Consider the following 288,358-nt stretch of genomic DNA (forward strand, 5'->3'; position numbering starts at 1 on the left):
TTTTAGCAACTTCTCCAAATGAACAGTATGCTGCAAAAGTTCTTCATTGGGCTTGGGTTTATTACATCTTAATTCAACACATATTTATTGAGTACTATGCATCAGGACAATGGAGACTGAAACAAAATAAAAGATGTATGCCCTTGAGAAAATAGTATAAATTATTATTTATATAAATAAGGAAATTGAAAATATATACCATGAAAATACAAAGTAACCTCAGAGCTAAGGTGGAATTACTCATAGAGTTGGGAAGATAAAGTAAGGCCTTATGTAGGAAGTAGGATTTGAATTGAGCATTGAATGGAGATAAGATTCCAAGAGGCAGAGGTAAGAAAGCAGATCATTCCAGGCATTTTGAACAACCTGTACAAAGGCAAATAGTCTAGCTAGGATGGGATATAGAGTATATGAGGGGGAATATGGTGAAATTGGCCTAGAAAGACAGGCTAAAATCAGATGGTAAAGAGCTTTCAATTCCTCTCTGAACTAAATCTAATAAATCTACCCACATAATAATTCAAAAAGAAATTAGAAATATTTCATTGAAATGTATCTATTGAGCATATGTTCTCAGTTCTGCCATGGTTGACATATGTTGAGTTTATGAACTTAGAGCAACCCTTGAAAAACAGTTCCTTGTTCAGAAAATCAATTCAAAATCATTTTTCTTTCTATCAATAAACATTCATTAAACACTTACTATGTGCTAGGCACTATGATAAGCACTGAGAATACAAAGAGGAAAAAGATATTCCCCAAACTCAAAGAATTTACATTCTAACAGGGAGATAAAGCAAGCTTTATAAAAAATAAAAAGGAAATAACAAAAAAGGAGATCACTTCTTTAGAAACATCCAACTAGAAGCCAACCATAGAATGGGTAAGTCAGTCTAGCTGAAGCAGTAATTGCTCTGAGAGAAAATCAGGTGCTAGCATCTCTCAATCTGGTTGGGCCACCATCACCATCACCCTGACCAGTAGGTGATAGCGACTACCTGGGAACTTTGGAGGTATACATGCTGGTACCATATCCACAACTGCTGAAGATCCAAAAGAGAAAGTTCTTGTCGATAAAATCTTTGGCATTGTCAAGTTACTCAACATCAGAAGTAGATGATTCTGTCTATAGAAATAACATTAAAAAATAGTCATTATCTCCTGCTTTGCCACTCATAACATACTCTAGGATCTTTCCATATGTTTTTCAGCTAGAAATCTTTCACATGTAGTAGGCAACCCCATTAAAACATCAAGCCATTTATAGCATGGACTGCCTTATTTTTTTCTTCTTTTTTTTTAATTAAAACTTTTTATTTTCAAGACATATGCATGGATAATATTCAACATTCACACTTGCAAAGCCTTGTATTCCAAATTTTTTCCTCTCCCTTTCCCTCACCCCCTCTCCTAGGTTGCAAGTAATTCAGTATATGTTAAGCATGTGCAATCCTTCTATACATATTTCCACAAATATCATACTGCATAAGAAATATCAGATCAAAAAGAAAAAAATGATAAAGAAAACAAAATGCAAGCAAACAACAAAAAAGTGAAAATATTACATTGTGATCTATACTCAGTTCCCACAGACCTCTATCTGGGTGCAAATGGCTCTTTTCATCATAAGGTCATTGGAATCGGCCTGAATTATCACATTGTTGAGAAGAGCTGTCTTCATCAGAATTGATCAGCTTGTTGCTGTGTACAATGATCTCCTGGTTCTGCTCATTTCACTTAGCATCAGTTCATGTAAATTTCTCTAGGGTTCTCTATCATCTTGCTGATTGTTTCTTATAGAACAATAATATTACATAACATTCATATACAATAACTTCTCTAGCTTATGGACATCCACTCAATTTCCAGTTTCTTGCCACTACAAAAAGGGCTGCCAGAAACATTTTGCATATGGGGTCCCTTCCCCTCCTTTATGATCTCTTTGGTATACAAGCCCAGTAGAAACAACACTGGATATGAGTATAGCCCTTTGGACATAGTTCTAAAGTGCTTTCCAGAATGGTTGGATCAGTTCACAGTTCCATCAACAATGTATTAGTGTCCCAGTTTTCCCATATCCTATACAAAATTCCTCATTATCTTTTCCTGTCATCTTAATCAATTTGAGAGGTATGCAGTGGTACCTCAGAATTGTCTTAATTTACATTTCTCTGATCAATAGTGTTTTAGAGCACCTTTTCATATGACTAAAACTAATTTAAATTTCTTCATCTGAAAATTGTTCATATCCTTTGACCATTTATTATTTGAAGAAAGGCTTGATTTATTATAAATGAGTCAATGCTCTATATATTTTAGAAATGAGGCCTTTGTCAGAACCCTTGAATATAAATCCCCCCTCAGTTTATTGCTTTCCTTTTAATCTTGTCTGCATTTAATCTTGTTTGTATAAAATTTTTAAAAAATAATAATAGTTTTTATTTATCAGATATTTGAATGGGTAATTTTACAATGTTGACAATTGCCAAAACTTTTTTTTCCAATTTTTTCCCCTCTTCCCCCCTTCCTCCATGGCAGGTCGACCAATACATGTTAAACATGTTAGAGCATAAATTAAATACAATATATGTATACATGACCAAACAGTTGTTTTGCTGAATAAAAAGAATTGGACTTTGAAATAGTTGTACAAAAATTTTTAACTTAATATAATCAAAATTATCCACTTTGCATTAATAATGAACTTGAGTTTTTTTGGCCAAAAATTCCTTCCTTCTCCACACATCTGAGAAGTAAACTATCCAACTAACCTTTGTTTTTCTAATATGCTTATAATATCACTATATCTAAATCATGAACCCATTTCAACCTTACCTTGGTATATGGTGGTAGGTGTGCGTCCATGCCTAGTTTCTGCCATACTAATTCCAATTTTCCCAGCAGTTTTTATCAAATAATGAGCTCTTATCCCATGTCAAATAATGAGTTCTTATCCCAAGAGCTGGGGTCTTTAGGTTTGTCAAACATTAAAGTACTATAGTCATTGACTATTTTGTTCTATAAACCTTCTATAAAAAGTTTTGGCAACTGTCATAAAAAAATCTGGTAGAATTCCTTCTTTCCCTATTTAATTTTTTATTTGGTTTGGGGGATTTATAAAAAAATTTATTAATTTTTTAATTTAAATTTATTAAATTTAATTTGCATAATATTGGAATTAATTGTTCTTTAAATGCTTGGTAGAATTCACATGTAAATCCATCTGTCCCTGGAGACTTTTTCATAGGAAGTTGATTGTTTAATTTCTTTTTCTAAAATGGGACTATTTAAGTGATTTATTTCTTTCTCTGTTAATTTGGGCAATCTATATTTTTGTAAATATTCATCCATTTTACTCAGATTATCATATTTGTTGGCATACAGGTGGGCAAAATAGCTCCTAATTATTGCTCTAATTTCCTCTTCATTGGTGGAAAGTGGAAAGTTCACCCTTTTCATTTTTGATACTAACAATTAGATTTTCTTCTTTCCTTTTTCTAATCAAATTAACTAAAGGTTTATCTATTTTGTTGGTTTTTTTTTTTCATAAAACCAGCTGTTAATTTTGTTTTTTAATTGTTTTTAATAAATAAATAACTTATGTATTCATTTTAATCTATTTATTTTAATGGGTTTTTTAAACTTTCAATTTTATTGATATACCCTTTAATTTTCAGAATTTCCCATTTGCTATTTATTTGGGGGTATTTATTTTATTCTTTGTCTAGCTTCTGTATTTGCATGCCCAATTCATTGATCTTCTCTTTCTCTATTTTATCCAAGTAAGCAACTAGAGATAGAAAACTTCCCCTAAGAACTGCTTTGGTCATATCCCATAAATGTTGGTATATTGTCTCATTATTTTCATTCTCTTGGATGAAATTATCGACTGTGTCTATGATTTGTTGTTTCACCCACCCATTGTTTAGTATCAGATTATTTCATTTCCATTTTATTTTTGGTCTATTTTTCCCTAGTCCATTATTACATGTGATTCTTATTGCATCATGATCTGAAAAAGATTGTATTTACTATTTCTGCCTTTCTGCATTTGATTTTGAAAATTTTATGCCCTAATATATGGTCAATTTTTGTGGCAGTTCCATGAACTGCCGAGAAAAAAAGTATATCCCTTTCTTTCTCCATTCAATTTTCTCCAAAAGTCTATCATATATAAATTTTTAAAAATTCTATTTATCTCAACTTCTTTCTAATTTATTTTATAATTCAATTTATCTAATTCTGAGAGAGCAAGATTAAGATTTCCCACCAAGATAATTTTGCTGTCTCTTTCTTCTTGTAGCTCTCTTAATTTCTCCTCTAGGAATTTGGATGCTATACCACTTGGTGCATATATGTTTAGTATTGCTATTACTTCATTATCTATAGTACTCTTTAGCAAGATATAGTTTCCTTCCTTATCTATTTTAATTAGATCAATTTTTGCTTTTACTTGATCTGAGACCAGGATTGCTATCCCTGCTTTTTTTTTTTTTTTTTTTTTTTTTACTTCAGCTGAAGCATAATAGATTCTGCTCCAGCCTTTTACCTTTACTCTATAACTCTATATGAATCACTCTAAGCATTTTTCTTGTAAACAACATATTGTAGGATACTGGCTTTTAATTCAGTCTGCTATCTGCTTCTGTTTTATGAGAGAGTTCATCCCATTCACATTCACAGTTAAAATGACTAATTCTGTATTTCCCAGTATCTTATTTCCCCCAAATTATACTTTTATTTTTCCTTTTCCCCTTTCCGTCCTCTTCAGTATTTTGCTTCTGACTACCACCTCCCTCAAACATTCTCTTCTTTTACAGTATGTCCCCCTTTCTACTCCTATTACTTCTGTTTTCCCTTCTATTAGCCTTCCTTTTTCCTTTCCCTTTCCCCCTCCTATTTCTCCATAAGGTAGACAAGTTTCTCAGTGAAGCTAAATATATCTCTTTGAGCCAAAACTGATAAGAATAAGATTCATACAATGTTCATTCCCCTCCCTTCTTTTCCTGAACTATAATAGGTTTTTTCCTGCCTCTTCATGAGATATACCTCATTTTATCTCCATTTGTCTTTCTTCCAGTGCAATCCCTTTCCGCCTCTAGTTTTTTTTTTATATTATCACAATAAAATCAAATTACACTCGCACCCTCTAAGTATAGCTGTAATCGAGATAAAATTTTCAAGAATTCTTTCCTTTTTACATTTTTATGCTTCTCTTGAGTTCTGTATTTGGAAATCAAATTTTCTGTTCAGCTCTGGTCTTTTCATAAGAAAGAAATGAAATTTATTTTATACATATACATATACAATCACCTGTATCATTGAATGTCCATCTTCTTCCCTGAAAGATAATGCTAAAATTTGCTAAGTAGTTGATTCTTGGCTGCAATCTAAGTTTCTTTGCCTTTTGGTATATCAGATTTCAGGTCCTTTGATCCTTTAAAGTGGCTGCTAGGTCCTGGGTAATCCCAATTGTGAGTCCTCAATATTTGAATTGTTTCTTTCTGGCTGCTTGCAATATTTTCTCCTTAATCTGATAATTCTTAAATTTAGCTATGATATTCCTTTGAGTTTTCATTTTAGTATCTCTTTAAGGAAATGATCAGTGAATTCTATCAATGGCTAGTTTATCTCTGGTTCTAGGACATCAGGGAAGTTTTCTTTGATGATTTCCTGAAAGATGATGTCTAGGCTCTTTTTTTTTTAATTATGGTTTTTAGGAAGGTAATAATTCTTATATTGTCTCTCCTAGATCTGTTTTCAAAGACAGTTGTTTTTCCAGTGAGGTATTTTACATTTTTTAACTGATTCTTGATGTCTCATTGAGTCATTCATTTCCATTTGTTCAAATCTAATTTTTAGTGAATTATTTTCTTCAGTTACCTTTTTTTTTTAGCTCCTTTTGCATTTGGTCAATTGAATTTTTAAATGAGTTGTCTTGTTCAATGGATTTTTTTTTCCACTTCACAAATTCTGTTTTTCAATGAGTTCTTTTCTTTCTTCATTTTGTCAAATCTATTTTGTAAAGACATATGCTTTTTTCATTTCACTAAATCTGTTTTGTAAGAAGTTTTCTTCAAATAATTTCTGTATTTCCTTTCCCAAATTCTCCTACAATGTTCTTATTTCCTGTCCCCATTTTTCCTCTGTCTTTTAAGATCCTTTTCTGAATTCTTCCAAGAAGTCTTGTGAGATGGGAATCAACATATATCACCCTTTGGGGCTTCATCTGAAAATGATTTCCTTTTAGTATTCTCAGGATTTGAGGTCTGTTCTTTTCTTTCTCCATAAAAACTATCTTTTTGCTTTTTTTGTTCATTTGTTTTTGTTTTGTTCATTTTTTTTAAAAGGTTGAGGTCTCCTCTTAGGGTCAAGGGAAGATTGTCCCAAGCTTCCTCTATGGGCAACAATGTCTGTGCTGGGTTGGTGCTGCTGACTTAGGTGCTCAGTGGGTATGGCCAAGTGTCATATTATTCTGGAGTACGGAGACTAGCTAACCTTTGTATTTGTGTTGGATATCTCACAACTAATCTTATGATCTACTGGTTTGCAATCAGAACAGAATAGCCATTGCTGCTGTATTTTGGCTAAGAGTCTCCCAGTAGATTCCCTGGAGCATGGATACCATACCAGCCTGGATCCTTGCACTGCATCTGTGCTCAGCCTCTTCCCTCTCCCCCTTTCTCTTCACTGACTGATTGAAACAAGCCTTTTCTGAAGTTCTTTCAAATATCTTCTGCTGGAAATCTGTTACTACTTCAAATATTTGTGGATTCTGTCACTCCAAAGCCACAATTAAGAGGCTTGATTTGTTGCTAATCTGAAGGACATCAGGAAGAGCTTGAATAAAAATGTATCTCCTCTCCACCATCTTGGTTCTTTTCTTACTTTTCTATGTGAATCCTTAGTGCATAATGCATAATAACTTCTTTACAATTGCTTTCTTCATTTATTCTTTGAAAAGATCATTATGAAATAATACTTATGTTAAGAAGTTAGACAGAGAGAAGTAGGAGAAAGAGAATTCTGAAAGTTTAAAAATTTGGCAATAATATTCCTATATATTTTGCATAAAGGATCTTGTTGAAGTGGTGATTGATGGATTTTTGAAACTCTTAGAACAAAGGGAAACTTTTGCAAGAAACAAGGAAAAAACAATTCAAATACACTGGAACTATGTTTAGAATAATACAGGATTAATCAGCAGCCACAATAAAAGACCATACATCCTGGAATCATATCTACTGACAATCAAAAGAACTAGGCTTATGGCCAAAAATATCATATCCAGCAAAATTATCTATAATATTGAATGAAAAAAATAGACACTCAATGAATTTGCAGATTTTCAGGACTTTCTGTCGAACAAACCCAAAGTTAATAGAAAATTTAATATGTAAAAGCCAATATTAAAGATCAATTTCAAGGAACTAAAATGAACAAATTGTTTGTGGCTTTGTTTTTCCCCTATGAGAAATGTATATTATGTGTTTAAGACTGAAACCAAAAATAGGATAGTTCAAAAGAAAGATTGGAACAGAGTTAAAGTAAAAATAACATACCTTCCAAAATCTATAAAGAAATGAAGGAGAAGGGATGGATAGACAGGGAAGCAAAGTCTTTGGGAAGAAAACAAGGGAAGGATCCATGGTGTGGAGAGATTGAGTAATAACAAGGCAAGCTAAGCAGCAGAATTAAAGCAAAGAGTTGGCAAGAATAAGAAAGACATGTCTGGGTATGTGTGTGTGTTTATGTATGTATACATCTACATTTATATATGTCCTTATTTAGAGCCTCCTTGGTGGTGGTGGGAAATGAAAGGGGTGGAAGAACAAAGTAAAAAAGGTATATTAGAAAACAAAAGAACAATGTATAAGAAAGTAAAGAAAAGATGAAATATAATGAATATATAAAGATGAATATAATTTATTTTACCTATATATACTTTCTTTACCTTGTAATTTGTTTTATGTATTTTAAATTCTCCCTGATGTTTTACTGGGCACATGACAATGTTCTTTTTTGTTTTCTATTTTCTGTTTTTCTTTTTTATTATTCTGTTTTTTTTTAAATAAAATCTTTAAAAAAGAAAACTATATATTTGGGAAAATAAAATATTTTTGAAATTTTTTTTAAAAAGAAAAGGAGAAACACAAATCTATTCATGTTAATGCTAAATTTCAATAGGTTAAAAACAAAACAAAACAAAAAAAAAACATAGTAGCATGGCTTTTTAAAAATCCCAACACCACTAAAACCTAACAATTTTCTGCATATAAGAAAAACAAATATAAAGTAAAGAATATGTGAGAGACTCCATGATAACATACTATACACACACATATACATATATGCATATATATATAATATATATATATATATACATATACACACATATCAGGTGAGTCTAAAAAAGCAAAGGTTGAAATCAGCCTTTTGGGCAAAGTAAAATAAAATTATATACAGGCATATGTCATTTTATTGTGATTTACTTTATTGTATGTCACATAAATTGAGGTTTGGGGTTTTTTGTTGTTTTGTTTTTATTTTTAACAAGTTGAAGGTTTGTGGCAAACCTGTTATGAACAAGTCTATCATTGCCATTTTTCCAACAACATATGTTCATATTATGTCTCTGTTCCAAATTTTGGTAATTCTCATAATATTTCAAACTTTTTCATTATTATCTATGTGATGGTAATCTGTGATAGTAATCTTTGATGTTACTATTATATGAGTGCATCTATAAAAAAGTAGATTAACTATCTTGACTTTCTTCAGCTCCTCAATAATCAGGTAACTGAAAAGAACTATATGAAAACTAGCTATATTAATTAAGAAGCAGAATGTCTTGACATACCAGTGTCAAGTGGTGCAGTGATGTAAACTCAGCTGGACATACAGAAAATCAACAACTCTGAAGCCAATTCAGATTATACCAGCTTTAAAACCATTTGGTAGTTTAAGAGCTTTAACGAGACAACCTTATCTTCAAAGACTTTCCTAATTATAGTTTATGAAAGAATTAACACATTCTGTTTTATAGGTTTTTGGAGACAGTTTTATATTCAAAGATTCCCTTAACTTTGTTTATAAGAATCTTGGAATATCCTGATTTTAGAGATATCTTTTTAACATATCTTGAACTGTGGATGATTATCACCAAGAATGGCTTCTGATTTGTGCATAAAAGGGCCACAATTCTGACACCTGGAATTCCTCACTCCTACCTCCCCTTGGGGATGAGTCTCACAGACTTGTTTCTTTCTTAATTCACCTTTCCCCCAAAATTCCTTACTTTCCTGTGTTTAAAAAGTATATGCATTCTTTCCATTCATTATCTGACATCCTGTTCAACAGAGGCTGGACAGTACCCATGTGCATGTTTTTCTTTTCTTTTCTGTTTAATAAAGCATTAAAAAATTTTTTACAAGCATCTTATTCCTCTGGTTTTCTTCTCTTTAGGGAAAAAAGAGATTTAAATCTCCATGGCCTTTGCATTCTCCAGGCATCTTCCCTTTGGAGAAAAGATCTAAATTCCTTCAAGAGGTTATCTGCCTCAGTTTATATTATTGTAATTGTTTTGGGGAGCTACCAACTTATAAGATGGAGAAATTAATTGATAAATCTTGTATGCGATCTGACTGCTTCTTCTTCTAATCTCTATGGGGAATAAATCTGGAAGTATTATTGCGGGTCAAAGAGTATGCACAGTTTAGATACTGAATGCATAGTTCTAAATTGCTTTCCAGAATGGCTAGACAAATTCAAAGTTTTACCAACAGTGCACTGATGTCCATTTTATCAAAGTTTCTCCCATAACTGTTACTTTCCCTTTTTTGATCATGTTTGTCAACTAATAGGTATGAGATGTGAATTCAAGATTTTAATTTTTCATCTCTTTGAAAAATTACAATTAATTTATAGCATTTCTTTGATATGACAATTTGATTACTTGGCTTTCTTCTTTTTATGTGGTAAGTGACTTACATAGAAAATAAAATGATGAGCATATATGTGTGCTTATGGGGAGGAGGGGGGCAGTGAAAGATGTAGAAAGTTAAAAGCATTCATTGTATATGGTATAGCTACAATATAATAAAAATGATGATTCATAGTCATCTTCAGCATAAGCTGACATTACAAAATTAACCTAGGCAGACAATAAGCCATAGTACTAAATAGAAAAAAATATAATTTGCAAACTAATTTAGCATAATTAAATGCAAAAAGTACTCATTTGCTAACATAAATAAGTAGTATATTACATTTCACTATGAAGAGATAATAGCATTTTAAAATGATAGAAATCAAAAACAAAGTGGATATTCATTAATTAGGAAGTAGTTAAATAAACTGTGGTAAGTAAATATAATGGAATATTATTGTCATGTATGAAACAGGAAATATAAGGGATTCAGAGAAATATGGGAAAATTTGCTTTAATTAATGCAGAGTAAAGCAAAGATAACTGGGAAAACAATATGCTTGGAATGAATATAGTAATACAAATGAAAAGAAAATTAAAATAAAACAAATTACTGTGTAATTGTAATGATTAATCTATATCCTATAGAAAATAGGAAATCTACCTTCTTGGAGAAGTAGGGAGATCATGAGTAGCTGTGTCTATTGGTTTAACTTAATTGTTTTGTTTTGGTTTTTTTTCCTACCATAAGGCAAGGCTCACTGAGTAAGGTATATCAGGAAATGACTGGTATAAAAACATAAAATATCAATAAAGATTTCTTTTAAAATGTAAAAACAACAAAAAACCCTCAATCCTCACCTCATGAAGCTTATTAGTATAGTAGAAAATGTAATATATCTATATATATTTTTTTAATTCATTTTTCCAAATTATCCCCTCCCTCCCTCAACTCCCTCCCCCCCGATGCCAGGTAATCCCATAAAATGTAATATATTTTTAAAAAACTCTTAACAGTTGATATGAAATGGAAAGGTAAAACAAAGTGCTATGTTAACTATGAGAAAAAAATTCACCACCATGGAATATCAAAGAAGAAAAAGAAATGGTATTTTGGACTTAACTAATGGGTAAAATTTCAATAGATGGAGAGGTGGTGGAGGATAGCACCTTGACTTCAGGGTCCTCAGAATACAAATTGATATCCTAGATTTAAGCAGCTGGAGGGACAAAATAGCTAATAACAATAGCCAATAAGACAATTCTATCCTAAAATATCAGTGAATATATTTGGTGCCAGACATCATTTGTCTTAGCTATCTATCTTAATCAAATAAACTATTCAATTCAAATAAAGGCATTTAAGAGGTTTCTTCTTAGGGTAGGGAGTCCTAGAGACACAGATAAAAATAGGAGATTTTCTGCTCTTAAGGGAAGAAAAAGAAATGATTGGTTACTTGTCGAGAACAATGTACATGTGGTTTTAGCAGAATAAAATTTTTTTTCTAATTCAAGAAAAATTGCCATCTTTATTATTATGATAATAAATTGTCTTATGAAACAAAAAGAATAACACAAACAAACAAGTTAGGAAGTGGTCTGCATATGATCACTATTTGAATTGTCAATAGTCTTAGCCTGAATTAAACTAAATTTTCCTATGACCCAAGTCTTAATGTGGCCTCTTGAGAAACGTCCAGGTCTAAATCTATGATCCTATAGAGTTGTCTGAGATATATAAGTAAGATATATAAGTAACTTGCCCAGCATTATATAGTTAGGAAGTATCAGAGGTAGGATTTGAACCTTTGTCTTCCAAGCTCAGAAATCTGTCTTCATATCAGGTTGCCTGTACCTCTATGAAGGTCTTATGATATATGGTTATCTGTCATCCCCTTACAGACTGATAGCAAGTCTTATGTCATATAAATTTCATACATCTCCTAGGGCCTACCACAGTATCTCATTAACAAATTGATTTTCGAAACACAAATGAGAAAATAAATTTCTCCTTTTTCCTTAAAAATTGATGCCTATTTCTATCTCTTAATATATAAGGCAGTTAGCTTTAGGACTGTCTATTCTCTGAGTAGAGTCCACAAGGATATATTTTATACATGTAACCCAAGATGTTTTGTGTTGTGTGTGTGTGTGTGTGTTTTACCTAATTTGCATTACTTTCCTTGGAGATGAATAGAGAACAAATTGAGGTGGTGCTCTCAGCCCTATTTCTCTTCTGCCTTCCCTGTCCCCTATAAAAAATAGAAGTTGACATTCTTCAGCCTTATCACTTTTTGTATAAAATAGCACCCTATTTGGCAGAGAGCCCTGATCACAAAGGTGTGAACAAAATAGCTAGTAGGAGTCATGAAACCAGAGTAGTTTCTCTAAGGCAGACCCAGAGGAGAATTCAGTTAAACTGACCACACTGACCGATAAATGTTGGACCACTGGAAGATGATCCTGGACTCAAATTATTTTAGAACAGAAAAGTACCTTAAAGATTAAAGTCCAGCCTATTTCATCTTTATTGTTCTCATTCTGTAGATGAGAAAAATGACTCCCAGGAAAGTTGTATATTTTTTCCAAGGTCACATGGACAGTTAGAAGTAGAATACAGATAGATCCCCTTATTTTTTACTTGATTTCCAAGTTACTACAAATTGTTGTAGTATTTTTTGAAAAATGATTACTATAAAAACAAATATAAATATTTATAACGAAAGGCTAATTCAGTTATACTTGATCCTAGTATTTCATTTGGATGTGGTTATCTGAACTCAGCTACTAGGACGACAAAAACTAGACTCCAGGGCTCCTGATTCCTAATCTAGAGACTTTATCAATCAATCAATATTTATTAAGCATCTATTAGGTGTCAGGCATCATACAAAGTACTACATCATGCTGTGTAAAGAGGTAAACATTTTTCATGAAATAAGTTGTGGAATTGTTGGTTGAATTAGAGGTAATTGCTATTTCCCAAGATGACCCTAAGCCAGGCCTGAATAAGAAAGTTATCATTGAATGGGGCAATAACTATCTTACAATTGCTAAAGTGGACAGAACAATGGGACTGACTAAGTAATATTTGACATTATTTCAGCTATGGTAGTAGATGATAGGTCTGACTCAAACATCTAGGACTACTTTGTCATTGAAAAATTGGATTACTGAGTTTAAGTCAAAACTTCAGTTAGCATGGCTTGCAGACGCAATATCCCTTCTAAATTGACCAGAAAGCTAGTTTCCCAGCATAGCATTCTGAATGGGGCTCTTTCTATGTTCCTAATTGTACCACTAAAAGCAACTGCTATATAACCTCAGACTAGATACTTAACCCTTTCAATGCCCCAGGCAATTGTCTACAATTAAAAATAACAGGGCAAAAGTCATTGACATACAAAGTTTTCTCATAGGTATGGGATGCCAAAAAGTGCATATATAAAATTATATCCATATCTGATATAGGTATTTCTTTTGTCTCTATACTTTATCGAGAAAATGTTTTACATATTGGTCAAATGATCAATAAGATGGAGGACTAGACATCTTTTCCATATCTTAAACATCTCCAAAGTAAGAGATAGTGCAGTTTTTAATGGTTTCAATGGTCTAAGACAACAATAATTCTAATGAAGCAGTATCACCCTATTATTAATAAACTTAATAATAATAATAATGACACATAACAGCAATATCAATGTCAACAAGTTTATAAAGCATTTTACTCAAAATAATACTGAATTAATAATATAAGTATAACTATCCTCATTTTACAAATTAGGAAAATGAGTCTTAGAAAAAGCAAGATGACTTGCCAAAGGTCTCAAAACTAGTAACTGTTGGATCTGACTATAGCATCAAAGTCCCCAGAATTCATTCATTCCTATTTTTATTTCTATGCTAATCATTCCCACTGAATTATATGAAACCTTAAAGAAGAATTGTCTTTTGACTTGTCTATCATAATCTGATTTTCTTCTGTTTTATTTTGTTTCTTTAAGAGTGTTAACTTGTAGGAGGCAAAAGGTAATTCTGAAATTCTTCAAGAATGTAGCATTGGAATCAGACTTGATGTGTTTTCTTGGCTAACCATATTATATCAGGATTTTACTTCTTAAATTTGAGGGATTTCAGAAGCAGTGATTTCATCAGTGGTATATAATACATCTATTGAACAATAAATCAGGTTAAAAGAAAATTCCATTATGCTTCCCTATGGAAACTAATTTTTTCGATTTCTGATCTCCATTTAGTTTGACTCTACACTATATGCATACATTCAAGGGAAAAACTGAAGTCGGTTTCTAACAGGTACATAAAAGAGTTACAGAATGACATCCTAATTTCACAGTTGCCTGTTAGGCAAACACATACTAGAAGACTACACACACACACCACTTACATTTTAAAAAGAAAGAATATTCGTTATTACTTCCAAAGCAATTAGTTTATATTGGAGAGTAATGTTCCATAAAATTAATTTTGAAAATCAAGTCAATTTTAACAACTTGAACACTGAAAGTAATCTTATATTCAGACAGTCTGCTTCTGTGGAGATAGAACTCCAATAATTACATCTTAGGGTTTTAGATTGAAAAAGGGGGGGAAATATCACTCCATCTACTTTGAGTAATCTTTCAAGGCCAAGATGTCAAACTTCAACTTCCCCTAGCTTTTTTAAAAATGATTCCTTCTTAAGAAATAACTGCTTAATAGAAACTCAAACAGCTACTTGACATTTTTTCATTCAACTCTTGGTTGGATTGATCTAATTTCAATTCATCAAAGCTAGAATAGTGTGAGATCTTGCTTAATGTGAAATTCATGTCCAACACTTTCAGTGCATTTTGAAACTTACCAATAAAAGTGATTGTTTAACAAAGAGAAACAGAAAAGATTGACTTATGATAGAAATTGACTTATAATAAGCTGTTTTCTTCCAGGTTCAGCTAATTTGTTTTGCAACCCTTATTTTTAGTCCTACTAAGATAGTCATATAGTCTCTGACTTTCTCTTTCATTAATCTATAATATATATATATAATATAATAATATATGCTTGATAATGTCTGTTTGTTATAGTTATTGATTAGTCATCCTAGTTGTGGAACTATTTGAAGTTTTTTTTTATTAAAGCTTTTTATTTTCAAAACATATGCATGAGTAATTTTTCAACATTGAGCCTTGTAAAAATTTGTGTTCCAAATTTTTCCCCCTTTCCCCCAGTCCCTCTCCTAGATGGGAAGTAATCTATCTATCTATCTATCTATCTATCTATCTATCTATCTATCTATATGTTAAACATGTTAAAAAAATTATGTTAAACCCAATATAGTTATACATATTTATATAATTATTGTGCTGCACAAGAAAAATCAAATCAAAAAGGGAAAAAAATGAGAAAAAAACAAAATGCAAACAAACAACAAAAAGAATGACAATGCTATGTTGTGATCCACATTCAATTTCCACAGTCCTCTCTCTGGGTGCAGATGGCTCTCTTCATCACAAAATCATTGGAACTAGCCTCAATCATCTCATTCTTGAAAACAGCCACATCAATCAGAATTGATCTTCATATAATCTTCTTGTTGCTATGGACAATGATCTCCTGGTTCTGCTCATTTCATTTAGCATCAATTCATGTAAGTCTCTCCAGGTCTCTCTGAAATCATCCTGTTGGTCATTTCTTACAAAACAATAATATTCCATAGCATTCATATACCATAACTTATTCAACTATTCTTCAACTGATGGGTATCCACTCAGTTTCCAGTTTTTTGCCACTATAAAAAGGGCTGCCACAAACATTTTTGTACATGTGGGATCCTTTCCCTCCTTTATGATCTCTTTGGGATATAAGCCCCGGAGAGATACTGCTGGGTTAAAGGGTGTGCACATTTTGATAGCCCTTTGGGCATAATTATTTGGAGTTTTCTTGGCAAAAATACTAGTAGTTTGCAATTTTCTTCTCCAACTCATTTTATAGATGAGGAAACTGATATAAAGGGGCTTAAGTGACTTGCCTAGGTTCACACAGCTAGTTCGTGTCTGAGGCCAAATTTGAACTCAGGAAGATGAGATTTCTTGACTCCAGGCCTAGTGTTCTATCCATTGTATCATCTAGCTGGTGTTATTAGTAAACAAAAATGTATAAATCCTTTACTATGTGCTAAGAACAGTGCTAAGTGCTGGCAAAGAACTCAGAATCTAATGGGAGAAACAACTGTATACAAATATGATAAAAACAGAATTGGGGAAGGATAATTTCACAGAAAAAGCACTAAGATTAAAGAAGGATAGAGAAACACTACTTTGTAGAAGGTGAGACGTAAGCTAAAACTTGAAGGAAGCCATAGAAGCTGAGGGGTGGAAACAAGGGGAGAGTATGTACTAAGCATTGGGAAAAGTGAAAATGCTTGGAGGAACATTTGGTACCTCAAGCAAGTAATATTGTCATAGAGTGGATCAAAGAGTAGGTCAAAAGGAGTAAATTGTAAAGAAGACTTGGTGTTTAGAAGTAAGGGAAAGAGTGGTTAGGAAGGACTTTTAGAGCCAAACAGAGGATTTTATATTTGATCCTTATATTGATGCAGAAGAGAATATATGTCCTATTTCTAAATGGCAAATTGTTCCTTCATTTTAGTTTAGTTAAATTAGTGGGCCTGTCTTTCTCATCTCCTCAACTGAAGTATTTTAATAGTTTCCTGGTTGTTCCCCTGCCACTTTCTCTCTTCACTACAAGACAAATTGAATAAGCTTATAAAAGTACATTAAGAGTCACCTGGTTCCTCAAAAAATCTCCAATAAAACAAATATATAAATAAATATAAAACCTAATTATGTAAATCTGATATTTTAATAGTTTGCATATATGTAGCACTTCAAGATCTATAAAGTGCTTATCTCATTTGATACTCAGAATATTCTTATCAAGTAGTAGTCTACTATTAATTAAGACTGAAAGAATTCAAAATCATTAGCCCAGAGTCATACAGCTAAGTTTTGAAGTCAGAATTTGAACTCAGGTCTTCCTGATTACAAGTCTTATACTCTAGTCATTTTGTCACCTAGCTGCCAAAGGTCCTTTATATTTAATCAATTTACAAATATTTATTTAGGACCTCTTATGTGCCAGGCACTATGCTAGATATTAGGAAAAATGAAATGTTCTGCCTTCAAGAAATTTATCTCCTATGAGGTGAAACAACAGATAAGTAAATGAAATATATATATTTGTTGTTCATGTATGTCCAAATCTTCATTATCTTGGCAGAGATACTAGTGTAGCTTGCCATCTCCTTCTCCAGCTTATTTTATAGATGAGGAAACCGAGGTAAAATTACTAGTCTTGGATAATTTTGTGGAAGAAGCATTTTACCTTCAAGAGCATTAGGAAAAGCCTTAGATAGGATGTGATATTTGAGTTGAGTTTTGAAAGAAGTGAGAGATTCTGAGAAGTGGAGGTGAGGAGAAAGTGCATTCAAATTATGGGGGGTTTTGGAGGGCAGCTGGTGAAAAGCAATGGAGATGAGAGTTGGAATGGCATGTGTGAAGAACAAATAGGACAAATTTGGCTCTTATCCTGAAGTCTGTAAACTTATTTTTGTTGTTGCTGTTTTAAGCACTTCCATTTAATTGGTTTTCTTCATAATACTACCCACTTAACTTTATGCACTTAAAAACATTATTCTGAGAAGAGATTCAGAGGCTTCACCACACTGACAAAGGAGTTTTTGATAGAAATTATCCGAGGATTCATTGATAATTATTGCTGCCAAACGTATCAGCGTTTTATCAACTCTTATCTTGTATCACATACTCTGAGCTTAGACCCTAGTGTTCTCTGCAGTATTTTCAGTGACCTTGTAGAGAGCTTAGTTGCATAGGCAGGATGTACTAATTGTTCTATGATCTTTTGTTATTTCACCCCTCTATGTATTTTTAGTGGCTTTATCCTAAAACTAGAATGTATTTTCTCCACTTCTTATGATTTGCTTACATCCTTTTCTTCCTTCAAGGCCCAGCTCAAATGATGTTTCCTCTATAACCTTCTCTAGTCTTATTTGTATATGTGTGTATGTGTATACACAATATATATGTGCATATATATACATTTTATATATATATAAATTTTATATATAAAATATATAAATACATAAATTTTATAACTTTAATGGTCATGTTATTAGGTATTCTCCAGGGAACTTATTCAGTGAAAACAAATCTGCTTCCCCTATCCCAGAAATTTAATTAGTTTATCATCCTTATGCCACATTGTAAGATGTATTATAGGCAGGTCATTTGTAATTTTAAAGTTTATAAGTTCTTTACAAATCAATGAAGTGCATTTAATAGTGGAATTATTAAAATGGTTGTCTTTATTAAGCAAAAGCAAAGTAACTATGATATTTCAGAAGTTTTTCCCTAAGTGGAATTCCCCATGTCCTAGTTAGGCACAATAGATGGAGCACCAGCACTATATCTGGGGTTATATCTGAGTTCATTTAGTCAAGTCATTATCTACCTGTTAACTTAAGTGGTAATTATAATAGCATCTATTTCCCAGGGTTGTTGTGAAGACAAAACAACTTTATGTTTTAATAGACTGTATTAGATGGTGAACCTCTTGAGGGCGGAGTGTCTTTTTAATTTCTTCATATCCCCAGCATTTAGCACAGTACTGGCACATAGTAGACACTTAATAAATGTTTATTGATTGCCAATCATAAAACACCATACAAATCTTAAAAGTGCTATATGAATGCTGTTATTATTTCATCTATTATTTCACTCTATTCTCTTCCCACTATTCTTTATGCAATTTATCTTTTAAATCAGAAATGCCAATCTCAAAAAGAAACAGGGCTACAAAATTATATATAAAGATCCCTCTGAACATACATTGATTTAGAAAACTATATATTAGCACTATCCATGTTTTATAATATTTTATTTATTTTGTTAAATATTTCCAAATTCTATTTTAATCAGGTTCTGACCCACTAGGGAATGTTGTAGGCTACCTTCAGTCTAACCTGCCCTTCCACCGGTACTTCTATTTTAAATAATTTTTCTTGAATTCTTTTTTTTTTTTAATTTACCAATTCCAACATTTCAAACTAGGCAACCAGGTTTCATTCCCCTCAATTCATGGCCTTGCCAGCTTTTCTCAGTTGTCATCACTTCTAAGCTAATTTTCATTGGAATTTGCTGGGGAGAAACTGGGATTCCATGCTAAAATTAGGAGCCAAACCCTCCAACATTCCTGAGTCCAATTTATGCCTGCCTTATACAACATTCTTAGTTCGTAGTGAGCTCTTGGTCACTTAATCTTTGCTGTTTCTGTCACACTTGACCTGTATTATTGTTTTTCTACAATAAAAACAACCTGCCACATTTTTTTAAATGACCAAAGAAATGAAGCAACATTTTTAAAAAAGAGAAAAGAAAGATGTGGTTTAAGCCATAGCTTCCCCTACTCCCTATTAAAACATGTAAATGTTAGACTAAGTAAATACTAAGATAGGTCAATAAGCATTTTAGAAACTTTATTATTTATTATTACTAAAAGGCACCAACAGATAAAAGACAAGGTTTAGAGTCAGGAAGACCTGGATTTAAGTCTTACCTTTGAAACATACTAGCTGGATGACATCGGACAAGGTACTTCATATCTGTGGGCCTCATTTTCTATATTTATATGACTTTGAGGACTTTTCTAACTCTAAATCTGAAATATTGGGTTTTTTTATCCATTGTCCTTTTCTTTCATCCTGGATTTTTATCCCAGCTTAGTGATAAATTTATTCCAACTTAGTAACAGTTTGAGGAAAAAGCCAAGACTGCGATGATGAGCTAGGAGTTGTACTGAGAGGCAAAAGAGGGTGTCATGGTATTCTAACAGATTAACTTAAGGATCTAACTCAAAAGAAATAGCATAATTATAAGATTTTTGAAGGTTCAAGCTTTTGCTACCATTCAGAAAAAAATTAGTCATATTCCCTGACTCCCATCACTAAATAAACTGAGAATGAGGTACATGTTGAGAATGATATTAAGCAGATTTTTGTGCTGAAAAAAGAATTATTTGAAAGGCTGGTATTTTCAAGATACATAGTCAGGAAAATAAAATGTCAGCTTCCTTATAAAATAGAGATGATAATACCACCACTTAGTACACAAGGTTATGATGTTCAAAACCTTGAAGCACTATATAAAGTACTTTTTTGTCACCTTCTCATTTGCCTTACTGTACTACACACACACACACACACACACACACACACACACACATACACCAGGTCCTAGGGAATTTAACCCTTATATGCCTAGAACTTCTAACCTGGAGGTCTAATTAATGCTTTGTATGGACCTGTATATCTAAGAATCACTAGATTCTGCTACTTGTCCACACTTTTGTCTGCACTTTGAATATTCCTCTTACTCTCTTCTTTATGCCCTCCAGGTATGGAATAAAAAACTTAATTGAATCAATATTGCCATTGCCATTTCAAAAAATCTATTCCCACTAGAATTTTGCCCACCTGTATGCTGCCCTGCCAAAGGCCTTGAGTGTGATACATTAAATTCTAGTCAAATTCCCTCATTTTTATAGATAAGAAAACTGAGGCACATAATTTTGCTTATTTTGTGCAGACAGAAAGAAGTAAGTTGTATAAGAAGAGGCAGGCATCCAATTTCATGATTCTTTGAGTTCAATGAAAGAGGATTCATTTTGGGAGGAGTAAAAAGAATATTTCTGGAAGCTCATTAAATCATAAATTATAACTATGAAATGAAATAGTACACTTGGACCTAGTTATTTAGCAATAATACTCAACCTCTTAGGGACTAATATAGTCTTACTGACTTAGTGCACCAAGCTGGGCATACCTCCTCAAGATGGAAAGTAATTGGGAACAATAGTAAAATACTGATACATGGACCTACACAGTTCATATGACCCACCAAGTTTTGATGAGCAAAACACTAATTGATTGTTTGATATACTTCCTCATCTACAATTCCTCCTTTGAACCAGAAATTTCTCTGGAGGGGCCTCATAGATGCATAGATCTTCTTCCAGAGAATTATTTTCCACTGCATATTCCCTTTCTTTGCTATCCTTGGTAACTGGGATATTTGAGTAATTGGGGCTTTCCAAATTTTAATCCCTCTGTGTTATCCTTTTGAAATTCAAGTGGAAATCAAGTGTGTGAATTTGCTCTAAATCAATCATCAATAATAATTAACATGGTTTCAAGGCAAGAAGCATCAAGGGCAAGGCAAAGAATTCACACTTTTCCTAGGAGATTAAACCAACACCAGAGCAAAGTTCTCAATAGAGGGAGCAAGAAGACCCTGCATTTCCTGAAGGAATTACTTTTATCAGTAGAGTTTCACACTTTATCAAGCAGATGATTGTAAATTTTGATTCTGAGAAGTAATGAGGACTTTATACCTTGTAAGAGACTCCAGCAATACTAGAACAAAGATCAAGTCAGTGGGAAGAAGGCCTACATCAATGATTGAACATACCCACTTCCAGTAAATAAAGATAATAAATATTGCAAGAGATAGAGTCCTGTGGACCACAGTTCTTCATAGATGAGGACTAACCAAGACAGGTTTCTTCTAACTTATGAGATTTGATCTCAGATACTGTGCAGGTTTTGAAGAAGATATGCTAGAAGGAATGTAACAGTGAATCACCACCAACATGGAGAACTGGAAGTATTTTAATTTAATACAAGATTTTTGGTAAAGAAAAAGGAGGGAGATGGTAAGAAAATTTATGATCAACAAAAGGGAAAGTAAAAACTGAGGACTGAAAAAGGCAAGATTTGAGAAGGAAGGCAAGTGTCAATTGGATTATATAGTAGATTCTGATAACAACAAAAATGTGTTTTGTTATAGTACTGTAATGGAAAGGAAGTATGATATGATAGAAAATTCATGGATTCTGGAATTGGAGAATCAAGATTCAAAATATGTCTAATATGTACTACAATTTGGCTATATAATTTTACCTTTCTGGAGTTCAATTGGCTTTTAAGATTTCTTCCACTTCCAGATCTTTAATTCTATAATGCATATCTAAATACATGGATGTGATACCTGGTAAAAGGAAAAATAGATTACAAGATTTAGACAGAGGAGAACTTAAAGATTCTCTTAAACCCTCATTTTAAAGATGAGGAAACAGACTTCAGGCAAGTTGTAAATGGTTGAATTGAAAGTAGAACCAAAGTTTTTTTTTTTTTTTTTTTTAATCCCAGATTCTATGCTTTTTTTACTTACATTGAAGCTTAACTGGATTTCCTATTCTATCTGATTTTCTAGAATAAAAAGTTGAAATTTGTTCCAAATTACATGACAGAGCCATCAGACTTCACAGTGTCAGAGATAGAAAATTGGAAGGAATTTTAGTGACACAAAAGGGGAAATTAAAACCCAAAAGGCTGAGTGTTAAGCATCTAAGATAACATTTGAACTTGTGTCCTCTGGGTCCAGAGTTCTTTCAGTGGGAAGATATACTGGAGGGAATGACATATACAATAAATTATCACATGAAGAATTAATGCCTGATTTTGCAGGAAGAAGTAGAGAAATCTATGGTCAATAAAGGAAAGGATAGTAACTGGGGTCCAGGCTTTATCACTATCCAATCAACTCTATATTCATCTGAGGACACATTTAATAAAACATTATATTTTCATAGCTAGATGATTTGATGCCAGACTTGGAATCAGAAAGACTTGAATTTAACTTCAATTTCAGATACTTAGTAAATGTATACCTCTAAGCAAGTTACCTAATTTCCATCTGCCTCAATTTTATCATCTGGAAAATGGAGATAATAATATTACCTATCTCCTAGAATTGTTATAAGGACAAATGAGACATTTGCAAAGAGCCTTATAATCCTTAAAGAGCTATAATGTAAATAGTCATAAGAAAAATATATATGAATAATAAAAGGTTGAATTTAGCTATTATTATTATTGTTGTTGTTGTTAATTTCTACTATGATTGCCCTGTTAAGGTTACATGTGATATTTTTACCCAAGCAATATATTTTTTAAGTAGCATTTTTCCCCCCACTGAGATCAATCACTTGAGCTATAATAAAGGTAATTACACAAGAATACTTCCCTAGGGCATATTGAGGTGCTAATTCAGTCAAAGGTGATTCCTATGAATGTTTTGGAGATGCTCTTTATGCCTCAACAAATTGCAATACTGAATGATGCTAATAAAATAATATTTTAAAAACAAAATTTAAATTAGGTTTTTTTTCAAGAATCATGGAATTTTAAAAATTGGAATGAGTTTCAGGAGTTACTTATCAAATCCAGATCTATTTCTAGAATCATGAGAGGCAGTCAAGAAAGCATAAAAACGTCAGGCAGTAGTTAGGTGGCACAATGGATAGAGCACCAGCCCTGAAGTTAGGAGGACCTGAGTTTAAATTTGACCTCAGACACTTAATACTCATTAGCTGTGTGACCCTGGATAAGTCACTTAACCCCAATTGCCTCAGCAAAAAAAAAAAAAAAAAAAAAAAAAAAAAAAAAAAAAAAAAAAGACAAGCACTTTTTTCTAATTTTTAAAACATTTTTATTTAAAGTTTTGAGTTCCAAATTTTCTCTCTCCTTCCCTCCATCCCTGCCCCTTTCCTGAGAAGGTAAAAAAATTAGATGTATTGTACATGCAATTATGTAAAACATTTCCATTTTAATCATTTTGTACAAGAAAATTTAAATAAAAGAAAATGAAAAATAGCATACTTCAATCTATATTCAATCTTTATTAGTTCTTTCCTTGGGGGTGATAGTATGCTTAATGATTATTCCTTTGGAATTGTCTTGGATCATTATATTGCTGAGAATAGCTAAGTTATTGACAATTTCTCATAGAAAAATGTAGGGGAAGGCAGATATTGGGGAACTGTGGAAAAGTATATTTGAAACAAGGATACTTAAAATAGAGTGTTTACTCAGTGTGATTGATGAGATAATAGTTCTCTAGTTCACACATAATGTAATTATACTGAGGTATTTAAGATCTGAGAGGATTGGAAGTAGAGACATTCCATCTTTGACTATCCTCTTGATGGCTCTCCTGCCTCCAGCATACCTCCACTAAGATCAAGACTGGGTCAGAATGTGACAGACACAGACTGTGAAGGAGATAGACTATGAAGGAAACAATAAAGACTTTAGACTCTATTTCTGTCCATGTTCATGGTGACTATCCTGCTGAGACTAAAAGGCCTGTCTAGAGGACCTAGAAGACCTCCAGAAATCTAGCCCAAACAATACTGAAAAAATTGCTGTTATTGTATACATTATTCTCCTGGTTCTGCTCTCTTCATTATTCTTCAGTTCATGTAAGTATTTTCAGGTTTTTTCTAAAATGATCCTGCTTGTAATTTCTTATAGTTCAATGATATTCCATCACAATCATTATAATTCTTAATTAGGAACCATTATTTTAAAAAATATTTTATAAGTATTTCAGTTTATTTAGCTATTGTACAAGAGATGGATGTCCTTTTGGTTTCCAGTTTTTAGCCATATTAAATGAGTTGCTATAAACTTCTGGAAAGCAATCTAGAACTATGCCAAAAAGGCATAATATTGTGCATACCTTTTGACCTGCCAGTGCCAATTCTGGGTTTATATTCCAAGGAAATCATAAAAGAAAGACAAAGGACCCATATGTGCAAAAATGTTTGTAACAGCTCTCTTAGCAAAGAATTGGGAAAAAAGTGGATGCCCATCAATTGGGGAATGGCTGAAAAAGTTGTGGTATATGAAGATATATATTCTATTAAAAAATGATGAACAAATTGATTATAGAAAGGCCTGAAAAAGATTCATATGAACTAATGCTGAGCAAAACAAGCAAAACCTAGAATACATTGTACACATTAACAGCAAGAATATGCTATGATCAATTCTGAAAGGCTTGGTTCTTTTCAATGGTTAAGTGATCCAAAATAATCCCATTGGATGAACAGAAAATGCCATCTTCATCCAGAGAAAGAACTAAGGAGACTGAATGTAAATCAACACATGCTATGTTCATTTTTTTTCTGCTTTTTTAATCTTTGCCATGGTTTTTCTTTCTGATTTTTCTGTCCCATCATGATTCATAAAGTAATATGTAGCAAAAATAAAGTTACTACAATAAAAAAGAGCTCTTATAAATATTTTTGGACAAATAGGTCCTTTTCCAATTTTTTAAATGTCTTTGGGATATAGACATGACAATGGTATTGCTAGACCAAAAGGTATGCAATTTTATAGCCTGTTGGGAATAATTCCAAAGGGCTCTCCACAATGACTAGATCAGTTGTTTATCCCTCTCACCCCATACCTCCCACCTTTTCCCTCAAGTGTTTTATTTCCGATTACCATCTTTCCCAATTATCTTCCCATTTAAAAGTCTCCCCCTACTCTTCTATTATCCCCCTCCTTTTTAATTTCTTATAAGATTTCTATATCCAAATGAATGTGTATGCTATTCCCTCTCTGAATCAATTTTGGATTATTTTCTCTTTGATGAAAATAAGTGTTATGGGCCAGAACTTGAAACAAGGTGCTAAGTCACTGCTTATGTACTTAGTTCACACCTTTAAGAGAGTTCACACATTAGTTCACGCATTAGAGTTCACACCTTTAGAAAGCATATATAAGCTAGGAGCCTCAACTAGGATTGACTTTGGGAGATTCACAAGTCAGAAGACCCACAATCCCACTCTCTCAGAGGCGGAGTCAGATTCATTCCAACTTTTGCCTTTGTGTTGGTTGGAGGCTTTGGGTTGAGAGGAGGAGAGGCTGAAGCTGGCAGAGACAAAGGACTAGTGAGATAGGCCTCTAAGAAAGCTAACTGGGCCCTAGGAAGGAGAAGACTTAAAAGGAAACAAAGGATTTGGATTTTAACTCCTGGCTGCATTTGGGATTATTGAACTGAACTGAAACTAAGGCTGCCTCCAGAAGCCCTCCAAGAAATCTGCTCCCAGAGAACATTACAAGTAAGGTCTAAACTTTACCAATAATTTTTGCCCCATCTCCCTTCCATTATTATAACAGCTCTTTCTTGCCACTTTTATGTGGGATAATTTACCCCTCTTCTTCTTACTCCTCTTTTTGGGGGGAGTATCATCCTATCAAAATCATCTTATATCCATACTTTCTGTCTATATAAACTCCTTTTAATTCTTCTTATATTAATAAACTTGTTGAGTTACAAATATTTGCCATATTGAAATATAAACAGTTTAGACTTAATTGAATTTATGTTTTCTTTTACTTTTTAAAAATCTTTTTATGTTTCTTTCTTTTTTTTTTTTTTTTTAGTGTTCTACTTGGAGCTATTTTTATTATTATTATTGTTATTATTATTATTAAGCTCTAGTCTTTTAATTAGAAATGTGTAGCTCCATGATATTTAAATTGTTTCTTTTGGGGTACTTGCAATAATTTCTGCTAAATCTGTGAGCTCTGGAATTGGCTGGAATTTCCTGGGAATTTTCATTTTGGGAAATGACTACTCTTTCAGGTAGTAAACAATGGATTCTTTCAATTTCTATTTTGCCCTCTGGTTCTAATATCTCAGAGTACTTTTCTTAGATAATTTCTTGAATGATGTTGCCCAGGTATTTTTTCCCCAAAATTGCTTTCAAGTAATCCAATAATTGTTATATTGTTATATTATCTTTCTTGGATCTGTTTTCTGAAACAGTTGGTTTTTTCCAATGAGAAATTTTTTTCTGCTTTTTTTTTTCTTTTTTGATTTTGTTTTTATTATATCTTTATATCTCATTCAGTCATTAGTTTTTACTTGTTCAATTCTGATTTTTAAGGAATTTTTTTTTCATTGAACTTTTATACTTCCTTTTCCACTTGGTCATTCTATTTTTTAGGGAGTTATTTTCTTTGTTAAATTTTTGTACATTTCCCCCCATACTATTGGCTTTTTTCATGAGTCTCTTACATGACTCTCATTTTCCCCCAATTTTTCTTCTACTTCTCTAATTTGCTTATTAAAAATTTTTAAAGCTATTCCAGGAATTCTTTTGGGTCCTGAGACCAAGTAATATTTTTTTCTGAGGCTTCACACTATTTTGACACTATTGTTCTCATCTAAGTTTATGCCTTGATCCTTCCTATCACTAGAGTAATTTTCTATAGTCCACTTTTTTGTTTTGCTTTGTTTTTTGTTCATTTTTTCTGCACTTTTGTTACTTAGTGTTTTTATGTGAGAATTGAACTCTGGCTCTGCATTGACCCAAGTTTTTTGTGCTGGGATTCTGCATCTTACTATTGACTTTCACTGATTTTCATAGCTTAGCTGGTTGCTTTCTCTGGAGGATAGGCTTCCCTCCCTGTTGGTCTCCCCTGTGTGTAAGGTTGAGTTATTGGCTTGTTCCAGAGGTAGGGCCTTGATGCTGAATTACTATATTATATATACATACAGAGAAAGAGAGAGAGAGAGAGAGAGAGAGAGTGTCTTTCTGGTGGCTGGCCCTTAAGGAGGAATCTTATTGCTGTTCTGCCCTAGAGGGAGGCTCTGTGGCTGGGTTGCTATGGAAATAGGGTCTCTACTGGTAGACCCCAGGGTCAGGTTGACTTGCAATAAGGATGAAGGCCTCACTGGTGACTTGTTCTAGGGGTAAGTCACAGTCTTGGGCTTTTGATGCATTTCACAGGCTGCTCCCCCTCCCCCATAAGAAGATGCAGCCTCACAGGTACATTGCCTCAGGCTTGAAGCCTTGCTGCAGGACCCCTATTGTGAGGCTGTCTGGTTTTCTAATTGTTTGGAGGGGAATTTGGGAGAGTTTCAGTGTTTTCCTTCCTCACTTCCCCATCTTGGTACTGTAAGTCTCAAGACTCAAGCCTTTCTGCTACAGACATGCTGACCAAGTTATTGAAAATATTATTGCCTCCAACTAATAGTAAGTGCAAATTATAAATGAATTGCTAGAGAACATCAGCGGAGGATGCTTCTATATAAAGAAGATCTCTACAACTAATGAATTCATAGGTCACAATCACTTTCTCTATAGTTTTCTTCTATATTCTCTATAAAGTAATTAAATGTATATGCTAAATAAGTTTAGGGTTTTTTAAAACTATACTTTATCCTGTCTGGTTTCAATTGGGAGAGGTTGTCTTTTAATATTTAATATAGAGTTCCCTTATCAAACTATAAGTTAACTTATTAGCAATTGCAACCACTTATGGTAACTTCCAGTCTCCCAGATATTTTGTTATATAGTAGTTCTACTTTTCTTGTTTCACTTTAAAGCTTTCAGAAATAAAACTTTATTTTATAGTCTTCAAACCTTAGCTTAATGCTTTATGACTGTTAAATACTTTCATTTCTACTTGTGAAGTAATCTAGGACAGTTAACTTCTAACATTTGTAGGGGCATGGATAGTTGGTTGCTGCTTTTTTGTTTTTCTTAAAACCCCAGATTTAATAAATGGAGTTTTATTCTGTTTTTGTAGGACTAATTCTCTGATCTTATCCATTTTTGCTAGCTTCTTATAATTTCTCTTCAAAACAACTGACTACACTTTCCTAAAGATTCCAGTTAGAATGTGGATATTCATAGCTATGTGAAGCAGATAAAGATAAAGGATTTTTCAAGTGTTCATTTTATTTACTTTTATATTCAACTTTCCAACCTTCCCTTTAAATCTTAAAAAATTTAAAAAGATTGTAAAGAAAGTATCTTCTGCTTTGCATACCTTTTTATCTAAGGGGTTTGGAGGATTTTTTTTTTTTTTTTTTTTTTTTTTTTTTTTTTTTTTTTAGTTCTACTCTTCACAAGGAAGCAAAGAAGTGTGACAAGAAGGTGTGATTTTTAATTTACACCAGAGCTCTCAGCAAATAATGACTTTTCACACCCTGTTATTGCTGCTTAGCCTAGGGGAGGAGTTGGGGGCTACTGTTGTCATATCAAATTAAATCCACTGTTGTCATGCAGAAGGGCATTCTTCTTCATTTAACCCTTATTTTAAAATTTTTCAAACTTCATGTTTGTGGATACTTTATGAGAATATGGCTGTTATTACTTTGAAACATACTTAATTTCTAGGAATTAGTTTTTAGAATCCTGTTTTTTTCATTTTGTCAAGCATGAAAAACATGTTTCCCCCTTTCTGATCCTCACATTGACCAGACAAGTAGGAAATTGTGGCATATTTATACAACAACAGAAAATATGTTTGTATTTACTTTTCAGAACTTCTGGGCAAAAGGAGTTTAAGAGAATTAAATTGAAGAATGTGTTTGCTATTCCCTAATGCTTTCCCTGATGGTTAGCCAGAAGGCAATTTCTTCCAAGTTTCCAGGGAGGAGTTAGTTGATGATTACACTGTCAAAACTTGGTGACTTAGAATGCCAGTTGAAATTTTCTGTTTTAAAGAAATAGTCAAGAAATATTTTAAAGACTGAAACTTTGGGATATTTTTATGAGTTCCCCATTACATTAAAAAAAATGCTTGATCTGTAATTTATCTATCTCCTCATGCAAAGATTACCTTCACAAATGCAGATCCACAACTCATCTATGATTTATTAATCTTAGAGGACTGTAACAATTAAGTTAATCCATAATTACATAGCTAGCATTTGTCAACAGTAGTACTTGAATGTAGGTCTTCTTGACTCTGGAGGTCAGATGTTATGTGACTTATCCATGGTCACGCATTTGCTTAAGTCAAAAGCAGGACTTCCTGATCACAAGGTTGGACTATTAAATAGATAAGGCAATCAAAGGAAATGGTATTATTAAGTGCCTGGGGAAGAGAGTATTGTGGAATAAGAGGATATTGTCCATCATTTGACTACTATAAGAAAAAGGATTAGCCTTATTCTAACTGGTCTAAAAAGACAGACCCAGGAGCAAATTACAGAGTCAATCTAGGCTTAATGTCAGAAAACTATTATCTAACAGAAATTTACAGAAATAGATGGAGTTGTAGGGATTAAGTAAGGGAGGAAGGTAGTGGGTTTTTTTTTCCCCATTGGATGTCTTTGAGAAAAGGTATAATGATCATTTTGTAAGGTAAATTGTGATGAGGATGTTTGGGGGATTATTGAATTATTTTATCCTGAAGTCCCTTCAAACTCTTAAAATCTGTGTTTTTGAAGTTAATCATAAAAATATGGTCTGATCTGCCTTTGGGAAACAAAAACTAGATTACAACTAAAGTCAATGGATCCACATAAGAATTTCAAAGCAAATACAAGAAAATTGTGGCAAGTAGAAAAAACTTCCTAAACAAACATCTTGGAACTCTTTCTACCCATTACCTTCATGAAAGTATCTTAAACAGATCAATGTCGTGATTTGTTTATTTAAATATGTGTATTCTCTACCCCTCCCTCTCCATACATGTTTATGGTCCTTCTATTTGCTTGATTTAGTGATTAGTGATAACACTGAAAATCAATAAAATATTTTATAATATAATGCATGGAATAATTTTTTAAAGATTAGAAAGGTACACAAAATTTTGTTACCACTTGACTAATTTTAAAATCTTTTTTCTTTTCAAAAACATATTGTATATAGATATACATTTTTTTAGATAATCCTCTTTCTTGTTCTACTTTGTGTATTGAAATGTTTTAGTTTATTGAAATTGTTATGGTCACAATCAAAATAATTTCCAAAGAAAAATCTTGAACAGATTAAAAACACTAAACTTAGATAATTTTTCCTAGAATGTTATTGCTTGCTCCTGCTGGTTTTGTGCCTGAGAAAATGTGTTAAATTCTGACAGAGATAGAAGTAATAGAAGACAGCAAAAATATTCAAGATCCCTGTCTGTAAACTTTGTATGGGTTTGCATTGTCACTAGCCACTCTTCTCTTTGCACCTCACCCAAGTAATCAGAAGCAGGGACTAAATCTTCATGCTAGCTGTAAGACAACAAAGGGTTAACCATTCTTGATTTACAATAAACATCTCTGGCAGACTTTTATCTTATCCTTCCTAAGTTCTCCCCCCCTCCCCAGTTTTCCTCTCTGTAAATGTCAACCACTTCCTGATGAGCCTGGTAGTGGTGAATTTCACACCTTTCTTTTCTTTGTGAAGAAACCTGGGTGTTAATGGTAAAGAATTGGGTACCATTGTATGTCTGAGGCTGTCTGTTAGAAGAGCTGAGGGATGCCAGTGGGGGAAAAAGTAAAAAGAGGTGAAGAAGATACTGAAGAAATTAGAACTGGAGAGAGGTTAAGAAATTAGTGATTTGTTTTCTAGGAACCTATTTTTTATTAGTCTATGAGTATTTTAAACAGTTTTCTAAAATATAAACCTAAAAGAAGCTTAATATTTAAAGGGTCGGGACCAGCTAAACAAGAGGATTTTGAGTTTGGAGAATTGGGCATTTGGAGAAAAAAAATCAACCAAGCCAAGAACCTCTTTCCTGTGTTCTACAGGCGTACTTCTACTACCATGGAAACTTGGTCAGTTGATCAGGTCTGCAGTTGGTTGGTGCAAAAAAATTTAGGAGAACTAGTTCATAGGTTTCGAGGTGAGTTGTATATATGTATACTTTCATGTCTATACTGAGTAATTTAAGACTTTCTGCTCTCCAGACCGTTTTCATTTTGACTTAATTGTCCTCCTTTTTTGAGTGTAACTGCTTTGGAACAAGGTAAGAAAAGTTCAATTTCTTTGTTGAATGGAACATAGTTTGAATCTGACACATTAATCACGATGAGATATGGGGTATTTTGGAAAAATCTAAGTCAAAAATTAGATTCCTACGTATTATTGAAGATTGGTATCTGCTTGGGGGCATTTTGTGTCACTTTAACATTTTTTTTTTTTTTTTTTTTTTTTGCAATGTTACAGTGTGGGGGAGTGGGAGTACTACTTGTCAGTTTGGGAACGACTAGCAGATTGCTTCAGTAATTTCCCAGGAGTGGGCTTTTTTTCTCCGCTCATAAATGTCTTAGTAGAAGAGAAATTCAGGCATCTGCAGTTTTTAAAATGGGGAAGTAACAATCCTTACAGTGACCCTCTGGTGTGACATTCTTCTAGAGGAAGGAAATAGGTTTGGGATTAGACAAAGTTAAAGTTTCCCACCTGAAATAAAAAATGCAGTTTTTATATGATTGTCCATCAAGGACATTTCGGATGAGCTTGAGATAGCTTTGTCTCTTGGAATAGTGCAGGCAGTGGTTTTGCCTTTTGAGTACTCCTCCGTTTTATGTACTTGATTTTTTTTTTTAATTGTATATATGTTTAAAAAAAAGAAGGGGCAGTGATTTTCTTTTTCCCCAGAGGAAGAAGTAAGTGGGGCTGCTCTCCTTGCACTGAATGATAGGATGGTTCAGCAGCTAGTAAAGAAGATTGGACATCAAGCAGTTCTGATGGATCTAATTAAAAAATACAAGCAAAAAACTGAGGAATTGCCACAACCTTCTACAAACTCCAGAGTGATAACCCCATCAAACCAAACAGAAACAGTCCATCAGTAAGTAGGAGGAAGATATTCTCTATTACTTGCTTAGTGTTTTTCACTACCTTAGAAACATTGACAGGAATGATTGCAAGAGTCATAAATACAGATAAATTCCTTCTAAGACTAATTTCTTCCTAACAATTGAAACGTGCAACAGGAGTTGTAACACTCTCATAGAGCTCATGATTAAAAGTGGGTGTGTGTGTATCAGTTTTTTTAATTGGTCTTCCTTACTCAGGGTTCCCAAACTTTTTTGCCATCTCCCATTTAACTCAGGTTCTCCCCTAGAGGTCTCCACTTTATAATTTGTGAAAACAGCTGTAACTTAAAGGTTTTAAAAAACTATTTTCTTTAGAACTCGAAGGTACTATGGCAGCATTCCAGGGAGATCCTAGGAAGAAAATACATAGTGGCAGTTCAAAGCTTTTATGTCTTTTGTTTGTTTCTATGTATCTTTAGAGTATAACAATGAAAAAACAAAGAAGCAACAAGAGTTGATGCCTTTAGAAGTTACTTTAAAAAAGATATTTCCTGATGATAGTTTCAGGCTTATAAGTTTGGTTTGGAGTTTTATGAAACTGTGACATTCAGAAACTGTCTGCTCATTTGAAAAGGGTAAAAAAGATACTTTCAGTATCCTTCTTGTTTCTCTTTTTTAAAGGTCATATAGTCTTGATGGAATCTATTATACACTGGGTGCTCTGATTCTCAAAGTGTGTTTATATTGTGTATCTATTTTTTAATGTTTAAACTTTGCTTCCCCCTGTAGTGAAACCTAATTTAGCATATACTTGCGTTTGGGGAATTCATTTAAATGTGAAGGATGGAGAGTGATTTCTATTCAAATCTTTGTGATCAATAATCCTGTTTCCAATACTTACTCCCTTTAAAAATTTGCTTCTAGAGTAGAGATCCTAAATTTGGAGTCATGGATAGATAAATTTCAAAGGGTCTGTGAACTTCCGAGGGAAAAATTACATTTTTTAAAACTAATCTTAGTTTCCTTTCTAATCATATATAATTTATTTTATGCATTTTCAATGTAAAATTCTGCAAAAGAGTCCATAGGCTTTACCAAAGGAATGTATCTTAAAAAAAAAAAAAAATAGAACTATTCTAGAGTATTCAAAATGGCCCCCTGAGGGAAAGTGAATAAACACATATTTTGGGAAAAATCACAGATCAAAGGGCATAGACCCAAAGGCATAAAGGATATCAGATACCATCTAGTTCCACCTTTTCATTTTATAAATGAGGAAACTGAGGTCCAACAAAGTATTCTGAGTTGTCTAGGGCCACACAGGGAGTGAGGGATGACCTCTATTTTAATTAATGGTAGGGAGGTTTGTGAAGCTAGACTTTAAAGGATTTTTAGCTTTTTTGTTCCATTTAATTGAATTAAAAAGAAAATTTTGGCTTTTAAATATGTACAGAATTAGTATGATTGTGGCAAACTTTATTGAAATACCTTTCAATAAGGGTTTACAAAAGGAATGCACAAGGTGGGATTTAAAGACTTAAACAGTTTCCTAGCCAGGGTCTAGGTGGTATTGCATATACCCTTGAAAGGTTTGAAGATATTTGTCACCTCACATGGTTTTGAGTCTTCATTGTAGAAGGTATAAGTTCACTTAGTTCAAAATATAAATACCAGTATGTCATGGAGAGCAGGATTTTCTACAACAGAAATCATAGTTCCTAATAGCTCTGGTCAGTTAAATCAATTTAATCTATAGAGCTGGACTTGGAGTCCTACTAATTTGTGACCTTGGGAAGCAATGTAACTTCTCAATATTATAGGCAACTCCCAAGTGGCAAAGTTGTTACTAATGAAAATTTTTAAAGATTCCTCATTTGAGAATTCCCTATACTTAACCAAATCCCATCTATCCCCAAACCTATCCTGATTAGTCTGTAGCTCAGAAAATTTTAAGTGAAGCATGTTAACACTGTGCAGTGATAGGAGTAGTGGAGGTACACAACTATAAGTCCCTTATTGCACTTCATGCAAGGACTTCTCTTAAGAAGAAGAAGAAGTAAGTGTATTCAATACCTGTCATTTGGTCATTTCTGTCATGGCTGACTCTTCATGAGCCCATTTTGTGATTTTCTTGGAGTGATTTGCCATTTCCTTCTCCAGATAATTTTACAGATGAGGAAACTGAGGCAAAGAGTTAAGTGACTTGCTTAGGATCACACAGCTAGGAAGTGTCTAAGGATAGGTTTGAACTAAGTCTTCCTGATTTCAAGCCCAGCACCTTATCCACTGTACCCCAAATTGCCCTTTATTTAATGCCTACCATGTGCTAGTTACTGGGGATAAAAATACAAAGAATCTTAGGGGAGTCCATATTGTTCTTCATTAAATATGAGTCTTTATCATGGTATGGACTGGATTTGTGGTATAGATAACTTCCATATTAAGATAATTCGCCCCACCTATACAGAGCTAGCTGCAAATTATAATCTTGCTTCAAGCAATGAGAAGTTAAATATGGTACTTAGGGTCTCTCAACCAGTATGTATCATAGGAAAGACAACTTAGATTTTCCTCTCTTTAAACCTAACTTTCTAGTCTTGTAAAATGTAGTTAAATTAGTCAATTTCATGTCTACCTAAAAATTAAAATACAATCAGTTGGTAAAGGAATCAAGTGTTCAATGAATAAGGAGCTATACACAAGAAAGAACTATAAACAAACCTATAGATAAAACATTAACAGGGGAAAAACTTTATTAGATAGATATGGTAACTATTGGGTGGTACTAAATAATACGTTTCTTGTGTATACCAATTGCAAATGCACACCTTTATAAAGGCATAGCTTGTTTTTTGTAAAGCAGCCATTTATAGGTAATCAGATTATACTTAAAAAAATTATTAGGGGGGCATACTAAATATTCTGCCTAAGATTAGAATTTTAAAGAAGTAAACAAAGATACTCTTTATTTCTTAAGGGAAGCCCATAAAGTTTGTACTGGCATTTAGTACTGTGCCTGGCACCCAGTAGGCACTTAATGATTGATTGATTGATTGATTGATTATTCATCTATTGAACATGAAGACCTTGTTGATGTTCTGGAGGCATGCATATTTTAGAAATAGCTGTGGTGATTTTTTTGGTTTGTTGAGTAAGAGAAAACATGGTACTGGATAGTTGCCTTTATTAATTGTCTGAGAAAGGCAATCATGGCCATCTGTAGGTAGATAGCCAAGCCACAATAATAAGTCAGGATAAAGTTCCACTAAAGTGGCCTTGGATGAAGCCAGTCTTTCAGTAGCTATTTCTTAATTTGTTAAAGGAATTATTTATGTTATTCTGTCTATGAATATACCTCTTTCTTAGTAGCACTGATGAGGACTTTTTTAATTCCATCAACAGCACCCAGTTGGAGTCACCTTTTCATCCAAATGAAAATCTTGATGTTGGACTAGTTGACCAAAGGGTGCTGAAACAAAGGTAAGACTCTAGTAGAATATTCTGAATTTGTTTATTTGATTTAAAAGGGAGCAGTTTCTATTCAAAGTTTAAAAATTTCCACACTGAAATAAAGAATCCCTTAATGTTTAGCATTTTAGCAAACCTCTCTCAAATTCTTTCATCAGAAAAGGAACTACAATCAAATGTATTTGAAACTAATATCTGACTGAGAGGATATTTAGTTGGAGGATTTCATTTTCCAACTTTATTCTTCTGCATTTTAGCTGTAGTTTCCCAAGCCAAATGAAGTGGGGAGTCAAGGCAATTTTCAAAGTCATTCTGAAACAAATCATCCACTCATGAGAATGATCCATATTGTGAAGATTAACTGAATCCACTGGGATATGGAATTCTTCACTGTGGAGTTAGACAAGTGCAATTGAGACTTTTTGACTTCCTGGATATGCTTGTTTCAATATTTCAAAAGATTTATAATTATCCATTCCCTCCAAATGATGCAGAGTATCTCTTCAAGTTTTAGTAGACAGTATTTATAAATTTAAAAAAAAATTCCAACTGGTAGTCAATATTTAGTGATGAGAATTTGAATTTTGAGCAAGCTGAACCCTAGATGGCAGATATACAATGGAATGTTGAGCATTTATGGCAGCACCTATTTGAGGGTGTGCCCTCTGACATAGCCATCAAGAGTCAACAGGTGACTTCATGACCAATAAGTCATTGAAAGTGGGCTAAAATGGGGGGAAATTTTGGTACATTTTTTATTTTATTTTGTGCTTTGATATACATATGGGGGGAGAGAGAGAGAGAGAGAGAGAGAGAGAGAGAGAGAGAGAGAGAGAGAGAGAGAGAGAGAGAGAGAACATATCAATGCTCAGATAGGTTGAGAGAGAAAAATCAATGGACCCACCAATCCAATCACAATTACATAATTACATCAGACAAAATACTGAGGAAAAATTAAACCGCTGAAGAGAATGCAGTTAGAATAAAGTCACTATGTAGCAATCAAAGGGGAAGGTTTTGTAACTTTTTGCTACTTTTTGCTAGGTTTTTGCTATTTAGAATCTGTACTAATTACATCATTGTTGGCCTCAAGTGTCCCAAAGGCAGGAATACATCTCTCTTCAGATCTTGACTTAACTAGGCAATGAGTCTTTCAGTTCAAGATTTATAATACTACAATTCTCCCATGGAAACAGACATTAGTATAAGTAGATAGCACAAGATAGAGTCAGACATGTTAGACAGCCAAGTTGATGGGGAACACCATTTAAGTCACTGTATCTAAGAAAACTAAGCAGGACTCTAGGTTAAAGGTTCTTGGGATTAACATCTAGGCTAGTAGGCTTGTAGGAAATGTTGCTTTTGATACCTGGAGGCTTGGAGAAAGCACTTGCTTAGAAAAGTATTCTCTGTAGTCTAACTTTTGCCTTTTGTTTAGTGTGTCCTGCCCTTAGGCATAATCATAAATTTTAAAGGATCAGGATCATTTAGAATATATCTAATGGAGAAGAATCTTTTTTAATCTAGTTAGGAAGTTTGTGTTATTATTATTTTAGGGGGAATCTATATGCTTTGAATGGCTTTAGGATTCTGCTAATCTATTTTCCTTAAGAGATATTGGCCTCTAGAGGAAAACAGTAATAGCTTTATTAGGTAAGAATTACAGGATCTAATTCAATTTATACACAAAAGAATTGCCCACTATAATATATGTGGGGTTGTCTAGCCTATGCTTAAAGTCTTCATAGGAAATGGAGGTCACTACCATTCAATAAACTTTTAAACAACTCTTTTTGGCAGGAATTTTTTTCCCATGACATCAAGTCATGGACAATTTTTGTTTCTGTTTTTGTTTTTTGCTATTTCCACTTATTACTCCCTTTTCTACTTTCTGGGACCAAACAGAACCTGCATATTCTCTCATCCAAATGAAATCCTTTCAAATACATGAAGACTTATCATGTTCCTCATGCATCTTCACCAGGCTAAATATGCCTAGTTCCTTCAAAATATATTCATGTAATCAAGACTCAACCGTGCTCTCTTTTTGGATACTTTCCAGATTATTAGTGCCTTAAGTTGTGGCAACCAAAATTGAACACTGTATTCAATATGAGGTCTGATAAGGATAAAGTCAAGTGGGACTCTTTCCTGGAGGCAGTCTTTCAAGATTATATTATTTATATTTGGCTGCCACATCATATTGATGACACATTGAACTCTCAGGCCATTACTCGTGGTTAACCTTGCCTTTCCCATCTTATACTTCTGAGATCGATATTTTGTACCCAAATATTGTACTATATTTATCCCCATTGAAGTAGTCTTATTAGATGAAGGCCAATGCATTATGAAGTAGTCTTATTAGATTAAGACCAATGCATTAACCTGTCAATATCCCTTTGGATCTTAACTCTGTGATCCGATGTATTAAACATTTTCTCTCAGTTTTGTTTCATTTACAAATTTGATGACTGTGTGTTTATCTAAGTCATTGTTTAAAATGTTAAACAGCAAAGGGCAAAAGCAAATCTCAATTATTTTTCACTAGAGACCTTCTTCCATGTTGAAATTAGATTCATTAGCAGCTACTCTTTGAATTCACTCACACAACCATAGATAGTTTAGATCTTAATCTAAGAATATTATCATTTATACCAGTGGTGTCATATTAAAAAACAGAGATCACTAAACCACACATAAAGATTCCTACAAGCTGCATATTGACTTTAAAAAAACATATATTAATGTTATCTTTCTTTTATTATATATTCTTTTTTGTTGTTGTTGTTAAATACTTTCCAATTATATTTTAATTTAGTTTGGCCTGCATTTGGGTATTTTATGGGTCATATATTTGATATCTCTGATTCAGAGCATATCTTTCTATCATCAAAAATAATATGAGATACTTCATCAAATAATTTTCTAAATTATGATTGAATTGTATCAATAGTATTCCCCATTATTTACTAATTGATTTATCCAGGTTTTTTTTTAAAAGGAAATTATGAAATGTCTTGTTTTTGATGAAGCTGTACTGCCTTTTTCAAATCACCATTAACCCAACTTCTAGATCATATTACCAACAAATTTTATGCACATACACCCTCATGCACACACACATTTGTTGCTGTTATTCAGCTGTTTTTCAGTCATGTTCAATTCTTCATGACCCCATTTGGGGTTTTTTTGACAAAGATACTGGAGTGATTTGCCATTTCCTTTTCCAGCTCATTTTACAGATAAGGACACTGAGGCAAACAGGATTAAGTGACTTTCTCAGGTTCACACAGCTGTTAAAATAGATTTGAAGTCAAAAAGATGAGTCTTCCTGACTTCAAGCTTGGCACCCTATTGCACACTTACATATACACACCTATTTTCACGTATGCACATATATGTACATATATGTATATATGCAAAGGTAAAAATTGAGGCCAACTAAACTACTAAACTCAACTATGTTGAGGCCAACATACTACCAAAAGTCTGATGAATTAACATGTTTTCTGCAAATCCCCCAGGTTTGTGCCATTCAATCCATTAATCTTTCTCTCTTTTTTTTTTTTTTCCCCTGTTATTGCATCCTCTGTCAGCACAATCTCACTTTGCACTCATTTCACTATGTGGTGGTAACAAACAGCTAAACTTAACTCTAACCATCCTTCTATACAGGTGAGCACCTGTATACCTGTGCAAAAGAGGTATGAGTATAGAGAAAGCAGAAACTTTCTCTGACTGAGGCTTGGCATGTCTGCTCTAAGAAGCAGAACAAAGATAACTGGGGCAGTGATAGATATAAGCGTATGGAAGAGAGTTGTACCAAACCTGATAGAAAGAGGACTGAAATACAGCTGTGCTCAGTTCTTTCTCTCCCCTCAAAAGAGAGTGAGATTAGTGAAAAATGGAAGGATGCTGAGATAGCTTTGAAATCTAACCCTGGAAGATTAGATCTATCATCAAAGTGGGGAGAAGCCAAAAAGTGATCGATAAAAGAATATAAGAAAGGAGAAAGATTGAAATTACCAAAGATTTCATAATGGAAAAAATTCAATAAAAAGTATTGAAAATAGATAAATTGAAAACAGAAGTCAAGTAGCCTTGTAGAACTAAACAAGACCAAACAAGTCCTAGCTCCAAATAAGTATCACAAGACAAAATAAATTAAATTGATATCTGATGAGACAAAACATACTGTAGATTTCCAGAGAGCATGGGACCACATAGAAAATTCCAAAATGGTTCAAAAGAAAAATGAGAATTGTAAAAGTAAGAATATATGGCCTACACAGTTAAAATAATTGGCAACATAGAAAAACTTGAATCTACAATAACAAGTCTCTACAAAGAAGTGGGAGAAAAAACACACAGAAGTGAAAGACTTCTGGCAAAATAGAAGTAAATATCCTTCTATATACCACAATATTTATGACAGCATTTTTTGTGATAACCAAGAATTAGAGACAAATTATTATATAGAGACAAAAATTAGAGACAAAGAAGATTAGAAAATGGCTAAGTACATGGTGTCACATGAATCTAATGGAATATTACTATGCTATAAGAATGATGTATGTAATGAAAACAGAAACATGGAAGGAATTGATGTAGAGTAAAATAAATGAATCCAAGGAACAATATAAAGGATAGCTACAATAATGCAAATGGAAAAACAATACAAAAATTATCAAAAGTGAATAACAAAATTATAAAGGTCAAGCCTGAGTATAATGAAGAGATATGCGAAGACACCCCTAAACTACCTTGTTGTGGAGGTGGAAGGTCCACTGGTGTTAAACATTGCACATGTTTTTAGACTTTTTCAATGTATTCCCTAGTTGTGCTGACAATTACCAGATTGCTCTCCAGAATGGTTAGATTCATTTACAACTCCACCAACAATGCTTCAGTGTCCCAGTTTTCCCACAGCCCCTCCAACATTCATCATTATTTTTTCCTGTCATCTTAGCCAATCTGATGTGTGTAGTGGTATATCAGAGTTGTCTTAGTTTGCATTTCTCTGATCAATAGTGATTTGGAACACCCTTTCTTATGAGTAGAAATAGTTTCAATTTCATCATCTGAAAAGTGTCTGTTCATATCTTTTGACCATTTATCATTTGGAGAATGGCTTGATTTCTTATAATTTAGAGTAAATTCTCTGTATATTTTGGAAATGAGACCTTTATCAGAGGCTTGAACTATAAAAATGTTTTCCAGTTTGTTGCTTCCCTTCTAATCTTGTTTGCATTAGTTTAAGTAATAGTTTAAAAAAACAAAAACATTTCTTTATAAGTAAAAAAAAAATGATAGAATGTATAGAGAATCGTGGGTTTCCCAGACAAACACTAAAAGTTAAAGAGGCTGAACATGATAATATAGAGAATAATAGAAGATTTTCTGTACATATACAATAGAGTGCTTTTGTAATAATCCAGAGATTACAAGGCAAACTCTAAGACCAACCACATTTAACTAAATTTAGTAATTATCAATAACAAACCATAAATTTAGGAAGACCTTTAAATAAAAAGGAAAGCAAATTTGAATAACACAAAACTATGCCATGCCCATCAGAAATTACCACTTCCCTTTCCATTTTGCTAAACATCATTTTAATAATCTCTTCTGCAATTTTCCCCAAAATTGAAGTCAAGATCACTGGCCATCTATTCTTACCTTTGTTTTCACTTGCCCTTCTCCCATCTTGAGGGACCTCTCTCCTTTTCCATGATCTTTCAAATAGCACTGACAAACTCCAGTTACACCCAGTGAATTCTTTTAGAATCCCAGGATATACCTTATCTGAGCCAGGTGATTTGAATCATGATATGAATTTCCTCAAAGGCAGCCAAGTTCTTTCTTAAAAATCTCTTTATTTATCTTGAGCATTAATTCCTTGATCTAGTTTCCTCCTAGAGCTAAGTTCTGAAGTATCCAATATACTTGGGGAGTTTTTTGTTTTTGTTTTGTTTTTTTTTTATTGGCAGAGGGTGACTAACAAGATGAAAAGACCATATGAAATTGTGTTACTGCTTTCTATTTCTTGTAGAGACATGGATACAACACTTATCAGGCCTATTCTTAAAAAAAATAATAATATTAGTGCTAATTCACATAGGATGAATTCCACCAATAATGTGGATTGTTCTAATTTGTATGTTGGTATTATGGCACATTATTGATAGTAAAAAATTTCCCATAAAAACAGTCATTATTCCTATAGCTCTTTATAGATATAATTTAAGAAAGATTAAATAATAGAAATGAGAAATGAGAGTTCCCTGGGAATAGCTTAACATTCATCAGTAATTCAATTTAATTCAGCAAATTATCAATTAATTAAATGTCTGCTGTGTGCCAGAAATTATACAAAGATAAAAATAAAACAGTACCTGTCCTCAAGGAGCTTACATTCTACTACAAAGCTCTTTACAACTTTCATTCTCACAGTTTTCCTTTTTATCCTTTCCCAATTAAAGCTTTTAAATTCTTTATTCTGATTTCAAAGAATAAGAATAATGTGTGGGGGAAAGTATATTCTTTTTCCCCTTAGGGCAACACATAATTATTCTGTAAAATAAGCAGCCTCTTCATCCCTTGCTTACTAACTAGTATATAATAAAGCTTAAAATATTCAGTATGATATATGATTTCCTCTGTGTGGTCACTGCCTCTACCAATTTTGATTATAAAACCCCTGTGGCTTCCCATTCTGTGCAACTCTTAGCTAGATATTGCCATAAATCCTTCCTCGAGGATCTATTCAATCTTTTTCTTTCTCTTTCTTGTTCTTTATATGTGTATTAGAGATAACAATGTGATACTGGTACATTGCTGACATTAGCCTCCTTGTGATTATACACAAAAGATTTCCAGAATCCAAACATAGTCACTAACTGTTCCTCTTGCTTGGAATACTCTCCCTTTTTATCTCTGTCTCTCAGCTTCTCTAGATTTCTTCTAGTCCCAACTAACATTTCACATCTTATAAAAAGCTTTTCCTGAGCCTCTTTAATGCTTGTACCTTTCATCTATTAATTATCTCTGATTATTTTGCATGGTTTGCACATAATTGTTTTCATGTTGTCTCTACCATACAGTAAGTTTCTTGAGGGCAGAAACCATCTTTTGGCTTTCTTTTTATCTCCTACACTTAATACAGTGTCTGACATACAGTGGAACATCATAAATTCTTACTGCATGCTGAGGAACATGACAGAACATCTTGAGTCTCAGTTTTAATTTAACAAGCAAATTTTACCTTCAAGGGCAATTCAAATAAGAGATATCAAGGAGTAAGCAGAGGTAGAATATTACCAAATCCAAGTTTGTCCATGGCACAGGATGAGGAATTTGGGAACAACATGCTGGGAAGATCAGACTAGGAATATCAACCAATTTTTCAACCTAGTTAGTATAAACAGCCATAAGAGATCCAACAGAGTTTGTAAAGTAGAAGGAATATAAGAGGTATTTGTTTACTAAAAGGTTATTTAAAACCATCTGTTCAAGTCCTTTGCACCTAAATAAAATTGGTTGCATCCAACTAGCACTGAGACTATGTGACACCAAGGTATCACTAAGTGATACCTTAAATTTGTATTTTATGGGGAGATGATATTACATCCTTTTAAGTTAAGGACTAAATGTGTTCTTTCCTCTAAGAAGCAGCTGAGCAGAAGGTCAGTAGTTTTCTGGAATGTACTTAGGAAAAGTAGGTTGTAATTGATGCTTGCCATAGCTGCTCAATCATGGTTCCTTTCTACTCTTTTGGTGCCCAGTTAAGGGAAGGCATAAACTTGCAGATGCTTTTTTTTTTTTTTTTTAAGAACACATTATAAACTTTATTAAACATCAATAAAACCAATTAAATTTTCATTATAACTCTTTACATTAGAATGAATTTCAACAGGCAATCCTTTCAACTCAACTTTTGTTATTTGTCCATTCATTCCCTCCCATTTTGCCTTTCATATGATTACAATTAGTATATTTTTAGTTCATCTAGTTCCGTTTTTTTTTTTTTCCTATCACATTAGGTCTTTCTAGATTTCCTTATATTTCTCATGCTTATCTATCTAAAGTTTTTTAGAAGAAATTGGCAAAAATGGCTTCAGCCCAACTTCTATTTTTAAGTGAATGCAAATATTTTATTTCCAAAATGAGGCATAAATGCATATTAACTTTAACTAAGCAAATTCTTACACTAATATTTTATAGTGAATGGTGGGGGACAACCTGAGAGTCAAAACATCCTAGCTCTGATACATACTAGTTATGTGATCTTCGATTATTAGTTTACTTGGTTAATTAATCTTTCAGTGACCCATGGAATTCTCTGGAATTATAAATTTCAGATAAATCATGAATATGCATCTGTAGAATGAATTCCCCATTCCATGAATGAAATCACTCTAGAGATGAAATTATTAGTCCAGAACAATACTAACAAATGAAGGATCCTTTATGAAATCTACTTTCTTGTTTAAGCATATAATACACTAGATTCAAAACTCTGACACTACTAGATTTCATACTTTTTAAATCATTCTGTGATAGCTTTGCAACCCAAGTGTCCTCTTCTACTCCTCATTTTCTCTTAACCCTCATACCCAATCTGCTGATTAGTCCTATTGATTCTGCCTTTCAACTTCTGTTGTATAGATTCCCTTTTCTCCTTTGAAAATGAACACCCTGGTACAGGCAGGCCCTTCTCACATTCTCTCTGGATTTTTGAACTAGGCTGCTGGCTTTTCCTTCTGTCTCAGGTCTCTCCCCATTCCAATCTGTAATCCACTCAGCTGCCAAAGAGATTTTCTTTAAGCTAAATCCTGACCATATTAGCCCATCCCCACTCACTAAACTACAGTGCTCCCTATCACATCCAGGATCAAAGAGAAAATCCTTTCTTTGGCTTTTAAATCTCTCTACGACCTGGCCCAGTCCCACCTCCTTTTTATCTTTCTAGTCCTATTATAAGTGAATTGGATTTAAGTGAGGGAGGGCTGTACAAAGTCACCAGCCTCATTCTTCCATAGCCATCTGGTTCCAGTGGCAAGGTATAGATTACATAATACTCATATACCATATTTATTCATCCATTCTCCAGCTGATGGGTATCCACTCATTTTGTAGTTCCTTGGACTTTAGCCTAACATGTCTTTAATATATCTGAGTTTGACTGAGGCAATATCTGTTCAGTGATTAAGGCTAAGTAAGAAATGAGGCTAGGAATGGCCTCTTCTCCCTGTCATCTTCCTAATGTCATGGTCCTATTTGAGAACAGCAAGAGACTTTGACTTTTTTTGGTTTATTTGTTTGCAGATGATGTTTTTTAAAGCTTTTTATTTTCAAAACAGCTAATTTTCATAATTTTTGACATTGACCTTTGTGAAACCTTGTGCTCCAAATTTTTCTCTCTCCCTTCCCCCACCCCTTCCCCTAGATGACAAGTAATCCAATATATGTTAAATCCAATATATGTGCAACTCTTATATATATATATATATATATATATATATATATATATATATATATATATATATATATATATACATTTCTAAAATTATCATGCTACACAAGAAAAATCAGATCAAAAAGGAAAAATATGAGAAAGAAAACAAAATACAAGCAAACAAAATGAGTGAGCAGTGAGCATGCTATGTTGTGGTCCATACTCAGTTCTAACAGTCCTTTTTCTGGGTACAGATGGCTCTCTTCATTACAAGATCATTGGAACTGGCTTCAATTATCTCTTTTTTTTTTTTTTTTTTTTTTTTTTTTGCTGAGGCAGTTGGGGTTAAATGACTTGCCCAGGGTCACACAGTTAGGAAGCATTAAGTATCTGAGACTGGATTTAAATTCAGGTCCTCCAGACTTCAGAGCTGGTGCTCTATCCACTGAGCCACCTAGCTGCCACCTAGTCATCTCATTCTTGAAGAGATACACTTCCATCAGAACTGATCTTCATATAATCTTGGTATTGCCATGTACAATGATCTCCTAGTTCTGCTCATTTCACTTAGCATCAGTTCATGTAAGAATCTTCAGGACTCTGAAATCATCTTGTTGATTGGTTCTTATAGAAAAATAATATTCCATAACATTTATATACCATGACTTATTCAGCCATTCTCCAACTGATGGGCATCCACTCAGTTTCCTGTTCTTTGGACTTTGTCTTTTTTGAGCTAAAGTTTTTAAAATGTCTGAATTTGACTAAGGAAATATCTATTTAGTGATTAAGGCTAATTAAGAAATAAGGTGGAAATGGCATCTTCTCCCTATCACCTTCCTAATATCACAGTCCTATTTGAGAGCAACTTCTGTGAATAAAAGTAGGAGCCACTTCATTATACAGGGCGAGTGGGTGATACATTGTATACAGTGCCAGACCTAGAGCCAGATCTGAGTTCAAATCCAGCCTAAATAGCTATGTGACCTTGGTCAAGAAACATAATCCTGCTTACCTCTGTTTCCTCATCTGTAAAATAAAATGGAAAAGGAAATGGCAACTGCTCTAAATATGATTGAAAAATGACTGAACAACAACAAATAATGATTATGATCTACTTGAGATTAAGGACTCTGCCTTTTTTTCTGTAAAAACAGTGCTTAACACAATGCTTAACATACAGCACGTGCTTTAAAAAGCATATCAGCTTAATTAGAGCAGAAGATGAGAAAAAATGCTTTTTTTGCTTCAATTTCATTTTTAGACAAATCAATTATATAGAAGACACATATAGAACTCATCATGGGCTAGCACATAGAAGGCCTGGGTGATGATAGAAAAGAAGGGTGCTACAGCTAATTTTATTTTATTTTTTATTTTTATTTTTTTTGATTTAATTTTTATTTTATTTTATAATTATAACTTTTTTTTTTTGACAGTACATATGCATGGGTAATTTTTTACAACATTATCCCTTGCACTTACTTCTATTCAGATTTTTTTCCCTTTCTCCCCCAACCCCCTCCCCCAGATGGCAGGCAGTCTTATACATGTTAAATATATTACAGTATATTCTAGATACAATATATGTGTGTAGAACCGAATTTTTTGTTAGACAGGAAGAATTGGATTCCGAAGGTTAAAAATAACAGTTTACACTCATTTCCCAGTGTTCCTTTTCTGGATGTAGCTGATTCTGTCCATCATTGATCAATTGGAATTGGATTAGCTCTTCTCTATGTTGAAGATATCCACTTCCATCAGCATACATCCTCATACAGTATCATTGTTGAAGTGTATAATGATCTTCTGGTTCTGCTCGTTTCACTTAGCATCAGTTGATGTAAGTCTCTCCAAGCCTCTCTGTATTTCTCCTGTTGGTCATTTCTTATAGAACAATAATATTCCATAACATTCATATACCATAATTTACCCAACCATTCTCCAATTGATGGACATCCATTCATCTTCCAGCTTCTAGCCACTATGAAAAGGACTGCCACAAACATTTTGGCACATACAGGTCCCTTTCCCTTCTTTAGTATTTCCTTGGGATATAAGCCCAGTAGTAGTATGGCTGGGTCAAAGGGTATGCACATTTTGATACCTTTTGGGGCATAATTCCAGATTGCTCTCCAGAATGGTTGGATTCTTTCACAACTCCACCAACAATGCATCAGTGTCCCAGTTTTCCCACAGCCCCTCCAACATTCATCGTTATTTGTTCCTATCATCTTAGCCAATCTGACAGGTGTGTAGTGATATCTCAGAGTTGTCTTAATTTGCATTTCTCTGATCAATAGTGATTTGGAACACTCTTTCATATGAGTGGAAATAGTTTTAATTTCATCATCTGAAAATTGTCTGTTCATATCCTTTGACCATTTATCAATTGGAGAATGGCTTGATTTCTTATAAATTAAAGTCAATTCTCTGTATATTTTGGAGATGAGGCCTTTATCAGAACCTTTAACTGTAAAAATGTTTTCCCAATTTGTTACTTCCCTTCTAATCTTGTTTGCATTAATTTTGTTTGTGCAGAAACTTTTTAATTTGGTGTAATCAAAATGTTCTATTTTGTGATCAATAATGGTCTCTAGCTCTCCCTTGGACACAAACTCCTTCCTCCTCCACAAGTCTGAGAGGTAAACCATCCCATGTTCCTCCAATTTATTTATTATTTCGTTCTTTATGCCTAAATCTTGGACCCATTTTGATCTAATCTTAGTATGTGGGGTTAAATGTGGGTCCATGCCTAGTTTCTGCCATACTAATTTCCAGTTTTCCCAGCAGTTTTTGTCAAATAATGAATTCTTATCCCAAAAGTTGGGATCTTTGGGTTTGTCAAACACTAGATTGCTATTTTTATTCACTATCTTGCCCTGTGAACCTAACCTATGCCAATGATCAACTAGTTTATTTCTTAGCCAATACCAAATGGTTTTGGTGACTGTTGCTTTATAATATAGCTTTAAATCAGGTACACTTAGACCACCTTCCTCTGACTTTTTTTTCATTAGTTCCCTTGCAATTCTCGACCTTTTATTCTTCCATATGAATTTTGTTGTTATTTTTTCTAGGTCATTAAAATAGTTTCTTGGGAGTCTGATTGGTATAGCACTAAATAAATAGATTAGTTTGGGGAGTATTGTCATCTTTATTATATTCGCTCGGCCTATCCAAGAGCACTGAATGTCTTTCCAATTATTTAAATCTGACTTTATTTTTGTGGCAAGTGTTTCGTAATTTTGCTCATATAATTCCTGACTCTCCTTTGGTAGATATATTCCCAAATATTTTATACTATCGACTGTTATTTTGAATGGAATTTCTCTTTGTATCTCTTGCTGTTGGATTGTGTTGGTAATGTATAAAAATGCTGAGGATTTATGTGGATTTATTTTGTACCCTGCAACTTTGCTAAAATTCTGAATTATTTCTAAGCTACAGCTAATTTTACTATAAGATCATATCTTAGGAAAGACAATCTGCCTCCCAGTAATGGCCAAATATACCTAGACAGAGGATATACCTAATAAATGTATTTTACGACATATATAAATTAATTAAATTAAATAGGACTAATAATAATAAATAAATATCTAATAAAAACAACTGAAGTGTAAGGGATAGGAGGAGAACACAGGAAAGAAATTGTTTGGAAATAGTGTTCTTTTAAAGAGCTAAGAGAAATCTAACCATTTTCTTGATCTTCCCCCCTTCTTCCTCTTCATTCCCAGAAGACTGTACAACCTCTCTACAGCAGTAGGGTATATCCAAACAAATATCATGAAGGTATGGAAGAGCCTGGGTTCTCAACAAGTGAAGCAGAGTATATATAATCTCCCTCTTGAAAGGCCTTTTGATCAATCCTTGTTCTTTTCTGTTGAGACTTTGATATTTATTCATTTTCAAATCCCAGGACAGTCAGTGATAGTCTGTTTCCCTTAGTTCTGGTTGAACTAGATCTGTAGAGTCTGTTTTAGCTCTTCTATAGTTTTCATTTCCAACTGCATGTACTGAACATAGTTTGAGCTTACTCCATTATCTGTGCTTTATAAAAATAATTTTCAGAGTGGTTTTTCTCCATAATTTTTTGATTCACTTGGACACATGTACTGTAATATACATGGAATACAAATGGATTGATGTGATCACATTTTCGTTTCCTGGCATATGTCAAAGGCAAGAATTATTACTGTATTTGATTAATGAAAGGAAAGAGTAATGGACTAGGAATCAGGAGACATTGTCTACCACTAAGAAGCTGAGGTCCTCTCCAAGTGATTTAACTTTCCTGGGCCAGAATTCTCTAATCTGCCAATCAGGTTTCTAAAGTAGGGAGACAACAAAAGAGTTTTCTGTCTCTATTAATCTATGGGTTTTTGAAGGTTTAGAGATAGTTAGGTGGTATAGTGCATAGAATAATGGATCTGACATCAGGAAGACCTCAATTTGAATTCTGCTTTAGATACTATATATAATTCTGAGCACATGGCCTCTGATTTAGTTTCTTCATATGTAAAATGGTGATGATAATAACATGTTATCTCCCAAGGGTTGTTGCAAGGATAAAATGAGATAATATTTATAAAATATTCTGAAAACCTTAAAGCACTATATAAATACTATTATTCTTTGTACAGAAGTTGAGTTAATTATAACTTCTGGTAATAAGCTTGTTCACATATATAAATTGATAAGTAGTTAAGTATTGTTTATTCTTGGAACTCTACAAGTATCATTAAATGTTAATTGAATTGAACACAAATTGAACAGAATGGAGAATAAGAGTCCTGTGGGATTTTTTAGGGTGAAACATCCTTTGATTGCTATCGTTTCCCATTAATCCTTATTCTTAAATAGCATCAAGATTCATAGTATGCTGATGGATTTAAAAGAAACATTGATGTATATTAAAAAAGTTTCCATTTCTATTCTGAAAGCCTGGCCACATTGGGAAGAAGGAAATTAAAGAAGTCCAAATACAAGTAAAATTATTCTGTAATTTCCCTTATCGATTGAAATTTCTAAAAAGAGAACATCCAGGCTAGATAGCAGAGTTAATCAATACAACATTAAAAGTATATGGCTTAATTCTAAGCCTAAGGAAAAATACATCCACTTTACAATATTGTAATTTGCAATTACAATATTGTAACTTATACTTTACAAGTTTTAATCTCATCTCCATTTGAATACTTCTAGAGGGGGAGAAACTCCCATCTTCCAAGGCAGTCCATTCCATTTTTGTACAGCCCTAATTTTTTAAAAATAGCTTTTTGTTTCCAAAATACATGCAAAGATTGTTTTTAACATTCACCTTTATAAAATCTTGTGTTCCAAATTTTTCTTCCTCCTTTCCTCCCATCTCCCTCCCCTAGACAGCAAACAATCCAATAAATATGTGCAATTCTAAACATATTTCCACATTTATTATGCTTCACAAGAAAAATCAAGATAAAGAAGGGGGAAAAGTGAGAAAGAAAGAAAACCAAACAAATAATAACAAAAGGTGAAAATACTATGCTGTGATCCACATTCAGTCCCCATAGTTTTCTTTATAGATGCAGATGGCTCTCTTCATCACGTCTATTGTTATTGATCTGAATCACCTCATTACTGAAAAGAGTCTAGTTCATCAGTTGATTTTCACAAAGTCTTGTTGCTGTGTACAATATTTTCTTGTTTACTCACTCCAATTAGCATCCTTTCATGCAAGTCTCTCCAGAGAATCTTAATTTTTAAGAAACTTTTATTTATATCAAACTTGAACATGCATTGTTCTTAATTTTGAAACTGGACATTAGCTCAAAATGAGGGTCTTGGCTATTCCGAGAGGTAGCATGAGCTAGAGTGTGAGTTCTTAACGTGGGATTGATAAATTTGTTTTTAAAAATATATTTTGATAACTGAATTTCAATATAATTGATCTCCTTTGAAATTCTATGAATTACATTATATTGACTTAAAATCATTACTTTGAGGAGTCCATAGACTTCACCAGACTATAAGAGAATCTGGTTAAGAACCCTGGTCAGTGAGTGCATAGAAGGCTGACCTACAAGTTAGGAAGAATTGACATGTACAGGTTCTAATTCTGCCTATGACACATACTAGCTAGATGATGTGGAGGAAGATACTTCATCTCTCACCACCTCAGATAATTTCCCAAGACTTTAAGTTGTAGAACATTGCTAATTTGCTTGTATACAAGAAATTTCCTCATTAGGAGTTTTCTAAACTAACAATTACAGATTTATTTCCCTTCAAAAACATAAGGTTTATGAGTTATTTTTCTTTTTAAAGAAGAGGCACCACCTAGTTATATAGGTTTGAGCTACATTCCTTTGGAAAAATGTAACCTAAATAAATCCTTTATTTTCAGCTGAGATTATCAAAGTTTTGCCTGAAGCTTCAGTAGTATACATTATTTAGTTACTGAATTTAGTTCATGAACAAATGACTAGTCAATGACAAGTTAGTTCATTTGAATTCTTTATAGTAAGAGACTGTTTGGTTTGGGACAAGTAATGGGATCCAGTATCCAATATATAATCTGAAAATTCAATACTTTTCCCATTCCTCTCCCCATCCCCTTCATCCTTAGATTTTCTTAATCACAAGATATTAAGACTGATCCAATTATAGAATCTGAGTCCTTTAAAATCAGGATTCTGAGCAGAAAGATGGTCAAAGGTGAGTGGTGATTGCCTGATCACAATAGAAATAGAGGAGGTCTTATAGTATCAGCTTGACCTGGTTTTATAGGATCTTATAGGATCCTTAAATAAACACATTATTTTATGACTATAGGAAAAGTTATCACATAGTCATGTTATCCCTGCTTAAAAGATGATAAAGTCATTGAAATCTATGTATGATAATTCACCTCAAACACAAGAAGTATTTTGGACTCCATTTTGAGATATAAGGAAACTAACAATTAGGAATATGGCCTAAACAAGATTTTGAAACTTGCCATTAGAGGGGCAGAGAAAAAACAAAACAAAACAAAAATAAACCCTTGAATTTTCTTAGCTCAAAGTCGCCTAATCTACAAAAGAATAGTGTTGTATCCCTTTTAATGTTAGGACAGGCAATTTATAATCATCTAATTTTCTGATTATTACATAAGGAGATGGGGAAAAGGGAAAACAGAGAAACTCTGTGTGTGTGTGTGTGTGTGTGTGTGTGTGTGTGTGTGTGTGTGTGTGTGTGTGTGTGTAAAATATTATCTCAGGGCTCCAAATCCTAAAAAAACCAAACAAACAAAAAAAACACCTAGATTCTATTTAGATAGGATTTATGCTTCGGCTAAGAATGATGGAGAATTAGAGAAATAATTATTGATTCTTTGTTTTCTATATTGCATTATACCCTGGAGAAAACTTATCAGCATGTATACCACTGAGTATTTACATCTCCTACTTTTAAAGACATCAGGGGAAGTAAAATGAGTTCTATTTGTGATCACTCAATATTTTGCCTATTGATTATCCACATGTTCTTCCTTCCTTTTTCTTCTTTTCTATGCTTGAATAGAGACATATGCGCCTCAAAAATATGAATTTCATCAACTTAAGCCTTTGTGAGTTTTATAAAATATGGGGGCTAAAAACTGCAAAATAGCAAAAAAAATCCTGAGAACTTGTAGCATTTGTGTTATGTATCAAAGTAAAATATTCCAACACCTGAAGAAAAGATCATTTTCCCTATATACCATTTAAGCCATGCAGAAAAAAATTATCTAAATTGAAGATTGTCACTTACCTGATGTGCCACTAGCCTGCCTCTTCAATCTAGACTCTCTTGAGAATTGCCTGAATTGTGCATCTTTTATTTGGTCACTAAAGTGCAAAATATTGGCATAATAAGACAAAACCAATCTTTTCTGAATAATATACATGGTTATATGCTAAATATTCTTGCCCAGCCTGTAATTCTTAGGAATCAGTTAGTTCATTTTTCAGAGGTCTCTATTTTTCTGCATCAGGGTTAGATAATGAATAGATATAACCACAACCATGTTCCCAATAATTCAAGCATCTTTCTGATCTCACACACAAGACGTGAGACTAATCTTTTGGTAACTATTTCTAAAACACATTTTTTCACATACTTATGCCTTCCTCTATGCTTCCTTTTTTCCCTTATCTTTTAAACTTATAAATGTTGCCATGCTATTTTTTATAGTTGTCCAAGTGATACATGGCATTCCACTTTTTGTGGCTCTAAATGCCTGACCCCTGAGCTCCATGATATAAAGGGATAGTAATTAGGAGAACAATTATGAAGTGGGATAAGGGCCAAGTCTGGTGGAGATATGATTTTCTTTAATGTGGCAAAATCAAAACATGATTTTTCTCAGTCCCTGTATAGTGCTTCTCACTTTTCACTGGTCTGTTTTTATCAAGAGATCTAATATGAACAAAGTGCAGAGCAGACATGGAAATAAGAACTTAACCTCCATCCTCCTTTTTCCTTTATAGAGAACCATTCTGTCATACAAAAGTGAGGAAGGACAGTAGTACAAGTCCTCCCTAGTAGAAAACTGGTCATAGCAAGGACACTTGGGAAATGTGTTTACATGATGCAGAAAGTCAGGGCAAGAGAAGAGCTAATTTGTTGATTTATTCTTTCAAACTGTTTATGAAACATCCACATGTCTGTAGAATACTTTTCTAAGTAATAAGGATACAAAACTTCATTGAGACATAATTCTTGTACTCATGTAACTCACAGTCCAGAAGAAACAAAGAGAGGTAATTAGAACACATAGCATGATATAATGCTCTATATTATAATATAACAAAAGAAAAATAACATAGCACAACATAACAAAGATAACAATATTAAGGAGATATAGAACAGTGTGTTGCTTGAAGTCCCAAAAGTTTATGTACTCAGTTTGGAAGAATTTTAAATCTGTCTAAAATATTTTAAAATCACAGCATTATGACACTGAGACTAGCTGAAATGTTAATATATTTTGGCTAATTGTACCTATGATTGAGTAATATTGAGAACCTTAAAGCCTATACAGTTATTACCCTGTTTTCAAATGCTCAACACATACATTACCTATCCAAATGGCACATATGCCAATGCATAAAGTTGACTCACTTGGGAACCATTTGATCTAATTTAAGGCACATACACAAAGTCCAATTAAAAAGTGAACTTTTCTTTAAAGAAATTCTTACGTTGCAAACATAGCCTATTATCGTTAGAGGCCACTGAATCTTGTACTAGGTTTAGAACACTGAATCTTGTACTAGGTTTATGTATCCCTTCATACAATTTCTCTGCAGTTTAAAGATTGTGTTACTTTGGTTATTTTTAACAAACAGATATGGATTTATGGAAATAAAGATAGTCTCAATATAGTACAGATCATTCCTTTTTTTTTTCAAGCTTGAATGTTATCTAAATGTCTTCACATCATTTTAAGTTTTCATCATATTAAATAACAGACTTGATGAATACATGAGTATTTATTGAATGCTCTTTGAATATTCAGTACTGTTCTAGACCTTAGAGATCATCTCATTCACCTCCCTAATTTCACAGATGAAGAAACAATCTTTTAAAAAAATCACGTTTTCCTGTTTTGGGGCATAGGATGGAGAAGAGGAGCCTGAAGAGGATCCATGTGAGAATGTAATGGATCATTTTAGTAAAAGAGGTCAGCTAGAATAATAACAGCATAGCAGGAAGTGGAGATGGTCAGTAGTGGTGTTCAGGGAAATGCTCTTGACCTATGGAAACTTTGCAAATATAAATATCAGATGTTTTGTATTCTTCCATGTCTTCTTGAAAAAAATGCCACAACCTGTTTTAGCAGGATTGCTATAATTGTGTTTTACTTGGTCCTGAGAGATACTTTGAAATTTTGTTCTATTGCATTGAATGTTCTTTATAACCTGCAGATAATAAATTCAATCTTCTCTACACCTCTCAATCAGTTTTTTAGTAATCAAGATACTGCTGGTTATAGAATATTGGTTTAAAAGTTTGTCTTTCCCTTTTTCAACAAAGAAACTCTGTGGGGGAATGAGTGCAGTAGATAGTGTGTCAGGCCTGGAATTAGGAAGAAATCTCCTTGAGTTCAAATCTGACTTCAGACACTTAATAGCTATTTAACTCTTGGAAAAAAAAAAAAAAAACCATGAAACTCTGTTGGCCTCAAGAAATGGAAAACCACTCCAATATCTTTGCCAAGAAAATCCCATATTGGGTTACAAAGAATTGGACAAGACTGAAAATGACTAAACAACAATAACTCTTTTTTGCATGTAGATAAGTCCTTTACTTTTCAGAGGTTAGAGTATATATGGTAGGGTTTTTTATGTGCTTTTGATTGTCCTTTTTGCATCTCTCTCTTTCATATATCTTGAGAATCAATTATTTAATATTTTCCCAATTGTGTCACTTCCAGCACAGATTTCACCTATGTATTATTTGATATTGTCTGGAATGCTCCCTCTTTTTTCCCCTCCCTCTTTTTCTTCCTTCCCTCTCTTCCCTCCCTTCCTTCCTTTCCCTCTCTTCCCTCCCTTCCTTCCTTCCTTCTTTCCTTCCTTCCTCCCTTCCTTCCTTCCTCCCTTCCTTCCTTCCTTCCTCCCTTCCTTCCTCCCTTCCTTCCTCCCTTCCTTTCTTCCTTTTTTTTTTTTTTATGTACATTATTGTGGTTAAGTATATTGTTATTTGGTTCTAATTGCTCTTTTCCCTCATACTTGTCTTTTCTTATAGATCATTAATATTTCTTATGTTATACATCATAATTTCTTTAGATATATCCCAAATGATGACAACTTTTTTTACTTCCAGTTTTTGCTACCACAAAAATGTAGCTATAAATATCTTGATGTATATGGGACCCTTTCTGTTATCTGTAACTTCCTTGGGCAATATACCTGGTAGCAATGTGACTAATTTTTCTAACAATAATCATTTAAAATGTGGGTCATACCTTTTTGAACGATGCAGAGTAGAGAGGTGGAGATAAGCTCAAAAAAGGAGTGTTTTCATTTTGCCCCTTGGCAGACTCAACAATGGATATGACTAGTGCTATTATTTAGTCTCACTGTGAAGCTTTATTTATTATCAATCTATTTATTTATTTATTTTTACCTTAGGCAATACAAATACCATCTGCATGTTGTATATGAGTGTTTAAAATTATAGTTGCCAGCATCTGTTGCCAAAGTAGGATTTATTTTTAATTCTTGATGAGTCACTTGTCTTGCATAATATTAGACTGAATTTGTCTTAGTTGACATAGGTTGGAATCTATTCTGCCTCCAGAACATCATTAAGTCATTTTGTTGCCTTTCAAAGTCTTATAATTTTACACAAAGGGAAAATTCAATTTCTTTGATCTGCACAATGAGGCTACTTATATGAATAATATTTATTGACATTTCATATATGCATAGAGTAGTTCTAGGTGTTGGACAGAAATGCTGATACTACCCTTAGTAATCCCTCCCTTGGTGTCATTGACACAGGAAATAAAGTAAAGATATTTTATTGAAAGCAGAGAAGAGAGAGCAAATGAGTAGTCATCAAAGATTCTGAGGGGAAAATTGTATTGCTTGTTCTTGTTATCTTGCTTTTATTTGAGTTATTTTTCATCTCCAAGGGAGTCTCATAGCAGCTTTCTGTTCACCTTTTTTTTCCTTTCTCCTTCAGAGACCTAAAATGTTCTCTAAATCTCAGACCCAATTTCCATCACTCATCTGCTCCTTTCCTAGTTATAATCCTCACTCTTTTAAGAGAACTGTCTCATTGGCAAACTTGCACTATTTCCTCTGTTCCTCCAGAATTTTGCTCTAGGTGAGAGCCTAATGCAAATCTACAACATATTGGTGATTTTTGATGGAGAGAAGAGGGTAAAGGAATGGGAAGAAAAAACATAAGATGAATAGAAGAACCCAGATACAGGAAAAAATTGTGCTATTAGAGCAGGTCCTGCTTTGTATGCAAAGAATAGAATTACACACCCACTAAGTGACTTCCCAACCAGAAAACTCCCAGGAAGCAACTGATATAATTGTTGCTTAGGACAAAGATAATAAATGAATGAGATTTATAACGAGAAACTAAAACACCTATTTTAGTTTATTATTTTTTATTTTGATTTGATTGACAGAAAAAATGTGAAACATCTCCGAGCAAGGAATAAAGCACTACAGTGGACAAAATCCTATATTTTACCGGACTTCCCATATGATGTTAAATGCATGTTAACTGAGCAAAAGTGTCCAGATCACAGCATGAGAATAAGGATCATTGAGTTTTTACAGGCAGATATGACAAAGTATCTGGAAGGATCATTGTAAGTATGAATTTTCTAGATATATTGCTTTAGGGGAGCATCTGTTCCCAATATAGGCTCTAAATTATAAAGGCTTCACTCTTTTCAGTGTTTAAATGATGAATTGCTGAAGCATTCAACAATGCTTATTATTCAAATGTCTATTCCCATTTGTTCCTAATAGGACTATAAGGAGAGAGATTTGAGAAAACATAATCACAATCCATCTGCTATTATATAAATCCCAATTTTGCTAAAAGGAGAGAATACAAGTTTATTTTTGTTCTGACTTCTTTGTAGAAAGGGTTCTTGCTCAGGTTGGTCTAGATCTGAGGTATCAAAACCAGGGAAATCATAGGCAGAACTAGATTAAAATGTAATTGGGAACTATCTAATAAAATAAGTAAAAATGCAGTATCACAGAGATAATGTTAATTTGTGGTATTCTAATGTCAGATTGTAGATATCCAATTCTATTTAAGTTTAATACCACTGTTCAAGATGACCTTTGAGATTCTTTGAGATGATTTCTTTATCACCTTTTTTTGAGCAGGTACCCAACTACCCAACAATACAATGATGTTGTCAATGCCCTCCTTCAGGCATACCCATTCCTTGATGAAGATGGCAATGGTTTTGTAAGTATCCTTAATAATAAGATTCTTCCTAGCCTCACTACTTCTTATTTTTGTGATTACTTTTGGAGTTTTCTTGGCAAAGATATAGAAATGGATTTTCATTTCTTTCTCTAACTCATTTTATAGATGAGGAAACTGAGGCAAATGGTGTTAAGTGTTTTGCTCAGGAATGAATACACAGCTAGTAACTTTGTATTACTAGGATCAGATTTGAAGTCAGGTCTTCTTGAGTCCAGACTTGGCACTCTATCCACTTATTACTTAGCTACCCCTACCCTTACTTTTAAGTTTAAGGCACATATGTGCCTATGTATAAGATTTTAGTATAAAATCTACCTCAGATACACACTGGCTAGGTGCTACTGCATTTGACTTCCCAGTTGCTTTAAGCAAATCTCTAAGAAAGATACCAATCTGTTCTGGTAGAAGGAGTTTCCTGTTGTGGGACTTTCCTATACTAATGAAATTACAGATCTAGTTCCTCTATTTATGTTCCTATAATAATAAGGGCTAGTAGAGAAAATTTGAGAGATACATATAGAAAAAGAAAAATATACTATTAAAAAATACCTTTTATATCATTTTCATCATTGCTTTGTCTTGTTTCCTAATTGGACTTCAATATAAATATTTCCCTTAGGTACCTAGATGGAATAAAAAAGAATAGAGTGCTGCATTTAGAGTAAGAAAGGCCTGCATTCAAATCCTGCCCAGACAATCTCAAACTATGTGACCCTGATTAAATTACTTAACTCATAACTTCAGTTTCCTCATTTACACAATGTAGATAACAGCATCTATCACTGGGAGTTATTGTGAAGAACCAACAAGATAAATCTTGGAGTGCTATATAAATATTAACTGTTGTAATTCCCTTTTTCCCCCCACCTCTGAGCTCTGAAGATTGTATATCCCTTTAAAAAGAAAAAAAAAAGGAGGCATTTAGCCTGTAGACGTAAAAAGTTCTACACTAACCACTACTTATGGTCTAATTCAGATTCTTAGACTTGGAAGCCTGAAAAACCAATTACCATTGTTTATAAGTGTGATCAAAATGGCTTGTGATGAGGAAAGAACAAAGGATTTGGAATCAGACAACCTGGACTTGTTGCTTAGTCCAGTGACAGTTGAAAAAAAATTTCAGTTCACACTAGAAGGACCAGTGGCATCAACTGACAGAATAATGCTATTAATTTTTTGCTTAGAAATCAAAATTTTCCTTCTATTTATATTTTCTTTGTCTTACAGGTTTAAAAAATTTCATTGCATCACTTGACACAGATTGTTCCTTCAAGATATTCCTAAATTCTGATTCTTCTTTAAAAAGCATGTGGCTTTTTTCCCCTTAAAACATAGGTAGCAGAGCAAAAAGAATAACCTCATTAGCCATATCCAAAAATATAGGTTTCATTTGACATTTGACATGGATATTAATTCTATAACTGCTCTATCAGAAGGTGACAGTGTGCATCATAGTTGATCCTCTAGAATTGTGATTGGTCATAACATTATCAAGTTTTTCAAAGTTATTCATCTTTACAATGTTGCTAGTATTACATAAATTGTTCTCACTTCACTCTATATAAATTCACAAAAGTTTTCCTTCATTCCTTCTAAAACTGACTCATCATTTCCTATGGCTAATAAATAGTCCATCAATTTCAAGCAAATCACTTTCCTGAGACTCAATTATGCATAAAATGGGAATAATGACACTTAGGATCATAGATTTCAATTTGAAAAAGACCATCAAGGTCATCTCACTCAAATTCTGTATTTTATAGATGAGGAAACTAAGGGCCAGAGAGTTTAAATGATTTGCGTAAGGTCCCACCAGTATGAAGTGGCACAGATGAGATTTTAAGGTTAATCTCTGATTCAGAATCCATTGTGTGTTCTCAGTTATTCCCTCCACCATGGGTTTGCAGAATTGTTTCTATCCCTGAAACATATGGCTAAGGTGGCAGCCATTATTTTTATAAGTCTTTTAAAGCTAAATGTCTGTTTGGTTTAATGAATATCATAGTAAGACTTCATTTTAAAATATTGTTATTGTTCAATTGGGTGTAACTATGACCCTACTGGGGATTATAAAACCACTGGAACTGTTTGCCATGCCCTTCTCCAGCTCAATTTACAGATAAGAAAACTGAGACAAACAGGATTTAGTGACTTGCCCAGTGTCACACAGCTAGTAAGTTTAAGAGGCTGAATTTGAATAAAGATCTTCTTGACTCCAGCTCTGGTGCTCTATCCACTGTACCATGTAGGTGCCAGTTAAAAAAACATAGCTGATGGTTATTTATCATGGAATATATTTTGCCAATAAACTTTCAAAAAGCTTTGCTGGTAAAGAGATGAATAAAATTATTTAATAAGCTAGAGTCCAAGTGTAGGCATGATTGCTTCAAGCTGAAACATGAATAAGTAGATAGTTGCCAAAAATTGCTCTGTAAAGAGATCCAAATTTCTATCATCTTTCTTATGCTGAGAATGGAGCCAGTGCAACTGTTCTGAGAACAGGAAGAGTATGAAGTCCTTTGTGATTGTTCAGTGGCATGTATTATTTCAATGTGCTTAGAAAATGCATGGAAAACTTTCATGGAAGACTTTCACATACCTTCTCTAATCGAACAGTATAGAGATGAAGAAATCATGAATCACTAGCAGGATAGCTCAGTATCCAGTTCACTTCATTTTTTCACTATCTCATATCTGGAATGCTTTTCCTCCCTTATCTCTCTTCCTGGTTTCCCTCCTGATTTCTCTTAAATCTCAGTTCAGATTCTGTATTCTATAAGCTTTTCTCAGACCTAACACCCTGCCCTCAACACATACCTTTTTGCTAGTTCCTTCTTTCTCCCTGAGATTAATTTTCATCCACTCTCTATATATCTTACATGAACCTATTTACTATGAGAAGTTAGATTATGAGCTCCTTGAGGAAAAAAGATTGTGTTTTTTATATTCTTTGTATCCTCAGAATTTAGCACAATGCCTGGCACACAGCAAATGTGTTTAATAAGTGCTTATTGACTCACTGAGCATGTAGTTCTTCAAGATTTCAGAAGATCTCTAATCTGATCAGTGCGGAAACTTCATGTGCTAGGAAAAATCCCTTTATATCTTGGTAGACAGTGTTTGTGAGCTGTTGCAGTCCGAAATAGGTATTACCATGCTGATTGTTCTTTTACTAATAAACTTCTCTATCCTTGCTTAGGGATACAAGCAGTTAGTTTGTCTCCAAGCCCATAGTCAGAAGACTTTCCAATTTGGTAGGAACTGCAAGAGTTTATAATTAGCTAAACCTAGAACTACCTCTATGATGAAGAATCGTAGGATCATAGATAAACCACTAATTCTAGAGTCAGGGAGACCTGAATTCAAATCTAGCCTGAAATATTTACTAGCTGTGTCACCCTAGTGAAGCCATTTAACCTCTGCGTTGGTTTCCTCACCTATAAAAAAGATAATAATAGTACCCTGCAGGGTTTTTGTAAGGATCAGATTATATAACTATATAGCACTTAGCTAATTATATAGTGTCTGGCACACAGTGTCATATAAATGTTAGCTATTTTATTATCATTAACATTATTTTGTAAGTTTAGTATCCTATCTACCATATCATGTTATCTCTATTGAAGGTAAGCAGCCAGTCAACAAGTATTTATTAAACAATTAATTAATCAACCAATTACTTTGTACCCTAGGGAATATGCTGGGGAGATAAAGAAATATAAAAATCAGTTCCTGACCTTAAAGAATTTACATTCTAAAAGGCATGATCCTCAACAAACACCCATTGACAAATCATTTATGGCAATCAATCAATAAGCATTTATTAAGTGCCTACTACAAATTAGGTATTGTGTAAGCACTGCTCTCAAGGAGATAACAGTCCAATGGAGGGAAAACAAGCAAATGAATATGGACAAACAATCTACATGTAAGATAGATTGGAAATAGCCAATGCAGGGAAATAATTATAATGAAATACTTCTCTTTCCTCTACTGGATGATCCTTCAGCTCTTATCCTCTAATTGAGGGTTCTGTCCTGGGTCTTCTTTTCTTCATCAATGCTATTTTACTTGATCTCATTGGTTCCCATGGATTTAATAACTATCTCTGTGCTGATGAGGCTCAGATCTACCTGTCCTGATCCAATCTCTCATCTCCAATTGCCTTTCAGACTTTTGAATTGGATACCCAATAGACATATTAAACTCAAATGTTCATAAATCTCCCCCCAATGCCTACCTTCCCTATTACTACAGAAGACAATATGATCCTCCTAGTCCCTCAAATTCACAATTTAGGAATCATCCTCTATTCTTCACTGTCTCCCTCCTAGTCCTAAGCTATTGCCAAGGCTATTTCATCTTTGCAACATCTCTTGAATACATCCCATTCTCTCCTCTGACATTGCCACCACTCTTGTGCCTCATCACCTCGTACTTGGACTATCAAAATAGTCTTGTTAGCGCATCAATCTGCTTCAAGTCTTTCCCTACTTCAATCTGTCATTCAGTCACTAAAGTAATTTTCCTAAAACTCAAATCTAATCACCACTTAACTCCTAAACTTCCACTCAGTAAAATGCACTCTTTTTAGCATTGAATGATCCTCAAAATCTAGTCCATCCTATCTTTCCAATTTTCTTATGCCTTACTCCCCAAGATATACCCCAAGATACACTGATTCAGTGACACTGGCCTGCTAATTGTTCCATGAAAAACATACTCCGTCTCATAGTTCTGGGAATTCTCTTGAACTGTCCCCTGTGATGGAATACACTCTCTTTTCTACTCCAACTACTGGCCTCCCTGGCTTCCTTTAAATTCCAATTAAAATCCACCCTTCTACAGAAAGCTTTCCTCAAATCCTCTTAATTACAGTGCCTTTCCTTAGTTATTTCCTATTTATCCTGAATATAGCTTGTTTTATATATCCTTATTTGCTTGTTGGCATCCCTATTAAATTGTAAACTCCCTGAGGGCAGGGACTATCCTTTGCCTCTTTTTGGAATTTGGAAGGCCTGCATGAGCAGGTAATGGTATCAGGGGAAACAAGGGGATTTAAAAGAGAGATGTTACAAAGGTATAACTGACAGATGATGGCAACAGATTATAATTAGGGGAGGGAGGTAGAGAGGTGAGAGAGTGAGAGAAGAGTAAAGGTTTTGAGCATGGGTAACTAGGAAAATAGTTGTGCCTTCAAGAGTAATAGGGAGTTAGGAAGAAGGGAAGGTTGTAGGAAAAGATGAATTCAGTTGTGGACATGTTGAACTTAAGATATCTCTCAATAATTTCATTTCTTCTCTTCTTCCTCTTTTCTTAGTTCTCTACAGTCTGGCTTCCAACTTCATCATTCAACCAAAATGCCTTTCTCTAAATTTAGGAGATCTAATGATCTCCTAAATGCCAAATCTAATGACTTTTTTTCAGTCTTCATCCTTCTTGACCTCTCTGTAGCCTCTGATACTACTAATCACCTTCTTCTCCTTGATAATCACTTTTCTCTAGATTCATAGGGTGGCTTGCTCTGAATTTGTCCTTTTTCTGCTATGACTAAAAATATTAACAAATTGAAAGAGGTAGGTTGAAAAATAGAGGTAATTCTGAAGTATTCTTTAGAGTTTATTTTCTTTACAGTTGCTTGCTACTATACTACCCATTAAACTCAAACTGTTTGGGAATCTTTCAATGTTCCAATATAAGACTTTAGAACATTTTAAAAATATTTTATGTGTATATATGAATTATATTTTATATTATTAAAGTATCTTATAATGATGTAGTATATAGGATTTGGGAGGAGCACTGAAATTGAACCTCTTTAATTCAGTGCTACCATATTAGAGATTAAAGTAGATGACTTCTAAATTTAGATGACTTCTGGTCCCAAATCTTTGATATATAATATAGTTATGAAGAATTACTTCACAAGCACAAAGGAGATGTTCAGCCATCTCTAATATAGTAGCCAGAAATCAACAACTTAGACCTAAAGATAAATTAATCTAGACCTATTTACAAGATAACATGATAATATTTTGTTTGCAAAGGGAAAGAGAATTAGTAGCAAAAACATTTTTGATTGGACTTAAGCAAGGAGCAGCTTCTTTTATTCTAAACCATAATGAGTCTATCTCACCTGCATCCTCCATTACATCAAGGGAAACACAAAATCTCAGTTGGAAACAACTTCAGAGGGCATTTAATCCAACTTTCAAATCTGAACAGAAATCTCTTCTATAATATCCCCAGCTGATTAGCTTTTTCTTGAAGACCTCTAGAGAAAGAAATTTCACTATTTCTCAATTCAACTCATTTCACTCTTTTAAAAGGGAAAATTTCCCACATATTTTTGTAGCCTAAATCTGTCTATCTGCATCCTTCATTTTATATCCTAGTTCTCCCCTCTGAGACAACCAAATCTAATCACTCTTTTTAACAGCCCTTTTCTAGTTGTGTAGGGATGTGTGTGTGTGTATATGTAAAATATTTCCCATTCCTTACCCACATAAACAGTTAGACCTAGAGTAGATATTCCCAATTCTTTCAACTGATTTTCATGTAGCATTGCCTCCAGTACTATTGTCATCTTTGTTGTTCTCTGAAACTCTCCAGAATTTCAGTATCCTTCCAAAAATGAAGAGCCTGGAATCATAAATCCCTCATGTGGCCCAGTCAAACCACAGTATAGCAGGATTCTCCTATAGAAGGTAACATGTTAGAAGGAAACTAGAGGGTTGGAATTCAAAATGATGTCATACAGCTATGTTGGCACAGTTACCATAACAAAAGAAGGAAATTACATCCTGAGTTCCAGACCTTTGGTTTAGTTTACTGAACCACATAGACTTCCTTCTTCTTCTTTAAGAGGAAATCAAGCTGAAATCTCAAACTGTGATAAGAAACCAATGGAATCCATTGCAGGTCTACTCACTCATTTCCCCAGTCTCAATATCACCATGCTGATAGCTATGTTAATCAATGTTTCCAAATGATTGTAAATGATATGTTATTTGAGAATTTTTCAGTCCTCTATCTACAAGGCTTCTTAAACTATTTTTTACTCATGACTTCTTTTTTCGGCAAAGAAATTTTTCATATGATCCTGGATATGTAGGTATATAAAAATAGGCAAGCAAATAAAACATTTACTGATAATAAGTCATAATTTTGCCACCCCCACATTCAGTTATGGGACCCTATGTGGGCTTATGACCCACAATTTAAGAAGATTTTGTTGTGCCACAGTTCCCTTTTATTGTCCTGCCTCAGTTTCCCTAAATTATCCTGCCTTGGTTTCCCTGAATTGTTCTGCTCAATCCTGCAATACTATCCCTCCCTCCTAATCATGATGATCCAGATAAGGAGAAAGACCATCTATCTTAGATAGCATCAAAAGGTCTAGTGCCTGCCCCCATCCTATCAGGACTGAATTGATAGTCCCTTTCTGCTTGCAGTGCTCAGACTCTGCCCCTGCCTCAATCTACCCCTGTAGCTGAATCACATGTGTATATATACTTCATGGGAAGCACACATTAGTTGCTGGATGCTTTGGATATCAGCCCTGGGGGCAGCATACCTCCAACACAATCTCTCCCTTTCAAATAAAATATTAAAAACTCTCTAATCTCAATCTTGCTTCAGTTTCTCCAGCATTACAGTTTGATCTATAGGTCTTATAGGCAAAGACCAATATCATTTCTATCTGAAATCTCACCAAATGAATGAAGAATGCTTTTGAGTGAAAATGTCCTCAAAGCCAGAACTGACAGTAGAATAAGATTTCCTGATTTATGGAAGATTGTCTAAAGCCTCATGGTGAGTAACCATTTATTACTATTTGTTACTTTATCCAGTTTTTGTGGAAACGAGCACTCAAAGATCGCTTCAAATATGTTCGGAGGCCCATAGAAGATGATGAACAGGTGATAAAGAACAAGTGTAAATTTGGCCACAGAAAAGGACAAACAAGGAAATCTTTCACAGAAATCAGATGTGAAGAAATTCAGATTGTCCAAATAAAAGTAAGTGTGAACATCCTGGCATCTTACTCAAGGGGAAACAATTGACATTAGTTTGTTTACAATTTATTTGTAAATTGTATGGTCTCCCTGCAAATAAAAGTGTTGAAGTTGAGAATGGACCCCAAAAGCTTGGGATCACAGACTGGTATCAAGAGGTGTCTCAAAAAAATTTGCAGGCTTGAACCCATATCCTAGTTAAGGGGCCTATAATGCTGTAATTGTAATGTAAACTGTAATGCCAAATGAAGCAGGCTAAAGTCCAAAGATTTTAGCAAAGAACCTGGAGTAAGGACAAATTTATCCAGTTTGTGTCACTGATATGCTAATGAAGGTTAGGTAGAACTGGTGGTGGTCTCAAGAATTTGGTTATCACTGACCAATAGATTTAGGATTATCCTAAAGCTAGAAGACTTTAGAATCATTGATAGACAAGATTGTTGGAACAATAGCATCCTAAGGTTACAGAATCTTAGGTTCACTAACTTCTGTAAAGTTTAAGGAAAGAAATATTATTATATTCCTAGGCAAGACTTTTACAATCATTAATAGAATGACAGAATTTTTATATCAGAGGGCCCGGGGATTACAGATTCCAAAGCCAGAAGATTTAGAATCACTGACAGATTGTTAAAACAGAAGCCCTCTAAGGTCAGGGGACCTTAACATTATTGTTGTCTCCCCTAGAAGCTATATTCCATCACAAGTAGTGGCTAAAATGCGATATACAATTTTCTTAAGTAACTTGTAAATTGCTCTTTGAGGAAATCTCAAGAGTTCCAAAAATACTTTGAGTCAAGGCAGCATTGTTTGAATCTCCTTAACTTTTGAAGGTGCAGGCCTTAAAGAATGACCATTTTGACATAGACATTCTGGGGTTCAAGAGGAGGAGCATGGACTGATTGGTTGGGATGGCAAAACCTAGTTTAAAATAAATGTGACTAATTTACAATGGCCATTTTCTTTGGCAAAAGGTAGATTTATTTGGGGAAGAGATTATACAAAATAAAGGGATATAAAAGACACCAGGAATGATAAATATGAAATGGAGTTGGGAAAGTATATAGTTAAACTAACCAGAATTAGCCAGAGTAAAGAAAAAAATGCCATTAGAGGGAAGATATTCTGAGGAAGAGAGTAACCTCATTAGTGGGCTTAATCCTGAAAAAGATGGAGCAAGATCTCATAATCAGATCTTTTATAGGGGAAATAGAGCCTTGGTGTTTTCTATGTGTAAAGGCATGAAATTAAGAGAGAGGGTCAAAGAGCTAGATGGAATGCACCTGGTAGACCAGGTCCCAGACCTGTTTTAAGATATGCCAATCAAGAAAGTCTGGGAAAGCTAGCTTCCTTTTTGTATATATAGAGTTTACATTATGACTGTCTTAACTTATAGAACTAAGACAGTCTGGGAAAGCTAAATTCTCCATTAAGAATGTCTTAAAGGCTGTTGTGAATGTCTTTAAAGATGCTAATTAGGTTGGAGACAGAATGATTGAATAACAATAGACTGACCTCACATTATTCTATGTAAATAGGATTTGGGCTTCTTCCTGACCAGGAAGATAGTTCACATCAGGACCAAGTTAAAAAGTATTGGACTATCAATCCAGAAATCTGGGTTCTAATCCTGGATCATGATCAAATAGATAGATGGATAGATAGATGGACAGACAGAAATCTGGATAGATACAAAGACAGATAGATACAAAGATAGATAATGAATCATAAGTGCTGCCAGTTACTATGCTATACATGGAAAAAAGCAAGCATGATAGCTCTAGCTTTAAGGAGTTTATATTTGAATGAGAAAAAAATAACACATAAAAGATGTGATGAAAGAAGACAATAGATAGAACATTGAATCTGAAATCAGGAAAACTTGAATTCAAATCTGGCCTTAGACACTTAATAGTTGTGTGACCCTAAAAAATTGAAGCAAAGAATCTCCCACCTTTTTTTTTTTTTCCTTTTGGATCCTTGAACTCTCCCAAAATATTTTGGGGTTTAGGGGCTAGATTTCTTTTTAAGGATGATGACTTAAATCAAAATCATTCTGACTCTCATTGATTGACCATCTGAAGGTCCCAGACTAAACCCCATTTCATCTTTGTTTGGACTAATCAGAATTGATTGAATCAAATTGAATGTAAATAGCAGTTATTTTTGTTTTGCCAGAAACCCTGAGGGTCTTTCCCTTCCAGATTTATTTTATTTATTATTTAGATTTGTTTGTTTTAGACTGGATGAATTTTTTCCCTCAATTGCTACTTTACCTTAATTACTGAATAGGTGCAGCCTTACTAATTTAGATCCTTTGAAGACCTTAGCTTAAAAAGGTAAAGGTCTCTCATTGCATCCAGGGCCATCTCTAGGTTTCTTGATCTATATCTTGTTACTGGACCCAGATGGCTCTGGAGGGGAAAGTGAGGCTGGTGACCTTGCACAGCCCTCCCTCACTGAAATCCAGTTCACTTGCCTGTAATGCCATCATCCCCCTGATGTTATGATCCTCTTCAAGAATGAAGGACTAACAACAAAAACAATAACCCTGAACAAGTAATTTAAGCTCTGTCTACCTCAACTATAAAATGGTAACAATAATAATAACACATACCTCCAGAGTTGTTGTGAGGATCAAATGAGACAATATGTATAAAATTAGTTAGCACAGTTTCTGGTGCATTGTAAGCACTTAATATTTGTCTCCTTACTTCCTCCCTTCCTTTCTTCTCTTTCTTTTCATCTTCCTTTTTTCCCTCCCTCCTAACATTACTTTCTTCCTTCTGATGAGGTGTGAGAATTGGGGTGGCAGATCCCCTCTGGTGGGAGCTGTGTATCCTATGTGAAAGAATTCACAAACCTGAAATCTGTGGCAAAAGGAATTTTATTTCCCCTAAGAAGACAGCTTGCTAGGAAGTCAGCCTTCTCAGTGGGCAAAGAATAAGCAAAGGTGGGTTACACTAAGAAGAAGATATCTTCACCAGTGGGCATAATCCTATTAGGACATCTGTGAAGATTCATTAAGACTTGTCTTTTATTAGCTGTCTGAAGCTTGGGGCTTTAATTCAATTCAAAATTGAATGAGATTACTTCTCTAGGAGTTTGAGCCACTGGGAACAATTTGAGCCACTCAATAGGGTGTGGTCTGGGAAAGTTGTGCTTTTCCTAGGAGAGAGCTTGAGACTCCTATCACCTTTTTTCACAGATTAAAGGGGACACACTTTCAGGGCCTCTTCTGGAGGTTAAAAGGGACACAATTTACGTCATTTAAGAGGAACACAATTTATATCACTTCTATCCTACCTTCCTTTCTTCCATCTTTACTTCCTTATTTCCTTTCTTCCTTCTTTCCTTCCTAGAAAGTGGGAGGAGGTATGGGGAAGGGATGGGGGGAAAAGGGATCTCAAGTAGGGTCATAGTGAAAAAACTTCAAGGAAAACTCAGTTTCCTTATATGTGAAATGGAGATAGTAATACTTGTACTACTGTGTCATAGGAATATTGTGAGGAGGGCAAAACAAACCTCTTTGCAAACCTTTAAATTTTGTACACATCAGTTATTGTCATATTCCCCACAAATTTCATCCCTGACCTTAATCCAGTTTGAACTTTCAAATCCTGGCTTAACCTCAAAATTGATTGTCCTCAAAGACAGTTTGTTTGACTTGTAGATTTTTTTTTTATTAATTTAATATTTTCCCTCAATTACATTCAAAACAAATTTAAAAAAAATAATTGTTTCTATAATCTTTGAATGGTAAGTTCTCTTATTTCCAACCATAATTAAAAAATTACTTGTGAAGCTATGCAAAACACTTCCATAAAAGTCAAATTGTGGGGGGAAAGCTTAGATCTACTACTCTAATGAAAATAAAAACTCTCAAAAAAAATTAAGTTAGGAAAAAAGAGAAAAAGACAGAATGCTTCAGTTTGTATTCTGTGTATCCAATGAATACATTGAAACTGTATTCAGATTCAATCAGTTCCTTCTCTAAGACTTTCAGAATATCCCTGGATGATCATACTACTGAGAATAGCAAAGTTATTTACAGTTGATCATCTTGGAACACTTCCATTACTTTGTATATAGTACATTTCACTTTGTTTGAGTCCATGGAGGACTTTCCAGGTTTTTTTTTCTTCCTAAGAGCATCCTGCTCATCACATCCCATAGAACAATCATTTCCATCATAAACACATAACATTTTATTGAGCCATTTCCCAATTTATGGACATCCCCTCAATTTTTAATTTTTTGCCCTGAGAAGAGAGCTGTTGTGCATATTTTTTGTACATGTAGGTCACTTTCCTTTTTTTCCCCCCAAATCTCTTTTGGTATGCATGCCAAGTAGTGGTGGTGTTAGGTCAATCAATATGCATGAATTTATAGCCCTTTGGGCACAGATCATATCTTTTGATCATTTATCACTTGGGGTATGGCTGACTCAGTTTCCTCTATGTTTGAGAAATGAGGCCTTAATCAGAGAAAGTAGCTTCAAAATTCTTTTGTAAATTCTTTTAATGATGAAACATGTCTGCCTGCTTGTTTTGTTATTCCTAGATTGAATGTTCCTGAGAGATAGATACCACATCTACATGCTCTGTACAGAGTTCAGTCAAATGTCATAACTAATATAGCATATTATAGTTTATTTATTTAATGTATATTTAAATAGGAAACTTGACAGTCAAGATAAATCAAAAATATGTAACCAATGGAAAAGTGTGCTGGATGTAAAAATAGAAATTTTCAAACCAACTAGGGAAAAACTTAAGTGTAGCTGAGCTTTTAAAACACTTGTTATCTTGTTAGGCTGGGAGCATAAGGATATTCTGGGTAATTTGGTTCAGCCATAAATTATGTTTTCTGTTATGAGCCAGAACTTGAAACAAGGTACTAAGTGGAATTGAGGAGACAATGGTTAAATCTAGTTTAGCATTGATTTAATCCTACAACAAATAATGGTTTCCTAGTGATGTAATGATTGGGATATACTCAGTGTGGGGACCATATAAGCTAGGAGCCTTAGCCAGGATTCATTCGGAGAGAACTAGAGGCAGAAGCTGGCAGAGGCAAAAAACTGGTAGCAGAAGCTCAAGCTCTTAAAACCAAAGAGAGATAGGCCTCTAAGAAGGCTAACCGGCCCCCAGGAAAAGAGACAAGACTTTGAAAGAGATAATAAAGGATTTGGACTTTAACTCCTGGCTACTCGTGATTACTAAACTGAAAGAAAGGCTACTCCCAGAGATCCCAAGGAAATTGAACAAGAGAACATTACATTTTAGAGAGAACATTACAGTTTTGTATATTAAATTTAGAAGTGAAGTTTATGTAGGCAAAAAGCACAAAATTATAGAACTGAAAAGGACCTCAAAAATCATCTTTTCAATTATAGATAATGCAAGTAGGTGGCACAGTGGACTGAGTATCAGATCTACATCAGAAAGAATTGAATTCAAATTCAGACAGTGATACTATCTTTGCAACCCTTGGCAAATCACTTAAGCTTGTTTGCCTTGGTTTTCTCGGTAATATGAAGGGGAAAAGGAAATGGTAATCCACTCCTGTGTTTTTTCCAAGAAAAACCCAAATGGAGTCACAAAGAATTCAAGAAAAGGGATTGAATAAAATTTTATAGATAAGGAAATTGAGACCCCATGATGTGTATAATTTTGTTAAGATCACATATCTTGTAGAGAAGCCCTTCAGTTCATCAGGTTCTGATATAAAATCATGTTAATTTGAAGATCATTTTTCAAAATAACTTGAATAAAAACAAGGATAAATCTTTTAATGATTTGATTCTGCCTCTAAGGTTCAATCTGACAGAAAGAAAATTCCAGGAATGGAAGAAAAAAAGAAAACAGTCCTAGAACAGTAGTCATGAGGAGTGAAAGGTGAAGAAAAATTTAAAGGAAACAGATGGTAAAGAAATAGTTTTTAAAATGCATACATGCAGTTTACTTTACCAGGTCTCAATGGTGACAGTTTTGATTGACATGGGTGGAAATGAAGAAATAATGGAAATAGAAAAGGCAGATATTAAAGTATGGAAGGACGGATTTTCATAGAAAAATGTATGAAAAAATATGCCACTGAATGTTCATGTTACAAGTGAATTATTCATTTTTTTTTTTTTTGGTATAACTTGATCATTTCTTCATCAAACAACCACTGAGTTGGTTGAATATTTTTTCAGGAGATTGTCTTTTTGATTTCCATGTATATATATATATATATATATATATATATATGCACTAATTTGACTACTTTGGTTATACCACAAATTATTTTATTGCTATGTCAAAATATAAGCAACATTTTAAAAATTACCATGAAATAATTCTGTTGTTTTTGAGGAAATGTAGTGGCACCTTATTGCTGTTATATGGGTAAAGACAATCAAATTGCTTTTTATTGCTTTAGAGTGATACGTTTTAAGAGGGTAGATAGAGACCTTTAAAAGTAGAGGAATCAATCTGTTTAGATTTTAAAAGTGTTAGTTATGATGAAATAATATGACTAAAGAAGGAATCTAGAAAGAGATGTTGAAGAGTTTTTCGTTGGTAAAAATAGAGTAAGTTAGAATATTTTATTTTGTGAAAATGTGAAGTTGTTATAATTCATTCATTCAACAAAATCTTATTATGTGGAAGAAAGATACTGGAGAGAAGAAGGAAAACATAAGCCAGAATAAGGTTCTCTTTATCCTCAAGGAACTTGTAAACTACATGGTTGATAAAATATTATACCACTGACCTTTCACCATTTCCTAGAGCAATGAAGCATGGTGTGCGTGCATGTAACAGGAGAAAATAGAATTAAATGTTCTAATATTTTCATTGTTAAAAAATGATCAGTTTCCAATGAATTGGGTATGCAATTAAAAAAAAACAAAAACTAGATAAAGGACAGAAGAAAAACCTGCAATTAAATACCAAAGTGGAAATTCTAAAGCTTAAAGTTGACAATAATAAAATTGAGTGTAAGAAACTATAGAATTATTAAATAAAACAAGAAGTTTGGTCTTGCAAAAAGTTAATAAAATAGATAAACCACTGGTTAATGTGATAAATAAGAAAACCAAATTACTAGTATCAAAAATGAAATGGGTGACTATATCACTAATGGAGATGAAATCAAAACAATTGTTAGAAATTTTCTTGCCCAATTATAGGCCAATAAATTGAACAATTTGAATAAAATAGAAAAACATTTACAAAAATAGAAACTGACTAGATTAGCGGAAAAGGAAATAGAATATCTAAAATAGGATTATTTTAGAAAAAGAAATTGAACAGACTATAATGAGCTTCCTAAGGAAAAAAGTTTCAGGATGAGATGGATTTACAAGTGAATTCCATAAACATTTAAAACTTAACTATTTTCAATAATAAAAAATTATTTGGAATAATAGACAAAGCAAAAGTTTTACCAAACTCCAATTATGAAATAATGTTGGTACCTAAACCATAAAGAATAAAAACAAAGAAAATTACAGACTAACTTCATTAATGAATATGGATGCAAAAATTTTAAATTAAATACTAGCTAAAAAATAACAATATATCACAAAGATTATACATGATGACCAAGTGGGATTTATACCAGGAATGCAGGGATAGTTTAACATAAGAAAATCTATAAACATAATTGAGTATATCAATAATAAAAGTAACAAAAATCATATAATAATAGGTGCAGAAAAGCTTTTTGATAAAATACAACACTTTTTTCCCCACTTTTCATCTGAGTTTTCTTACACACTATGATAAATATAGAAATGTGTTTAGAAGAATTACAGGTTTAACCAATATCAGATTGCTTGCTATCTTGGAGAAGGGGGAGGAGGGAAGAGAGGAAAAAAAATTTGGAACACAAGGTTTTGCAAAAGTGAATGTAAAAAATGCATGTATTTGAAAAAAATAGAATGCTATTTAAAAAAAAATACAATACTCTTTCCTATTAAAAACACTTGAAAGCCTAGGTATAAGTAAAATTTTCCTTAAAATGATAAGCATTCACCTAAAACTATCAGCAAACATTATTTGTAATGGGGATAAGCTAGAAACCTTTGCAGTAAGATCAGGAATGAAACAAATGCACATTATTATCAATATTATTCAAAATTGTATGAGAAATACTAGCAACAATAACAAGAGAAGAAAAAGAAATTGAAGGAATCTGAATGGGCAATGAGGTAATGAAACTATCTCTTTTCACAGATGACAATATAGTAGAGATTCAATTAAAAATTAGTTGAAACAATAATTTTAACAAAGTAGAAAATATTAAACAAACTCACATAAATCATCAGTATTTCTATATCATCAACAAAACTCTGTAAGAAGAGATAGTAAGAGATACTCATTTAAAATAATTGCTACATTTTTTTTCATTAATTCATTTAGATATTCTTGACTTTTTGTTCTTTCAAATGAATTTTTAAATTATATTTTTCTACCACAAAAAAACAAACAAACTAGTTTTTGGTAATTTAATTGATATTGTATTGAGGGTTCATACGTGAATATTCCATTTCCACTAAGATATTGCTACTTAAAAGATTTTTACATTGTTGCTGACATTAACTATGAAACAGAAGAGAACAGTCTTTTCCCTCATGGAGCTCATGGTCAAATTATGCAAATTCAGCTTAATTTTGGCTTTTATGCTTTTAATTTATTAATATTTGTCTAATATGCTCACCAATCTGGACACTATACCCTTTCTCTTATGTGTAATGAATCTTATTAGTTGACTTGATCAGGTTTCAGTAGTGATCTATTTTCAGTTGACCACCCTGTCTTTTCCACTGTCTCCAAGTATATTCTATAATATTTGGAGCATTCCTTCTGTTCCATTTTAAAAGTAAGAACTCTGTACATATTTTATTTTCTATACCCCAATAATATAAAATTTTAAGAGCAACAATTTTTTTTCTTCTTGGAAAAGGGAGCAGGGCAGTTGGAAATTCATATTTTATCTATTAAAGAACAAAACTATTGTTAAAGTTAAGAATTGTTTATCTCCAATATCTAAGAATAATTTATTTGTTATGGTAATAAAATTAATTATGAAATAACACAATTGAAGAATTGTTCATGAGTCAGTTTTCCCCATCTAATAAAATAATAAATAGAATGGGACTGGAAGAGAAGTCTTGATCTTATTGCAAAGGTTTCTAGCTTATCCCCATTACAAATAATGTTTGCTGATGGTTTTAGGTGAATGCTTATCATTTTAAGGAAAAATTTACTTATACCTAGGCTTTCAAGTATTTTTAATAGGAAAGAGTATTGCATTTTTCAAAAATAGTATTCTATTTTTTCAAGACCATTCTCTTTATTAAGACCATTATTTCTTTCAACGTAAGATTGTTAAACAGAAAGGAGATCACAACATTACAAAACTTTGAAGATTGATCCTAGATCTCTATTATTTGGAGTAAATTTCCTTAATTATGTATAAGTAGATATTAACTGCTACAAAGACAAATATAGAAAGAAGCATAGTGCAGTTCTTTTGAGCACAGACTCTGTATTCTAAAGACTTGGGCTCAAATTCTAGATCTATCTCTATTATTAATATTACTATTACTAATATACTATGCTAGTATATTACTATAGATAAGTAATTTATATATATATATAATATATATTATACCATACTACATATTGTATCACATACACTATATAACATATAGTATGTATACTACATAATGTCATATGTTACATTATATAGTATTCTAATATAGTAATTGTGACTTTGGACTAATCATACTTTCCATAGACCTGAGCTTTTCACATCTGCAAATTGAGGGTCCAGGACTAAGTAGTTGTTGAGGGCTCTTCTGATATGATTCTATGATCTTAAGACCTTAAAAATCTTAGGGATTTGACTGTGCCTTAAACATAATTTACTACACAATAAACTTTATTAAGTTCCTGTTGTATAGAAAATGCTGTGCTTGGGAGGTATAAAATTTAGATAAGGACATTTTATGCTTTCTGGAAGCTTAAAATACTTTTAAACAAAGATAGTTGTAATGATTTACTTTGTTTTGTATTATGATATTGAAAAGGGAAGGTAATTTCACAGAGGTGAATAAGACAGATAGGAATTCAAATGGCAAATAGAGGCGAAGGCAAAGAAGGGGAGAAGGTATTTATTAAATAAAATCCCAGAAGATATGTAGGCATTAGGGATTACAGTAGTCCAGTTTGACTGCATGGAGGAGAATAATATGAGAAAAGTCTAGAAAGGTAGAGTGATATTATTTGTATTCCCTAGCAACTATAGGAAAACCTAATAAAAATTCTTGCAAAATTTTTAAAGGTATAAGTAATCAAAATATAAAATGAATCTAATATTTAGGATCGATATTCCATATGTAAAACTTTATGAAGTATTATGAATATGAAGTAATGAAAGTTTCTTCAGGGTACCAAGTGGTGTGCTGGCAAATGTTTAACAAGTTGTTCTTTGTGTGTGGGTGTGGGAAAGTAAACATGACACACTTTTAAATTTAATTTTACATTATCAACATTTTATCATTTCCTTTTAAAATCTAGACAATCAACAAAATAAATCAAGTTCCAATTTGTAATTTGTTAATTTTTGCTCACATTAAAAATGTAACCATTTCTTCATATGTTTGTGTTAGATTCAGTATAACCCACAATTATATTTTATGCTTTATTTTTACTAACCTAGCCACAAATACCTTGAAATTGGCATTAAAAAGTTAGGAAAATAAACCATCATTAAAATACTTGTTGCTAGATTTGCTACTTCAACCAGACAACCACCGTCACTACCTAACATTGATCTTGCAATTCAGGTGTTCCAGAATCTTTTTTTCCTACTATTGGGTTATATTTTGACCCCATTAACTCTGAAAACCAAGAAAACAGTTGATTTGTTTTCATTTGAAGAGAAAAAAAATTGATTCTCTGCAAGCAGCTGTTTTCAACACAGCTGAATGCTAAGAACATTACTAGATTCCCCTGAATTTCTCTTACAGTATGTATTGCTTGTTTCTCATAGCACCCAAAGTATAATGATTTATTTTGCAAATACCAATCATTTTTATGGCCTTTCACACAGAAGTATTTCCTGTGGTGCAAAATTGAGCAATGCAGCAAGGGAAGAAAAAAGAAATCTTGACAGTTAATTGCATTCTATGTGTAAAGCAATTACTCCTATCAGCAGGTGGTGAATTTACTAATACTGAAAAACATTAAAAGTCAGCTGTGGGTTTGGAAATAGCAGTGTGATTCGAATGTGGTTCCTCTAGATAGATTAAAAAAATCTATAAAATATATGGGAAGAGTCAGTTTTGCATTTTTAATAATACTACATTGAGCTGTGTAATTTGGTTAAAAAATTTTTGGATTTGGAGTTAGAAGCCTTAGATTCAAATCCTGGTCACTTATTTTCTGCATGACCATGGACAAATCATTTCCCTACTCTGGGTCTTAGGTTTCTCATTTGTAAAGGGAAGAGTTTGGTCCAAATGAACTCTACTAGCTTTTCTCTTTGTTTTTTATGTTTCTACTTTATGTCATAATCCAAATTAGAAAGTACAGAACAGAAGAAATGCCCATATCCTCATTATTGTCCAAACTATCATTTGGGTGGCCCAGTTTTAATCAAATCTAATATAATTTAGTATTTTAGGAAGTCATCTTGATTTTGGAGACAATAGGGAAATGATTGGCCCCTGTCTCTACTTGATCATGATTAGAGTGGGAGCCAAGAGATTCCATTATAAGCAGGAGGTAAAAATACAGAATCAACATGGTACCTCTCTAGACTTATCCTCATGGGATTTCTTGGGTATTTGGGCCTCATTCCTTTTAATGTCTGAGCATTTAAAAATTTTTTCCTCACGCACACTTAGTATTTCTTTTTTCTGCTTTCAATACTTCTTGTTATCTTGGTTATAAATAGCCTCTTGCCCTACATCATGGTTTTTTTTCCGTCCACCTTCAATTATTTCTTTGGTACTTTTCCTTTCATTGTCTTCACTTATGTTAAGGCTTAGCAGCAGGAATATATTGTTGTTTCTGTACAGTTAAAATTCAGGCTGTTTTCATCTCCCACACTGAATTCCGGCCCAGCCACTTACTAGCTTTGGAACAAATCCCTTTACCTCTCTTGGGCCTCAGTTTCCTCACATATAAAATGAGGGGATTGGACAAGTTGACTTTGAAGGTTCCGTTTTAGTTCCAAATCTGTTATCCTTTTGTCCTCTCAATCTGAAAATAAGATTTTCCCTCATCATTTCAAGCTTTATTTATCCATCTCTTGATAAATCCCTGATTAACAGCTTCTCTCCCACCTGTAGCAAGTCAGAGAATTCTTAACTTTTCCATATGTAGCTGTTCATATTCAGCTGAGAGATGCTTTCTTTACCTTTTTGTTATACAAACTATAAAATAAATCTGTATTATACAATCTTTATTCTGTCCATCTGATCAATTGAGATATCCTTAAGAGGAAGACTACTATATTCTTCTTTTTTTTTTTCTGAGGCAATTGAGGTCAAGTAATTTGCCTAAGATCACACAGCTAGAAAGTGTTAAGTGTATGATGTCAGATTTGAACTTAGATCCTCCTGACTTCAGGGCTGGTGCTGTATTCACTGCACCACCTAGCTGTCCCAAGACTAATATATTCTAAGACTACTGAGGCTATAATTTGAAAAGAAGATATATTGTATTGGTAGAAAACATAATTTGGAAGTACAGTTCTGCTTTTCTTTGTCACACTAATTAGAATTTTTTAAAATGTAGATTCTTCTCTCTGCACTTAAAATCACAATCAATTCAGCCTATCCCTGCCTTACTCACATTGTGAATGTAATAACTTCTTTTGGTGATAATTCATTTTTAAATTATTAAACATTTATTATGTTCCTACTCTATCAAATAATACTCTTAAAAGCTAGAGATACAAAGACAAAAATGAAGTAACCTTGCAATCATTAATGCAGTACATTTTACCTGAAGTTTATTTAAAGCACAAGTGATCTATAAATCAAGAAAACAGTCAGAAAATGAGAAGTATCATATTGGCGTATGAGACTACTCATACAGAATTCTATGAATCTTGCTCTGTTACCTCTCCTCCTTTTAATGATTAAACTTCTTGAGAAGACCATCAACATCTCCCCTTACTTTCCTTTCATTCTTTTCTCAACTCCCTAGGCTGGCTTCTGTTGTCTCCACAGTTAATAATAATCTCTAAGTTTACCAATTCTAATGGCTTTTTCTCAATCCCCATCCTCTTTGCAAACTTTGACACTGCATATCACCAAATTCTCCATAATACCCTCTTCTCCCTAGGTTCTCACCATCTAGACACCACTCTTTCTAGCTCTCTACTATGTATGACAGTTTCTTCTTAATCTCTTTTGCTACGTCTTTTTTTCCAAGTTTTTCCCACTAATTACAGGTGTCCCCCAATGCTTTCTCCAAGGCCCTTTATTCCCACTGAACTATTTTTTAATGATATTATTAGCTCTCAAGCCTTCCATCATCTTTTTGCCAATAATTTTTAGATCTATTTATCCAGCTCTAATTTCTCTACTGATTTCTAGTTTCATACATCTTTTATTAGAAATATCAAACTGACCATCATATCTTAAACTCATGTCTAAAACTGAAGTCATTATCTTTCTCCCCAAATCCTCCCCTTTTTCCTAATCTCCTTATTATTGTGGTACTCCCAGTTACCGAAGCTCAAAACCTTGATATTATCCTTGATTCCTCACTTTTCCTCAGTTCTCATATCCAATCTGTTGCCTAGTGCTGTCATTTCTAATTTCCCACCATCTTTACATATGCTCCATTCTCTGCACTCTTACAGTATGGGTGCCACCAATTGTCTCCCTGCCTGGAAATCTCTCCCTCTTCCAACTCCACCTCTTGGCTTTGCTGGATTCTTTCATGAATCAGCTAAAATACTTCATGGAAGAAGTCCTTCTTGATCACCCTCATGTAACTGTCTTTCCTCTGAGATTTGTAAATTGCTTGTAAATAGTTCTTTACATGCTGTTTCCCCAATTAAATTGTAAACTCTTTGATTGTAGAGTTGTTTTCATCTTTCTTTGTATTACTTGTACTTAGCACAGTATTTGACATACAGTAGGCATTTGATAAATGCTTCTTTACTTGACATCTTTGTCTTTACTCTTAAAGTTTCCTAAGGGAGTATTCTCCCTTTCTATCTACCTACTGAAATCGTATAGGTCTTTAAAGTAGTTTTAATACTAATTCTTCCATATAGCTTCCCTGATACTTCAGAGTCAAAAGTGAACTTTCTCTTTTCTTAATTCACATAGCCCATTGTTTTTACCTTTGTTATACATTTACAATGTTTTAATTTTTAAACTAATGATGTCAAGAATTTTTATTTTTATCTTTGTAGAGTAGTGGTTGTGTGGTGGATGATAATCAAGGTTATTCAGCCATTCCTATTCATATCTCCAGAAAACTGTAACAAAACAATCTTTTAAAAATAAATAAATAAATAAATAAGCTCTGGGCCCCCAGCCAGACACAGTACTTTGGCAAAACACCTCAGTGTTAAGCTCTTTCTCAATTGCCTTTTTCCAACTGAATTGTTGATAAGTGTGCCCAGACTAGGAAATGCCTATTATTAACAATATTTTTAGAGACGAAATAAGCATTTAAAACAAAGAATAATAAATAGACTTAAAACAAAGCAAGATAAACAAGGAGCTTTGGGAAGAAAGGAAATTATAGATTTATTGCCTTGGAATTGGTGGTCTGAGAGAGTCCCAATGATGTGGTGTCTATCATAACATTTCTCATGCCTAATTGGTCTATGTAGTTTTTATCCTAGTATCTTGTTGCTTCTATTTGCACTTTCATTTTCCCATCTCCACAGGACACATCATTGAGCAAGATAGTATAGTGGCTGTAAAGGGCCCAAGACAACAGAGCTTGAGGGGGGTACGCACAAGAAATGGGATTGACCTAGAGGAACATCCAAGAAAGGAGACTGGCAGAAAGCAGTCAGATATGTAGAAGAGAACCAGGAAAGAATAGTGTCAATAAAAGGAAAGACTATACAGAGGGAATTTTTTTTTAAGTGTCAAAGGTTGAAGAAACATAAAGAGGAATGAATTCTGAGAAAAGGCCATTAGATTTGGAAATTAAAGAGATCATTAGTAACATGGGAAAAAGCAACTGAATGATAGGGTCTCAAGCAAGGCTGCAGAAGGTTTAGAAGAAAGGAAAGGAAGATGCATTATTTAAGAACTTTTACAAAAAAGAAAGAAATGGAATGAATAGCTACCATATGTGTTTGAATCAAATTAAGTTTTTTTTTTCTTTAAGAACAAGGAAGATGTGGACATATTTATATATTTTAGGGAAGCAGCCAATACAGAGAGATACTCTAAAATCATTTAGAGTGAGGATGACAGAAGGAGCACTCTATATTAGAGTACATGGGATGATAGGGGATCAAAAGTGTTTGTGATTACTCCCAGTCTCCCAGTTTGAGAAGTTTTGTGTGACAGAGGAAAAATTTGACATTGAAGAAGACATATGAGTAATATGAAATAAGGAGGCAGAGGGAAAAGGGAACTCTTGCTAAATAGACTCATTTTTTTGGTGAAGTATCAAGCAAGGTCCTCAGCTCAGATAATAAGAGGAGAGGCTCCATGGAAGGATGGAGAAGGGATGAAAAGATTTGGGAAAGAGTGAAGGTGAATAGGATAATGAACTGAGTAGGGAAATATAAGAGGATTGCCTTGCTGTGAGATAGAAAAAGGGAGTAGAGATATAATAATATTCTAATGAAGGCCTTACTTGCCTAGCCTTAGCTAGATAAATTTCATTTATCTTTTCCTTGCCCTAAAGTGCTCTGCTACAAGATCAATGCTTCCCATTGAGTCTCTTCAGGATGGAAGAAAACATGGCACTTCTTATCATTTATCTGACTCCCATCATCCATTCAAGTGATCAGAAACTGGCCATTACCCTGAAGCTAAAACATGCCATAAAAATAAAAAATTACTAGAGGGTGAGGAACAAAGTTTGGGAGTCAATGACTTAAGTTCGCATTATATTTGTATCCTTGATGCTTAATATGGTTCCCTCTGTGCACAATAAATCTTTGTTGAAGGAGTTAATTAATGTATCAGTAAGTGAATGAATTTCACAGATAATAAGACAGGTCTGTAACATGCCCTCCTGGCAGTTACTATTACCAGTCTGTCCTAGGCCCAACAGAGTACCTTTCACCACTGACCTTTGCAGTGTCAACTCTACCCAGCTTGCCTCCTCTTGAGGCCTTCAAAGGTCTCTGGCCGTGATTTCTTGAATCTATAGTTTAATAACCGGTAGCGCACTCAAGAACAGCCACGTGTAATCTTAAAAGCCTTTATTATACCTACTCATATAATGCCCTGACTTGTTAACTCCCTTATGAACACCTGGTCTGAAGATCCATGTGTTCTCTACCAAACTTCTTACCTCTCAGCTATCCATCAGCGTGGCTCGGCTACCCCCAGCTAGGGAGCCAGGTTAAAGAGAGCAACTGCTGTCTGCAGTGGGCTTATAAAGGGCCTGTGAGGTCACACACACAGACAACCAGCGAGAGAGCCGTCATCCATTACGACGCTATCTCAATATGGCCAGGATCCCACCCACAGGGAAGTCCTATATCCACAGAGAATACTTTGGGCCACTCAAATCTCCTGTTGTGCTGTGGCCGCCCATTTAAAAGATCCTTACACAGGTCAACCAATTTTTCCTCTCTCTGTATGTGTGTGGATGTATATATGTGTGTGTGTGTGTGTACATATGTATGTATGTTTAAAATTTTTACAATAGAAACTTTCTATAATATCTAAAATTAAACTTTCTCTTCTGTACATAACTGGAAGTCCCTGCTAAAGACTATTAAAAAATTGACTTCTTTTCTTCTCAGTGTTAATCCAAAACTTGGTATATTAAACCGTCATTTTATATGAGTCATTAGGGAATAGGGAATTTCCAGTTAATTTTTCAATTTAACGCCTTGCTAACTAGAATGTACATTGAACAAAATTGAATCTCTTTTTGATTTACATCTCAAAATGATAAAAGTAATAACAATGTAAATTAATTTGTCCAATGTAACCACAAGTGGTTTACCTCTAGATAGAAGGACTGAGCCTATGGAATGACTAAAATCAAAAGGGAACTATATGGGTGACATACACGTTTTACTCACATGTCACATGTTAGCAAACAACAAAGAATTGCTGAACAAATTGCTAAATCCATAAATTTTGGAAATGGGTGGTATATGATTATGACTATTCAGGTCACTGCCAACAGAAGCTACAGAAGAATTATTCTTAGGATGCCATGATCTATTGATTATTTTAGTTTATGCAAAAAAATATTAAAGACTATGCAAGACATAGCATTACAGGTTATAAAAGCTTTTATCAAATACCAAACTCAGATAAGATATGGTTGCTAAGATGATGACAGCATCATTTTTCATGGAATGAAGGACAAAAACTCCTGGGCAACTAAACCAATAAATGGCATTAGAATCAGGCCACTCTCAAAAAACAAACTGTTGCCCATGGTAAAGTGAATATATCTTTGACTCCTAAAGACTTAAAGAACAGTGGTCCTCAAACTTTTAAAATAGGGGGCCAGTTCACTGTCCCTCAGACTGTGGGAGGGCCGGACTATAGTAAAAACAAAACCTCACACTCTGTCTCCACCCCTCAGCCCATTTGCCATAACATAAACGTCCTCAGGGGGCAGAATCTGGCCCACGGGCCATAGTTTGAGAACCCTTGCTTAAGAACATAAGTTTTAATAGATGCTGCCATTCCAAATACTTACTGTCTCCCAGCTATTTGGAAAATATCTAAAGTACAGAGGCTTGCTGAGGAGATCATAATCATGTGGAAAGTTACACAGTATCCTTCTTGCCCTGTCTACTTTTGGAGATATAGAAAGAAGTATGCTTGCAGTCAGCTTGCATAGGATGAGCTTACATTCTAAGGCTTTTTTCAACTATACAAAAATCAGGTATTTTATATATCTGTACAGTAATCCAAAGGACAGAATACAAAGGAGTAAGAGCAGGATAATGACTTATTCTAGAAATGTTTCTATGTAAACTTCAATGAAGAAATGAAAAGAGTGAAATAATAATAACATATGGAATTTTTACATTTGTTTTCCATAATAGCTCTGTGATATGCCATATATATATATATCTCATTATCCCCATTTTTCAGATTTAGAAATTTGAGGCTCAGGAAGTTACATGAGGCAGAATTCAAATCCATGTCTTAATGATTCCAATTTAGCATTATTCATCATGCCTTAAATTCATCATTTTGAACACTAATTCTTATCTAGTATGATATTATAAACGTAGAATATTGATAATATAAAGTTGAACCAGCTATTCTTGGGAATTGTTTTGAAAGGGAAAGCCTATTGTTAAATGTTTCTTTGTCTTCTCTTCTTGTTTCTGTTTCTTTTGTCTTCTCATTTTGTCCTAATAGTTAAACGAAAAAGGGGGAAATGATGGGCTTTGAAAATATCTGATTTTAATGTTAGTAAAGTCATTTGGGAGACTCGATTACTCTTTGTGCTTATACAGTACAGGTTAGCACAGTCATGATGCCTAATTAGCCAAATTGTTTGTAGTCTAATTGATTCTGTTTATTATCATACTACCTTAAAAGCCAAAGTAAAACTGCTAATAGTAATACTTAACTAATTATTGCATTATTAAGTGTATGCAGGAACATATTGTAAATCTATTTTTTAAAGTCTCAAATTGTCTTTGGAAACTCAAATGATTTGTAAATGTTTTGCAGGAAGAAGATGTTTCTTTAGATTCTGAGGTAGATGAACATATTAACTGGTTCCATCAAGAATATGTCAAAGTCCAAAAGAACTGGGGAGAAATTGACAACAGGATGACTCAGACTTTGGAAATACGAAGAAAGATGATTAACAATAAGACACCTTTGAAAGAAATTCTCAAAATGTTTCCTTTCTTGAAGTGTCCTTATCAGGTAGATTTTTTCATTCATAATACTTTGTCATTATATCCTCAGTAATGCTGTCTCCCCCTCATTCCTAGCCCCTTTCAGTTGCCACTGGATTGTTGTATAAAAACAGTTGTATGATGTCAGATTTACAAAACAGGTCATGCATTTGAACTATTTCAGAGCAAGATCTGCAATAGGATAGTGCTTATAAAGCCCACTGTTGATCACCTAACACTATGACATGAAAGCTGTGGCCTGCAGTCCCATTCTACTGCCTACTCAATTTCCTGACTGATCCCAGCCTGTAATTGGAAAAGCCAATAGACACTTTATCTTAGAAACTTAAGAGGTAGAAGATATTTTAAATGCCATCTATACTACTTCTTACCTAAATCATGAATCCTTTCCACAATATCACCAAAACAAACAAACAAACAAACAAACAAACAAACAAACAAATAAATAAATAAATAAATAAAGTCACTAAGCTTCCACTTGAAGATCTTTAGGGATAAGGAATTTCCTGTGCCCCTAGGCAGCTCTAGTAGCTGCCAAAATATTCCTATAAATTATCTTCATTCTTAATATTGCCCTTTAAACCAAACAGAATAAGCCTACTTACTTCTATTTGACAATCCTTCATATGTTTCTCTCCAAACTATTCTCATATGAGGATTTGAATCTCCTCTTCATCCTGATTAGGTTCCTTTGGATATGCTCTACCTGGCTCCCTTCTAGAACTGAACTAAAACATGGTCTAAGATAGAGAAAATGAAACTTCAATCATTCTGGACACTATAGTTTGGTTAGTTGAACCCAAAATTGAATGAACTCTTTTGATTGCCCCATTGATCTTGCAATACAGTCAGCCTCCTGAATCTTTTTCAGATTAATGATGTTCTAGTTTTTCCTCCAATGCTTCATTACTCTCAATTATAATTTGATTTTATATTACCTCAAAAAAATTTTTTTTTCAAATTAGTTGTCTCATAGTATTCCAGGGTAATGAATACCACAAATTCTGTTACAGATCTCTATTAAGGATGAATATAAATTTAAAATTTCAAGCATATCAAATATTCTTCCCGATAAATTCACTGATATATCTTTAAATGTTATTTTCTTTTTTTAAAAATTTTTAATTATAAAATTTTTTGACAGTATATATGCATGAGTAATTTTTTAAATAACATTATCCCTTGTATTCATTTTTCCAAATTTTCCCTTCCCTCCCTCTAACTCCCTCCCCTAGATGACAGGCAATCCCATACATTTTACATGTGTTACAGTATAACCTAGATACACTATATGTGTATAAATCCAATTTTCTTGTTGCACGTTAAGTTAAATGTTATTTTCACCTTATTAGTGTGATTTTATTTTTTCTCATCTTTTTTTTTTTTTCCCCCTTTTTCTGAGGCTGGGGTTAAGTGACTTGCCCAGGGTCACACAGCTAGGAAGTGTTAAGTGTCTGAGACCAGATTTGAACTCAAGTCCTCCTGAATTCAAGGCTGGTGCTCTATCCACTGCGCCACCTAGCTGCCCCTTTTTAGTGTGATTTTAATATAAGAGCCATTGAAAGAAATAATTAGTGTTGTGATGATAATCTAGTAATGGATTTGGTTGACAAAATTCAGTTAAAGTAGCAATATGTGAAACCTCCCAAATTTCTAGTGGGTATATTTCTGAAACTATCTTAAGATATGACTTATATAGAAATATATTTTATATGAATTTACATGTATAACCTATGTCAAATTGCTTGCCTTCTCAATGGGGAGAAGGTAGGAAAGGAGGGAGAGAAATGAGAATTAGAAATTTGAAAAAAAAAAGGTCTAAATTGTTTTTACATGTAATTGAAGGGAAACAATTACATGTAAAAATTACATGTACATGTAATTACATGTGAAAAAAAATCTTGAGGCGGAAGCACATTATCTTTTGTCTTATTTTAATATAAACTTTATGATTGACAAAAAACAGAGATGGAGAGGAAAAACAACAAAGTCTAGCGAATAAGAGAAATCAGGAAAAAGTCTATATAGTTTTCTCTGTTGCATCTCTAAAGTAACCTTGTATGAGTTTTACACATGTAAGGAAACATCTTAATGAAGAAGAGCCTTAAAAGTTGTATTTTCTTCTACTGAGTCAATTTGCTTTTCAAAAAATTATCAAACTAATAATCTTATATACTATATTCCTCGGGTAGTTATGTGATCAAAGATGTGATCTGTTGCCTTCCCTTCTTATGTTTTCATCAATGATATGTGTACATTCCTACAAAACTTTTATTGTAGTAATAAGGAAGTACTCCAGTAGTTTAGTTGTCTTTCTAAGTCACTTTTTTCAGTAGTAATTCTATCCATGATGTTATCTCTGTCTTCAAGTATCTCCTTGTTTCTCAGTTATCTTGAGAAATGCTTCTCTTGCCTTCCCTACCCCATCTTCTTTTACCATATGGATTTCCTCTGATCCAGATGCTCTTTTCAAAGAATCTTTGTATTTATGATATTATTTCTACTTCCTCATTTGGCATATTGGAGCCTGAAATTTTAAAGTTCAAGTACGATGGTTCTACTGTCCTTGAATGAAGAAAATAAGCTATTGTAGAAATTCTGGCAGATGTTTCATATTTGTTGTCTGGCTTCCAGTTATTATTTTCTTTTTGTTCATATATGGATCAGAATTATAGTGACAAAAGCCTCATTTTGGCAGATATTACCCCCGTTTCCAACTGGTTCATCATGTCCAATTTCAAGAGTTATGAAACTCATGTTTATAGTCATGGTAGAACTGTAATTTCCATTCCCTCTCCCCCCAACTTCCAAATAACAATGAAGCTCCTGTGGGAAGATGGTGAACTAGGTGAGCCAGTCTTGATTCTTCCCTAAGAAGTCAGGCAGTCTACTTCTAGACCATTTTTGCTGTATCATACAGCTGTATGGTATCTGACTTTTGGTGCCTTCTTTATTCTTATTGTGCTAAAAGTATTGCCACTGTACCATTCTTGGAGTAGGAACACTAGCTCCGAGTTTAGTTCTAGGTGATTGCTGGATGCAACATAAATCTTTTTCTAGGTAACAGATTCAGTAGGGTTGGGTAACTTCATCACATCCTATATGCTTAGGTTGGATAGAATCAGTCATCTGTTTGTCCAGCATCACTGAGAATAAGGAGGTGTATTATATTCAGATTGAGTACAATGAGAGTCTCCAGGGCAAGTTCCCTGGATCATTAATCTAGTTTAATTCAGGAATCTAATGTGTTGACTACAACTTAAACAGCTTGGGATGTGAAGTACTTGTTCTCTCTGGACTAGAATTGAGGTCACAAAAGTTTACAAATAATTTCTGAGTCCACTGTAGCTGGGGAGGGGAAATAAGGGAAGAAGCATTTAATAAATATCAACTGTATATCAGACATTATGCTAAGTGCTTTATATATTTTATCACATTTGAACCTCATAACAAGCCTGAGAGATAGGTGCCATTATTGTTACTATTTTATAATTGAAGAAACTAAAGCAAGCAGAAAGTAAATGATCTGGCCTATGTTATACAATTATTACCTGAAACAACATTTGAACTTGACCTGACTTCAGGTCCAGCACTCTATTCACTGACCCACCTAGTTGTCAATAAGTCACCTTAACAGTTTGATGTTGGGGGTGAGGATGTATCTATTTAGAGATGAATAGAAGTTACATGTGCAGGATTACTGTTTATTGTGATGGGCAGGCCTATTATGTGTGCTTATAAATTCTGGACTCACAAAGATTGGGTCAGATAATGGGAATTAAATTAAAAGATCCCTATCTTCTTGGCTTCCTAAACCCTTACCTAGAGTTTACTCTGAAAATCTTATTTTCCATGTATGTGGGTCAAGGAAACCCCCATCCTGTACAAGTTTTCAAAGTATCAAATGCAGACATGAGATACAAGACGGCCTTTTTTTCTTCCTCAAAGAAAGTATAGGAGATACAAAGGATTTATGGGAGTCCATAAATAATGCAGAAAACATAATGAAGTTGTTTTTTTTTGTGTGTCCTCATTTCTTGGCACAAAATGTTTAATAAATGCTTGCTTATTAACTGTAGTCTATTTTAAAAAAATCATTTCAATTCTCCTTCCTGTCAAATAGGACTGATTTTTTTCTTTTATAAGGTCCTAAAGCCCACCATATTCAGACAATCATGCTTTGGATTTGCCCTGGAAGGTAACTGAACTTGGAATGGGCAACACCATTCCAGTAAATCTCTTTTAAAGCCACCCCCCCCACGTGTGTTTATGTACACACATACATATGTGCTTATACATATATACCTATACATATTTACACATACACATATATTCACAAATATACATATACACACACTCAAATCCAACTTTATGATACTACCTTGTTGGTTTGAACTTTACTTAAAGATGAATATACTTGAGAGCAGTGTGTTAGACAGGCAAACCCTATTCCTATTAATCTACATTACCTATATAATTCACTATATTAATGCACTACAAAGTCCAAATCCCTTGTTCCTCATATCATGCTTTTAATTCCTTATCATGCTTCTCAAAACACTGAAAACTCTATGGTTAATCTTTTCTTGATTAGACGTGTTCTGATGTTTCTCTTACATTGAAATCTAGTTCCCAGAGCTCTTGAACTCACATTTATTTGCAGTATGAGGATTGCACATCCCATGAAATCCCTCTTATCTGACTAAAAAATCAGATTCCAGGATTGAATTAACCAGGAAACTTTTAACTGGGAATCTAAGGATCAGGAATAATGTTATTTAAGAACTCATCTCTTAGACTAAATAAGTGAATAATTCTGTCCATGTTCCTCTCCAGAAAATCTTAACATTCATTCACTTCATTTATTTGGATTGAGCTCAGTCTCTAGGTAGCAAAAGTGGACTCCATATGTCCGAGGTTGCAATAATTCCTAGCCTCAATGGGTTCCTGACACATGGGCTGGGAGAATAGCTGCAAAGTTTCCCACAAAGTTTTTGAAAAACTCTGCAAGTTATGAAGTAGTTGAAAAAAACTTTGTGGAGATTTAAAATTACTAAGATTTCAAATGAGAAGCTAAACATAAATAAAATTCTAAAGATCAGCTTACTTCTCAATTTTATATATTAGACTGGCTTTCCTTATTATTAACATTACCTTTTCTTTCCTTTTTGTCAGCTGTTCAGAGAATTCCAGCTTCTCACCAGAACCGACATTTATAAGAAAACACGACAGATTTTGGAGATCTATTCAGAAAACATACTGACCTTTTTTTCAGGGGTGGAAAATCCCGTGACTGCTATGTTACATGAGAGAATGAAGCAGTTTACAGATGAAGACATCCTGAAATGTTAGTAAAAACAGCCTGGGAAGAATATTAGTAGCAGAGCATGCAGTACTGATCAGATACAATTAAACCAATTAGGTTAAATAAAGACACCCTTGTTTGTAATTCATTTCAATGAACTGGGTAGATGAAATTTTACCTAAGTAACTAATGGAACTTTGCCAAAAAAAAAAAAAAAATTAAAATTAAAAAAAAAAAGAAAAAAAGAAAAAGAAGAAGGGGTAGGAGGACTTAAGGAAAATAACACCCCAGAAGTTTGAATGCAGAATGTCTATTTTGTTTTCATCTGGCTTACAAACATGTTTGCATTTGACAGATATGAAGATGACAGCCACCTGTTTACTTCTACCAGATGTTTTTGGTGATGATCCCACCCTATTTGTTGTTGTGAATGAGGAGGTATGTAAATGTGTCAGCAAATATTAGTTATGCTGAAATATTGCTATATTTTGAGGGTAATGTTTACTGACTATTGTCATTTTAAAGAAAAAAAATTCATTTCACTCCATTTTCAAAATCACTTTCTTAGACAGACAGTGAACTTTCAGAATAAGAGGGTCTTAAATAAGATTCTCAGCTGAAGTCTTGCTTAGGTCATTGTTAGAATAGAGTCAAAAGCTCTTCAGTTGAGAGTTGGAAGGGACCTTAGAGGCTATGGAATTCATCCCTCTTATTTTATAGATAAGGAACAGGAAGATTAAGTGAGCTGTCTATGGTTATACAGCTAGTATATGGGGGGAAATTTGAACCCAGCTCTAATTTGAAATGCAATGCCATATCCACTACATAAAACTGCCTCTCCTTGCATAATGCATGATCCCTCAAGACATTATTTGTCTATTAAGATACTTCTTCCTTTTCCATCAGTATGAGGATTTTCACATATACTTCAACCAAAACAACATATTGTAGCAAATTTAATGCAGATGTAAATAAGAGAATCCAGCTGTCTTCTAAGCCAAACATTAAAAACATTTGGAAACTAACATGTAAAGTAATAACACTCTTTCCACTAATTTTTTGTTTTTAGAAAATATTTTTTTCATAAAAACATTTGTTTTTATATGTGGAAGTGTTAGTTTTTAAAATAATAAATATTTTAAAATTTTATTTTAATTTCTAAGACAGATGGATATAATAAATAGGTAGATATAATCTATATAAAGTAAAAACCCTTTGGAGCTCAATAATTTCTTTTAAATTAATTTAAGGATTCTGGAAGTTAAAAAGCTTGAGAATCATTACTTTAAAATGAGACAAGTAATTAAAACTTCTTTTCATCCTAGGGGATTTATTTTTGCTCAATTTAATAATTATGAACTTGTTTCATAATAAAAATCCAGTTCAAATTGCAATTTGGTTTACTACTCTTACAAATTGATATATAATAATCACTTAAATTTTTTTTTTTTAATTCCAGGTACAAGTACCGACACCAATCTTAAAAGTTAAAAACCCTTTCAACATTAATGCTTGTGAATTTACTCTGTATCTTGAAAAAGAAAAACTGACTCAAGTGGATGACTGCACTACGGCCCTGGCAGCTCTCATAGCTTCATTTCATGTGTTTGGTGTGCAATACCCCAGAAGATTGTACCACACTCTGAACTTTTTAGACACACTGATATTTGATATAAGCAGTCCAAATTTTCCTTCTATCAGAGAAATGGTAAATAATGAACTTCAACATCCACTCATTTAATAACACCAAAATGCTAAGGAATGCCTGTGAAACTATTTGTAAAAGAGGTCGATTTGTTGTGTGGAGGGCAAGTTCTAGAGTTAATAATGTATATTTACATTAGAAAGTGTTCATAATATTTGAGTTTTGTGCCTCATTCATTTTTTTCTTAAAATTTAAATGATTAAAGTAATTTTTATGACATTGCATACTTTAATGGCTCTGAGATCTCACTGATATGGATCCAGATTACAAGCCATCTGATAATGCCTTGTCATTTTGTGCAATTCTTGTGTATCTTTCTACAGGGAACCTACACATCTTTGTTTAGGTTTTCCTTTCAGAGTGTATTATTGAATTATTTAGATTGTCCCATCTTTATTACTTCTCGGTACATGACAAACTCACCTCAGCATGAGAGAGGAAAGGGAGCTGGATTTAGATCTTGTTTTTTTTTTTTTTTTTTTTTTTTTACTTACTATCTGTGTGATCTTGGATAGCATTTAATTTGTCTGGGACTCATTTCCCTATTCTCCAGGAAATATTTATTATATTCAGGTTGAATTTTATTTTTTTTTTATTTTTATTTTTTTGGAAATTTTTCCCCCCCTGGGGCTGGGGTTAAGTGACTTGCCTAGGGTCACACAGCTAGAAAGTGTTAAGTGTCCCAGACCAGATTTGAACTCTGGTCCTCCTGAATTCAGGGTTGGTGCTCTATCCACTGCACCACCTAGCTGCCCCTCAGGCTGAATTTTAAACAAGCCTGCTGCTGTTAGAATTATAAAAGGAATTCCAATGGCACTGTGATAGCGGTGAGGTGGGTATTCTATGCAAATATGGATTGCCATCTCTCATCTCTCATCCCAAATGCCTGGTCATGTTGTACCATTCTTGCTTATCCATACCTTCCTTTGGGGTCACTACAGAGGGTTTGTGCAATGGTCTTTCTCGAAGTTCTTGCGATATCATGAGGATTATTGACTACTTAAAAATTAGTACCCTCCATCACAAGACCATCAACAGGAGTAGGGACTGGATCTGTGATTTCACTTACATTAGGAGCTCTCAGGGTCTTTACCACTGGATAAGCACCAACTTTGTAACTTACAGGCTTGCCTAGAGCCCTGAGAAGTTAAATGTTCAGATTCACAAAGCCAATTATGTGTAAGAGATGAAACATAGTCTTCCTAGTTCCAAAGCCAGCTTTCTCTTCTCTGACTGGTCCAGTCATCTCTACTGAAACCATTTCTACCTTAAATACATTTTGTATCAAGATTTGCTTTTCTTTCTATTCCTTCACTCTACCTATGTGGCCAAGTGAACTTATTTCATTGGAATCTGATTCCTGTTTTAACAATAAATACATAAAAATCCTGGGCTGAGCAAAATTAATCACATAAATTTTATGTTTACATTATACGTCATATCCCCCTTTACTATATTGTAAGCTCCCTGACAGCAGGCATTATGTTGTTTCATCTTAGTATCTCATTGCTTTGCATGTATGAGGTATTTAATAAATGTATATTGAACTGAGTTGTATTGAAGTCTCCTTGTTGGCCTGTGTGTTACTTAAATGATTTACTTGGATTCTAAACCACTTCCTAGAAGTCTGACTGTCCCTGCTTCCCCCTTTTCATCCCTGTGCTATTTTTTATTTCTTAATTGATAGATCCTGCTTAACTGCCTATTTCCTGACTCAGCATTCCATCACTTTTGATATTGAAATCTGTCCTTAATTCTGCTCTGCCTGATTTCAACCCATTCTCTTATCTGTATATATCTTAGCAATATGTTCCCTATGTAATCACTTTCTCATTTCTCTTCCAATTTCACTTCTACTTTGGCCACCAATTTCAGATTCTTTCTTAGGCCTACCCCAGCCTTACTCTACCTTCTCCCCCCCTATCTCATTTGCTATTCCTGTCCCAACAAACTGATATTCATAGTCCTAAGGCATTTGGAAGCATGGTTAATTTCCTTTCTCCTAACATTCATTTTGCCTACTGCTTTTTAAGATATTCTAAGATTATACTTTTGAGATGGTGGGTGATAGGATAATATACCAGAACTAATATATTTTCACTGTTTTCAAAGATGGGATTTCACACCAAATGACTTTCCTCTTTATTAGAAAAATGGCATTGTTAAATACTAGTTTGCAAATAACAAAAAGATGCAAAACTAATTTTAAACTTATTATAGACATTTGAAAGTATGTTATAAATGTCATTTTTTGGATCATAGATCCCCTTTGGTAGTCTAGTGAAGCCCATAGGCCCTTTCTTAAAATAATGTTTTTAAATGTATAAAATAAAATACATAAGATTACAAAGGAAACCAATTATATTGAAATAGTTATCAAAATATTAAAAACAAGTTCACAGTTTTATTCTAGATTTAAGAAACTTTGAATTAGCTTTTATTTACTAATTTTAAAAATTCTTAGATTGAAAAGAAGATGTATGAAAGTTTGGATAAATGATAGCTATTCAGGAAATCTTTCATTATAAAGGAATGACAAATTTTTGTCATTACGACTGCTTTAAAACTTGAGGAACCCTGAGTTCTCAAAGTTTACACCAAAAGAGTACAAGCCTGGTCAGTGATGGCCCATTCGAAATAAGGAGAGGCTTATCATTAGGTTGACTGGTTATCATTAATCAACTCTCACTAGGGGTAATGAATTATTCAGCCATACCAATTCAAAAATCATTTATCAAACCACAGGCAGGCGGTAGTATACATCAGTGTTGGGAGAGCTCACACAGATCCTTGTAATATAAGTATAAATTTGTTTTGACTAATTAAGAAAATCATTAGTTCTTGCTAAAAAGGTCTTTGCTTAATAATTAAGTCATATTTCAGATGAAAGTATCAGTAACTGATTCTTGTTGAGGAGAGAAATCTTCTACAAATCAAGAGTTAATTCAAGGGTTCTTAATAAGATTTCTTGGGCCAAAACCTGTTTTAGCAGGCTAGTGAAGTCTCTAAGTCCCTTCTCAGAATGATGTTTTTAACTGCATAAAATAAATTGCATAGTATTATAAAGAAAATAGATTTATTGAAATGAAGATGTAATTTTTCTTTTTCATCCAAGATCACTGACCCTTTGGAATTTATTTATGGACCACCACCCTCCAGCCCACCCTAATCCTATCCCCAGGTTAAGACTTCTGGTCTTATTTGGTTATTCTAGGACACATATATAAACAATTTGCAATATTTTATCATGATAGACTACCTTATGCTTCTGACCAATATACTTTTTTATTGTTCTTCTGTGACAATATCTTCTTTTCCTCATTTCACTATCATTATGACTGTGCTCTTCCAGATTTTATGTCCCTAGATCTACATGACCAGTAATTTGAGTATACAAATTCTGACACTAGAAAAAACAAAATAATTCAGACATCTGTGCAATGAAATGAATGTTGCACTGACCCTATTTCATCTTAACCTTCAAAGACATTCCTTTATCTTAATCCCCTTTCCCTAGTTTACCTTGTTAACCAGTATGAAGACTTCCAGAGCAGATTCTTCATGTTGGTAGCTAGGGCTCCTTCATTCAAGGAGTCCTTCATTCTTTTGAGCTGGGTCCTAACCTTCCTATCCAAAGAGATGGAGATGGCCAAGAAGGCTGAGAGAAGCTGCAGTATATAACAACTGAAAGCTACAGCAAGTTATGGAAATGGCAGTCTGCTTTTGTGGCTGAGTTTCACTCATCTGATTTCTCTCTGGTGCTTGGGGCTTCCTAGTAACATTTCCTTTCTGAAAAGCTGTGTCAAGATGGATCCTGAAGGAAGTGAAGTTTCTGTTTCCTCTCCCCCTGTCTCCTTTCTTGAGACATCCATGCTAAGGAGGTGAATGGAATTAAATCACACATGCTAACTTGATGAGTCAGATGAGACACAAAATACTAACTAGAGTAAATGAAATTTTGAAATAAAATGTTTTTGAAAGGTTTTTAAGCCAGAGAAAAAAAAGCCCCAATGTGGATAAATTTCTACTGCCTATGATTAGGGCAGAATGGCACATCAATAAGTCTAGGCAGTCTGAATGACAACTGGGAATAATTTTAGATTTGTGACCCAGCCATCTATCTTCCATCTCCACAGCATGTTCCTATTCTTCTGCTGTGACGACTTCTCTTAAAAAGCATACAAATGTGAAAAGGCGTCTCCAATTCAGATTTTATTTCATGTCAGAAGATATAACAAGTGTAATTTGAATGTACAAATTCTGAACAAAATGTTTTTTTTTTTTTTTTTTTTAAAGTCATTACTGCAAATCCATGCAAGGAAATGAATGGGGTACTGCAGGCTAATTCACTGACCCTGTTTTACCTTGTATTATGGCAGATGAAAAGGGCTGCTAAAAGACCCCCTCAGAAGTCTTCAAAGGAAGTACTATGTTAACAGAGCTGGAGATATCAAAGAAATTCTACACTAGAAGATATGAGACCAACTAAGGAGAGAGGTAGAAGTTCCCCAGAATTAGGACAGCATGCTACAAAGCTACTTTATATCTCAAACAAAAATGTACTCTGAACAATTTTTCATTCTAAGGAATTAGAAACTGCAGTGGAAAGCTGATGAAGCTTTTCATCCTCTTCCTGCGAAGTGCATTCTCATAAAATAAAACATCACACCAGCTCTCAGTTTATAGGTAGTTGAGTATTCTCACTTAAAGTGCATCTGTTCTGTACCATTATATATTGAGTGCAATGTCTTAACACCGGGCAAAGAGTTTTATAGAAAAAACAGTCCTTCCAAAAAGAAGGTCATTTTATACATGCACCCAAATAACTGCTTTGGAAATTCATTATCATCTTGATTCCTAAACATGTCTAATGATTTCTTCAGTGTTTCTCCCATATACCTTCCTTTTCTAGAAAAATCTATTAGTACTCTCTCTCTCTCCCCTCCGTTGACCCTGTAGGATGAATCCTCTTGGCAAGGAGGAATGTTGAAAGAAGGGATGATATATCCCTCCTAAGCAATGGGACCTTCATCTCCTTTAAGCACCATGGTTATATCAATGCCTCAGAGAAGAGCTTAAAAATCTCACAAAAAAATTAAAGATCCTTTTAAGAACTGTCCCCATACTATAACTTAATTTATTCTCAAATAATAGTTGACTCCTACAAACCTCTGGGGTATTAAAGTGGAGTATTAGACTGATGCCAAATACATTAAGTAAAGTTTTATTATTTTTTTTTCTCTTTTATATACTGGTCTTTTGGTAAATACAGTAAAGACGCTGGTGAAAAAGCAATTTGCTTAACATTTCATAAGTCGTGCAAAAGTAAAAACACTGATTTACTTAAAAAATTAATTTTTACAACTGTTCAGCCCCAATGAATTATTACAAGCAAGTAGGCAATTTCATGACTTGCAAAGTTATACTCAGCATAATGTTGCAATTCAAAATATGGCACAAAATTAACAATAGTTATAACAGTCCCAACTGGCTAAATTGGTAGCCAGATTTTGGCTAACTGAGTTTAAAGTTCATTTATTTTGATTGTATAAAAAGGTTTCTGCAAATATTGAAAAAAGAAACAGTGTATGTGAAAGATAATTCAACGATGTTTACAAAATGCAGAAAGTTCATAATTCCCCCTCCCCCCATCTTACTATAGCATAAATAATCAACAATGGTATTGTTTTTTTCTTTCTGAAGCCTCAAAAAGGTTTACAAAGGTAAATTTAGCTCAATGAATAGAACTAAAAGATGATAATTGTTACAGTACCTTAATAAAAATCCAAGCACTTCCATAATAATTCATGTATATTGTCTCTCAATGAATATAAATAATCCGGCAGCACTGATTTTTGACTTTTGAAGAATTCTTACTTAACAGCTACAACAGTCTTTGTGCTTTGAATAAGACATGAGCTTTAAAGCAGAAAAGGGATGAAATGTGGCTTTTGCTGTCCTCAAAGTTCATTATGTGAGTTCTTCTCTGCAGCTTTGAACATCAGGATGGAGTTGAAGATTTTTAAAGCTGGTCCCAGCTTAATGCTCATAATTTTAACAATGTCTGTTTGAGTCATAAGCAGAAATGCTTCTCCATCAATTTGCTAAAAGAAAATAAAAAAATACCATCAATATGAATTAATCCAATACTGCCACGTAGAAAATATTAAATCACAGAATCACAAAATTTTAGTGGTAAGAAACACAAAGGACACATTCCTCAGAGACCATCCAGTTGAACCTAAGCACATAAAAGAATACCCACTACAGTATATCTGATAATTAGCTTTTTCTTAAAGTTATTATTATGGACCTACTATCTCCTGTAACAGTCTATTATATTTTAGTGAAGCTCCAAATTGCTTTTTTAAAAAGTTTTTTTTTCTTATATGGAGCCAAAATGTGTCTCTTTGCAAACTCCACTCACTGCTTTTGGCTGTTAGCTCTGGGACCAAACTGAACAAAGAACAAATTGAGAGTCTTTCCTATAATTGAAGGTAAGAATCATACTTTTTGGGTCCTTTTCCAGAATCTAAACATTCCCTGACCCCAACTTTTATCAGTCTTCCTCTGGAGCCAATATTCTTAACTTAAAGTCTATGTATTTTTTTTTAAGAGAGTTGGATTTTTTTTATTTTTTTATTTTTTTTGGTAACTGCACTTTAATTGTAATTTTATGTATTTCATTCATTTAACAATAATATTCCGAGGAAGTTAATTTCTTACTTATACAACTTACTCTTGATAAATAGACATGAGGTTCAAAGCTATATTGGTATAATGGATAGAAGATTGGACTTGCAATCAGGAAAACCCTGAGTTCAAATCCAGCCTCAGATTTTCTCTTTGTATATTCCACAGAAGTCACTTAACCTCTACTTTGCCTCAATTTCCTCAGTTGTAAAATGGGAATAATAATAGCACCTACTTTCCAGGGATTTTATGAGAATTAAATGAGGAAATATTTATAAAGGGCTTTTAGCACCATGTCTAGCACATAAAATGAATTTAATAATATAATTAAATATTTCTAAAGTACATAATTATTATGTTTTTACTAAATTGCTAATTTAATAATATTAAGTTGTTAAGCGGTTACTTAATAAATGTCTATTTCTATCTGGGGCGCTAGTTTCTTCAAATGTAAAAAAAAATGATGGGGTTGGATGATTTCTAGGGTTTCTACCATCTTTAATCCCTATGAAACTGCAATTTTCAGATTTCTGAAAACAAAAGTATCTTTCTTCACTGATTCACAATATAAGAGCATCCCGAATATATCCCACCTCATGTCACTGATTCTCAAAAACAAGTCAGAAAAAACAGTATTACAAGGCGAAAGTTGCAGTTACATCACCTAAGTAGGATCCTTGGATGATGAGATGGTTTGCAAGTTTAAACATTATAATGAGATTTAGTTATAATGTATTAATAATGTTACTAAAAATGGGCATACTGTAATTGAAAAGCAGCAAAACATCCCCATACTCTTTTGAAAGAAGTAATTCCCAGGCTACTTTTATTTAGTATTTTTCTTTCTTTTTTTTTTTTTTTTTTTAATTTTTTATTTTATTTTATAATTATAACATTTTTTGACAGTACATATGCATGGGTAATTTTTTACAACATTATCCCTTGCACTTACTTCTATTCAGATTTTTTCCCTTCCTCCCCCAACCCCCTCCCCCAGATGGCAAGCAGTCTTATATATGTTAAATATATTACAGTATAATTTAGATACAATATATGTGTGTAGAACTGAATTTTTTGTTGCACAGGAAGAATTGGATTCAGAAGGTAAAAATAACAGTTTACATTCATTTCCCATATTTAGTATTTTTCAAAAAGAGGATGGCAGCACTGGCTCTGGAATAAAAGTATGACCTAGATTCATATTTCACTTCTATACCCATGGGATATTGGGCAAATCATTTAACCTCCCTGGGTCTCAGTTTCTACATCTATTAAAAAAAAGGGGGGGGGAGCTGTACAAGACAGCCCCTGAGGTTCCTTCAAGTTATGACTTAATATTGCTGGTATGCATCACTTTATGCTTATATAGGTTGAAGCAATAAATCTGTGCATGGAGTGTATCTGAAAAGGGAACTCTTATGCCACTTCTATTAATTGCTAATAAGAAAGAATGCTGCCATCACACCCTAAGAGGGCTGATAAAGGTACATGGGTTTAGGAAACGAACTGATCTTAATTAAGGAAGGTATCTTGTATAACTTCATTTCTGAGTGCTTACTAAGTTATTTCACGAAATAAGAAATGCAGATTTATTAATACATTAATTGAACCAGGTCCAGAGTTCTAGCAAGGATGCTTTAACAGACTTCTATAATAGCATTAAAGAAACTGTCAAAGAATACACAGAAATAAGCCCAAGAAATGAATGCCAATGACTAATTTGGGTCACTGTAATTCCTATTCCTTTGCAATACTGCCAACAAGTTAATGCTTACCTATTGAGACCAAAGTCCCAGAGAGACTTAGGATGGAAAATTATAAATTATAAAGCTGCTCTCCAGGAAAGAAAAGGCATTGAGGGGGTGGAGGTTAAAAGTAGAAAGGAGAGAATGGCAAAAATTTTCAGTAGGCTGCTACTTAGAATCTTCTACTAGAAGAACAAAAATAAAAACCTAAAGATGCAAATTGAATAAAGACACTAAAAACTTGAGTGTGAGAGCATCAAACCAGGGCTCTGTCTCATCTCTGTCACTAGCCCATTAATTGATTCTATATATCACCTAATCTCTCTGGCACTTGGCTCCTTTTCTATAAAATAAAAGAATTAGGCCATCTAGACTAACTCTATGATCCCTTTCATTGATAAAATTCCATTAGAAATTAAAAATATTAATTCATTTTAAAGGCATTCATGGTTTATATTGCCACAAATTACTGTTACCATTAAATTTAACTGTTTGTCTTGAAATTCTCTTTGCAAAACTTCAGACCTAGCATAAAAAAGGAAGTAAGAATCTTGTGAGTACTGGATTAAAAATAAAATCCTAAAAATTATTTTTTCCCTTTGATGGCATGACCATTTTCTCTCTAGTAAATTTTCTACATTTGTAACTCTAAAGGGTATTTTTAGAGGTTTGAGTGATCTCTGGTGAAATCTTTGAATGCATAAATCCAGAGACAATCCAGCAATCTCCTTTTAAATCAATAATAATATTGCTACCACAAGATCTAAGTCTTCTAGAGTGAGAGGGGGGTTGCTCCCTTGGCTACAGCCATGAGTTCTTATAAGACCACTCAGGTCCCACTGAATGATGATTTACTGAATTATAAGGCTGGAAGGGACCACAATGCCAGCTAATAACCTTTCTACTGCATTGGAAATGGCTGTACATAAAGAATTTCAGAGATATATAACTTTTTTCCTTTTTTAATCTTTAGGAGGTACTTTCCTAGCCTCTACTGATAATATTCTAAATCCATATCTTTTGGAAACAAAATTCATACAGTAACTATTTACACTTGAAAACTACCAACTTTTCCTTATAAGGTTGACTTAGAAAGCATTTTCTAGGTTTTGCTAATACTATCCTCTTGAATTTAGGATTTTGAACTGAATACATTATTCTCATATTGTTCACAGTAAATGTTTAATAATTGTTGAATTATAGTGAAATAAATTTATACTCAGAAGGTGCTAGAATAGAACAACCTGAGGAGCTTCCAATACACTAAGGAGATAAGGCATGTATACAAATAATTATGTATGTATATTAGATTATAATTGATCAATAGGAGAGACAAAATAGAATCCTAGATATTATAATAGAAAGGCTTGAGATACAAGGAAAGAATGATCACTTTCAGGATGTATAGGAGCAGTCAAAAAGCTAGCAGGGAAGAAGATATGAAGAGAATTATAGAAACTGTTGAGAGAAAAATAATGATTACAAAAGCAGAGAAATGTGAGTAATCACTTTTAGACATAAGAATGGTGTGCACAAATACAGAAAGACATGAAAGAGCTAAAAGTTGAGAATCACATGAATTTATGATGCATAATAAACAGTTGTGTAAAATGTCTGGAAGGGTAGTATAGTAGCTAGTTTGTAGAGGGCCTTTAATTTTTAGACTAAAGAATTTGTATTTTAATAAAAGAAAGATAATTAGCAAAGGTTTTTTAATATAATCAGAACTATGCATTGAGAAGAATAGTTGACATCTTTATGAAATATAGACTAGAAAGGACCAAAATTGGAAATAGGAAAGCACAGAAAAGATTTTGGGGGAAGAAGCAAAAAAGACTTTTCATTGCTTGGCTGTGGAGAATGGAGAGAAACAAGTTAAAAATGGCTCCAAGATTTTGAACCAAAATGATACAGATAATGGTAATGACATCAACAGAAAGAAAAATGTCAGATGCAGGCAGGTGATAAGTTATTTAAGGCTTGGTGAAGTTAAGGTTTCAGTGGGACACTTACGTGGTGATATCTAGTAGACACTAAAAATAAGACGTGAATTCAAAAAAGAGCTCAAAGAAGGAGATATAGATTTGGGAGTGGAAACATAGAGTTGATAACTGAATTCATAAAATTGATATGACAGAGAATACGTGGGAAAGAAGAACAACTGAAGGACAATGTTTTGGAAAATATCTGTACTTTAGAGAAAGATGGAAGAGTTGTGGGCCCTAGCTGCTATATGGTTGATAATTTTGTTTTACAGCATCAAATGCTGAAGAAAAATCAAGGAGAGTGAAGATGAAGAAGAGATCATTGAATTTAGTAATCAGAAAAACACTGGTGACTTTGGGAAAGCTTTAGGGCAACACAGTAAAAGAAATCAAATTGTATGGGATGGAAGTAGAGAGATATGATGAAAAGTTGAAGGATAATCAAGTAAATTTAAAATAATTTTCTAGATGTGTTTGTACATGTGTATGCTTTATTTAAAGGCCACAGCCTTAGTAAGTTTATTGTCAACAAGACTCTAGGATTACAGAATTAGCCTTAGAAGGGAATCTTAGAGACCATCATGTTCACCTTGTTTTACAAATAAGGAAACTGAGGCACAGAGAAGTTTAAATGTCTTACCTAGGATCACCCAACTAGTAAGCATCAGAAGGAGGATTCAACCTCATTTCAACCTAATGCAAATCTAATACTTTCTCTACTATACTATCCAGTGGCCTAAAGGAAGGAACCAATAGAAAGTTAAAGACTGAAAATGCCAGGAAGAAAGGGAGGAGAGAAAATATAATCTGAGAGATGGGTTAGGTCAAATGTACAGGTAAGACAATTTGCTTTGAGCAAGAAGGGAGCCATTTCCTCTACTGGAATTGGATAGGTGGAGAGAATATATACTGGATAAGCTAAATCTTCAGGAAAGTAGGTGGTCTTCTACTGAGAGAATAGAATTGAGAATAGAGGGTTAAAAAAATAAAAAAGCAACTATAGGGAACATTTTAAGAAACCAATAAGAATTGGGTGAATATACTGCCAAATGGCAGTAAAAGCAGAGTTTAAAAGAGAGCAAAGATTAGAAAGTACAAATTGTTAGTTGTAGCAGAACAGGTAAAATTTACACGTTATAAACTAATTAGGAAGTTACCATTATATAGCTGTATGTTTCTGATTTTACAAAACAACTCAGCCAAGAGTTATTTTATTTTTTTGCAGAGGCAATTGGGGTTAAGTGACTTGCCCAGGGTATACAAAATGACAAATACATTGCCAAGAATGTTTAACAGAACTATCCTCATTATCAGGCCCCATTACACTAGATTGGATTATGTGTGTATCCCTGTCTATTAATGAAGAAAAAATCAAGGATTATCTTGTCAATTTCCTAGCCTTATTTAAAGAACTGATCTGTTTCCTATGGATAATTAACCATTTTATTCCAAAAGGATGACAACCTAATAACTTCACTCTTCTTTTATTTTTTTTGAGGGTCCCATCATTTATTTTTTTAATTAAAGCTGTTTATTTTTGAAACATATGCATACTGTTTTAAATTCACTTTTGTGAAACCTTGTATTCCAAAATATTTTTTCTTCCTTTCTCCCCACTCCTAGACAGCAAGAAATCCAATATGTTAAACATGTGCAATTATTCTGTACATAATAACTTACTTTTAAAAGTCTAACATGAAATTTGGGTTTTAGCTTCCTCTAGCAATCTATTCTGTTGTTTAGACAAAACCTCTCATACCCTAATGAAGATAAGGAATAACTGCTTATTATTGTAACCTTCAAAACACTTGCAAACCATTATGAAATGATTCTTCATAAAAATGAATTCAGTGTGTAGCTACACAAGTTTTTTGGACATGAGATGTGATTTTATTGACATAAAGAAATTCCAGTGGAGAAACTCCTTCAACAAAATATAGGGGAACCTACTCAAAAATATATATTTAAAGAGCTGATGGGGGTACTTAAAGGTATAATGATTTGCTCTAGTATATATGCATCAGAAGCTATATTTTAATCCAAATATTCCTAACTGCAAGGCCATCTCTTTAATCCTTTATGCTATGTAGCCCTTCTGAACATGAGGATACTTTACATAAAACATCTTTCAAAAAAGCATCTATGGTAAGAAATGTTATTGAGAAACATAGGACTATTTCTTAGAAGTCACTGAATTCTGAATAAATTTTATGATTACAGTAAATTAGATTTTAATAATTTTTTAACATGGTGAACAAAAAAAAAGGGAAGAAAAACTTAACTACTGAGAAACTCTTAGTTCTAAGAAAATCTATGAAAACTGGTTTTAGTTACAGCAAAAGGTATCAAATAGATTATCGTAGTATCACAAAAATCTTAGATTTTTCTAAAGTGGATTATGAGTATGTTTAAGATGATCTGGATAAAAGAAAAGAATAAAGAACTACAATGTTCTACTCTGTCTTTCTGCTCAAACTACTTCCCCTTTTTTTATTTTGTTAGAAGGGATGGTTCACTGTGAAGGGAAGGCCTAGGAGCCACGGAAGGAATATGTTATTCAGAAAAAAAAAGAGATATTTAAAAAAAAAATCTATCTCCCTTCCTCTTTCTTCCCCTCTCCCATACACATGCAAGCATGTATGAATATAAAATATATGCACATAAATGATATATGTATGTAAAATTTCTAAACCACACATATATTTAGATATATAATTTTTAAAATACACATACAAACATAATATAACAAACCCCTTAAATTTAAATTAGCTCTCATATTGTGCCACATATTCCATTAAGGTTTTTATCATGTGCCTATTACTACACCACTGAGTTAATAGGATTTAACAATCTTAATTTATTCTAAGAAATTTATATAAGTTCATTAACTCCTACTCATTTAGGGAATTAAAATTAACTGGACAATTTACAATCCTATTACCCAGATTACCATCCACCTTTGTCCCCAACTACTTACTACAGCATTTCAGGATTCTAAATCTATAAAACCACCTGCTAGAATTGAGTAGAATACTTACCTCATCCTTAAACACCTTGCCATGTTCTTCACATCCAGGTAAACTCTGTATGAACTCTGACACCTGCCAAAAAATTATATCAAAATTTCAAGTTCACAACTAAGAATTTGAATGTTACCGACTCAAAATATTTAATGTAATAATTCATACTATCCATCCTCGAGCTTCTTTATTCCCCACTATAAGGGGCCAACTATGTTCTTCTTAGAGGGAAAAAAAAAAAACAATACAGATCACCCATACATTTCTCCTGTTTTCTCCATTTTCTCATCCTCCCCTCCCAATCTCCAAAGAAATTAAAGTGCACCTCATCTGTGCTCCACTTGGAAACTTTGCTGGCAGGAATTCCAGCCACAGTTGGAAGAAGTTTGCTTTGCTGTTCCCAACGCAGGGGCAGACATGGAATTGGCGACTTAAAGGAGAGGAAAACGGCTGACCGGCGCTGAGCCTGCTGTGAACTTGGCTCTGCTCCTATACCTGGCCAGTAGACAAACATACGATAACTTACTCACTGAAATCAAGACAGACTCAGCAAGACACAGACAGACAGACATACCCTCACACACAGACATTCATATATGCATGTGAGCATGCACATGAACTTCTCTTTTTCTCCCCCCCCCCCCCTTTTCCCTTTCTCCAGAATCAGACATCTGGAATATGCTGATTTCACCAGAATTTGATTCTAATTTGCTTCTAAAATACACGGAATATCTAATGATGTATAATAAAGTCACTTTACTTCAATATAACTGAAATCAAATGTCCCCAAATATTATTTTGCAATTGGCTTCCCATTAAGAACTTAATAAGAGCAGATTGCTCATTTTATTTGAAAGCAAGCATTGGTGCTTTGCTCTACTTCTTCTCCAAAAAGAATTTAATGGGTGCTGGAAAGGCACAAGTGAAAAAATTGAATGTAAAGACCTTTATTTTCAAACATAAATCTTCCAGAAGAAAGTTCCCATTTAGTGTAAAATAAAGAACATTGGCTTGTAGGTTCTTTCTCATCCTGGTTCTTTCAACTGTAATACCTTGATCAAATGATTTAACATTTATGGGTCTCAGTTTTCTCATCTATACAATATGTCAGCTGTACTAAATGAACTGAGATTATTTTTTTAATTCTAAAACTCTTAAGATCTTTGATTCAAAGTAAAATGAATAGTGAAATGAAAATATACTTCAAAAAAACCACACCAGATGTCAATATGAGTACATTTTCTACTTCTTTTAAATGCTTCAGAGATCAAACACAGATAGACAAAGAACTATTTAGAAAATCTTCCCAATATTCCTCTCAGGTTTTGCTAAGAGATGAGCATTTATTTGAAATGAATCATTTTTAAATAGGTTCACAAGTAGGATCTGTCATATAAAGATGATAAGTATTCTAGGAACTAACCCAGAGTATAAGAGTGCTCAATTTCTCTAAAATGTGCAGTTCTGCCTGCAATGCAATAAACTTTGACATTTCTTCTTTTCTGAAATTTTTCTATCCACATTTGTACTGTTTGCTTCATTACTGTAGCTCAACTCCATTTTCACCTTTCCCTATTAAGAGTTGTGTGGTCACATTTTTGTCTGTATTCCTCCTACACTAGTTTTTAGAACCAGAGTTGTAACAACTACAAAGATAGGACCAGCTCAAAGTTTTCAGAGTATTCTCTATATTTGTCTAGTCAGATATATTTTTTCTCTCATGCTATGAAAAGGAGAACTCACATGCAACAAAAGGCTCATCTTTGATTTATATAAACCAGATATCTCATGACAATTCCCCTTACCCTCATTTTGATACCTCTTTTCAATTTAAAAATATCTGACTCTTTTAGCAGTTCATGTATGACATAAAATGGGCTACTTTTTTTCAGCCAATAGAATACCAGGATAGATTGAATCTAAGTGATAAGTTGAAAGATTCAACATCTTTTCAATTAAAAAAATGTACCCCAGAAAGAAAAGCCAATTGTTAAATACATTTCAATATGACAGGATAGATAAACTGGCATCTGATTGTGGGAAATTTTGTCTTGGATTATATGGGAAAAATTACTCCATATTTTTGTTTTTAATGTAGCAGATACTACAGCTTAAATTCAACTGGATTTTGGGTTAAAGTATTACTGTAATGCCAAGCATAAAGAAAAATATGTGCATATGTGTGTAAAATAGCATTTTCATTTATGCATTTTTGCAGCTCTGAGCATACCAGGCTTATCTCCCCAATTATTTGCATAGTATGATTTACTAAACTTTTCTGAGATTACATTTTGGCAGAGAAAAGAGATTTGAAATGTTTTCACACCTGAAACAGGATAATGTAAGTAAAGTACTCTATAAGTGAAAATATATATATAAAATTAAATTGCTATTCTTACTTCATTTGGCTTCATACTTTATACACTTTTCAATAACAAAAGGCATAAAGAATAGCAAAGGGATGAATTCCAAGTGAATAACTCTGCAGAACTGCCATTAGTGTTTAAAAATGTGTCAAATTGTATCTGTGGGTAAGGAGGTTGGTTGGTAAGATCTAAAAATCCTTTGTGTATACTAGAAGTATGTCAGGAAAACAAATTTTCCATATAGCCTAGGAGAAGTTATTTTTAAGGCTCATTAAAAATGAGTGGTACCCTGAGGTGATTATTTAGTCAAGCAGCTATGACAACAGACTCAAAAATTTAAAAAAATCCATTAGTCTTAACCTAGCCTTTTCCCTTTCATTTTTTTTCCTATTTGATACAAAAATATAAAACAGTTTTGAGGGCTAATGTTGATTAAGAAATTCTGTGTACCTAAGCCCACAGGGAAAAATTATAGTTCCTATGTAGTATAAATTCATGCTGCCTTTTGGTAAAAAAAAAATTCACAAACATGGAACACTTTCACAATTCGTGGAACTCAGTCAAACTGACTAATGTAAAATACCAAAAAAACCCAAACCAAACCAAACCAAAACAAAACAACAACAAAAAAAAACCCACCTCAATATATTTTAAAGCAAGAAATAATTACTATTTCCTTTTAGAAAATAAAAGAGGAAAACTGAGGAGAAAAATGAGTGTCTTTTCTTTTTTCAAACATAAATTTATCTATTCAAAAATAAGGAAAAACAGCCTTTTTTATCCCATTTCAAATACATTTATTTCTTACTAAAGTTGTTATTACTGGAGTAATTGTATGTTTTTTAATGTCCTCACACATCTCCTTCCTTTCTCCCAAGGAAATGATGTGGAAGATCCCATGAGTCAAATACAATACACAGTATGTTGAGCTTATATGTCAAACCTAGTCTGTCTCCCAGGTATATATTTTAAAATAGTACATTGCCAACTTCCTGTAAACTCTTAAGAATTCCAAAAACCACCTTGAATATACAAGGTAAGGATAAAAATATCTGTACTTGGCAGCTCTGCTTCTAGATTCCAAATTGTTCTCTTATAAAAGAGAATAGAAAGCATAACAGATAATGATATGGATCAAATGAGGTAAACTTAAGTATTACAAATTTAGAAAAAGGGTTGGGTTAGATAAATCCACAGATTAGTGACAATTATTCCATGTTTGAGTCCAAAAAAATTCTTTCTTTGAGCTGAGTCCTCAAGTCCACATCTTGAGAGTAAGCAACATTAGCAGTCATTGGTTCAGTTCCCTCATTTTACAGGTAAAAAAAAAAAAAACTGAGACCTTGGAGAATAAAAATGACATATTCTTTTTTTTATTTAAATTTTTAAAAATTTTATAATTATAAAATTTTTATGACAGTATATATGCATGAGTAATTTTTTTTATAACATTATCCCTTGTATTCATTTTTCCAAATTTTCCCCTCCCTCTCTCTACTCCCTCCCCTACTAAAAATGACATATTCAACCACAATTTTACTGACTAAATATAGAGAACTGGGATTGGATCAATAATTTCGCTGGTACACAAAACTCTGCATATATTCCAGGAATAATAGGGAACCATGAGGTTTATTGAGGTGAGGTGAGGAAGCTCCATCTACCAATGTGGCAATACTGGTCTACTTTAAAGTTAAGTAACTTGACCAGGGTTCACACTATCATGGCTATCAGAGTCAGGATTTGAACCCAAGTCTTCTTGGCTTTTAAGGTCAGCTTTCTATGTACTTCATCATTCTGCCTCTCTACTTATATGTACTTGCAATTGCAAGTTATATAAATTTCTTTAATTTCATTCCTTTCAACTAATAAATATTTTAACTCCTACTCTATACAAAGACTTCCCCCAAAACAACCACTCTGATCTTTCATCACAGTATGGAAGTGAGCCTGGGTTCCTAAAGGCTAAGAGAAGAGAAGACAAGGTCTGACAAATAAATTCTACCAAGATTTTAAAAATGAGAAATTCTGAGAGGACATATATGATGCTTACAATTTGTACTATGTTCCTTAGATGGGTATTACATAACTATAAAATTTTAGAAAAAGATAGTTTACTACTGGCCAACTAGACTCCGACTTGGAATATTACAAGTACGGCTCATTGCTAAGTCAGTATATCTTTATTCTCTCCTTAAATATTGGCTGCTTCCCTTCTGCTTGCAAACATGTTCATGTCTTGCATGTCCTTTAAAAACTCTCACATGAGCTAATTATCCCAGCTTGCTGTCATCCCACATTTCTTCTCCCTTCTGTGGTTTGTAGAAAGCCATCTACAATCAGCCTCCTACTTCCTTTCTTTTTGGTCTTTTAAAATTTCTTCAGTCTGGCTTCCAATCTCACCATGCAACTGAAACTGCTCTCCTGAGTTACCAAAGGCATCTTAATTACTGATTCCAATGGCTTTTCTTCAATCTGTATCCTTCTTGATCTCTTTCTGCAGTCTTTGAAATTGTCCCCATGATTTCTTTTCCTGATTATTTTCTCATCTAGGTTTTCAAGATACTGTTAGTCAACTATCCTTTATCCTTTATGAAGTTCTTATTATGTGCCAGTCCCACTGTGCACTGGGAGATACAATGCAAAGCAAACCACAAAAATAGATGTCTTTCGGTTCCTATCCTCCCATCTTGCTTATTGCTCAGGAGTCTTTTCCCTTACGAACTGCCAAATTATGAAGATAGGATAGTTAACTTATCTACGAGCGTTCCAGTTGCACAAGCAATTTCCTAGTCTAATATAGACTGACTGACATCTGCCCTGACTCCCAAGGTCAAACAGGAAATCCAGATTGGAGTACAAAAACCAATAATGCTAGTGGGGGCTTTTGTCCTTAATACATTCAGGGCCTCCTACATATTCTGGGTCCAGTGATGCTGAAAACATGGAAACTCAAAAGGACAAGTTCAGGGGACTCCTTAACAGGATGGGTGACAAAAGTCAAAGATTTATGCTTGCACTAATGAAAAATATAACTAAACTTGTATCAATTTTTGGAACCCTGATTTAAAAAAAGGAAATACCATTAAATTCCAGGAAACTAGGAAATTCCATTGTGTGTGAATAGGTTACATTTTTATGTTATTTCATATATGGTAAAAAAAACATTTCTAGCTCTTTAAATATACTGAATGGTAATGTACTGATCTGGAAGAATGAACATGTCTTCAAAATTGAGCAATTTTCTACCCACTTAAATGATCAGACACAATAAGTACCAACAAGATGTTGATATCTACATTGAAAATGATTATTAAATTAGTATTTAAAATGCTTAACTAAAATCAGATGAAAAAGCACAAAAAACATCATTTATGAATGTGTCACTTACATGAAGGCAAGGATATTAAAACCATTCTTGTTTCTTATGTAATTAAAAAAATAAAAATGGATATGCAAAATCAAAGTACCCAAAAGCACTCAGGCAAATGTTAACTACATCATCAGGCAGATGCATTACTAAAAAAATGTTAAACAATTATATAATCAGATATAAATTATACATGAATGCATAATCATTAACACTTTCAAATCTGATTTAAAATGGAGCAATTTAAAAGTTAAAGGTCTCTAAAATTGGACCCAGCACAATTTAAAGTATAGAATTTTCTCACTTGTAGCATTAACCATTCAAGAGATTTATTTAAACTATGTGGAAATGACATTAAGCTTGAATTGAAATGCTATTTTTGTTTCAAAGAAATAGAAAATATTTAAGAAGTGAGTTTTGAAAATATAGAAGATATTCTATAGGAATCATCTTATAACATTGGTCCTGATAAGGGAAAAGATTATTGACATTTTGTAGCTTTCTAAAGTTATACATACCTTATTTTATGAGTGTAGTTATTGTGTTAATGGGTATGATCTGACCCACAGTAAAATGAACTCTGTGGAATGAAGTGTCACCAAATATATTTTACATGTAACTAATTACTCACTGATTGCTATAACCAAACTGATTTTATGTTTAATTGTGGAAATAATAATATAATTCAGTTTTAATATTTAGTATGTAAGTATAAAAACCAATGTCATAAAAACAGGATAAGAATATAAGAATGCCATTAGTTACCTTTGGTTTGATTTGGAGTTCTGCCTTCACTTTTTATCCCTTCTTCACATTCTTCTTTGATAGGCTTATCCTCAATTTGTTGTTCTCTGATAAAAAATAGGTATTTCCATGACTTAATACAAAGAATAAAATGTTATGAATGTTTGTTAGTAGCACTGTTGTTTCTTTTGTCAATATTGGGAAAAACCCCACAGAGAAAATAACTTTAGGTCTTTCTATGAAGGTGCTCAGTGCTTTTTATATATTACAATTGATAACTGCGAGACAAAAAAAATTATTTTTTCTTTCTCATTTACTTTTCAAAAGAAGAGTCAACATTTTTTTTCTTATTGTTTCTAAAAGTACTTACTGTCCTAGAAAATTCAGCTTTTCATTCCATCTACAAGGAGGCTTATTTGTGAATGTACAGTTTCATTCACATTATACTACTAGGATACTTTTGTAGAATGAGAGGATAAATATGTATAAAAGAAAGATGTACACTCATTTTTCTTTTTAAGTAATTTAAGTAATGACAATTACTTAAATCTGAAGGTTTAGTTATAGAGTGGTATTGGCCTAATGGGTATGCCGAAATTTAGGCTCAGGCCAGATCACTTTATTTTTAATGTACAAGATTTGAGGAGATACTGTTAGTTAAAAACAAAACAAAACAAACAAACAAAAAACAACCAGGGTCAGTAGATCTTTAACCTACAGAATCCTTCTCCTGTTCAGGGATAACCCCAGGGCTGAATTCCAAGGACAATCCAAAATGAGTAGAATTCCTAATTTTGTCTCAGTACAGTAACTTTTATCTTCAAGTTAGAGGAAAAAATCAGCCTCATTCTTTTGGGATGAAGGAATTAAAGGATGGACTCATATATAATTATTTTAGATGTCAGCTTAATGGAACTACAATCTTTTCTACCAAATCCGACTGATCCTTCTAAACTCAGATCAGATTCTGTGATGAATTTAAATCTCCTTCATAGGAATTGCTCTAACACAAAATACAATTATATAAATCTATACAATTCGATATTTTATCATATTCTACTTTCTATTGTGAGTTGTTTGCTATATTTGTGTGCCAGCTACTGTACTACACATTAGGACTAGAAATACAAAAGTTTAGTTAGTCCCTATCCATTAGGAATTTATACCTAATAAAATATAAAAAATATGGGGATATGGGAACCAGGAATGGGTGTTTTGGTCTAGGGTGTCATAGGGAACAAAATCATAGGGAAGCATATCGTAGTTCCTTTTTCAATAGCAATAGTAAGAAATAGTTTGATTACTATTCTCACAGCAAGATCTTTGAGAACAGAGATCATACTTCATTATGCATTTTTAAATTTTTATTCTTCACTATACATTTTTAAAGTGACTAAAATAAGTCAAATCATAACCAATTTTAAAAGTTCTGTTGACAAAGGTGTTTATTTTATTCTGGACTTTTGAATGTAGCGGCAAGACATAGCACTTACAACACAATGTTGAGGACACGATAAATATTTAAGAAAGTGTTACTCATTTCCTACAAGAATATTTTTTAGTAAAAGTTTTCATCATTTGAATTTGAGTTTTCACAAGAGGTCCAACTGCAACAATTAAAAAAAAAAACATCTGAAATTAGATTGATTTAATTACCATGTTAAGCCAGTAAAATGATATTCAGAAGAAATTAATTTGATCATAAGGGATTGGAGGTGAAGAACTATTTTCTGACTATTAAACCACTCGATAATTAAAAACTATTTTCTGATTAACATAATATTCTTCATTGTACCTTAGTTACCCACAGGTGTAGTCACTCTTCATATCTCATCAGCACTGTTTCCTTGAGCCCTTCCTAAACTCTTCCTAAACCTCCATTTTATCCCCACTGATACCTCCAATCCTTCTAATATTTCACAGTCTATAGTGCTTGGTCTAGCCTTACTTTTATGCTTTTAAAATTTGGATCCTATGGCTAATCAGGATTCCTACACCTTACTTCCTTACCTTATTCATTTCTCATACCATAGAGGTCTGGTTTAGATCCTACCCTTAGAGAAGAATTTTCTCTCCAAAATGACCGATGATCTCTTTAACTGTGAAATATGATAATAGCTTGTTCTTAGTCTTCATTTGGACCAATGCCTTTCTTGGATTCTCTCTTTTCTTTTGACTGTTGGGATACAATTATCTTTGTCTCCTTCCTGATCTGTGTGATCTTTCTCAGTCTCTGTTGATGATTTTTTAGTCATCTGCTGCCACCTAATTGTGAGCATCCCCCAGATTTGTCCTGGCCCATCTTTTCTTTCCTCTCCAGTTTAGAGATCTCATTTCTCATCTCTATGGAGATGACTTCTGAATCCATATATCCAGCCTTTCCTCTTGAATTCTAATTTGGCTTTATCAAATGCTACTAGCTGTCTATACCTAGATATCCTTTTGGCATCTCAAATTCAACATATCCAAAATAGTTCTGCTCCTCTTCTTTCCTGAACCCATTTATCCTTCAAACTTCCCCATGTGTTGAAAGTTTCACTAGCCTCTCAGTCTATCATACCTGTAATCTCTGAGCAATTCCTGATCATTCCCTCTTCTTTACTTCCCATATGCTATCATTGGCCAGGATCTGTGAATTCTAGCTCCACAACTCTTTCAGATCTGTTTTCTTCTTCTCAGTTACATAACCACCACCCTAGTTCAGGCAGTTTTCATCTCTTGTCAGATAATTCTAATGTCCTCCAAGTTGGTTTTCCTTCCAGTACTTCTCCCCTTCTCCCATCTAACCTCAACACAATTGCTAAAAAAAAAAAAATCTTAATTTAATTTTCTTGCAGAAAAACCTCCACTAGATCCTTACTGTCTCTAGAATAAAGTATATACTGTTCTGATTAATACTTAAGCCTCTCTACCATCTAGTTCGACCTTACTTTTCTAGATTTATTTTACATTATTGCCTTATTTAAAAAAACTGAATATGTCATGTTATTCTGTGATATTACTAAATATTGTAGATATTCAAAAAAATCAAGAAGATTATATTCCATATTCTAATAATTCCATATTCAGCCTTTTGAAGAGTTAAGTTGAAAAAAAAAGTGGACTTTTTGATAGGATATTCCTGGTTCTTTTTACTTTTGGCAATTGATTAAAGATAAGCAACTAATTTTATTAATTACTCAGATTTAATCAGCTAAAGAATGGACTATTCAGGCCTCTTTTGCTTCTTTCAGCCATTTTGTTGCTCTAATTAGATTTTTCCAGAAAAAAGACAAAATTTACTTTTTTAGTAGATCTAATAATTAGTTTTGAAGTCTTAAGAGTTTTCTATAGATCTCAGTGACATAAAAGATTCATGAACCTTTACCCCTTGGCCCCTCTTCCCTCCACTCTCTGATTGGAGAGAGTAGGAAGTGGATATGTGGGAATTTATCACCTAGACTCTGATTTGAGAAGGGCACCCAGAGAATTTACCTTATCATTTTTCAATAGGGTGAGCAATGAGATTACATCATCTCCAAGCAAAATATTAGGAGTAGAATGGTGTTAGGATACATAGGGAAAAGAGGAGACAAGATATTGTGGAGGCAGAATAAAATACTTAATAACCAACTAGATCCTTAATGGGAATTAAAGAAAACTCCATGATTATAAACTACACATACACATTATAAACTATACAAGGATGGTTGTCTTACTGGCTGAAATAAGGAAGTTTGGAAGAAGGCTGGAATAGGGGAATACTGATAATGAAATTTGTTTTGAACATGCTGAGTTGTGCAAATGAAGAGTTATCATCAAGGATGAATCCTATCAAATGTTTTATCCAGGATGCAGCCTCCAATAACCCCAACAGGTATTTATCAAACCAGATACCACAGTATAAATGTGCCTGTTCCCAGTGTTGAATGAATACAACCATGCCCAAGGAACTCAAGGCCCATATATTCATCTCAGCATTTCTGGAGGAGTTTGAAGGTGAGGATAACTATACAACAAACATACAAAAGACACAAACCACTCCTTTCTTTCACTCTGTCCTTCCAAACAATCTCCACAAATATATATCTGTATGGGCCAATGTTCTCAAAAATACACAAGCTACATATTCTTTCTTTAAATACTTCGAGCACTACAGCCAACTGTTGGAAGAGTTGATATATTTCCTTGGCACCTGCTGAATTGTCTTCTACCTTCATAATCCCTTTATGTAATTTTCTCCCATTATGATGACACATTCTTTTCAGTAGAAAAATGTAAGGAAGACCTAAGTGCTTTTCCAAAGTATCAACACAGTTCTGCTTTAAGTGGGGTAATGTTTGTTCAAAATCTAAATGATAGGTTAAACATAAAAATGTCTCCTACTGCTTTAGATAGCACCCAAGTATTTTACCATATCATAATGAAACCTATAAGAACATTTTACAGGCAAGGAAGAAAAAGAAAAAAAGTGTCTCTCAAACTTTATGCAGGTTTATTCTAGTCCAAAAAAGAAGCAAAATGATAGCTGATATTTTTAGGTATAATACTTCATGCTTTTTATCACAGAATATTTAAATTTTTACTCATATTTTAACTCAATTTTATTTTAAATTATTTTGTGCTGTGTCCCCATTTGGATAAAATGTTTGGTTTTAAATAGACAGACATCTATCTACATTTATATCTACATTTATATTTATGCATCTATATACACAAATATATATTGTGTTTGTCTATGTATATATTTACAAATTTTTACATTCAGGTAGACATCTCTGAAACTTTGAAAGAATTATAATTTTTATAAACAAAGATGCCCTCCACTGGTATAGATAGTAACCCATCCATGCTTTCATATCCTTTGGCTTTTTCAAGTTTTTTTTAGAAATATTTCATTGAGATTTTACCCCCAATTAAAGGTTTTTGTCTTAGTTTTTTTTAAATCAGTAATGAGCATAAATACAGAATAGCATAGTGGATGGAGGGATGGCCTGACTTCAAATTTTATTCTGTACTTACTAGGTCTATGACTGTAGGTGAATCAATTAATCTAGAAAATAACCCTCTTTCCTCCCTAAATCCCTTCAAAAATCTAAACAAGTTAACATTTAAGAAAGTACTGCACAAACTATAAATCACCACATATATATTTTTATTGTCTTATATGTACTTACAATTATAAAAAAGATATATAGATAAAAACATTTTCAAAAACCTGTCATAATGCATTTTTCTCTAAGTCAAAAAATATGGATAACCAGAGTGTTTTTTTTTTCCTTTCTGACATATTTCATTGGTTGAAGGCTGCTCTAAATCAAAATCTAATATACTCAGACTGATAGCACAACATTTGTTATTGTGAAGAATAGTACTTAAGAATGTAAAAGTACTTACAAAATTCATGGTAGCACTGATGCTGCTGTTTGATTGTGTTACCAATGAAAACTACCATCTCTGTCTCAGCAGAGAAAACATACCTATTGCTATAAATAAGGAGCCCTGCTTTCTGCATGCACTAAAAATCAGGGAAACTGGGATTTCAGGTCTTTTAAATAACTTCCCCTCTAAAGGCCCAATTTATTTCTACACTTCCTCAGCAGGAACTGTAACACACAATTTTAGCTAAATAAAACTCTTCTTACTAAAAAATATTAGTTAGCATCTAATTAAACTATCCTGAAATCCAAATGAGGAATAAGAGATCTTTACATAATTATATTGCTTCACTGACCTATAATTCTCTTTTTCCTTTTATAATTATGCATTATATTCTGGATGTCTTACTGCCATGTTCTAATTATGCATTTGGGTAAATATTAGTGAGACAAAACATTACAGCAGTAAATATAAGTATTTTGGCTTTTTGCTACATAAATTATACTTCTCTGGCTTCATTTATTGTTCACTTGAAAGTAATAGCCAGAAAGCTACAGTCAGGTTGTAAATTCTTGGGACAAAGGAAGGGAATTTTGTCTCATAATCAATGATGTATTGATGATAATAGGTTTATAGATTTGGAGCTGCAGGGGATTTTCAAAATCTCTCTTAGTTGTTTCATTTTCACAGGTGAGGAAATAGAGGCCCCGAGAAACTAAGTAATTTGTTCAAGGCTGTAGAACCAATAACTGATAATTTGGCATAAAAAGAAGACACTAACACCTTTTGTAATCTTAGTGTTTAAAGTGACCTTAGACCATTGAGTCTAAGATCCCATTATATGGAATATTCCCAAACAAGCTTTTTGGTTTTCATTCGACCATGTCTAGAGATGGGAACTTAAGACATCAAACGAGAGTCCATTCTTTCTCTAAATGGTTGTAACTAGTGGAATATTCTTATATTGTGCCCAAATCTGCTATTATAAATTCTAACCAACTGGCAAAAAAGAAAAAGTCTGTCTTCTTCACATAATGATACTTCAAATGTTTAAAGGTTTTTATCATACTCCCCTCCCAAGTATTTTTTTCTCCAGATAAACAGCTCAAATTTCATTCTGTCTCCAATTTCACAAATTCCCAAAAACCTCCCCATCCTAGCTATTCTTCTTTAGAGAAGCTACAATTCAAATGAAGCATATAATGCAATTTGTAGTTGTCCTGTGCATTACACAGTATTGTGTAACTAATGCCAGTGACCTCCCCTTTAGTTTGAGAGGGATCCATTGATTGTTAGCTTTTTGTTATGTTTATTCAACTAAATACAAACACACTGTTTTCTCAACTAATCCACATCTTTCTTTTCCACTAGGATAACATGACAGACATGGTAAGGTACTTTGCTTTACAGATATATATTATAGACATATATACTATGTGTATAACATTCCTCTGATCTATCAAAGTGCTCTGTCCTGGACTCTCTTTACTTTTTTTCTTAATGAACTCATCAGCTACCATGGACATAATTACCACTTTTCTGTAGATGATTTTAAATCTATGTAACCAACATTGGTTCAGTTCTTGAGCTATTGTCCTGCATTATCAACTGCCTATTAGATATTACAAATCATATATTCTGTGGTATCTTAATCAACAAGCATTTATTAAGCAACTACTGGATGTCAGGTACAAACATAATATATCCAAAATACAATTCATTATCTTCCCCCCCCCAAACTCTCCCCAAGATTGGCAACCTGAACTCTTCACTTTCTCCCTTACCACACAAAAGCCCACCAGTTATCACTATTATTGATTCTACTTGCAGAAAATCTCTCCACTACTCTAGACTTCCTATTGGCTTTCCACTGGACTGCAAAAAGCTTCCTAAGTGGTCTCCCTGTTTCAAAATCCCCATTTCAAAGATGAAAAAGCTAAAACTATGAGTCAGTGTAGCATAGTCAAAAGAACACCAGTTCTAGGATCAATTCAACTCCTACTTATGGCATGTCTCACCTAGGGAGTCTGATAAATCTTTTAAGCTCTATAGGCCTCATTTCCCTCAACTACTGTATGTTCTATGTGATACATTCAGTGCCTTGAAGCTGACAGGATCTAACATTTTTCCCTTTTTGAAAACTATATCTTTAGTTTTCCGGACTCTCTCCAATTCCAAACTTTTTTTCCACACTCACTGACAGTGATACTATGAGCTTATCTGAAAGTTGTTATATTATCTTTGGCCTGGAGTTTTAAAATTCATTTAGAGTTTTCTGTTAATACTCCCTTACCTTGGATTTGAACTTTCTCTTAAATTATGTTCCATTTGAAGATGAAATTTCCTGTTACAAAAGGGAGAAAATAATAGTTTTGATTTTTCTCATTTGTTAACATTGTACTATTTGTTCTTGTTTCTCACTTGATTTTCTAATTGTTTGAAACTCACATTTATTATTATTAACAATAAAAACTTACAAAAGCAACATAAAGAGTACCAATTGCATTTGCTGTTCTAACTGGTTTCAATACCCTAGAACAAGATCCCACCTTCCTGGTATTTTGAACTGCTCCCTTCCCCCCCCAATACCTCCCACCAATCCTTTCCAGTTAACTTTTGTATGCTGTCTTCTCTTATTAGATTAGCGTAAACTCCTTGAGCTGATAAATGTAATAATTAGCAAGCCATTCCAGTGTCTCTGTCCAGAAAACTCCAAATGGGGACATAAAGAGTCAGAAGTTACTGAAAACTAACTGAATAACAAAGTGTAATTGAATGTGACTATGCCATTAAGAAACAATAAATATGAAGAATTCAGAGAAATGAGCAACTACTATCTTTGGTTTTTGTTTGTTATTTTGTGTGTGAAGCAATTGGGGTTAAGTGACCTGACCAGGGTCACACAGTTAGGAAGTATTAAGTAAGTGTCTGAAGCCACATTTGAACCCAGGTCTTCTTGACTCCAGGGTTTTAGGTTACTATAATAACTGGAACAATAACAATTCTAAAACATAATGAAACCTATGTTTCCTGTCCTCAAAGAGCTTACAATCAAAGACAACATACAAAAGGAGTGGATGGGGTTCAAAAGATACCAGAGAGTTGAGTATCTTGTTCCAGGGTATTGAAATGAGGCAGAACTACAGGTACTATTGATATTGTTTATGTTGATTTTATGTTTTTTATTGATAATAATAAATGTATATTTCCAACAACTAGAAAATCATTAAGAAATAAGTCCCTACTACTTGAGAACAAATGTTAACAAATGAGAAAATTCGAAATTACTATTTACTCCTGCCTTTCCTAACATGGTAAATTTCATCTTCAAAAAGAACAAAGTTTAAGAGATACTATATAAAGGACAATCTTGGTCCTGGAAAACTTAGTATTGTTTCTTCATCTGTTACTGCAGAAGGTTGGACTAGATTACGTTTGAGGTCCCTTGCAGCTCTGGAAATTTGACCCTATGACTATAGAGGAGAAATCGGTTTACTCTGTAGTATGTGATTGCTCTGTAAACTGGCTTTGCTTAGATGTTGTCATTGTTGCACTGATAAGAAAGGATTCAATGGGGAAATGAATTACAGAATAATTGTAGCATAAAGTTAAAAGGTTAAAATAAAAAAGAAAAAGATTTTGGATTCACAAATACACACACATATGCATCCACACACATACACACCCCTCAAACATTCCTGATACTAGGTTTATAAGTCCATGTCATTCATTTCTCTGCTCATAGAAGAATTAAAAAGGGCACTAAGGAGAATTAAGATGGGAAAAGCAATTGTACTAGACCCAAGACTATACAGATGATATATGTCTTAGAGGTGATATAATTGTGAAGATACTAAAGAACTGATTTACCAAGTATTTGGAATATACCAAATTTACTGGGGAAAAAAAATCAGCCCTTATTAATACATAAAAAAGTGGCCTAAAGAACATCAGTGAGTAATGACTTATATAACAACCCAGCAACAACAGCATAGCTAATATTTATGTAGGGCTTATTATGGTCCTATACTAAGTGCTTTACTATCTCATTTAATTACTATCAATAAATTACTATCTTGTTTAATCTTTACAATAATCCTGAAAGATGGGTCCTATTATTATCTTCCTTTTACAAATGAGGAAATTGAGACAAACAGAATTAAGTTACTTGCCTAAGATCACACAACTGCTAAATGTCTAAAGCTATATTTGAATTCAGATATTCCTACCTCAAAAATCTATTCACCTACTAATTCAAAATCTTTATGAGTCAATTACACACACATAGAGGGCACCCTCAATGGAGATATTAGTAAAAGAAAAGTAGGCTTTCTCACAAGATATTCAACAATAACCACAACTCTATCATTTCACAATTGACCCCTAGATGAAGAAAAAAATACTTTCCAGTTGTGCTTGCTGTTTGTTGATTATGAAAAAGCATTTCAATTTAACAGTATAACATTCTGTTTTATAGATTATTCTAGATTCTTTGGAAGATCTAGCAGAAATAACTCCATTCACTGATATTTTAATAGTAACTATCAGGTGAGGTATACCAGAGAGAGATGTATGCTCACCACACATCTTGACACCATTTTTTAAAAAGATATCTCCTTATTTTCTTCCTCAAGATTATTATTTTTGGCTACATGGTCTTTATTTTGTAAAGTCTTCACAACTTTCATGGACTATTTTTTTTCCAAAACCCAACTAGCTGGTACTAAAAATGTCACCAAGATGGATAGGTGTCAAAGTTCAGAGGCATATGAGCTAAAAAACAAAAGTGCTGGAGTTGCAGAAGCAGCCCTGAACTTAGGTGCACGTCCCTCTAACCACCAGTATTTCCTTTCATATCTTAGATACAAATGGCTAACTCAGGAGTTGTTTTCAAAAATTTTATTTTGGCTGGGGATGTGGCTGAAAATTATCTTTCCCCTTCCTGTCACAACAGCCTGGCTTGGATTTGTTGAAGCCACTTCAGAACTGAAACATAACCAAATGAGTAATTAACTGATAGACACATTGTCTATGAATGAGAGCTAGAAAAAAGTACTAGTTTAAGGAACAGGGGTTACAAGGAATCCTTGTTCTGTCTATGAGCAATTAGGGTATTCTCATTTTTAAATCCCTCCATTTTAGAACAAAAGTAATTTATAGGAAAACAAAAAGGAGAAAGGAATAGGAAGGAAGTAGGAATTGTAGCCAATGAGTTTTGAATTTCATTTCCATGGTTACTGTTCAAAGAATGTTTTAAAAAGGAACTTACTTTAAGATAAAATGCAAGAAGAGTTTTGTTAATTGCAAAATGTTTATGACTTTAAAACATTAGGATCACAAGATAACAGAATTGTAGCACTAAAGGAAATCATAAAATTATGAAAAATTTTCACTACTATGACGTCTGGTCAAAAATTGCTTTATGATGTTGACAACTATAGAATTATTAAGTTTGTTCAATAATACATAATATGTTAGTGAAGTATAAAATATACAAAATATTAACTATTTTGAGATCAAGATTCAAAGAAAATCTTCAAGGTTCACTAATAACTAATCAACCCTGTAAACTAATTAGAAAAACATATTAAATAAAATTTAGGCTACAGATTTTTTGTATCTTTCATAAGAAGGCTAGGCAATGAGAACAAAACATTTGTTTTAAAGAGACAGATGTTATTGCTTTTCTAATATTTAAGAGCATCTTGAGCATAAAATTAATGGCATAAAAAAGATCTCTGCTTCAATGTTGTTCCAAAAACTTTACAGACATATTAACAATAATCCATGCTTTTCCCCTCTCCACTTTGAATGGTTGCTTTTGTATCACAGCAGGTGGCACCAGAGATGGGAGTATTTAACTCAAATTAAGATTATAGCTACTACACAAAATGTACCCACTTGATTCAGAATTTCAACAGATAAAATATTTAAGGATTTTACTCATCATTATTTGATAATAACTTAAAAGAAAACAAGATGTAGTTCAAAAGTAACATATTAATTCATTTTTGTCATAGACAATTTTTTTTCAGCAAACTTCTCGGAGTGATGTTATATGACCAAGGATAAGAGAATGACCTCCAAATTAAGATGTACTTTAGTCAATTAATTTCAAATGAGTTCTACATTTATAGATTTAAAGCCTGAAAAGACTTTGGAAGTTTTGTAATCTATCTCTCCCCTTTTATAGATGAGGAAACTGAGATTCAGCGAGGAAAAAGGAGGTGTCATAGCCATCCAAAGTAATTATAAAAATAGCTAACATTTAGAAGTGACTACCCCAGTTTACAGAGGTGCTAAATGATAGAGCTGATGTTACTGTTCAAGCCCTCTTGAACCAAATTCAGCTCTCTTCTTAGTCTAATAGCTTATAGTACTTATATGTCCCTATAATTACAAATGTTTACTTCCTTTTGTGCATTTCAACACAGTGAGACTAAAAAATATACTCTCTGCAAGGGCCTTCAAAAAAACACCATAGTGTTCAATGTAGGATGAAAATAACTGAGTTCCTGAACAGCACACACCCTGTTGTTCCAGTGGTATCTTTAAGGGCCATCTTAACTAAATGTGGAAAGTGCTCATCAAGAAAAGGCTGGCCTCGAAGGTGTTTAATTTTTTGGCTATAATAACTCATGAGATAATAAAAATCACAGATGGTATGTGACCCATGTAATTGCACAGTGATACTGGTAGGAAAATAGAAGATATTAAGGATAACAGGTTTCATCAAAATTCATTTTCATAAAAATTAAACTGTTGATCCTTCAATGATGAAATTTTTGTCCAGTAATAACTACTACATACTGGAGGAATAAAACCATATGAATACTGACATTTTCACTACAAATGAAACAAGAAGATGTAAAGATATTTTACCTGAATGGAAAAATAGCTCATAGAAAAATTCTGTTATCTCTCCGGTAAATATAATATATGCTTTAAAACTCCACATGTAACATTAGTTTACAGTTTCTCATATAGTCTTTTCTTGTTTTTTGTTTTTTGTTTTTTTTTTTTTTTGCAGCTTGATATAGTGGGTAGTGCTGGAACTGAAGTTCAGGAAGACTAAATTAAATTCATATTTAAACAGTTACTTGACTTCTATCTACCTAAGCTTCCTCCTCTGCAAAATAGGGATAACAGCATCCACTTTGAAGAGTTATAGTGAAATTCAAAAGAGATAATATATGTCAGGTCCTTCACAAACCTCAGATCACACTAAAATATTAGTAATTATAATTACAATTGAAATAGTTCTATGTGTTGATTATTAAATTAAAAATTTCAAAAAAAATTTAATGTGAAAAAAAAGAAGCACTTCCAGATTTCTTTAAAAAGACAAACAATCAAGGAGTTGGCACAGCTTATTTTTTTCATATATCTACAGGCAAAAAAAAATTCCATTTCATCTGACACTTGTCATAGTGATTTGTAATGCTCATGAGGAACACAAAAAGGCCACAAAGATAACGGCAATTTATGCTCCAAATGTCCCACATAGTACCTAGTTTAAGGCCCAACAGGGATAGGGATACTTAGATGAGAGTACCTCCAGATAATCCTACTGGTTGGTGATAGTGTACTTAGAACAGGCCAGGACCTCCTCAATGAGGTCTATGTCCATTCAAAAGAGACCAAGAATACACAAGACTAAAGACTGGGAGTTGCAGAGTTTGGTCTGTTATAGTCATCTTAGACAGGTGCCTACCAAATGAGTGGGACAGATAAGCCAGGCCAGCTCAACTAAAACAAAAACTAAGTAAAATAGAAAACAATAAAGAATAAGATTGAAAATCTAAGTTGGAATCAGACTGTGGATAGTATTAAATAACAGGATCAGACATTTATTTATTATTTGGAAAACAACAGGGAGTTACTGAAGGTTTCTGAGTAGTAGAATGAAACAGATAGTGATGCACTGGGAAGATGACTCAAAGACTATGAAGATAGAGATGGTAGCAGATAAACATATAGTCAACTATTGCAATAGTCCAAGGGGGAGGTTAGGAAAGGATTCTTGTGTTGGGAATGAAGATATGTCTGTAGCAGAATGGACAAGATTTAAAATAGATATCAGATTGTTGCAAGGCAATTCTATAAGGTGTCAGCCTACTGGACATGGACATTACAGAGCAGTGACAACTGATGCATATTGTTTGTTAACTAGATAAATGAAAGACTGTAGAGTAGCTATGGGAATTTTGCTTCCCATATGCAGGGCAAGTCTAAATAATTGCCAAGATTCTATTTTCCTACTTAAAAAAAACAAAACAAAACAGTGGCCCATGATTATCCATTTCTTCTTAGCCCTGTACATCATTACACAAGCGATAGTATTTACTTCTTGTTAAATATATCAATTGATGTTCTGGGTCAACTTATTAACGTATTCAAGAAAGCCTAATAATAAAAAATATTTTACAAAATATTAAATTTAAAAATTTTATTAACTTTTCATGAAGATCTGTCTTCTTCCCTTCTCTTATCTCTACTATGAAGGCAAACAAACAAAATACAACAAAAAACCAAACAAACCAAAATCCCAAATTTCAAAATTGTATAATCAAGCAAGCAAATTCCTGAATTGGCCAAGTCTAAAAAAAAAAGTTAAATCTCAATCAATATTCTGAATTCACTATTTCCCTATTTGTCTGAAGACAGAATGTTTTATCGTGAGGTGATTAGAGTTCCTAAGTCTTTCAAAATTGTTTGCTTTTACAGTATTGTTATTCTGTAAGTTCTTCTGATTTTATTCTGCATCGCTTCATAAGTCTTCCTAGGTTTTCTGAAATCATTTCCTTCATCATTTCTTACAGAATAATAACATTTCATCACACTCATATACCACTTGTTCAGTCATTCCTTACATCACAGATACTCAGTTTCCAATTCTTTGTCACCACAAAAAGAATTGTTCTAAATCTTTTGACATATATACATCCTGTTCCTCTTTTTAAAAAAATGTATCTGGAATATAGATGTAATAGTAATATTGTATCAAAGAGTACACACAGTTTAATATAGGTTGATTTTTTGAAGGTAATTGTGTAACTATATTTTTTGATTGTTCTTTTTTCAAATTACTTGTAGAGACATAAATTATCAATTAGTTCTCATTTTTCTATCAAATATTCTAGTTACTTTAAAGAATTAAAATTGTTGATGATATCTAAATTTCACATGCTTTAATTGCTTTTTAATTTAGAAAGCTTCAATAATCCTTTTATTACATATAATTTTTATACTGTTTAGGTTCTTCAACAGAAAACTCAATATCAAAGGGTGTTATATATTATTAGGGCTTGACTATGTTTGAAGAAGAAATGTACAATTTAGTACTGTTTCCAGTTTGGTAAAGTCAAAAGTAAAATCAACTGTAGGTACATAGTAGCATATTACAAAGTAGAAAATTAAAGTCCCTAGAGAATGAGAAGCTAGATAAGATTAATACAAAAGAATGGGGAATAGAAAACCATTATGAGAGCACTGTCCCTGGAATAGGAGGATCTGAGTTCAAATTCAAATTCAGACACTAACAAGTTATGTGATCCTGTGCAAGTCACTTAACCCCAATTATTATCCCCAAAAGAAAATCGCTATAAGAGAGGAAATCACAAGATCATATAGCACCTTTTCCCTAAAGAACAGACCCAGGGGTGTTCCATGAGAAAGGGGGGATGATGCTGTGCTGGAAATCCTCCTATCCTTGGTTAGTGACTTAGGCAAATTATTTTACCTCTTTTTGGCTTCCAATTTTCTCATGTAAAAAATGGAGATAATTTACATCTCTTTGCTTTTCTTAAATGAAGATCAAATAAAATAACATATGAAAATATTATGAAAAATTATTAAGTGCTACATGAATATTATTAGTATATTATCCCACAATAGGGTATATAGGTTCTTCCTCCCAATAGAAAAGCCTATAAGAAAATTAAATAATTTGAAAAGATAAAATTTTTCTTAGGAATTAAATATTTCGGGGTAGCTAGGTGGTGCAGTGGATAGAGCACCAGCCTTGAATTCAGGAGGACCCGAGTTTAAATCTGGTCTCAGACACTTAACACTTCCTAGCTGTGTGACCCTGGGCAAGTCACTTAACCCCAGCCTCAGGGAAAAAAAAAGAATTAATATTTCTCTTATATAAATGCAACAGGTAAATGAATAAATAAAGAGTGTTATTTCCAAAAAGAAAACAGGCCAAAAATGGGGAAAAGGCAGCTAAAGGAAGAAGCTGGTCCAGCCTCCACCCAAAGAAGTAATGGTACCTTCTCCAATCACATCACAAAGACACATAGGAAAATAGAAAAATAATCAGGGAAAGAAAGAGCATCATGAATTTCTTCATAATTTATTAAATTATCTAGACATAATGGGCAAATAATTCATATTTCTAAAAGTAATTTTGAAAAAAAAGTAGTCATATAACTGCCTTCAAAATATATCAGGTTATATTAATTCTACACTTTTGCAGCTTAACATTCTGTAGATTCACTGGTATCCAATTTTGAGACAGTAATAAAAAGATTATAACCAACATATTGCCTTACAATAAGGGCATATTCACTCAAATTTACTCACCCACATGGAGAAACCCAAAAGAAAGTTAGGGAATCACCCAGAGATGACAGATAATAAAAAGATATAGATATTAGAAAGAAAGATAGGAACAAAATGGAAAGAGCAGGTTACATGGACTCAGACAGGGTTTAATAGCAAATAGAGGATAGCAACTAATTCAATCAAATATTTATTCAGTACCCAGTACATGCAAAGTATAATGGTATGTGTGTATATACATAGAATCTGATGTGTGATCAGGTTAACAGACTTTTCCTTAGAGCCTCTGAAATAGCTAAGTGGTCTACAGCATAGAAAATATTGATCTTGAAGTTAGGAAGACCCAAGTTTAAAACCAGTCTCAGACACTTATGCAGCTGTGTGACCCTGATAAGTCCCTTAACCTCTGTTTCCTTCAGTTTCTTCAATTGCAAAATAAGGATAATAATATTACTTACCTTCTAAGGTTGTTGTGAGGATTAAATTATGTAATATTTATAGAGCACTTAACATAATGCCTGTTACACAGTGGGCATGACATAAATTCTAGCTATCGTTATTATATTAAACCAAAAAGATAACAAAATGGGTTTCTTTAGAATAGATCTATTGGTACTTCTATCAGTTTTTCTCAATATTTATTCTCAATAATCATCATATTTATAATCTATTAGCTGTAACCCAAGGCCTGATGTAAAATAGCAATGGTACTTAACAAGATGAAGATTTGATTATATACAAATGTAAGAAATCTATGCTTAAGGCACCATAATATTAAAAGCTGGATTTTTAAACAACATTAAAAATGTGTTTAACTGACATTTCAAAATAAGAGAGTTTCAAAAAGAATAAAAAGAACATATAATCTTTTAAATTCTAGCAAAGAATACTTTAACAAATAATGACCATTGTAACATCTCTGTAGAAATCTTTATGAGACCTAATAAAATCTCGTCTCATTTTTATGCATAAATGAGAGGCCTCAAGGTTATATTTTGCTACAGAGATGTGAAATGTGTCAATAAAAATCAATAAGCATGGCAGGAACTTATAATTGCTAGGCTTCACCAATAGATGAAGACTGCATCATTAGTGAGACTCAAATTAGACTCAAAGACTACAAATGAATAACCCCCTGGATATAGGATTGAAATGGAGCTGCACTGTTAGGGAAATTGCTCAATACAACATAGTGGTCAATTATTACACATTTTTAAGTGCTTGCTACGTGCCAGATACTCTGCTAAGCACTAGGATAAAAAGAAAAAGTCCCTGCCTTCAAGAAGCTAGTAGTTTAATGAATATTGAAAAACAAAACAAAACACCAATGAACAAACCAGCTATGTGCAGAATAAACTGGAGATAATCAATAGAAGGAAGGCATTATCAACAATATTTTTAATAACAGTGGTCTCTTGTGTCCATCTTTGCAGTCAGCAGTTGTTGTGGAAATTAATAAGGACAGCAAGAACAGACAGAAATCTACATCTTAATGAAAGGACCCAATGTAGGACCCAATATCACACATTCCAAATGGTAAAGTGATATTCCCCAAATCATCAAAAGACCAAGAGTAAACCTGCCATTATATATGGTAGATCCTCTCTAAAGGATTGTTATATAAGATGTATATAGAAAGAAGTATAATCTGCATAGGTAGTTGAAATCCTCAGGAAATATATAATAGAATTGAGGATGATCCAGAAGAACAAATTAAAGATTAAGATTCTTGAATGTGTTAAGACAAAAGCTAAGAATCATACAATTGAAGTCTACAAAATTAATGTTTGTTGACTTTAAATTATGAACACAGTATATACAAAGAGAAGATATATTTATTATTTATCAAGTCCCATTACACTAGAATAAGAGCTTATTCCCTGAAGAAAAAATATTTGTTGTTGTTTATTGTTCAATGTTTCAGTGGTATCCAACTCTTTGTGATCCAATTTGGAGTTCTTAGCAAATTTACTGGAGTTGTTTTGTTTCATATCAATTCAAGAAAATATTACTTTACAGAATATGTAATCATCATGTCATTTTTCTCAAGATACAAGAAATTTAAAACTGATTCATAAAGCTATTTAGATAAAAAAGGCAAGCATTTATTAAGTGCTTACTAAGAAATATTCATAAAAAGAAGATAAAAATATTTGGGGGTCACTCTATTAACCTTTTAAGTTAATAAAAAAGGAAGACAACAATGTCCTTCCACCATACCACATTGTGTACCTCTCTCAGAGACAGGGTACTGGGATGGATAGAAGAACATAATTCTGACAAAAAGAATTCTGAATCAAGCTTTCAATTGCTACCTACTAACAAAATGCAAATTCCTTCATCCAGCTTTCAAAGTCCTCCCTAATCTGGTCGCCTCATCACATTCTACCTCAATACCTAACCCACCTTCTATGATTCAGACAAACAAGATGATTACTGTTTGTCTAAGTTCCATACTTTCTAATCTCCATGCCTCTGCTTATTCTATTCCCTATGCCTGTAATTTCCTCAGCCCCAATTTCTGCCTATTGAAATACTACAGATTTTTCAAGATCTAACTTCAAGAATGGAACCCTCTTTGACTCTATTCCACCTACCCAGTAAGGAATTTTCCTCTTGGATCCAGTACAGAACTTTTGTTAATACTTCTCATATGTGTTTATGCTGCTCTAATTGGTATTACATTTATTTATGCATGTGCTATGTTCCCCTACTAAAATGTAAACTCTATTCAGATAGTAGCCATATCTTACTAATTTTTTGCATCAGATACAACATCTAGAACACTGTAAACATATGTAATAAGCACTGAATATGTGTGTGTAACATAATTGCACTCATGTGAATTATCCCTTCTAAGAATGCAAAGAAATCTAAGGGAGGTAGGTGTACTGGAGCTTCTCTGATGTTACACCTTTTGGATAACACTTTCTAATAGTCAAGTCCTTTAGTAAATACATTTCTTTGTATAGGGACCAAGATGGACCTGCCATTTATCAGAAAGTTTAGTGATTTTTGAATCATATTATGTAGAAGGAATACCTACAGAAGAAATTTCAGTATTATGAGTTCATATATTACTTAAATCTGAGCTTCAAAAATGTATTTCAAATAATGGACTCCATAAAAAAATCTTTATTCCCCCATTCCTAATCTCACCTTCCTCACAAAACTAAACCAAACTTAAAATCTATGCTGGTTTAGACTGTAAAACTTTAAAAAAAGTAATTTCCCAAAATCTGGACCATTAAAAAACCCAATGTTATAGTAAAATTCTCATATTTAAGTCCTAATAAAAACGTTTGATTTATCCAAAACATGAAAGTATCAAAAGTACTAAATACATTCAAATATTTGCAGTTTGGATGAAATGATACAAGGAGGAATTACCATCATAACTTCTCAAATATTTACAAAAGTCTTACATTCTTTAAATGATGAGTATGATGGGCAACATAAAAGAATTAGGCTTATTCCCAACTATTTTTAAAGTAATTAAAGAAAATTACCTAGATGACTTCTTTTCGTGATCATCACACAACAGCGGCTTCTTGTAAGGAGGTTTACCTTCCATATCTTCCTGTATGTTTCTCTCTGGCACAGATTTTCCAGATGATCGATTCTGAATCAATGATTTGGAGTCAATGTGCTCAGGACTAGGACATTTTCTGTTGATATTTTAAACAAATGGAAAGGCGTTAGAATTTAAATCCTAAGTCTTCTTAATTTGTTTGAAGCTAATAATTGAAGTTACATGCCAATGCTTTTTTTTTTTTTTTTTCTTGAACAAATTTTTTTTCCCCATAAGAATGATGCCTTTTGGAATAGCTAGATGGCACATTGTATAGAGCATCAGTCCAAAGTCAGGACTTGGATTCAAATCCAGCCTCAGATACTTCACACTTGTTATCCTGGACAAGTAAGTCACTTAACTCCAAATGCATCACCATAAAAAACCCCAAAAAACAAAATTATAAAGAATGAGGCCATTTATAAACATTACTTAGGCCAAAAAAAGTTATAGAGAATTCTAGGTGATATTTTTTGGATAGTTACTTGGCAAGGAAATTTTAGCAGTATCAGTTCAGATGTTCAATTTTATAATACCATGGAGGTTATAAAATACAAATATTTCACCATCAGAAAACCTCTGCATTGGTTTTAAACATCTTTAAAAATACCTCCCCAAATCTTCACATCTAGAATTATTTTTCTACCAAATCCACTTTTTTGATTTTTATTTATCTTGGGCCTTCCAACTAATAAATACTAGATGATGACTGATCAAACTTGTAGCTCAACAACTGGTTTCACAATTACAGAAAACACATAGAAAAAAGCTATTGATTATACAGTTGTAGTTGGTCTGTTCAATTCATCTAGGTCTGCTCAAGTAGGAAAAAAATAGTGTTTTCAGATTTTTGTTATCCATATGGGTATAAATACATGGGTAAGAAAAATGGCACCAAAAAGGAAAAAGGGCTAAATTTAAAAATTTGAAATTTTGAAACCTACGGTCAAACTCCAGAACTCCTTTTTTTTTTTCTACCTGTTAAAACTTTGAGCAAATTATATTTTCTTATCTATAAAACAGATGGCTGGACTCAAAGATCTCTAAGTTTACTAAGTTTAAGATTCATGATTTCCATCCTGACTTAAGTAATGCTAATATAGGCAAAACCTAAAGTTTTTCTTAAGTTCATCAATACATAAATTATTTTATACCTCTATTTTAACTGTGTAATTATTTTAAGACAAGCAATATTATGCATAACATACTTGAAAACATAAAACAACATTTAATAACAGCCTTGTATTAATGACATCATTATTATCATAATTATTTTAATTACTTGATCTCTGGAGAAGAAGAACATTCATTTATTTCCATCTTTTTATTCCTTGTTAATGATGGGCTAGCTGGAGACATCTCACCACTTAAACGATCTGGAAGGATACGGTCTTTGTTCAAATTGATTTCTGAATAAGGACAATTGATAGCACTGAAAGAAGCAAAGAAGAGAAGAACCATTTTATTAGAATACTCACTTTTCTCAGTTAAAAGCATAGCTTTAAAGATCATAAAATTCAATAAATACAATGAAAGATTACAAAAAGGATTAAAGAAATAACACAGTATGGAATATTTTATATTTAAAATATAACATTTACTGAATTAGAAAAGCTATGCTTTCACTAGATTCTGAGAAGTATATGGATGTGATTTCATGGATAAATGTAATCTTTGTAGAACTACACTTTCAAGAAAAATGAGTAGAAGCAGAGAGCAGGCAGGTTTTTGCAATGACCATTCCACCATTACCATACCCTTCCAACTTCCAGTGGTTTAGTCATCAAAATATGTAATTGTTTTCTCAAGGCTGCTAATGAAATTGTTCTGTAGACTTTCCAAAAGATCTATTTTTCTATATAGGAAAGCAAACACTAGAGCAGATGGAATCAAGTCACAGATACAAAGATTTCTCCTTGAAAGGGGGGAGAGTACTAATAAGGGGACTGACAATTCTTTTCAGGGGGTGAAAGAGTTTCAGTGGATTTTATGATACCTGAGCCAAAGCACTAAAAACTTCAATCATTTAGCTAGCCAAAATTCTATAGTTTCCAGATACAAACCAAGAAGAAACATTGCCATGGAGCTAATCAAGGTCTAAAGTCCACTATCTCCAAATGCTACCACCAGAGAAAATTTGGGAAGATAAGGGCCCCTTATTAGGTCAGCAACTCAGCTGAATTCTTCCAACATTCTCTTATAAACAAGTTTAAAAGGATGCCTCAAATTCAGTCTTGGAGTGTCAGAACCAACAGAAGGCTGGGATGAGATATTTTTTCAGCCTAAAACATCTCATGAGTCTGGCAGGAGAGATATGTGACATCAGGGGTGGAAGCCAGCCAAGAGTGCAGCACATGCTGTGAGACAACACCAGCAACAGACCTTGGAGGTGGCCAGGACAACAGCAGCAGCTGCAGTAACTTTAGGAGGTCTCAGTCCATAGACAATAAGGGGGTTGGATAACTGGTCAGAAAAAGATTACAGGCTGGAACAGGTTGTGGAACCACGTAGCACTGTCTACAGACAGCTTCATATTACAATTCTAGGTTAAAGAACACCACTTGTTGTAACTGCAGGGGAACAATCCTCCTTCTTGCATACAGGTCAGGAAGGAATAAAATTTCTCCTTGAATAATATTACCTTGGAAGTACCCAAAACTTAAGAGATTCCCAGAACTAGCTCTGAAAATAGCAGCATGAAAAACCTGAAGCCTGGGACTTTGTCTTTTCTATTCCAGGAGCAGAGCCCATCTTTTACTATTCATATCCTCTTGTAATTTATTAAACGTTTCCTTTAAGTATTTGAAACTACTGTTGGTGGAGTTGTGAATAGATCCAGCCATACAGGGGAGCAATTTGGAACTATACTCAAAGGACTATCAAACTGGGCATATCCTTTGATTTAGATGTCTTTACTGAGTCTATATCCCAAAAAGATCATAAAAGAGGGAAAAAGTCCCATATGTGCAAAATATTTGTAGCTATTCTTTTTGTAATAGCAAATAACTGAAAACTGAGTGGATGAAAACTGAAGAATGGCTTACTAAGTTGTGGTATTTAAATGTAATGGGATACAATTGTTCTATAAAGAAATGATGAAGAAAATTATTTTTATATAATTTTTTTTATTTTTCAAATATTTCAAAAATTAAAAAAAAAAAAGAAACAATGTCCAAGAAGATTTCAGAAAAACCTGGAAAGACTTACATGAACTGATGCTGAGTGAAGTGAGCAGAACCAAAAGAACAATGTACACAGTAACAACAAAATTATGTGTTCATAGTAACAATTATGACAGAATTAGCAATGTTGTAATCCAAAACAATTCCAATGGATTTGGGATGCAAAATGCCATCTGCATCCAGAAAGAATTACGAAGACTGAATGCAGATTGAAACATACTCTTTTTCCTTTTTAAATTTTTTTCATTCTTGTGGTTTCTCCCTTTTGTTTTGATTTTTCTTTCACAACATGATTAATGAGGAAACATGTTTTAAAAGATTATACATATATAACCAATATCAGATTGCTTAAGGTCTTGGAGTGGGGAAGGGGAAGGAAAGGTGGGGAAAAAATTTTGAATTCAAAATCTTACAAAAGTGAATGGTGAAAATGATCTTTACATATAATTAGAAAAAATAAAATACTATTAATAGAGGGGATGAATTTGAATGTTATGTCATTTGGTTCACATTCACTAAAATTATAGTAACAGGAGATCTAAAATTTCCCTTCTCAGACCTAGGTAAATCTAATCACAAATTATAGAAGAAATAAGTTAAGGAGATAAAGATAAAGATAAGATAAAGATAAGGAGAATTTTACAGAAGTAGATAACTAGAGAAAACTGAATAAAAATAATAAAGAGAATACGATGCCTTCACAAAACCTGATTATGTAAACTTTACAAGCAAATGTAGAAAAGTAGAAAATTAAATGCAAACTTTTCATACCATAATACAAAATTACACCCAATAAAAGGCTATGGAAACATGGGTTAAAAATTAATTAGGAATTAACTGAATGCTAAAAAATGAATGAGTCCAAGAAAAATAATACAAACAATAATTTCATTAAAGAAAATTATAATAAAGAGACAGCACATAAAATTTGAGGAATATAACCAAAACATCATTTAGGATAAAATTTATACCTCTAAATGTTTATATCACTAAAAGAGAAAGAATAGATCAATGAACTGGGCATGCAACAACAACAACAAAACTAGAAAAAGAATAAATAAAAAAAATTTCAATTAAAGATCAATTTGGTATTAGATTAATAGAAGAAATAGAATAGTTAAATAACCTTATCTTACAAAAAGAAATTGAATAAGCTATCAATTAGTTCCCTAAGAAAAATTCCCAGATCAGATGGATTCACAAGCAAATAAACCAAACATTAAAGAACATTAATTCCAATTTATAATTTGTAAACAATTTGGAAAAATAGGTAAAGAAGGAATCCTACCAAATTTTTATAACACAAATATGGTACTAGTACCTAAGCCACTTTATGAACTATATGAACAATAAGTACCTAAGGGTAAAATCAAAGAATGAAAACTACAGACCAGTTTCCCTAATGAATACTGCTAGGAAAATTTTCAATAAAACACTAGCAAGGGGATTACAGCAATATATCACAAGTTCCTACACTCTGACAAGATGGAATTTAAAGCAGGAATACAGGGCTGGTTCAATGTTAGGAAAACTATCAGCATAACTAACCACATCAATAACAATAACAACAAAAGGCATAAGATTATCTCAACAGATGCAAAAAAAAAAAAGGCTTTTGACAAAATATAACACTCATTCTTATTAAAAACACTAGAAAGCTTAGAAATAAATTGAGCTTTTCTTAAAATGATAAGTAGTATTTACTGAAAAACATCAGCAAGCATTATTTGTAATGAAGATAACTTAGAAGCTTTCCCAATGAACATTATCACTACTATTTTTCAATATTGTATTAGAAATGCTGGCTATAACATTAAGATAAAAAAGAAACTGAAAGTTATTAGAACAGGAAATGAGGAAACAAAACTATCACTCTTTTGTAGACATGATGATGATAGCATACTTAGGAAATCCCAGCAAATAAACCAAAAAACTAGTTGGAACAACAATTTCATTAAAGATGCAGAATTCTATATATTATCAACAAAGTCTGACAGCAATAGATGGAAAAAGAAAGTCCATTTAAAATAACTACAAACATTATAAAATACTTGGGAGTCTATTCACAAGATAAATCTAGGAACTATATTAACACAATTACAAAATACTTTCCATATAAAGCCATATCTAAAACAACTGAACAAATACTAAATGCTCATGGGTTGGCCAAGACAATATAATAAAAATGACAATTCTATCTAAATTTGCTTATTCAGTGCCTTACCAATCAAACTACCAAAAATTATTTTACAGGGCTGGAAAAAAATAATCATAACAAAATTCATTTGGAAGAACAAAAGATCAAAAATATCAAGGAAATCAATGGGGAGAAAAAATGAAGGTAGCCTACCAGTACCAGATCTCCAACTATATTATAAACTATCAAGTATAACAAAATAATAAAATAAAATCCATTACTGGCTAAGAAATAGAGGGATAGATCAGTAAAATAGATTAGGTACATAAAATGAACTAATGCAAAGTGAAGTGAACAGAATCAAAAGAACATCGAACACAGCAACAGCAATATTGTATGATTAACTGTGAATGACCTATCTATTCTTGGTAATACAATGATCCAAAACAATTCTGAAGGATTTAGGATGAAAAATGCTATCCATTCCAGGAAAAAAAAAAAAAAAACTGATGAAGTTTGAATGCAGACTGAAGCATAACTTTTCACCTACTTTATTTTTCTTCCTTTTTTATAATGTGGCTAATATGGAAATATGCTTTGCACAGTTTCATATATATAACTGAAATCACATTGCTTGCTTTCTCAATGGATAGGAGTGGGAAGGTGGGAGAGGATTTAGAACTCAAAACATTTAAAAGATGAATGCTAAAAATAAATAACAAATTTTAAAAGGAGAAAGAAAAGAGGGCCCCCAACCTGAAAGCTTTCCTTTCTGTCAATCTGATAAAGTTAGTGTGAAAAGTTGTTATCCTTTGATCTCTACCACAATCTGATCAGTCTGTTGATTCACTAACCTTGCTGACATTTTTGATATATTATCCCTGTACCTTCCACGAACTCACAATAATATTACCACAAAATTCTCAGTATTATATACCATACTGTGGAGGGCATTTAAGAAAAATAATTTCTATTATAAAAACAAAACTCCCGGGTCCCTGAAATAATTTTTTTGGCTCTGCTGTCTAGGTTAATGGATGGCAGTTCTACTATTTATTAAAAAAATGCTACTTTTATTTAGTTTCTAAATTTAGTTTAAAAAATTAAATGATTAAAAACAAAAACCTCTGATCATTAAAAATGAGCAATCACAATTGCAGAAGGAACATGCTAATCCTTTTCTGACCAAGAGCCAAAAGATTGCAGGTATAATGTATAGCATTTTCATCTTGGAACAACCAATTTGGGAACACCCCCCCACCCCGAGGCAATTGGGGTTAAGTGACTTGCCCAAGGTCACACAGCCAGGAAGTATTGAGTGTATGAGGCTAAATTTGAACTCAGGTTCTCTAGGGCTGGTGCTCTATCCTCTATACCAATTAGCTTCCCCTCTGTTTTGTTTTTGTTTGCTTGTTTTTTTTTTTTTTGGACAGAATATTTGTTATAAGAGTTTTGGTTTTGTTTCTTATTTAGGAAGGGGGAGGAAAGGAAGAAATCAACAAAAATTGGGTTGCCACAAAGAAGAAAAAAGGCCACTAAAGCATTTCATAAAAGCACAAAAAAAAGAACAGAAGGAAGGACAAAGATTTACAGATTAGGGCAGATCTGTACTAACTAAATTTATGTACTTAAGAGGAAAAGTAAGATGTACCACTTGAAGGATTCATAGTTTCAGTTAAAAATCCTCTTCAACTCCATTTTATACATGAAAGAGTCCATTTTATTTGGTGTTAAGTTAGTAATTCTTTTAAAAGAAATTGAGAAATCAAGAGGAATAGCTAACATCAGGGAGAAGATAAAAAAGGTTCAGTTTTAGATTTGACAAATCTGAAATGACATTAGGACATTCAAATCAGTCAACAAACATTTATTAAGCTCCTATTTATATACCAACCACTGTGCTAAGCTCTGGGGATGTACCAAAAGCAAAAAACAGTTCCTGCTCACAAGAAGCTCTCAGTATACAGTGAGAGAGAAGCTGCCCACAACCATGTACATAGAAGATAGGTACAGAATAAACTAGAGATATAAACAGAGGAAAGGTACTGATATTGAGGGGGATCAAGAAAGGATTCCTGTAGAAGGTGACACTTTATCTGGGCCTTGAAAGAGACTAGGAGATAATAAAAAGGGAGAACATTCCAGGCATGTGTGAAAGACAGTGAAAATGTCCAAATCTGGGAAATGATTTGCTTCTATCTGAAAGGTAAAAATAATTAGTGTTCAGGGGAAAGATTTGAGATTCAGATTTTTCTTTGAGGATTGTCTGTGTACAAATAATAGATAAAATAGTGGGATCTTCAAAGGAAAGACACCACAGACTTAAATCACTTAGAGAAAAATAGAGAGCATTTGTAAACTTTTGATTCAGGCAATACAAGGAGGAAGAAGAAAAAGCAAAGAAGAAAGAACCATCAGAGAAGTGGAAGATTAATGACAGTCAGCCAAAAGCAGGAAATAATAAAGTGCTTTCTATGTAGTACCCAGCACTTGTTACCTGTGCTAAAGCACAAAAGATACAAAGAAAGGCAAAAACAATTCCAGTCCTTTAAATTAGGTCACTTTCTAATAATAGAAACAACAGGTGCCTAACAAAGCACATAGAGGAAACAAACAACAGAGGGAAGAGAATGATAGAAGCAAATTAGAACATTAAAAACTTAGGGGCAACTGGATGGTGCAGTAGATATAGCATTGGAGTCAGGAGAACCTGAGTTCAAATCCTGCCTCAGACATTTAACACTTACTAGCTGTTTGATCCTGGGCAAGTCACTTATCCCTTCCCTCCCTCCCACCACACACACACACACACACACACACACACACACACACACACACGCACACACACACACACATGCACACACACAATTTTTCAGTAAATTTGCAAGTAAAAGGAAGTTCTAACTAAACAAGCCTCATCTCCAACCTGACCTTCAATGGAATCAAATATTTCTATCATTGCCTATGTGGTGCAAAGAGAACCACTTTTTTTCCAGTATCCTACCACTAACACCGGTTTAAAGGACAACTCTTTGTTAGATTTTCACAAAACTTGACTTTACATTGAAGAATTTTCTTAGCCATTTACTGAGATATGTCATTACAATATCTTATTTCATTCATTCATTCTAAATTCAACAAAAATTGTTCCCATTACTTTCCTATAAAACAATAATCTTTCAAAAAAACCAAAAGCAAATTCTTTTTAAATGAATTTGTCAATTGCCGGTCAAAGCACTGTTGTTATAAAAATCTACCAAAAAATCTTCCTCCAAATTAGAGTATTTAGCCCTTGTAATATATATATATATATATATATATATATATATATATATATATATATATATATATATATATATATAGATATAGATATAGATATAGATATAGATATAGATATAGATATAGATATATATATATATATACATATATATATATATAAATATAGATATAGATATATAGACATATATACACATACACACACACATATATATGTATATATAAAATAGCTTTAAAAATATGGCAATAGAGCCCTTGCTGCTGGAATAGGTTCACTTAGAAGTGGCAGGAAATCTACTCCAGAGAGCTCTTCCCTATCAGAGGTATCTAACTCTGATGAATTGACAATAAACAAAGAATTCAACTTTTCAAATGATAACTCTTCCTCTGAAACAAAGCAATTTTCAATAAGGCCACTAAAGATGACAATCTGATGAAGAGAAGAATCCAACTAATTCTTTTCTAAATAAATGATGCCCTTTCTAAATAAAGTTATGAAGTCTGGTTCTGTTTATCTCATTTTATGAAACAAATTATAAGAGTAGACAATACTCCATCCAATTTAAAAACCAGATTTTAGTGGTAATTTAGCATGATTAATCAAGTATTGTGTTGTCCTCTAGATTTTCCTAAAGTTGACATTATTTTTATTATCTAGCACCTAATAACTCGCAGAGTATCATAATGTCTTTGCAAATCTAACCATGCTTTTTTTGAGACCTCAATATTTATCTGCTGCCAACTAAACAAAAGAATTTTAAACCTTTCCATTGAACATTTGAATCCTAACAAATTTCAGGCTTTCCCCTCTTTATCTGTAAATCAACATGCATTAAGCATTAAGCAACACTGTATATAAGTTTTCAAAAAATGTGTAAAGGTATAAAAAGGCTTTCCTTCTTAAGTTAAAGTTGAGGAAATGACAGAATGAAGAAAACTAGCTTGATGAAGGATAATTACACCAATTTTGTACCATCTATTAATTCATGAGGAAGAAGGTTATATAATCTGAAGACTTTCAGAATGACCTGCCATCTATACATATCAGATGAAGAAGAAATCTCACTTTTTTCTTCAGAATCATTCAGAAATTTCTTTGCATGGAGCAAACTAATGTGGGAATTAAAACTGTCCCACCTACAATAAAAAAGACTGAGATAGAGCTTGGAGCCAATGTCACTATATTGAAGGGTTCATGGTCCTCTCATGAAGCAGACCTATCTTCCTTACAAATTAAGATGCCCTATCCTTCCATGGCCCTGTTTTTAAAGGACTACAAACACAGACATATACAGAATAATTCCACTGATTGACATGTGACATGTACTAAAATAAGCAAAATAATGTATCAACAGGATCACAAGTTAGATCAAGCAAGAAATACTGTCACTGACTAGATGGTCATAAAATATTCATCTGCTCCTGCTGGAGAAGGAAAAAATATATTGGGGGACTTTCCATCTAGTTGAGTCATCTCCATTATGCTGAGCTTGGTCATCATGATAAGGAAAAACAAGGGTGAAGAGTCTCTAGTTAACTTCCTATAATTAAATAAGTAAACTTCAAATCTGTGGCTCACAGCTCTGGGACCTTTTAAATATATATATATATATATATATATATAACTGATAGGATTCTATAAAAGTGGTTAATACTAATTGGAATAGAGTAGGGGATCAAATGAATTATTTCTCACACTAATTAGTGAAATAGGATATTATCTGCTATGTTTGAAATGAGAAAATAAAGATAGGATTTATAGGATTAAAAACCTAAATATAATTAACATTCCCCCTTAAAACCTCCAGTTAAAATAAAGTTGTTTCTAGCATGTCATTAATGTTTTGAATTTTAAAGTATCTAATGTACAGACCAAATTTAATTGTACAAATCAGATTTCTGTTCTACATATGTGATATAGGAGAGAAAAATCAATACAAATGTGGATTTCTGAATATTATTTTTAGTGTTTACTTTTGCAATCCTTGCCAGTTTGCACTCTTATTACTGAAATATTCGGGACACAGGGCATACACAAGAAAATTTCTTGGCATACCTATCCTACAGATGGTCAAAGACCAAAATGATTCCCTCAAATGCAGGCATATTGCCAATAAAAAGCCAAATAGCGAAATTGAATCTATTGCTGGTAACAAGTTAACTTATTGTAAATCTCTTCCCCTCGCCCCCCAACAACTCTATAATTGTCCTTTAATTTTTCCATGGCAACCACATTTAGTAAGAATCTGATTGTAAAACCTGGTTGTCACTTCCTTTAATACAGATAAATTACCTTATATATATAGGGGAAGCATTCTTTAACATAAACAATGTAAGATAAGGAACAATGAGCATATCTACCTATGGTAGCCTGGGTGTCTAGCTCTCTTTATGTGGCCAATTCCTTTGCATCCTGCAGTTGGGCAGCCTCCTTGCTCAGAAGCTTCCACCAATTCCAGAGGACCTAAAGAGGTAAAGTAAGGAATAAAGTTAATCAACTGATCACAGAGTCGAAGTAGAAGTGACAACAAAGATCACAGAAGTGAAATAAATTGCCTAAAATCCATATTAAGATGATAGTTTGCCTTAAATTTGTAGAGACTAATGAAAATGTTCAAGTTTTAAAGATGCCTTGAAACAGTCTGTTCTTTTATACAACTTCAGGATGCCTCAAGTAATACTGTTTCAACATTCCTATTGAGCTTTTCTTTATATGTACTATCAATCGATAAAATAATATATGTACTATCAATCGATAAAATAATCAACAAGCATTTATTTAGTGATGGTGATGTACCAGGTATTCTGCTAATCTCTGAGATGAAAAAAAAGCTAGAATCAAAGAACTTATAGTCTAAAAGGAGTCAAACTATATAAACATTGGGACATGCCTTTGTACCAGGTATAAGAAGTTATATTTTTCCTTATCTTATGCCACATTCACTAATAAAGCAAAGATAAAATTCCTGCCAGGTCCCCCAAGCATCTCTAATTTCAATTTCAATCTTTCTTTTTTAAAAAAAGGGATATATTCCATATATCTTACAAGTATTAATACTCAATCTATTTCACTGCTGATAAAATTGCTACATGTTTATTAATGCACTTGTTGAATAACCTTTTATTAAAGCTTTTCAAATCCCTTTAATATGAAACACTGTTATTAAATCTATTTTTACTCCAAATACATATCAGTGTAACAAAGCAAAAGGTCACATACACAATAAAATATGCTCTCCTGAAGAAATTGTCTTCATAACTTTTCTATCACTCAAATCGAGAAACATTTATTAAGTATCTAATAAGAGTCCTAAACACTGTGCTCTTAGATGATCAGAAAATAAAAATTTCAAACGTGGTCCCTGCTCTCAAGTAGCATATGATTTTCTATATGTGAAGCACAAATAAATAAGAATATGATTAATTACATAAAAAACATAAAAACAATCACATTTACTAAGCAGTTCCTATACCAGGCTAACATAGGTGTTATAACAGTGACAAGTACAAAAAATGAAACAATCCCAACTCCTAAGGAATTTACATTCCAATAAAAGAAAATAATAGATATACACACATGTATACATACATACAGAAAAAAATAATAAAAAATACAAAAGAGTTGAATACAATGTCAAAGGAATGTCATGAGGCATTCAAGTAGATGGAATAGATGGTATCTAAACTGAACCTTAAAGGAAGAGTATTTCCAAAAGTGAAGTTGGAAGAATTTCCAATACTAGATATGGGTGATGTAAATACCCAAAGGTAAGAGTGCAAGAGGGAAAAAAAACCAGGCATTGGGAAATATTTTAGTGTAACTGAAATGCTGAAAAAGCAGTATGAAATAAGGTGGAAAAGTTAGCTTGTATCCAGGCAGGAATGAAACTTCACCACCATACTCAGGGCTCTATATTTGACTCAACATGCAATGGAGTTAAAAGAAAAGAAAAAGAAGTGACAGATTCAAGATGGAGAATAGAAATACATTTTTGAACACGGCCAATGGAGGAATTTGCTTTGTGTATTTGTTATGAAGGTTTTCTTTTTTTGTATTCAATGGGGATAGAGGAGAGGTGAAAAAGAAAATAAATGTCTTAATTTTTTTTTAATTTAAAGGGGGAATAAAGAAGCAGTGAGGAAACCCTCAAATTTTCTTAGCAGGGGATGATGTGACTAAACATAAACAGAAGAATTAGTTTGTCAGTGGTGTGAACAACAGAGAAGATCAAGACTGGAAGACAAAAAGAAATTAGAAAACTATTGTAAACAGTCAAGGTAAGAGATGATGAAGGCCTGAACTAGGTTGGTGGATGTGGAAATGAAAAGGAAGGGAAAGATATAAGACATGCTGTTCTTAAATATTCTTTTTTAAAATAATGATAAATAAAATGATTCAAATTCTTATCTGTATGAAAGTAAAATCAGTCAACACATTGAATAAATTATGAAACATCAGAAACAGGCATAAAATAAAGTTAAAAGCAGAAATAATATAACAATGCAATGATGGCACCTTTTTAAAAAAGGGCTAACTAAGCAAGGAAGTGAATCCATTTCTTTATAGGCAGAAAAAAAGAGACTTGGCAGTTTAGATTTGAAAGAAATTAGGAGAATTGATGTAATCCCACTCTCGCCCCTTCCATTCTTAGAAATTTCTCTTTCAGATTTATAATGAAAAATGCTATCTAACCTCAGAAAAAAAACTGATGGAGTCTGAATGCAGATTGAAGCATACTTTTGTTATTTTAGTATTCTTAGAGTTTTTTTGGTCTCCATTTTCTTTTGCAACATAGCTAATATGGAAATGTTTTACATGACAACATATATATAATCTATATCCAATTGCTTGACTTCTTAAGAAGTGGAGAAGAAAGGGAGGATGAGAATTTGGAACTCAAAATTTTAAAAAACCAATATTAAAATTTTTCATGTCATTGAGAAAAATTAAAATAAAGGAATTTCCCTTTCAGCTAACAGAGGAAGAGGTGCACCTTGACATTAGTTTCTCAGTCTTATTTTATATTACCACTTCAAATCATTAATTATTCGCTTAGTTATAAAATTATCAGTAATTACAACTACTCTTCATTTCCCACTGCTTAGGAAATAACACTATTAAAATCAAAAATCTAAAAAACTTCTCAACTCCTCAGCTATCCTCAAGAGAATATGAATAATTTTAACCCATTTTTAGCCCACAAATTCCTGATATTTTCAACTCTTGGAGAAGAAGATGTACTAATAGAGAATAAATAAGAAGGCCAGCCACTGAAGCTCTTTATGTCTCAGTTTTCCAACACATAAAATGGGGGTGATATTGTCTCCTTTCAACTAATTTCAGCATCTCAAGGCAAAATAACTTATGAAATTAAGAAAAATTTACAATGCTTGAGAAGGATTGGCTTGGCAAGGGATATACCAACAAATTACAAATGTCTAATTGTTTCTTTTAGTCATAATAATTTTTAAGGCAGCTCGGTGGTCCAATGGGTAAGGTTAAAAGTAGTCTTGAAGACTTCAAATTTCAATTTCAGATCTTGACTCAAACACTTCCTAGCTATGTGACTTTGGTCAAGTCATTAGATATTTATCATCCTCACTTTTCTCATGTAAAATGAAGATAATAATGGCACTTATCTCACAGCATAGTTGGGAGGATCAGACAAGATAACATATCTAAAACACTTTTTCAAACCTTAAAGTGTTACCTAAATGCTAGCTATTGTTGTCATTATTATTGTTCTAAGTTCTCTTACTAAGAGGAGGCTGAAGAGGATGTCCTGTTTTTGCACACCAGCCAACTGGATGGATGTCAGGAGAATCTGCTTCAATCCAGTAATCATAGCTATTACTCCAACCATCAAAGTGCACCTAGAAATACAAGAGAAAATAACATATTTCAGAGAACAAAAAATAGGAGAGTTACTGTCTACATTAACAACTCATATTTTGATTTTTCAAGTAGATATTAATGCCTGATATGCTACAAGAATCTGAAAGTATTTTCCTCTATTATGTAGCCTCAAAGCAAAGTATTTAAAAAGGTAAGGAAGTCATATGTGCAAGTCTTAAGCAGGGAGATCTTAAAAAGTAATTTAATTTAAACAGTTAAAAAGTAATTTAAATTAAATCTTAATTATACTATTCACTTGGCTTTATTTGGGAAAAAATGAGTATCTCAAAACAGTTTAAGTAATAATTGGGTCCACAGGATAACAATCACTGATGCAATCAACATTTTATTTTTTGATACTGATCTGAAAAGCATGCATGAATAATTGAAGAATGAGGCTTGTCCCAGGTACCAAAAGGAAGAATCCCTTCTAATAATGGATTAATAGCTTATGTGGTCACCAGTTGTAAAAAACAGGAGATAACTGTGGGTGGTGATGAAACCTAATCTGCCAAGCAGCTGGCTAAAAGCTCTTCCCTTTTGTTGGATTTTGGTTTTATTGATCTGTTTAGTTATTAAGGGTGACTCTTTTATTTTTTTCTTCTTTGCCCCCTTCACTACCAGGAACTACAATGAAAGGAATTACTTGACTTATTCTTTAGCAAAAATAGTTTAAAAAGACATATGCAGTTTCTAACTTAAAACAAGTTGTGTTTCTAAAATTCCTCTACAACTCTAACAATCTCTAACAAACTCTTAACAACTTCTACAATCTGTAACATAAAAGGCATTTTCCTATAAAAATGCTTCAAGTCTCAATGAATACATGGGAAAATAAATTCAAATGTTAGGATTAGATCTTCCACCACTAAAGAGAAAGTAAAACCTCTTCCTTTGGGGCACAGGGAAAGGAGAGGAAGAAATGTTAATGGGTGGAAGTACAAGAAAAAAGCATGAATTTATTTTTTATATACACAGAAGGAAAAGAATTCAGAAAGGGACACTGACAAACATGGAAATTTTAGTTCTTCTTTGTTAAATTAATACTTTAAAAACTAAGCAAACTCTATAGCTTCATAACGCACAGTATCTAGAACATAATAAGACTATATAAATCTTAGCTATTATAAAACAATATTTTGTCCCTCTTTATACACTGAAATGTTTCTTTGATGCTTCAGTTCAAATTTTTTTTTTAATTTTAAAAGAAAGAATGAGATGTCCTTATCTCCTAAGTCATCAGTATTGCTGCCTCAGTTAAAAAGAAAAAAAAAAAGAAAGAAAAGTGAGTGATCTCAGAAAGAAAGCTGTCAATAGGTGAAAATTTTTACATCAAATCTCTGATATCTAGTATATAAAGGAATCTAAAACAATATGAATGAATATATGAATGCACAAATGCAAAAGGCATTTACCAATGGCCTATTATGTGCAAAACATTTTGCTAAAAGGAAGTACAAAGAGGAAAGACAGTCCCTGCTCTCAAAGACCTTACATTCTAATGGAAAAGACAACACATATAAAAAGTTTTAAATTTAAGTCAGATGGAAAAGTCTCACAGTCCTTACAGGAAACAGCAGAGAAACAATATGTCTTCTTTAATGTCATTCCTACTAATAAGATTTCATCAGTTATGATATTTGGCTGATATGAACTTTTTTGGTAGATCTTTATTAGTTGGGGTATATTTGGGTGGTAACTTTCTTTTCTAGGTTTTCACTAGCTGCAGCTGCATATAGCACCCACTAAAAAGAATTTGCCTGGCTGCATCTTCACAGGAGTTGATTTCCAAGATATATGGCTGAGGGCATCAGACTAGAAATGTTATTCCCCAAGTTCTTGGATTCAGAAATCATGACTATCTTCACTGAAGTCTAAGAGGAGACAATGGTCAAATATTTCCTGAAATATCCTATCTTTTGTCTCTTTCTGGATACTTTGTAGGTAAGCTTGCTTGTCTGCTCTGTATGTGGCATGGCTGACTCTTTCTCCCCTAGAATTATTTCCTAGAAAATGGCACTATCAGTGGTCTGGTGAGTGTTACTATTCCTAAGGCTCTTATATACATCAATATGAAAGATCAAAACCCATTCCTAAATGATTATGTGGTCAAAGGATAATCGCACTGCCCTCAAATGAAGAACTACAAAACTGTTAACAACTACATTAATGACTATTCCAAATATCAATAGAATTCAAACCAAGATAATTTTGACGTTTACTTTATATTCATCAAATTAGCAAAGAAAATAAGAAGTAGAGGAGTTATAGAAAGAAGTAAACTAATGCAAATACATTTTCTTCTGTGGTAGCAAATATGTGCATGTTTGACATTATAGGTTTATTTCTGCAAAATGATTCAAAATCATAATGATTCATGCAAAGATTTCAGTGTGAAAATTATTCATCAAACTCTGATTGCTTTTAAGTCCAATATTTTCTTGAAGTTTCTCAAAATGTAATAAATTGTTTCCAAACTACCATAAAGATTCAACATTCAAGCACAAACCACTTCCCAATAGAGAATCAGATACATACTTAAGTACAGTCATTTATGTTGTTCACAACAATGGAGTAACTTCATTTCTTTTGTTACTTTGTAGCTACACCAAATCATATGTATAATCACAGATGTGATTAAGATATTATGAATGTTTCTGTGCAAATGTCAGAATATCTAAAATTCCTGATCACTGAGTGTGTAAGTACAAGCCATCTTGAAGTCACCACAGATCATCACAAATGTCTGACAGAAAAAGGTTTTATACTACCATTAACAAAATATGTGGAAATGCTTGTCTTATTCCATAATTTTAAAAAATAGGAAACAAAATGAAAAAAACATGTTTTCTATCAGAATTATTTTCCACTTCTTACTATTCTAACATCTGACAGATTTTTCAAATGAACTGACTGGCAATGCTGGTCAATGGTTTCTATGAAACTATAGCTAGTTTACCAGTGGGTAGAAAAGAAAAAAAAAATCACATTTAAACAGTTCTTTTCCCTTATATAATTTAGTCTATAGATAAATAGTGTTTAAAATAATAAAGTAATAAATGCCATATGAAACTGAACATTTACTATTTAATACACAATCATAAGTCAAGAGAAAAGTAAATATTTTATACTTTAATTAACTTCATTTTTATCAGGGGGTAAGATGTATAAAACTGACAAATGAATTTTTGTTTGTCAGCAGAAGAGTTTGTAAAATTTTCCTACCATTTTCCACTATATTTATGTGAATTAATACTTTTATTTTATTTTTTTAAAATCAAAATGCAGAAATAAACATAATGAAGAACCAGACTTAAGATTATGTCTGTCTAATGTTGAGCTACATACTGCATACCTTCATTAAAATAAAATAAAAAAAAAAAACTAACAACAAAATTAAGTTTATCTTCCAGGTTGCAATTTATTTTACTAAAAATGTGTACTCAACTAAATCTTATAGATAATAATAAGCATGTAATATTTTGATGGATTGTCTAAAAATTGTTTCATTTAAAATAATAATTATTTTAAAACTAGTTTTATCATTTCATATTTTTCAAAATTATAGATAGAATAAAACTTTATGTTTATAATTATATAATATGCATTTTAATTTGACTTTTTTAGAAAAAGTTATCACTAGATATAATCATGGAAACAAATCTAAAAGAATATTATTAGTTATATGAAATTACTCAGGAGGTTTACAACATATTCTTTTTGGTTGAAAAGGGCTAATAAACAAAAGCAATGAGGAATAATTGTTCTATAGCCCTAATAATGAAAAGGAAGACAAATTAAAACAATTCTGAGGGGTTACCTCACACTATAAGATGGTAAAGTTGACCAAACAAGTTAAATGACAAATACTGGGAAGGCTATGAGAAAACAGATATGTTGCTGTACTATCAGTGAAGCTGGATATGAAGGAAGAATTAATGGACTTTATTGGAAATGTGAAGTGAGAGAACCAAAGATAAAATTGTTGCAGGGGATATCAGATAAATTATGTAATTACAGACAGAAATAGGGAAGACAAAAGGAAAAATAAGGTAAATTAAGGATTAGCTTGATAATTAAGATTGAGATAGTGGAGATAGTTAGAATTGTCCTGTAGACAGGCAGACAGAATAATTGTCCTGTAGGCAGGCAGTCACTTATTATGTCAGTCAATAAACATTTATTAGGTACTTACTACTCTCTAAGGATACAAAGAAAGGCAAAAGACAACCTCCCTGCCCTTGAAGAGCTCACAATCTAAAGGGGAGACAACATGCAAACAACTAGGTACGCACAAATCATATATAGAATAAACTGGAGATAATCAATGAAGGGAAGGAATTAGGATTAAGGAGGATTCAGAAATGGTTCTTGTAAAAGGTAGGATGTTTGTTAACTGCAACTTAAAAGGAAACCAAGCAACAGAGGTGAGAAAGAAGAGAATTCTGGGCATGAGGGACAGCCAATGAAAATTCCTGGAGTTGGAAGTCTTGTGCAAGGAAGAACAAAACAGCCAGTGTCACTGGAGTGTAGGGGGTAGGAAGTGGACTGAAAGATAAGATATAATTCACAAGGGTAAAGAATAAAGAATGTCTGTGACAATGAGTTGAAACCAGAATTTTAAAAACTGAATAGAGCTAGACTACCTTTGGGAAATTACAATTTCATAATCATAATTTTCTCCATGAAACAAAGAATCATCTTGCAAATAACTTTTTAAAATATTAGTATTCATCAGGCCATTCTCCTGCAATCCAGTTTCCTCCACCAACCTAGCATGCCAAGCTCTACCTTAGCTTCAGAATGGTAAAATTTCACTATATACAGCTAGGCCTGAGGCTACTGTGGTGCTACTCCCAGGTGACATCCATTTTTTTTTAATCTATACTACCTATATACTTTTCCACCTCTAACTCTGGGAACTGTAATCAAATAAAACTACTATTTCTGTATATTTCTTATAACTACTTTTTCTACTTACAGAACTACTTATAACTATATTTCTTATAACTACATCTCAGGGACTTCTCTGATTAAATTAAATATTCCTTCAGAGCCACTGTTATGTCATGTTTTGTAAGCTTCTGACTCCTCACTGTTTCCCCAATTCTAGCATATTGGTATCTAATAAATCATCATTCATTCTGGTACTATAGTCAGGAATAGATGGAATAGCTTTTGAAGAAAGAGATTATTCTGGAAAAGGCTAACTGAAAATCACCCAAAGGACAATGGGGAGATGCAAAGTAGACACAGATAGCCTGCAATTTGTTAATGACAGAATTAAAAGGAAAAGCAAAGAAAAGAATGTCACTAAAAAACAGGAGCAAAAAGATGGACTAGTTACATGGAGAAGGAGAATCACTGGACTAAATGGTATTTTAGTGATGTCAAGTGGATAAGCAGAAAACTCTCAGCACTTTGCTTCTAGTGAATTAATGAAGGATATTGATAAGAATTGAAGGTGAAGGATAGCCATGAACTAGATGCTATCTTCAACATTGTACATAACATGGAAATCAAAGATTCATTTGAGCACTGAATATTGGAATGTGCTTCAAACTGACTAATACAGCTGAAAATACAATTTAAAAGAGCTGAAAGAATGAATTTAATTTGTGATTGGGACAAATAAATTACTCAATGCTACTGCTACCCAATTTTTTTTTTTTTTACTATAAAACACCTGCCATTGGAATGGTTATGCTTCAAAACCAAATAAATGAGAAAAATATATAACTGTTAGGAAATTTAGTTATTCTAAAGTGTCATGGATTAAAATATTTCATTTTGCTTTTAAAAAGCAACTAGTGAGCTTGCTTGGGACAGAGAAAATGTAATCCTAATGATGAAGTTACTGTCTCTAACAGGAATTCATTCTTATATTTTTAGGACTGAAGTAATTATTTCTGATCTAAAGTATGAGATTATAAACTATTACTCTAGGAGTCACAAACCTTAATATTTTAATAAATTATCCATGGAAGTTTCTTATTTCCTCCTCCCATACCTGGCAAACATAAACTACATTAAAAACAAACACTATTTAGGTAGGGAAAATTATTTATATTTTAGATCACTTTTCAATTTGGCTGCTTAAAAGTAACTAATGTTAACTTACATGAATAGACAAATACTCCTTCCAACATATTTGATTGATAAGCTGGAAATTTGGGGGCTCTAGAGATTAAAAAGATCTTCATGCTGTAAATGAAATCCTTGCTCTTTGAAAATCAAAAAATGTATCTTTAATTACACCATTCAAAGTAAATCTATTATAAATTAATCTTAATTCTTAAACAATAGCTGTACCTTAGAAGTCAATACTCTATTTTACTAGCGTTTCTATGTTCTCATCTGACTCTGTTTAAGAAGATTCATTATAATTGACTTCATGTCTTAGAATGTCAAGAGATCTGAATGAACAACATAAAAGTTCTGAAAATGTAAAATGACACTGCTCTTGCTATTACATAATACTTTGTTAAAAAATGGAATTCTTGTCAGGAAGCTACAATAATGATTCCAGATTATGGAAAAATGAAACGATTTCATTTTCCTCAAAGAAAAATATAGAAAGCCAGGGGACATAAAACCTATCATAATTACACCAACATATATGTGTGTGTGTGTGTCTATATAATATACATATATAGACACACACACACACATATATATATATATATATATGTATATACATACACATATATATGTATATACACACCGAGATACACACACACACACACACACAAACACATACACACACATGCAGCCCTGACTACTATTTTAACTAACAACATTAGGAGGAAACTTCCAGTGGATTACAACTAATTTGAATCACAGTCAAGAAAACTCAACTGCATCATTTTTCCCCTAAATATTTTTTGTTGTTCACAACATCATAGATTTAGAGATATGGAGAGACATGTGTATCACTTAGTCCAACCCAGTTACCCTGAGTTCCAGAGAAAGCATATTAATTTGACCAAGGCCATATGGGTAGTAATAGCACAATGAGGTGGCCCAAGTGTTCAACATTTATTATCACACCAGATGTAAAGATATTAAAATATCAAGTTTTATTATATAAACCAAAACGAAAGGAAGAATAGTAAACCTCATATGATCCTGAAGTTTGTGCATTCTTATGATAAGAAAAATTAAAATATATGGTATCATAACAAAGTTACATGCCACTTGGTAATGCTTTTACTCTGAAAAACTTGCTACTAAATAGCAAACTCATACTAAGAAAAACTTACTTTTATTCTGTACTCATCAGTATCTGCAACGGTTGCTACTCTGATAAACACAGGATTTCTTTTATCTACAATCTCAAATTTCATTTTTTTCTGGAATCCATGTGCTGGTTTCTGAAATAACAAAAGATGATTTTTTAGTGAAATGTTTAAAAAGCAATTAAATTAAGTACACATTTTATGCCAGAAATCTAATTTAAAAATTTTTTTTAAACCTAATTAGCACAGAGAAGAGAATTAATCAGAATAGGAGAAAATCATATTCAATTCATGAAGTTAAATGCTTAATTTGTAGAAAAGTCCACAGGAACTCCAAATTATCTGTGAATGATTCATTTTGACGCAAAACTGGCTAAACTGTGAACCAGAGGCAAGACATAGCAAAAGGGGCTTCAGTTCTCTTGACTAGGGGGGCATCTCATTATGGCATCCAAACTCCTAGAAAAAGCTATCTATACCTGAAAGAAGCTGAGAGCTTCTATAAACCAAAGCATGCAGAGGATCTTTTGTACATATGTAAGAACTAGAAGAAAAACTGGAGAAACCGCTACCTGTGGCATGCGTTATTAGTCCTTGAAAGCAGCAATGAAGCACATTAAAATAAGGGGAGAATCTCCACAGTATTCACATTGCTCACTCCATACTCCATGAACAAACAATCCAGGGGTTACAAAATAATGGTTAGTAAGCTGACGCTCACTCTGATCCATCTATTTGGGCTTATTTTTGTTAGTTAAAAATAGATGTTTAAATGGTACTGACAAATCAAATGACACTGGGGAAAAAGTAAAGAAAATACTTTTCTATTAAGCAAGAAGGCCACTATGAAAAAGACTGCTTTAACACTTGATTTGCAAACTAGCTTTACAAAAATAGCTATCAAAATATACTTCTCAGGAAATCAGGCAGCTGATCATTTCATTTCACTTTTAGGAGCAAAAGATCCAAAAGGAAGATGTTATCAAGGTATTTTTTCTCAAGAAAGCAAGTTCTAAAATATCTCAAGTAAGGATCCACTCAATGCTGTATCTTATACTACTTCCAGTTATGTGTACCTGTATTATAAATATTTCATACCAATGGATACTTATTACATCCCATCAGATTGTCATCAATAGAAACAATAAATTTTTCAATAATCTTTTTTTTTGCTGTTTAATACATTATGTTTAAAAATGTTCAGGGGTACCTAATGGGCTAACCTGACCATCAGCTATCTAGAAAACTCTGCTACCCATAATAATTTATTCCCTGAGGAATAACACCTCTTGTTCTATGTACCACTTATGTAAAGATCAGAATTTTAATGTTTAAATTTTAATTCATATTTTCTTTAAAGCTAAGAAATAAAGTCAGTAAAAGAAAAAAAAAAAGGATTTAAACTCTTAAAATACCTGTCATAAAATTAACTATGTAACTTTTACACTTCAATCCATAGAATTTGTTGTTAACTTAATTTCATAAATAATTCTAACAAGTCATCTGATTTCTCGGACCTTTGCAGAGTATCAAATTAAAAGTTCGCACATGGAAAATAAAAATCATAGCTGAAATTAACACTGAAGGAAGCGGAAAAATTATTGCTATTGTATACAATTAATGGATGATTACAAATCTGAGTAGCTAATATACGTTTAAATTATATCCATCATATTTTAATGTTTAAGAAAGTAAAGATATATAATATACATATGGAAGTTTTCCATCATTTAAAAAAATTAACATTTCAAAGGATAAGCATCATTTGGAAAATATATTCCTGTGGAACACTTGCTTCATTGACAATGCTAAATAAATGGTGGGTTATTCTACAAATTCTTCTTCATCTGGAACTCACAACTGATAGGAGAAGTTTCATCTTATATTGTACAGGTTCACACATATAATTAAAAATGACATTCCTTTGGAAACATTTCCTTTTTACCAAATAAGGTATCTTTTCCCTTTATTTCTCTCCCTCAGAGTTTGAGATAATTAATTACCATGGAATAATTTTTTTAAAAAAAATTTAATATCCTAGCAACTATAAAACTATGCCAAAGAAAAAAATTTTACCATTTCCTGTAGACTAACTAGCCATATTAAAAAAATATACAAATGCTTTTAACGGATCTTTCTCTTTCTTTTTCCTTTAAACTCTTAGAAAAAATAAGGACTTTGGTCTTCCAAATGTCAAAGCAAATGTTTGTGGTGAGAGGAAAAATCAGTGGTACAGAATTTCTGTATTTTCTCACTTTATGTTTGCTTCCAATCCTAACAGAAAAGAAGCATAGATGTTATGCCTTCATCATCCTTCATATCATTAAGACAGATGCTAGAAATATGCCATAATAAATATTCTGCTGCATTTAACTCAATGAACATACTGGATCAAAAGCATTAAAACAATCAAGTATAGCTTAACTTGCCACATGACATTTTTATAGAAAATACAGAAAAATAGCACTGACCAAACAAAAGTCTCTTTTTCTCTCATACTATACTGAAAAGGTTCTTGGAAAGTCTAGTTAGAAAAATATAGCTAATGACAATACCATGTACATTTACTGTAGTCTGCTTTTAATGCCTTTATGAAAAACAACAGAATTAAAGTTAAATATGCTATCTTTTGTACTTCATATATAAAGCATATAGGCGTATAACAGATCAAACTTGGTAAATGAACCCTTTCATTAAAAAAAGATCACTTGCTGGCTATCAATGTACAGTTAAAATTGCATTGAACTTTTTTCTTACACTTTAAAAAACAATCATATCCTACTCTGGAAGATATGATTTTTTTAGGTTAACTTTAAAACATAAGAGTTTTCTTTTTAATACCATGATTATGTTTTGCTTCTATTCTCTACCTCCTTCTATTTTGGCTTCTCTAGCATGATCTATTTTGCTTCTTGATTTCACTATATGAATCTCTGATCTGGAACTAAAATATAATATTAAAAATAGCTTAAGGAATTTGTTTTGCCTAACTACATATATTTGTAATAGATTCTGCTATTCTTGCCTTTTTAATGGTTAAGGAAAGAAAAAGATAAAGAAAGAAAATTTGGAACTGAAAATAAAATAAAACTGATTTTTTTCAAAAAAGTATACTAAATTTATTCATATGAATAACTCAGTAAAGATACCAAACAAAATTGTTTTGATTAATAATTTGTTCCTAAAAGTGTTTAACATGAATTGAAAAACAAAGTTTCTAAGAAAGTAATCATTTGTAAATTTCTAGAATTTATTTAGAAAAACTAAAAATTAGTATACACTAACAAAAATTAATAGGTCACCATAAAATACAGTCACTTACCACTTTAAAGGCCCTTGCAGGAGCAGGTAAAGAATTAGTTTCTTCCAAGTATTTGTCCCAGGAAAAATGCTTCACGTTTGGGTAATCTAAAAGGAGATTAAAAACAAAAACAAAAAAATCTATATATAAAAGCTAAATGCGAACACAAAAATTAGTATACAAAATTACACCAAGATTATTATTAATATCATCAGAAAATATTAATATTATAGTTTCTAAAACCATTTTCACATATCTCCAACAGCCTTTACACACTCAGGTCATCTATATAAACTAAATATTTCCTTTTGATTCTGACCACCTGATTTTCACCTTCAGGAATTTTAAGTTAAAAATTTAAAAAAAAATTGCATTATTTAATTTTTTATATACTAACCTAAATCTACATATATCTATATATTTTCTCCTCAACTCCATCTGAACATCTATGAGGCAGGGACTATTATTCATAACCAATACAATACCCGGCCCATAGAACTAAATAGTAGATAGCACTTATTAGCCAAAGATGAGCAGACTCCTGCCCACAGTTAAAAATCTAAAAACAACAGAAAGTAAAATAACTTTGAAGTACTACTTGATAAGATCAGATTAGCTAACATAACAGCAAAGGAAAAAGAAAATGTTGGGGGGGAATGAGGAATTAAGGAACAGCACGAACTTTGAAAAGCTGAGTGACTATAATGGTGGTAGCAACTTCAACAGAAATAGGGAAATTCAGATGAAAGGTAATTTGGGGAAAAAAGATGAATCTGGGATACAGAATCATAGAATTAGAATTAGAATTAGATAGGGTCTCAGAAGTCATCAAGCACAACCTCACCATTTTACACATGAGAACACTAAGGTACAGGGAAATTAAGAGATAACCCCAGGGTCTTAGAGCTATTAAGTATCTGAGATGGAACTTGACCTTAGGACTTCCTGACTTCGAGTCAAGCATTCTATTCACTATGCTATCCTAGCTACCTCAAACATACCTAGTGTGAGATTCTTATAGGACACCTTGTTTAAAGGGCATATAATGATGCATAAAAGTAGATTAAATAAGAGAATAGGCTGGGATATATATATATAGACATTTGCAATACCAATGACAATTAAAACCTTGGGATTGATGAGATCACCAAGTAAGAGTGTAAAGAAAAGAGGAAAGGAAAACAGAGGAACTGAACATCTAAGGAAAGACAGGGTAGCCAGGGTAGTAGATAGGGGAAAGTAGTGAAAAGGAAAGTTGATGTGGGCTTATAACCATATCGTCACGACTGTCAAATGAGTCATAGGACATACCTCGATCCAGCTCCTAAGAGTTTTCTGGGCACTTTGCCCTCCTTAATATATGTGTCACCAATTCTACTTGCTTGCTAGTTTGTTAGATATGTGGTTGTTATAAATAAATTTCATGAGAAATGGTTCCCTGGGTAACTAAGTACCCAGGGACTCTAAATGAAATACTAAAGCAGCCAAAATTGAAGCCCCAAGAAAACAACCACTTAGTGTGACAGTGCTGAAAATGAATAGAACTACTATGCCAGAAAAAAAGCCTTGGGTCTTCAGCTTGACAGACACTGCTACTAATATTCTGCATCATGGATACGAATGACTTCATGTAGGTGAAACCTTGAGAGGCATTAAATCGAAGAGAAGTTTCTGCTCTGACAAAACTGCAATCACCATCACATGATGAACAAAAAGTAATAATAATAATAGCTATCACTTCTATAGCACTTTAAAGATTCACAAAATGCTTTATATATGTTATCCCATGTGATCCTCACAAAGATGCTATTATCCTTTCACAGATTAGGAAATTGAGGCTTACCTTCCCAAGATCATATGGATAATTAAAAGCCTGAGACACAATTTGAAATCAAGTGAAATCTTCCTGATACCAAGGCCTGCTAGCACTCTCTCCTAACACCAAGTAATATATATCATTTACATGCACAGTCAACTTTTTTCCAGTATTATATTGTGAATTCCTGTGAAGATTGGTTTTTGCCTTTCTTTGTATCCCCACCATTTAACACAGTCCCTGGAGCATTGTTGGTATTTAATAAATGCTTGCTGCCTTGACTTCTATAGAAAAGAAGTATGTGCTTAATAAATATACTGTTATTAACAATAATGGAGATCATGATAATGAAGGAATGGAGGACATTCGTCAGCATGGGACAACAATAAGAGGGCAGCAAAAGTTATCCATTATATGTGTTTAAAAACCTTAGGGGAAAGGAGAATCTCTCTATCTGCAGTTATTCAGTACAAGAACTTGTTCTGATTGGTATATAAGGGACATTCAAGTGGCAGAAGGATATATAGTCTGTTGTGGATAAACAATCAAATGAGAGGAAAAAGATGTTTGACCATAGATCCTGTTACTGACATGATAAGACAGTGTCAGTAAAAGATGGTGAAACATGTATTTACACTATATACAGTTTATTAGAACTGGAAGAAGTATTAGATGTTATCTAAACCAACTCCCATCCCTAATTTTACAAGAGAGGAAATCAAGAACCTAATTTCCAAAACCATGGAGACCTGAGTTCTATACTCTATGTAAAGGCAAGGATGACATTTAGCTAAACTTATTATATCTTCCATGAAAAAAAAACAACAATCTTTAAAGTACACACTTTGTAATAAATGTTTACTAAATAAAATCTAATGAGATTAAGTGATTTGCCCAAGTTTGCCTGAATCATAGTCCAAAGTCCAATTGCCCTTCCTAGACATCACACTATCCCTATCTCCTTAGCTTCTAAAATTAATTTAAAATAAATTTTATTGTACTGATTCTTTTAAAAACAATTATTGAAATTATTTTATACACTATATTTCTGAATATATCCCTTCCCTAAACCATACCAAATGAGTTATCCCCTATAATAAAAAAAAAAATTAAAAGGAGGGGTGACAGAAGTTCAACAGAACTAATAGAGCAAGCAATTGAGTCTTTTAGAGTATGAAATATTTCATATCCAGAGTTCTCCACCTTTACAAAGATGGAAATGAACTATATTTTCTCATGTTTTCCCCAGGCTCAAATCTGATCATTATAATGGCACAGTACTTAATTTCATTTTTAAAATTTTATTTTAATAACATTTTTTGTAGTCATTGTATATACTGTTTATGACAGTGTCCCCTGAAAAAATATTCCTATGCTTTTCTGAATTCTTTGTATTAATTATTTCTTATAGTAAAGTAATATTTCATTACATTCACCAAGTTTTGATCAGCCATTTCCAAATTATAGGCATTTAGTTGGTTTTCAAATCTTTGTTACAAGATCGTACTGTAAATAGTGTACATATTTTTTACCTTTCCAGTTCTTTATTCATTATGCCATACTGTTTCAGATATTTATATTAGTTATCTATTTATCTTAGATATTATATCCTTATCAGAAATTTGTGATATAAAATTTACCCAATAGCCAGTTTCTTTTCTTAATTCAGCTACATTGATTTTACTTATTTTTTAAATCTTATTTTATTTTTCCATCACATGTACAGATGTATTTTTGTAAAATTTTGAATTCCACATTTTTCTCCTTCCCTTCCTTACCTCCTCCCTCACCAAAAAAGCAGAAATCTGATATAGGTTACACATGTACAATCATTTTAAACATATTTCCATGTTGCATGTTGTGCAAGGAAAAACATCAAAAGGAGGGAAAAAAACCCAATGAGAAAGGAAAAGCAAAGAAACTAAAACAAAAATAAAAATAAACAAAAAAAGCTGAAAATACTATCCTTTGATCCACATTCAGTCTATATTGTACTTTCTATCCCAGGTCTGTAGGAATTGTCTTGAATCAGTATATTGCCTAGAAGAACCAAGGCTATCACAGTTGATCATCACAAAATCATGCTGTAATTGCATACATTGTTCTAGTTCTGCTCATTCCACTCAGCATCAGTTCATGTACAATTTTCCAGGCTTTTCTGAAATCAGCCTGCCTCCTCACTATTTCTTATAGAACAAGAATATTCCCCCTTGCATTCATATACCATAACTTATTCAGCCATTCCCCAATTTGTGGGTATCCACTCAATTTCCAATTCCTTGCCACTACAAAAAGATTTAGTTCAAATATTTTTGTACACGTGGATCCTTTTTCCTCTTTTGTGATCTCTTTGTGATATGGATCCAGTAGTGATGGATCAAAGTGTGTGCACAGTTTTATCCCCCTTGGGGCATAGCTCCTAATTGCTCTCCAGAATGGTTGGATCAGTTCACAAATCCATCATTAGTGCATTAGTGTCCCAGTTTTCCCACATCCCTTCCAACGTTTATCCTTGTCTTTTCCTGTCATCTTAGACAACACTGATTTTGCCTCTGCAAAAATCTTTCAAACTCAACATTTTCTGTTTATTTATGATGTTTCCTTTTTTTTTTCATGATGATTCCTAAAACACGTATATACACTGTGCTTAAGACAGCACAAACCAATGATGTAAAAAAACATTTTTTGGATGTTCCTCATTATTAGAAAAAACTTGTGCAGACCAGAAATTCATAGAGTGGCAAGATCTCTAGACCTAATAAAGGTCATAAGGAAAGAAAAAGATCCAGTTCTAACACCAGCTCTGACACTATAGCCTTTAGCAATTTACTTAAGATTTTCTTACTACATGTAACCTTGGTTAAGCTATTTAACATCTCTTCCAATTCTAAACCTACGGTTTTATGATTCTAAGGGTTATAGCTATTTAATATTTCATCAATGCCTTGAATGAAAGTATAGAAGACACATTTATCAAACATATAGAGATGACACAAAACTGGAAAGGATAATTAATATGTCATGATAAAAATCAAACTTGACAGGGCATAATGATGAGCTACCACATTTTTTGGAAGGGTACTTCCGAAATCCCAAAGGATCTAAGGAAATTTGACCCACACAGTGAAAGCTGAAGAAAGTAGGAACATTTAGTTTGGGAGAAAAAAAAATCAATAAGGAAATGATAATCATCTTTAATTTCCCAACGAGTTATCATGAGGAAAAGAGATTGGATCTGTTCTATTTGGCCAAAGAAAACAGAACCAGAGAACAAGAAGGTATTCTTGTTCAGTAATGAATAGTAAAAAATGACTTCTGCATTCTATTCCAACTTGTTGACTCTCCCACTGGTTGCAGGGGAAAAAAAAATTACTAGACTATTAGCACATCACTGTTGCTAAAGCCAAAATAACCTTAAATGAGTTGCTACACTCAATGAAAGACACACTGGTGACATAACTTTTTCTCCTCCGATTTTACAGCAATATTTTCCATCTTTCTGACCACAGTTCTCTCCAGGATGGATGGGGGTTAAACAGGGAAAGATAGGAAGTATATTACTTCATTAACCTCCACTAAGTAGTACAATGGACAGCGTATAAAAGGAAATGACTTCTGTCACCTTGAGTCCTGTTCTTTCTCTTGTCTATAGTAGTGCTACTATTGTAAAGATGAGTATCTAGAAGATTTAGGCTTATAATTCAGGCCTCAGCACAGTTCTGCAATTATGACTCTCTTGATTTCTTTTGAAATTAGTACTATGTATTAAGATAAAACCATAGTGGCCATTTAAAAGTTCAACTAATCCAGACTGGTTCTTTGAGATCAATATCTTTATATTCCCGGTGATGAAGAAATTCTAATTAAGTAGGAAATTGTCCTTTCTATATTTAACATATCACGTGGAAGAAGATTATACAGTCTCTTTGGCCCCAGAGAGCAGAACTAAGAGCAATGGGTAGAAGTGGCAGAAGGCAGAAATAAGGAAGAATTTTCTAACAATCAGGTTGTCCAGTAATGAAAAAGTCTACATTATAAGGTACATTAAAAATAAATCAGAGGGGGCAGTAGATAGAGCACCAGCCCTGAAGTCAGAAGGAACTAAGTTCAAATCTTGTCTCAGACATTTAATACTTCCTGGCTGTGTGACCCTGGGTAAGTCACTTAACTCCAAGTGCCTCAGCAAAAAACAAATAAATAAATTAGAGAGCTTGATTTTTAAGAAGGTAAAGAAGGGCATGAAAACAAACAAACAATGGGGAATAAATGAGTTAGTGCTGCAAGATTTAGAAGCTACCTCATTAAAGAAGTAGAGAGCATGGAATATGACATCCCGGAAGGCAAAAGGGCTGAAATTACAATCTAGAATAACCAATCCAGCAAAACTGAGTACAATCCTTCAAGGGAAAAAATAAACATTTAGTAAAATACAGAAGACTTCCATTCCTGGTGAAAAGCCCAGACCTGAAAAGAAAAATTTGAATTTCAAATACAAAAATATATATAAACATGAAAAAAAGTAAGGAACTCAAGTTAAACATTTTATCTTCCTATTATGGGAAGATGATTCATGTAACTATCATTATTAGAGCAGTTAGAGGGATTCTACATAAAATGAGAATGTGAAAAGGAATTGATTATTTTGGGATGATAATTGAAAAAATTGACAGATGAGAAAAAAGTATGTCTGAAAGAAGGAGGAAGGAAGGGGAAGAAGGGGAAAATTATGTCATGTAAAAGACAATCAATGGAAAGATTTTATTGTGGAGGGGAAAATAGAGGGGGGTGGTATGTAAGAAGGAATGTTTGAATGTAATTCACATCTAAATCCATTCAAAGAGGGGAAAACACACATACACATACAAATTAGTAACAAATATATCTTGCCCAATAGGGAAAGGGGCAAGGAGGAATAAGAGAAAAAGGGTGAAGGAAGAGTGATATAAGGGAAGGCATATATAAAAAAAGCAGTGATCAGAAGCAAAACAAGACTTTAGAGGAAAAAAGGATAAAAAGCAAAAGAAAAAATAAATAGAAGAAAACATGTTAGAGATAAATACACAGTTGGTATTCCTAATTGTAAATGTGAATAGGATGAACTCAGTCATAAAACTGAAGTAGATAGATTAGAAACCAGAATCCAACAATATGTTGTTTACAAGAAACATACTTGAAATATACATACACAGAGTTCAAATAAGGAGCTAAAGCAGAATCTATTAAGCTTCATCTGATGTAAAAAAAAATTCAGGGGTAGCAATCACAATCTCAGACAAAGCAAAAATGACCTAATTAAAAAGGATAAACAGAGAAACAATATCTTGCTTAAAGGCACCATGGACAATGAAGTAATATCAATACTAAACATATATGTTCCAAATGATATAACATCAATATTCTTAAAGGAAAAATTAAATGAATTAGAGAAGAAAAACTATACTAGAGGGACCCCTACATTCCCTGATCAGAGCTAGATAAACCTAAGACAAATTACAAAACACTTTTTGCACAAATTAAAACAGATCTAACCAACTGGAGAAATAGTAATTGCTCAAAGATTGGCTAAACTGTAGGGCAACTAGGTGATGCAATGAATTAAGTGCCAGGCCTAGAGTCAGGAAAACTCACCTTCCTGAGTTCAAATCTAGCCTCAAAAATTTACTAGCTATGTGACTTTGAGCAATTCACTTAACCGTGTTTGCCTCAATTTCCTCATTTGTAAAATGAGCTGAAAAAGGAAATGGTAAACCTCTCCAGGATCTTTGCAAAGAAAACTCCAAATGGCTAATAAAATATAGGACAGAAAAGAAAAAGACTGAACAACAAAAATGCTGAGCCAATATATTAAAAAGTGACTTTATCCAAATTAATTTTCTTATTCAATGGCATACTAATCAAACTACAAAAGAACTCTTTTAGACAACTAGAAAAAAACAACAAAATCCATTTGAAAGAACAAAAGGATCAAGAACATCAAAGGAATTAGTCTCACAGTAACAGATCTCAAAGTGTCTTACAAATCAAATCAGCCATCATCAAAATAATGTCGTATTGTCTAAGAAATAGAGTGATACAACAGTGGAACAGATTAGGTACATAAATACGCAAAGTAGTAAATGATCATAGCAATCTAGTGTTTAATAAACCCCAAAGATCTATGCCTTGAGGTAAGAATTCACCATTTCACAAAAATTGCTGGGAAAACTGGAAGTAGTTTGACAGAAACTAAATATGGGGCACTGAAAAGTTAAGTGAAATAAAAAATTAAATAAAAAAGTTAATAGTTAAGGTTACCTAGTCAGTCTGTCTCAAAAGCAGGATTTAAAAACCCAGACCATCCTAGCTCTAAGTTCACTGTGCTGGGCCCTTTTTCCTCTTTATGGCAAAAATATTATAAATTTAATTTTTTATAATGTTATTTGATATTTGTCACATTACCAAGTCCTCATTTTTTCTTGATGTTTAAGAATGAAGTAATCTTTAATCTCTCTTATTCTTTATTACTGAACCATATTCTCTCTCTCTCACATACTCATACACACAGTTTTTAAAATTGCCACTGATGATAATGATGATAGATGACAGATTAGATAGCATTTTAAAGTTTTCAAATTAATTTCCTCAAAATGACCCTATGTTAAGTAGAGCTGTATTATCCCCATTATTAGAGATGAGCAAATATGGTTTTGAGGGGCAGCTAGGTGGTGTAGTGCATAGAACGCCAGTCCTAAAATCAGGAAGACCTGAGTTCAAATCTGGTCTCAGACATAACACTTCCTAGTTGTGTGATCTTGGGTAAGTTATTTAACCCCAATTGCCTCAGCAAGGAAAAAAAATTGGTTCTAGGAAGTTAAATAATTTGCTCCATGATCACACAGCAAGTCCAATGTGACATTCAAATCCATATCTCCTGACTCCACATTAAGCACTATTCACTACGACAGGACACATTCTCAACATTCAGCAAAATCTAAGATATAGGAAAGGCATAATAAATCCTTCTTAATTTTTCTAAAATTTATATTCCTATATCTAATTTACCAGATTTAGATGATTCAAAATCAATACATATGAGTATAAAATCTAAAGAATAAAATTGAGCTACAGAAATTTAAAAATTATACATATATAATTTTAAATTCTTTTTTAAAACTATGTAATTATTTCTTCCACGGACAAAATCTAATACTATTTTTGCTTTCAGCTATTTGAAAAGTAATCAATATACAAGAGAGTACAAACCTGGTGGAGTAATAAGAGTTCTTCTATGTTCTTTACACCAACCCACTGGATGAATGTGTGGACTTGCTGCTTCACACCTGAAGGAAAATAATGAAATTCTGCTGTTAAAAACGAATTCACATACTAGACCATTTAAAAAGAATAATTCTCATTTATCACAGTCAACCTAGTTTTAAAAAGTTTTAATGAAACACAGCATAAGACCTGATTGAGAACAGCAGAGTGGACTACCCCTTAGTATTTCTCCTGAATATTTCACTTTCTTCATTCCAACCTAGGCCAGAACTGATGAGACAGGAATTATCATGTGCCCTACTTCTATGGTCTCCAGTACACAAGATACAGTTATCTGTCCTGCCAGTATGCCTGAGTGATCCCTGGACCTTGCCAACTACCCTGCTGGGGCACTCATAAGAATTCTAGTCTTTTCAATCTGTCCTGTAGTTTAACTCAAGTTCTTGCTTCCTAATAGAAAGTGAGTCTTTGAGGACTGGGACTGTCTTGTCTTTTCTATTAATTTCCCTGTATTTAGCACATAATATGTACTTAATAAAAGTTGATTTTAAAAAAAATATATGTAGTGGATCTTCCAGTCTTCCAGAGTTTATAAAAACTAAATAATCCTTTTTAAAATTAGAAGTAAAATATGTCATCCATTTAAAAATAAATAATTCATAAACTTGATACAAACACAAGTCAATATCTGGGATGTGGGGGGGGGAGGAACATAATTAAGTGCCTACTATATGCAAGGTACTGTGCTTAACATTAAGGACATAAAGAAAGACAAAAGATAAGTTGAACTCTGCCATCAAGGAGCTCACAATCTAATGGAAGAAGACAAAAAGAATCTGAAAAGTGAGGGAATAAAAAGGAATAACAAACATATGAAAGAATGTTCCAGTGTCTAATGATAAGAGAAACTTAAATTATTACAACCCTGAGGTTTTACTTCATACTCAGTAAATTGACAAATATGATAAAAGATGCTATATCTTATGTAAGATGCTATACTTTATGTTGGCCAAATTAATCAATATTATTTTAGACTATTTAAAATAATTAGACAGTAACAAGTTAGATATTGTTGTGGTGTAAGATGTTTATGGATTTGAAAAAATATGGAAAGATTTGGACTTATAAAGGAAGATGTTAAACAGGATAAACAAGCATCTTACAAAGACGTATATGAATGTATATGTATATATGTATAGGCTACAGACATTTATATATTTATTTTTGTGTATATAAAGTATGCATATAAGCATATGTTTGTATATGTATATATAAATATATCCACATTTAATTATAGCCATCTGGGAGGGAGGGAAGAGGAAAGGGGAAAAAAAGAATAAAGTAAAAAATGCAAAGCAGAAGACAAAAGAAAACCTACAAGGAAGCAAAGAAAAGATTGACAGCTCTAAAAACATTGTGTAGTGTTTATTATATAGCCTTTCTTGAAATGGAAATTTGTGTTGTTTTATATATTGAATCCTCTCCTATGTTCTGCTATGTATATGGCAAAGTTGTTTTTTTTTTCCTCTTTCTATTCTGTATTTAAGTTTTGAATAAATAAATAAATGATGAAAGATAGATACAACCACTGTTAAAGAGGTTGCGGAAAAACAAGTATACTAATAAATAATAAATATACTAATAACTATATACTATGAATTTGTGCAACCACTCTGGAAAGCAATTTGGCATTCTGCAAATAAAGTGATTACTGTCCCTATCCTATGACCCAGAGATTCTACTGTTATATTAAGGCAATCATTGGGGTGGAACAAAGGGGCTCCATATGAGTCAATATATCTATAGCAACCCTGTTTTTGGTAGTAAAAAACTAGAAACAAAGTAGATGCCTATCCACTGAGGAATAACTAAACAATTTGTAATACAAGAATGTAATAGAATATTACTGTGTTATAAGAAGTAAAGAACATTATGAATATAGAACTATGAAGATAGACATGAAGTGATTCAAAGTGAAGTATACTGGGTCATAAAATCAATAAAAATTATTACAACAGAAAGAACAACCACCATAAACAATCGAAATGAATGTTGTAAAAATAATACAAATAATAAAAAAAAAAGAAATGAGATTATTTCAACAAAAATAAATGAGAATCATTTCTTTCTGTTCTCAGAAGACATCAGGGTCCAAAGTCATGGGGCATTGCATGTAAAATTATATTTTCTTGATGTGCTTATGAGTTTTTATCAATTTTTCTTCCTATCTTTAAAAATTGTTTTTTTTTTTTTTCTGTTATTAATGGATGACTCTCTGAGAGGAAGGATAGGAGGGAGATCTAGACAAAATAAAAGCAAAAGATATCAATAAAAAAATCCATTTTCAAAATTTGGCCTACTCCTACCCTAGGTTGATTATATGTAAGACTGTCAGAATCCCCATCATTTGATGATTGTCTCTACTTAAACAATGAAACCATTTCAATAAAGCAATAAAAAGGTGGGGAAAAGAACCAAAAACCTATCAGCAAATAGCACTTTATTTCACAGGCAGGTTACAAAATCCATCTTGCAGGAGCAAAAAAAATCATCTCTTAGCCCCATCTAGTGATCATAAATGGAAATATTACCAAAAAAAGATGTTTGCATTATTTATTAATGTAAATAAGGCTGAGGCCTCTGACTTTATGGCTTTTGTATTCTTAAGGACATATAATAAATTTTATACCTTGAATTGCTTGAATTATCTTCAAGAAGACTTACAAAAATCTTCTTGAAGCACACAGATAATAAAATGGAATCTAGTGATTTAAAATTATGGCTAGACATGAAAGTGAACAACATTATTTGGAAAAAGGAGAAACATATTACTGGGTGTTTAGGCAAGAAAGGACTGCACATAAAACGATCTTTATCTTTAAATACCTACTCTCTTGTTTACAGTTACAAAAACTTCCAGTGACAGATATGTGACAAGTTACAAAGAGATAGGAAAAAAAAAAGTCCTATACATTCATTATATATCCTTATCTTTAAATTACTTGTCCCAGATAATCCACTCAGGCCTCTCACAATAGTAAACTATTATTTCAAGAGTGTTTTTTCCCAGAGTTCTGAGCAACAGAGCACATTACAAATACTCAACAACACCATAGGTAGGTTAAAGACAACTAGTATGTGTGAAATCAAAGATACAAATAAGTTATATATCTGGCCAATTTCGCACGGTAGTTTAGAAGCAATATGTTAAATGGGCAACATCACTATTATAGCTTCCTTTTTCACAGACCTACTTTTGTTCCCATATCTCAACTCACTCAGAGGATAAATATGTACTGAACTTAATCTTACTACATTAGCACATAGTATGCTCAGTTGTTTTAAGCTTTATGCTCCTTAAAAAAAATAGCCAAGTGAGGAAACAATTGTTCTAATAATTCTAAGAAATTCTAGTCAAAAGAATAAATGTTTGAAGTAGAGTTTTGATTAGACAGGGATTAAATGTTTAATCAATGTGATATTCTCCATTTTTTTATTCTAGCTCCTCATTCCTTTACATCTGAAAATACCAAGTTATTTCTTTGTTATAGTGCTCAATATAAAAAAAAAAATGATGGGTAGCAATCATAGATTAGTATGTGATCCAAATGTCATTCTGCCAAGTATGAGTGCCAAATATACAAAATTTAACAGTTAGCAAAAATGAAATGTTATTCATATACAAGAAACTAAAATTCAAATGAATACTATTGACAGACAATAAGCCCACTTTCAATTGATGAAGAAATGTTATTTCAGTCTTAGGTACATTTTCTTAACTCAAGATATACTTTTGTTGGCATAAAAGGACAGCAGAAATATGTTTCAAACTGTTAAAACTCTAATTTCCAGGCATTTAAGATTCATATTGAATGTTGGGATTCACCTCACCTCAAAAGAAAATTTTGTCTCTTAAGATTGTATTTGTTCTTATTCTCGAAAAGGAAAATGACAGCAGGGAGGTGATGTCATGACATACAGTCCCTTGATAATGTAAAAACACAGTATGCTAAGTCTTCGGAACCTAAACTCTTTTGTTCACTGGCTTCCTATCACGGAATGCAAGTATCACCTCAATTCAGAATGACTACTTTCCATTAGAGGAACAAACTTGCCTTTGACACTAAATAAAGTGGTCTTTTACTTACAAAGGTAATATATATATATATATATATATATTTCTAACTAAAAAAATAAGCTTCTGCTTTAGATAAAGTAATTCTCACTGAGGTTTTAAAAAAAACACCACCACATTCTCATCAATGAGATCACTGACTAAATTCTGAGAATAATCTCCTAGTTTACAAAAGTACTTTAGATCAAGGAAAGCAATCCAATTTGTAACCTCAATTACACACCTGGTGACCAAGTTTATACAGCTAAAAATAAATGCTATCTTTCCACAATTCAAAGATCAAAGGGTGAAATAGCAAATAACACTGCAAATATCTTCCAAGCATTTAAACTGTTTTTAATAAAATGTTCCTTAATTGCAGGTTGGGGGAGGGGAAGACAAAGTTAAAAAACATGGAATATATTTTATTCTCTGTGAGGAAAAAAAAATCCCAATGATTCTTAATATTCATAGTTACTATTTACAAAAGAATATGTTCAAAGAAACTTTGCAAATTATCAAGTTTTAAGTTATCTTTACAGTTACAAAAGCAGAAGTAAAGAAATTTCATTTTTTACCCCCAAGTACAAAATGTTGGTGAATGTTATACAGAAAGAATGACTGTTTATGCTACTATTTCAATCATTTAAAAAAACTTAAATACAATAAAAAACCATAAAAATTCTGCTTTCAATACTTTTTCTTTTTCACTTTTATTTTTTTCACATTTTGAAAATGAGGCAAAACTGAGAAAGCCAAAATTCTATTCTTTTTAACATTATCTAAAAGTTCAATTATTATTTTAAATATATTATTTATTGTTATATTAATTGTTGAAATATTTTATTTTGAATACTGTTTATTAAATAAATATTGTTTTTGATGTGATAATTTATTCTGCCCTTCAAAAAAAACAAACAACAAGCATTTAAGTGCTTATCATGTGCCCATTCTAGTACCTAATAAAGTGCCTGGCACCTAGGAGGAACTTAAGAGGCACCTTGATAGAGAGATGGGAGGAAACATTCCCAAAGGAATACTATCTTCTTGACCATTTCTTCCCACTGGACCCTTGGGAATAACAAGTGTCTTCAGGCATCATTCATCTATAATGGATTCATAAATTAGTTATGCACAAGGTAATTTTCTAATAGCAAAAAGGAGTAAAAAGCAAACCTTACCAATAGTCATAGCTCTCATCCCAGTTGTCAAAATGAACCAGAAACCGATTGTCCACCATATCTGTTACTGTAGCAACACAGATGAATGCAGGATTCTTTTTGTCCACAGCTTCAAGTTTCATTCCCACACGAAAACCCGATGGGATCACTGTCTACTCAGAAACAAAGAGTTAATTAACAATAAAATATATCCTGAGGTCAAGATTACTCCTGTCAATGCAATCAATCCATTTATACCTTCATTAAATGAGGTGCTCATGTTATAGCATGGTTGTTCCTCAAAAAGCACTATCAGAAGTCAACTAGGTCTTCAGCCACTGAACCAAAGCTTTTAGATGCACCAGGAGTTAAAATGATATATTTATTTTTTATCATCTGTGGCTTGTAAGTTCAGTTGGCAAAAATGGGGTGGTAGTAAGGCTAAATGTATACACTTGCTGCCCCATAAGGTTTAATTAACTCTTCTACTTCATGACTAAAGAATTTAACCAGTAGCGTCTGTTATAAAGTTAAGAAAGCATCAGTCCCAAATTCATTAAGAAGAAGAAGAAGAAGAAGAAGAATAGAGAGAGAGAGAAACAGTAAAAATGAAAATTTATTTTCCTGTATTTTATGAAGTCTAACATAGGACTTCTTTCCTAAAAGCAGCATTGACATGTGGAAAACAATTAAATGATTCTTCAGTCCTTTCTCACTTACTCCTTCTCCTTTGTCTTAGAGGAAATTTTAGAAATGACAAATAAAGGCATCAGATTGTAACCTCATTATGCAAAAATAGATATTTATTCCCACAATGAGTTGAACAAGTTATCTCTAGGGCCCCTTCTAACTATAAATCGCATGTTCCTTTTTACTATAACCATAATGAAGAATTAGGGAAACTTCAATGTACAAAGCAATTTTAAATGATATTTTTGTAACCATATAAAATAAATGCTACCTGAATTGATGAACTAGACATTAAAGTTGGATGTACTTCTACTGCTATCCTGGTAACATTTCTACCTAAGTTTTTATTACAGGAATTATATCACAAAATTATTTATTGCACATTTCTGCCCATAAATATTTGAGTGCTGCAACATAACAGTAATTTTAGCAAAGAGAGAAAGTTATCACTTATATGAAAAGCATACATTAAATTATAGGACAACAGAATTTAGTGAGACAATAAATAAAATCCTTGCTGAAACTCACAGGCAATGAACCAAAAAGGGATCAAGAAGCATGGTGCAGCATCTTCCAGCATAGCTGTTTTCTACTTAAATGGATTTCAGTGGTTTAAAAAAATAGTGTCTGCTGTCTATGCCAGATTTACATTTCAACAATTAGGCTGTGATCTTGGTAAAAATCTTCACATATAATAGTCTGGCTTTCCTCCAGCTCCACTGAGCTGAGAAATGCCTCTCTTCTTCCTTCTCTAGGGCTCTACTTGAATCAGTCTATCATCAGCTGGATCAGATAATTTGTTCCACTGTTAGCAATGTGTTAACAGTTTCCTTACTGTCTCTTTAAAATTCTCAAAGAACCCTTAAAGTGTACCATATGCTGGTTGGAAAAATGGTTAATGGTGGTGGGTACAGGGATAATGAAGACTGGTATATCACTGGAACTATGCTTTTTGAATGTTTGAATACTCTGATTTCAATGCAAACCCTGAATCTCTTGGTTAAATGTAAAGTGTTACAGGATCAAGAAACAAAGGATTGTCCTGAATAAGGACAAGATGGAAAAAAATAATAGTCTTTGACTTCATCTTACCCTATGAGTGACAAGTTTATATCATGGTTAAGTCACAGAGCTCTTTTTTACACAGGGATGGTACAAAGTAAACTAAGAATTTTTATTCTTTTTTTTATAGAAAAGGAAACTGGGGCTCATAGATATTGACTTGCTAGAAGCTGCCTACATTCTAATGATGAGAGCTAAGATGAAGGCCTAGCCTGACTCTAGTCCAATCATCTCATTATACCATATCACACTTCCAATTAATGCAAAAGAAGATTCTTATTCTTTCCTACATTTGCATTTAAAGACTGTGTCCTGTAGTCTGGACAAGGAGCCCATGACCTATACTATCATTTCATCTCACCCAGTCACAGGGATGGTAATAATTGATCTGTCATTCATGACAACTACATTATAGTTCTAATATTCATAACTACATTAGATCTATGATCGTGAACTCTCAATTCTCTCTCTGATCATAAACTCCCATCCTTTCATATCTATCTTCATTTTTCTCCCAAACTTCTTTATTTTCATTACAAACTCCAAGTCTACCTCATCTCCCTTTTTTCTGGTCCATCATTCCTGAAGTGGCCTTAATCCTTCTTGCCCATTTATAGACAGCAGGAAATGGAAAACCAATATTTCCATATATACAGGCTCTTTTCTCTTTCCTACTGTCTATAAAAATGTCAAATATCTCCCCAATTCTTAAAACACTTTCACCCGAACTCAAGCTATTATCTTACGTCTTTTTTTGTCCTTCATAGTCAAACTTGTTGAATGCACTAACTACATTAACTTCCTCCAAAACATGCACTTGCAACCACTTTTCAACACCTCACAATCTATATTCTAACCATATCACTTGACAGAAATGCTCTCTTGAAGGTTCTTAGTGACTTCAGTGTTAAATCTACTTGACCTCTCTACCATTATTGATAGTGCAGACCATCTTTTTCTCCAAGATATTCTATGGCAGTTTGGCTTCCATGGCAGTGATGTCTCCCAGATCTCTTTCTACCTGTCCAATCACTTCTTTTTTTTTGTTACTCTCCCATTCCCAAAGCATGGGCATTCTTTTAGAATCTTTCCTAAATTCTTTTTTCTTTTCTCTCTATTCACATTCAGTGATCTTATCTCATTTCACTGATTCAACTATGATCTCTATGCAAAGAATATCCAAATCTACAAAGAACTAGAACTGTGATTTCAGTGGTGTAGGGAATCCCCAATGTGGAAAATGACTCTTTTTAACAATGAGAGTTGTCTTCATATCTCTCCTAAACATTATTTCCAAATAATTGGGTGCTGGACAACTCCACTGGCTGATTTTTTCACACAATAGAAATCACTATTTTTTCTCCTTAAAACTGACAATTTCAAATAACTATACCCAGAGAAGGAACACTGGGAAGCGAATGTAAATTGTTAGCACTAATATCTGTCTGCCCAGGTTGCATGTACCTTCGGATTCTAATGTTTATTGTGCAACAAGAAAATGATATTCACACACATGTATTGTACCTAGACTATATTGTAACACATGTAAAATGTATGGTATTGCCTGTCGTCGGGGGGAGGGAATAGAGGGAGGGGGGGCAATTTGGAAAAATGAATACAAGGGATAATATTATAAAATATATATATAATAATAAAAAAAAAATCAGTGAAACATCAAAAAAAAAAAAAAAAAAAAAAAAAAACTGACAATTTCACGCGCTTTTTCACACAATAGAAATCAATATTTTTCTCCTTAAAACTGACTCACCCCAATTCTTTCAATCATTAAGAGCACCAACCACCAAGCCCTAGTCACTCACTTATATAATTTCAAAGTCCTTTTTGACCCTTCAGTCTCCCTCAATCCCTCTAATCTGTTGTCAAGTCATATCACAGCTTCTTACACAATAGCTCTTGTGTCTGTCTTCTCTCACATTCACAGATTCTGTTCCAAGCCCTCATCTCCTCCTAACTGAACTAGTGTAACTTTCAAACAAGTTTATTTCTTCATTTTCAAACTCTCTCCAAATCACACTCTACATATCCCAAATCAACAAAATTCTGACAGTGTCACTCCTCTGAACAGAATCTTCCCTAGATCCCTATTGCTTCTATATAAATGACAAATAGCAAAAACTAGCATTTAAAGCTCTCTACAATGTGTTCCAGACCACATTACCATGAAATCATTTTTCATGCAACTGTTTAAGCCTGGCCTACCAACTTGGTATCTCATTTTCCTGTCTTTATGCCCTTAAAATGAAGATTGTCTCCTATGTATGCAACACTCTCCCTCCTTACTTTCTTCTTTGAATCTTTTGCTTCTTTCTGGATGGATCAAGTTTTATCTTTTCCTCAAAACCTTTCCTGACCTCATCAGTGATCAGAGCTCTCTTCTCCCTTAAATTAGCTTGTATTTACTCACCATTTACAGGTATCACCAGAAGAATGCAAACTTCTGAAAAGCAGGGACAGTTTTGTTTGTCTTTATATAAACACCAAGTACTGAGCCTTACCTACCCTGATAACTGAACATTATCCTAGATTCATCATGTACTCAACTAACAGATATCACAGCTAATATGCATATAATAGCTATCAAGAATATCCTAGTAAACCTAAATTGTTGTTCACAAAGAATCCTACAAAATAATGGACAGTTTCCAAGTAGAAAAGGCATCAGGGCTTGTGCTATACTGCCTTCTAAAACATCTTTCAACATAAAATTGTAATTGTATAATTTTATACAGGAATAATTTCACTATAGCTCTCATACTAACTAAATATTAAGCAATAAAAGTTGTCACAGTTCCTTGTTATGATTTTGGAGCATCTTTTTTTCTAGAAAACACATTATCAATCTTCCTAATGAGGTACACTGACAAATACTTACAGTATTTTGATTTTCAAATAAGGACTTTGGAGCCGCTTGTGCTTTGCATGTTTTAAGGTATGTCTGCCAATTGAATTCCTCTTCTTTATATCCTAAAAATACATGTTAAGATAAATTAACTTTACCTTACAAAATTCAATTCAAAATGTTCTTCAATTGACCTGCCAATAATAATACTTATGGTTTTCAAGTTAACAAAGTGCTTTTTAAGCATGTTATCTGATTTGACCAAATATTATAGATATTATTAACCCCACTATACAGATTAGCAAAATGAAGCTAGAAAGATTATGTGAATTGTCTATATTATTCTGCTAGTAATGGCCTACATCTTCTTCTGACTTCAAGTGTACCATTCTTTTCCTTATATCTCCCCTAAAATACACACACACACACACACACACACACACACACACACACACACACACACACACAAAGCCTCTCTAAAAGACAAAACAGAACTTCATTGACTTTCAATATTATCTTCTATACACATGAAATGAATTTTTTAAATCAAAATATTCAACAAGACATATCTTCAGTTCAATCATGGATTTTTATAAACATAGCAAGTAGAATCAAACATACAGTTTAATATTTGCTCCAAATATATTTTTCCCATTCTAAACAGCTACAAAAAATAGCAAGATAATAAAAGTGTAATTGTCATTTTTTTACAAGCTCTTCATTAGTTTTATGAATAATTTCTCAGCAAAAGCTTATTGAAGAGGAAGAATTAAGATCTATGGTTTGCTGAGAAGGATGAAGGGAGAATATTTGTTAACAAGCTCCTATTGGATACAAGGCACTATGCCAAATTTTTTTTCTGTTAAGAAAGTAATTTGCACAATATAGAAACTAATGGAATGATTAAAAAAAGTAAAATAATGCAAAATAATAACAGCAAGTATTCACATAGCACTTTAAGGTTTGCAAAGCTCTTTACAAGTATTATCTTATTTTATATTCACAATAACCCTGAAGGGTAATGCTATTTTAATTCCCATTTTATGGAGGAGGAAACCAAGGGCAGAGGTTATTCGACTTGCCCAGATCACATAGGTAGTAAACCTCTGAAACCAGATGAACTTGGGTCTTTCTGACTCCAAGTCCAGTGCTTTATTCACTGAGCCACTAATGGTCATAGTCTATTATTGCAAGGATGGCCAGCTCAAACCTAATAAAATGCATCCAATAACTGTGTTTCTTAAGTGCCAGGGGTAATATTCTTGGCTTGATGTTTGAATACCACTGATGTGAGCATTTCCTAAAAGAGGAAATTGGCTATTTCACTTTATTTTTCCCGCCAGTGTGGGCATTTCTACTTCCACTAATGTTCAGAAGGCAGTATTAGAAAAAACAAACAAACAAAAAAACTCCAGTGGTTTTTGTATTTTAATGTTTCCCCTGTAGAAATATTAATTTTATCTAATGTTCATACCTTTCTTCTTTTTAAAAAAATTTTCAACATTTGAGTTCAGCTTTGTATAATTATTCTTTCACATTTTGTTTTCTAAAAAGAAAGGCCTGTTCACTAATTATCAATAGTCTTCAGACACACATTCCAGAAAAAAACAACAAAACAAAACAAATTTAGTAACATGGTCTTTTGGCATTAAGTAATAAGAAAATATCAACTCTCTGAATTTAAACAGAAAATCCTGTTGGCACTCAATTGGGAATACAAAGTCTATCAGAAAAACCATATGAAATAGCTAGATCTAGATCAAGACAAAGCACAATACTGTTCTAAAATGTTTTCATTCAAATGTGCTCACTTTGTAATACTTAAAATGAAAAATTCATAAATAAATAAAAGATGATTAATTTGTTTTGCAAAAGAATTTTGCCTTACAAAAAAGAACCACTGACAAGTTTCATTAAGCAACAATTCCTTAATAAATTTAAATTTATTAAAAATTTGACTTAGGACACAATTTTGAGGGAGCTAGGTGGGACAGTGTACAGAGCAATGAGCCTGGAGTCAGGAAGCCCTGAGTTCAGAAATGGCCTCAGATATTTCCTGGCTGTGTGATCCTTGCAAAGTCATGGAACCTCTTTCTGCTTTAGTTTCCTTGTGTCTAAAATGGGTTTAAAAATAGCACTTATTTCCCAGAGTTGCTATGAAAATCAAGTGAGATAATACAATGAAATATTCTGCGAATAAAGTACTATGTAAATGTTAGCTATTTTTTTGAAATTGTTTTTTGCATAAAGGCAATAGAGAACCACTAATCATTTTTAAGTAGAAAAATGACTTAACTCCACCTTAAATAAGATTGTGAAATATGGAATGGCATGGAGATGGGATACAAGTAGGAGTATTTTTTTGGAGTGGTTGTCTATGAGAGAGCCTTTTCTAGGAATTAGCCTTGGGAGTGGAGAGCAGAAGACTGCTTTCTGACAATAGCATTTGAAATCTTTGAGTGTTTGGTTTTTATTTTCAAGAATATTTCACTTCATAACAAATGCTAGACTCCGACTTAATTTAGTAGTCTTTTCCTAGCTTAGAAGAACCACCGCATTAAGCAAGCTACTTTCATCTCAGCTTTTCAAATAAAATTCTAAAATGATTCTGAAATGATGCTGTGTATCAACCAAGTACTTATTATGGGTGAGTCACTGTGCCAAGCACTGGTAAGAATAAATATATCAATAAAGCTGTCTTCCTCAAGAAACTTAGAATAAGTCAGGGAAATCAGTAGTTGCATATATAAGTAAATATAAATAAAACCAAAGTAAGTAGGGAGGGAAGAAACTTTAGCAGTAAATGGAAGAGCTCTAAAGAGGCAGCATTTGATTTAAACTTTGAATGAAACCAAAGAGTAAAAAAAAAAAAAATACCAGAAGGAAGGAAATACTGAATTCCAGGCACTTTTTTTTTTCTTTTGGGCAAAGTCATGAAGACAGATAAGAAAATGTCATGTGAGTGATATCATGTAAGCCAGTTTGGGTATAGAACACAATAAAGAGTATGAAAGGGAATAGCAAACCTAGAAAGGAAGCCAGATTGAAAGCCAGAAGGGCTTTAGGTCAACAAGAATAAGTTGTCTGATCTCAGAGGTAATACAGAACCACTGGAATTTCTTGGACAAGCAAGTGACATGGCACCCCTATGCTTAAGGAATAATGTGTGGAATATAGATTGGATAGAAGAGCAACGAGAGGCATGAAGATAAATTAGGAGGCTATCATAATGGTCTAAGTCAGACAAGATGTCAGAAGGGCCATAGGCAAGAGATGTCACAAGAATAGAATCATTAAATCTTGGCAACCATCTGGATATGGAGAGTGAGCAAGAAACATGAAGAATGATTCTGAGGCTGCAAACCTGAATGACTAGGAGAGCAGTACTGTCAACAATGAATTGGGAGAGGGGAAGAAGGGAAGAAGATTAATAGTTCTGTTTTGGACATACTGAGCTGAAATACCAGGAAGACACAGAATTCAACCTATTTAGTTGGTGATACGGGAATGCAGCACAGGAGAGACACGAGGGCTGAATATATAGATCTTTTACATGGAAGTGTTTATTCATCCTATACAAACTAATAAGGTCACCAAGAATAAGACTATAGAGAGAGGAGAAAGTTTAGGAGAGATCCTTCATGTATACATACAATTAGGAGTTGCAGTACAGATGATGATCCAGAAAGGAGACTGAAAAGTCTCCACACATGTATAAAGAGAGACATGAGAAAAGTAGTATCTTGAATATACAGAGAAGAGAGAATATGCAGAAAAGGGACAAAAGTATCAAATATTACAAATCAAATCAAATGCTACACACACAGTCAAAAGGATGAAAAAAAAGGGGTCTGTGGATTTGGCAATTAAGAGACCACTGGTAATTATAGAGAAATCTGTTTCTGACAAACTCTAAGGTTATCTATAAGTTGATTTTAATAAACATACAAATAGATGGTCCTTATACAGATTTTTCTTTATTACCTGGCACTGTTTGAGATAACTTACCATGAACTTAAAAACATTTTAAGTTAACAAAACTATTTATTATTTAAAGATAGGGCAGACCTTTCTTTAAAGACACATACACACAACACACACATGCATGTACACATAACATGTTATTTTAGACCCAATGGACAGTATAGGAGTTTTCAACACAATTGAACAAATTGAAATTTAATATTTCATATATGAAATAAAGTAATTTAAAAATTGTTCAGAACATTTGGAACACTGCTATATGATGGAGATATCTCTCAGCTATATCCATATCATAATCCAGCCACGATCCCCTTCAAGTTTCCAGAGGAATCTTGGATTCCAGGACTCTGGACAGCTTTCAACTTCTCTTGTATAGATTCAAGTCTGCAACATCATTTTCTAGATAACACTGTATCATGATGCCTGTACTCTCATCATTATCCCCACCTTTTCCCCATGATAATCTTAGGAATTTTCTTGCTCATTTGTGTTTTACCTTCAGAACTTAGCACAATGCCTAACATGTAGCAAATACCTAATATAAGTTTTATTTATCTAGCTAACAAATAAGCTGGTTGGTTTTTGGCTTAGTAAACTTACATCTTAGGCCATGTTCTATTTAATATTTTGGTTAATGACCTTCATGAAGGCTTATTAAATTTTTAGATGGCACAAAATTGAAGGTAGTTAAAATAGAATTAATTTCCAAAAAAAAATCAATATGCTTAAAACAATGGATTTAAATAATATAAAGTTTAATTAATATTTTAAAATATTTTGTTTATATCACAATTTGTTTAATAAACTTTTCTCATTTTAATGTTAATCTAAGCTTATATCATGTGAATTATCAAATTTTATTGTTATGAATTCCAAATTGATATTACCTAAATAAAGATGGGGTATCATAGTCAATTTAAAATCTGAAGGAAATTCTTGACCCACAATGGAAAAAATGCCTCACTCTTAGTTCTTGGCAGAAATGGACAGATTTAGCCATGTAATTTTGCATAGAACATCCAACAGTTGATATTTTGATTAATTTTGTTAAGTTTTTTTCTTTTCTTTTTTTATTCTTTGCTAGAAGGGAATGCTCAAAGCATAGAAGTGTAAAGGTATATATTTGGAAATGAAGAGAATATATAAATAGTAATATCAACAAAATAAATAACAGTAAGTATTAATAATAATAATAGTAAACAAAAAGTCTAATAATACCTTTTGGTGGATGAAGCTTGTGCCCAGTTTTTTCACACCATCCAACTGGATGAATGTCTAATGCATCAGCATTTACCCAGAAGTCATAACAATCAGGATAGCCATCAAAGTGAAGCCTTATCCTATAGCCACAAACCTAAACATGGAAAATAATATCAGTTAATAATTTTTATTCAAAAATTTTATGTCCACAATACAGCCAAATTAAAATATAACATTAATATTACATATGAATATGCAGACTATGCTAATAAAACCACTTTGATTAAAGAAAAATAACTGACGTCATAAAAACCTTGGACCAAAGCTGACCAGAAGGGAAGTAGGCTGTAGTGTATATGCATTGGTAATAATTACATATAGTTATGCAAGGTGAAAAACAATTTAGGGTTCCTACCATGAGAAAATTAAGATATTAGGGTTTCTACTATGAGAAAATAAAGATAGAGTCTCTCTATCTCCACTCCTTGCAAATTACCCATATAAACGGTCAAGTTCTTCATTGTAGAATGCATATCCTCTAGTAGATGTTCAGTCACCTTCTGTGAACTGTCTAGATAATGAGAGTTTTTGCATTTTTAAAAGACAACTGCTGAGAGAATATGTGGCCTGGATACAACTACTTGGAGAAACTAGCCAATTCTTTTCTTCAATTTATATGTAAGAGTAGAAAAGGCTGTACTAAACCTAGAAAACATGGATTTCCTGAAACAAAGAACTGGCTTTATTTAGCAAATAAAGAATGTTAAAGCCTACATGAGGAAAAGAAAAAGATAAGTTCAAATCCTGACCCTGACACTTACTACTTTTATTTTTTAGAAAACCATTTAATCTTCTTGAGTCTTTATCAATAAAACGAAGAGAAAGAACTAGACAGGTTCTGAAGTGCTTTCCAACTTTAAACGTATGCACCTATGAACCTTCACAGAAAAAGGAAAAAAAATGAAGCTTGAAAAAAGGATGGGAAGAAAAGGCAATCTGAGGATATACAATAAAATTATCTAAATCAAAAGGAGATACAGGAATTAATGTATTAAAACCTGAGTCCCTCTTTCTAGTTTGGGCGTGAGTAAAAAATCATCTGGCTGAACCTACAAGTAATAGCAATATTATCTAATCTTACATAAGCCTAGGTTTCCTATCTATAGTTCAGAAAAATCTTGAAATATGCCTTTATTGAACCATAATTAACTGACTTTGCTTCTAAGAAGCATCATATGACATTGCACTACTTTCCTAAGAGTCAAGCCTTTACCAAATAATTAACTGAAAGAACAGTTTGATCTTTAGAAACCAAAGTAATGTAATTATATCAGAAGAACTTTACTTATTCAGGGTCACAATGACAATATAGCCTGAATATAATTACATAAAAGAGAAGATTTTTTTAAAAGAGAAAGAAGAAGGCAGGAAAGAAGCAGTATTACTCAAATATAAATACTTATAATCTGTCTAACAAAATATATTTTTAGGGTTGAAATCTTTTGCTGATGCTTTCTATAAAGTCTACTCTGAAAAACTTTTAAAAAGATATAAAGTTGATCTGTTATTCACATTGATTTACTATTTTAAGATACTATATTTATAAACTCTTTTTTTAAAAAAATCACAGAATTAGATTGTTTTTACCTCAGCAACAGTGAGAACACAGTACATTGACTGATGTTCAGGGTCCACACCTTCTAACTTCATTCCAACTTTGAATCCATTTTTGTTATAGGGAAAGGATTGGTACTAGAAAATGAAAAGATAACAATTTTAATATTTAAAATACACTACTATGCTTTAGGATGAAAAAGTGAAAGGATCCATTTGCATAAGATATCATCTTAGGGAAAAACATTTGGAAATTTAATATCTAGATTAAATATTTTTGAGCAATAAACTGGTAAAACAGATACACATAGATATAGATAGACAGATAGATAAAGATACACACATACACTTTGTAGTGTTAATATTTAATCTTAAAAGCCAATAACAACATAAAATACTGGGAGAAGTAAATAAAGGACAGAAAAATCATAGTAGAAATGCTTATGAAGGAAAAAGTCTTCTGGCAAAGCAAGTTAATTTATTATGAAGTGAAAGTCTATAAAGTTTATATAATTTTCTACTGTTTTAAAGCAAATTATATTGCAATGGATTACTGATCCTAGTATTTGCTAATCATTACTATGTGCAATTCTACATACCACATCCCTGACAGTAAATCTGGCAAATAATTTTCATGAGTTATTTATTTATACCAAAGCACAAACTATTAAACAAAAACAAATTTTACGTCTTTATTTTTCAGTTTATTGTTTTCAAATAATTTCATTATTCTCACTTTGAGTAATAGTGCTCCAACAAATCTCATTTAGCAAAAGTCTACCATAATGATGAAAAACACTATTATATAGTTTACATTGTTGTTAAGCTGATCACCTTCTACAGTAAAATATATTTTTTTTAATTTTTTTTTTGAGGCAATTGGGTTAAGTGACTTGCCCAGCATCACACAGCTAAGAAAGTGTTAACTGTCTGAAGCCAGATTTGAACTCAGCCCTCCTGACTTCGGGGCTGATGAGCTATCCACTGCACCATCAAGCTGTCCCAAGATTTTTAAAATTTACAATGCACCTTTTAAAAGATTGTATGAAATCAGTCTTTATCCCTTTTAGTATCCCTAAATACTTTTTTTTATTCTGAATGTGAGATACACCATAATAGTATGAAATACATATTCCACCAAAAAAGGAGTGATAGGTTTCCAATATAAATTTCCCTGAAGCACGATGGGCATAGCCAGCCATCCTAAATGTACTCTTCTTCCCTAATCTGGGTTAAATAAAGCTATCTTTCACCTGCTGTCCCTGCTTCCACATTCCAGAGCTAAAAAGCCTTTGCCAGAATTTCTCCAGTCCCTTTGCCTTGGGAGTGAGACCCATTTTCCAAATCAAAGAATTAGTGGGAATCCACAACCAAAATCCCCAACCCAAAATAGTCTCTTTTTTTTTTTTTCAAGGCTTTAACTTGTCTTCCACAGATGACAATAGTAAGCTCTAGCCTGCCACTTTCTCTTCCTCTACTCTAATCCTAAATTAAGTAGTCCAGTCCAGCAAGGTTGAATTTTATCTGTCTCCATTTAGCTCAATCCTATGGCTTCAAGCCCCTATTATAATCTTTTATCATCTAAATTTGACATCCCAAGAATACTTCTCTCATCAGTAACTCAATGCAACAGAATTATCTCTCCCTTATATTGCTATTTTCCCTCCTGGATCAATGTCTTGTCATAACAGAAGGGCTTGTATAGTTCAATGAAACTATGAGCTGTGCCATGCTGGGTTACTTAAGACAAAGAGATCATAGTAAAAGTTCTGACAAAAAGTGATCCACTGGAGAAGGAAATGGCAAACTACTCCAGTATCTTTGCCAAGAAAACCCCTGCACAGTATTAAAACTACAAAAGATGAGCCCCTCAGGGTGGATGGCATCCAAACATGTTACTGGGAAAAATTGGAGAACAACTACAAGTAGCTCCAATACTAATGAAGTAGATGGGCTAAAGTTGAAAGGAATCTCAGGTGCAAATGGTCTAATATAGTTAAGATCAATATTGTATAGGAATGTGGAATGTAAGATCTATGACCAAGGTAGCCTGGATTTGGATGAATAAGAAATGGAAACATTAAACATTGACATCTTGGATGTCAAAATACTAAAATGGACAGAAATATGAGGATTTAAATCAGGTGATCATTACATATACTACTTTGGGCAAGAATCCCTTAGAGGAAATAGAGTAGTCCTCATAGTTAATAAAAAGGGGGAGGAAAGGAGAGGGAAACAAAAGGAAAAAAAAGGGATGGCAGAGGATAAGATGGATATATAGCATCATGGAAGCAATGAACATTTGTTAAGATAGACTTTGTGAGACAATAAAGGATATAGGGTCTCAAAGAATCAGACATGACTTCATGACTGAACAATAACAACAATACTGCTGTTTTTGTCTAAAGGCAATTAGGTAATGAAATATATAGAATACTAGGGTTTTGAGCTGAATCCAGCCTCAGACACAAGCTAGCTATGTAACCCTAGTCATGTCATGTAGCCTCCATTTGTTTCAGTGTCCTTATCTGTAAAATAAAGATAATAATAACACTTATCTCCCAGGATTGTGGTAAAAATCATATAAGGTAATATTTATAAAACACTTAGTAAATGCATGTACATGTAAAAGAAAATGCTTATTTTCTTTTATTCTCCTAAGACTATAGAATTGATATGAAATTTCATGCAAATTCTCCTTAACTTTCATGGTCTTCATGTAGTAAAGAGACTATTCACACAATTCAATGGGAAAACCCACAGAAAATAACAAACAAGAGGGAAGGGGGAAGAAAAATAAAAAAAACAAACTTTCTAAGAATGCTTTATAAACACTCATCTGTATGTGATCACAAGTTTCCTATGTCTATTTACAACACAGTAAAAACTAAAAGGAAACTGAAGTACCAAAATATTCCCCTACCCATTCAAATCAGAGCATTTGCTTATATAAAGATTAATTCTGGTACAATTCTAAATTCTCAAATTCTCTCTGTAAGCCATTAAAAAAAAGTTTCTTAACTTAGACATTAGAATATGTCTAATTATGCTTAGCAAAAAATAGAGGTTAAAGCTATTCTCCCTCAATTATTTGGGTGTTTGTGTTGAAAGTCTGTTTTTGATCTGAATTATAAGATTGCTCTAATTCTCTGATTCAAAAATTATGAATGGAAACACCCTAAAATGGATGAGAATCCAATATATGAGAACCAGTAAGAGAAAAGTTTTAGTGGCTCCCTAATGCCTTCAGAATAAAATACAAATTTCTGTTTGAGATTTACAATTCTTAAGAATTTGGCCAGAGCCCGTCTTTCAAGACCGGTTATACATTATTCTCCATATCATACATATTCCATTCCAGTCTCACTGCACTACTTCCAGTTGCACATCTTTACTCTATCAATATGTAGCCTCCCCAACTTTGCCCAGCCTAACTCTAATCTAGAAATAATCCTCCTCTTCACCCTTGGCTCCCTTTAAGGTTCAGAGGAAGCAGCACTTCCTTCAATGGGTCTTTCCTGATTGCCCTAGTTCTTGGTATCTGCACAACCAAAATTATTTTATATGAGGGACCACCTCACTTTTGTGCTTGGCACAAGATAATTTGAATGCTTGTGACTGACTGACTTCTAAGTTTGGATATAACACTTTTCAGTAAATTCTTTTCCTGGACTGTTTCCAGATCAATGAAGTATTGATCTTTTATTGCTCTTGAGACCTCCATTTCATCACTCCTATCTTACCTTATGCACAAATTAACACTAATCAAAGAATATCTCTCTTTCCATTGTCATGTCAGCTAGATGGCACCTGAAGTCAGGAAGACCTGATTCAGAAACTTATTTCTCCCTCCCTCAGTTTCCCCATACACAAAACTGAGGTAATAATAATTTCTACTTTACAAAGTGTTGTGACAATAAAAATGAGATATTTGTAAAATACTTTGCAAATAATGACGTATTACATAAATGCTATCTAGAGCATGTTCTGGGAGTGAGGTATTAATTGCCCTTGACTAGTTAATATGCATTACCACTATCATCATGAAGTGAGGACTGGATTAATTATTAGGAAGCTCCTCAGCATTGAAATTAATTTTCTGCTATTAAAATAAATGACACTGCTAACCCATAGTTTATTCATTTAGAAAATGGAAGAGGGAAAGACTGAATCATGTAATCTGAAATAGGAAACTTGGAAAGGAAATGATTCCAAGTCAGAGTTCCTAAACCACCATGGAAACTGAAGATACAACTATTATATTTAAGTACTTTTGTTTCTTTTCCCTGAAAGAAATCTTTTGCGAGAAATCTGGTACAATAAAAGAGTACAGAACTTTATATCAGGATCTCACTTTTAATCCTGATTCTCTACTATTTATTATGTGACTTTGGACAAACTGCTCAACTTCTGCTAGTTTCAGTTTCCCCATCTGTAAAATAAAGGGGTTAACCCTAAATGCGCGCTTCCAGCTCTCAATAACACTGACTATTCTCTTTTATCTTTTAAGTTCTAAATTCCATGGCTTGAAGGAACACCATACCTCTTTAAAAAGCTTAGTTGGCACTGCAATAGCTTTTTCTTCCTCCAAATAGGAAGCCCAACACCATGCTTTCTTTCCTTTAGGAGGTAAACCTAAAAAAGAAAGTAAAATTTAACTATTATTTTTAACTATATGAATAAATGTTACCAATATATTATCTTTCAATAAATACTTATTAAACATCTATTTATGAATAAAGCACTATGTTAGTGATTGTGCAGGGTTAAAATGCTAAAGACATGGTTCTGGACTTCAAATAGTTTACAATATAGGCGTGCTAACAAGATGGAAAGGTTCTAAGTGCCACAAGAGACATACAAGCAAAGTGCAGTAAGAATGCAGGAGATATCACTTTTGGTCAATGTATCATAAAAGGTTTTATTAAACATAGAGCATTTGGACTAAGTCTTAAAAGGACTATGACAACTCCAAATCAAGATGTTAGGAGGGAAAAAACCAGCATTCCACACAGAAAGAATAGCATGAGCAAAGGTGTGGAAGTGGAAAACCGTAGTGAGTTTGCCTGGAATATTGAATAGTACAAGCAGGTGGGAAACAAGGCTTGAAAGGTAAGGTATCATGACAGGCAGTCAAAGGCAAGCAAGTGAAGTTAGAAGGTTGAAGCTACAGATGGGGAAAATAGGGAAGGGTCCAAGGATCAGAAGGCAAATATGAGAGTAATGGAGGTGAAAAGCAAGAGCAAAAAGAGTGAATGGGGAGGAGAAGTGGAAGATAAGAAGGTTATGAGAAGAGAAAAGGAAGGTCAGGGTTTCAGGCACTAGAGGCAAAGCAGTTCAAAAGTGATAATGAGGTTCATGGTGGAGCTATGTTAGTGGGTGGCTAAAATATATCAGAGTTGAGGATTTCAAAGAAATTTCAAGTAGATGTTGAAGTCAACAAGAATGATGACAGGAAATAGGACAGAAAGGAATATGCTGAAACAGGCACAACTGAAATCACAGGAACTGGGAAAGTGTTCTGCTGGTCCTCAGACAAGGACAGTGGAGGGGCAGGAAGTTAAAAGATACTGAATGACCCAGATATGGCAGTAGAAAGAAAAATACCAATTCTCCCTTCTCTCAGTGATTCCAAGGTAAGTGAGATGAGGGAAATGGTGTTACCAAAAGAGTCAGAAACTCTATTTGTGAAAAGAATGGAAGGTGTAATACTTTCTTCAAGACCTCTAGAAAGTTAACTCATTAGCTTACATTCTTTATCTAAAAATCTTCCAAGCAAAATTTTTAGTAAATAATAATTTATCAAGGAAGAATTATTAGCAACACTTCATTAATAAGACACAAAATTGCAGTGAAATAAAGTGGCTGAAATTCTTTCCTTTTAATAAAAATACCAAGGAGTAAATTGTATCTGCCATCAACTTACTCTGTTTTAAAACACCGGAATCATTTCGTCTTTTTCTTCGGGCTCTCTGAGAGCCCCTCAGGATTCTGCCATCATGCTTGTTTTCCTAGATTAACAAATTAAATTAATGACTTACAGATTTTGTTAATTCTGCACCAAGGAAAGGTTAAGATACAAAAATAAAACTCTCTGATAAATTCTCTATCTTATATTTTGCTTTACTTTATAGTAATTATTCTTGCAGCTAAATATATTGCTAGGAAATGTTCAAAGAATATGGATCTTGTCACACAATTTTGTTGCTTTAGGCCAAAAGCTCTTAAAGAAAATATTACAAAACTTAGTCTACTTAGACCCACAACTCAGTCAAACCAACATTTTATTTCTGGAAGTGGTACCAAGTAATAAATTATGGGACAGGTACTATTATCTATAACCTCAAAGATTAGGTCTAAACACCCAAGTAAAGCCTCAATTCAATAGTTTATCCTTTCTGGATAACACTTATATTTTTAGACTAAGTAATTTGAATTGTTTCCATTTTGCACTTGCTTACATTGAAAATTAGCTACCATTCATTCTGTAGGCCATTCTCGTAACCTCATATGATCTTCAAGCAATCTGTATCCACTGATGGAAATTTTATTTCCTTAAAAAAAATACCTATTTTATTTTATAACCCCTCTTCTGTATCACTCACATGCGCACATGCCTTGCCCTCTTCCTCCCCACCCTTTGCCACATACACACATACACACAAAATAGAACTTATTCTAGCAATGTTCCTTGGGAAATTGTATGGTTATAGTTGAGAACAATAAGCAGCAGTAACACAGCCTTAGTAAAGACCTTGTCATTTCCATCAAATTAAGCTCAACTTTTACTAAGCCTCTACAAAGCCCTGTGTATAGGCCCTGGAGATACAATGATAGAAAGAGCACAGTCCCCAAAATCCCAGTTTATATTCTACTGGAGGGTATAACATATATAAGTAAAAGAAAGATAATTTCAGGAGATAAGAAGAAAGTAACAACTGAGGGCAAATTAGTGGAGGCGTAACAAAAGACATGGTATCTAAAGTGAACATTGAGGGAAGAGAAAGATTCTGAAACAAGGAGAAAGGAATAAAATGTAGTCTAGGCAAAGGGGCTGGCGTGGTGAAAACATGGAGAGATACAATGTCAAGTCTGTAGAAAAGCTAATAGGCCAATCTAATAGGTCACATAAAAAGGAACAATATGAAATGAAGCTGAAAAGGTAAATTAGATGCATATTGCAGGGAGTCCTGGAAAGCCACTGATAATCTATGAGCAGGCTGACAAGATAAACCTTAGACTCTATGGAAGATTATGTTGGCAGCCACATAAAAGAAGGATCAGAGAGAGGAGGAAAGTAGATGTAGTGAGATCCATTAGAAGGTTATTAAATAGATGAAAGTAAAGATGATATGGACTTTACCAAGGTAGCACCCATATGATTCAAGAGAAAGGGATAGATAAGAGATGTGTAAGGAGTACAACTGATAAGACTTTGAAACCAAATAGCTATGGGAGGTTGAGCAAGAGCAAAATCAAAAAGGAAGAGTAAAGGTCAAAAACTGGATGACTAAAAGGATGATGGTGCTCTAAACAAAAAGATGGAATTTTGGAGGAGGGAGGCTTAGGGGAGAAGATAATCATTTCGATTTTGAACATGTTGAATTTGAGATGGTAAGGAGATGCCCAGATGATGATATCGAGCAAGAAACCAGCACTATAGGAAGAGTAAAGTAAAACATATAAATGTTGTAGTCACTGGTACATAGATGATGATTCAACTCGTGGAAATGCAACATCAAGTGAGAGTGTAGAGAGAGAAAAGAGTACAAAATAGATCTTTAGGGGATAACCAAACTGAGTGGGTAACAAATGGAAAATGATCTATCTTCCCCTTTTTGAGAGAAAGACACAACATTCAGAAGAAGAAAGTATAGTCAAAAATTGAAAATAAGTCATAAAGGACCAGAAGAGAAATGCAATAGGATTAACTATTATGAAACGTAATCAATTTTCTCAAAAGCTTTTTTAAAATGTAACCAATTATATCCAAAGACTCCCTTATCTACACCAATATTTAACCCCATTAAAAAGCTGTGATATTAATCAGACATGATGTCTCAGTAAAGAATCTTGTTATATTTCTTCGAACAGGTTATGATGGCTGGTTTGATACAACATTACATTTCATCAGTATAAAAGTATTTGGTTTTAAGAACATCCCAAAAATCTTTCTTATGTACCAGGGTTAGCAATATACCCATCAGCTGGTAAAGTGACTAGAAGCTCCAAAGTTTTTGGTTATATCCATGAACCTCCTTTCTTGCTAAGTTCTAGAATATCTTGTACATGTTTGATCTAATATCTTTAATGACCCTGTTTTAAAAGTTAATTGAAACTGTCTTTTTATATTTTCCTTGGGAGTAAATACATAAAACTTATTTGTGTCTTTTATTATTTCCTTTTCCATGTCACTATATATTTCAAAGTAATACTCTCACTGATTCCATGGATAGCTTCTTTGCTATAATCTGTTTACCTATAACTTCTTAGAACATACTTCTTGAATTATTTTTTGGTTCACTTAAATTTTAGTTTGCAGTCTTGCACACTTTGTGCCTTTTTCTGTTCTCTTCACTTGGATTATTTTCCATTAAAAATAAAACAAAAGACAAGCATTTTCCTCTTTACTACCAGCTGAGAAATACTGAAGGAGTTATTGATTTTGTGACCTTTAACAAAGAGGTTTCCTCTTTCCTAGAATATGAATCTAAGACACATGGAAAACTTCTAAAGAGTGTCAAAACTGATGATCAGTACACTCCCTTATTGTGATTCATATAGCTACAAAAAATACTGTTAAAAAGAAACAAGAAAGTACTACTAAATGTATCATGTGAATAGCAAGTCAGAATGTGGAGTCCTGCAAAATAGGGATGTGTCACAGTGCCCAAAACATAGTAGATGCTTCAAAAATAATTGGAGATCTATATCAGACAGAGAGTAATTAAAGCTAATCTATTATATCATTACAAAGAAATACTATATAAGGTAAAAACTTCATGGAATGGGGCGGCTAGGTGGTACAGTGGATAGAGCACCAGCCTTGAAGTCAGGAGGACCTGAGTTCAAATCTGACCTCAGACACTTAAGAGATCCTAGCTGTGTGACCCTGGGCAAGTCACTTAACCCCAACTAACTTCATGGAATAACATAACAGGATTTAAATATTTATTGAGTCTCCAGTTAGTGACCCCACTCTCCAAATTAATTCAAATGTGGGACACAGTGAACATAAAAGAAAAGAACTAGAAGAATTATACTTCAATGTCTAACTGTAGGGAACCCCATGAGAATGATTCAGTTTGAACTCAACTCTCATCCCGTAAGAGGTGGTAGATAAGATTTTGTTCACCGTAATGAAGGAAAATGAAAGCAGGAGGGGTTGGGTTCTTTCAAAAAGAAAGCATGGAGAGGAGGTGGAATTTAAAACATTGGCCACAAAGACCACCATAGGCTAAAGGGGAAAGAGTTCCCACTTAAGAGAAACGTGACTGAAGCAAGCATTATCTCTACCAAAATTAATTCTTGGCAAGGATCTGGCTCTGGATCTTAGAGACTTAAACAAGAATGGCTCTGAGGATGTCCATCTTGAAAATTATTTGTACAGTAAAGAAATGGGGAAGAGACAATGAGTAAATAGCAAAACCAAAGAGTTGAGCGGGTACACAAAAAGAAGGACAAATGACCAAAATGCCAGGGTAGAAAGCTAACAGAGATACTTACAAAACTAGAAGGTAGAATGAGTAAAAAGATCTAAAGGGAGGAAAGAAGACTATAAATAGAATTTATATGAAGTAAAATTCCCTGATCCAAAGAAGAACTCTGCAACCTCTACAGGGATCACATGGATCACATAACAAGCAATGTAAATCCAAAATGATTTTAAAAGAAATAAAACTGTTAAAAGAAAGTATTAGGAATCATATTTAGTAAATTAGAAGTAGAATTCTCAAAAAAGAACTGATTAAATAAACTTGAGTAGATAGGAGAATGATGATCATCCTTTCAAAAATATATTCTTTTTTTTTCCCCCTTATCTCACAGAGTGGTGATATGTATTAAAAGATTTACAACAAATAACATATGAATTACAACAAAGCTTGTGTGCTAGAATACTTCATGGAAACATTGACATTGATCAACATATAACAGGACATATAAACTGCCCTTTAAAAGATGAATGTGGAATTAAATCAATAATTATTTTAACAAAAGAACAGCTGATTTGTTTTATATCCCAAAGGCTAAAAATATACTATCTCGATTGATTTTTTTGTTTCTGTTTTTTTAATTTCAAAAATATATTTTGAAAGAGAATATGACAATTTAAATTATAAAAATATTGATGTAGGAGAAAACTTGTGAAGAGGCAACAATGCTAAAGAACATATGAATTCTAGAAAAATTGAAGCAATTGATCTTCACAACAGAATGCAGAGAGATAATTTAAGCAACACAGTTTTTCTAGGAAAACAAAACAAAAAACAAACCATAAAACCATGGCAAATTAAAATCCTGAATATTCTTACTGTAGAAATGACACCCAAAATTTCAGAATTCTTAAACAATCACTTCCATAAAATGACATTGATAAAAAAAAACCCACAAAAATTATATAGTTAAAGTAATTAAATATTATAATGTCAGAAACAAATTTTATAAGCAGTTAGGAAAAATACCTTCAGCTATGAAGGAACACAAATGTGAATAACTCAGGAATACTCTACAATTATAAGAAATTGGAGGATGGAAGAGAAATAACATTTGAAAAAAATCAAAGGTCTCTCTTCAGGAAATAGCCCAGCAAAAGAATATACTTAAAAGTTGAGGGAAAGTAAGGAAGATTTAAAATTATACATTTTACTGAGCAAGGAAAAAGAATGAAAAAAGAAAGAGAAATAGAGAAAAAAAGTTAAATATATTTAAGGCACTTGGAATAGGGCAAGGAAACAAGGAAAAGAAAACAAACAAACAAAAACCAAGAAAAAGCAGCCAAAAGATAAAAATGATCTGAGGAATCCTTCCTTCTCAAAAAGGATCAATGACGTCAAGAAGGTGATGTCATGATCAGCAAGTTAATTATATTTAAGTGGAAAAAAATCAGGAGAAAAAAACTGATCAACATTCTCATGACCTTCCATAACTGATACAATATTTTATAGGAAGTTTCATACAATGAGAAGTTGCATAAATAGAAAGAAGGAAAATGAAAAATAAAGGAAGTAGAGATGAGATAATGTCTTTATTCTCTCAATAAGAGTTAGTGTGATAGGAGAATAAGATAAAAGAAATGGAGGAAAAGAACTAAGATGTTAAAGTGGGCTCATCATAGAAGGGGAACATTTCCATGGAGTAAGAGTATTATATCTATGATAACAGAAAAAAAAAACATTTTAAAATGGATTTTATCTGAAGGAAATCTCCACATTAGAAGATCACTTTTCAGGAAAAGAGCTGTATTTTCCAAGGCTACATCTTATCCCAGGAGAGGATATGTATGAACAAACTCCCCAAAGGAATCAAAATTAATTTGTAAAGAAGCTGTCAAATGAGAGCTCTGAAGCAAAGAAAACCATTCTTGGGAAAGGGATCAGCAAAAGAATATACTTAAATGAAAAGGAAAATAAGGAAAGGAAGATTTAGAATCATACATTTTACTAGGCTAGGAAAAAAATGAGTCAAAAGAGAGAAAAAATAAAAAAAAAGGAAAAATATTAAATAAATTCAAGGAATCTGGGAAAAAGGCTTGTGGGAAAAAGGCTTGTAGGAACAGATTAGCATCAAGACAGTGTAAATAAAATTAATGTCAGGGACAATATACTGGTTTAAAAGTGTAGTGTTACAAAAATAATCAATACAAAAGAAATAAATAGATAAAATACAATTTTGACAACTATAACTTTAAACATTCATAGCCAATCTCCCCAATAAATCAAAAAAAGCAAAAGCAAAATTCAATCTGACATGTAAATAACTCTAAAAAATAAAGTTTCATACTAAATAAAAATGAAACTTGAACAAAACTTCTTTATATCAGACATTTTTAACAGCAAGAATTTCAATCATACTATTAGACAAAACAAAAATAAAAATTCACAATATTATAAGTGATAAAAAGAAAAACTGCATTATGCCTAAAGAAATCAAACACACAAAAATTAATATGAATAATTAATATAAACATATATACAACAAACACCAACATTTAAATTCATAAAGAAAATGTTAACAATTGCAAAAGTCATGATACCATAGCAAAAGGAGACTTTAATGTTCCTTTTTTAGAGTTGGAAAAATCCAACAACAACAAAAAAAAGAGAAAATGTAGAACTGAACAAACTGTTGAATAAATTAGTTCAGAAAGACTTATAGCATGCTCTAATGGGAGACCATTAAAAAATATACATATCTCTTCATACACCCGTTATATAAACAAACCATATGCTACAAAAAAGACAATTATAAATTAAAAAGGCAGAAATATTAAACCCATCTTTTACTCACCATTGCTAGTAATAAAACTAGAAATATAGTGAAAGAAAGAAAAAGATGACAACTTAAACACAAACTTAGAAAGTTTCCTGAATAATAAATAATATGAGAACAAGGTTCAAGAACAATTTATAACAATCAAAAAGGGAGTGATAAAAATAAGACAACTTACCAAAATTTCTGGAATGCGGCTAAAGCAGTCCTCAGAAGAAAAACTGTATCTCTAAAAATACATATTAACAAAATAAAAAAGAAAGGATTAACTGGCTGATGATACAATTTTTAAAATTAGAAAATCAACAAGAAAACAAACAGTATTAAAAGAGAACTCTTGAAAATTGGATAAAAATAATATGAAAAAACCAAGAGTAAATAAAACAGAAACCTTTTTAAAAAGATTAACAAAATCAAAAGATCTTTAGCTTACCTAATAAAGAGAAGAAAAAAGGCAAACAAGGCAAAATCACAATAGAGAATAAATAAAATGCTTGTCAGAATTTATTACATATTAATAAAGATTTTTTAAAAATGAGAATTATCTATAAAAATGAAAATTCCTAAATTAACAAAATGCTAGACAAATGCCAAACAACTCAAACACAGAAAACACATTTTTAATCTTGTTCTAGATGGATTTAAAGGTAAATTATATCAAATATTTAGATAACAATACTTATACTACATAAATTATTTCAAAAACTGAGAAAAATATTTAAGTTATATTTGTACTAATACTTAAATCTGAGATAGACTAACATCATAAGTAATTACTAATACATTTCAAAACCATACGATTGTTATTAGATGAAGAAAAAGTCTTTAAGCAAATATAATATTTCCCCTATATCAAAAATCTCTATAAAGCATTGACAAAGAAGAGCTTTTGTTAATATGCTAAAAAGTGTTGCGTGTAAGTCTGTAAATGTGTGTGTGTGTGTGTGTGTGTGTGTGTGTGTGTATACTCTCAAAAGCTTATTGTTTGCAGTGGGGAAACACTAAAAGCTTTCAGGATAAATTTTGAAGCAAAGTAATGATTCCACTCCCCTTTCTATTGAACATCATTTTAGAAATGCTGATGATCCCAATAGGACAAGAAAAAGAATTAAAATAAACATTGTCAAAGAATTTTAAAAAAATTTAGTACTATTATAAGTGATATAATATTTTAATTAGAAAACTCCAGAGAATCAATTCTTTATCTCAGGAGACATCAACATTCATACTGAGACTCCCTCATGCATCCCAACCTCACAGAAACTCAAGCTCTTCAATTGCCGGGATAGACTTACACTTCTGTACAATGTCAGCCACATACAGAGGCAGTAACATCCTAAATTTCACTATTTTCCATAAAAATTCTATTTTCTTAATTAAAATGTTGACTATCATTCTCCCTCTATGCTTTACCTCTACACTAAACCTTCACTGTGACCTGCTGTCCTCCTCATTCCTTCATAGGAGCAATAACAATTGTGTATATTAACTACAACAACGTAAACAGGGAAAAAACCTAAATGCTTTCCAATTCAACCTGGGCACAGAGAAAAGGTGAGAAAAATGTACCTCCTTTCATTGCTTAAGTAGGAGACTTTGGGTGTAGAATATTACAAATGTTTCAGACATGGTTCATATGTTGGGTTTTTTGCTAGACAGTCTCTCTCTGTCTTCCCTTCTTCCTTCCCTCCTTCTCTCACCCTTTCTTCCTCTCTTTCCCTCTCTCTCCCTTTTTCTCTCTATCTCTCTCTTTCTCTCTTCCCTTCCTTCCTTCCCTCCCCCTTCTGTTCTGTTCCTGAATAAAAAGGAAGAGCTATAAAGGTAGAGAAAGGGAAAGGGGATGCATTAAATAAAGAAAATAAATGAAATAAAAGAGAATCATAAAGGACTTCAAAATACTATGAAATCTTGGCCAAGGAACTGAAGATTTTTATGAATACAAGTGGTATTTTCTTCACTGTGACCAATCAGAGGCAAAAGAAAGAATAATTGAGAAATGAATGGCTGGTTAAGAAGACAATATCTCAGAATGGGTTTTAGATTTATGGATTATAGCTCACAAAATAGAAATGTTTGGTGTTTGGTCAGAGAGTATACCTAACAAAGAGATGCTGAAGAAGAAAAAAAAAAAAAAAGCATTTGCTCAAGTCCTGAAAATCTAATCTTGTTAAAAGAAAAGGAGATAAAGAAAAAGGTCTACATTTAAACCTAGTAAGACAGATAAGATACAGAATCAATCAACAAACACTTATTCAAGTATTTAATATTTACGTGGGAGTCCCCTATTCCAAGGAAATCACAGTTCCAGTTCCCATTCCTTATCTCTATTATTTACCAGGGATTGTGGCATTCAAAGGAGAAAAAAAGACAATTGACAAAGAGTCAATGCATGTCTTCAAAGAGCTTGCATTTTATTAAAAAGTTATATTTATTAAATATATTAAAATACTACTTTACAGATGAAAAAAATACTAGATACATACAAAATAAATACACAATGACAGAAGTGACCTCTTGAAAAAATTGATTACTTTTTAAATCCACTATATCATTGAAGCTACTTCCTTTGTGGACAACAAAAAGTTCTTTATTGCTAATTCAGTGGTACTTTCTTAGGTGTCCTATTTCTAGACTTCTCTACAGTATGACATTGACAACTACTTCTTTCATATGGAATATTCTCTCTTCCCTAGGTTTTTTGGTATGCTACTCTATTAATACTCTTGGCTTTTAGGAACCAATTCTTTTCTGTCTCCATTGTGGGACTTTTTCAATGCATTTCCCCTCTCAGTTTCTATAAAAATCCCCTGGAATAATCATCTACTCATACACTTCCCAAATCTATATATCCATTACACATTTATTTCCTGCGTTCGTTCTGGTGTCCATATCTCCAAATGCCTACGTGACATCTCCATGTCCTATAGAAATCAACTGAATCCATTCTTTTCTGTTAAATTCATTCTCCTTTTAGCTACTGCTTGTTTTGAGGGCATCACACTTTTTGCCATGAAATTTGCAGCTAATAAATTATCCTTAAATCTTCACTCTGTTCATTCCATATATGTATATATTTATGTATCAGTTTCCATATCTTATTTATGTCTCAAATTTGACCTCTTTTCCTTACTCCATAGCTCCTCTAGTCCAGGTTTTGATCACCTGTACTAGGGTTTTGATCTTTTTGTTCCCGATCTCTTCTCTAATCACCACAAAGGGAGTAGCTTCAGTGATATAGTGGATTTAAAAAGTAATTGCAATGAGAATTAAGGGGGAAATGAATAATTAGAATTCCTCTTCTTTTCTCTTTTTTTTGGGGGGGATGAGGGGAAGAAGAGTAGAAGGGAGAGAAATCAATATTTTAAAATTTAAAATTTAAATTTAAATAAAAAATTTTAAAAGAAAAAGAAAATTAAGTAGGTAGAGGGATAGAAATCCTAGTAAAGATGGGAGAGGATAGGATTAAGGGTATAAGCAGAAGGGTTGGTGCTAGCAAGAAGGCTTATCCTCCAGAACTACTTACCGCAGAAAATAAAAAATGACCCTGTGGAGTATCTCAAGAAGCTAAGTGGAAGGTGGGAGTTCATAAGAGATGGTATTAATTTGGATGGGTGAAAAAAATATCATCTGCTGAGAGACAAGAGAAAGGTAACAGTGCACATAACATGAGGGAAAACAGTTGCTGTAGAGAATTCCATAAAGAGTTTTCTAAGGAAGAATAAAAGGTATGAGGCAATTCAAACTCAGGTAACGTAGGATAACATAAATCCATCACAGGCCCATTTAGTATTCTTATGTGACTTCCCCTGGGAACATTCTGCAACAAGTCTGAAGAAGAATGAGTGGTGATAACAACAATGGAACAAAACAGTGAAAGGTCATGGACAGCATAAAATTGAGATTTCATAGGAAGAAAAGTAAGGTATAATAGAATGTAGTGGGCAGGAAAAACAGAAAGAGGTGGAACAAAAGGAAGTTGCAAGAAATGTAGAGGATACCGTTTATGAGGAATACTATAATGTAATGCAGTTTAAACAATGGCCCTAAATTGATAGTCTATCTAACTCAAGAAAGGAGTAATCTGTAAAACCTAGTCTTAGATATTTCTATACACATATTGCCCAAAATATGAGTTAACAGGCAAAGCAACTACAGATCCCAATGCAATGAAGCTAACTAGACTTCATAGTTATCAACACTGAGTTTGGTGGGAAGGCAAATCATCATTAGAATGTAGCTCTAGGGAACAATATCTACTTTAATAAATACAGAAGAGCTAAAAGAAAATAGCATAAAATATAAAGAAGATATTCCCATATGATAAAGTCCAAGAAAAGGAAGACAGAAGCATGATAATGATACATATAGAATGAAACAGATGTAATATTGTCATCAGAGTATAGAAAACCTCATCTAAAAGAATAAATAAGTTAGTGGTTCAAGAAACAGATCAAAGGCTGGCACAGAGGTGTAATATGTAGTGATAAGGATTTCAATTATCTGATAGAACTCTCTCTCTGCCAAGAGTAAATAAGCAAATAACTTTTGATTTGATTTAACGATTTCATCCTTCAAAAAAGGTGGGAACAACAGAGGGAAGAGCGACTTAGGAAATGTTTCTCAGTTACCAAATAGGAATTAATTATTAACTTAGAAATGATGGGAATACCTTCTTGGAAAGGAATCACTCAGTCTTATAATTTGTGAAAAAGAAGAAGAAAGCCAGATATTGTCTGACATGCTCCTGAGATTTGGGGCAAAAAGATTTCAAAGGTTCAAAAAATGAATAGGTAAGATTCCATAATCTAAAATTCTATAGAAGTCAGGTCAGGCCATAAGAAATGGAAGACTCTCAAGAATAAGATTCTGAAGACGCAAAAAGACTGATATAAATACATGGGAACCAATATATCTTTAATAAAGAAAATACAGACAAAGGGACAAGCACTAAACAAGGAATACAAAGATACACAAGTTAACAAAAAATTATTTTGGAGTATATTTCAAGCAAAGGGGTGAGTCAAAGAGAAGATAAGACAACTTATGTCAAGTTGGGAGAATGTAAAATGACGAAGGAAAATCAGAAATACTCAGCTGTTATTTTATTTGTTTTCTATTTCCTGCATCTTTGGACAAATCTTTAGACTTAAATGGACAGAAAAAAAATTGGTTCATTGGGAGATGAAATCAATCAAAAATAGAAACACAGCTCTCTTGCTGTGTTTTAGTTTAGATAGTTTAAAACTATCCTAGATGGGTTTAGTTCAACCAACCTAATTGAACGGTATTCCAGGATACAGAAAAATGTGGTGGATGTGATTATTAAGTCAATCAGTGACCTCTAAATGATCCTGAAGAAGAAATTAGAATTAAAAAGGGCAAATCCCTAATTTTCAAAAAAGAGTAAAAGAACTCTGAAAACTATAAACCAGCTTTCTACTTATTTAATCATTTCAGTCTATGCCTAATTCTTTGTGATCCCATTTGGGGTTTTCTTGATGAAGATACTGAAGTGGTTTGCTATTTCAAAACCTTCTTGAATTCTGATGAAGATTTGACACAAACATTGTTGAGTGATTTGCCCAGGTTTACACAGCTAGTAAGTTTGAGGGGCCACATTCAACCTCAAGAATCCCATGTCATCTAATTTCCTCATTTTATTTTATTTTTGCTGAGGCAATTGGAGTTAAGTGACTTGCCCAGGGTCACACAGCTAAGGAAGTGTTAAGTGTCTGAGGCCACATTTGAACTCAGGTCTTACTGATTTTAGGGCTGGTTCTTTATCCACTGCACCAACTAGCTGCCCCTAATTTTCTCATTTTAAATGGGAGTAAATGAATATAGCTTCATCAAGGATGAATCAGGTCAAACTAACCTCATTTCTTTTTCCATAGGGCTACTAGATTGTTAGATCAGGTAGAATTGGTAGATTCAGGAATGGCTGAATGGCTGGACTAGAGGAATTGCTTTTAATTTTAGAAAGAAGATCTGTGCTTCACCCTATAGCATTTAACATACTTATCAATGACTTAGATTAAGGCAAGGATAGTATATTAACCAAAATTACAAATTACACAAAGGGGTCAAAAAACCAAAACTACTTGGACTCCATTAGTAAAATGCTCCTATCTTCAGAGTTAAGAGGTACCACCTTACTGCCTTTTAAAAACAACTGATGATAGTTATAGAAATGTCTATAGTTTCTATTTACTCTGTCAAGATTTGGGAAAGTAGGTAGATTCTCCTATTCTCATTTCCACCGGTTCATCATAAAATCACCAAGAATTACTTCAAGAAAAAATACCATGAATTTACTTTTCATCTACTTAAAATTAAAACTCTCTACTAAATACTAGGAAAAGTAGAAGTATAAATAAAATAGCATTAAGGAGAATTCCAGCACAATTAATTTTATGGTCCACTTGTACTCAAGGAGAAGGTCCAATATGGTGGACTAATAAGGATTGCATTATTATCTTTAAGCTTTTTGTCAATGAAACAGTTGCAAAAGCCTGGATAGAGTATTCTATCTCAACCTTCTATTTCAGTGGTAGAATGATATGAAGATGCTTCAATACTTTATAGATTTTGTTGAACTGAAAAATGGCTGCCCTGTGAGTATGAAAACAGCAGTACTGAAGGAAGGAAGCAGCAGCAATACATTCACAATAAAATATTGTATTTTTATGATTACTAAATATATCAGTGTTAACATTATAAAAATTAATCCTTCTATTGAGTAAATGTAACTATTGTCCATAAATTAATCACAGAAAAAAAGATACTAACATTTTCATCTTCTCTTTCTTCTCCATCTTCCTTAGGCTCTGCTCTGAGAGGTAATTTTGCTTTCCTCTTCCGACTACACTTAGAGTCATCTTCTTCATTGTCTTCACCTACATCTTTTTCTTCCTTATGTTCTCTGCTGTAAAAATAAAACAAATATTACTGAGCCACCATCTGCCAAATAACTATATAATTATTAATGAAGAAATCATTAAAAATATTTAATTTCTCTAATAGAAACATTTTTAACTAAAGGGAAGAACTGGAAAATAACTGGACAGCATATAGAGCATACTTAAAGCCACTAATGCACATGGCAGCTGTCAGGTTAGAGAAAGTGAAAATTATGTTATATTAATTACAAAAGAGACAACAGTAACATATGTTGAATGAGTTATATCCCCAAGTTAAAAATTATTTGCCTTTCATATCTGTCTTCTAAACTAATAATGAATCTTATTATTTAAAAAAAAAAAAAGTGTCTTCTAGTTTACTTTAAAAGTTGGATTTAGCCAGCTATTATTCAAACAAAACTCAATTGCAAAAGGCTAATTTTGTAAAATATCATTTAGCAAGAAACAATTAAAAAATGATGTGTCCATTTAACATCAGAAAGCTCCACTAAATGTGTCAAATGAATGCAATATAAAATACACAATACTTGCAATATATGTAATCAAAAACCTATTTTGATAATAAATTGATTTTATTAAGATATCTAAAATGGAAACAATTCAAATACCAGCATATGTCAGGATATACCACACTCCCCTTCTAAAATGTAGTCCGGCACTGGGCTGACTGACTAGTCATATGCACTACTATATAACTAGATAAAAACATTGATTATTTTCCTTCAAATGACTTTCAAAACCTTTGTTACAAATGAAAGGTCTCAGCACAACTACTTTTACCAGTAAACAAGAATTTATTGTGTATTTTCTATATGCAGAGTATTGCTTAAACAGTGGGGATACAAAGAAAGTAAAAATTATAGCCTCTGCTCTCAAAGAGCTCATGGGTTTGTTTTTTTTTGTTTTTTTTTACTAAAACAAACAAGCAAATAACTTGTTCTACACAGCTAAATTAATAAACTCAAAGATCTAGAACTGGAAGGGACCTCAGAGGCTACATAGTGTTAGAAATGAAGAAATGAAGCCTAGGGAAGTTAAATGAATTTCCTAATATCAAAATGAGTATTAAAAGGCATTTGAATCCCAATTTTCATATTCCAGAGTCTGTATTCTTTCCATTTTAACCATGGTACTAATACTTATCAACTTTCATGCTATAGAATTTTTCTTTAAAAATCATATTACTGACTATCTAATAAATACAATAAAAAGAGGCAATTGCTATAGTAATACTCAAGGAACTTATGAAGCACAAAAAGAAGTAACAAAATAATGGAAGTCAGAATCAAAAAACCTATCAAAAATTTTAAGTATACTTAAAACATTAAAAGAAAAATCTTGAAAAAAAAATTAGAGGCAAAGAGGCAGAGAATTAACATGAAGAGACAGAGTTACAAGAAAAGAAAAGAAACAAGTATCAATAAGACAAAATTATATGAAAAAATAAAATTAAGTATAAAAGGGGATACAAATGGCAATTTTATTATTACTTTGCTAAATTAATTGTAACCAACTCTATCCTCCCAAGGAACTATCCCATTAGTCAGTCCCTGAAAGTTTGCAAGAGGGAACACATAATATATATCTTCTAAATAAATTTTATGTAACAAAAGTTCAGAAGGTCTATATAAACTCTTTTTTTTCAGTTCTTTTATATCTACTGGAATATCTCAGAGTGTTAAAAACTGGTAAATTTTCCCCATTGGAAAGGGGCACTTTGAAAATAGAAACTCTCTTATGTATTTGTAAGAATATTCCTACCAACTAAGAATTACCACAATTCCTAACATAGTGCTTAAAAATGTTTATCAAAACTATTTTTAGCATTAAAAATGGTTTTTTAATTAAAAAGTAATTGACATAAATTAGAAAAAGCATTCTCCATTATCTTTAGGTCTACAAATCCCATTTTACACATGACAAAAACAAATTTACTTGTCTTTGTTCTGACGGGCACATTTCTGACTGCAAAATTTTCCTCCAGAAAGAAACTCATCTACAGTGCCATACTGATAACAGTTTTCACAGAATTGAAGTCCTTCTACTTTCATTGTTTCCTTCAACCGGAAAGGCACCCCTGTCTTCTCTGAAAAAACTAAAAGGTAAAAGAAGAGCATCATTAAATTAGTAGCATTTCAATCTTTTTCTAAAATATATCATCATCAGCATGACAATGTCAATAATAGCCATATTGTGCTTTGTAGTTATGAAGGAATTTATATAATATTTTCATATTTTATTCTTATAACCACTCTACAAGATAAATAGGAAAAATCTATTTTACAAATAAGGAAACTGATGATCAGAAAATTCAAGTGACTTACCCAGTTGTAAAACTGATAAATGGTAGATAAAGTGAGGAACTGAACCCATCTTCTGAATCTAAGTTAAGTGTTCTTTCTTTTATACAATGTGATACTTTTGCAACACTTTGACTAACCATAAAAGGGAATACTTTATTTATTTATTTTGGGGGTGAGGCAATTGAGGTTAAGTGATTTGTCCAAAGTCACACTGCTAGTAAATATTAAGCACCTGAGGCCAGATCTGAACTCAAGTGATCCTGACTCTAAAGGTGGTGTACTATCCACTGCACCACTCAGCTGCCCCTAAGAGTTATGTTTTAAATGATCTGAAGATAGAAAGGCAGATAATGGGCAGAAAATGGAGTTAGAGTTTAAAAAACAGAAAGAATACCTGTAATAAGGCCAAATAATAATCTATCTAAGCTCCATTCTACTGAAAATTTTACAGGAAAGGAGAAATATCAACTTGCCAGTAAATTGAGACTACCCTAGAAATCAATTTGAAGTTCAGGATTTCAGAAAGTGGTTCTTTTTGGATGATATCAGAAAAGTATTTGCTACAGCACCCAAACGATGGTCCATGCAAATAGACTTTTGATTAATATAGATTTTTTAAAATCTGTATTACAGTGCAAATATAGCTTAAATTCAAAATATCAACACATCTCCATTTTCCTTTTTGTGCCAAAGACCAAATATATACAATCACAAGACATTTTCTTTGGACTTCAAAATGCATTTTTGTCCAAAATATTTGGTAAATTAAAGAAAAGTGGTGATACTTTTGCAAAAGTACTTGCATGGGCTATCATTTTATGAGTTAGCTAGAGAATTACCAATCTTCCTATTCATTTTCTACTAATCCAATCTAAAACTAAAAAACTACAGCTATTTTAAAATGTTAAGAGTTTATCCTATTTCTTTATCTTGTTAAAATTTATATATGAATATATTCCATGCCTATTTTCCAGTGCTATTTTAGATTTAAAGTCTTTATTTTATTATGAACTTAAACATGAACAAATATAGATGTTTCATACACAAAAAATGAACAAAAAAGAGAAGTGTATAAGCCCCAAATTCTTGTAAGCCAGCAATTCTTTACTTTTTGGGGGGGTTAGAAAACCGTTTCTCTGACAGTCTGGTGAAGTCTATAGACCCCTTCTCAGAATAGTCTTTAAACTAATACATAGAATTACAAGGGGAATCAATTATATTAAAATAAAGATGTTTTCCCATCCCAGTTTATACATCCCTTGAAACCAAAGAGTTTTTTCCTGTTGCAAGACTTTAAATATTGATATACAATATATATTTATATTATACTTTAAAATGTTCAAAACAGAAAAGAAAGAAAAGAAAAATAAAAGTCATTTCTTTCTGACCTTCTTGTGCAGTAGGTACCATCCAGGTTGTGGTAGCTGTAGCCTTTTTAACACTTTCTATCTCAGTCTCATCTGTAATTACTTCCAAGGCTCCAAATTCATTTACCCGAAACTGCAAGAATACCAAAGAAATGAGGCAAGATTTATTAAGGTCTTTAGTCTAGTGTCTATTTAATAGTAAACAAAGTTTAGTTGTAAAACATATTATTTAGATGTTTTAAACAATTATGTCTACATGGGTAATAAAAATACCACTTTTTAAAAAAAATAAGGAAAAATAGCAGCATTTCTAATATAGGAAATAACAATCTATTACTCTAAAGACATAATAAATAATAAAAATGGTAATATTCTGCACAGCTTAATGGTAAATTAGAAGAGATCATACATAAATTCTAATTGTGTAAGTCATCCATTCTCTATGGCTTATGTTTTCTCCTTTGTAAAGTGAGGGGATTAGAATTTATGATGAATAAAGTCACTTTCAGCTCTAAATTCCAGGTGCTAAATAGAAATTCAGTATCATGTTTTATTCTTGAAAAACAACTAGAACATTTAGATTAGGAAGGGCAAAAGTGAAGATAAGAGGTCTGTCACAGAAATGGTACTGGACACGTATAGGAAGCCACAATTCCTTGTACAATACCTCCTTCTGCTCCCCATTGAATTCCTCTCTCTGTCCTTGCAGAGGAGTGGAAGTAGCTGTAAGAACAAGACATATCTAACAAGCACAAGCCAATTTAGCTTTTAAGAAGCAACCTGAAAGGGCAATTTCTTCTTCAGGACATTTCAATCTCTGAAAGAGAATAATCAAAGAAAGCAGCAAAGGTATTGGCTGGAAATTTTCTGTTACTGCAATGCCCGCACCTAACAAAATATTTTCCTCAAATAGGACAGTTAATGAGTTCTTTAAAAATTTAAAAACAAAATACTATCTTCTATTTGCTCTAATCTTTTCTTCTTTGAAATAATGGGATCATTAACTAATTAAAACTCAATTTTGTTTGAATTCTATTTTATAGAAACAAATATTAATTAAAAATCATGATTACTTTACATTCAACAAAGCCTACTTCAAAAAAAAAAAGCAGAATTTAAAGGCTGCTCCTTTTAGCACTTATCTATTTCAGACAATTATTTTCTAAATAAGCATTTTATCTGGCAACTAAATCTTTACTATTTACTGTATATAAAAATAAAGTTATTTTATTTACTTGGAGTTTATATAAGACTGAAAAATCTCAAGAAAAGGATTCTATTAAATTAGCAAAGCATTTATTTGCTATGCTGATAACTCAATATTTCTCTCTTAAAGCAAGAGTTGATGCATGCTAACAAGTCAGAAAAACTGTTGAAAACAAGTGAAAATGTCTTCTCTCATTTGCATGTATCAAGGATGCTTTCAAAGCCAGGCAAAAGTGTGGTTCCCAGTGAGATGAGCGTAAAGAGAGGTAGGTAAGAAGAAACAGACCAAAAGAGCATCTTTTCCAGGGAAAGACTCAGTTCTCCTCTGACAGACAACCCTTTCTTCTTTCCTTCTGGGACCTTTCCCCCCTCACATACAAAATGTGAATATAATTAGAATTTTCTTGGACATGTCAGAAAGAAAGGACTTAATCCTACAAATGTGAAACAAAGGAGAAAATATTACTGTGCCTGGAAAGAAATGACAGAAAGAAATAAGCAGACTATCATTTAGTTAAGTAAAAGAAAATGAAGATGGAAGATTTGACTTTTCTAAACCAATACAAACCTGATACTAAAGTGAAAAGTTCAAAATCAGGACCCAAAAGAATGAAAACTGCAAGCTGCAAAACCAGACTAACACTACCGTCTACTGGGCAAGGTTAGACAAAACAGGATGTCATAATAATTACTGCTAATTAATAAATCTAATAGTATCAGTATCATTTTGGGGGGAAATACCCGAAGTCTATCAAAGACAATGTATGTGAATTTAAAAATTCCTATTAGGAAATTCATATTTCCTTTTTATACTTCATTCTTTATTTCACTGTTGGGACAAATTAGTGTTGATATAGATGACTCTACTATTAAGAAACATAGGGACATATGTGAAAAATTAGATAACACATCAAATCAAATTTCTAAACTGCTGCTAAATCTATCAAACCAGACTTCTTTCCACAAATGGATCAAAATACCTCATGTGAAAATAAAATTCAACAACTATCTATTAAACACCTACTATCTATGCAAGTTGCCATTGATGTTGCTTAAAATATAAACCTGTAACATAGAGACTATAAATTTTGATGGCTTCAGCAGTAAAATAATAGGTCTCAATCACCAGGACTCATCTTAATATTCTGATCCCAAATCACCTATTCTTTAAGCAGAGAGCCAATAATCTTCAAACTCTGAGGTTCAAGCATAGATGTGGCAACCTTTTTATTAAAGTTTTTACTAACTTTTAGCACAGTAAGAAAAAAAAATTGGCTGAGGCAATTGGGCAATGACTTGCCCAGGGTCATAAAGGTAGGAAGTGTTAAGTGTCTAAGGCCAGATTGAATTCAAGTCCTCCTGACTTCAGGGCAGATGGTCTATCCACTGTACCACCTAGCTGTTCCAGCACAGTAAATTTTTAGGAAAATTTGTTACCTCTCAAAAATTAATAATGCCTCAAATAAACATCAGAGTTTCATTTGTCATTTATTATTTTATTTACTTTCTCCTATTCTATTTTACAAAAATAGATAGGATCAAGCGTTTTGCTTTTTCACCTCTGCTGTTATTCTTGTTTTTAGGGTAATTAAAACACATCTCAGCAACATTTCTCATGGCCACCACTTCCTCTGCACTTATATGGCAGCAACCCTGATGCATACCTTTGATAACTTCTCTCCTGCACAATTATAACTTCCCAATTAGTAGCACTGCCTCAAATCTCCCTTTTCACCAAATTATCCTGCACACAATTTCCAAAATGATTTTGCTAAAACTCAGATCCAACCAAATCATTCTCCTGCTTAATAAACTCCAGTGGCTCCCTCTGTTTCTACGATAAAATATTAACTCCTCTGATGGGCATTCAAAACCCTTTTATACCCTACTTCTAACCTTCCTACATTTCTCCTTTTTCTTCATTCCACAATGCAGTTAAATTAGTCTTTTTAATATTCCTCACATATACCACTCCATCTCTAAAATCTGTGTCTTTGCCCTGGTTGACCCTATTTCTTTAGTATATAATTTCTTCTCATCTCAACCTGGAAAAATCCCTTGTTTTCTTCAAACTTACTTCAAAACACCTTCTAGACAAAGTCTTTCTTGATCCCTCCTTCTCCTACTTCTAGTGCCTTCTCCAACATGTTACCTTTTATGTTTGAATATACTTATAAATGCAAATATTATCTCCCTTGCAAAAATTTAAGTTCCTTAAGGGCAGGAAATGTTCCATTTTTACCTTTGCATTCTCAACATCTAACACTTTGGAATATAAGCATTTAATAAATGATTGCTTTGAATATTGATGAAAATTCAGGATTGAAGTTGATTATGTTGTCAACACATTGTGATTCAAGTTTCAGGGATAGAGTTCCATAAAGGCTAATATGTTATAACTCTTTCGCTCTAAAACACTCAAATTCTGAAGCTGATCAAAATGTGAATGTACTCATAACAAGTGCTAAAAATCCTTATTTTTTACCTACACTTCCCTTTGAAATTATCAATTTGGGTGGTCTTTAGTTTGAAAGAATATTAAAATACGTTCTTCAGTTTTTTAGGAGTTCTTTGCAACATCAATGATGAAAATGTTAATTTTGTTAAACAAAATTGTGTTATCAACTCATACCCTAAAAATTACAGTCTGTAATTTTTACAGCTATAATTGCATAAACAAATTTCTAAATTTCCTGAAATACAGTGATGCATAGAGACCTATTTATCTTCTTCATGTAATTCTTTTTTTGTCTCAAGAGTAGGCCTCAACTTTAATTCTTTGTAAACTGTAGTGCTCCATCACTCCCAGCCAAAGAACATTAGTGGAAGAACCCTATTGATGAAAAAATATCTTTAGTCTCAGGAAGAAATTAAGGGTCATTTCATGAAATCATTGCACAATTTCCCAAAGTCCCCTTCTGTTCAATTCTGGGCCCAATGCATTATCCATTTCAATGTTTTCTCAAAGTCTGTCCAAGCAATACAAGTTGTTTACCCAAATGCAACTTTGACAATAGGCGGCCTTCATTTTACGTGTTTTTTTAGTTTATTTGTTTTTTTCCCTGTGTGGCCTGTTAGGTCAAACTCTTTTAAGGGATTATGGATCTCACTGAGGAGGCCCTGCCACATTCCAGGGATTGATGCAATCACAGTATAGTGCTATTCATAAACAAGAGCATCTAGAGGACTTTGCCATCTAAAAAGTGAGTGCCATTAGGCTGTAAATAGCTCTGTTTTGAAACGTGAGGAAATAAGATTAAAAAACACCTCAAATTATAAGGTAATTACATTAACCATGTTAAAAAATATATATGTATGTATGTATGTATGTATGTATATATATATATATATATATATATATATATATATATATATATATATATATACACACCAAGAAATAGTGCTATATTTGTAGTATTAAGACTTGATCAACAAGAATGACTCCAGGCTCCAACAATAATAGGTAATATAATCTTTAACAAGACTAAGAATCTCCCTGAGATTCTCTTCAAGAAACTAGGTATTAAAATATTTCCATTACCTACATCAAGAACTTGTAATAAAAAAAATGCTTTGAGAAACTTACTAAGAATAAATATGATTACCTGTAATACATACAATATACTCACATAATTACATACCTGTAATACATACAATTAGAAATAATTATCAATGTTCAAACTCCATCACATAATAGTTTTAATTATGTTATGTAGATGCTAAATCCTGACTTTATAGTTAATCTATTCAAAACCCTGACTGTGCTATATACCTTTGTGACCTTGGAAAAAGTTGATTAACTTCTTGGAGACTCAGTTTCCTCATCTGCAACAAAAGAGGATCAAACAAGGGAACACCCTTTCAAATCTTGATCCTAGGTTACTATTCCACATCGGATCATAGGCTTAGATCTGGAAGGGATCTTAGAGGTCACCTGAGAAGTGTTTTTTCAACAATTCTGCATTATTCAGTCTCAAATATATTTTATTTCCCTATTAATCATCCATAAATAGTTATAATTAAGTTGTTTAGGTAAAGCTCCTAACTGGAAGCTGACTAGAATATCCTACAGGCAAAACTCTTCAAAACATCAATACATATATACATACATACATACATATATATATATATATATATACATATATATGTATATATATGTATATATATATATATATATATATATATATATATATATATATATATATATGAATATAAAGAAACACTCTATAGGGCCAACAAAACATCCCTTGCATTAACTGTTATAATTCTGAAACCTGAACTACTTGTTTTGATATGAAGTTCTGAGGCTACCATCACATTCTACAGGTTACAAAAGTTCATTATAAGAACCTTATATCTGTATAATGCTTTGTAGTTATCAAATAGTTTTAACAATCACTACTTCATTCACCCAACCCTGAAATATAGGCTGATATGAATTATAACCTCCATGACATTGATGAGAAAATCGAGACTTAGAAAAATATTAAGTGGTTTGTGCCATGTCATGATACTTATTAGAAATGGGGCTTCTATATGTGTTTGTCTATGCATGTATGTGTATAAATGTTTGTGTGTTTCAATGTATGTGTATATGTGTATATAGGTATATATAGACAAATGGCTATAGATATATTAAAAAAAAAACCGTGTTTAATGTAGCCTCCTTGGGAGGAGGAACAAGAAAAAGGGGGGAAGAAATAAAGTAAACAGTGCACAGCAGAAAACAAAAGAAAACCTACAAGAAAGCAAAGAAAAGATGGAGAGCTCTGAATACAATATGAAGCATTTATTATATAGGCCTTCTTGAAGTAGAAATTTATAGCTTTATAACTTGAATTCTACCTTATATTCTGCTATTCACATGGCAATGTGTTTTTTTTCCTATCTTATATTTTAAAATAAATTTTTATAACATGAAAAACACCCCAACAACAACAACAACAAAATTATGCTTCAATCTGCAAAAAAGAGGGGGAAATAGGGTTTTTGCCCCCAAGCCAGTGTTCTTTTCACTAAATCAAACAGTCACCCTAAGTACTATGTTGTAACCCTACAGTATTTACATTTATTACATCAAAAACAAAAATCCGGACAATGTGAAGAAGAGATATGGAAGATTCCATGATTTATTCCATTTTCCCCATTACCTTAACTTTGTGTAGAGCAAATTCCCTTCAGATTTCTTATGTAACTTGGATTTTAATATAAAAACAAAATTTGGTTTAGAGAATCTGAACTACATAATTGACTTGGTAATGTCTGGATTGCCTCAAGGGGAAAAAATGATAAGAACCTAAAACAACAATAAAAGATAATAATGAAAACTATAATGACTATAAAAGATAATGAAACTATATCTATACAATATAAAATGAGATGAATATATCATAATTAAACCAGGTGACCTGATTAGTCTTAACAATTAAGTTAGGTAATTCAAACTAAAAACTATATTAATATTTTTATGCTAACCAAATTAATGGAGGAAATTATTACAATTCCATTGTCTGGCCAACCTTGAAGTAATCCAAATTTTTCAGCAAGAACTCTATTTTACTACTAGATTTACTACTACTTACAGACTAGAAGTTTCTATGCAACTATGTCTGAAACTTATTAAACTAAGATAGCATAAAGGATAAAAATCTCCTATAGGTTGTTATAGAAAATAAGGCATTAACAAAAGACATCAGAGTAAAAATGTAGTACAATAACTGATTAAAATAAAAGTGAACTTAAACATTCCTAAACAAAAACCTAGATCAGATGATAATAAATAGCAACAAAGAAAGATCTAAATGAGCATCATAAAACTTATTTATATAGCATAACAATTTGAAAGTTTATTTAGCATAGTAGTTGAACAGCAGATCTTAGAATCAGGAAGAACTGGGTTAAAGCTGTATTTCATTCTAGCCCTATGATCCTAAGAAAATACTTCCTCTCTCAGTTCCAACCGGAAAACTGTCCTAACTTTCTAAATTGCCAAGCAGGAGTCCACCTGCATTGGAAAAGGATTTTTTCAACCAGTTTTCCATATCAATGAAATCGCCACAATAAAATTAAAAAAAAAAAGTCATATGAATGTTTTATGCCTTTTGTGACATAAAGTAAAAAGCCTTTGTCAGCAAACTTAACATGAGGACAAAGTACACATCATTTCATCAAATCCAGATACAGAAACATAGAATGTTGTAGCTAGATAGGACTCATAACATCTTTTTTTTTTTTTTTTTTTTTTTTCTTTTTCTGAGGCTGGGGTTAAGTGACTTGCCCAGGGTCACACAGCTAGGAAGTGTTAAGTGTTTGAGACCATATTTGAACTCGGGTCCTCCTGAATTCAAGGCTGGTGCTCTATCCACTGCGCCACCTAGCTGCCCCCTGACTCATAACATCTTAGTGTCCAACTCCATCAATTTTCCAAATAAGAAATCTCAGGAAAATGAAATAACTAAAGGTTGTTGTTGTTTGTCCTTTCTCAAAGAGAAACATGACATCACAAAGGTGATATCATGGCATACAAGTAAATTGGATTTAAGTGAGTGAGCTGTGCAAGGTCAACAGCCCCATTCCCTCCTCATCTGGTTCCAATGGCAAGATATAGATCAGGATGACTGGAGATGGCCCTGGATGAACTCACTATAGACAGATTCGTAAAAGAACTGGGACAACAACCCAGTTCTCTTGATTCTTCAACCAAAGCTCCTCCAAATATAACACTTTATGAATCCATTATTTAACTAGTACAGATGCTCCCTCTACTAAAAAGTATTTTCTTCAACGAAGTCCATCCTATGTGAGAATTACCATAAATGAAAAAACAATGTTCTTGAATTCAACCTGAGAGTAAGCCTTGACCTGTTTTTTTTTTTTTTTAGATATAACACATAAATTTTATGCTTGGACCATTCTCAAAAACATTTCAGTTTGGTGAAACCTGCTGGAGCTGGAATTTCAATGAATGACATTGACTTCTAGAGCTCAGAATCACCATCATACAACTGCCACACCTATTGCAGGCCCGCAGAATTTTTCTGTAATCTAATTTAAAGAGAGAGACAGGTGGAAACAGGGGTGTTGTGAGACTCAATGAGATATTAATTACATCCAAAATTGAGTGTTATATAATGTCAGATATTTTTATTATTATTCTAGAGTCATTAAGGCTCCTATCTAGTGATGATATCATCCCCTAAGCTTTCTATTGCATTCCTGCTGAGCTCAAGCAATGATTACAGAGCAACATAAAGGCATAGTAGCAAATGTTTAACAACTAAGAGGTTAGAGGATATAACATGCACAACACATTTTAAATTTTAACTTGGATCATCAACATTTTCCCCAAATTTTTCTTAAGTCTACACAATTAGCAAAACAATAAATTAAGATCTAAGTTCCAGGATTGATAATTTCTGTAAGTAGCCACACTGAAAATTTAGCTATTAGCTCTAGTATACTCTGGCTAGAAATGTACTTCAATTTCATACACATACACATACACACACACACACACACACACACACACACACACACACAGTCAGTTTAACTACTGAGAAGCAGGAGCAAAGGAAGGAAATGAAAAGATTGAGGATATCCTTCTATGAAGATTTATTCTTATCTTTACCAAAAGGGTTTGATTTATAGGCATAGTCTCACTGAAAGAAAAAAAATAATTATCTTTATTTACAAAGCAGATGATTTAGAGAATAAGTCTATTTACAAAAAAAGACATTCATTTAACAAAAGAAGCACAGTGCCTGGCACATAGGAGGTGAGAAAAATGCTTGTTAAATGTCTGATCAACAGATTGTTTAAAAAAAAAAAAACAAGTATTCTATTACATCTAAAGCAATTCTATTTGCAAAAAACAAACAAAAAAAAACAACACCTAACATATGGCAATTCAAGAAAAGACTTGAACATGACCTATATTGTAGATTGATGTATATTTGTAAATTATAAATCTATATGTATAAATAGTCATTTGTGTATGCACACAGAGTAGAAATTTATCAGATCATGATATTTTCATACTCTCATAAGGCATCATCCTTCAATTCACACATTTGGGCAAATTTATGCAATTATTCTATTCTAAAATAATACAAAATGTAGGGCTTGAATTTCAGACAGGTTTATTCATTCAATATTCAGATAGATATAAGTTTAGAAGTAATAACAAGACAGTCTTTGGATATACCTTACAATAGAAACAATTAAGAATCTTTAAAGAAATTTATTAACTGTATCATGACATTGTATTACCAATTATTATGTTACTCTCCAGAAAAATGGTAACAAAAAGAATGAGACAGCTGGAGCTCAATTTACTAAGTAGTTCATATACTAAAAGAATAACAAAGTATAAAACATTTACATTTACAAGTTGCTGGTTTTTTCCCAAGAAGCATAAATGTGTCACAAATTCAATTATATTTACTCTTATCACAAAAAAATACTGATTTTATGAAGGGAACCTGAAACAAAGAGATTATGTAATTTATTTAAAATCACATGCCAATATAAGTCAGGTCTCATACATTTGTTTCCAGGATTAAAATACACTTGAAAAGTTTAACATTTACCTAAATTCTGCACAATGATCATAAGGAGGAAGTTCTTTAGTCCTCTGCCTTTAAGACTCAATGACAATGAAAAGTCAATAGCAAGGAAAGTCTCTTAATATTTTTAATTTTTAGAAATAATAGAAAGGCTTCATAGCTTATTATAGAGGCTCATAATACATAGGATAAATATGCAAATTTCATATTTATGCCAAGTACTCACTTGATGTGTGCTTAAGTACTTATTTTTGTGTGTGTGTTTGACAGAATGAATATACATATACATATTTATTAAAAATGAACCAGCAATAAAAATGTCCCTTTAGACAACTTACCTTTAAATCACTTCCTGGAAGAGTACCTACTCCATCTTTCCAGTCCATGACACTGAATACATCAAACTCTTGGCCACTTGTACTAGAAGCAGGTTCATTCATGATGCATACACTGAAAACATCAACAATGTAATGTAACTAAAAATTTAACTCCATGTTCAGATTTACCTCTGAAATTCAATTTTTATATTCATTTCTTCAAACCCACTTAATTTCACATCTTTCATATTCCAAAATGATTTTTAAAAATGACTACTTCATAAAAAATTCACAATTTGAATTTTTCAGTTGAGGCAAATATTAAGTTATGAATCTCTAGCTGAACAAGAAAAAGGTAGCATGGAATAAATTTGCTATTCTGCAAAAGGTTTGATTTAATTATTGGTTGGTTTAATACTACTTAAAATTTAAAATTATGAACAATGTGTATAATGACAAAATATCAAAATTTCTTGCCATGAATTTAATGATCCCAGATTGACAACCAGATTTCTCAGTTTTGCTTTTGTAAGCCCAGCAAATAAACACGACAGGGAAAATGGTTACTATAGAAGGATAACATTAACATGAATTATGGTGGCTGCGTGGACAAGTGAAAAGCAAAACTCTCTCATTGAATTCTTTCACTGATTTTTCAACTAATTTGATAATCAGTTGATTATTTTGAGTTTCAGGGAGAAGGCTTAAGATCTAAATGACAATAGTAAAGTTAGATCAGCAACCTCTGATGCTACTTTCATTTCTCAAGAAATTAACATGAACAGCACCACCATTATATTATATCCATGCATACATACATTTAAGCATATGTGTTCAGTTGTGTCTGACTTTTTGTGACCCTATTTGGGATATTCTCTGCAAAGATACTAGAGTGGTTTGTCATTCCCTTCAAATCATTTTACAGATGAGGAAATTGAGACAAAGAGGGTTAAGTGACTTGCTCAGAGTCACACAGCTACTAAGTAAATGTCTTTTTCTAAATGTCTTAATATTTTTTTCTAATTCAACAAAGCATAACCTATACCAACCTGTGTGCTGATTTCAGTTCTACTGTTAGGATTGACTGACTTCTTCAATATTCTTTCTTCTTGTCTTTCTTTAGAGGAAGAAAATGTCACAAGTTAGATTTATATTATCAAGACCATTTCTAACTGTCCAAATTTAACACAGAATTTTGAGAAAATACTAGAATTTCCTCTTTTATGGATTTGCCCCTACTTGCTTTTAGGCAAAGGCCAAGGATTGGGCTTAAAAAGAAACTGGGCCAGACATGATTATCATTTTTGTAATTCCTGCTGCCAAAAAAGGCTTCTGATACTAGTGGACCACTTAAGCATGGTCACTCTCAGATGCAATATGGCTAAAGCTGACCATCACTAAGACTGATACCAATATAGTCAACCCCAAAACTAGAGCATCATCAGGCTTCTTAAGGAGGAAAGAATCAGCTCAGATTAGAAAAATGGAACAGTACAAAGCTTCTGTTCTCATCAATACTGTAATCAGTCTAGGACTAGTCACTACTACTTCTGACTTAGGAAAGATAGACCCCATCTCCAAAAAAACAAAAGGTGGAGGTGCTGATGAGAGGGAGTGAAATTGACCCATGGAAATTATAAAATACTGAGTGAACAAAAAAGTACTGCTTTTTAGCTGTGCAGTGGGTTTTGCCTTACCCAAATATGTACTAACTAGTAAAATGTACTGATTTCCCATTAGCTAATGGCAGACAAAGTGACTTCCTTCTAACAGCTAGTACAGTAACAGTAATTACACAATTTCTTCCAGTATAGGGACTGAGAAACCTGAATAGCCCTTTAGAGACAAGTTTCAATGTGCTGTTGTTTTAGTTAGATATTCAGTAAACAGCATGTTAGTCCCACTATTTTCTTTGCAACTGAATAAATTTTTTTGAGAAATAAAAATTATGCCAAAACATTATTTGCCATATAAATATTTTTGCTTTATTATATGGCTGATATAACTATAATATATGTCATCACATACCTTTCTTGCTCTGTGTTAGCTGCTGCTTAAAGCAGAATATAACTAATTCTCACTAGCATCTGGGAGGAAAGTAGTGAAGTTCATAAATTCAACAGTACAATATATAAATCTACACACGCACAAATCAACACACCTAGTTACTGCAGTATTCATTATACAAAGCAAACTGTTTGATTCTTGAGTAGTCATTTAGAATATAGAATTAGAACGAATAATCTACATATCTAAAATTCATAAACCATAAAAAATTTCACATGAATCAACTTCCAATGCTCCCAAGTTTAGAATTTTTCTAAAATATTTCATGTATTTTGGAAGGCTATTAAAAAGGCAAAGTTGAAGACAAATGCTACAAACACAATAGTAATGTACGATTGTTTTAGTAATGTCTACCTTTTTTTGTATCATATTAAGCTTAAGATGTAACACAGATTAGTGGATAGATATAAATAAAAATGATGTATGTTGAATTTCCATTTCTGACACTCTCTAACTCTGTAACTCTGGACAGATTATTTAACCTCTCAATGCCCCAGACCACTCTCTAAAACTTTGAATTACAGAACTATAAGTCAATTTGTAGTGATATATAGTAAGTTCCTCATTTAAATCTCTCTATCCAAATAATGAAATTAAAGTTACAGATGATAACTAATAACCCATATATCTAAGAGACTGCTTCAAATTCAAAATTTGTACATTGTTTTATCCTAAAGATCATGGCTCTTTAAATTTTCTACAAAACTGATAGTATGAGGAGTATTTTACCATGCTTCCATGTCGAGAAATAATTTTAAAGCCAGTGGCTATTTTGCACCTTGGTTAAATATCATTGCTAAGTCTGCCATTGGCAGAGATTATGCATTTTTCTTCCATCTACTAATCAGGTACCAATGCCAACAGTCAATATTATTTTGGCAGGAGTGGTCCCTTCTATGACATTAGAAGTCTTTCCACCTCAGTTTTAGTTTTCTTCTTCCATTAGCAAAAAAAAAAAAAAAAAAAAAAAAAAAAAAAAAAAAAAAAAAAAAAAAAAAAAAAGTGAGGGAAAGACTTTACACTTCAACAAATGAGAGTTCTTAAGGATAACATTTTAAATACTCTGTGGAACCTTTTTTTTTTTCTCTTCAATTCAACTAGTGCATACACAATCAACACAGAGTGATGAAACCAGTTTAATATGTTAAAAACCTTGTTGCAAAGTTATGTTTCATTTTGTGTAAAGGATTCTGCTCCTCCAATTGAGTCAACTTGTAATTGATGCCACTATACTGTCATTGCTAGGAAGTTGCTAAGATGACACTATATTGTCACTGCTAAGAAATTACTAAGATGAATCAACAACCTAAAACTGATATTTAATCTAACTACTAAATGCAAAATTATCATCCTGCACTGTAGAAAAGGACAAACAATTCTGAAAGACTTAAGACTTCTAATCAATTAAATGCTCCAGAAATTTGAAGAAATATACTGTTTCCCACCTCATGTCAAAGCAGTCATGGACTAATATGAAGAAAAAAAGGATGTGTACAAGGGGGGAATGTATGACCATATTTATGTGATGCAGGGGTTCCATATTTTCTTTTTTTTCCTCCCCCCCCCACCAGGGGGTAAGGGAAATAGGAGGGAGAAAAAGTACTCTATACTTGAAAAAAAAATTTTAATGGGAAAGCAAAGGTCCCTTTAATAACTCTACTTAAAGAGTTCAAAAAGCTCTCCTTTAAAATGGACAAAACAAAGTAAAGACTTTGCCCACTCAATATAACTCTTGTCTCTGTGTTAAAACAAAGATCTCTAAGTACAGGAAGATCAAAAAAAGTAAACTAAAACCTTCTCAATGTCTTTGCTAACTGGTAGATAGAACTGAAAGAAAGCAAAAATCACTTATGGCTGAATCTATAACCAAACCTTATAATTTTTTTTTTAAGTCTACGTCTCAGTTTCTATGATGCCGAAACAGCCAGATGGGGGGAAAAGTCAATCATTGTCATGTTCAAAGAACATCAGTTTCTGACTGAATTCATAAACTAAGATCAGCACTTCATGTTGGATTTCTTCACTCATGATATATACATTAAAATATAGGAGCATTTCTAATGCACCACCATTAACTAACTAAAATACTTTTTTCTTGAAAGTTGTCCAGCTCTCCTGAAAACTTAAGATTCCTTTGTTGCTACAACCATAGGAAGACACCCTGAATATCTCATTATTGAGATCACCATAGTTGGTATTCTCTTCATCACTGTAGTAGCCAAGAATGCAGTAGCTACAATTTCCTGTAAAAATGAGACCATAATGTTCACTTACTAGTGACCACATCCCTTTTTAAAATCATCTCATCAATATGAACCTTCCATAAAAATTGAGGAGAAAGACAGCAGAAGGATCAGACAAAAGAAGTGACAGTTCATTACTTGCTTAACCCCAAACAATCTTAATATAAAAAAATTTAACAAATATTTAAGTATCTATTTTTCCAAGTGAAATAGGTCAGTGATAATGGTGACCAAAGCTTAGGTAAGGAAAAGTCATTGCCTTTGAAGAGCTTGCAGTCAAATAAGAGAATAAGACAAACAAATTAAATCAGTATTGTTGTTGAATTTTTATTTTTTAAATTTTTTTATTTTCAATAAATAAATAAATAAATTTTTACTTTTCCAAAACAACTGAGTAGGGAAATGCCAAACATAAATAAATGCATAATGTATGCCTAATAAGACAGGAACTTGGCAATTGTGATTTGAATTACATATAGAATTTTCTTTACCAATGCAGATTTACACCTACTCTGTAATTTGTAGTATTAAGAGGACTGTCTACATGAGCATGTGAAGAATAGTGATTTACCCCATACCCTGAATTACAATAGCTTTAGGTCTTTCTACTTCATTTTTCTTCCCTCCTACAATTTATTCTTCATGCCATTATCAAAAAGCTAGTATATATCAATCACAGATCTCGAAAGATCTAGGTCTTACTGGATCTGAGGTATGTGAGTCTGAAGGGAAAGATCATCAGAAGGAAGTAACATTTAAGTTGAGCATTCTAACACAGAGGTGGAAGAGGGCTAGGTATGGTCAAAGAACAGAAAATTCTGGAGTACAAAAAGCACAGAGATGAGGTTGATGAAGTTAGTTACATAAAAATGACAAGAAGGTGTCAAAATATAGAGGAGCTCTGTCACTAAGCAAGAATTTGAATATTGCTTACTGACAACTTGGAATCACAAAATTCCTGAACAGGTGAACAATATGACTGCATCAAGATCTCCTAAGATTATTTTGATAATGGTATAAAAACAGATTGGAGCAGAGAAGGGGAAAAAAAAGCAAAAGTTATTAAAATTCAAGGCATGTGGCAACAAGTACCTATAGTCAAGTATGAACATTAGAGATAAAGAGAGGAAAAAGAAAAGTCAAAGACATAGACTCTAAAAAAACCAGTTAGGATATAAAAATTGTCTTAAGAATTCTCTTAAGACAGTTACTAATTAGCTTTGACAGGTGGAATCAACAAGTTAGGTAATTGATTAGAAATGAGAAATAAGATTTTAAACAAGGCAGACAAATAAATAAATGGCAGATCTATTTTTTAAAAAATGAAGTCAGAAAAGAGGAGTAAATTTAGGGGCAAATTTGGTTTGGGGTATGAATTTGAGGATCTGAGGAATATTAAGGTAAAACCCTGAAGGCAGAAGGATAGACAAATACAGAGATAGGAAAAGTTTGGCTGTGAAGTTAGAGTTGTAAGTCACCTGTACACAGACCGTAATGGAACTATGGAAATCAATGTCATAAGACAGAAGAGGCTGAAAGACAGAATTTGGGGAATATCCAAATTAAGGAGTAAAGAAGAGGATAAGGCTTTAACAAAGGAAATACAAAAGGAATGGTTGTAAAAGTAGAAGCGGTGGTGTCTTTGAACCATGGGAAAAGGGTAAGCTCCAATATTACTTTGTAGGGATCTGGTAGAGAACTAAAATGGAAATATGCTCAATGAGTCAAACTCTTGACCTACCTTTCTTTCATTCCTATAAAAATTTCAGTATGACACCAAGTATAATGAACATATTCTGTGCCCTGTTCAGTCACAATTTTAGACATGCTTCCACTTTGTGACCCTACTAGGGGATTTCTTGGAAAAGATACTAAAGTGATTTGCCATTTCCTTCTCCAGTCCATTTTACAGAAGAGAAAACTGAGGCAGAGTTAAGTGACTTATTCAGGGCCACACAGCTAGAAAGTGCCTCAAGTTGGATTTGAACTCAGGTTATCCTAACTCCAGAGCCTGAACTCTATCAATAGTACTATGTTAGCAATCTTAGCACACTCTATGCCTAACACAGTTCAATTCAACAAGCATTTATTAAGCACCTACCATGTCCTATAATCTTAAGCATTTAAAGATTTTGTTTTAAGTTCTTGCCCTCAAGGGCATTAAATCTGACTAAGATATACCTAGATAAATACAAAATGAAAGGTAATTTAGGGAGCAAGAAGAAAAGGAGAATACTTACAACTTGGAGAATCAAGAAAACCTTCTCAGTAATGCTAACCATGGAGCTGGTCTTTAAAGGAAGCTAGGAGTTCCAAGCAGAGGGAAAGGGTTAAATAAAGCATTCCAGGGATAGGGGACAATCTATGAAGAGACATGCAGAGAGGATGTGGAATGTTGTTTAAGAGGTAGAGCAAGTAAGTCATTTTGGTTGGAACAGAGAGTATGTGAAGAGGAGTAATGTATAATCAGCCCAGAAAGATAAGATGGAGCCAGATTGTGAAGGTCTTTAAATGCTAGGCAGGACACAATCCTAGACCTTAGTACAGGATTTTGCATACAGGGGCCACTTTAAAAAAATCATTAATGAATGAATTAGATTTTGCTACAAAAGTCTATGAATCTTTAAAGAAAGTAGTAGAAAACTAATAAGTATGATATAACAAGTATAGGAGTATTTAAATTATATAAACCTTGAGAGGAAACAAGAAACAAAAGGGAAAGAAGAAACACAATATAAGGAATTCATAATAGCTAGAATTTGCATAGTAATATGTATAACTTTACAATTTATAAAGCACTTTACATTATCTCATTTTATCCTCACAACAACCCTGTGAGATAGGTGCTATTATCCCTATTTTATAAAGGTCAAAACTCTGTAAAAGTGTCTCATCCAGGGTCATAAAGCTAGTAAGTATTTGACACTGAATTTGAACTTCTGTCCTCTTGAATCCAAGGATGGCACTCTATCTATTGGACCATGTAACTGGTTCCAGAAAAGACAATTCCCATTTGGAATAGCTAGAGTAGAATCTATGATCTCAATCTCATTAAGTAAAACTAAAGAACATCTATTAGTCACAGTTTTATATAACAACTGAGCCCTAAGTTATTAATGTAGTAAAAGTTTCCTGAGAGTTTCTCGGGAAACTCTCCTTACTACCCCATCAATGAGGAAGAACAAATTAAGAAAAAATAAAATCCAAACCTTTAAAACAAGTTTATTTAATGAAGACTTGTGTCTGTGTGTGAAGTCAAATTCAAAGCATCTTTCAACAAACTGATATTGCTATAAAGTAAAAACTTTCTTTCAAATCAGGCATGACAGATGCTGGCTTTGATAGTGTACTCATCCTGCCTAATAAAAACTCTGAATTACACACACATTAGAATAAAGAATAGTTGTATAAAGACCAAAGATTTTGTTCTTAAGACCCATCTCATACATTCTATTGATGACAGTAAAACCTAGAAGAGTTCAAAGTTATTTTTTGATGCCAAAACAATACTTTCCTGTAGCATTTGGTCATCTGCCTACTGCCCACTGCTTATTTTGAGGGGAAAAAACTTTTTAAAATCTTCCTATTTATTTTTATTATTTATGCAATCTTTAAATTACTTCCTTCCACCACTTTCATAGTGTTGTGACAAAACTCTTCTGTTTATAATGCAGTAATAGTGTATTTGGCCTTTTTATTGTTGTTGCCATGATGATTATATGCAAAGGATTAGCTACCAGAGGCACCAGCTCTTCATAAATCTCAACTTCCTGCTCTTCTGTGCAATAAGAAGGATAAAATTATTTGAGGCTGAGACCTAACCTACTTCCTCTCTAAAGAGGGGGTGGTGGTGGAAGAAGATAGATAAAGGAATATTAAGAAAAGAAGCAAACACCCCCCCAAAAAAAAGAAATTTTAAAAATATTATGGAAATTAGAGTCAGAAACTATTATCTACAATATTAAAAGAAATGCTACACTTGATATACTTCACTCTAGCACTTTATTTGGCTTTAAGTTAAACATATATTCTATAAGACAAGAAACAAAAATACCCTTAAAATACCTAGTTCAACAAAAACTTACAGCAGGAAAGATCAGTACCCAAACATACTGTTAGAACTAAAAAAATAATGCGAAGGTGGCTTATATTTATGTTAATAACATAATTTTAAAAAATCTTACACTGAAAAGATTAAAAATAAAGCTGCTCATTCTCAATTAATTACCTTAACATTTTCATAAATATACAAATAATACTGATGATGATGATGTTTAAAGAAACTACTATGCAGGATTTGAATATAGTTTTGTTTTGATTTTCCCCCCATAAAAAGTCATGTCTTCATACTTAACTCAATCTCTGCAGGTCAACAGGAAAATAATGTCATTTAGATTAACCAAAGACAACCAAAATAACAAAACCACAAAGAGGTTTCAAACTATTCTTCTTAATGCCCAGATTATATTGACCACTTGGGGATTTCAATTCACTTCTCAGAGTTCAATCATTTTAACAGATGGGGAGGGGCAACACTAATTAAATAGATTTCTTAACTAGTTTAGTATCTTGATGTAATTTATTATTTTAACTAATGATTTATTCCAACATGCATATAAATGTAATTGTTGGAATAAATCATTAGTTTTAGTTGCTAAAATGCTCTAGCTAGAAGCTAATTCTTTGCTATATACCTCAGATTTCAGGGAAGATATGAGATTGAGATATTTAACAAAACAGTCTGTGAATTTATCTCTTTAGTTTAGGTTATTCTTTTCTTTAGATCATTCTATTCTTTTGATACTCTAAAAACAGAAATTGATTTTCTAAGATGCCCTTCAGTTCTAAAGAGTAGAGAGGATTCTAAATATTAATTTAAGTGTTACAATGTTTATTATAGCTTGAAACAACTTTTAAGGGGTCAAATGAATTTCTTCATTGGTAACACTGAGTGGCTATCCAAGATACAGAGTTTTAACAGCTTAATAACTTGTTGCCTCTTGAAGCTTCTAAGAATTTAGGAAACTTCTCTTTAGTCATCCAAATGAGTTGTTAGCCATATTTCCAGAAATTCTGTCCTTCAATATATTTTTCACTTTTCACCTCCCAAATATTTCCTCTTTCTTCTTTTTCCAACCCACCTACCCCCTTTTGTCTTACTGGTTTTTATAGACCCAGGTCACTAACTACAACTTTACTTTCCTTTTTCTTGAGTTAACTCCATTGTCTCTTCAGGTTTCCTCTATAAATAGCAACTGAAATCCCTGACATAAAAGTGGAAACAATACTTAAATCTCTACCTGCAGGTATCATTGCAAGATCTGTATCCCAAAGACATTCCAAAAAAGAGAAAATGATCTATTTGCACAAAAATATTTATAGCAGCTTTTTTCTTAGTGATTAAGAATTGGAAATCAAAGAGATGACCAATTGGGGAATAAGCTGTGGTATGATTGTAATGGAATATTATTGTGCTATAAGAAATGACAAGCAGGATGATTTCAGAAAGACTTACATGAACTGATGCACAGTGAAGTGAACAGAACCAGGAGAATGTTGTACACAGTAAAAATATTGTTCCATGAGGAGCTAGCTATTAACAGCTATTAACTATTAACAGCAATATATGACCCAAGATAATTCCAAAGGACTGATGATGAAGCATATCATCTGCCTTCAGAGAAAGTACTCATATTAACTGAATACAGACTGCAGCATGCTATTTTTCACTTTCTTTTTTTTTTTTTCTTTCATTGGGACTTGTTATGCAAAATGACTAATATGAAAAGTTTTAGATAATTGCACATATATGATCCATATCTGATTGCTTTGCTGTCTTGGAGATTAGGGAAAGGCTGGAAGGATGAAGAGACAATTCAGAACTCAAAACTTTTTTTAATGTTAATAATTCTTTTAAAGAAATTAAAGCAAAAATCTATACTTCAGAATACTTTCTTTTAGTTACAGCTAATGTTCAACAACAAATGAGTATTGGTTATATCTAATGAGTGGTCTGATGTTCACTGTAAAGCAGAGCACCTGTCACCTGCATCGTTCATTTTACAACTTCAGACTCTGGGTTGAATATGGTACATACAGAGTTTTTCTACACCCCGCCCCCTTGAAGGCAAGGGATTTAAAAGACTCTATACTTCAAATGCCCATCAGTCAAGCACATAACTTGCAGTAAATAGACACATATAAAAATGTGTTGATCAAACAACAGTAAATACTGACTTAAGTTTTAAATGAACCTCAGAGTGAGTAAATGTGTCTTTCCTGACTCATCTTGTAAATTAAAATAGTCACCTCAAGGAGATGTTTTTCTACAGTTTTGATCTTACCTCAACACCACTCTCCACTCCCTCATCAGACAGGATTTCACTCACAGATTTCATACTGAACATTGGCTGAAATAGATACAATCCACTTTCTAATCTGTTTCTAATCTGTTATCAATAAAATGAGTGTAGCCTCAATACAATAAAGAGCCATTATGAAAACATTACCTGAAGTAAGAAACTTCTTTTATAAAATACATCTTTCTCCTCCTTCAATCAACTCAATAAGATATGCAATTCAATTTTATTTATCATATTATGCCTGTAAAAAAAAAATCATGTTTTTCTCTAAACTCTAAAATTCTTTATCTATCAAAGAATGATCCAGATTTTTTATAATGGAGTCCCTTCCTAGGAAGACCCTAATCTTCTGAATATGCCATTGGTCACAAAGTACACTAGAAATGAAACTGTGGGTGGATTAGTCCAAATCTGTACCCATCACTGGAAAAATTTAATGGGCATACTCCACCAGACCAGCAATATAACATTCTTGATGTAGACAAAACATGAAAAAATGATGCATTAAAATGTACTCTACATGACCTTAAAATAAGTTAATGCAACCAGATTCTGCAAAGAGAGCTGGTTTGGGGATCAGGTTTTGAATCTGGCTTTGCAATTTACTACAACTCACTTTAGCTCTTTAGGACTGCTTCCACCTCTGTAAAAGGATAAAGTTAGACTACATCAGTGGTGTCAAACTTAGGAAGAAATAGAAGTCTATGACTTAGAAAACCACAAATTAGCATTATCTTCGTTGTATTTTGTTAAACATTTCCCAATTACATTATAATCTAGTTCAGGTCATACTCAGGAGTTTGGTAGGCTGCTACCTTTGAGACTGGGTGAAATCTAAGATACCTTCTACCCTCTAATAATCTTTGATCTATGATTTTTCTAGAAAAGTCTGGCTCACTGGCTCCCAACAATGGTTTAGACCCTATCTCTTTCCCCTCATAATTTGAAAATATTACACTGTCATTATAGTATAATAGGGTATTAAAGAACTCTTAATAAACTACTAAAAAGGTAGTGTGACTTAGCAGATAAAGGGATAGTCCTACATTCAGGAAGACTGCTCAGTGTCTTCAGGCAATTTCCTAATAATACTTGCATAGCTCTGCATGTGTATGTGCATGTATATACATATACATACATATATACACACACATGCATGTGTTCTTTTCAACAGCGATAGGTAGAATTATTAGCCCCATTTTTACAGATGAAGAAGTTAAGATTTAGAAGATTCAAATGACTGGCCTAAGGTCTAATTCTGTACCAGTATTTAAACCAGATCTTCTTGATTGCTAAGATTAACAAGCTGAAAGATCTGCACACCAAACCTTCCTACATCAACCAGGAAGAAATGACATCTGGATCAAAAAAAAAAACCACGTAAACTCTTTTAAGGCAAAAACTTCCAACACAGTAGTCACTAGGTAAAAGCTGGTTAACTAACCTGCAGAAATATAGCTTATATTCACATCTAATTCATAGAGCCAATTTTTGGCACTGAGGATTCAAAAAGGTAACGCCCAACCTCCACAATATAACTACTTATAAACCAACTGTCTTCACTAAGCTGAGAAACTTTTATTTGGAAAAGAAAATTCCATTCTTCTTCATACTCAACAATTTTAATTTTGACTGTGTAGCAGCTTCATCAGAAGGAATAAAAGCAATCAAAGAAAAAAACAAAACTCAAAATAATTAACTTGTAAAGTTAGATATAGACAAGAGTTGAAAATTATGAATACAGAGTAGGGCATAGTGGAAAGAATACCAAATTTATATATAGTCTGAGGATCCAAATTAGAATCCAGACCTTAAACAACTAAAGTTTCAGGAGAATGCATTTTTTCAAGTCTGGGAGGGAGAGGGAGGGACAGTGAACCAAAGGGCAAGAGATCTAAATTCTCTTTCTGACTCAATCAGTGAAGTTCTAATTTACCCTAGCAAGTCACTCCCTCCATCTGAGCCTCCTTTTCCTTGCCCATAAAATGAGTTAGATCATCTCTCAATTTACATCTTACAACTATAACATTCCATGATTCTAGTCATTTAATTTTTAACCTATGTTTCTTTAATAAATTCCTATAACTCCTATATTAATTACAGTCTATGTTCTCATTACTCCAATTTTCCTACAGACCATCAACCTATCATTTTTGTTACTAAAATCAATACTGTTCCAATTTGGAACATTTGTTTATGTTATTTACTACTACCATTTAAATATGCAATTTTGATCCAACCCAGTTTTACATACATACGCACACACATACACAAACAGCTTTGAACATTAGAATTGTATAAAAATGTGATCTTTACCCTATTTAAAAGACAAAAGAGACATCTATATGAAAGAGGCCTATCTAAAAACCAGAAGCCACATATTCTTTTATAGAAATCCTATTTTAATATTTTGAAAAGTCACAATACTCTTTAAAACAAATCACTTAGGAATTAACTCTATACTTTATCCTTGATATTTCTCTTTTACAAAGATAATTTCAACAAACTACTATGTCTTAATATGCAACATCCTGCACTCTTTATGCATAAAGAAAATATGTTTGTGTCTGCAGTGTTTTTATGTTTATTTTTTCTCCATGCTGTCTGTGCTGAACTACAGAGAAGGTTAATATCTGTAAGAGTGGGGAACAAATCTGTTTAGTATGTTGAGTGCAGTGTTGAAGATAGCTCCACAAGTTGATGGATATAATAAATACTTTTTCATTTACATTATTTTCTTGGTTATTTATAACTTGGAGGGTTTTTTTAAAACCTTATTTACATGTGCTATAATGTTGCCACTCAATCTGAATTAATCCTGATCATTAAGAGCAGATGAAGTGAAAGAAAATAAGAAAAGTAAGCCATACAAAAGATTTATATATGCTGTAAATTCCCTGGGAACAGAAGTAATCTTGTCATAAATTATCTGAAATTCATTTCTTTCTTGTACCCCACTATGTACAGTACACAAAAACATATTAGTGTTCTGTATACAGTAGGCACTTAATGTTTCTTGACAATGAATGAAATAGTAGAATATCAACTGGTTGACATCCTATACCCATTGTCACCAATTACCTCCCACTGACCTCACATATCCTTCATCCAGAAAACAAAACAAAACAAAACACAACCCTAGAGAAGAGATGGGTTACAAAAAAAAAAAAAAAAAAAAAAAAGAAAGCAAGAAAGAAAGGAAAAAAAAAAACCAACAACAACAAAAACCCACCTTATGGGACTCCAGCTGAAAACTCTGAATTGTCTCTACCATAGAAAAATTGGCACATAATACACTAGAAAGTCACTATAACTCTATTACGCTATGGAGTAGTTTGAGGCAGATTATCTTGGCCCTTCACCAAGGGGGGTTTAGTTACCCAAAGGATCTCATTATAAACTTCTTTCTGTTCCCAAAGAGCAGTTATAGTGAGGATGCAGTGGAAGATGTTTCAGAATACTGTTATTATGCAAATTTAAAATATTTCATTCCAGTTCCCCAGTACTTAAGAATAAGACAATCTAACTCCTGTAATGAATATGTGCAATTGAAATGCTAGTTAAGAACCTGCCAACTAGAAAAGAATTAAAGATAAACTTAAGGGTTATTTAAAACTGTCCATTCAAACCCTCTTTAGACAAATAGGGGAATAGGTGATGGGGGGAAGAGACACCAGCAGACCTCCACCTAAAAAACCCCTAGGACATTTTCTCCCCAGGACAAAGCCTCCAGGATATGTCCAGAATTTTTATCCTTGAAGATGAAAAGTAAACATATATTCACAAAGTACACCAGATCCTTTTCTTCACTCAATGTTTCAATTTGTGTCAGGCACAGGGAAGCCTCATACTTTATTTATATAACTCACAACATTTATGTTATGGCAAGAAACCTATGAAAGAAATTACAAAGGATGCTACTCCATTAAGTTCTAATCTAACATCTCATTGGGATTTCTAAGTGACTCAGGGTTCTTCAAAAGCTCTTCCAGAGGAACAAAAGTTCTAAGTCGGCTTTCCAAAGGCCAACCTGGTTATACCAGTAGACTGGCCATGTAGTGACAAATTCTTTGGCCATAGTAAATGATGCAAAGAAAAATAAAAAGATGAATTTCAGTTACATGTAGCCCTTTTCTTTTGCAGTGACAGTGGCAGACAGGCAGAAAAGGTGACCAAAAATTTTCAGAATCAAACAGATTTTAGATCCTCCATAATTTTTAACATCACCTTTGACATCTAACTGTGAGATCACTGTCCAAAGACCTATGGTTCAGTAATACTACAGGAAGAACTGAAATTAATCATGACATTTGTGATGCAATGAAATCAGTAGGAGAAAAACAGAAAAGACAATTAAATGAAAAGATGGCTTACAGTTTTTTCTTGAAAACAAATTAAAGAGATGTGGGTGTTGGGTTTGAGTGTCATGTCACCAAAGACAACAAGAAACATCAGTGCATGAGATATTTAATCAGCCCTAAATTCACTGTTCACTATAAAAATATATCACTAATATAAAACACACACACACACACACACACACACACACACCCCTAATGATAAGTAAAATCTATGTATCTGTTGCAGAGGTTTAAACATCCTCCAAATGAAATAAACATATACTTTGATATTTAATGACTTAATACAAAAGTAAAAAGGTGGAAACAGTGAAAAATGTTAGAAAATATGAATCAGTGTTAGGATGCAAAAAGCCAAAAACATGTAGACTATATAAAAGCGTCATCACTACATATGAATATTAAAAAAAAAATACCAGAAAGCACTCAATGAGCACCAAATTGCATAACAAAAGATAAAATTGATTATATTTTAATAAACAGGAAACACCTCATTACTGACTTGGGGTTCATTTTTCAATCATCTGTATATCATTTTGAAGACTGACTTACTAAAGAGAAAATTAAAATTAGTACAAAACTAAAAGAAAAATAAGAAAAGGATATGGTATAAAAGTATAATAACTCTTATCCTGACCTATTTAATAACTTATGAAAATGAGATATGGATGGAAAAAAGGCCACAGATTTGGCCAATAAGAGCATATAGAATTTCAATCATGTGAAATAACCACATTAAGAAAGTACCTTATATTTTAATTATAAAACATTTTATATATTTACCAAGAAAAAAATATATATATATATGGTCAAGATCAACGGAATATAAATGTCTTCAGTAAATCTTTTGAAGGATGTGGGTAGCTTATGAGTGGTATCACTGTAAAGAAAAAGCAGAGGAAAAAAAAATCTAAGAAAGGCTGGTGAGCAACCTAACTAAATAAAGTCACCCCAAACATATTTAAGATTGAAAATTGGAAGAATCACAGAGGAAAAATGGAAACATTCTGCAAATATTTTTATAACATATACAAATATGTCTATATGTATGTATGTATAGACATACACATATAGTTAAACCATCAATGACTACAACAGTCATTATATTTGGATTCTAACATTACAGTCCTAGATGAACTTAGAAAAGGTAGAAATGGCACCAAAAAGAATAAAGATGGGAAAAGAGCTAGAAGAGATAACAAAAAAATTCATGCTGGAAGTGACACAATTGTGGGGGTACTAAAGAGATCTATTCAAAAGATAACTGAAAATGAGGAAGAAACCCAAGGCATAAGGGGAGGGGAAAAAAATCTCAGACCTAATAACATCAAAATAAGGCAACCAAAAACATCAGCATATACCAAACTATATTCCAATTTCCCAAAAAGCAGAAAATTTATAGAAATCCTCTATAGAGGGAGAGAGAATACCCATTTTTAAGGAAGACATCAGTAAAAAACAGGAAGGCCTTTACAATCGATATTCCAGAGGTCCCATCTTTACCAAAAACTACCTGAAAGAACTTTTGAATACAAGACCCCACTTTCTATTGTTTTTGCTAACAAAGAAACATTTGATTCCATACAGAAAAATATAGCCTTAACCTTATTTGACAATCATCTGATCAAAAATAATACAGGGAGATACATGCTAGCCAAAGGTATTCACTAATGTCATAGAAAAGATTCTGTATAGCTTTCCAGCTAAAGAAGATCCCTCTGGATAATGAGCTCCTAACAAGTGCTCCTAATGGTAGATGCATCATGATAGTTGTTAGAAGAAATCCACAACCACTCAAAAGAATTTGGACCATCTACACAGGAAAAATCAAGTGGATAAAAAAATTACCATCATCCAGACTATATTACATGTTAGTTAGATAGGCAACCTACAGAATTTGTCCATCTGTGTATATATAACTTGATCAGACAGTATAAAAGGACAAGCTGTGCACAAAACCAAATGGGAGGAGAAATTGCAAAGTAACTTTCATGACCCCAAATTTCTGCTGGAAACAATTGTTCATCTTTATAATATCAATATTGTGTCAGTGTTATTGTATGCTTGTGAAGTCATCTAAAACTGACAATTATCAAAGAATTAAAAATGAATATCACTCAAAGGGCAATATAGAGGAACAGTAGTGGGTGTGAATAAGGTACAACATAAATAAAATTAGGAATCTAAAAGAAATAAAGTAGGTCCCCACAGAAATGTATGATCAAAAAATTAGGAATATGTGTAGACAACTTCTATATTTTCCTGTTATCTTATGCTTGTGTGGAGAAAGCAAAGAAGATGTCTAGCACATCCCACCAACTCCTCCTATACTCAGAGGAGACCATGGAAAAGTCACATAGGGCAGACAAGTATGGATGGTTTATGCTCTACATCTACAGAAGAAACATGCACACTGATGAAATCACAGAGGTATTTGAATATCACAGAAACAAGAGATTTACTTCCACAATTTCTGCATTGAAAACGTAAGTTCTAAAGAGACAACAAAGTGAATCTGTGAACTAATTCTCTCCAACAACACTTGTAACTCATTTGTGTCTGCCCATCCTGTGCAATTCTTGTCAACATTCTCCCAAAAGTTAGGGGGTAGGGAGTGGTCTACCATATTTGCAAGAGGCTTTCCTTGATTTTTCCTGACATTTTGAGGATCCAGGATAGCCTTCGGATTGTCCACCTGTCATTCCTTGCCACATGACCAATAAAATTTTCTTCCTATAATACAATTTCTTTGATGTCATACTTTATAACTTGTTTAAAACTAACGTGCAGTCTGAAATGAAATGAAGTTTTAAATTGCCCCAAACAGTAGCCACATCAAAAACAAAAACAACCTGCCTTTTACACACTTTAAAAAGTCTATGATGAAAGTCATCTGCTGTACTAAATCTCTATTATCTGTCAGGTTTTAAATCTAACAATTCTCAAAAAAAAAATTCAGCACGTGGAGAGGAGATGGGGGAGACAGAACTGCTATAATTACTATCTTTCCATATGTGCAAAGGGTTTTTTAATTATAAAAAGCTCTTTCAAAATAAATCTGATTTCTTTCAAATTGATAATTTCTAAGAATCATAAAGGATTATTTAAGCAGTAGAGATTTAGAAATCAAACACTCTCATTTTTCAGAGAAGACAACTGACATTATTCAAAGTATATTTATTAGGGACTAAAAGAAGCATCATTAAGTCAAACTGCTGTTCCATTTCTTAATGTTTTAAAAAATATATAAATATTAGTCTCTGTATATTGACAAAATTTACTTTCAAGTAAGTCTATTTTGTCCTAAAACTCAAAATAGCATTAAGCTGTGCTGGGGGCTGACTAAAAACACAGCTTCACTCACAATAACTATAAATACTTGTTGCTTATCCAGTGACCTTTGGAACTCATGAAAAGGCATAAATGTATGGGTTCTAATCGTACCTTCATTCCTCTATGATTTAGCAAATTCACTGTTCTTAGGTACCCAGCATTCCACATCCACTCTTGGACACTGGCTGAGGGTTCCTAATTACTTCCAGGTCTAAATAGATACTTTCCTCCAAGTAAAGGCCAGACTTTATTTTGCCTTCCGAACTTGAAGACGCGACTTTAACCACTAGAGGTCTCTCCTTGGCCAGTTTTGCACGTACGCTATTTTTTTTGCTGCACTTGAAACTTTCCGGAGAAATGCTCTCTCCTCGACTCAGCCTGGTTTTTTTTTTTTTGTTTTTGTTTTGTTTTGTTTTGTTTTTTTCCTGAAAAACTTGCGCAAAAATCCACGCGACCGAGGTTCTTCAACAACCACGTCTCTGGCTATACCAGATCCGAAAAGACGGCATCTCCAACGATGCTCTAAGTGTTTTATAAAGAAACTAACCAACCTGCAAAACCCGAGGCGGGTTATAAACACTACCATCACCACCCCCCAACCCACTCCCCAAGGTTCTTTCTTTTCAAGTGAATTTCACATCTGTTATCTTTCTTGTGAAGTTGGGGAAGAATTAGAAATCTATTTCCGCCTCAGTTGCGGCGCACTTTCCTTTCTCAATTTTTTTCTTCTTTCTTTCTTTTCTTTTCTTTTTTCTTTCTTTCTTTCTTGCCTTTTTCTTTTTTTTTTTTTTGAAAAGGGGGAAAAAAACAAGGCGGTAAAGGGAGGGATGGATCCTGCGCTGGGGGAGGGGAAGGGAAGGGCCGGGGTGTTCAATGCGCCTGAGGAAGTTGCATAAGGAAAGAGACTCCGTTTTTTTTTTTTTTTTTTTTTCTGTTTTTTTTTTTTTTTTTTTTTCGGGTGCTCTTCTCTAACAAAGTCGGCGGCGTGTCCGGGGAGCGGGAAGTGAGGAGGAGACGCCGGGATATATTACCACTATCTCCCCGGGACCGAGGCAAGCCCGAGTCATACCCACCCCGTAGAGAGAGTGCAGACGGACTCCCAGACACCCCCACCCCTCCTTGGGGAAGGCGGAAAGGAAACCGCCCTCTTTTTAAACTTTCTCTCACGGTCCAACCGTGGGTCGGGCTCGAGCCAAAAGGGGAAAAAAATCATTGGGACTTTCTTTTAAAATCTGTACGGGTAATAAAAGTTTTGCAAACGCTCGAAGTTCATGCTCCCCCACTTCCCCCGCCCCGCACCCTCTCTATCCTCACCTTGGGGTGCGCGGCGGCAACCTCTGCTTCGTAGCTTCCCAACTCACTTCGCCCCCCCACCCCGCCGCTTCACATCCCCAAGCCGGCCTCGACTTCCCCGCCCCCCCATCCTCAGTCTCCCGCCAGCCGCTGGGCGGGTGGCGGGCCCAGCACCCCTCAGCCCCGGGCGGCTGCACCCGCACGCGCGGCAGGCGCCCGGGCGCAAGCTGGACTTTGCCTCTATCTCTTCCCCCCCTCACCACACACACCCATACACACACGTATATACACACATACACATAAGCCCCCTTTTCCCTTCCCCCAAATCGGGGCGTAAACAAGTTGGGGAGAAGCTGCCGCCACCGCGTCTTTCCTTCCCCTCCACCTCCTCCTTCTCCCCGCCGCGGCTGCACACTCACTTACACTCACACACCCGCGCCCGCACCCGGCCGAGTGCAGTGAGCCGGCAGCGGCGGCGGCGGCGGCGGCAGCGGCAGCGGCAGCGGCAGCCCAGACCCAGGCGGTCCTCCAGCAGCCCCCTCCACCTTCCCCTTGCTCCTGAGCCCCCCCCCCCAAAAAAAAAACGGGACCCGAGGGCCCCCGGCGCCTCCCGCCCCCGAGCACTTTCCTGCCTCTGGCAAAAATAAACTGGGGTGTGTGTGTATGTGTATGAGGGAAGGAGGGGGGTATTTTTGTGCAACTTTCCCAAAATGGCGGAAATTGGAGCTGATCTATATTAAATTCTCACACACTCCGTAGGAAAGGAGGAGGAGGAGGAGGAGAGAAGAAGAAAATGAAAACTACCCCCCCCTTCCTTTTCCTCCTCCTCCTCCTCCTCTTCCCTTCTCTCCTCTCCCTCCTCCGTGTGTGTGCGCGAGCGAGTGTGTGAGTGCGTGTGCGCGCCGTGGGTCGGAGAGGCCTTTCCACCGCGCACACACCGAGCACACCCTGGGGGAGACGCGCTTGTACATTCAACCAGTCTATTCTCCGCAACCCGAGTAGGGAGAAAGTCCCCCGGCCTCTTTTTCCCACTGCCTCGAGCTCCCGGACTTGTCCTGCTAGCTCGCCCGCTCGCTCTCCTCTCCCGTGCGCTCGCTCGGCACAAAGGCCACCCCAGGAGGGGGGGGAGCGGAGAGGAGAAAAAGGGGGCCGAGAACCGAGAGTCGGGGCCCGGGGGTGGGGGGGGGAGAAGATCGGCCCAGGAAGACCTGCCTCTCCTCCCGTCCTCCCCCCTCGTCTCGTCACCCTTCCCCACCCTCGGCCACCACCTACCCCCCCTTTCGTCCCCTCCCCGTTCACCGCCTCCCCCCCCTCCCCGGGCTGCGGCTCCGCTGCACCCACACATGCACGCACCCGGGGCCGGCGACACAGCGCTCCCCACCCTCCCCTCCCCCTCCCCGCACCAACCCCGCGCTCAGTATCAGAAAAGAGACCAAAGTGACCATCTCCGGGGGGTGGGGGGGGCACGCGGGGGAGGGGGCACCCCCACGCATCCCAGAGCCTGTGCGCCTGGCGAGAGCCTTCAGGCGGCCGAGCTGAGCCCCGGCTCCCCTCCTCGCAGTCCCCCACACCCTCCTCCGTGTGCAAGCCAAAGGGAAAAAAAAATACAAGTCTCTCCTCCTTCTCCCCCCCCCATTTTTTTTTCCTTTCTCTTTTCTCTCTCTTTTGTTCCTCTTTCACACTCTCACACACTCTACTTCGGAGGGTGATGCCCAGAGACTCCCCTCTCCAGCCATTTCCGAGTCACTTGCCCACTTTTTCCCCGGGATTAAGTTTGCTCCTCTTTCCCAGAGGCGGAGAGAAGTGGGGGAAAAGCCCCTTCTGTCCTTTTCCCCTCCCCTGATCGTTTCACAAGAGGAGGGTGCGCTTCCTTCCTTCTATAGATCTCTGAACTTTCATCTTCACCCAGAAAAATAAATGAATGGCTTTGGCACGTACAAATCTTCGGATTAATTAGAGATTAGATCAGATCAACCGCTTCTTACCCCCAAATTTTCTCTTTTTTTTTTCTCCGTCTCACGAGTAGTCCTGACAAATGGTCCAGGGCTGTGGGCGCAGTGCGCATGTGCGCGTAGAGTCAGGGCTGGGGAGAGGGGAAACTGCGCTGCTGCTGCTGCTGCTGCTGCTGCTAGGGCTGCTGCTGCTGCTGCTGCTGCTGCTAGTGCTAGTGAGGCGGCTGCTGCTGCCGCCGCCGCCGCCGCCGCCGCCGCTGCCGCTGCCGCCGCCGTCGCCACCGCCGCTGCTGCTGGGGTGTCTCATTCTTGCTTCCCTGTTACTGCTGCTTCGCCTTCGCGGCTGAAAAGCAGCATTTAAAAAAGCCTGTTAGCAAATGCAGCGACCAGCAGATACTATTTCAGGTGCATCTTTTCTATAGCCTTGTCAAAGGACTCGGAGCCGTTAAGGCACAGTAAAATGCAGAGACACAGACACACACACACCTCACCAAATGGTAATGAGTGACCAGGTTTTAGATTTCTTTGTTTATTTATTTATTTATTTATTACTTTACTTTTCTTAAAGCAGTATTCATGGCCGCTAATCGTCTCTCGGCTTATTAAATGTATGCATTCGGCCATTAAAAATTTTTTTTTCAAAGACATCTCTCACACAAAGCCTAGAGAAGTAGCGGTACGTGCCACAGGTAGAGAAAAATAAAAGATAAAGTTTCAGTTCGTGAAGTGATAAAGGTTTGACGTCTTTAGAACTCAAACTACGTGCAAAAAAAAAAATGTGACAATGAAACTTGTGAGGTTTTCAGGTTATTGAAAACATGGAATGTTTAGGTCTAGGTCACAACTTGGAAACCAGAGGTTTAAGTACATGACAATGAAATGCATAGGAATTGCTACATTATTTGAAGCTTTAATTACTTAAGTCAATTATGAAGTGGCTGTCAAATTCTAGGACTGAGAATTGTCCACCTTTGTTAACACATCAGAACTGGAGGGGATCAGTATTGCATCTAGATATTGACAGTTTTCCACATTAGCAACATGCCTCCATTTAGACCTTATTCACTCTCTTACTCTATTGAGGGAAAATAAATAAATAAAGCCCCCAACAATAAAACAAATTCTTACAAAATTAAAGTAATTGAGGAGCTATTAAATATTTGTATGTCAATAACAACAGTTGATTATCTGAAAAAAAATTTAGTAAGTGTGATTCCAGGAATCCAAAATAAAAGGTGTAAAAGCAATCCTTGAGAACTGGGGAGGGAAGAGCCATCCTCTCTGCTGGAGAGAGGCCTATCTATTTTGCATTTTAACAAAGGAAAGGAGAGCCTTTTCTGAAAATTTTCAGTAAGGCCTACCTAGAATTTAAATTTATCTCATTGTTTTGTTGATACCATATTTTTTAAACTTCCAAAAATAAGATTATTCTTGCTATTTATCCCTCAAGTGAGGAAATGTTTTTCTGAACCAAACTGAGAAAATATAACTGTTATTTTTTTTCTTTGAATTGTAAAATTAATTATAAAAGAACCCACTTGAGTATCTGTGCCATTGGATCCAAGGATATGGGAAAGAGCCCCCGTTTAAGCAGAGTGTGTGAATAAATGAAAACCATGGATAATCCCAAACTTTGAGTTGGCTATTGATTTCAAAACCTTCTCTATGTCCAGCCTTTCTAAGAGCTGTTACCAAACACTCTAATGAACTCATTTGAATTTCAGCTCCTCTCCACTGGCCTCGTTAAGAATGAGCTGTGAAATGACCAAAGATAGCATAACAAGAGGAAAGAAGGAACTAGAAGTATGGGCTGTGAAGTAGGTGAAAATTTGTTAATCCACCCCTTGATAAATTCAAAGGTATTTTAAATTATTAATTCCAAAAATATTTTCTAAGTACTTTCTTTGGATAATTTTTTGTACCTGATTTATATTGTACTTCCCACATTTAGGATTTGTTGAAGTTTTGTTTTGTTTTGTTTTTTTGTGGTATCCTGTTTAAAATGTATCTTTCCAAATCTTCTACAGACATTTCAAATTTTGATAAAATTTCATGTTCTTTTCATCTTTGGAATCAATAAGATTTCTAAGATTCTGATCCAATTGTTCCCCAAATTCAATTAAGACTTTTTCACAGTTCAGTATAATAACTGAAAAAAAAAAACCCACAAAAAACAAAAACAAAACTGGGGAATGTTGATGGATATTTCTCTAATCTTTCAGGATAATGACATTCTCTCACAAAAATGCCCCTTGGTGCCACTGTCACTCAAAAAGACAGAAAAGAACAGACACAGAGGCTAAGAATATAGACTACTGCTCTGGCCTAGTACATTTTTTTTAATGTTCTTGGACCCTTTACAAAAACAATGCCATTTTCCAACCTGTTCTTTAAACCTAAAGTCTTAAGACAATTTTAGATACCTCTTTGGCTTTTAGTTTCTACATAGTCAGTGATTAATAGTAACAGTTTCCATTACCTAGCCAAAAGCCTACCATTCTTCTCTTTCCTGTCTGCAAGAAATTTGTCTAACAAATCTGTTCCCCAGGTCTAGGTCATGTTATCATGTATGAACTAAAAGAACCTTATTACTGACTTCTTATTAGGGTATTATTCCCTACCTCAAAACATTCTAAACATTGCTGATAAAAACCATTCTCCACAACAAACAGTGGAATCACATCATTCTACTATTCATGACCTTTTGTGGCTTCTCATCACCATCTAGATCTAGTTCCAAATTCTTACTATAGACTTCAAAATTTTCAATCACCCTTTCTAACTCTTCAAGTCTACATATAGGAATTCTCTACCCAAATAAGGAATCCTAAATAAGGCTATGAGCACATAAAGATGTAAATAATAAGGGTAAAAATGAAGGATATTTTGGGTGGGGCCCTAGTGTGGTTCTTACCTACCTCTTCTAGGATGCACAACTGTAATCAATAAAACCTAGACTTCCTTCTACTGTCTGTAATCATGAGTTCATGACACAATCATTTCTCTTATCTGCCTTACCTTCTTAGTTCCTTCCTTTCATAACTCAAAGACACCCTCTTCCTAGAACCTTCCACAGATTAGAACCACTAATTAATTCATGCTATCTTTTCAATTTTATTTCTTTATTTATTGTATTCATTGTAAAACCTAACACTGATTAGAGAATCAACCTGATTGGAGGATTGAGCTTGAAGTCTTAGATACTTAGGTTCAGATCCTGACTCTAACACATGTCAGTTGTGCAACACAAGTAAATAACTTGGACTTTTCATTGCCCAGGCAACAATAGATGAGCTAAGAATTGTCTATCTGTGTTAATGGAGGGAATTTCCACAGTGAGAGTTCCCATACACATAAAATCATAGGTCTAGGCCAAAAAGAATTTTTAACAATATTTACTAAGTGGTATAATGAGAAGTATAAAAAGCCAAATACTGCCATAAAAATTAGGAGATCTAAATTCTAAGCCCAATTCTACTGCTGACTAACTTTACAACTAGAGAGACAACTTTTCTCAGCCATAGTTTTATAATGTGTCAAATATGTATAATGATCAGTAATTTAAGTGTGTTGTGAGAATTAACTAAGATAATATATATTAAAACATTTTGGACTCCGTTATCCACCAATCAAATGTAAGATGTAATTATCATTTTCAAAGGAAATAATGCATGTAACATTAAAATATAAGTACATAATTATTATTGTTTTATGTCACATCTCCTCCATTATATCATGGGTTCAAGTACTTCCCTGATACATACTGTCAATATGGAAATGTCACTCAATCTTTCAGTGCCTCTAACAAGTCTTAAAGAGTTTAAGTTACAGAGAAATTGTATATTTTCAGGAGTTGGCTGGGCTTTCTCTCCCACCCACCAAAGGCAAAGTGTGTCAAAGAATTGGATATAAATGAAAATCATAGGCCTTCACTCTTCTCCCCACCAAAAAAATCCTACTTAGTTCTTTTTGCTCTTTGGGAATGTTGATAAATATCTAACGGCATGGATAGCGTGACTGTTTTCTCATCATATTTTGATACTTTTAACCCATAAACAAAGAAATATTGGATTTAAAAGTAAAGTCTAGCAAAACATTTTTGCCCTATATTACATTTTATCTGCAGTATTTTTTGCTTTTTTGGAGTAGAGCATGGTATGAATGAGGCCATAGTCTAAAATTTTTGTCCTCTTCTGGCTAGTCCATTTTGATTAGTTTTATTGCTCTATACAATATCCCAGACTACAGTCAGCCATCTTGCAAATGTGTTGTTGAAGATTACAATAAAGTAACATGAAATTTCTATTAAGATGTTTTTTAAACCAACAATATTTCAAATTTGATCATCAATATTACATTTTGCTTTTAAAATATTTTTCAAATTATAATTTTTAAACATCATAATACTTGTTCTTATGCTATAATAATGGATGGGAAAATGGCATTAAGTTGGCTTTGGCCAGAATTCCAATTATTGATATTTGTAACATCTGCATTTGGTTTTTCTGTTAGTATTCAAGCTATGACAAAAATAAATGCTCATACAATCTAATTTGAATACTGATTATCTATTCCCAAGAGAAATCTGTATAAATTCTTAACTACAGAATTTGTAAGAATAACATATAATATAAATGGTGAAGTGAAGGGGAAAGGATGTTACTTATCAAATAAGAAATTCACATTTGTATAAAATTCAAAATCATCCCTAGAATAATATGCTTTTGCATTCATTAGGACTTTTGTGAATTGTATGTGTTTAATAAATAACATAGTCATTTACATTTTAAGTTGGGGGAAATAAGGTACAAAGCAGTTATGCATAAGAGTGAAAGATATGTCACAAGACAACATCTGTAGATTGTATTTTCTGATAAGAAAGAAGAAAAATTGGAACAGTGGGCTTGCTTTTTTTCAAAATGAATTTGAGAGATAATTTGTATTTTTTTTCCTTTTATACCCCAAATTTATACGTATCATAATTAAACAAACCTGAGTCCTCAACTGATGTTTTTGGGGGGATTTTTTTATTATTATTTTAAAATGTTGAATGTTGGAGAACATGTGGAGAAATGGTCATGATGATGCACTATTGATGAATGGGTGACTAAATATAACTATTCTGGGAAAAAATCGATATTTATACCCCCCCAAAGTTACTAAAAGGTACATTTCCTTTGACATAGTTATGGCTTGGCTAGGCCTATATCCAAAAGTAAATAAAAAGGAAAAGGTCCTTATCTACAAAAATATTTATAGCAGCTCTTTTTTGTAGTGACAAAAAAAAAAAACAACCAAAAAACAAAAAATAAAAAACAACCCCTACCTGAGAATTAAAGGGATGCCCATCAAGTAAGGAAGGGCTAATAAATTGTGGAATATGAATGTGATAGAATAATAGTGTGCTGTAATAAATGAGGAAATAGATGATTTCAGAGATGTAGTTTGTTTTATATGAACTGATGCTGAGCAAAATCAGAATAATTTATATTATTATGTCAATATTTTTAAAATGAACTATTTTAAGAACTTTTATAAACTGATGAATTTTATAAACTGATGAAGAATGAAATGAGAAGAACCAGGATAATAATGTAAATAATAACCAAAGCCATGAAAGCTATGACTTATGATCAGTACAGTGGCCAGTTATGATTCCAGAAAACTGATAATGAAATAAATATACTGTCCATTACAGAGAGGTGATGGATTTAATGTGCAGAATAATACATAGTAACAGAGAAACCAAACACAGATGTTACAAATATCAATTGAAATTCTGGCCAAGTAAACCTAATGCTATTTTTCATATATATATATAAATATATTCATATATATGTATATATTTATATATATTCATATATATGTATATATGTATAACCATTAAGGGAATTAGTCTTCTTGACTACATATATTTTTTATAAGAAATTTGGTTTTCTTTCCTTTTTTCCCCAGTGAGATAGGAGAAACATCTATTTTAGTTTTATCAAATGGAAAGATGGGGGAGCGGTATGTTATAGACTTGAAATGTTGCATGTGCTTTCTGTTTTACTGTGATTTCATGAGAGATGTCTCATGAAATGGGAGTCATTTATAAAAATATAAAAATAAATTATTATATTATATTGTCATATAATATAATAAATTATATAAATTATAATTATATTATATTATATTATTATTATAAAAATATAAAAATAAAACACATTAATAAAGCTTTTAAAAAGAGAGACAGATTTGAATTGCCCCACTTAGAGCACGCTACCTCCTTTATATCACAGGATAGAAACCACAGAGATGGCTATCCCAATTTTTAGGTATTTCTGGGTCTGTTTCACTAAAATTATACTTCATGAGCACCTATTGAAGGGTTTACCTTGAGTAATTATTCAGGAGAGAAGTACCTTTATTTCAAAGTAAAAGCATTTAATAAATGTCATAGTAAGAAAAGTAACAAGAAAACACTCCTCCAAAAAAAAAAAAAAAGTTCACTTTCCCACTAATACACATTCTTAATGGGAAGAGTAGATAAATGGAGAGAATAGGCACAATGAATGCAGGTAGCTAAGGTGCACATGTGGAAGGACAATTAATGCTTCTGTCACTACAGGGCCACTGATGTGTAACTGTGATGTTATCCTATTATATCCTACTAAGCCTGCTTTCCCATTGGTCTAGTTGATGTTCTACTGGAAGATTATCTTCTCACTGATCTCCACTAGATACATAGTCTACATTAGTTGTTACTCTACTGGAAGATCATTTCTGCCAGCTGCTGCTAAGCATGAACCTACTGAACAAGAAACTGTGATGCTTCTTTCTACTTCTGGTATCTGGTTTTAGATGAAATCCTTGACTCTAGTTCTGTCTCTTTCTCATGGGAAAAGTAGATTCTTCCAGGCTCTTTTGCTTCAAAGCCAAAAGCGTTGTTAATAATTCTTTTAGAAAACTATATATAGGGAGAGCTAGGTGGTGCAAAGCATAGATCACCAGTTCTGAAGTCAGAAGGACTTGAATTCAACTGTGGTCTGAGACACTTAACATTTCTTAGCTGTGTGACCCTGGGCAAGTCACTTAGCTACAATTGCCTAAGCAAAAAGAAAGAAAACTAAATATTTTGCTTTCTTTTTTCTTTCAGAGAGAATGCTTTTGTTCCTTTTAAAGGCTACAAGGCTAGTCATCTTCAGCAGGAGCTCCTTAGTCCTGGGTACAAGTTCTTTACAACAAAGAATAGAGACAACTCATAGCCAAGTAGTTAGTGCCCTTAAACTTAATCTATCTTTTTAAAACTCATCTTTTTGATTGTTGGGCTTGAAAATCTCTGGACAATCTCCTTATAACTTATGGTGAGCATTATATATACCTCTTGATTTTAGTCTCTAAAAGTTATATTACATTGAGCATCATCTAAGGAAAAACTATTTGCCCAAGAACTACCAAACATTCTCATGTCAGTATTCTTCCAGTTTCTCTATTTACAATCCTTTCAGTTCTCCATTGCAGAGAAGCAAGGAGGAAGACCTAGAAAATTTAAGCTTTAGAAACAAAGCTAACATTACAGATCTCTCCTATGTGCCTATCCATTTTTCTGGCCTTTCATCTAGAGATACAGCCAGCTAAAACCTTAGAGGATTTGAGCTCATCCTTGCAGAATGCTATTCCAATGACTGTGACCAATTTAGATAGTCAACTTGTATAATTTCTGGCTCCAAAATAGCAGGTTTCTTGGCCAAAAATATGTGGTTAATTATGTCACCTTTATATTTTGCTTTGTCTTCTTCTCTAGCTTTGGTTACATTTAGTCCTATGCCCACTGGTGTCTCCTCACATATATTCTCATAGACAACATTCTGCTAAAAGTTCCCAAAAGCCTGTAAACATATCATGCTAATGGAATTCATAAGTTTTATTTCAAATAAACCTGCTGTTCAGAATGTATTATTTTTATTTAGCATTTATATTACTCTTTTAAATTTTCAAAGTCCTTTCTCATTTTGTAACCAAATATTTGTCACAATATCTCTGTATTATCTCTTTCATAAAGTAGGTAACTGAGGCAAGGTGCCAATAGCTAATACCTATATCTAGAATAGAATTTGCCATATAAATAAGGGAAATGTAACTCTGCAAAAAAGTTTGGAACATTAATATGTTTATATAGAATGCTGGGTAGAGTGTCAGTATATGTGAAGAAGACAATCTGTTACATTAAATTATACTAACGAAACGCTTCATATGTTTCTATTTCAGAAACTAAAATCAATAAGAAAAAAATTTAACCAAGGTCTCCACAACCAGTTTGAACTCTTTAAAAAAATTAATATTTTTAAATTTAATGTTGGAAATTTAAGGTCAATAAAATAGAAGATATACTAAAATACAAACTATTTACTTGGTAAATAGTGAGTATTCCACCTCTAGAAGTCTTCAAGCAAATACTGGAGATCCAATTGGCAAGAATGTTGCAGAAGGAAATTCTGATTCAGACACGAGTTGTACTATGTGACTTTGTTAGGACTTCCTTTTTTTAGAATCCATGAAACTCTAATGGTTTCTAGTTTCTCATAAACTCCTTTCAATTTACACATCAAATTAATTTCTGTTTTCAAAATTTTTATTTATCCTCAAAATTCTCTTGGAAAATTTAAGAAGAGTATATTTTCCTCTGGACTTGGGGACTTACTGAAGAAAAAAAAAAGTGAATACTGTGATAGATTAGAACATGTAAATTGAGATTAGCTATCTCACTCAGGTCTCCCAACATAAAGTTAAGGCTTTTTATTATTATGAAAAGATTAAATTATTTTTTTGGTCAGGGGAAAAGACTATAGGACAACTCTTGTGGAAACACACAGGACACAAACATCATGATTTATCATGATTTGCTTAAGAAAATAACCATGTCCACATTACCTCCATAATACCTTTGTGCTATATCTTTGCTTACTCCTTATTTAGACCAATCACTAGGGAAATGCAGCATTTTATGTTTGTCTACCCTAGTAAGTATGCTCTTGTCTCTAATAACAATATCTTTAAGGTCCACAAGATGGTAATGTTCTCATACCAAAATATATTTTGTTCATAGTTCAGATGGCAACTAGGTGGCACAGTGGAAAGAGAGCAGGGCCTGGAAATCTGACATCTTCCTGAGTTCAAGTCTCATCTCAGATACTTACTAGCTGTGTGATCCTGGGCAAGTCACTTAAACCTCTTTACCTCAGTTTCTTCATCTGTCAATGAACTGGAGAAGGTAATGGCAAACTAATATCTTTGCCAAGAAAAACCCAAATGGGAGTTATAAAGAGTAGTAAGCCATGACTGAAAAATAAATCATAATATAATTCAGAAATCTAAATCCTGTTCACAGATATTAATGAGATTTTACATTTCCCAATTTTCAGAGCTAGAATTCAGAATTTTTCTTTTATTGAAAATTAAGGAAAAATAAGATTTCACAAATGGCTATATTCATGACTTAAACGATTTGATACAACAAATTCTGAAAATATTTTAATCTATTCTTTTTCTAGAGCAGTGGTTCTCAAAGTTTCTTGTGTCATTGACTCATTTGGCAGTCTGGTAAGGCTTTTGAAGCCCTTCTAAGACCAATGTTTTTAAATAAATGAAGTGCTAAATTTTAATTAGGGGTTAGTGAAAACAAAAATGTATTTTTTCCCCATCTGACTTTATGGACCCCTTGAAATCCAGAGACTCCAGGTTAAGAATCCTTGACTTAGAGGATTTTGTCTTTTAAAAACTATAGAACCACTAAATATATTTTATCTGCCTAAATTTGTATAATGGAACAATACTGAAAAGGGAGCAGCAAGGTGTAGACTTTTGGACCCTGGAGTCAGGAGGACCTGAGTTCAAATATAGTTTCAGATACTCACTCATTATGTGACCCTAGGCATGTCACTTTACCCTGTTTGCTTCAGTTTCCTCATCTGTAAAGTGAAGAAGGAAATAAAAAACACTCTTGTATCTTTGCTTCAAATAGGGTCATAGAAAGTCAGATACAACTGAAATGACTCAGCAACAAAACAACTCTGATCTTCAAAACTCTTAAAGATAGTCATCTTGAATTTATTGATCAACTACTATATACCTAGTAATTGTGATATGTTGTTAGGAATGGGGGAAAGAGAGAGGTTGGATAAAAAAAGAATTGTGAATGTCCACAAGAAACCTAAGATGTGATTGAGCAAATAGGATTTATGATCAACAATTTGAGACCATGAAGACAATGAGGTATAACACTGAATTTTGTGTCATAGGAAGTAGGTACAAATGCTTTTACCTTTAGAAAATGGTATACAGTTATAAGGTAATATTATAGAAGCTAGTGTTTATGTAGTACTTACTCTAGATGGCTCTTCCAAATTGCTCTCCAATTTGTAGGTTGGATTACCATAAAAGGCTGATATATGAGGTTCTATGTATAATCTTATGAATGACTTCTTTTTAACACTGTAATTCATAAGCCCCCACTGGTACGTTTCTTATTAATATTAGTGAGTAGACTTAATAACTTAAAGCATCTACTAAGCTGGATATTAAGTAGGTATAAAATGTTACCCAGAAAAACCTGTGGCATACTGTCCCTCACATAAACATAGAATGAGAAGGTGAGTCAACAAAGACTTTTAAGAAGTATAGAAGTAGAGAGTCACACATGTAGAAAACACGTGTAATCTATGAAACTCAACTCTGGTGCTACAAATCCTCTGTGAAGGGCACTTAGATTGGTCGGATTTGTCTGCTTCTTAGATAGGTTTGTTCTGAACATGCAATAGTGTCTCTACTAAGTGGGTCAATCTGCTGGATTCCTGAGAGTTGATTCCCAAAAGGACTCTATCACCTCCACTATCTTCAAACTTCAAGCTCAGTTCTAAGTCTCAGCTAGAGGGTTTCTGAGTTTTCAAAAAACAGTAAGATCCTTAGCCTAGAATTCTCCCTCAGGGCTTTGGCACCAATACTTCTCAAAAAACAGAAGAACACTCTTTTTCTTTAGAAGCAACTAAATGGATAAAGGACTGGGCTTAGATTCAGGAAGTCTTAAGTTCAAATTCTGCCTTAGATTCATACCAACTGTATGATTCTTGACAAGTAACTTAACCTCTTTCTCATTCATTTCTTCTACTATAAAAACAAAATCATAATAATACCTATCTGTCAGAATTGTTGTATTGAGCAATGATGCAATATTTGTTAAAACATTTGCATAGTGATTGGCATATAGTAAGTGATTATACATGCTTGATTTCTTCCTTTCTCTTTGACAACACTAGTTGAGGGCTGGGGCCCTTCAGAGATTTCTTCCTAACAATATGATTACCATATAATACATTTCCCATATCTCTTTTTCTTTATTTAGGCTATATATACACAATGACTATTGGACCAATAATTACCAAATGGTCTAGGATTCACAGTTCCTCAGGATTTTTTTTCTCTAAAAACTATTTCTGGTATTAATCTGTGAAAATGAGTGGCTGGGTGAGTGTTTGGGGGCTTGAAATTGGCTTTTATAATAGATCAACAATATAAAGTGATACAGTGTCCATATTTTCAAAACCAAAAATTAAGATAAATGGTCAATCATAAAGCCTTATTAAAAGTGTATTTTGTTTTCTTAAAATAAGAACTTCCCTATAAAATTGGGGATCTTTGTGGGATCCATATTACCTTAAGTTCATAAATTTAGTCTTTAAACCAGATAACAAAATATTAATAATCAAGTCCTCCATTGGTTGGAATTTGCCTCTATCCCTTTTCCTGAGTTTTTAAGGAACTGGCATCCTTTATGTTCTTTTTGTAGACAGTTCCCAGGAATGGATAAGGCAGCTTCCTTCTCTTTTTATGTACTGACTTCAGGAATTAGTTGTGTCTACAAGGTGAAATCAGGGACCTTGCCTCCACCTCCCTACATATCATTAGATAATTGGATTTTGTCCTGTCCTTGTATCTTAAATGTTTCTGCTTGCTACTTAAATTGAATTAATTTTCCAAGTGAAGGAAGAGGGCCTAGAATCTAAAGAAATAGGGAGAATTATATGAAGATTACTGGAATGTTGTAATGAAGTAGGAAGATCACATTAGATAATTGAATTTTGTTTTGTGTCCTTGAGTCTTGTATCCTTATGTTTTGTCTAATCACTCAGACTAGATAACTATATCTGGTCTAAGTGTGATTTGTCTTTTAAATAAATTGTCTTGTCCTGCTGTCTTTAAGCAAGAACAGAGAACCTAGTATCCAGGGAAGTAGAGGGAATTAGTTAGCTAATGAACAGGGGCCAAGGTTATTCTCATTAGAAGCAGCATGGGACAGTGGAAAGTGTTGGATTTTAAGAGTCAGAGGAATTGGGTTTGAAGCCAGGATCTCCCTCGTATTACCTGAGAGATCTTGGGCAAATAACACTGAACTCCAATGGCTACCTATTGCCTCCCAGAACAAATATAATATCTTCTGTTTGACTTTCAAAGTTCTTTCCAACTTTGATTCTTCTTCCTTTTCTAACATTCATATAGATTTAGAGCTGTTCATTCTCTATTCCAAATCTATTATACAAAAGAAAAAATTGAATGTAAGAGAAGTTAAATGAATTGTTTAAGACTACATAGGTACTTGGTGATAGAAATGGAATTTGAAATAGGTCATGTGACATAAAATCCATTACTTCACTATGCTGTATATATGGTTTCTAACTGTTGACCATAAACCCTGCTTATTCAACCACATTGTAAACTCCTTGAGGATGGAAACCATATTTCTATTATGTATTAGCATCATTCTTAGTCTCTTTTTCCTTCCCAAAGAACCACCACCATCATCACTACCACCATCACAGATAATTTGCCACTGGGATGCCAGAATATCTATTTAAAGAGTCAAAGAGTGTCAGAAAAGAGAAATAATTTTTTCGCATTAGAGACTAGGCTCTACTGGGGCTAAAACCTGTTCTACATCATATCCCTTTCTCCAGAGCAGATGGACCCTTTAGGGAGAAAGAGAAAGTCCCATGGTTTGGCAGTAGTGTCTTAATGTTAAATAAATATGAGAAAACTTGATTACAAAAAGGTTAATTATATCAATCAACAAGCATTTATTATTATTATTATTGTTATTTTTATTGTTTTACTCTAAAAGATTTCTCCACCTCTTAAATTCCCTCTTTCTGCTCAGAATTTCCATTTTGAGGAGGTGTCCAGACCAATCATCTTTTATTCTTCTCTCAGATCACTTCCCAACTCTCCACATATTCTCCACATCTTCTAGTAAAATGAACCAGATTGGGCCAATTCTTTTGCTGGTGGGCTAGACATATACTTTAGATGCTTTGTGCTCATGGCTCCATGTTAGTTGAAATTCCCTTCTTAGGAATTAGGTTGCAAAACTGTAATATGGAAGAGAAGAGAGGAACACTTCTTTATAAATATCCACCAAGTTATCAGTTTTTCCTGCTCAAAGCCAGTAAAGGGTGTTTTCATCATCTCAAAGTAAAAGCTCTTCAGCAGTGATTGAGTCATATATGGCTGGAAGTAGGTCCCAAAGCTCTCATATGATGTTGTCCAATTTGGTTTGTCTATCTAGTACATAAATGAAACATATCCCCTATAAAAGAAAGAGAAAAGTCTTACATCTAGGAAAAAAGAAACAATATCTGGAGATTAGTATCATGGTAAAATAAAGTAAGTGGATGTCATTAGATAAGTAGATGTCTTATGTCTTTGTTCATAGTGTACTTCTATCTCACATATACTTATTTATAGTCTGATTTTGCTTGTTAAATAAAATCTCTTCTCTTAATACAATCTACAAGGAGGAAGAGTGCCTAATGTTCAGGGAAGTAGAGGGAGATAGTTGAAGATCAGTATCCAAATAAGACAACTTATCTCATAAATCACATCTTGTATCTTGTACCTTGAAAATAAGCAATTTGCTACTATTGGTATGGGGCAGCTAAGTAGCACAATGAGTAGAGTGCCAAGACCTGAAATCAGGAAGATTAATTTTTTTCAAATTCCAATCTGACTTCAGACATTTACTTGTGATATGAACCTGGACAAGTCACTTAACCTTGTTTGCCTCAGTTTCTTCATCTACAAAATGAGCTAGAGAAGGACCATTCCAGTATCTTTGGCAAGAAAGACCCAATGGACTCATGAAGAGTCTGAAATGACTGAAAATGACTGAATAAGAAGAACACAGCTGCAAAGAACAAGAATCAGCCACAAGAATTATCAAAAAGAAGACAAAGATTTATCAAATTATAAGACATTGTTTTTTAAATCCAAATACTCTGGGTTCCATCCAAGGTAAGTTGTTTATGGCATCTATGAGCCAGAGGAAATTTGAGATTAATTTCAACCAAGAACTTTTTCAATTCCTTCTGTAGTGAACTTTACTATTTTATATTGCCTATACTATTCTTTCCCCCCCAACAGAAAACTGCAAAAAGGAGCAACTACCCCAATTGCTGTAACAAAAAAAAAGTTTATAGTTAACATCAGTTGGGACAGACAAGCATCAGAGACTCTTGCCATCACTTTAGAGATTATAGCAGGTATTGTTTCTATGTTCTAGCTTTGTACCACCACCTCAGAATTAATTTTAGTTAACAGTACCACACTGTATCTATTCTCTATTCTAACACTTCATTTCACCCCATATCTTAAAACTCTGAGGAACAATGGTTACAGTCCTTGAAAAGTCAAAGGCAATATAAAATTAGCTACTGGTAGAGTGGATGATCACCAAAGACAATGATATTCACCTTCTTTAATATCCACTCCACCATCTACTGCCTAATCCCTCTCAAAAGCCTATCTCTGAACTATGGGATTTTTGTTGTAATAATTGCTACAGATACTAAGCAAAAGTTTGAAAACATTTTGTAGGCAGAGTAGAGAACTACTAAAGGATTCCATAAGATACCCCAATGAATTCTTCTTTTGGAAGATTTTCTTTTTTTCCCCTTCCTTTTTAAAACATAATAGTTTTTTTTTTTAGTTTTTCAAAATACATGCAAATATAGCTTTCTTTTTTTTATTGGTTCATCATAAAAGTATCTTTTCATAGCTTTTTATTTACAAGGATATGCATGGATAATTTTTTTCAACATTGACAATTGCCAAACCTTTTATTCCAATTTTTCCCCTCCTTCCCCCCCACACCCTCCCTCAGATGGCAAGTAGATCAATATATGTTAAATATGTTAAAGTATATGTTAAATATAATATATGTATACATATCCATACAGTTATACAAATATTGTTTTCAACATTTATTCTTGAAAATCTTGTGTTCCATATTTTTTTTCTCTCTCTCCACTTTCCCTCCTCCCCTAGACAGCAAGTAATCCAATATAGGTTAAACACTTGCAATTCATCTAAATACATTGTTTTGGAAGATTTTCAAACAGTATTAGCATCAGCTCAAGATTTAAGACTTGAGACATAGGGGAAGGGAGAAGAATACAGTGAAGAGATTAAGAAGATTACCAATAAAAGAACAATTACCAATATAGTAAAAATGCTATGGAATAAGAGAATTCATAAATGAAACTTCAGAAAAGTGGATAATTTTGTTGTAATCACATATATAATTCCAGAAAAATATGTGGAATGGTCAAAAAGACTTTTAAAGTGATTGAAAGACCTAGTGAAAAAGCTAAGGGAAAAAAGTTCATGGAGGGGAATGAATAGCACAGCAAAATAGATTCTGGAAAACATTATCAGAGCAATAGAAATTAAAGCTCCGGGTAGAATGAGAATAGAGAAAAAAGAATTTAAAATTCAATAATTCCACAAAAATTATGAATACAATCAAAAGACAGCAAAATTGTAAGAGCATATAAGATATTTATCACTGGAAAAGAGCAGTAATTCTAGAGCTAAAGGACTTGGGTTTATGTCCTATCTTTGATATTACCTATGTGGTAAGTCACCTTATTTCAATGGGTCACAGTTTCTTCACCCAGAAAGTGTACTAGATAGCCTCTTAAGCATTTAGACATATAATCCTGTGATATGAAAATGCTGATTTGATCTAACCAATTGGAAAAATATTAAATGGATTGGGTGAGCAAATATAATAAAGATGACAATACTACCTAAATTAATCTATTTATTTAGTGCTATACCAATCAGACTTCCCCAAAAACTATTTTAATGACCTGGAAAAATAACAACAAAGTTCATATGGAAAAATAAAAGGTCAAGAATTTCAAGGGAATTAATGAAAAAAAAATCAAATGAAGGTAGCCTAGCTGTACCAGATCTAAAATTATATTATAAAGCGGTGGTTATCAAAATCATTTGATATTGGCTAAGAAATAGACTAATAGACTAATAAATAGATCAATGGAATAGGTTAGGTTGAAAGGACAAAACAGCAATAACTTTAATAATCTAGTGTTTGACAAACCTAAAGACCCCAGCTTTTGAGATAAGACCTCACTGTTTGACAAAAATTGCTGGGAAAATTGCAAATTAGTATGGCAGAAAGTAGGCATTGACCCACACTTAACAAGATAAAGTCAAAATGGGTTCATGACCTAGGCATAAAGAATGAGATTATAAATAAATTAGAAGAACATAGGATAGTTTACCTCTCAGACCTGTGGAAGAGGAAGGAATTTATGACCAAAGAAGAACTAGAGATCATTATTGATCACAAAATAGAAAAATTTGATTATATAAAATTGAAAAGTTTTTGTACAAATAAAACTAATGCAGACAAGATTAAAAGGAAGCAATAAACTGGGAAAACATTTTTACAGTCAAAGGTTCTGATAAAGGTCTCATTTCCAAAATATGTAGCGAATTGACTCTAATTTATAAGAAATCAAGCCATTCTCCAGTTGATAAATGGTCAAAGAATATGAATAGACAATTCTCAGATGAAGAAATTGAAACTATTTCTAGCCATATGAAAAGATGCTACAAGTCGTTTATTAATCAGAGAAATGCAAATTAAGACAACTCTGAGATACCACTATACACCTGTCAGATTGACCAGAATGACAGGGAAAGATAATGCAGAATGTTGGAGGGGATGTGGGAAAACTGGGGCACTGATACATTGTTAGTGGATTTGTGAATACATCCAGCTATTCTGGAGAGCAATTTGGAAATATGTTCAAAAAGTTATCAAACTGTGCATACCCTTTGATCCAGCAGCATTACTACTGGGCTTATATCCCAAAGAGATTTTAAAGAAAGGAAAGGGACCTGTATGTGCAAGAATGTTTGTGGCAGCCCTCTTTGTAGTGTCCAGAAACTGGAAACTGAGTGGATGCCCATCAGTTGGAAAATGCCTGAATAAATTATGCTATATGAATATTAGAATATTATTGTTCTGTAAGAAATGACCAGCAGGATGATTTCAGAAAGGCCTGGAGAGATTTACATGAACTGATGCTGAGTGAAATGAGCAGGACTAGAAGATCATTATATACTTCAACAACCATACTATATGATGATCAATTCTGATAAATGTGACCTTTTTCAACAATGAGATGAACCAAATCAGTTCCAATAGAACAGTAATGAACTGACCAGCTACACCCAGGGAAAGAACTCTGGGAGATGACTATGAATCACTGCATAGAATTCCCAATCCCTCTATTTTTGTCCACCTGCATTTTTTATTTCTTCCACAGGCTAATTGTATACTATTTCAAAGTCTGATTCTTTTTGTACAACAAAATAATTGTTTGTACATGTATACATGTATTGTATTTAACTTATACTCTAACATATTTAATATGTATTGGTCAACCTGCCATCTTAGGGAAAGGGTGGGGGGAAGGAAGGGAAAAGTTGGAACAAAAGGTTTTGGGATTGTCAATGCTGAAAAATTACCTATGCATATATCTTGTACATAAAAAGCTATAATAAAAAAAGAAAGAAAATGCTGATTTGGTAAATAGGGAAGAGAGAAAAAAGTCTCCTGGACTCACAGGAAAGCCTGATAAACATACACAGAGAGAGACTATATATATACATATATATTTTAATAGTTTTTATTTACCAGATATATGCATGGGTAATTTTACAACATTGACAATTGCCAGACCTTTTCTTCTAATTTTTCCCCTCCTCCCCCCCAGATGGCAGGTTGACCAATACATTTTAAATATGTTAAAGTATAAATTAAATTAAATGCAATATTGTATATACATGTCCAAACAGTTGTTTTGCTGTACAAAAAGAATCGGACTTTGAAATAGTGTACAATTAGCCTGTGAAGGAAATCCAAAATGCAGGTGGACAAAATTAGAGGGATTGGGAATTCTATGTAGTGGTTCATAGTCATCTCCTAGAGTTCTTTTGTTGGGTGTAGCTGGTTCAGTTCATTAGTGCTCTATTGGAACTGATTTGGTTCATCTCATCATTGAAAATGGCCACGTCCATCAGAATTGATCATCATATAGTATTGTTGTTGAAGTATACAATGATCTCCTGGTCCTGTTCATTTCACTCAGCATCAGTTCATGTAAGGAAAGACTATATTTTAACACTATACTTTAATAAGCCTTAAAAGGAAAAAATATCCAAAAATATTAGAGCAAGGGGAAATTGTAGCTTGCCAGGACCCATAGTATACCACTGAAGAGAAACACAAAATATATTGCACTGGGAAATGTGATTGCCAAGATACAAAGCTATAAAGTCAAAATAAAAATACAACCACACAAGAAGAGGCAGATTACATGTAATTGAACTAACTTAAGAGTTTGTATTGAACTATATATCAAATACAAAAAAAAGGAAAGAAATGTTATCTATGAGATACATGAATAGAAAAAGATTTGCAAGAATTCAGTTAAATTAAAACAAGAACTTATTAAACTTTTGGTATATTTAAAGAAAAGTCTCTGCCCTTAAGGTCTTTATATTCTTAGTTAGATACAATATACATACATACATACATACACACATTTACACACATATACACACATTTACACCCATACACATATATGAAACTTAAAAAGACCCAACAGAGAGCCCTAGGAACTACCCACTCTATAGGAGCTGAATAGGTATAAAGATCCTGCATAGGAAACTGAAGAGTGGTCAGACACTCAGTAGATAGACTCAGTAGATAGAAATTATGAAAACACCTTGAAAAGAGAATACCTGGGAAGAGAATAGTTAGCAGTACCAAATATTGCAGATAGCTCAAAAAAGAATAAGGACTAAGAAGAGGCCATTCAATTTACAATTAAGAAATCCCTGATAATCTTGGAAACAATAGTTTAAATCAATTAGCAATATCAGATACTAGTTTTCAGATGGTTGAGAAATGAGTGGAATGTCAGGAAGTGGAGGTAATGAATGGTAAAGGTTTTCCTGGAATTTAGTTCTGAAAAGGCAATCATCTGAGGAAATGATAGTGTCAAGTAATTTTTTTTTGTTTGTTTGTTTGTTTTTTTTTTTTATATATATATTTTATAATATTATCCCTTGTATTCATTTTTCCAAATTACCCCCCCTCCCTCTATTCCCTCCCCCCGACGACAGGCAATACCATACATTTTACATGTGTTACAATATAGTCTAGGTACAATACATGTGTGCGAATATCATTTTCTTGTTGCACAATAAACATTAGAATCCGAAGGTACATGCAACCTGGGCAGACAGATATTAGTGCTAACAATTTTCATTCCCCTCCCAGTGTTTCTTCTCTGGGTGCAGCTACCCCTGTCCATCATTGATCAACTGGAAGTGAGTTGAATCTTCTTTATGTTGAAGATTTCCACTTCCATCAGAATACATCCCCATACAGTATTGTTGCTGAAGTGTACAGTGATCTTCTGGTTCTGCTCATTTCACTCAGCATCAGTTGATTTAAGTCTCTCCAGGCCTCTCTATATTCCTCCTGCTGGTCATTTCTTACCGAGCAATAATATTCCATAACCTTCATATACCACAATTTACCCAACCATTCTCCAACTGATGGACATCCATTCATCTTCCAGTTTCTAGCTACAACAAAAAGAGCTGCCACAAACATTTTGGCACATATATGTCTCTTTCCGCTCTTTAGTATTTCTTTGGGATATAATCCCAGTAGTAGCGCTGCTGGGTCAAAGGGTATGCACAGTTTGATAACTTTTTGGGCATAATTCCAGATTGCTCTCCAGAATGGCTGGATTCTTTCACAACTCCACCAGCAATGTATTAGTGTCCCAATTTCCCCACATCCCCTCCAACATTTGTCATTATTTGTTCCTGTCATCTTAGCCAATCTGACAGGTGTGTAGTGGTATCTCAGAGTGGTCTTAATTTGCATTTCTCTGATCAGTAGTGATTTGGAACACTCTTTCATGTGAGTGGATATAGTTTCAATTTCTTCCTCTGAGAATTGTCTGTTCATATCCTTTGACCATTTATCAATTGGAGAATGGTTCGGTTTCTTATAAATTATGGTCAGTTCTCTATATATTTTGGAAATGAGACCTTTGTCAGAACCTTTGTTTTTAAAAATATTTTCCCAATTTGTTACTTCCCTTCTAATCTTGTTTGCATTAGTATTATTTGTACAGAAACTTTTTAGTTTGATGTAATCAAAATCTTCTATTTTGTGATCAATAATGATCTCTAGTTCTCCTCTGGTCATAAATTCCTTCCTCCTCCACAAGTCTGAGAGGTAGATTATCCTCTGTTCCTCTAATCTATTTATTATCTCCCTCTTTATGCCTAAATCATGGACCCATTTTGATCTTATCTTGGTATATGGTGTTAAGTGTGGATCCATATCTAATTTCTGCCATACTAATTTCCAGTTTTCCCAACAGTTTTTTCCGAATAATGAATTTTTATCCCTAATGTTGGAATCTTTGGGTTTGTCAAAGATTAGATTGCTATAGATGTACCCTTTTTTGTCCTTTGTATCTAATCTGTTCCACTGATCTACCGGTCTATTTCGTAGCCAATACCAAATGGTTTTGGTGACTGCTGCTATATAATATAGCTTTAGATCAGGTACACTTAGACCACCTTCCTCTGAGTTTTTTTTCATTAGTTTCCTTGCAATTCTTGACCTTTTATTCTTCCATATGAATTTTGTTGTTATTTTTTCTAGGTCATTAAAATAGTTTCTTGGGAGTCTTATTGGTATAGCACTAAATAAATAGATTAGTTTGGGGAGTATTGTCATCTTTATTATATTCGCTCGGCCTATCCAAGAGCACTGAATGTCTTTCCAATTATTTAAATCTGATTTTATTTTTGTGGCAAGTGTTTTGTAATTTTTCTCATATAATTCCTGACTTTTCTTTGGTAGATGGATTCCCAAATATTTTATACTCTCAACATTTGTTTGGAATGGAATTTCTCTTTGTATCTCTTGCTGTTGCATTTTGTTAGTGATATATAAAAATGCCGAGGATTTATGTGGATTTATTTTGTATCCTGCTACTTTGCTGAAATTTTGAATTATTTCTAGTAGCTTTTTAGCAGAGTCTTTGGGGTTCTCTAAGTATACCATCATGTCATCTGCAAAAAGTGATAGTTTAATTTCCTCATTTCCTACTCTAATTCCTTGAATCTCTTTCTCGGCTCTTATTGCCGAGGCTAGCGTTTCTAGTACTATATTGAATAGTAATGGTGATAGTGGGCAACCTTGTTTCACTCCTGATCTTACTGGGAAAGGTTGCAGTTTATTTCTATTGCATATCATGCTTACTGACGGTCTTAAATATATACTCCTGATTATTCTAAGGAATAATCCATTTATTCCTATACTCTCAAGAGTTTTTAGTAGGAATGGATGTTGGATTTTGTCAAATGCTTTTTCTGCATCTATTGAGATGATCATATGCTTCTTATTAATTTGATTATTAATATGGTCAATTATATTAATAGTTTTCCTAATATTAAACCAGCCCTGCATTCCTGGAATAAATCCTACTTGATCATAGTGTATTATCTTGGAGATGATTTTCTGAAGTCTTTTTGCTAATATCTTATTTAAGATTTTAGCATCAATATTCATTAAGGAGATTGGTCTATAATTTTCTTTCTCAGTTTTCAACCTACCTGGTTTAGGTATCAGTACTATGTCTGTGTCATAAAAGGAGTTCGGTAGGACTCCTTCATCCCCTATTTTTTCAAATAATTTATATAACATTGGGGCTAATTGTTCTTTAAATGTTTGGTAGAATTCACATGTGAATCCATCTGGCCCTGGGGATTTTTTCCTGGGGAGTTGATTAATAGCTTGTTCTATTTCTTTTTCTGAAATGGGACTATTTAAGCAATTTATCTCCTCCTCTGTTAATCTAGGGAGCCTATATTTTTGGAGAAAGTCATCCATTTCACTTAAGTTATCAAATTTATTGGCATAAAGTTGGGCAAAGTAACTCCTTATTATTTCTCTAATTTCCTCTTCATTGGTGGAAAGATCCCCCTTTTCATTTGTAAGACTATCAATTTGATTTTCCTCTTTCTTTTTTTTTGATCAAATTTACCAAAGGTTTATCTATTTTATTGGCTTTTTCATAAAACCAACTCTTGGTTTTATTTATTAATTCAATAGTTTTTTTACTTTCAATTTTATTGATTTCTCCTTTTAATTTTTGTATTTCGAGTTTAATTTTTGGTTGGGGGTTTATAATTTGGTCTTTTTCTAGCCTTTTAAGTTGTAAGCCCAATTCGTTAATCTTCTCTTTCTCTATTTTCTTCAAATAAGCCTCTAAAGATATAAAATTTCCCCTTATTACTGCTTTAGCTGCATCCCAAAGATTTTGATATGATGTCTCATCATTATCATTATCTTGGGTGAAATTGTTAATTGTTTCTATAATTTGCTCTTTCACCCAGTCATTCTTTAAGATGAGATTATTCAGTTTCCAATTATTTTTTGGTCTATTTACCCCTAACTTTTTACTGAATGTAGCTTTTATTGCATTGTGATCTGAGAAGAAGGCATTTATTATTTCTGCCTTCCTACATTTAATTTTGAGATCTTTATGTCCTAATATATGGTCAATTTTTGTATAGGATCCATGAACTGCTGAGAAGAAAGTATATTCCTTTCTATTGCCATTCAGTTTTCTCCAAAGGTCTATCATACCTAGTTTTTCTAATGTTCTATTTACTTTTTTAATTTCTTTCTTGTTTGTTTTGTGGTTTGATTTGTCTAAATCTGAGAGTGCAAGGTTGAGATCTCCCACTATTATAGTTTTACTGTCTATTTCTTCTTGCAGTTCTCTTAACTTTTCCTTTAGAAAGTTAGATGCTATACCACTTGGTGCATATATGTTTAGTATTGATATGGCTTCATTATTTATGCTACCTTTCAGCAGGATATAGTTTCCTTCCTTATCTTTTTTAACGAGATCTACTTCTGCTTTTGCTTGATCTGAGATAAGGATAGCTACCCCTGCTTTTTTGGCTTTACCTGAAGCATAATAGGCTCTGTTCCAACCTTTTACCTTTACTCTGTATGTATCTCCCTGCTTTAAGTGTGTTTCCTGTAGACAACATATTGTAGGGTTCTGCTTTTTGATCCAATCTGCTATCCGTCTCCGTTTGATGGGATCGTTCATCCCATTTACATTTACAGTTAAAATTACTAATTCTGTGTTTCCTGCCATCGTATTATCCCCAGATTATACTTTTTTCCCTTGACCCCCCTGATCCCCCTCCCCGATATTTAATTTACAGACCCCCCGTGTGACGCGCAACCCTCCCTCTTTTTTTTTTTTTTTAGGATCCCTCCCCCCTCCCTCCAAGTCCCTTCACTTATTCTCCTTTTCCTTTCCCCTTTTCCTCTCCCCCCTTTTAATGAGGTGAGAGAAAATTCTCTGAAAAACAAATATGTTAATTATTTACTCTTTGAGCCTCTTCTGATGAGAGTAAGATTCACACAATGATTCTCCCCCTCACTAAGTTCCCTCAGATATGGTGTATTTTCTATGTCTCTTCCTGGGATGTAGTTTCCCTCTTTTTATCACTCCTTGTGGTATCTATCAGTCCTGAGCTAATTTTGAGACTTAATTTATCTAATTGGTTGTGAGGGAGTGAGGACGTTCACTGAGTCGTGTGTTTCTTCTCCGCCATCTTGGCTCCGCCCCCCTTTTGTTTGTTTTTTTAAGAATTGGGGAAATATGGGTATGTTTGTAGGCAATAGGAAAGAAACCAGTCATAAAACACTTAAATATTTGAAATCGATAGTCAAAGTGGGTAGCATCCAAAATAGATTGGTGGTGATGGAATGAAGAGGATTCCCCTAGTAATGCAGAAGGAATAAAACAATGGGAATAACTTATGTTAAGAAGTTCATTCCATACTGGGTGGGGGTGAGGTGGGATGTACTTTTAATTGAATTGATGACTACTTGTTGGTAAGATCCCAAACAGATTCTTCAAAAGGCACCACAAGAATCTTAAAGTAAACAAGTTTAAACTTAAAAGAACCAAGTAATGATTAAATATTCACATTCTAAAAGGGAAACAAAAGACTATTATTCTTTCAGTCTCAAAATCTCTAAAAGTCTGGGAGGAAATAAAAAGAAACAGTTTACAGTCTTGAGGAAAGCAAGTTTGGCTTGGGGTTTTATTAACAGGTAGTCTTCAATTCTATTAAAAATATACCCCTTCCTTTTGATCATTAAACTTTTTATTACTGGCTCCTTAAAAATCAGAAAACTAGAATTTTATTGTTTGAAGGAATATATTCAATAAATAATAAAGAATTTTCTCTCTCTTTTTTTTTTCTTCTAAAGTGGTAGAGGGAAGAGGGAAGAATTTCTTCAAAAGGATTTAATAGGAGAAAAAAAGCAATCATAATGATGAATGTGAATGGTATGAACTCACCTGTAAAACAGAGGAGGATAACAGAATAGAATAGAAAGCAAAGCTCAACAATGCATTGTTGATTATATTTGTTTATAAATATTAAAATAATATTAAAATTAAGACTTGGAGTAGAATAGAAATAGAATGACTTCTTATTCCCATTTTCAAATCTCAGAGTCTACAAAAAGTTTACAAAACCTTTACAAAAATTAATTATGTGTTAGATCATAAGTGCCAGCTAGATGTTGAAGTAAATAGAATTTTGAGCCTGAAAATAGGAAGACATCTTTCTGAGTTCAAATCTGACTTCAGATACTTAGATGTGATCATTCTGACTCAATTTCCTCATTTGTAAAATGAACTGGAGAAGTAAATGACATGCTATCCTAGTACATTTGCCAAGAAAATCCTGAATGGAGTTATAAAGAATTAGATACAAAAGGAAACATGATTGAACAATAACAACAATGATGATAATAATAGCTAAGATATAAATGCAGCCCATATAAGCTTCAGAATTCTTATCCTGATTTCTACTCCCCCTGATAAATTAGGTCCTCAGAGCTTGGGATAACTATCAGGATTCTAAGAATGCCCTGTGAGAGGGACTCTAATGTCATAAGTTTATGCTTCCATTTATGTGTTTTTCCAAAAAAATTATCAGTTGAGAATCAATTTAGTTAGACAGTCTTAAGAACCTTTTATAAGTATTTGCTAAGAGGTATTACTAAAGTGGTTCAATGAGTATAGTTGGCACAAAACAACTCCCCATCCCACCCCCCCAAAATCTGTAACTTATTCTCTTGTTTGGTGGTTGTGTATATTGCCTTAAAGAGGATCAGCGTGATATCACTATGTTTGAGTCAAGGTACAGTGTGTCCAACTGTGGCTGATCAGACTAATTCAAGTCTGGTAGGCTCTATCACATTGAACACAAGTAGTCTATATGAACATTCGAAGTAGAGATAGTTCTAAGTTTGTGCATCTCATGTTTCTTTTGAGTTACTACAATTCTGCTTTGCTCATAAAAGGCAGCATCTTCTTTGATAAGGCATGCTATGTTGGATTATCCTGTGTTGGTGTCTTTCATATCTCACATTTGATTGCAAAATTCTTCAGAGATACATTGACAATCAATTTGTATCACTTTTTCTGATCTCTATGTAAACCTTTGTCTTATATGAGTTCTCCAAAAAATAATCTTTTAGGCAAATATGTGCATTCAAACAACATGGCCAACTTTCTGGAATTGCACTCTTTTCAGTAGAATTTGTCAATTGGTAATTACATTGTCTTGCAAGGTGATCATCAGAATCTTCCTAGGACAATTCAGAAAGAAGAGATTCAGTTTTCTGACATGGTGTTGTTATAATCCAGGTTTTATAGGCATAAAACAATGAAGTCAGCACAATGGCTCTGAAGATCTTTAGTTCGGTAGGGAATCTAATACTTCTTCTCTCCCACACTTCCTTTTGGAATCTCCCCAAGAAATGAGCTGGCTCTGGACAATTTGTGACTCACCATCATTATCTATATAGATGTCCCTGGAAAGTATGCCATCAAGGTAAGTGAATCCATCCACAGCATTTAAAATTTCTTTATTTGCTCTAACTATGGTTCATTGGTATGCTGCTGGCTGATGGAGAATCTGTGTTTTCTTGATATTAACAATTAGATAAAAATTAGTATAAAAGCAGCGTATAAGTAACAATCATAAGTTGTTGCATCTCAGCCTTAAAAGGATACATTGAGTAAACAATCATCTCGAAAGAAAAAAAATCATGCACCAATTCTTCCTTTACTTTAGTCTTGACTTGTAACCTTTTAAAGTTAAATAATTGAATATCAGTGTGGTAGCTCATTTTGATGTCTGACAACATTGGCAAAAAGTGTTATTTCAAAAAAGCATTGGAGCAAGAACACAACTCTGCTTCACTCCATTGCCAATTGGGGAAGCTTGGGAGCATCATCTATTATTCAGAATATATGCAAATATGGCATCCTGAGACTGAGATATAATACTGATGAACTTCTCTGGGCAACCTACTTTTGCAATGATTTTTCTTAAGTCCTCACAACTGATAGTATCAAAGGACAGATTGATGGATGTTGTATACAGACATCTGTTCTGCTCCTAGTATATCTCTTGGTGTTGTTGAACAGCAAACACCATATCTACCATTCTTTGGCCCTTTCTGAAGCCTAACTGACACTCAGGTAGATAATCATCTTCCAGGTGAAGTATTAGTATATTTAGGAGGACTCTGGCAAGAATCTTGCCAGTAATGACTAAAGGATAACCCTCTTCCCTGCTTTCCTATGAGTTCATACAGAATTCATAGGAATGTAAATTTGAGCTTAAAGAATACAAGTACCTGGATATTGAAAGCCTTTTTCTCTCGTGAGATGATCAAGAATTTCCACTAAATATGCTGAATCTGCATGTATCTGTCCTTGACTTCTAATACAGACATTGCTACCAGCTTTTACTATCTAGGAATCTGCTCAAGGTCTTCTAGTTTCCCTCCAAAACTATGTGAAATCAAGCCTTGAATAGAATCTGACACAACTAATTCTTTCTTGCTCAAGACAGATTGGAAAAACTTTAAAAAGGTCAATTTCACTGTGGTGAATAGGAGTATTCAGCCCAGCTTAGAGCCGGGGAAAGCCAGTCCAAGAGATTTAATCACAGCAGATCAGCAACTGAGACCCTTGGTTCTAGCTCAGAAGAGGAAAAGACCAGTGGGGCAGCCTTCAGTGTCAGCTCTGAAGGAAAATTCTTGGAAACCAGGCTATTTTCTAGAAAGAGCAGATAAAGCTAGCCCCTGCATGCACAAGAATGCCCTGTGCTCAAAACTAAGGCTCAGAGCTGCACAGGAAGCTTGGGACAGTGTCCTCTTTAACCCAAGAGCAAAGCTCAACCATAAAAGCAAAAAAAGAAAAAAAAAAAAGAGGAAATACAGAAAGAAAGGAAAGAAAATGAGCAAGAATCAGAAAAGAACCTTGACCATAGAAAGCTACTATGGTGACACTGAAGATCAAAACACAAACTTAGATGAGAATGAAATGCCCACAGAGGAAATCTCAGAGTGATATGAACTGGTCTCAGGAAGTGCTCATAAAAGACTTTAAAAGGCAAATAAGGGAGGTAGAAAAAAAATGAAGAAAGAAATGAGAGGTATGCAAGAGAGAGAGTCAACAGTTTGGAAAGGGAGGGCAATTTCTTAAAAAACAATATTGGCCAAATGCAAAAAATCTACTGAAGAAAACAACACCTTGAAAAATAAAATTAATCAAATGGAAAAAGAGATACAAAAACTAACTGAAGAAAATCATATATTAAAAACTAGAATGGGGCAAATGGAAACTAATGACTATGAGACTTCAAAAATAATCAAACTAAAAAAGAAGGAAAAAAATGGAAGAAGATGTAAAATACTTCGCTGGAAAAATAGCTAACCTGGAAAATAGATCCAGAAGACACAATTTAAAAATTATTATTCTTCCAGAAGGCCATAACCAAAAAAGGACCCTAGATAGCCTTCAAGAAATCAAAGAAAACTGTCCTATATTCTAGAAACAGAGGGGAAAATAATCATTGAAAGAATACATCAGTGACCTTTAGAAAGAGGTCCTAAAAGGATCACCCCAAGGAACATTGTTACAAAAGTACAGAACTATAATCTCAAGGGAAAAATTACACAAGCTGCCAGATGAGCAACTTAAGTATCAAGAAGCAATAGTCAGGATTACCCAGGATTTGGCAGCTTCTACAATAAAGGACCAGAAGACTTCTGGAAGGTAAAAGATCTGGGGTTCCAAGATTTAACTATCTAGAGAGAGTCTTTCAGGGGAGGAGATGGATCTTTGATGAAGTAAAGGACTTTCAATTATTTCTATTGAAAAAAAAATAGAACTAAACAGAAAATTTGATCTTCAATCACAGGACTCAAGAGAAGCATAGAAAAGTAAACAGAGGGAAATATATATATGTAAGGGCCCTTTAAATGGGTGGTGCCACAGCACAACAGGAGATCTGAGTGGCCCAGAAATAATCTCTGTGAATATAGGACTGCCCTGTGGGTGGGATCTTGTCCATATTGAGATAGCTTCGTAATGGGTGATGGCTCTCTCACTGGTTGGCTGTGTGTGTGACCTCATAGGCCCTTTATAAGCCCACTGCTTGCAGCCAGTTGCTCTCTTTAACCTGGCTCCCTAACCTGGGACAGCCAAGCCAAGCCAAGCTGATGGATAGGCGAGAGGTAAGGAGTTTGGTAGTGAACACGTGGGTCTTCAGACCAGGTGTTCACTAGGGAGCTGTCAAGTCAGGGCATTATGTGAGTAGGAATAATAAAGCCTTTTAAGATTGCACGTGACTGTTCTTGAGCATGCTACTGGTTATTAAACTATAGATTCAAGAGATTGTGGCCAGAGACATTTGAAAGCATCAGAGGAGGCGAGCCGGATAGAGTGGAAATTTATCTTATCTTATAAAGAAGTAGAAGGAGAAAAAAGAAAGAAAATGGAGGGGCTGGATAGAAGGGAGGGGAGAAACTCAAGGAGAAAAGGCAAGAGAAAGGAGAAGGGAAGATAGAAGATAGAATAGATAGTGGGTAGGGTGTATTATAGACAAAACACTAATAAGGAGGGACAGGGTGGAAAGAGAGAACAAAAGTATATATGGGGGAGAAAATAGGATTGAGGAAAATATAGAGCTCATAATAACAACTGTGAATGTTAATGGGATGAACTCTCCATTAAAACAGAAGTCAATAGCAAAATGCATTAAAGAACAGAATTCTACAATATGTTGTTTTCAAGGAACACATTTGAAACAGAGGAATACATACAAAATAAAGGCAAAAGGCTTGTACAGAGTTTATTATGCTTCAGCTGAAGCAAAAAAAGGGGCCGGTTGTTCTGATCTCAGATAAAGCAAAAGTAAAAAAAAGACCTAATTAAAAGAGATATGGAAAGAAAGTATATCTTGATAGAGGATACCTTAAATAATGAAGTAGTAAAGATACTAAATGGATATGCAGCAAGTATTAGAGCAACCAGTTCCCTAGAGAGGGTTTTAATCCAGTTACAGGAAGAAATAAACAGCAAAACTATATTAGTGGGGGAATCTCAACTTTCCTCTCTCAGAATCAGACAAATCTAGTCACAAAATAAGAAAAAAACTAGGGAAGTTAGTAAAATCCTAGAAAACCTAAATATTCTAAATCTCTGGGGGAAATTGAATAGGGACAGAAAGGAATACACCTTTTTCTCAGTAGTACAAGGCACCTACACAAAAACTGACCACATATTAGGGCATAAAAATCTTACAATCAAATGCAGAAAGACAGAAATAGTAAATGCTTCCTTTTCAGACCATGACACGATAAAATTATAGTCAATAAAGGGCCAGGGAAAAGATAGACTAAAAACCAATTGGAATTAAATAATCTAATTCTAAATAATGAATAGGTCAAACAACAAATCACAGAAACAATCTATAATTTTGTCCAAGAGAATGACAATAATGTAACAACATACCAACACTTAAGGGATACAGCCAAAGTAATTCTTAGGAGAAATTTTATATCTCTGAATAGTTACGTGAATAAAATAGAGAAAGAGGAGATTAATGGATTGAACATGCAACTAAAAAAACTAGAAAAAGTACAAATTGAACTGTCCAATTAAATGCAAAATTAGAAATTCTGAAATTCCAAGGGAAAATTAATAAAAATGAAACTAAGTATTGAAGTAATTAATAAAACTGAGCTGATTTTATGAAAAAATCAACAAAATATATAAACCTTTGGCTAATTTTATTAGAAAAGGGGAAAAAAGCCTAAATGATAAGCATAAAAAATGAAAAGGGTGAACTTACCACCAATGATAAAGAAATTAAAGCAATAATTAGGAGCCATTTTACCCAACTGTGTGGCAGCAAATCTGACAAATTAACTGAAATGGATGAATATTAACAAAAATATAAATTTTCCAGATTAACAGAAGAGGATAAATTACTTAAATTTTTTTTAAATTTTATTTTATTTTATTTTATTTTATAATTATAACATTTTTTTTGACTTTTTTTTTTTAATTTTTTATTTTATTTTATAATTATAACATTTTTGACATATGCATGGGTAATTTTTTACAACATTATCCCTTGCACTTACTTCTATTCAGATTTTTTCCCTTCCTCCCCCAACCCCCTCCCCCAGATGGCAAGCAGTCTTATATATGTTAAATATATTACAGTATAATTTAGATACAATATATCTGTGTAGAACCGAATTTTTTGTTGCACAGGAAGAATTGGATTCAGAAGGTAAAAATAACAGTTTACACTCATTTCCCAGTGTTCCTTTTCTGGATGTAGCTGGTTCTGTCCATCATTAATCAATTGGAATTGGATTAGTTCTTCTCTATGTTGAAGAAATCCACTTCCATCAGCATACATCCGCATACAGTATCATTGTTGAAGTGTATAATGATCTTCTGGTTCTGCTCGTTTCACTCAGCATCAGTTGATGTAAGTCTCTCCAAGCCTCTCTGTATTTCTCCTGTTGGTCATTTCTTATAGAGCAATAATATTCCATAACATTCATATACCATAGTTTACCCAACCATTCTCCAATTGATGGACATCCATTCATTTTCCAGCTTCTAGCCACTATGAAAAGGGCTGCCACAAACATTTTGGCACATACAGGACCCTTTCCCTTCTCTAGTAGTTCCTTGGGGTATAAGCCCAGTAGTAGTATGGCTGGGTCAAAGGATATGCACATTTTGATAACTTTTTGGGCATAATTCCAGACTGCTCTCCAGAATGGTTGGATTCTTTCATAACTCCACCAACAATGCATCAGTGTCCCAGTTTTCCCACAGCCCCTCCAACATTCATCGTTATTTGTTCCTGTCATCTTAGCCAATCTGACAGGTGTGTAATGATACCTCAGAGTTGTCTTAATTTGCATTTCTCTGATCAATAGTGATTTGGAACACTCTTTCATATGAGTGGAAATAGTTTTAATTTCATCATCTGAAAATTGTCTGTTCATATCCTTTGACCTAATTATAACATTTTTTGACAGTACATATGCATGGGTAATTTTTTACAACATTATCCCTTGCACTTACTTCTATTCAGATTTTTTCCCTTCCTCCCCCAACCCTCCCCCAGATGGCAAGCAGTCTTATATATGTTAAATATATTACAGTATATTCTAGATACAATATATGTGTGTAGAACCGAATTTTTTGTTGCACAGGAAGAATTGGATTCAGAAGGTAAAAATAACAGTTTACACTCATTTCCCAGTGTTCCTTTTCTGGATGTAGCTGGTTCTGTCCATCATTAATCAATTGGAATTGGATTAGCTCTTCTCTATGTTGAAGAAATCCACTTCCATCAGCATGCATCCTCGTACAGTATCATTGTTGAAGTGTATAATGATCTTCTGGTTCTGCTCGTTTCACTCAGCATCAGTTGATGTAAGTCTCTCCAAGCCTCTCTGTATTTCTCCTGTTGGTCATTTCTTACAGAACAATAATATTCCATAACATTCATATACCATAGTTTACCCAACCATTCTCCAATTGATGGACATCCATTCATCTTCCAGCTTTTAGCCACTATGAAAAGGGCTGCCACAAACATTTTGGCACATACAGGTCCCTTTCCCTTCTTTAGTAGTTCCTTGGGGTATAAGCCCAGTAGTAGTATGGCTGGGTCAAAGGGTATGCACATTTTGATAACTTTTTGGGCATAATTCCATATTGCTCTCCAGAATGGTTGGATTCTTTCACAACTCCACCAACAATGCATCAGTGTCCCAGTTTTCCCACAGCCCCTCCAACATTCATCATTATTTGTTCCTGTCATCTTAGCCAATCTGACAGGTGTGTAATGATACCTCAGAGTTGTCTTAATTTGCATTTCTCTGATCAATAGTGATTTGGAACACTCTTTCATATGAGTGGAAATAGTTTTAATTTCATCATCTGAAAATTGTCTGTTCATATCCTTTGACCATTTATCAATTGGAGAATGGCTTGATTTCTTATAAATTAAAGTCAATTCTCTGTAAATTTTGGAGATGAGGCCTTTATCAGAACCTTTAACTGTAAAAATGTTTTCCCAATTTGTTACTTCCCTTCTAATCTTGTTTGCATTAGTTTTGTTTGTGCAGAAACTTTTTAATTTGGTGTAATCAAAATGTTCTATTTTGTGATCAATAATGGTCTCTAGTTCTCCCTTGGACACAAACTCCTTCCTCCTCCACAAGTCTGAGAGGTAAACCATCCCATGTTCCTCCAATTTATTTATGATTTCGTTCTTTATGCCTAAATCTTGGACCCATTTTGATCTAATCTTAGTATGTGGTGTTAAATGTGGGTCCATGCCTAGTTTCTGCCATATTAATTTCCAGTTTTCCCAGCAGTTTTTGTCAAATAATGAATTCTTATGCCAAAATTTGGGATCTTTGGGTTTGTCAAAGATTAGATTGCTATTTTTATTCACTATCTTGCCCTGTGAACCTAACCTATGCCACTGATCAACTAGTCTATTTCTTAGCCAATACCAAATGGTTTTGGTGATTGTTGCTTTATAATATAGCTTTAAATCAGGTACACTTAGACCACCTTCTTCTGACTTTTTTTTCATTAGTTCCCTTGCAATTCTCGACCTTTTATTCTTCCATATGAATTTTGTTGTTATTTTTTCTAGGTCATAAAAATAGTTTCTTGGGAGTCTGATTGGTATAGCACTAAATAAATAGATTAGTTTGGGGAGTATTGTCATCTTTATTATATTTGCTCGGCCTATCCAAGAACACTGAATGTCTTTCCAATTATTTAAATCTGACTTTATTTTTGTGGCAAGTGTTTTGTAATTTTGCTCATATAATTCCTGACTCTCCTTTGGTAGATATATTCCCAAATATTTTATACTATCGACTGTTATTTTGAATGGATAAATTACTTAAATAATACCATTTTAGAAAAAGAAATTGAATAAGCCTTTAATGACCTCTCTAAAAAAAATCTCTAGGGGCAGATGAATTCACAAGTGATTCAAAAATTCAAAAATAATTCCAATACTATGTAAACTATTTAGAAAAATAGATTAAGAAGGTTTGAACAAATTCCTTCCATTACATTAATGTGGTATGATACCTAAACCAGGAAGAGCCAAAATAGAGAAAGAAAATTACAAACCAATCTCCTTAATGAATATTGATGCAAAATTTTTAAATAAAATATTAGCAAAAAGATTACCGCAACTTATCAGCAGGATAATGCACTGTGATCAAAAAGGACTTATACCAGGAATACAGGGCTACTTCAATATCAGGAAAACTATTGCTATTCTTGATCATAACAATAATAAAACCAACAGAAATCATATGATAATCTCAATAGATGCAGGAAAAGCTTTTGACAAAATATAACACCCATTCCTATTAAAAACACTATAGAACATAGGAATAAAGGGAGCTTTCCTTAAAATAAGAAGCAGTATCTATCTAAAACTAACAGCAAGCATTATTTGTAATGGAGAGAAGCTAGATGCATTTCCAATAAAGTCAGGGCTGAAACAAAGATAGCCATTATCACTAGTATTATTCTTTTTTTTAATTTTATAATTATAAATTTTTTGACAGTATATATGCATGAATAATTTTTTATAACATTATCCTTTGTAATCATTTTTCCAAGTTATCCCCCTCCCTCCCTCTTCTCTCTCCCCTAGATGACAGGGAATCCCATACATTTTACATGTGTTACAGTATAACCTAGATTACAATATATGTGTGTAAATCCAATTTTCTTGTTGCACGTTAAGTATTAGATTCCAAAGGTATAAGTAACCTGGGTAGATAGACACTAGTGCTAACAATTTACATTCACTTCCCAGTGTTCCTTCTCTGGGTGTAGTTGTTTCTGTCCATCATTGATCAACTGGAAGTGAGTTGGATCTTCTTTATGTTGAAGATATCCACTTCCATCAGAATACATCTTCATACAGCATTGAAGTGTACAGAGATCTTCTGGTTCTATTCATTTCACTCAGCATCAATTGATGTAAGTCTTTCCAAACCTCTCTGTATTCGTCCTGCTGGTCATTTCTTACAGAGCAATAATATTCCATAACCTTCATATACCATAATTTACCCAACCATTCTCCAATTGATGGACATCCATTGACCTTCCAATTTCTAGCCACTATGAAAAGAGCTGCCACAAACATTTTGGCACATACAGGTCCCTTTCCCTCTTTAGTATTTCTTTGGGATATAAGCCCAATAGCAGCAATGCTGGATCAAAGGATATGCACAGTTTGATAACTTTTTGGGCATAGTTCCAAACTCTCCAGAATGGTTGGATTCTTTCACAACTCCACCAACAATGCATCAGTGTCCCAGTTTTCCCACATCCCCTCCAACATTCATCATTATTTGTTCCTGTCATCTTAGCCAATCTGATAGGTGTGTAGTGGTATCTCAGAGTTGTCTTGATTTGCGTTTCTCTGATCAGTAATCACTAGTATTATTCAATATTGCTCTAGAAATGTTGGCTTTAGCAATAAGAAAAGAAACAGAAATCAAAGGAATTAGAATAGGCAATGAAGCCATAGTTATGAAGTCAGATCTAAACAGCTGGAAAAATATCAATTATTCATGGGCAGCCCAAGCTAATATAATAAAAATGACAATTCTACCTAAATTTGTCTATTTATTCAATGTTATACCAATTAAATTGCCAAACAAAATTCATCTGGAAGAACAAAAGGTCAAAAATATCAAGGGAATTAATTAAAACAAATACAAAGATGGAGACTTAGCCGTATCAAACCTAAAACTGTTTTATAAAGCAGCAATAATCAAAACCATTTGGTACTGACTAAAAAATAGACTGGTAGATCAGTGGAATAGATTATATACACACAACACAATAATCAAGGCCTCTAGCAATCTAGTATTTGAAAAAAAACCCAACTCTAACTTCTAGAATAAGAACTTACTATTTGGCAAAAATTTCTGCGAAAACTGGAAAACAATATATCAAAAACTCGGCATAGCCCTACATCTCACACCCCATACCAAAATAAGGTCAAAATGTATACATGAATTGGGCATAAATAGTGACACCATAAACAAATTAGGAGAACAAAAAATAAGATATCTATCATATTTCTGGAGAAGGGATCAATTTATGACCAAAGAAGAATGGAGAACATTGTGAAAGGCAAAATAGACAACTTTGATTACATTAAATTAAAAAGTTTTTGCACAAATAAAACCAACAAAGAAAACATTAAAAGGGAAGCATAAAGCTGAGGGAAAAAAATTATAACCAGTTTTTCTGATAAAGGTCGAATTTCTAAAATATATAAAGAACTGTGTCAAATCTATAAGAATTCAAGTCATTCTCCAATTGATAAATGGTCAAAGGATATGAACAAATAATTTTCAGATGATGAGATTAAAGCCATTTATAGTTATATGAAAAAAATGCTTTAAATCACTATTGATCAGAGAAATGCAAATTAAACCAACTCTGAGTTAAGTAGGGAGTATGGTCGGATGATAGATTTTATTATTCTCCTTTATTTTTAGGATTCAGAAACTAAGGCTGAGAGGTGCCAAAAGTCTCACAAGCTAATAAATGCCTGAGGCAGGATTTTAACTCAGCTCTTCCAGACTCCAGTCTAATCTTTTATCCACAAGTTACATCTTTAAGATAAAAACAATGGAATGATAAGAACCAGAAGATAATAGGAAGAGTTTTCTTTAAATTTGAGGGTGGAGAGAAATTCATAAACAAATAATGTCTAGAAAACACAAAAAGAACACAAGAAACACTTTTGATCATATAAGAATTATTTTTTTATGCAAACTAAACCAATGTAACTAGTAAAAGAAGTAAAAATTACAAATTGGGAGAAAAAAAATCTTTGTATCAACTATCTCTGGTAAAGGTCAGATATCTAGAATACTGAAGTAATTGATGCACATATATAAGAGTGAGAGCCATTCCCCAACAGATAAGTTCTCAAGGAATATGAACAGTTTTTTTTAAAATAAGAAATGTAAACTATTAATGCCACTTTAAAATGCTCTAAATCACCAATAAGAAAATTATAATTTAAAAATAATTCTTAAGTTTCACCTCATATCAAATGAAAATCACCATTATTAGAAGGACTGTGGAAAGTATCAATTCACTTTTTTTTTTTGCTCTTAAGAAGGTTATATTTTAATAGAGTAAGAAATTATTATAATAACCAGTGATCTGGGGAAATCCACAGTTCCTCCTTTTTCTTTCTTTCTTTTTTTTAAATTTCTTAATTCAATAGTGTTTCTTTTTATTTTTTTTATTATTAATTTTTATAATTATAACTTTTTTTTGGCAGTACATATGCATAGGTAATTTTTTTTTTAACAACATTATCCCTTGTACTCCCTTCTGTTCCGAGTTTTTCCCCTCCTTCCTTTCCCCTGGATGGCGGGCATTCCCATACATATTAAATATCTTATAGTACAATATATATGTGCAGAACCGAATTTTGTTGTTGTTGTTGTTGCAAAGGAAGGATTGTATTCACAACAATTCACATTTAATGGAGTTGTAATTTGGTTCAACTGTACTTGAAAACAATTTGGAACAATTCTTGGAAAGAGATGAAATGTTTCTGATCCTCTAAACTAGAATCAATATTGCAACTGCAGGTATTTCCTCAAGGTTAAAGAAAGAGAAATGGTTATATAGATGCCAAAATGTATCTAGCAACACTTTTTGTGGTAGCTAAAACCTCCTACCAATTAGTTGTTAATTAATGGAAGAATATCTGAACAAATTATGGTATATAAACGTAATGGAATATAATTGTGCTATAGTAAATTGTGACCAATCAAGAATTTAGAAACATGGGAACACTTGTTTGAAATGATACAGAATAAAATAATTAAAATCAAGAGAAACAACAAAGAATGGCCACAGTAATATATAATGTAATTGCATAATTTAGGAGACTAAATTATACAAGAATTCAGATTTTAAAAATTATTAGTTTTGAATCCATAGTATTAATGGTGAAATCTAACTGAACCTATGCAGAATTAGGCATATTAATCAATGTACTCATTCATTTTATTTAACTTTTTTTTTACTTTAAAGAAGAATTTTAGTTCAGGGGAGTGTCACTGAGAAATGACAGAATAACAGGGAAAAAAACCAAGATGACTTACTTTTTTAATAAAGAAAAAAGACTGGCTGAATATTGAAAATTTTGCATAACCTCAGGAATCTTTTCTTTCCCTTTGGTAATACAATAATATTGTTTTGGTAATACAATAATAATGTTTTGGTAGGTATAATGGCTTATGTTGCCTCCACTAACTATAATCCTGTTTTGTTTTTGTCTCCAGAAGACAAGAATACACAAGAAGTATTTATTCTTTTTAGAAGGGTACAAACAGTGACTTTTTAATCTGGGAAGAAACAAAAGAGGTCTACTCTTCCAGGGATGCTTATGGATTTTTGACATGGAGCCTTTCAAGAATGTTTAAACTTAACCATTACAACTCACTTCTGTTAATTTATGTATGGACAAATGATTTTAGAAGGAACTTAGAAAACATTACTTAAAACTGTGAAATCCTAGGAAAAACTTTAGGGGCACAGGTGGTGTTTTCATCATTACTGCCAATTGAAGGTAAGAAATGCAGAAAAGAAAATCAGATTTTGTGGAATGAACAGTTGGCTTCAAAAATTCTGAGAATATAGTTTAGATCTCTGGACATTGGCTTCAAATATAGGAGGGATGGGCTCTTAGCCAGGGATGAATAGGGGCCAATAAAAACATATTGGCCTTGAATCTTGCAAATCTATTCAACAGGGCTTTAAGTAGAGAAGGAAAGGGAAGGGAAAAGACTTCTCACAGATCTGCCAATTCTTGTACTGTAGAGAGTAGTAGTTATCAAAGAGAAGTTAAAATAGCTAAAGAAAAGATAATTCTCAGAAGAGAAGCCAAAAAGAGAGCAATATAATGGTCTTAAATATCTATTTTCAAATCCACAATCTATGACCAATTAATAGGGTGAGTTGGAAATTCTAATACAGATGTATGTATGAAGGTGGGTGTTTGAGGGAGCAGAATCTGACCTCAAAAGTACCAAAATCTGGTTTGAGGTCACAATATTTATGAAAATAAATATCAGTACAGGATGTGATAGATGAATTTAATGACAATTTCATTTATCAAAAATAAAGAAAGTCACAAGGAGGGCTGCTTTTTTGGACTTTATCACAAGAGTTGCTTGCTAAAAGTAAAAAAATTAAATAAATAAAAGATTATTTTGAGGTAAATGACCACTTCATCATAGAATTCTGATGGAGTAGGAGAGAATATGAAGCAAAGTCTGACATGTATTCTACATTTGTAGAGAGTGGATTCCAAAGCATCCAGAGAAAGGAATTATAGATTTTTTAAAAAAATTTCTTTTTTAAAAACTTACTTTATTTGAAAAAAACAGAGGAAGAAAAAAAGAAAAACAGAAAAGAAATACAAAATAAAATAGAATATTGTCATGTGCCTGTAGAACATTAGGGAGGATTCAAAATATATAAGAACAAATTACCAGATTAAGAAAGTATATATATGTAGAAGAAATTATATTCACAAATGTCCTATTTTTTTTTTTTACTTCCTTCTAAGTTGCTCTTTGGTTCTCTTCTGTAAACCTTATTTAATTTATTCTTTCTCCCCTTTCATCCACCCCACCCCCAAACAAGCTACAGTGAAGGAAAGATATATTTATATATACATGTGTAAATATGTATGTATATATTTTTATGTATATACATACATACATACATACTCCTCACCCAAGGATCCCCTCCCCCATCTTCTTCCCTCACCCTTTGCTTCCCCATCAGCCCATCCCTCTCTCCTTATTTTTTAATAGATTTTTGAGGGTGCTATGCCCTTCATGCTACATATGTAGTGTTGTCTATTGAACCCATTCCTGTTGTGAGTAGGTTTTCAGAACTGCAAGCTCTTCTTCCTTCCCCCCATGCCTCTGTGACTATTCTTCCTCTGCACCTTATTTGTATAACATAATTACTGTTTGTACCTTAATTCTGCCAATTTTTTGAGCTATCCTAAACATATCTTAAACATATATAAATTTTCCCATGTAAAAAAAAAATAAAATTTTATCCATGTCAAGTTCCTTAAAATTGATCTTTCATATTGATGCATATGTTGAATTTTCTCTTAAGTTTGAGTTTGGTTGATACAAAGTCTTGAAAACCTGCAAGTTCTCTGAATGTCCATTTTTTCTCATTCAAAATTATTGATAATTTTGCTGAATGTTATATTTTTGGTCACAGGCCTAGTTTTTTTGAGGGTTGGTAGATATGATTTCAGGACCTGCAGTCTTTCATTGTAAAAGCTGCTGATAAATCTTGTACAATAATTGTAGCTCCAGAGTGTTTGATTTTTTTTCCCCTTGTTTCTTGAAAAAATTTCTCTTTGATCTGGTGGAGTTCAAAATTTGGCAATAATATTCCTGTGTATTTTCCATAAAGAGTATCTTTGAGGTGGTGATCAGTGGATTTTTTCTATTTTTACTTTCTCCTCATGTGTTATCACACCAGGACAACACACTTTCATTTTGGTCACAACTTTCTGGCAGTCCAATTATTATGTTTTCTTTTTTGATCTGTTCTCCATATCTGTCTTTTTTTTTAATAAGATGTTTCAAATTCTGTCTTATTCTTTATCATCTATTTTGTTATTTCTTGGTCTTGAAGCTTCACTAGCTTGCCCTTCCTTAATTCTAATTTTCAAAGAATTATTTTCATCTTGGAGACTCTATCCTTTCTAGTTGGTTAATTTTTTCTTTATAAACTTCTCTTTGTTTGGATGGTCTTTATTTTTGTTTAGTTTATTTTTTCCTCAATGTCTCTCATTTGATTTTGAATTCTTGTATAAATTTTCTTTGGACAAGGAGACATTTCATGTTACTCTTTGGTGTAAAACTTTTTGTTTTTTACTAAAGTGTCTTCCTCTGAAGATGAACTCTGGTGTTCCCTGTTCTCATAGTATGTTTGTTTCATTGATGAGGTTCTTTCTTTTTTACCAATTCATTTTAAAAATAAAAGGTATTAGTGTAAACACCCATAATCGAGGGGTGAAGGGATGGTGCCTCAAGCTTCCTTTCAGCTCTCCACTGACCAGGAATCCCAAACTGAGAACTCCAACTTTCCTGCAAGTGCCCAAAGCCAGCAGCATACCTGTCCCATTGCTAATGCACTCACTCATTCCTTCTTGCCCAGAGCCTACTTTCAGCATCTGAGCTGGGCCAGGCATCCCCAATCAACCAAAGTTCACTCTATCTTCAAAGACTCAAATAGTCCGGGAGGTGAAAATCTCTGAGGTTCCTGCTGAAGTTTCAGTCTTACCTAGCTAGCCTGAGAGGTCTCCAGTTGATGTTCCTGTGGAGCTAGCCTGGAGATGTTTGCATTTCATACAGGTTCTAAGGCTTCTAAGCCACTTATTCTCCATACAAGTAAAATATCAAGGATCATTTCTACACAGCCACCTTCCACACACACACACACACACACACACACACACACACACACACACACACACACATACTCTATCTTCCCAATTATAACATAAACTCCTTGAGAGCAGGGAGCTAGAACACTCAGTCTAGAATCAGGAAGGAATATATTAAATCTAGCCTCAAGCACTTACTAAGTGTGTGATACTGGAAAAGATATTTAATCTCTATTTGCTTCAGTTTCTTCAACTATAAAATGGAAATAATAATGGCCCCTACTTCCTAGGATTGGTGTGAGGATCAAATGAAATAATATTGATGAATGATCCTGCAAATCTTAAAGTTTTAGATAAATTCTAGCAATTATAGCTATTTTTTCATTCTTTGTCTTCATATTTTGAGTGTCAAAGGACTAGAAATAGCAACTTTGCTGCCACAGATGTCATCTCCCAATCACTTTTCAGATAAAGAAACTGAGGCTCAAAAGTAGATAAATGGCTCATTTATGTAGTATAAATGACTGACACATGTCATTAAGTAGTAAAACAGGGACTAAAATTTAGTGTGTCTTACTCTAACCCTTATAGTGCAAGTAGGTGGTGCAGTAAATAGAGTACTCACTCTGAAGTCAGAAGGACCTGAGTTCAAATGAGTAACTTAGTTACTAGCTGTATGACTTTGGGCAAATCATTTCACTCTGTTTTCCTCAGTTTCCTCATTTGTAAAATGAAGTGGAGAGGGAAAGGGTAAATTATTCCAGTATTTTTACAAAGAAGACTCTAAATGGGGTCACCAAGAGTCTGAAAGAATACCCCCACACACACACACATACACACACTCTAACCCTTAAGCCAGGAAAGCTTAATGTCTCTCACTATCTTATGCTGTTACATAGATTTATACCAGTTAGATGAAAAGGACTATTATCTTTCATCCATTCAATGAGGATTTATTAAGTGCCTATTGTGGAGAGCACTATGCTTTGTGTTTGAAGAGAATACACAATAATGAACATAGAATCATAGATTTAGAGCTGAAAGAGACAAAGAGACTTCTGAAGTTATCTAGTCCAACTTCCTCATTTTATAGGTGAGAAAATTAAGGCACAGAAAGCTAAAGAAATTTGTTTGAAGTCACACATATACTAAATGAATGACAGAGTCAGAATAAGAAATAGCTCCTGCCATCAGTGAGCTTAAACTTAAGTCTAGCCAATCAGCAAAATAATAAATCAAACCTTGATTTGTGTCTTTGCCAATTTGTGACATACAAATGCAAATTTTATGCTGAAAATTTAACAAAGGGCTCTCAGGAGCCAATAGGAACTGGTTTCAGCAAACCCATCCCTATCCTCATAGTTAGAGCTAATAGGAAAATGAGAGATGAAAATATTTTAAATAGGAAGGTTGGAAAATGAGGTAGGAGGCTTGGATAAAAGCATAGATAGCATGCTTATCAATTTATATGTAAGAAAGATAACATACAGGATAACATAGAAAAGACCCTGAAAGATCTTTACAGGCTAGTACATAGGGTTGATTCTAATAAGCTGAAATGTAACCAAGATGAACAAAAAGTCTTACACTGAGGTTCAACAATCAGCTTCCTCAATACAAGATGAATGATATAATAGTTAACTGAAAGAAAAGCTAGGGGTTTTAATAGACTTCAAGCTTGACATGAATAACCAGTGTGACATGGGCAGACAACATAATTAATGCAAACTTGGGCTGAATTAAGGGCATCCATGACAAGAATATGAGTCCTACCACATACTGTCCTGGTCATATCATATCTAGAGAATTTTATTTAGTTTTGGGTCCATCATTTTAAGAATGATATTTCTAAGTTGGAGAGCATTCACAAGGGCAAGATCATGTTGATGTGGTCCCTTTAAGATTCCTTTCTGATTCCCAATCCCTCCTAGCTAAAGAAGCTAGGATCTTTGATCCTTTGATACCTTATCTAGACCTCATCATTTGGTTAGACCTCATCATTGATAAGGGGTAACTAAATGAAATTAGGGTTAATTGAGGTCTAGTGGCAGGTTCAGGGTATGAGGAGTCAAATGGAGCTCCCCTGCAATCCCTTTGGATTCGGCGCAAGGATACATAGTTAAATGAGTTCTAGTGGCAATGCAGAGTCCCCTGTAAAGGAATTTACAGGCCTGAAAACCTAGATTGATTTAAAAAAAAGGTTTATTGTAGGGTTTGGAAGCAAGGCTAAAATCTGGTTAGTAAAAGGTATTAAAGAAAGGAACACACCATAAGTGGTGGACAGAGAGTCTGTGATGCAAAGCATGTTGCTTGCATGTTTTGACCCTCTGCCAAGAGATGATTCCAGCTTGACTCTTTTATTTGGTTGAAGGGGCCTATGGATGGGGTCCTAAGTTGATTCCTCACTGAACCCAGCGAAAGCCAGAACCCGCCAGATGGGGGTTGGGAAACCTGAGTAGATCATTAAACTGGGGCTGAGGACAGCCTAAGTTAGCTCAGAGCCGGATATCTCCCTTTGGAATACAAAAGAGTGCTTTTGACCAGGTCTTGTAAATCAAAATTCAGTCATGGAGGTTGGGGATCAGAAAGGAATCTAAAAGAGGACAGGGGTTGAGAATTGGAAAGGAATCTTAAAGAGGCTACCGCCCACATCATCTAGATCTCATCAATGTCACAGGCAGTCTAGTTTAAGGAACTAATGATAGTTAACTTGAAGATTTGAAGACATATACCTGTTCTCAATTATTTGAAGGATTGTTATATGAGATGGGATTTAGTCAGACTAGTTTTTCTTGCCTTCTGCCTGGCAGAGCTAGGAGCAATGGGTAGAAATCACAAAGAGTCCTATTTAGGCTTGATATGAGGAAAAACTTCCTAACAATTTGTTATCTAGAAGCAAAATATGTTGCTTGGCAAAGTAATGGATTGCCCCATTCTGAGCAAAACAAAAGTTTGGTGACCATTTGTTGGATATATTATAGAGGGTATTCTTGCTTGGTTATAGATGGGTTGGTCTATATTAGGGCTTCTTAAACTTTTTCCATTTGCAACATCTTTTCATCTAAGAAATTTTTATACAATTTCATCTCAAATCTGAGCTGAGGTATTTCTGGTAATGTTCATGTTGTGTGTTTAAAACCAAGGCCACAGTGAAGTTGCACAATGAAACATAGGCAAGTGCTGCCAGAAACACCTCAGATTCATTATGCTTTTAATTTTTTATTAATTCTTGGTCCTTATGTGTTCAGAAACCTTTTATTGGTTTTTTAAAAAAATTTTTAAATTTATTTTTTATTAGTTTTATAATTATAATTTTTGACACATTTTTACAGCATTGTCCCTTGTACTCACTTCTTTTCCAAATTTTCCCCTCCCTCCCTTTACCGCCTCCTCTAGATGACAGGCAATCCCATACATGTTACATGTGTTACAGTATATCCTAGATATAAGATATGTGTGTAAAACTGAGTTTCTTGTTGCACAGTAAGAACTGGATTCAGAAGGTAAAAGTAACCTGGGTAGAAAGACAAAAGTGCAAACAGTTTACACTCAATTCCCAGTGTTCCTTCTCTGGGTGTAGCTGATTCTGTCCATCATTGATCAATTGGAACTGAATTAGATCTTCTCTATGTTGAAGATATCCACTTCAATCAGAATACATCTTCATACAGAATCAATGTTGAAGTGTATAATGATCTCCTGGTTCTGCTCATTTCACTCAGCATCAGTCCATGTAAGTTTCTCCAAGCCTCTTTGTATTCATCCTGCTGGTCATTTCTTACAGAACAACAATATTCCATAACATTCATATACCATAATTTGCCCAACCATTCTCCAATTGATGGGCATGCATTCATTTTCCAGTTTCTAGCCACTACAAAAAGGGCTGCCACAAACATTTTGGCACATAAAGGTCCCTTTCCCATCTTTAGTATTTCTTTGGGATATAAGCCCAGTAGTAGCATTTCTGGATCAAAAGGTATGCACAGTTTGAGAACTTTTTGGGCATAGTTCCAAATTGGTCTCCAGAATGGTTGGATTCTTTCACAACTCCACCAACAATGCATCAGTGTCCCAGTTTTCCCACATCCCCTCCAACATTCATCATTATTTTTTCCTGTCATCTTAGCCAATCTGATAGGTGTGTAGTGGTATCTCAGAGTTGTCTTAATTCGCATTTCTCTGATCAATAGTGATTTGGAACACTCTTTCATATGAGTGGAAATAGAGAATCCTTTTATTGTCAAATTTTCATAATCTCTACATGTAACTATACAATCACATATGGAGTCATACTCCACAGTTTAAGAAGCTTTGGTCTAGATACCCTATGAGATACTGATTCTGTGTGTGAATAAGGATTGGTGTTATAGTAAACATGGTTCTATAGAACATTGCATATATATGTATATATATATATATGTATGCCTTTAAAACATTTTACTATAATCTTTTTTTTAAATATTATAATACTTTACCATAATTTAAAAATGTATTATAATATATAATAGGGCTATGTCACCAGCATGTCACATTCACTTGTGATCAATATAATTAGCTATAGTAGCTAGCAGATTTTTTGGTTGAAATAACCATTTAGGAGCCACTTGTTAAATGACAAGTGATTCATCAAGCAGGCTTTGGGAGAAGCAAACCCAAGATGGAACCAATCATTGTAAAAATGAGAAAAGGACCTTAGATATTCCTAAAAGTATTATAGTTTCATTAGTAGAATTTGATCATACTTCCTTATTACATTATCCCTCACTTACATTCAGGAGCACATTCAAAAAGAAATGACCATAAGTCCCACCTAAAGTCTCTTTTTTAGACAACAAATAAAGTGCTAAGTAATGCTTTCTAAGTTATCTTACTTTTCTTCTGAATTATTTATCTTCCTTTTAATTCTTTCCTTCAGAACTTTATAATTTCTATCTTGTTTCATTTCTTCTAAGCATTTATGGAGTCCTGGTGGAAAATGTAGTTATTCTCTCTCTCTCTCTCTCTCTCTCTCTCTCTCTCTCTCTCTCTCTCTCTCTCTCTCTCTCTCTCTCTCTCTCTCTCTCTTCTCTCTCTCCTTTCTGTTCTTGTAGAGTTTTTTTCCTTCCATATACCTCTGGATCCATAATGATTCCTTGAAGTGGTCATTGTCTTTTGCTCATTTCTTTAGCTTCAGCTCCTGAATTGGTGATGTGTTCCAGGGTCAGGATTCAACTTCACTGAGCTTTTAGGTCAGATGGATATTCTACTTGGTCTTGAACTACAATCTAGATTTCTGTGCTGATTGTGTGTGTGTGTGTGTGTGTGTGTGTGTGTGTGTGTGTATGCACACCTGTTTGTCAAGTTTCCCTGGATATTTGAGGTTTAATGTGTTACATCTTTAGGACCCTCTATGGAAACTCAGGCTAGAACATTAGGGTGTCAGAGCTCCTGGGCTTGGTGCCCTCTAGGCTCTGTGTTTTGATTTTCTGACCATCCAGTGACTTCCTCATAAAGACTTTCTCCTCTTATTGTCTCCAGACACAGAGTCTTGCAGTATAGATGTGGCTCTGCTACATTTCTTGTGTTTGAAGGCTTCACTCTTATATGCTTTTTTTTTCTGGTAATGCATCCCCATTTTCTATTGACTATGTTTCTAGTTTACTTTTTGTGCAGTTCTGAAGGGGATGAAATCACTTATTATAGTTTCTAATTGGGTTTCTTGATCATTATTTGGTCTAGTTACTATTTTTATATTTTTGCTGGACTAGTTGTGTGGCATTTGGATGCCTGCTTCCATTCCAGCAGTCATTTTGGCCAGAAATTGAAAGAATCTTTTCTTATTGAAAAAGTTTTACAGATATTGGAAGGCATCAAAGTTTGCAAGTGATTTTTAGTAATTTAAGAGTGAATAACACATTTATTAGCTGTTATATAAGGAAAATTTGGTGGCCTTTAAAAAAATCAAAACACATTTTCATCTTCCCCTTTAGGAAAATAGAGGGGAAAAAAGGCTTTCTTCATTCATGCCTTGTTCAACTACTCTTTATAGCTATACACTGGTTGGAAAAGAGGCCCCAAAAGGTTAGAGTATACTCATCAGTTTGATTCTGCTCCTTCTTTGGCCCAGATCACCCCTTCTTAGGTTACTCTCCTGAGGATATGGATATCCACATGGTTGCTATGGATATCCACAGAACCACAAAAACCTATCAAAGAGCTCCCATAGCTATGAGCTGAAGATTTGAACTTTTTATTTAGAAAAGACAGGCAACTTTGACTATATTAACCCACTTCTAAGGGGTAGCATAGAGGCTATCACCACTTAGAAGAAGCCAAATATAGATCTAGATGAAATGCAAGCTCAAATATAAACTTTTTCCTCTTGAAGAGGGATGTTTAGCCACAGTGCACATATGGTTTAAACATTGGCATTTATGTATTTCTCTAGAAGAAAATACCTGTAGGCAGTCCCGAACTTAGCATGGGTTGTGTTCCAAAAGTTTGTTTTTAAGTAGGTTGCTGGGAAGGCCAAATGTATTTTCCCATAGACCAGCTCACAAATGGGCATTTATTTATTTATTTATTTATTTATTTATTTATTTATTTATTTATTTATTTATTTATTTATTTTTATATATTTTTTATAATATTATCCCTTGTATTCATTTTTCCAAATTATCCCCCCTCCCTCTATTCCCTCCCCCCGATGACAGGCAATCCCATACATTTTACATGTGTTACAATATAGTCTAGGTACAATACATGTGTGTGAATATCATTTTCTTGTTGCACAATAAACATTAGAATCCGAAGGTACATGCAACCTGGGCAGACAGATATTAGTGCTAACAATTTTCATTCCCCTCCCAGTGTTTCTTCTCTGGGTGCAGCTACCCCTGTCCATCATTGATCAACTGGAAGTGAGTTGAATCTTCTTTATGTTGAAGATTTCCACTTCCATCAGAATACATCCTCATACAGTAGTGTTGTTGAAGTGTACAGTGATCTTCTGGTTCTGCTCATTTCACTCAGCATCAGTTGATTTAAGTCTCTCCAAGCCTCTCTGTATTCCTCCTGCTGGTCATTTCTTACAGAACAATAACATTCCATAACCTTCATATACCACAATTTACCCAACCATTCTCCAACTGATGGACATCCATTCATCTTCCAGTTTCTAGCTACAACAAAAAGAGCTGCCACAAACATTTTGGCACATATATGTCTCTTTCCGCTCTTTAGTATTTCTTTGGGATATAATCCCAGTAGTAGCGCTGCTGGGTCAAAGGGTATGCACAGTTTGATAACTTTTGGGGCATAATTCCAGATTGCTCTCCAGAATGGCTGGATTCTTTCGCAACTCCACCAACAATGTATCAGTGTCCCAGTTTTCCCACAGCCCCTCCAACATTCATCATTATTTGTTCCTGTCATCTTAGCCAATCTGACAGGTGTGTAGTGGTATCTCAGAGTGGTCTTAATTTGCATTTCTCTGATCAGCAGTGATTTGGAACACTCTTTCATGTGAGTGGATATAGTTTCAATTTCTTCCTCTGAGAATTGTCTGTTCATATCCTTTGACCATTTATCAATTGGAGAATGGTTCGGTTTCTTATAAATTAGGGTCAGTTCTCTATATATTTTGGAAATGAGACCTTTGTCAGAACCTTTGTTTTTAAAAATATTTTCCCAATTTGTTACTTTCCTTCTAATCTTGTTTGCATTAGTATTATTTGTACAGAAACTTTTTAGTTTGATGTAATCAAAATCTTCTATTTTGTGATCAATAATGATCTCTAGTTCTCCTCTGGTCATAAATTCCTTCCTCCTCCACAAGTCTGAGAGGTAGATTATCCTCTGTTCCTCTAATCTATTTATTATCTCCCTCTTTATGCCTAAATCATGGACCCATTTTGCTCTTATATTGGTATATGGTGTTAAGTGTGGATCCATATCTAATTTCTGCCATACTAATTTCCAGTTTTCCCAACAGTTTTTTCCGAATAATGAATTTTTATCCCTAATGTTGGTATCTTTGGGTTTGTCAAAGATTAGGTTGCTATATATGTATCCTTTTTTGTTCTTTGTATCTAATCTGTTCCACTGATCTACCTGTCTATTTCTTAGCCAATACCAAATGGTTTTGGTGACTGCTGCTATATAATATAGCTTTAGATCAGGTACACTTAGACCACCTTCCTCTGAGTTTTTTTTCATTAGTTCCCTTGCAATTCTCGACCTTTTATTCTTCCATATGAATTTTGTTGTTATTTTTTCTAGGTCATTGAAATAGTTTCTTGGGAGTCTGATTGGTATAGCACTAAATAAATAGATTAGTTTGGGGAGTATTGTCATCTTTATTATATTCGCTCGGCCTATCCAAGAGCACTGAATGTCTTTCCAATTATTTAAATCTGATTTTATCTTTGTGGCAAGTGTTTTGTAATTTTTCTCATATAATTCCTGACTTTTCTTTGGTAGATGGATTCCCAAATACTTTATACTCTCAACATTTGTTTGGAATGGAATTTCTCTTTGTATCTCTTGCTGTTGCATTTTGTTAGTGATATATAAAAATGCCAAGGATTTATGTGGATTTATTTTGTATCCTGCCACTTTGCTGAAATTTTGAATTATTTCTAGTAGCTTTTTAGCAGAGTCTTTGGGGTTCTCTAAGTATACCATCATGTCATCTGCAAAAAGTGATAGTTTAATTTCCTCATTTCCTACTCTAATTCCTTGAATCTCTTTCTCGACTCTTATTGCCGAGGCTAGCGTTTCTAGTACTATATTGAATAGTAATGGTGATAGTGGGCAACCTTGTTTCACTCCTGATCTTACTGGGAAAGGTTGCAGTTTATTTCTATTGCATATTATGCTTACTGAAGGTCTTAAATATATGCTCCTGATTATTCTAAGGAATAGTCCATTTATTCCTATACTCTCAAGAGTTTTTAGTAGGAATGGATGTTGGATTTTGTCAAATGCTTTTTCTGCATCTATTGAGATGATCATATGCTTCTTATTAATTTGATTATTAATATGGTCAATTATATTAATAGTTTTCCTAATATTAAACCAGCCCTGCATTCCTGGAATAAATCCTACTTGATCATAGTGTATTATCCTGGACATGATTTTCTGAAGTCTTTTTGCTAATATCTTATTTAAGATTTTAGCATCAATATTCATTAAGGAGATTGGTCTATAATTTTCTTTCTCAGTTTTCAACCTACCTGGTTTAGGTATCAGTACTATGTCTGTGTCATAAAAGGAGTTCGGTAGGACTCCTTCATCCCCTATTTTTTCAAATAATTTATATAACATTGGGGCTAATTGTTCTTTAAATGTTTGGTAGAATTCACATGTGAATCCATCTGGCCCTGGGGATTTTTTCCTGGGGAGTTGATTAATAGCTTGTTCTATTTCTTTTTCTGAAATGGGACTATTTAAGCAATTTATCTCCTCCTCTGTTAATCTAGGGAGCCTATATTTTTGGAGGAAGTCATCCATTTCACTTAAGTTATCAAATTTGTTGGCATAAAGTTGGGCAAAGTAACTCCTTATTATT

General features: G+C 33.3%; 2 protein-coding genes and 1 long non-coding RNA gene across 7 annotated transcripts; 1 reads left to right on the top strand and 2 right to left on the bottom strand.

Moving 5' to 3' along the window:
• Nucleotides 1–25,768: 25,768 nt before the first annotated feature.
• Nucleotides 25,769–93,977, top strand: SAMD3 (sterile alpha motif domain containing 3). 2 transcript variants are annotated; one of them, XM_074309864.1, is made up of 11 exons: nucleotides 25,769–25,978; nucleotides 31,302–31,496; nucleotides 32,252–32,444; nucleotides 35,815–35,892; nucleotides 57,498–57,683; nucleotides 58,216–58,300; nucleotides 66,175–66,342; nucleotides 85,223–85,423; nucleotides 90,592–90,763; nucleotides 91,077–91,159; nucleotides 92,181–93,977. In XM_074309864.1, exons 2-11 carry the CDS (start codon nucleotides 31,418–31,420, stop codon nucleotides 92,460–92,462), a joined length of 1,527 nt encoding a protein of 508 aa, XP_074165965.1. In that variant the 5' UTR covers nucleotides 25,769–25,978; nucleotides 31,302–31,417; the 3' UTR covers nucleotides 92,463–93,977. The 2 variants fall into 2 exon arrangements, with proteins under 2 accessions (XP_074165965.1, XP_074165964.1); XM_074309863.1 differs by lacking the exon at nucleotides 25,769–25,978 and having other exon boundaries at nucleotides 31,025–31,496.
• Nucleotides 52,693–66,181, bottom strand: LOC141565981 (uncharacterized). The gene is made up of 3 exons (XR_012489192.1): nucleotides 64,823–66,181; nucleotides 58,871–58,944; nucleotides 52,693–53,190 (listed from the first exon to the last, which is right to left on the bottom strand). It is a non-coding gene; the product is annotated as an uncharacterized LOC141565981 (long non-coding RNA).
• L3MBTL3 (L3MBTL histone methyl-lysine binding protein 3) lies at nucleotides 92,887–237,571 on the bottom strand. Of its 4 annotated transcripts, none has more exons than XM_074309859.1 (25): nucleotides 237,442–237,571; nucleotides 216,850–216,917; nucleotides 215,822–215,933; nucleotides 205,735–205,846; nucleotides 203,979–204,138; nucleotides 201,913–202,048; nucleotides 195,302–195,352; nucleotides 188,561–188,645; nucleotides 187,178–187,269; nucleotides 182,665–182,769; nucleotides 181,036–181,171; nucleotides 175,867–175,958; nucleotides 171,243–171,394; nucleotides 165,933–166,009; nucleotides 156,896–156,981; nucleotides 153,598–153,708; nucleotides 146,199–146,313; nucleotides 142,801–142,903; nucleotides 133,127–133,276; nucleotides 131,783–131,941; nucleotides 120,001–120,051; nucleotides 112,371–112,456; nucleotides 106,195–106,364; nucleotides 105,888–105,950; nucleotides 92,887–98,530 (listed from the first exon to the last, which is right to left on the bottom strand). In XM_074309859.1, the coding sequence occupies exons 3-25, from the start codon at nucleotides 215,921–215,923 to the stop codon at nucleotides 98,387–98,389; spliced, it is 2,538 nt and encodes an 845-aa protein (XP_074165960.1). In that variant the 5' UTR covers nucleotides 215,924–215,933; nucleotides 216,850–216,917; nucleotides 237,442–237,571; the 3' UTR covers nucleotides 92,887–98,386. The 4 variants fall into 4 exon arrangements, with proteins under 4 accessions (XP_074165960.1, XP_074165962.1, XP_074165961.1 ...); XM_074309861.1 differs by lacking the exon at nucleotides 237,442–237,571 and adding an exon at nucleotides 235,880–235,900; XM_074309860.1 differs by lacking the exon at nucleotides 237,442–237,571 and adding an exon at nucleotides 234,275–235,436.
• Nucleotides 237,572–288,358: the final 50,787 nt, after the last annotated feature.

Source organism: Sminthopsis crassicaudata, chromosome 4 (assembly GCF_048593235.1).
Source record: "Sminthopsis crassicaudata isolate SCR6 chromosome 4, ASM4859323v1, whole genome shotgun sequence".
In the NCBI taxonomy this organism is placed as follows: domain Eukaryota; kingdom Metazoa; phylum Chordata; class Mammalia; order Dasyuromorphia; family Dasyuridae; genus Sminthopsis; species Sminthopsis crassicaudata.

Coding starts and splice junctions, on each gene's coding strand:
- SAMD3 (XM_074309863.1), top strand. CDS start 31,244: ATGAGTATTTTAAACAGTTTTCTAAAATATAAACCTAAAAGAAGCTTA. Junction 66,343..85,222: donor TTCAGATTGTCCAAATAAAA/GTAAGTGTGAAC, acceptor AATGTTTTGCAG/GAAGAAGATGTTTCTTTAGA. Junction 91,160..92,180: donor TTGTTGTTGTGAATGAGGAG/GTATGTAAATGT, acceptor TTTTAATTCCAG/GTACAAGTACCGACACCAAT.
- L3MBTL3 (XM_074309859.1), bottom strand. CDS start 215,923: ATGAATGAACCTGCTTCTAGTACAAGTGGCCAAGAGTTTGATGTATTC. Junction 188,646..195,301: donor GCCGCATTCCAGAAATTTTG/GTAAGTTGTCTT, acceptor TTGTTAATCTAG/GAAAACAAGCATGATGGCAG. Junction 153,709..156,895: donor CTGCAAGGGCCTTTAAAGTG/GTAAGTGACTGT, acceptor TTGTTATTTCAG/AAACCAGCACATGGATTCCA.